This window comes from Balaenoptera ricei, chromosome 5, assembly GCF_028023285.1.
Source record: "Balaenoptera ricei isolate mBalRic1 chromosome 5, mBalRic1.hap2, whole genome shotgun sequence".
Taxonomy (NCBI): Eukaryota; Metazoa; Chordata; class Mammalia; order Artiodactyla; family Balaenopteridae; genus Balaenoptera; species Balaenoptera ricei.
Window position 1 is genome coordinate 35963741 of NC_082643.1, and position 288358 is coordinate 36252098.

A 288358-nucleotide genomic window follows, 5' to 3' on the forward strand; every position below is an offset into this window, starting at 1 on the left:
CATTGAGGACTGGGTGCTTTGCTGCAATTTGGATGAAACCACTTTCCGAGAGATCGGAGGCAGATGAAAATAGCATCTTGCACAGCTGTCCATCTGGGTGCCTGTTTAAGTACATAGTAAGTGAAGTCATAGCACAAATACTCACATGACTAACTATCATCTGAACTAACCCAAACGGGTTTATTACTCCAATTCTAAATTCAAATGCACCAAAATAGGCTCCAGTGTGTTCCCAGGGTATGTAGTATCATTTACATGTGCTAACTCTGGAATGGAAATCATCACACTCAAAGGCATTAGAAAAGAGAGCCTTTATTTACTTACTTATGGCACCATGCTGGCTACTACCAAATAAATTGCTGTCTTTGCCTTTTAACTGCTTCCAATTCATATGTTAATACAACATTTATCTATTTCTCAGGTGATACATTCTCACTGTAGAAACATTAGAAAATGCAGATAAGTAGATGGCAGAAAATGTGTCACCCACTATTTCTTTCTAGAGTTTTTTTCAAATTAATAAAGATAAGTTATCATTTTTCTCAAAGGATAATTCTGAAATCACACTTGTGTTTTCCTGTTTAAAAATTAAATCTTGGGATTTCCCTGGTGGTCCAGTGGTTAAGAATCTGCCTGCCAGTGCAGGGGACACGAGTTCGAGCCCTGGTCTGGGAAGATCCCACATGCCGTGGAGCAACAAAGCCCGTGCACCACAACTACTGAGCCTGCGTGCCACAACTACTGAAGCCCGTGCGCCTAGAGCCCGTGCTCTGCAATAAGAAAAGCCACGGCAATGAGAAGGCTGCGCACTGCCACAAAGACCCAGCAGACATCAATCAATCAATCAATAAATAAACAAACAAATTTATTTTTTAAAAAAATTAAAATCTTCCATTTAAGTAAGTACATAAACCTAATCTATCCTCCAGGTAACTCTTTTTCTTCTTGGTGAGGTTTATGCCAATGTGATAACCTCTCTGGGAGTATAATTGCATGTACAAAAGTATTTGCCCTTAAAAAAAACTGCAACATTGCCTCATGAATTGTTTTTTTCTTAACTAGTTAATTTAACATTTCTAAATATTCTTAGTTTTTCAGAAATTATGACATTGTGGATTATTTGTTCCTATAGAGCACATTTTTGTTTCAGCCCTGATAATTCAGTTTTCATTTCTTTTCCCCAAAACAGGTTAAAAATCATTGCCGATTCTAAAAGAGAGACTTTGATTCAATTTTACTTCGTTCTTTAAACCTGCAGTGGGGGAATCAGTGTGTGTCACTCATTCACAGCTCTCCAGGTCATGGAGGCACAGTTAGTACCGTGAGGGTATCACAGCAGTGACTGAAGATTCTAGTTCTAGAGTTGCTTTCTAAGTCATCCTTTTAAACATGTGAGGCATGGTGCCTTTCACTCCTAACTTCCTCTTACAGTTTCAGGGAAGATACATCAGGATATCTTATTGTCTTGAGGTTGTCACTGTCATTGTCACTCTAGGGGGCCCTTGATCCAACGCTGTCCAGTGACCCATAAGGTAGTGGGCCTGAGGGCTTTTGCCCTGTAAAGGTGATCACAAGCTAATCAAACTTTGTCCCTCTGAAATGAGGACTAAACGATTTGTGGCCCTTTGGCCAGTGGGTAGTGAAAGGAGAAGGCAGAAGTCACAAGCAGAGGAAGAGAGGCCTATGCAGGAGACCACGTGGGTCAGAGAAGCTGGAGGCAAGGAGAGGATGGACGGAGCTGTGAGTGGTCCATCCACAGGCATCCTTATAATTAACTGCCTTTCTCTTTAAGGGAATCACATGCCTTGTTTTTGTTTTGAACAATCAAAAGTGCTCCATGCTTATTTTCATTCTAGAGTTCATGGTGATTAGCATAAGCTTTACACAAAGTGAGTCTTAATGTTTATGGAAATAAATAATTCATTTGTTCTCTCCAACAACATTGTATTCAAGACCTTGGAAAAACTCCACATAAAATGTCATGATTCTGAAAGACAATATGAAGAGAATTAGCAGACAAGACCCAGACTGGGAGAAAATACTTGCAAAAGACATATCTGATAAAGGACTGTTATCCAAAATATACAAAGAACTCATGAAACTCAACAATAAGAATACAAGCAACTCAATTAAAAAAGGGGCCAAATACCTTAACAGACACCTCACCAAAGAAGATATACAGATGGCAAATATGCATATGGAATGATACTCCACATGTGTCATCAGGGAAATGCAAATTAAAACAATGAGATACCACTACACACCTATTAGAATGGCCAAAATCCAGAACACTGACAACACCAAATACTGACAAGGATGTGGAACAACTGGAATTTTCATTTATTGCTGGTGGGAAAGCAAAATGGTATAGCCACTTTGGAAGACAGTTTGCCAGTTTCTCACAAACAAATTCTTGCCACATGATTCAGCAATCATGCTTCTTGGTATTTACCCAGAAGAGGTGAAAATTTTATGTCCACAAAACAACCTGCATGTGGATGTTTCTAGCAGCTTTATTCATAATTGCCAAAACTTGAAAGCAACCAAGATGTCCTTCAGTCGGTGAATGGATAAACTGTGGCCCATCCAGACAATGGAATATTATTCAGCACTAAAAAGAAATGAGGTCTCAAGCCATGAAAAGACATGGAAGAACCTTAAATGCATATTACTAAGTAAAGGCAGCCAATCTGCAAAGGTATACATACTTTGTGATTCTAACTATATGCCATTCTGGAAAAGGCAAAACTATGGCGACAGTAAAAAGACTTGTAGTTGCCAAGGGTTGGGCTGGGGAGGGATGAATAGGTAGAGCAGAGAGGAGTTTTAAGTCAGTGAAACTATTCTGTATGATACTATCATTGTGGACTTATGTCATTTACATTTGTCTAAACCCATAAAATGTACAGCACCAAGAGTGAACCCTAATGTAAACTATGGTCTTTGGGTGATAATGATGTGTCAATGTGTGTTCCTCAACTGTAACAAATGTACCACTCTGATGGGAGATCTTTTAACAGTGCTATACATGTGTGGGGCAGGGAGTATATGGGAAATCTCTGTACTTTCTTAATTTTGCTGTGAACCTAAAACTACTCTAAAAATATGAAGTATTTTCTAAAAATACAAAAAAAAATCATCATTCCTGATCTCAAGGAATTTTTGAGATATACACACAAATATCTGCAGACAAATAAAAATATAGTAATTTTAAGATGGCTAAAATAACATGTAACATTTAGGATGCTTTTGACTTCAGCAAACAGAAGACCTAACTTAAATAGCTTAAACAAAGAGAATCTCACATAACCAGAAGTCTGGAGATAAGGCAGCTCCAGAGCTTGTTGGTTCAGTGGCCCAAGGACATCATCAAGGAAGGACCCGGGTTCCTCCCATCTTTGTGCTCTGCCATCTTCAAGGTATTGACTTTGGTCCTGAGGCTCCTTCCCTCATAGATGCCAGACAGCTATTCCTCCTCCAAGTATCAAACCTCACATAACAGTATGAAGACTGGCACAGAGAATGTTCCTGAGTCCTGTTCCAAGGGAAATTTTCCCAGAGACCTACCAGCTGACTTCCCTTCACATTTATTGCCATTTTCTTATACGAGTCACTGGCAGGGGAAATGGAGTTACCTTTATTGGTTTAGCCTAATCAAGAGTCCCACCTGATTATACTGTATTACAATAATTGAAATTTGCCAAGCAAAATGTTCTTTCTATTTCCCTCCCTCCCTCTCCTTCTCTCTCTTTCTCTCTCTCTCTCTCTCTCACACACACACACACACACACACACACACACGCACGCACACACACACACAAGATAAATATATAAGATGACGGATGTGTTAATTACCTAGATGGGAATCCTTTCATAATGTATACATATATCAAATCATCACAATATACATGTTAAGTATCTTACAATTTTATTTGTCAATTACACCTCAATAAAGCTGAAAAAAAGACTTTAGAGGGGCTCATGACTATCCAATCCCTCAACCTAATAGGGGTCTAGTAGACAGGAGGTGGGGGGGGGGTATAAAATGACTCTTTAGTGGGCGAGAGCGTCTGTCACATGGGTCAAAAGGGCAAGTTAAAAATACTGATAGAATAAAATAGAGAATAAATTAAAGGTAGTAATAAAAATCTAGATAAAATATAAATTAAGAAAAAAGATTAAATACAGCATAGTTTAATGAGAAGAGGAAAACAGAAGCTGCGGAAAATAAGATCTAACTGAAACATTAAATCCAGAAAACTAAAAGACTGAAAGGATGAAATGATGAAACAGGTTAAGACCAGCAGTTCTCAAAGTATGGTTCTTGAACAGGCAGCAGCAGTGTTACCTGGGAACTTGTTAGAGATGCAGATGATTGGAACCCACACCAGGATTACTGAATCAGAAACTCTGGTGGTAGGGCCTAGCATCTGTTTTAACAGGTTCTCCTGGTGATTCTGATGTAGCCAAAATCTGAGGATCCAAAAGGGAAATAGACATTTTCAAACATTAAGAATTATAAAACTGAAAAGATCAATAGGCAAAAGGGCAAAATAAAAACTAGCACCTGGACCAATTCCTGGGTTAACGGTCCTCTGATTCCCTTTAGCACTGCCACCCTTTACCATCCCTTCCTGACTGACCACCCATTTGGTTGCCCAGCCAAATCAGAGGTTCTCCCCCGGCTACCCTTTAGAATCACCTGGAGAATATTTAAATGATGTTATATCTCAGATCCCACCTCAAACCATCTAGGTTGGAATCCCTAGGGGTGGGGACCTGTCATCTGTATTCTTAAGAAATCCTTAGGTGATTCTATTGTACACCCATAGCTTTGAACCACTGGCTGAGAGCCTCTGGGCTGAGAGCTGAGGGTCAGAGAGGCCTCCTGCTCTCCGTGGCTCCCTTGGCCTCACGTTTGCTTCCCCAACAACCTGACTAAGAACATTTGGGAAAAGATGAAGCAAGCACGCGTGCAGCTCATTTCTCCAGCAGGTCTACACATCCTGCCCTACCAGATAACTCCATTTGGATTCTGGGTTGCTCAGTGTGGGAAAGCACAGGCCGATGCTGGAGTCCTTGATGTCTCTTGTGTCTTCTAAACCCCTGCTGCGAACACAGTGCCCTCCAGCTAGGCAGCATCCCATCAGTGCAGCTGCCTTGGGTGGGCAGAGCTTGGCCCCCACGGAGGCTGGGCGTGGCAGTTAAAAGCAAACCACAGTGGCCAACAACTCATCCAAGCACTCCCTCAAAGAGTGCCCCTCCGCAGGCTGATCTGGTGCTCTGCTCTCTCACCAAGAATGCGGCAACACTTTTATCTCAATCTTGGGCAGGTGTATTAGCCAGTTTTCCTTCCTGGCTCATTTTCGTCCCCTCTCTGACATGGATTACTTGATCCTTCAGCCTAATGCACTGGACTCTAGGGGCGCATGGCCCACACCACTGACCCCCTCATTGAATCAGCAGTGCCTACAAGGTAAGACACTTCCTGTTCACTTGGAGAAAGATTTCTGGAGTCCTGAACATTAAAGGACCACAGTGCAGGCCTCTCGTCCATTCTTGAGTCATCTCCCTGAACTTCACATCTCTACAGACAGATCCCTTCTCCTCTGCACACCTTAGTGCCCGTCTGCCCTTATCCACTCTGCGGATAGGACCTGCTGACTCGTTTCCCCTATGTGTCCTTCAATCAGCAACCTTGACCCCCACAGTTCCCTCATCATACATCTTAAATATCTGAATCAGTAATTCTCAGTCATGGCTAGACTCCCCTGAGAAGATTGTATACATACATGGGACTTCCCCGGTGGTCCAGTGGTAAAGAATCCGCCTTCCAATGCAGGGGACATGGGTTCGATCCCTGGTCAGGGAACTAAGATCCCACATGCAACGGGGCAACTAAGCCCGCATGCCACAACTACTGACCTTGCACGCCTCAACAAGAGAGCCTGCGTGCAGCAAAAACTACAGAGCCCATGCGCCCTGGAGCCTACGCGCCACAACTAGAGAGAGAAAACCTGCATGCCACAACTAGAGAGAAGCCCGCGAGCTGCAACTAGAGAGAAGCCTGCGCGCCACAATGAAAACCCGACACAGCTAAAAAAAAAAAGAAAAAAAATAAAGATTATATATATACATATGGATAGTACTTTGTGGTGGTGATGCTTCTCAAGAGGGTGAGTGCAGAGAGGAAACAAAGAAGGGTCTAAGGAAGGAGCCTAAGGGAACCTAAGGAATTTGTGTGTGTGTATATATATATATATATATATATATATATATATATATATATATATATATAAAATTATAATATATAACATATAATATATAATGTATAAAGGAATTAATATAATATGTATACAATGTATGTATAAAGGAATTTATATATGTTATAACATATAATATGTAAGTTCATATATATAAAGGAATTTACATACATAATATAATCAAATACAATATATAATCATATATAATTAATATAGTATATATTATATTGATTACAATATTATATAAAAATTCCTTTATATTTATATATTGTATGTAATTATAGTACATATGTAATTATATATACATATATATGAATTTCTAAGAAATTTTATTATATATATTTCCATACAATATATCCTATTATATTATAATTAATATAATACATTATATATTAATTATTTATGTATATTAAATTACATGTTCCATGTAATTATATTATATTAAATCCTTTTATATATTATATGTAATTATTATACATATACCTATATATAAATTCCTTAGGAATTCATATATATGTAAACTATTATAATTAATATGATATATAATATTGAAAGGAATTTATATATAATGTAGTTAATATATTATATATTAATTACATATGATTACATATTATATGCAATTATATATAAATTCTTTATATAAGTTCATATATTATATAATAATATATGTACATTCCTTTAGTTATATGTAATTATTTTATATTATATAGATATATAAATTCCCTAGGTTCCCTTCTTAGAGATTCTGATTTACATGGTCTAGGTCAGGGTCTGAGCATTTTAGAAGCTTCTCAGGTGATCTTCCTGTGCAGTCAAGATTGAGAACCACCAATTTAGAATGAAATCTTTGTAAACTCAGATTTCTAGGTAAGGTAAATATAACACATTTAAAGCAAAAGGGAGAAATACAGCTTACAAAAGTCCCCAAGTAATTCATGTCCAGGGGAAGAAGCCCTGGCTGGTCACCTCCTCTGCCCTCACCCGCTTGAGAAGCATCACCACAAAGCACTATCAGTGGCCCCTGAAGCCACACGGACTCCTCCATTGAACCTTCATCTTCCATCCTGGCCCAAAGTCTTCGCTCGCACTCACCCGCCCCAGGCCCCCCGCCCACCGACCTCCACACCGGTAGAGAGCTCAGTTCAATCGCCTCTTCACACCTGCCTCTACTGCTAAGTCTCCCTGGAACCAACCACACAGGTGATGCTCCTGAGGTTTCTTCTCGTCTTCAAGACCATCTTTGCTGAAGCTCCCAGCAGTGGCAAAGCAAGACACATGAGAGGAATGCCCCACAGGGGCCAGCAGGCGGCGGTTCAGCAGAAAAGAGGACTGGGAGGTAAGTGACCAGCTGTCCTGGCTTGCTTGTTTCAGTGCTAAAACTGGGACAGTATTAGACAAACCAGGTCAGTTGGTCACCCTACAGCTTTGTATCCTTCTGGAATGGAAACTCAGGTGGGGCAGTGAGACCTTCCTTAACACAAGCATCTTCTGTCTTCTTTGTTGCCCTGTACCCATGCAGGGAGTTATTTTTCCAATTTTATTTTTTGCTTTTTCAAAAAATTAAGCAATTGATGTGTCAATCATAGAAAAATTTAAATATCCAGAGAAGCAAGATGAAAACAAATGAAATCGCTTGTAATCTCATTCCCCAAAGTAAACGACTTTTGAGATTCTAGCGTTTTGAGATTCAATCTTTTTATGCATATATATTCTAAATTTCTATGCATATATAAATATGTTAAATTTATTTTTCTCTTAGAGAAATCAAAGATGTCGAGAGAGTAGAAAAGATCATTCAGCGCAAATGAAAGATGGCACACCAAGGGAAATGAAAATGAAAACATGAATGACTCAGTAAGTTAAAGTGGAGAGAATTTGAGCTTCGCCAGAGCCATGGCCTTGCTCTGAGGCATCGGGGTTGTGCTTTGTCTGTGGAGGGAGGTGGTTAGAGCCATGAGATCATGCTCCTGGCATCCCCTCTGATGGTGACCAAGGTTCTGTGTACATCCTAGGCTCCAGAACTCAAGGGGACTGTATGGCACTTTCACAAGAGGCAGTTGCTATAGCACATGGAAAGGGCTCAGAGAAGAGAAACAGGGATGGCTAAAGGGAGCACAAGGAAGCCTGCGAACAGAGGTGAAAAAGCAGAGCTCTTCAGCCTGAAAAGAAAGAAAGTGAGGGGCAACTTAATAGCACCCTTCATGTAGATGAAGGGTTTGCCCCACAGGCTGGCCTGCTGTTCTCCATCTTCACTAAGGACCAAAAAAGGAGAACAAATAACAAATGTTCCTTTCCTGTGTAAGGGCTTTTACTTTGCCCAACGCCTTTCCTTCCCATTGGTTGATATCATCCTCAGAACATCTCTGAGATGCTAAAAGAGCTCACACAAGGGATTTAGGTTACACAAGAGAAAATGCTGTGAGGGTTGTTAGAGCATCCAATGAGATTTTCCATGGAGGTCACAGATTCTTCTTTTAAAAGTCAATGAAAATAGAATCATTTTTCATCAAGTAGGGATGCTTTATACATCACCCTGCCTAAGGACAGGGAATAATAAGAATGCTTTCCATTTATATAATACATTTAAAAAATATCTTTCACCTTCCTAAACTCATTCTTTCTATGAAAGAATCATTTGAGGTCACAAGGAGATATTACTTTCCCATTTTCCAGATGAGAAAATGGAGGTTTAAAGAAATGAAGTGGCTTGCCTGTGGTCCCATAGTGAATTGGGGAGGTAGAGTATATTCTAGACCTAGTGGTTCTTGGTTTCCAGGTCTCTTGCCACACTAGTGGTCCTCAGCCTTTAGCACACATCAGGAACTCCAGAAGGGCTTGTTAAAGCACAGGTCACTGAGCGCCACCCCCCCCGCCCCCGAGTTTCTGATTCAGTAAGTGTGAGAATTTGCATTTCTAAGTTCCTGCTGGCCAACTAGATTAGTGATAGAAAAAAATTTCAGTAAGGCCTTAGACCCATAGAAGCTGCGTTTCAAAAATAGTCTCCATGGAAGCCATTACCTTCTGACCACCTTTACAGCTGGCCCTTGTGTTATCAGAGCAAAATAGCACGTATGTCTGCTCACAGTGTAGGGGTCCAGCTCTCCTTCCCAAACAGTGTCTCAGAAGAACACAACCCGAAGGATAGGAATGGAGCAAGAAACTAAGACATTTTGGGCACCTATTCTTTTTTTTTTTTAATTATTTTTACTTTTTAATTTAAAAAAATTTTTTTTTAAATTACACCTATTCTATTCTGCGACAGGCACTCTTCAGGTCTTTTATAATAACTTACTTCACGTTTGCAGTTACTCTTTGATATAGAAACAATTATTCCCATTTTATAGATTAAGAAAGTGAGGGCTTCCCTGGTGGCGCAGTGGTTGAGAATCCGCCTGCCAATGCAGGGGACACGGGTTCGAGCCCTGGTCTGGGAAGATCCCACGTGCCGCGGAGCAACTGGGCCCGTGAGCCACAACTACTGAGCCTGAGCGCCTGGAGCCTGTGCTCCGCAACAAGAGAGGCCGCGATAGTGAGAGGCCCGCGCACCGCGATGAGGAGTGGCCCCCACTTGCCACAACTGGAGAAAGCCCTCGCACAGAGGCGAGGACTCAACACAGCCAAAAATAAATAAATAAATAAATTAATAAATTAATTAAAAAAAAAAAAAAGAAAGAAAGTGAGGCTCTGAAAAGCTATGCAACTTGCCTAAGAAAAGAATTAGAATATTCAGCTTCGAAACTATATTTTCTTTGACCTCATAGATTTAATTATTTTAGATCCATTACCTGATTTCCATTATACTCAGCCTAATTCTTTTAGGTCCTCAGCATATTACACAATGGTTCTTTCCCCTACTCTACATGGTTAGTTATTTTCCCCAGCCTATGGCATTATACTTAATTTCTTTTTAGTTCATAAAGTTCTTTTCTGGACCTTGGAGCCAGAATCATTTAGGATTTGTTAGTTGGCTGATTAGTTTGATGCAAAAGACATGCCTAGGAGGGAATTAGTTGGGATATTGTGGTACATCCATACGATGATGTTTTATTTAGTACATATTGACATGAAAAGATTGTCATGATATATTTGATTTTTTTTAAAGCAAGTTATAAAACATGCACAGAATGCTGTTTTTGTAAAAAAAAAAAAAAAAAGAATTGTACATAAACACACACATGTGCATATGCAAATACGCAAACTCACATTCCAACATATACACTCAGAGAGAACATCAAAACATTAACAGTGATTAACTCAGAATAAGGGGATGATGGGTGACTTTTTAATTTTCTCCAATTTGCTTTTCTGAATTTTATAATTTCTCTTCCATGGGTATATATTATTTAGTGTAAGAAAGTCCTCTTTGCCCATCCTTAAAATTTCCCTCTTCTCTCCCCACACTAAGTTCTTTATGTGTTCCGGGTGTTTGTTCTCCTAATTAAATACTTAGCTCTATGTTATTCTCTATACCAGGAAATAATAGTTCTTTGGGAGCAGAAAGAAAAAAAACCAGCCTCCCACCCATGTCCCATTCAATGAGAAAGAAGGCAGCTACTAAATCTCCCCTTGGACTCCCATTTTGTACGTGCAGTGAGAGTGCTACTCAAAGGCATCTAAGAAGAGAACGTGTGTAATAATGATTTCTTCAGGATTCCAGGGCTCTGGAGGGTATGCCTAAGCATTTATTAATTATTTATACTTACCAACTCGTAAATCTAAATGATTAATATCAACAGCAGATACACCATAATAAATACTTATAGGACTCAATAAACAAAACTTGCATGTTGCAGCAGTGCCTAAACAATTAATAGTTGGTGTTTGAAGCCCTCCCTCTGTAAAGTAGTAAATTCTCTGACATTTCTCTGCCCAAGTGACTCTGTTTGAGACCCCTGTACAATGGGGACCAAAGCTGTGCAGGTTTGAAGAAGGAAGATTCTGCAATGTGAAGCCAGGGCCCCTTGAGGAACAAGCCTCAGGTCCAGACCTCTTCCAGTGAAGGTCTTTCTCCAGTGAAACAGGGACCACAGGTGATGCCCTGGGTTGGGGAGTACTCACTCCGTCACACCCGATGCCCTGGGTTAATCTACCCACCCAGTTAAAGGGAGTGGATCCTCAAGGACACAATCACCTTTGACCTCTAATGTCTCTGGAGCCAGAAAGGGAAGGAATGTGTCTTCTTTCATGAGAGCTTCTAGAAAGGACAGGATCAGCAAGTGGGGAGTCAGGGGACAGGGAATCATTCACTGCACAAAGACAAATATTTGAAACTAGGACATCTCTAAGCCTGCAAATTAAAAAGAAATCTATAAATCTTCGGAATAAGATCATAAGAGTGAAAACATCCTCTGGTCCAGGTCCCAACCCCTCAGTGCTGTGTTGGGACAACCCTCCTAAGGAAAACAAAGGAGTGACCCGTCAGGCCTGCTGGGCCGGGTCTGGGGGCGGGTTGCTTAAACAATGATTGTCTTCTAACGAACTCTCAGGGAGAGCAAAAGTCAGGCAAGCATCTCAAGTGCTCTATCTGGGAGAGCCAGCCTCTGGCATTCTCCACACTCACCCTGCACCTTATCTGTCTTGTCACCATTAAACAGGTGATGTGGGCAAGGGCTATACAAAACAGAATGACATCACAGGCCCTGCCCTGCGGGTTAGGGATCCAGGCAACTGTTTGCACCTGGATACGTGGTGGCCAAGAACGAGGTGCCCCGTTGCTGCATTTCCACTGGGCGCTGGCTGAACAGATTCCTTCTGCCTCCTCTCTTGGCCCTGTTGCTGAACAAAAGTACCCCAGACTCGCTTCCTCTCCGGGGTGATCTTTGGGAACAGATGTGCACAGAAGGCGTCTGTTCCCGGCCTAGCCTGCCTGCCTACAGTGAATTAAATCTACATTTCGGTCCACCCTCAGTGATGTTAGGGGCTCTCCACAGCTTGTTCCTTCCCCACCTCCCAGCACTCAGAGGGTCTGTGCAGACTGAGGCCCCAGAAAGGAGGGCCGAGCAGGACAGCAGGGAAAAGGCCCAGCTGGCAGCCCCTCACACCCTGAGCCCTCTGCCCAAACAGCACTGAGAATGTTTCTTGAGCAACCTAAGAGGTAAATACACAGTGGTCCTGGGAATGCCTCTGCTCCAGCAGAGAAGCAAAACCATCAGCTTGTATGTGCAAAGGGGGAGAGAGCTCTTAGAAAGATTCTTCAGGAACCTTGACCATAAGCTAAATACCATGAGGCACAGTCGTTTTCTAGCCACATTTTTTGCAGTTCTGTGCTGTGTGTTTATAACTCCCGACCACTCGCTTTATCACTCTGCCTCCTTCCTCTCCTCCAGAAAGGCTCAGGGAAACAGCATCTCTCCGAGCGCCTTCCAGAATAGCAGAATGTTTCTTGTCTCCCGCAAGCTGACGGTACTTTTGCTCCTGTAACCGAACCAGGGCCCCTTCTCCCTTCCTGTCCTCCTCCGACTGGTAGAGTCACCGAGAACACATTCCTTCTGCCTTTCTACATTATAAGTAAACACCATGACACTGATCTTTCTGATCTGCTCCCACCTCCCCACCAATTTCTCAGGCGCACTGTTTTACTTTGAGTTTCTGAAACAGCTTGTGTCGGCAGGTACAAGAACCCTATTGTGTAGAGAGCCTCAAGCTCAGCTACTAAGAATGAAGCTAGAGCAAAACATTTGAATGAGCCCCTGAAAAGCTAGGTGGATGGCAAACAAGCACATGAAAAGATGCTCAGTGTCACTTGTCCTTAGAGAAATGCAAATTAAAACCACACTGAGATACCACCACCTATTTGAAGAGCTAAAACTAAACTAAACTAACCATACCAGGTGCTGGTGAGTATGTGAAGCAACAAGAACGTTCGTACACTGCTGACGGGAATGTAAAATGGGCAGCCACTTTGGAAAACTTCAGAAGTTTGCCAGTTTCTTATAAGATTAAACACATACCTTACCATATGACCCAACAATCCCACTCCTAACAGAAATAAAAACCTATGTTCACATAACAAACTTTATTTGAATGTCTACAGTAGCCTTATGAAAAATTGCCCAAAGCTGGAAACAACTTAAATGTCCTTCCGCTGGGAACAGATTAACTATGATTCATCCATACAGTGAAATATTACTCTGCAATGAAAAGTAAAGAACTACTAATATACATGCCACAACATTGATGAACCTCAAAAACATTATGCTGAATGAAAGAAGCCAGGCTCAAAAATCCACATAATGTATGTCTTTTCCATTATCATGATATTTTTGTGAGATTCTTGCAAAGGCAAAATTTTAGGGGCAGAAAACAGACCGGTGGTGGCCAGGGACTGGTAGTGTGGAGGGGTTAACCACAAAGGGGCGTGGGGGAATTCTGGGAGTGATGGAGTGTTCTAGATCTTAATTAGGGTGGTGGTTACACTACTGTACACATTCATCAAAGTTCACAGAACTATACACTGAGGGTGAATTTTACCCTCCATAAACTATACCTTAGCTTTTAAAATACAAAGCCAGAGTCTCCAGGCAGCCTGTGTAAATGCTTACGATGTCACCTTTCCAGTCAGCCGCCCCTGAAGGGCCATGTCACTTCTTCTCTCCTCCCCGTCTGTATGAGAAATGTCACCTCAGAGCTGCTGAAAAGGAATGTGGCTTTGCCACAGGCTTTTCCAGCTCAGGAGGAAATTGCTGTTGCTGCTTCGTTGACAGAGGTGATGCTGGTAATGAAAGTCAGCTTGTGCAGCTGGTTAAATCCAGCTGGGAGGGACGCTGTCAGGTCTGCCCTTTATAAACATCAAGTCATCAGGGGTCATGTAGGACAAGGCCACCACGAGCCACTGAGCGCCTAGGATGACCTCTAGGGTGAACGTGACAGGAGGCAGCCCTGCCTACCCCATGGTCAGCACATGACAAACTCAAGAAGGTCCCCAACCCAGGTTACCCCCCATGCCTCCCCTCGCCGACACAGTGCCCAGTGCCGGAGGTGGGCGCAGGGGGCGGCTGTCCTGGTGAGTAATGCCTCACTCTGCAAGCAGAAAGTTGCCTGACTCTGGCTTAGAAAACCAGGTCTCCTGGTCGCTGGTTACCCTGATGAGCAAGGTCTAGCTCTGAGCCAGTTTGAGACTCTGGGTTGCCTCCACGCGGAAAGCACGTGTTCCTGAGAGCCAGCCAGCTGCTGCTTCTGGAAAGAATCCTTTGGGCCCGAGTTGAACTGGGGCCTGGATGGTTCTCCCAGGTGAGTTCCTCTCCAGCCTGCTGAGCCCGGTGGCGGGGGGTCCCTAGCGAGGCAGGCCAGCCCCGCAGCACGTGGAGGGCAGGATGAGGATTCACCTTGCCCCTGGTTTCTGCCTCGCCCTGGCCCCAGGCCTCTCTCCCCTGGTCTTTCTCTTCCACATTCTTTCCTAGCTCTCAGTTATTCTGGCCATCAGCTTCTCTCTCTCTAGCAGCTTCCTTGAGGTATAACTGATACACGATAAACTGTACGTTTTAAAGCTCACAGTTGGATATATTTTGCCATGTGCCTACATCCAGGAAACCCTCACCAGAATCAAGACAGAGAACCTACATATCACCCCCCAAAGCTTCCTTATGCCCCCTTGGTCATCCCTCCTCCTGCCCTTGCTTGCCCCTCATTCCCAAGAACCACTAACCTGCTGTCACTATAGGTTAGTTGCATTTCTAGAGTTTTACATAAATACAATCATACAAAATTGCTCTTTTTTGGGGGGTGGGGCTGGGGAGGGTCTGGCTACTTTCAGAAAAATTATTTTAAGATTTATCCATGTTGCCGCATGCATCAATAATTCATTCTTTTTATTTCTGAGTAGCATTCCACCATATGGCTACACCACATTCCGTTTATCCATTCATCTCTTGATGAACATTTCAATTGTTTCAAGGTTTGGGGCAGCCTTTTTCTTAAACCAGTCAGGCTGGCAGTTCTTTAGGAAACACCCAGAGCTCCTCACTCTGGCTTCTTGCTCTGAGCGCTCCTGACCTGCCCAGTGGGAGCAGCAGGAAGTCATTCTGAGGTAGGAGGTAGATAGGCCTTGGGAAAACCTGCTGAAGCCAGTTTCATGCTGACCCTTTAAGATAAACTACCAACGGGAACAATGCGCCCTGACTGGGTGAAAGACAAAGCAGCCCACCACAGCCTCCTTATTTTTGTGGTTGAGAGGATTTCCCAGTCTAACACATGCACAGAAGGGGTCTCAAGTCATCCTCTAGTAACCTTGGCTGCATTGTAATATCATTATAATGTCATTAGCATTGTGGTTTTGACAGCCCCCCTCCCTGTGGGTTTTGCTTAGGTGCTCACTGGAAAGATTCAAAATGGCGCCTGGTGGAAGCCCAAATAAGGAACTATAGATGACATGATCATAGGGGAGGGAAAAAGGGAGTCATCCTCATCTAAACCCCTGAAGACTAACCCCATATTAACAACCTAAGCTACCCCTATCGGGGGCAACTCACTCTGCAAGTTCTCGTGTGTGTTCTCCCACACTGACTGTGCTTCTAATAAACTCTGTGCCTGCTATGCAATCTTGGTTTCTTTGCTGAATTCTTTCTTCAAAGAAGACAAGGACCTTCACTTGCTGAAAACAATTCCACAGAGCATGGGAATTATGGTGGGGAGCACTGACATCTCCTTACGGCCCTCCTCCTTCCCACCACCCCCATTCCAGTGGCCTCTCAAATCTCAACTGCCCCTTCATTCGAGCCAGAAAGAGAGGTGAGAACTGGGAGGAATGGGGCAGTTCAATAGTGACACCTTCTCTCCGTTTGCCTTGGAGAAGAAGGCACGTCTCTGCAGAGTAATTGGTTGCTGACAGTTTTTATAATACCGGCTCTTGAAACATGTTTTTAAGATCCCAATATAGAATGTCAATGGCAGTGCTTCTTAAACTTTGATGTGGACACAAATCATTATAGGATCATGCTAAAAATACAGATTCTGGTTCAGTAGGCCTGGGATAGAGACCTCCGATTCTAGATTTCTAGCAAGATCCTAGACAATTTGATACTGGTGGTCTTCAGACCACACTCTTGGGAGGGGTCAGTCACAGGTGTTTAATTATTTAGTAATTGCTTTTAACAAGCGTTTAATCACTACCTATAAAAGGCCACTACATACAGGCTGATTGCAGTCTGCGTCTCTCCTGGAGATCCCTACAGCTCCTCTGATCCGGCCAGGGCCTGCTGAACATCTCCAGGGCTCCCTGGAAGCCAGGGGGAAGAAGGACTGGGTGGTGTCAGACTCTAGAGGGTCAAGAACAGCATCCCTTATCAGCAAGGTATCTACTGCTTCTCTTGTGTTCTGCCTTACACATTAGTTCCTGGGAAATACTAAGTTCAGGAACTAAGACTCTGCAGAAATGGGTTATGGGACAGGCTGAAAGACTGGAAAAAAGGGAAAAGGAAACAAGGGTATTCAGAGGAAAGCAAGGAGGAACTCCTAATTATGTCCCCCAGGCAGATCCAGCTTAAGGCCCAGGACCGAATGGGGAATCTGAGATGTGCTGTTAGTTTAAAACCTCGATCCCCAGGAAAACTTTCCCAAAGGGCTCAGCTGCTCCACTATCCCCATGAAATGCCCCTCCCCTTCCTTTCACTGGCCCTCAATAACCCCCACGTTTGAGAAACGGTTGCATTCATCTGGCTCATTCTTTAGGCCATATACACTTGGCCCAGAGCCTAAACCTAATGGAATCTTTTTTCCGTAGGGACCAACTATCGCAGACCTATCTCGGGTGGAAATGAGCTGGTAATGGTAACTGTGGAGATCACAGATCTCTGGGTGAAAAGTTTCAATCAAGTGATTCACTCAATCATGCAAATGAATATCCATCTCCTATAATGTGCCAGGCGCTGTGGACACAGCCCCTTCCCTCAAAGGAGGACGAGATATATACTGATATATCTACACTCCTTCATGTGGGGAGGTACAAACAAAGCTTCTTGGGAGATCAGAGAAGGTCACTTCTAACCATGGTATACAGGGAAGGCGGCCCCGGGCAGGTGGCACTTACCTGAATGATCGCTAGGAGCTGGTCAGGGGAAAGCTGGGGAGAGGATTTTCCAAGACAAAGTCACAGAGGTGAGAATGCCAGCTGTCTGTGGAGAAAGCAAGTCACCTGGTCTTTGTGTCGAGAGGAATGGAACAGGGAGATGTGCAGGGACGCCAGAGGCTTACCTGCTGTACTTGATGGCTAACTGAAGATACAGAAGTGACAGAACAAAAACTGTTCTTTAATGTTGATTGGCCCCAACGTGCTTGGATCAGAGTGTGGGTGAGTCGGGAAGTGAGGAGAACAGTTAGGAAGCCACCGTGTCAGTCTAGGTGGGAGGGCCTCGGCCAGATTGGGGTTCTGGGAACAGAAAAGTGGTTCAGATGAGCGGGTAGGGAAGGAAGACACCCCAGGATCAGGTAGATGCATGTCAGAAGTGATGGAGGGCAGGTGCAATTTTGAGTCTTTCTGGGAGAATGACAGTTCCAAACCGTGAGTTTGGTTTTCGTTAAATTGAGACATTTATGTGAAAATGTCCAGCAGTCAGTTAGAAACACAAAGCTGCAGCTTTGAAAGCCAGGGCCTCCCAGAGACACGTGCTTAGGTTACTCACACTGAGGTCCTTTTACAATCAAGCAAACAAAAACGAGAGAATCTCCAGTATCCGACCCAGTGCTGCTCACTGCGGCTCAAAGTGAGACAGAGTCCTTCCCTTGCGGAGTTCTCATGTTTGTAAAGGAAACAGGCCCTCCTGCAATCACAGATCCCAGGGCCGAGGGCCATCTGCAGTGGAGGTGTGTGCGGAGCTGAGGGAACACAGCTGGCCAAGGGGTGTGAGGGAAGGACAGGCTCTTTTCTCTCAGGCCTACATTTTCCCAGTGTTTACAACGAGCCAGGCACTGGGCTGAGCACGGCACAGTGCAGACTCGTGCCCGCTGCACTATACTGTCCCACTAAGTAATGTCTGCCTAGTCAGAGGAGAGAAACTAGTCAGAGAAGGAAATGGAAGGGAACAGTCCCAGGGGTAGGAAATCAAGATACTGAGATGCCCGGAAGCCAAAAAGGAAACAATTCCAAGTGGTAGCCGTGCTCATCAATGTCAAATACGACCAAAAAGTCAGGAAGGAGAAGAACTGAACAGAGGTGACTGAATTGGGGACTTAGAGGTCACGGTGACCTTTGGTAGCAATTTCAGTTAAGACACATCAGAGAGAGTCATATTCTAAGGGATTAAGGCAGGTGGAGGAACACTGAGTGAAGATGTCTTTTTAGAAAATTTTGGTAATAAAAGGGAAAATGAGTGCTCCTGGTTCAAGGTGAGAGCAATGTAGGATTCTTTTTTTTAAGATAAGAGAGCCTGGGGCAGGACTTCCCTGGTGGCGCAGTGGTTGAGAATCCACCTGCCAATGCAGGGGACAAAGGTTCAAGCCCTGGTCCGGGAAGATCCCACATGCCGCGGAGCAACTAAGCCCGTGCGCCACGCTACTGAGCTTGCGCTCTAGATCCCACGAGCCACAACTACTGAGCCTGTGCACCACAACTGCTAAGCCTGTGCTCTAGAGCCCACGTGCCACAAGCACTGAAGCCCGCACGCTTGGAGCCCCTGCTCCGCAACAAGAGAAGCCACCACAGTGAGAGGCCCGCGCCGCAACAAAGAGTAGCCCCCGCTCGCCACAACTAGAGAAAGCCCGTGCGCAACGCAGCCAAAAATAAATAAATTAAAATAAATAAATTTAAAAAAAAAGAAAAAGTACTTTCCCTTTAAAAAAAAAGAAAGAGCGAGCCTGGGCCAGGTTGGTATTCAGAGGAAGAAGGAACCAATGGGGTGGTAATGTTCAAAGATGAAGGAGATAACTAACGCACTAGATTCGAGAGTGTAAAGGTCTCCTGGGCTGCCCACGTCTAGGGGCCCTGTCCTCCCCTCGGCAGCCACCAGGCCCTCACCTGTACCTGCAGCTCTCAGCGGGGAGACGGGGCCCCCGTCATCAGCATTCTGGTTGGACCCTGAGTCCTTCTGGAGCCGCCCTGCCCTGATCTGTGGTTTCTCTCTTCTGCTCCATTTCCCTGACAGTGAATCATTGGCTTAAAGCCCAGTTTCCTAGTGGTGTTATTTCTCCATGTTCTCACCTGTAAATAAAGTTCTGTCCAGACCCAAAGACCTCAAGAAACTGGTTTTCCTAGTCCTGGACACCAGAATCCCCTGATACCCAGTGACAGCTCTGTTAAGTGCTGACCATTTGTCCACCTAGATTTCTATGAAGTCCAGCTATGTGAACTTTGACACCCGGATTTAGGACTCGATTTGGAAATTTTGGTAGCTGTCCTTCTCCCAAGAGATGTCACGTGGAAAAATGCCTTTTTTAACCCACATCTATCAAATTACTTGCTTTATTTGCACCAGATAACCAGTGTTCAGCTTTCTCCAGTTTAGGCAGCCTGCTGTTGCTTCAGCTTCAGGGTTGAGAACAGGAGAAACTGTGCTAACAGGCATAGGTGCGGGGCATGGGGTGGGGGGCACGTCCTTCCCTCCAGGAAGTTTAAAATTAGAGGAGAAAGCTTGGGGAGTTCCAGCAGGTCAGCCTGGAGCTCCCCAGTCTCCAGCCAACCAGCCATCCTCTTGTCCCTTCTTTTATTCCGCCTCTCAGTCATCCACTTCCCTGTCTGCCGGTCAACAATGTTAGTGAAACACCCACAGCATGCCGGGCTCTAGAAACAAGAGACCGAGAAAGCCTCAGGAAAGACTGCAACTAGCCCATCAGTGACTCAGAGACCTAGACACGCCCAAACCGCTCTGCTTTCTGCCAGGGAGAAAGGGGAAAACCTGTTTTATTTGCAGTCTCAGTTCCGGGGCTTCCCTTAACCAATTAGGACCACAGGCCTCACACCTAGGAGGTGTAAGCAGACCCATCCTTTGGCAATGCTGGGTAGTATGGCCCACACGGGGTGCCAGGCATTTAAAGACCTCGCCCCATTGCCCAATCTGGAGGTGAGGATGAACGCTACCTGCCTGATAATTCTTGCTATTAATCATAGCGACAGGAACATGAGTATTTTTAACATTTGAAACTCAAATCAAACACCAGGACCTGCTCCAGCAGAAGCCCCATGACCAGCGGCTTCTCAGCTTCTCCTGTTCAGCAGTTAGGGACCAGCAGCGGCTCCCACAGCCCGGTCCTACCTGGAGATGCCCGCTTCTGCCTCCACTGCCTTCCCTAACAAGACGCACGGGACCCACGGTCCCTCCATCTGCTCCTCCAGGACCAGAGCAGAGCCCAGCCTAAGGCCAGGGAAAGGAAGATGCAGGGACATCAACTCAAGGGAGGAGTGAAAGAAAAGACTTTAACAAACCAGCAGGAAGCGTGGCCTACCTCACCCGGCCTCTGTCAGACATGGGAATCAACAGGCCTCTAGCTACATGATGTTCGTTTCAAAATAGATTCGTATTTTTTACTTTTCTGATTAAAAGCAAAAATACTGTTATGGTGGAAATTTATCAAACATTAAAAAGGATTAAGAAGAAATCAGAGTCATCCAGAAATAAACACTGTTCACGTTCGGTCTGTTGCCAGCCTTGCTTTGTCTACATATATGTTATATGTTCCCAAAGTTATCTCCTTTGTAATCTGCTCTTTTTTTCACTTCATACGTCATGTCCACTTCCTCACATTTTCAGATGTTCTTCGACACCATATTTAATGGCCATATTGAATCCATGGAAAGAATAATAATAATGACAGCAGCTAACACTTAGAATATAGCAGGCACTTTACACAGAGTAACTCATTTCATTCTCACAATAACTTAATGGGGCAGATGCTATAAAATTATCCTCATTTTACATATGAAGACTGAAGCACAGAGAAGCCACACAGCTAGTAAGTGGAGAGGCAGAATTTGAACCCAGGCCGTCTCAGTGTCCATGCTCTTAACCACTTAATCATACTGCAACGAAATTTACTGAACCTAAATTCCCTCTTGATGGAGATCACTCCAGCTCAGGGGTTTTTTTACTGTCATAAACAATACTGAATTGAACATCCTTGAATACACAATTTTGTACACAATTATTTCTTTACGACAATTCCAAGGCCAAAGGGAAAAATCACTTTTAAGACTTTTGATACATATTGCTGAATTTCAGAAACATACCAAATTATATTCTGCATATATGAAAGTATGACTTTTTAAAGAATGCTTACCAATGCTAGGTATTTTTTTTTCTTAGCAATTTATCTGGAGGAAATGGTTCCTCATGATTGTTTTAATGTGTATTTCCTTGTTTACTAGTTTTATAGAAATTTTTTTCATTAAAGTATTGGCCAGTTGCATTTTTTTCTTATAAATAACCATTTTGTTTGTTAACATATTTTTTCTATTAGGGTATTCTCTTTTATTTTAATTAGAAGTGTTGCGAGTATATTAAGATTTTAAGTCTTATGTCAGGTACATGTGTTGGAAACATCATTCAAGGTTGTCATTTGCCTTTTAATGTTGTTTACAGTGGTTTTTAAAAATATACAGACATTTTTAATTTTTAGTTTTTACTGTGTCCAATTCACTGATCTTTTCCCTTATGTTCTATTTTTAATGCCATGTCTAGAAAGGATTTCCCTGCCTCAAGAGATTAATATTCACTTATATTTTCTTTCAGTTCTTTCCAAACAATATCATTTAATGGCTTTATGATCCAGTGAGGAAAACTGCAGAAAATCAGAACAACTTGTCCAATGACATGATTGTTTGCCCAGCTCAATATCTACTTTGCTGCCATTTAAAAAAATGTCCCTCTTGGGAAAGGACAGGACTCGGTGCCATTTTGTGGGTCTCCTGGGAGCTGCCTATCATTCCAACTCAGGGACTTTAGTCTACCACGTACCCCAAGGCTTCATTTCCTATCTCAGAGGTTGTCTGCTTGAGTCAAGATGATTTCTTTGCTGCTGTTGATGGGAGCCGTGGGTGTACCATCTGTGTGCACTTGGACAACTTTCTTTCCTCTCCAGGCTTCTCCAAAGAATATGTTTAGGAAAAATAAACACCTAGAGCTCCCAAAGACATTGAGAAATTGGTCCAAGGACTCCAACATTTCTTTTCTTAAAGAAAAAAAAAAAAAAAGATCATTGCCTTTGTAGATGCTCACTAAACCTTCTCCCGACAGGAATACCCCACCCAGGGGACCACCTCTATCTGGCTGTGATCCTTACTCCGTAAAGTTGTTTTCCAAGCTCCACAGAGCATTCTTGCTGAGTGACAAGAAGACTTGCAGTATTCAGCTGCACTGCCTCAGCAGCCACCGGAAGTAAGAAAAAGATAATTTAAGTGCACGAGAGTCACACACTGCGGGCACAGAGTGTCTTTCTAGACAAACTTTACCAGGTGGGGAATGATCAAGCTATATTCTAAATGCCTGAGCAAGAAGCTGACAGTCAAGGTGACAGTCAAGCGAATAGACCCACTTGTGAGTGAAGAGCCGCTGAATTCCCGATTCTTATAATAATTCTCCCCCGCATGTGAGGAAAAGTAAAGAAAAATATTTTCTCTGCATAAGTTGTCTTCATCCCCTCATTTCACCATCTTTTTCTCCCCTGTATTACAATTATTACCAGGGTCTTTTAAGGGTTCTCACAGAGAAGTGTTTTGTCCCTACAAGGACAAAGGTAGGAATGAAAGGCACCTCAGCTGACACAGGGATGGAGGGACTTGGCTCAATCTGACCAGATTCTTAGAAAACAGCATCGTTGTGCTAATCACACAGTTTTCTCCCCATCCTCCCTGCACCAGAAGATACAGGTTTCCTGCAACCCTGAAGTAGAGACTAGCAGTGAGTCTGAAGTTAGCAGCAACCTGTTCCCTCTCCTGAAACAGAGGAGGGAAAAAAGTGCCTATGAAATACCAGCTTTCAGTCACTTTCAATTTCTTCTCTCAGAAACACTGAAACAGTCTTTACTGAGGAGTTCAGGCCTGCTGGGGGCAAAAGAACGTTACAAGTAGAAATGAGAAATTCTAAGAAACTCAGTTCAGCATACTATCAACACTAAACCCAAAAACCAATAGTTTTGTTTTTCTAAATACACTTTCCTTCTTAGATTTACAGAATTTACAGTTTCAGATTTACAGAATTATTGTGAAGAGAGAGTTCCTATATACCTAGTTTCTCCTATTATTAGCTATTAACATCTTACATTAGTATGGTACATTTTTTACAGTTAAAGAACCGATATTGATACGTTATTATCAAAATCCATACATTATTCACGTTTTTTAGTTTTTACCTAATGTCCTTTTTCTGTTCCAGGATCCCACCCAGGACCCCACATTACATGTATTTGTCACGTCTCCTTAGGCTCCTCTTGACTGTGACAGTTTCTCAGACTTTCCTTGCTTTTGATGGCCTTGACAGTTATGAGGACTGGTCAGGTATTTCATAGAATGGCCCTCAGTTTGGGTTTGTCTGATATTTTTTTCAGGATTAGACTGCGTTACTACATTTTTAGGAGGAAGATGACAGAGGCAAAGGGTCATTCTCATCACATCAGGCCAGGGACACACACCATCAATATGCTTCACCACTGTTGACATTAACCTTGATCACTGGGCTTGAGGTGGTGTAGGGCAGGTTTCTTCACTGCACAGTTGCTCTTTTTCGTGCCCTTTCCATCACGCTCTCAGGAAAAAAGTTGTTATGCTGAGGCCACACTTCAGGAGTGGGGAGCTATGATCTGCTTCCTTGAGGGCAGGGTGTCCACATTAATGATTTGGAGTTCTTCTTCCACACTTATGTATTTATTTTATGTATATCACTATTGATTCATGGACATTTATATTATCATATTATAATATGTAAGTTCTATTTATATAAGTTATATATGTTATAATTATAGTATAACTTTAGGTTATAATTCCATATGACTTTAGCCAATAGTTCTTTTTTTTTTTACTTTTTATTACAAAATATTTTGAATATATATAAAAGCAACCAAAATAGTGTAATAAGCCCTCATGTACCAGTCATCCAGCCCCAATACCCATTAAACCATGGGCAATTCTGCCCCCCAAACACCCTCAGGTATTTCTATATGTATCCCTAAAAGACAAGGATTTTTTAAAAATAACTATGATACAATGAGCACAGCTAAAACAATTAACAATAAATCCTGAAAAGCAAATCATCAAGATTTAAATTTTGCATTGTTTCATCATTGTATATTTTACAGTTTTTCTTGTAAATCAAGATCCAAATCAGATCCACACATTGTGATTAATGTGTCCTTTAAGTCTTGTTTAATCTGTAAATTCCCTTTTTCTCTCTCTCCTTTTTTTTTTTTTTTGTAAGTTTTGCAATTTATTTGATGAAGTGATCAATTGTATATCCTGAGAGTTTTCCAGGCTGGATTTTGCTGATGGTATTGCTGAGGAGAAGTTAGAGTTTCCTCTGGCCTCTGTAGTTCTTTCAAATTCGTAGTTGATCTAGCACCACTGCTGGTTTTCAAAGCTTACATCAATTGTCAGTGAATAATGAGACAGAAGTTATCTGTCCTTGCTAGTGTGACCAAGAACATGGAAGCTGGTCTGGGCGGGGCCACGTTCGAGCCTTGGACCAGCGTTACCTTGAGGTGGGTGCATGCTGTGCGCCTCCAGAACCCCGTCTTCACCTGAAGCCGCCTGAAGGATGCCCGCCAGCCGGCTGTGAAAATGGCAGCATACTAACTTGGCATGATCTGCAATGGAATCCCCCCAGAATTCAAGTTCAAAGTGGCCTGTGCAGATCTCAATCTCCTGTTTCTATTAATTTTTAAAGGTTTTTGAGGTTCTTTATAAGCAGCTGCTGATGCGCTAAGTTTCTTATCTATTAAAATTCCTGAGCCCTGTGATCAGAAACAGCTACATAATAGGTAAGAAGCCTAGGTATGAAGAGGTGGGGTCCCTTGTTCAAAAGTATTTAGAGGGACTTCCCTGGCGGTCCAGAGGTTAGGGCTCTGGGCTTCCACTGCAGGGGGCACAGGTTCCATCCCTGGTTGGGGACCTAGGATCCCACATGCCCTGCAGCGCTCCCCCACCCTCACCAGAGAAAAAGACCAAAGTATTAAGAATTTCAAGACAGCAATAGCAGAGCATTAAATCAAGCACTGGGCCCTTCTAAGTGTAGGACCCCGTGTGACTGCAGGGCCCCGGAAGCCCGTCCTGGCTGTGATACTCCTTAGGAGATAAACGGGAAGATGGATACTTTTATCATCTCCGCCCCTTACCCAGGCCGAAGGAAAGGCACCTCTATGGAACAGAGCACTTCCAACCAGAGCTCTCCGAGTTCTTTGTGGAATACCCTAGGACACCGACACACACATCCCTCCATGACAAATCCCTCCTCATCTAACTCAGGGACACCAGCGACAAAGGCCTCGGCTCTGCATCCAGGGCACGATGGGACAGTTTCATGGCAGGTTACACTGCCTGGCACCAGGGGAGTTCAGATTCCAAGAGCCCGATCTCCAGTATTGTGGTTATGTGGGAAATGTCTCTTATTCTTAAGAGATACATGCTTAAGTATTTTGGAGTGAAGCATCAAAATGCCTGCAACTAATTTTCAGATGGTTCAGGATATATGTACACTACATATACATGTAGTGGTAAGGGAAGGCCACTCTAAGAGTGTGTCAAGTGGAAATCTAGGGAAAGAACGTTCCAGAACAGAGAACCACAGGAGCAAAGCCTTGAACCAGGGTGCCCTTGAACCAGGCAACCAGCTTGGCAGAGCTAAAAGCTTAAATTTGGGGTTCCGAAAAGAAACGCTTTATTCCGTCTATCACTGTAGGAACTCACCCTGCTCTGTCATTTGTTTGTTTCTCTCTCCTCTCCCCGACCCATTAGAATGTGAGGCCGTGAGGAGGAAGCCTGTGCTCCTTATTCACCCTGTCCCACCGGATCCCAGCACCCAGAACAGGGCTGCAGCCCGAGGAACTCGGGATTTGTTCACTGGGTGACAAGGGATGAATCAGTGGTCGGAAGGGGCGTTTAGCTCAAGACCGTCCCCGGGGCCCGTTTCTCCTTGTTCTCCCGCGCACTGTTGGCCTGACGGGAGGAAAGGAATCAGTGATGTCAGTCACACTGACCCATCAGATCTGCTGCAGCTTCTCGGGAGGGAGTATGAGACGTTTCAAAGAAAGCCAAGGAGAGGAGAGCGCTTTTGCTAGGACGGCAAACATCTGTGGCAGAGATGGTGGGGTGGGCGGAAGAGGAGGATGAAAGGGGGAGCTTTCCTGCTGTTCAGATCATTCCACATAAACAGAGTCTGGGCTCCACCCTCCCTTTCCCTTTGTGGACCCTCCTAAAATGTGTGCGCGTGCAGGGTGGAGGAGTTGCTGCTGGTGTATTTCATCTTTGCTCAGCAGCCCTCTCTTGTCAGAAACAGGATTTCAAAGGTCCAGGGGTTAAAATACCACGAAGCCCCCTCACCAGGCTCCCCAGGGGGCTTCACAACCTGTTGGAATTAATCTCCTGAGGTTTAAGGCATAACCCACGGAGCGATGTGGTTATTATAATTTTTCAATCTGGCAAGACTCAGGAGCAGGTTGATTTAAAGGGAGATTTACATTCACCTGCCTAGAATGTTGATGATCTGGCAGAATTACAGCGGAATCCAGGGCCACATTTTCAAAATAACTTTTAACAGACAGGCCTAGTCTGGTGCCAAGAAAAAAAGAAAAAGAAAACAACTGTCTGGGAGATCAAATAAAATGATAATTCCGGACCTTGAGAATCAGAGTTGGTTACATGCCACGGTGCTCAGCACTCTTGTCTAACATGTTTTAAGAACAGCAGTTTTCTTAAAAACAGCCCCATGTGCGGTATCGAGCAACCTGTGAGGTTGCATCCCCACCTTGTGAAAATGTGTGCATTTATTCATCCTAAAACTTCCTGAGATTGTGAAATACTAAAAAGTAAAAATAGGACTTGTCATGTCAGACAGGATTTACGAATCAAATATGACTTGTATGTCAGAGAGTAAAAAATAGAAGCCTCTGAAGAGTTAGAAGTTTGAAAATATAAAGGTTGTTTTTTCCTATCATTCCCCAAAGCCAAGAAAACAAAATACAAATGATGCCAAATGATTCCACTGTTTCTCTCTGCTAGTGAGTTTAAAATATTTTAGGGAACAGTCCATCTGTTTAGACAAAAGAGCAACAGTCCCTTAGCCTTGACACAGGTCAAACTTCTTAAGAGACTTGGCCCTTTGCCTCGGATAAAAGCTAGACACGCCAAGTCCACAGACGTATCAGAAATGAAGGTGATTCCCTTCCAGGAACACTTATTAGTTTAGCCATTTGGCAAATGAATAGGTAAGCGCCTTGTTGGCAGACGGATAAAACTGAAGCAAACAGCAGCTTGAAAGTTTCTGTAGCTTCTCTCACAATCAAAGAAATATAAAGTTGGTGATACCACCCAGCCCATTATGGACTAGAAAAACTGGCATTAAGTATTCCATTGCAGCAGGGCTTGTATCATACAAATAACCAATCTAACGAATCAATGCATCTAACAATAATTAGACATCTGCTTTAGAAGAATTGTCATCTACGTCTTCGTCTTAGTCATCAGAAGTTTTAAGAACAAACTTAAAACTACCAGCAAAATCAAGCAAATCCCTTCAGATGGTAAGCAAGGGTCTGAAGACGACCTAGGAAATAAATGTAAGGAAAGGCCAAGTTCATTGTCTATATTTCTTTGGGTCTTTACTTCTGCTTCTTTTGCTTTCAGGCTGGGGCAAGTCCTTTCTTAACAGTATCCAGCTAATGTCTTAGAAACTAAACCAGTAAGAACTGATACGGGGACATATGCTGTTGAGATAGCCTCTGAAACACACATTTTAAATGATCACAGTGTTTTTAAAAATAGTTTGGAATTTGAAACTATTTTCTAAGACCTATGTCTAAATATTAGTCAGAAAACTTTTTAAAAGCCCAGGCTTTCATGAATTCATTTGGAAAAAAATGTTTGTTATACATGTATGTTGGAACCAAAACAACACCTTTAATTTTTAAATCTCATTTTCTTTATTCATATAGATGAAGTAATCATTTCTATCTTACGATTGCTACTAGACAGAAAAATGCCCTCACACTAAGATTCTCAGCAAAGAGGGCTGATCATGTGTTCAGCTTTGTTCTCTCTTGCCTATGATGATACACGCCACTCATCCTCTATTTACTGAGACCAACTATGTGCAAAGAAATGCACTAAAGGCTTTGGTGCATACAGAGATGGCTCAGGTGTAGCTCATTTTGCATTTTGCGTGTTGGATAAGGGACACACAGGGTTAGAAATTGGGGGATCGAGTTCTAGTCCTGGGTCTGCCACTGACAGTGTGACTCTTGGCAAATCACTTAACCTCTGGAGGCCGCACTCTCTTCACCTATAAAAAGAGGAAGAAACTAGATCAGTAGTTCCTAACCTGGGGTCTACGATCCCCAAGGTGTTCGAGGATAATATTCCGGTCAATAAACTTGTATGGGGAAAAACCGCATTGTATTTCCACTCACCTCTAACTGAAAAAGTACATTTCCTCCCATTGTGAATGTAGGCAACAAACCACAGTTGTATTAGCTATGTATTAGCTGTGCTTTGCCACCAATAGAAACCAAAGATATCTTCATTTGGCAATTGTTGCAAATATGTTGAAATATTGTTTAGGCTCATTATTACTTTGAAGTTATGGTAATTATTAGACCAGCTGCTAGATTTTTTTTAAAATAACATGTTAATAAAAAGCATATATATCTATTACTACAAATTTGTTTTTAAAAATACGTTGAAAACTCCACCTTATACCCATTAGGATGGTTACTATTTAAAAACAAACAAACAAACAAAATAAATGCTGGAGAGGGTGTGGGGAAAAAGGAACCCTCTTGCACTGTTGGTGGGAATGTAAAATGGTGCAGCCACTATGAAAACCAGTATGATAGGTCCTCAAAAAATTAAATATAGAATTACTGTATGATCCAGAAATTCCACTTCTGGGTATATACCCAAAAGAATTGAAAGAAAGAGCTCAAACAGATATTTTTACACCCATATTCATAGAAGCATTATTTATAATAGCCAAGAAGTGAAACAACTCAAATGTCCATGAAGGGATGAATGAAATAAATAAAGTGTGGCTTGTACTTACAATGAAATATTATTCAGCTGTGAAAAAGCTACATCCATGCTACAACATGGATGAAGCTTGAGGACGTGATGCTAAGTGAAATAAGCCAGATACAAAAGGGCAATACCATACGATTCCCCTGTTTTTTGAGGTACTTAGAGTAGACAAATCTATAGAGACAGAAAGTAGAAGGGTGGTTGCCTGGGGCAGTGTTGGGATGGGGAGAGAACAGAGGGTGTTTGTTCAATCAGCACAGAGTTTCAGTTTTGAAGATGAAAAGAATTCTGGAGGTGGACGGTGGTGACAGTTGCACAACATGTGAATGTACTTAATGACACCGAACAGTACGTTTTAAAATGGTTAAGATGGCAAATTTTATGTTATGTGTATTTTATCACAATTTTAAAAAACAAATAATATATATTGATGACTATATTTCAACATGGTTGACGTTTCTGGAATCTTATGCATTTTATTTTATGCATTTAAAAATATTATTCTGAAAGGGGACAGTGGGCTTCACAAGAATGCCAAAGGGGTCCATGACACAAAAAATAAAGAACTCCTTAAAACCTCCAAAGCGGTTGTCAGTTTGGAAACTCTAGAATTCTCTGAAATGGAAAAGGAAGCAAGAGAAAAAAAATAGCAGTTTTATAAGATGGAAGAATGCAGCTCTACAGAGGAATATTGAAACCTTCACTATAAAGTATTTTTTCACAATAAAAATTTTAAACTAGATTCAGAAATATTTAAAATGTTCTTCAAATCCCAAGAAAGAACAACCATTCTACAAGCTGCCCTTTTCTTCATAATGCTCACCTTGGGCATCTGATCAGGCGCTCTATGAATGATTTTAATTATTGATTACAACTAATCAAGCCATTTTTTCCCCCAGCATTTAGCAAGATACTGTAGCAGGCTAAGACTTTTATATCATTTTGCATGTAGGAAGAAAACAGAAAAGACATCCTTTCACTTTCTCTTATATATTGACTTCAAACGGGAAGAGGAAAGTATCTCAAATCTTTAACGCAGTTTATTTGCTCTGACACTGCTGGACCAGCCTCCCCTTGTCTGCCCCAGCTGGCCCCACTGCAGAAAGCAGGCCAGTCTGGGCAAAGGTCAAAAGGAAATTCCTTCCTCAAGGAGAAGCAAGGTCTATTTCCCTTACCTGATCCCCAAGGTTTTGTCTAATTACCTAAGTTGCAAGTCGGTCACTTTCAGTTGTAAAGGATTTTTGTATAAACTGCTAACTAGGATGTCATTTGTACAAACTGCCCGCCCTGAAGAATGTCTTCATGTTGCTTATCTCACAGGTTCCCGATTTTGTCCTCCAGGGACGTGTGGCCACATCTGGAGGCATCATTGGTCATCAGGACTGAGGGGTGGGATGGGCGGGGGCGTGTATTGGCATTTAGTGGAGAGGTCGGGGCCAGGGGTGCTGCTACACGTGCTGCAATGCACAGGACAGACCCCTACCCCCCAAAAGATTATCCCGCTCAAAGTGTCCATAATGTTCGGGTTGAGAAACCCTGCTTTATCTGATTTTGTTTAAAAGAAAATGATTCTCGGATGTCTCTTGAGAGCCATCTTGGGGGGAGGGGCGGTGGGCAAGGGAGAAGAGCAGAAAGTCATACTGAGCAGTTTAGGCTTTACTAACTAATACCTGTCATGCTCACTGCAACCGTGTATTTTAGTATTTTCTCCATTTGTACAAATGAAGAAGTAGGCTCTGTAAACAAGCCACTTGTTGGGGTTGTAATGTGACAGGTCTAGAATGAACCTGAGACAGTCTGGCCCTAAAGCCTACGATATCTCTATTATTTGTGATCTAGGTACTAAAAATTCATCTGGAGTGTAATAGAATGAGCCTCAAAAACCCGGGTCCCTAGTCTTTATTAAGCCCTTACCATGCCATGGACAGAGACCTAGGATCTCATACAAGACCCTGTATAGCCTAACCCTCTGTTGCTAAAGCGGTGTACCAAAGAAGTACTGGATTGTTCGAGGGGAGCAGAAATGAATTGAGAAGAAAAAATGAATCTGTATGAAGCTACTAAATAATAGCGCAACCTATTGTAGCACAGTGTATTGAATTGAAATAATAGCACACGTATACAACAAGAGTTGAATTACTTGGCATCAGCAGTGAGTGCGACGGGAGTTGAGAAGGGGCCCCTCTCATGTGTGTTGGTGTAGACAGGACAGCTTCAAAAAGGAAGTCAGAACTGCACTTTCAGAGAGCATAGGCTTTGAAGACAGAGTTAAATTCAGGAGGTTAAGGCAACATGTTATTGTGGGGAGTATGAGGTGCTCAGACGTCAGATTCCCTAGGTTTAACTCCTTCCTCTAGCACTTAATAAGTGGTGTGGCCTTAGGCAAAGCATTAAACCTTTTGGTGTTTGTTTTTTTCATATGTAGTATCCAGATACTACATTTGGGTTGTTATGAGAATTAAATATGATAATGCATGTAAAGTCTTAGCCTAGCGCTTGCCCCATGGTAAATGCTCACTGACTGTTAGCTTAAAAAAAAAGTCACGGTGTGTGTGTGTGTTTGTGTGTTTGTGTGTGCATGTGTGGGCACGCAATGTCAGCAGGAGTTCTTATTTGGAAGCAACAGAAATCTAGTTAACTTAAGTAGGAAATAATTTTGCTGGAAGGTTACAAGGTAGCTCCAAGAATTGACAGAGGGCAGGAAACCTGTATCAAGAAGCCAAGGGCAGCTGGGTCACCGAAATTACAGCCCAAATCATGTGGTGACAGGCACAGTCCTGTCTCCCACCAACACTCACACAAGGAGGAGTTCCCCCAAGGAGGAAGGGGACGAAGAATTTGGGTAGCTTCTCAATTATGAAATATCTACTAATGTGGGTGTTATGTTTGGGGGGGGGAGTCAGAATGGATTTTAAGGGTTTGATGGTGAGGGATAACAAGAGGAAAGCCTCTAACATTGAATGGACATAGGGTCGGAGGTGCAATGGAACCTTCCGACGGTGCCTATAAGAGCAAGTAAAATGAAAGGAGGAGTGAGTGGAAGGGAAAGCGGCTTCACCAGCAGGCAGAGGAGAATGAGCTCTTACCTCTGACGGACCAGAAGGCACAGCCCAGAGGGACCTGCCACAAACTCAAAACTTCTTTTAAGTGTCCTGTTTAGAATTTAAAGTTGCTGTGAATTTAATATTCTTGCTCCTAATAGGTTCATTTTACTATATAATATGATTTAGGTGCCTTACTAGTTAAACTTTTTAGTATTTTCCCCTCAAATCTTCAAGTAAAATGGATATTACAGGAAAATATATTTTATCCATGTGACTTCACACATCCGCACCCAAAGTGGCCTTGTACTCTCCAGGGGGATATGCATGGTTTCAAACATTCATTCATCAAACCTTGATTAAGCCCCTCCTACGAGACAGATGCTAGATATACAAAGTGAGTAGTAACCAGTGAGGCCCCTTCCCACGTGGAGTGATGGTCTAGGTCATACTCCAATCTAAGAAGCGTGAATCCTAGAGGGTTGTGAACAAATACAGCTGGAGAAATATGGATGGGGTAGACCATGGAGTCGATCTCAGTTCAACAAACACTGGGCCCTAAAGAGAAAAAAGAGTTTACAACAAGTAGGAGAGGCAGACAGGAAGAAGAGAAAATTAGACTCAGAAAGTGGGCAGAAAATATATAAAGACATTCAATATGAATGATGTAATTCCTCATAGAAATACCTATAAGAAAGAGAGACAGCACAAATGAGGCAGAAATGAATTCTGCAGAGGAGGAGACATTGGCATGAAGAGGGTTTTAAAGGATGACTAGAAGCTGACCAGGCAGGCAAGGAGGGAAGGGCCTTCCAGGCAGGGAAGACACGGCCTTGTGACACAGCATGGGGTGTTGGGGAGTTTTAAGTGTAAGAGAGCGAGTGGAGGAGACTGGAGAGATGATCAAGGACCAGACAGTGGTCCCTTTGTCTGTCTGTCACATAAGTGCTGGGACTTCATCTGAAAGCAGTGAGGAGTCACCAAAAATGTTGTAACATTTCTCAGGAATGAAAGGATCAAATTTGTTTTCAAGAAACATAACTATGGAAGCATTGGGTGGGTCTAAAGGAGACAAAAACCATGGACTGGTTTGACTAGTGAGATAGTCTAGGCAAGAGATAGTAAGAATCTGAAATGGGAAAACCACTGCGGGGATGGAGAGGAGGGAATAAATCCAGTAGTGATGAAGAAGATGATAATTATAGCAATAAAAAATTCCAGTTAAGATTAATAAAACCATTACTATATGCTAAGCACTGTTCTATGACCATTAAGTGAATTATTTCATTTTATGAATTCACTGAATAAATATTTATTGAGCACCTACTATATGCCAGATACAGAACCAGGCAATAGGATACAGCAGTGAATAAACTCAACAAAAAATCCTTGCCTTCATAGGGCTTACATTCTCCTGGGGGAGACAGACAATAAACAAACAATAAATACAATTTAGTAGCATGTTGGATAGTGCTAAGAGCTAAGGAGAAAAAACTAATGCAGAAAAGGGGAAATAAAGTATTGTGGAGGGTGTAAAGATTTTAGAGAGCAGAGCCACGCAAGGCCTCAATATAAGGTGAGATTTGAATAGACGTGAAGAAATGAGGGAACCAGCCACAGAGATATCTGGGGGAAGGGCACTGCATGCAGAGTGAACAGCATGTGTGACACAGAGGCCGGAGCATCCTTGGTAAGTTCCAGTAACAGCAGGAAGGTCATTTGGTCTTAGCTAATGAGAGGAAGAGGAACTGGAGACATGCTAGGAGCAGTGATGGGGTCGTGATCTTGTTGGACCTAGAAAGTCATAATAAGGACTTTGGCTTTTACTCTGAGTGATTCGGGAACTGGAGCACCTGGAGCAAAAGAGTGACGTGATGGGACTTGAATCTTAACAGGGTCACTCCTGGCTGATTTTTGAGAATAGATTGCAGAGACCAGGGCAGATTCGGAGAAACCGATATGGTACTGCCATCCAGGAGAGAAATGATGGTGGCTCAGAACACAATGGTCACAACAGGGATGGTGAGAAGTGATCCGTCTCTGATTAGAATTTGAAGGTTGAGTCAATAACATTTGCTGATGGATCAGATATTGTGTGCGTGTGTAAGAGAAAGAGAGAAAGAGAAGAGAGAGAAGGCAGAAACCAAGGATTTCTAAGGGTTTTGGCTGAGCAGATGGAAAAAATTGAATGACGTTTACGGGGAAGACTGCAGGGAGGTGGATTTAGCAGGTCAGTTTGGGACCTGATAAATTAGCGATGTCAAGTTAGCAGCTGGATATATTGGTCTGGGTTTCAGGGGAGCGGTCTGTGCTGGAGATAAAAATGCTAGAATGATCAGCATATAGGTGATGTTTAAAGCTAGATGAGATCAACGAGGGAGTGAATAACTTGTAAAAAGGAGAGGTCCAAGGACTAAGTCCCCACGCATTCTGACAGTCAGAGGTTGAGGAGTTGAGGAAGAAGAAATTATTATAGGACATGTAGATGGAGCAGTCAGAAGGGTGGGAGGAAAACTAGTAAGTGTGCTGTCCTGGAAGCCAAGTGAAGAAAGTGTTTCAAGGAGGAAGGTGTCGGAAACATCATCTGTGTGTAACTTGAAACTGTGAAGACTTAAACCAGGGGTAACCCTGGAGGGAAGGTGAGACAGTTATTAAAATAATCAAAGAGTGATACGAATGACTGGAGACTAGGTGTTCCGGTCTGAGGACAAGCTCATCAGAGTTGACGCGGCAAGGAAGAGCCCCACCCCACCTCCAAGCTCTGTGAGTGGGGATCCGGCCCCCAGCAGAGGGCGCAGGGGAGGGAGTGTCCCTGAGGGACAGAGCCAAGTTTCAGTTAGGGAGGACAAGAGACTGCTCAGGAGAGGTAGGGGAAGGAGGAGTTTGCTGATGACCGACCCAGGTTCCAGAGAGCAGGTGAAAGGGTTTCAGAGATGGGGAGGGGGGCCCAATGAGGTCAGAAAATAGCGTGGGGATTAGACTCCCAGGGACGAAAGTTGACCTGTGACTGCCGAGTCTTGTGGGGATGGGCATCGGTGGGGATAAGGGACACGATGGGTTAGTGCTGATGGTCACAAGGCAGATAGCAAGGGATCTGGCGGACTTGATAGGAGTTGGACAGGTTCGGGGGCTCCCCCCTGATGGCTGTTGGGAGGGGTGTGGGATCTGGCACAGGGGTGGTCTACCCTGAGCTGGTCCCTCTCTAGGGCCTTATTTAATCCACACAACACTGTGAAGTGAGTACTGTTATTATTCCAGTTTTACAAAAGAAGATATATTCAAAAAGTAAGGAGGATGAAAAGCAACAGGACTTGGTGAACAAAGGCCTTAAATTGCAGGTTGAATCTGGTCTTAATCACCAGTAAGGGAGTTGAGAAGGGAGGCTACTTGGGTGTGAATGTGGAGGGAAGAATAGACTGGGAAGCGGATTCCTGTTTAACAGGTTTTGAGTTGAAGGTGCGGGCAGAGGGGATTGACAAATGGAAATGAGTTGAAGATGACTGGAAACATAGAAGCAGGCTTGACTGATGTGTCAGAGCAGGAGAGGTTGATATGGAAGTCAGCAGTCCAAGCCAGAGCACACCTTTCCATCTCAGTTCTTCCCTGGGTAGGGGTCTTACTACCACAGGGGAAACAGATTTGTTTTCTAGGGGTGAGAAACAGGAGGAGATTAGAAGTGGATTTTAATTTAGGAACTTGAAAAAATCCCAGCTGTTGCCTTCAAACTACCCTTGGTAGTTTGCCCTCAACTTCTTGCCCTCAACTTCTCATGCCAACTTCTCACTTGGCGTGATCTGAAGGATCTTCTCTCAATTTTATTGCTGGTGTAAAGCTGATGCTTTTGAAATATTGCTTGAACAGTGACCTCTAGTGTTATAAAGAGATCTCTGCTAACCGATGAAGCAGTCTAAAAATGAAAATTCCCTTAACCTAAGAGTCATTGCATAGATTCATATTGCCAGGATGTACTTTAATAAATTATTCAGTCCATCTCTCTGCCTTTAGGCAGGACATCACTTGAACAATTCCAGGTCACTTCCCTTCAAGGCAGATGTAATGGAGCTTGAGAAAGTTCAGAGAATGGCAACTAGAGTAAACAAGGAGAGAAATGTACTTTCCTGTGAGAATGGATTTTTTTTTAGAGATGAAGAAGAATATACTACAGACTAGAAAGTTGACACGTATGAAACACTGAACTAACAGAACAGATCTCCAAGTGTGAGATCTCTTTGAAACCATGAAGAGAGGGCTTTAGTATAATGCTGGCTACCACTTCTGAGTATTTGCTCTGTGCCAGGTATGCTTTCAACCACCCTTGAGATAAGAACGATTATTATCTCCATTTTACAGGTAAGGAAACCAAGGTATAGAAAAATTGATTGCTATTGTAATGAACCAAGGTGACACAGCTGAAAGGGGGCAAAATCAGGATTGGAACCAGGCTCCCTGACTCCCAAGTCTGTGCTCCTAACCTGTAGACACAACACCCCTGGAATAAACAAGAATGCTAATTTAGATATAGGATGCACATGAATCGGTAAATTAGCAAAGGATAAAAATGTAAATTTGTTCAAGAAAAGTGTGGATGTGGACATGGCAGTTTGGGAACGACTAGGATATTCTAGGCATGGGTGGTTCTCTTCCATTTCTCACCCAGCGTTCCTCAGTCCTAGCAAACCCTGGATCTGTGGACCTTCAGAGAAGAAACCCCATGCAGACTGAGCCATGCATTTCAATTTTTTAAAAGCCTCATTAGCAGAAAAATTCTTCGTGTCTAGTCCAAATCCCTCCTGTTGATGCCCATTTTCTTTTATTCCTTTTTTTTTTTTTAAAGAATCAATTTTTAAAATTTATTTGGTTAGTTAGTTTTGGCTGCGTTGGGTCTTCGTTGCTGCACACGGGCTTCCTCTAGTTGCGGCAAGCGGGGGCTACTCTTCGTTACTGTGTGTGGACTTCTCATTGCGGTGGCCTCTCCTGTTGCGGAGCACAGGCTCCAGGCGCACGGGCCTCAGTTGTGGCACACAGGCTCAGTAGTTGTGGCACACGGGCTCTAGAGCGCAGGCTCAGTAGTTGTGGCACACGGGCTTAGTTGCTCCATGGTATGTGGGATCTTCCTGGACCAGGGCTTGAACCCGTGTCCCCTGCATTGGCAGGCGGATTCTTAACCAATGCGCCACCAGGGAAGTCCTCATTTTCTTTTATTCTGTCATCAGTGAAGATGGAAAGCAGGTGGACAGAATCCTCACTAAGTTTTTCTGTATCTGAATACCATCCGTAAGTCCCTCTTCAGTCTTCTGGTCTACCACCTTCAAGGTACACCATCATCCCCCATCCTTTCCAGTATCTCCATAGGTCTTTTGTCTACCTTAAGGCTTTAATGCATCTTATGGGAACATTTTCAACCCTAAAAAGAAGTTTGTGCTCACTAAATAAATCATAAAGATGTCTTCCTTCATAATATTTACACAATGTTTCTCATTTTCAAAGGACTTCCATATACCTTATCTTGCTTGATTCCCATGTGCTTGTCCCTGTTTAACAGAAGAGAAAATGAGGCTCTGGCAAGTGAAATGATTTGCCTAAGATCCCATAAGGGAGTAGTAGAAAAATAATGAAGTTGACAAGAAAAGAGGCTGCATGGTATTTTATGACAGATATTTTTTAGAAAGCATGTAAGGGTTGGAAAATAATCCTTTTTACCTTTTCTGTTTGTTTTGGTAGCTATCAGCATCTGATAATAGAAATATCTAGCAAACAAAACAAAAGTACAGCTTCCCTTTCCTGTCATCCTTGGGGGTTTCATTTTCATGATTAGAGCCCAGAACCTCTCCTTCAAGTTATGGGACTTAGGTAACTACCAACTCAGTGCCACCTAATTATTGGGCCAGGCACTGTTCCAACCACCCTCCATGTACCAACTCATGTAATCTTCACAACAACCTTGTGTGGTGGGGACTGTTTTTTAACTCTTATTTTACAGATGAGGAAAGAAGCACAGACAGGGTAAATAATTTGCTCAAGATTTTACAGGTAGTCCTGGCCAATATAAAGGTAAAGTTAAAATAAAATCCGCCTAAATCCTGCTGTTAAACAGTAAGCATCCATCACAGACTATGACCCATTATGATGCTGTGTAGGCAGACAAATATGACTCCTTTGACACATGAGGAATTTGGGTTTTAGTGAGATTAAGTCACTTAGTGTTGGTCACACAGTGATGCAGGGCTGGTACCCGCTGGCAGCCTCCAATGGTCATACCAGTTGTTAAAATGGTAAATTTTTCTGTACGGGTTAACCGTGGTGTTTCCTCAAGCCCCGCAAGAATCCCCATCACCCCTGCTGCCCAGGCTTCTCCCCTACAAGCCCTCCAGATCTCCTTACAGCCCAGCGACTCCAGGGTTCCCTGCTCCAATGATGCTTTCACCCGGCTCTGGCAGGTTCCCTTTGGGACCTGGCATCAGGGAGACAGGAGGGGGGTTTCAGGGAGAGGGGTGGTCCACAGGAGAGAGGGCAGCCCAGGACAGGAGGATTTGAGGGGTGTCTGCTGCATAGATGGTCTCATTTCCCCTCTGCGTTATTACCTAACAGACAAAATAGGACTCAGGAAGAGCAGAGGAAGTATTTCTCCTTTGTTTTCACATTACCTGGAGAAACTCTAGGTGTCTGAGCAAGGAAACAACCCTGTCTGTGCTGCTGGTGGACTTAGAGGAGAGAGGACCCCAGCATATGGGGAGGCCAGAGGGCTGGAAATGGAGACTAAGGGATCTCTCTCCTTCTTGATAGATGGATCCGTGAGGATACACACACATGAAGCCCTCCTATACCAGGCCAGGCCCTTACCTGGGCCTCCATAAATACGTGTGTACTTTCTTAAATTATGACGTGAGTTGTTTAAAAAAGAGCCGTGAGTCTGCTTTCAGCCTTGCATTTAGTAGGGGATTACTGTAGCTCCAGAGCAGACAGGCAGCAGCCGGGAAGGGATTACCAAGTAGGGAGACAATGTTTTGGTAAAAGAGAGAGTCTCTGAAATGGGCCAGTAGTTATATATATCAGTGGGAAATGCCTGTATGCTGATGTCACAAGATGAATAGTAAAAGCAAGAAAGTCTTAGAAAAGGCCTGAGCATAACTGATTCTTCCACGTATAAATCCTCTCAGTTGGTTCCCAGTCTCCTCAGGCATTACGTGGAAAAAGGAACAGCAGATGAGGCACCCATCTGTCCGTACAAGTACACTCTCAGAGCACAAGGAAGCAAACAGAAGCAAAAACAGGATAAACGGCACAGGGTGAGAAGTCAAGACAGATGACCAACAGATGGAGCCTGAAAACTGGCAAGCGTGTTCCTTAGTCAACAAAGAGATTCCACAAAGATTCACTTGTTGAGTTTAATAACCACTTTCTTGCAAAGGGTATAGCAGAAAGAGAACTGAGTCATAAAAAGCAAAAGATGTTTGTATTACTTTCCTAGGGCTGCTAACTCGGTGACTTACAACAAAAATTTATTCTCTCACAGTTCCAGGGGCCAGAGTCCAAAATGGAGGTGTCGGCAGGGCCATGCTCCATCTGAAGGCGCCAAGAGACAACCTTTTCTTGTGTCTTCCAGCTTCTGGTGGCTCCTGACATTCCGTGGCTTGTGGCAGCATCACCTCAATCTCTGCCTCTGTCTTGTGACCTCTCCTCTTTTCATTTTTATTATTTTAGGGGTGAATTTTTTTCTTCCAGTTTTGTTGAGATATAATGGACATACAGCACTGTGTAAGCTACAGCATCCTGATTTGACTTACATATGCCGTGGAATGATGACCACAATAAAATTAGTCAGCATCCATCATCTCCTACAGATGCAGAATTAAGAAAAAGAAAAAAAACCCTTTTTCCTTGTGATAAGAACTCTTAGGATTTATTCTTTTAACTTTCACATATAACATATAGCAGTGTTAATTATATTTATCATGTTGTACATTCCATCCTTAGTATTTATTTACCTTATAACTGGAAGTTCATACCTTCTGACTGACTTCATCCAACTCTCCCTCCCCCCACTCCCCACCTCTGGTAACCACACATTTGATCTCTTTTTCTATGACTTTTTGTTTGTTTGTTTGTTGAGGTGTAATTGACCTACAGCACTGTGTCAGTTCCTGGCACAGTCTTTCCTCTTCTTAAAAGAACACTGGTCATTGAATTCAGGGCCTGCCCTAAATCCAGCCTGATTTCATTTCAAGACCCTTAACTAATTACGTCTGCAAAGACCCTCTTTCCAAATAAGTCCACATTCTGAAGTTCTGGGTGGATATGAATTTTGGGGGAGGGTCATTATTCGACCCACTACAATGTGTGACCTATTGCAGGAAATGGACAAAAGGGGGAGACTATGCATTTATAAGACAGGAAATTCTTTTACTCTTTGTGATTAACTTGTTATTCTTACTACAGCAAATTATCTCACGATTGTTGACAATTAAAAGCAAACTTGACCTTTACCTATATCCTGTAGGACAGTGGTTCCCAGATGCTGGGTGATAGCACAGCCCTGGTCCAAGGGAAGTTTTCACAGGTCAAGGCATCTTTCCCTATAAACCCTGCAGGCCCTGAGTTGAGGCCCCGGGGCCTCCAGCTGCCCAGTCTCAGCTAAGCGGAATCACTGAGTAGGAGTTTCTTATAGGCACCTGGGTTCTTCAGGGCCCAGCAGAGAATGAGCGTGGCAACAGCGCTGTGAACTTGCTTCAGTTTGCACAGAATATTCCCAATTAAGGGAAATGCCATGAAGAGTGTCACTTCTATTTTTGTTAACAAATCTATGAGAAACAGAGCTTAATAGTGAAAGATAAAGGCAAAATATGAGAATAAATTGAACATTTACGCTCTACTTCATGATATCTCATTGAATATATAACCACAAGCTGATAAATGTGTATCAAACTAACAATTATATAAATGTAATATTGTAAAACAAAATTTCATATTGCAATTCTTCTCAACTCAAACACTATGTATATATTTGTAAAATTATATTTCATCTGTGTTTGTTGTCAGGCTATACCAACTGACCTTTATGCTATGTCCTTTTTACTTTCTGTATGTCCAATTAGTATCTTTTTAATGAAATAATAGCAAAAATAGATTTCTACCTCACAAAACTTAAAGAGGGCAACTTTTTGTTGTCCTGTACCTTAAAAACAATTTACTGAATATATTTTACGTTTCAATGACTTATTAACCTATTGCTTTGGAACACAGAATGATTACAGAAATAGATTTCAGAATATAAAGGTATTTCACCATAAGAAAAGAAAACCTGCCATTTAAAAGTCAAATTTAAAGGCTATATTGGTTAAAATATTACTATAGGCACTGTTTTGCTTTACAGTAAGAGAGTTTGCGCTTGAGGGAAGATACACCATGGAGGTCCTTTACACAATCAACTTCTGAAGTGCATTTGTAATATGATTCCATTTTATATTTAAATCCAAAATTTAAAGAGTACAGACTCTTTGCAAATCAAATTACAGCCAACGGTAGGCAAGGTATTCTCTTTGCAGCTCCCACTCTCCCACCCACCTGAGTGCTCCCCTGGCGCCTTGAGATCAGGCAGGAAGAAGGGCTGCAGAGGTGGGAGCCACACCCAGACTGGGCATAGTCATCCTGGCCAGGACATTGGCTCTTCTTTGCCCTGGGCCTTTACTGCAATTGACCAGCACGTGACAACTGACAGTGATGGCAGGGTCCCCGGACCGTCACTCCAGTCACTTTCAAATGTCAGAAGACCTCAGTCCTCCTTCAGAAGGAAACCCTCACCCCAGCCTCGTTGAAAGGAAGTTGAACACCTACTCTGTCCAAGGTGTTCCAAGGGGAGTGGCTCACGCTTAATGGTGTTTTATTGTCATTACCTCTTTGGTGTTTGTCTGTGTAATTGCTTCTGTGCTTCTCTCCCTGTATCCTTAGGGAGAAAATCAAGACTTTCAGATGCTTTACTAGGAATTGTTTTTGTCAGCTATTGATAATTAGAAAAGCACTAAATCAAGTTGTCATCTAGTCTTTCCGAATATTTCAAGCTTTTAGAAACCAAGGTCTTATTCATTTTAAATGATTTTGAATTACAACCAGAGGTTTATTTACCAATCTCCAGTACAAAGTCATATTCTAAGAGACATGTCTGTCACATGGCTGACTTGCTTTCAAATTCTAACTCGTGGTATATGCGTATCTCTGGCTGATTCCCAGTGAAATCTCTTATTCACCTCCATGGAGATACATAGTTTAACTTGATGCATCAAACTGCTTGGGCCTTGCATTCCAGAGAAGGAGCTGGCATAGACAGGAGGATGGCAGGAGTCTAAAAAAGATGAAAAACAATTTCTTCCTGGTCTCTCTTGTGCTTCTGCAATTCATACATAAAATACATTATGCCCTTGGAAATGGCCTTTATTTTCTTCCCCTCCTCCCATTATGTTAGAGTCTAATATATCATAGTGTGAGGCAGATATAAGCATCCTTTTGGATTGAGCTGGCTAGTAAATTAACTTATGCTAAACGCTGTCTGCCCATGACTGTCAACTATGTCATCCTTGTCAGCCTCCTTTTCCTTCCCCCAGACATTTCATTTCACTGTGGGTGACATTTCATTTCATTCTCCACACCATTTCATCTCCTTGCAATGTATGAAATTTTTCAGTGAACAGCATACTCACTGACCCTTCTGAAGCTGACAAGGATACTTGTACGCCGCCTACAAGTCCAATAATACAACACTGTTTGGATTCCCTTCCAGTCTCTCTCAAGCTTGTCTACACTTCAGAAGCTGAGTTCTTAAAAAGGAGCACTTCTCCCACCTGTGCTCAAAGGCCAAGACTGGACTTAAGCCTTCATTACAGACACACACCATCAAGGATAATCTATCACATGAAGGTCTTTAATAGGCTAGTGGGCAAAGGTCATCTAGGAATCAGAAATCAAGATATTTTCTGAGCACTTAAACAGTGTGACCTTGGATGTTGGCCTGGTCTGAGAGTCACCTTAGGAGCGCGTGATCCTCATGTGCTTTATGATAATAAGCGATTCCTAGCAGAGCAACTTTCTGGACGTCTCCTATAAATATACTGGGGACCTAAGTTCCCTGCACCTCTTCAGTCCAGATACAGAATCACTTTTTCACACAACTATTTACTGAGGTCCCACTAAGTGCCAGGATTAGATATTGTTAAATGCTGAGAATGCAAGGCTGAAAAAGATGTGTGTGGCTTAGTTCCTCACCGAGCTTATGGTCTGGCTGAGGAGCTAGACAAGAAAACTATGAAGAAAAGAAGCTGGGAAGTATAGAACACTGTGGGAGCACACAGGAAAAAATCCCTAACACAGGTCTTGGGAATCGGGAGGGCTTCCAAGAGGAAGCAATATTAAGCTGAGACCTGAAAGGTGAGTGGAAATTAGATAAGAGAATAGTGAGGGGACCAATCTCCTGTGGATTAAACATTGGCTAGGTTTATTATAGTAATCACTCACACACACCATTCTAGATTAACTTTAATGACCTCTTACTATTTCATGCTCTTCTGAAACCTGAGATGCAGTTTCTGGTTCTACTGCCCAGTCTCTACAGCTCGGGCTTGGCCAAGTCCTGGCTCATGGTGGGTGTTCAATAAATGAATGAAATGAAATGACCACTATGAACCCAGCATCTGACTCATTGAAGATGCATTCTTTTTTTCCTGGGAAGATGAATCAACTGAATGGAGACAGAACGTTTTTGGAGAGGAAGTAGAATGAAATAGTAATAATAGATAACCCTTACATACTCTGTACACCAGATACTATTCTACATGTTCACACATATTAATGCTTGTGCTCTTAGGACAGTTACTTAACCTCTCTCTGCCTTAATTTTCCCATCTGTAAAGTGGAAATAATAATAGCACTGACCTCATAGCCTTGTCGTGAGAGTTAAGTTGGTTAATCCATACATAATTCTTAGAACAATTCCTCATACATGGTAAGTACTCAATATGTTTTAACTCTGATTAGGTTATGAAATTACCACCTCTCCATGTTTTACCAATGTGCTGTTCTGAGTTCAGTAAATAAGTGCTTTACAAGTTCTGAGATGAGGCCAAGGTAGGCAGTAGGAGCATTTACCAGAGGACATAGGATTTAAGCTGGGCCTTCGCTCAATTTGGGTGGGCAGCGTGGAGCGGGAAGGGCATTCCAGGAGGAGGGAGGATGTAGGGGGATGAGGTTAGAGTCATCCTCTAACGCGCTTGGATTCCAGCTTGACCATTTACTGGTTTCCCCATGTGTAAAATCAGGACAATATCTGCCTCACAGTGTTATTGCTATTTGGATGTTCCATGAAATAGTGAACATAAAATTCTTAGCACAGTGCCAGGCACATTGTAAGCATCCAATGTAGGTAGCTAGTGTTACTATTGTCATACAATAGAAGGGCAGAAATAGAAGTTTGTGAGACTATGAGGAAACTAACCACTTCCGTCTAGAATTGGCTCCCCTGTTCTATCATTAACTTAGTGATTTTTTCACCTACATAAGACCTTATTAATAGCACAAACCTGGTTTAAGTGGAGCCTTAAGTTTTAATGGTTTGGAATTGGGGAGTGGGGAGTGGGACCTGATTTTGAATAGACTACTTAGAATACCTTTCATTCTTAAACTGGTTAAGGTTAAAGTTACTGAGAAACTGAATCACTGGAAAGTAAACCAAATAGCAAGTGTAGTGGGGAGGTGGTTTGCTCTTTCTTCACACCCTTGCAAGCAGGCAGACTCGTGCTCCTTCTAAGTCACCTTGCTGCTGCTGGGGCAGGAGGAAGAAGTAACATGAGCCAGATGCCTTTCCAGCCACTCCTTAACATACTTGATATGAACTTCTAGCTCCCAAAATAATTTCCCTGACCTCAGCGCTCTTTTGGACTCGGGTTTTCCCTACTTGATCTTTCAGCCAACCCTACCCCAGATATCCTACAGAAGCCCAAGCTTAGGCCCCTCTAACTTTTTCTTTCATATCTAGGGCAGGAATTGCCGTTTTAATCAATTTTTGGTTTCCTGTGAAGATTCCATGCACATATGGAATGGAAGGGCATTTTCTCTTCAGAGCTTTATGCACTCAAGGGTGGCCTTTTGTAGATTTATCTACAACATGTACGAAGCCCCAAGTGACTTCATGGACTCTTCTACAACCGACATTTGGAGATACTGTAGATGTACACTCTTTCTTCCTTATATACAGCACAGAAAATATCAAATTAAAAACCTCTGAATTCTTCCAACCTGGCTTTATTGCCCTGCACTTCACCTGTCCAGGCTTGGGACCCCCTGCAGGAGAGCTTCCTGACTAGAGCAGCTCATGCCAAGCTTTTCTCTATACTCTAGGGATTCTTTAACCCACTGATTTGAAACTTAGCATACAATGGCTTTTATTACCCAGTGTGTTTATTCTGTCTTCCCAACCAGATGGCAAAATCCAAGGTAGGGATGAGGTCTTTCCCTGCTCTTTATCCCTTCTCGCTACCTAACACAATGCACTGGCAGAGAAAGCTCTCGAAATAATATCTTACCCCTATGTGACAGTCCTCTTCCCATTTCAGAAATAGATCAACTAATAGTGATCCTATGATTCAATCTTTATTTTCTTTGCTCTGAAAACAGAAAATACATCATTCTGAAGAGGTTAGCTTGGGGTCTGTAGGGTTCACTTTTTAAACATTGTGTTTCAGATGCTTCACCAGATGATAATATCTCTGAGTGTCAAAATGACCAAGTCCTGGTGGTGGAGATTCAGCCGGGGGCTAATTTCGGACTCTGTGTTCAGCTTATAGAGAGAGCCAAGGCCTCAGACAGTTCTATTTATTAATTGGATTTGGCAAGGGGAGTTAATTCCTTGTAAAAGTACACAAGCAAGCTTTTAAAAATAACAGTCAAAGAAGAAAGTTAAAAATCATGTGCAAAAGACCAAACTGCTTAACTCAAATACAAGTTTAGAAAAATAATTCTCTTACAATTTCTTTAAGTATTTATTGGTAACATTGAAGAGTTTGAAAAAGAAGAGGGAGAGGTGGGATGTTAGCTTAATATCCTCAGAGACTGAGAGTATTTTTTTCTCTTTTTAACAGTTTGTATAACTTTTAATACTGAATACTTTATATGCGGTGGAAAGATGAAGTAGGGTTTCTTAATAGTGAAATCTTAAACAAATTTTATATGCACGTCCTTTTTCTGGAGAAAGTCCAAAGCTTTATTTGAATTCTCAGAAGGGGCTGTTAATCAGAAGAGATTCAAAAACACAGGTAACCTTCTTTCATACTACTCTGAGTTTAGTAGGAGAGATGTAGACACTTATAAATTACCTTTATTCCAAGTACATCTCAGATTTCAATGCGTTTTTCAGTTCTTTTAAAGTAAACAACAACCCAAAATATCCTGTACCTTTAACAATCTTAAAATTAAAAAGAAAAAAAAACCGCACAGGTAGTATTTATTCAAAGGCTAAGCTTATACAACGATCCCATGGGCCTATGGAACTTGACAAGGATTTCTAGAGTTGCTCTCCAGAGCTTTGAACATCTGGAGTCTTCATAGCAGTGGGCTGCTAAGTCATTAAAAAGTGTTAGCTTTTTAGTTTGCTTGATTAAAAACATATATCATCTCCCTCAGGCCCCACAAAAACCACTAGAAGTACTTAACGGATTTCCACACAGTGAAACCATTCTCTGGGCAGTTAATTAGGAGCCAGGTCTTCCCCAGACTCAGACGTTTTTGAACTGATCAGCACAGTGTATCTATTCCACACATTACTGAAAGTAAAAAAAAAAACAAAACAAAAAAAACAGTTGCCGAATTTGTGGAGATGGTTCTTACATAAAATAAAAATCCAAAGAACCATCTTCTAACCAGGGGCGTTATGTGAGATAGTTTTTTCGAAGTCTGGCTTCTCATTTTGAAATAGGGGGAGGTGGAGTCGTGTGAGAAGAAAAGCGGATTGTCAGTGAATAATTTTAAAGGCACCGGCTTCTGTTCATGTGCTCATCACAAAGCAGTGAATGATACTCCAGCTGAGAACAGTGGTCACTCAAGTGACAACAGAATTTGGAGAGGACAGCAAATAGTTCTAAAAATATATATTCTAGGGCTTCCCTGGTGGCGCAGTGGTTGAGAATCTGCCTGCTAATGCAGGGGACACGAGTTCGAGCCCTGGTCCGGGAAGATCCCACATGCCACGGAGCAACTAGGCCCATGAGCCACAACTACTGAGCCTGCGCGTCTGGAGCCTGTGCTCCGCAACAAGAGAGGCCGCAATAGTGAGAGGCCCGCGCACCGCGATGAAGAGTGGCCCCCGCTTGCCACAACTAGAGAAAGCCCTCACACAGAAACGAAGACCCAACACAGCCAAAAATAAATAAATAAATAAATAAATAAATTTTAAAATATATATTCTATCTTTTATGTTAAGGATAGCTGCAGAGTATGATTAAAACACCAAAGATCCAAAATTAAAAATTAGAGAACGAACCTTATCTGTTGTGCTTTCCATCTCCTAAAATATACTTTTATTATTCCTTCTTGAGCCCCAGCCTGTTATATAGACCAACACATCTTGTTACTATACTAGATAAGAAAAAAAATAAAGGAGGGGGAAATCATTTATTAGAGAATCATTTGTTTTTAAACATTAATTTTGCCTTTTGTCATGTTGTTTTTTTCCCTCCTCAACTGTTTTCAGATCCTCCTTTTGAGGCTTGAATCTTAAAAGACATAGCTTTCAGATGGATCATTTACTTTTTTTCCCAATAGTATTGAGGATGTTTTATTCCAAGAAGGATGTTCATTCCCAGTGAGACCATTTGAGAGCACTGGCCTAACATAATTCAAGCTACCCCCGATAAACCACACCTCAAAACAGAGAATTAGGAGAACCCTGGTTATTATTTACCCTGTAGTTCCTAATTACACACAATAGTCATAATATTTATAGAGAAGTGGCAGAAAGGGAATCAAGAATGTTAATATGTGGGGTGGGAGAGGGACAGACTGGGAGTTTGGGGTGAGCAGATGCAAACTATTACATATAGGATGGATAAACAACAAGGCCCTACTGTACAGCACAGGGAACTATATTCAATATCCTGTGATAAACCATAATGGAAAAGAATATTTTTAAAATGTATATATATGTATAACTGAATCAATTTGCTGTACAGCAGAAATTAATACATTATAAATCACTACTTCAATTTTTTTTAAAATGTTAATATGAGACTGTTGAAATCTATTTTATTGTCTTGTAAAGATGTATGTCTTACAGCATGACCTTATCTATTTGTTCCATAGACACATTCTTTCCTTCCAGGTTATAATTTATCTTAACATAAAGGAAATGGTTTCAGCACTGGGAGAGTATGTTGGGAGGAGGGGGGACAGTTTACAGGGATCTTAAATGAGCTCCATTTAGCTCCTATTTCAGGAATGGGAAGATTTCTCTTCCTCATCCCCGCCGCCATCTCGGAGGCATCCAAGGTCCACCTGCCCTTCTCTTGGGCAGTTGAAAGGCAGGCTGCTCACATGGAGAAGTGGACAAGATCTGCCAAGGTCTTGGGGCTAAGACTGGAACCACTTCTGCAAGATGGTCACCAAACAAAGTACTGGCTGCTGTGGAAGAAGGATTCCCCTGGATGCCATGAGGAGGGAGGGGCAATAGACACTGCCCATCCCAGGGGGCACTGGGCCATCTGCAAAGTCAACTCAGCTCCCGTAGTTATTTGACCTTCAAACAATGTCCATCTCAGTGACCCTGGCTATAATCTTCCTCATTCCTGTGTGGCTCTCAGGGCCTTTCTTTTCTCCCCACACCTGGAGGAAATTTTTTTCATCTTGAGAGGAGCCTCCACTTTTCTCAAACTCTCCTTTCTAATGCTTTGCCTATGTTCTGAGTCAGGCTTTGGAAAACAATGATGGGAAGACTTCTCCTTTTCCTCTTCCATTTTTTTTGTTGTTGTTGTTGTTTTGGTAAATAAGAGAGCGAATGCTTACCTTGTCCTGACTATAGGCCAGTCCCTGCAGGCCTGGCCTCTACCTCCTCATCCCACTTTTCGTCACTTGAGATGCTTTCTTCCGGTGCTTTAACCCATTCAGTCTCCTTCCCTCCGAGAACCTTTGCCTAGAACGTCTTCTCCTTTCATCTCCTTTGCCTCATTGACCCTTATTTATCAGTCAAATCTCAGATCTCAGCTCCCGACACTTCCTTCCTGACCTTGAGATTAGGTCAGGTTCCCATATTATATGGTTTTATAGAAGCAGGTACTATTCCTTCAGATATTTCAGCATGGTCGTAATTTTATATTTGTTCGTGTCATTATTGAGTACCCTCTGCCTCCGCCACTAGCCTGTCAATTCCATCACGGCGGTGACTTTTTTTTTCACTCTCACCGTTCAACCCGCAGTCCCTCGCATAATGAGTGTGATAGGCTCTTATGGAATAACCAGCCATTTTTTTTCTTCACTATAATCTTCTGGAGTCACTAGGCTTGAATCAAGTCTATCTGGAAAACTCTCTGAGCAACAAAATCAATTAATTAGGCAATATCAATCTGGACTTCCTAGGATTTTGTATTATTTCTCTAACAGAATAACTGAATATGGCAGATAATGATCAAATGTAGGGAAAGAAAAAAGACAAAGTTGAAATTCCACAGCCTAAGTGGTTGTTGTAATAGGTTATTAGCCTTGTAGTAGATTTAAACTGTACAACTACAATTCAGGAATGCAAAAATATACTTTTTTTTTTACAAAATTAAACTTTACGGGACTTCCCTGCTGGCGCAGTGGTTAAGAATCCGCCTGTCAATGCAGGGGACACAGGTTCAAGCCCTGGTGCGGGAAGATCCCACATGCTGTGGAGCAAATAAGCCCGTGCGCCACATCTACTGAGCCTGCGCTCTAGAGCCTGTGACAAGAGAAGCCAACGCAATGAGAAGCCCACGCACTGCAATGAAGAGTAGCCCCCAATCGCCACAACTAGAGAAAGCCTGCACGCAGCAATGAAGACCCAACGCAGACAAAAATAAATAAAAATTTTAAAAAAAAGTTAAACTTTACTTGTCCACAAGCCCCCATTTCCATTTAGCAGCAGAAAAACAACAATCTTTTCACTTAAATATTAATTGTCTTCTGGTTTAAAATTTAATTTCATTTTAGAAATTACTCAGACATTGTAGGATTTAAACTCTTCAGCATGACCTCTCAATGCAGGTGCCGGAACTTGTTATAAATAGAAAAGACATTACAAAAGAGTAAACTAGTCAACATAGGGTGATAACTTTCCCTTTAGGAAAACAGGATTAGATCCTTGCCTCTACCACACACAGGATAAATCCAAATATGAAAACAAAGCTTGTAAGCTACTAGAAGAAAATCCAGAGGACTATTTCACAGTCTTGAAGTAGGGACAAGAAAAATAAAATAATTAGTATAAATTTAAAAACACAGAGATTAAGTGATCCCAATTTTATATAATGAAATGATCTGACTAAAAACCATACTTGAATTAATAAGAAACTTTGATGATGTGACTAGATATAAAATAGTCAAAAATCATTCACTATTCTCTATACTAGTAATAATCAGAAAATTAAAAATTAAAAAACTATTCCATTCACAGTTGCAACCAAACTATAAAATATTTAGGAATAAATTAAGAAAATAAAGGATATATATGGTAATCTGAAGCAAACATCATATTATGTAAATTGGTAGATATTTGTATTGTATATACATTCCCATACTTTTAACTTAAAAATTAGAGTATGTCAAATTAATGATTATTATCTTGTGATATTGTATATGAGTCTTCTTTTACCAAGTTTATTGTTGAGTGACTTTACAACAATTAGAATTGTTGCAGTGCATAGGTCTGAGTTTTTTGGTGTTATTTGCTTTATTTTCTTTCTTACTTTTTTGGTAACTAATTTGTTTGGTTTAATTTTACTTGGGAATTAACTGTTCATTGCAATAAACAGTATGAAATTCTCATAGATATATAGAGTGTAGGGGTGGGGCAAATATCTCTCTGCAAACCACTCCAAGTGTTGAGAGATACAATTCTGAATCTTTTTTTGGGAGCAGTTGTGCTCAGTGGGGCAGGTAATAACATGAAAATGACTCATCTCTGTGCTGTTATCTATTTTGCAATATAGAAAATAACGCATGGCACCAGCCAGCAATGCTGGTGTGACTTTGCATTAACAACAGGAGAGTTTAGTGGCATACAAAGAGGAAGTTAGGGGAAAACAAAACAAAACAAAACGTTGTGTTTATTCCTAATACAGGAAACAAGACTATCTGTAACGTCATTGAGTTCCCCAATTGAGCAAATATTTAATCATATCAACAACCTGCCTATATTTAATAGGTACTATTGGAAGGATATAAAGGGATTATATAAGAGTCCACCTTTAACAAGCAAAACATGATGTTGTTGGGATTTGATGACTCAGAAAAAATAAGTAAAAGTGGAGTGAAATGGGGCTCCTATTCTTCTGATTTTTCTCCCTGACACATTGGCTAAGAGTTTTCCTATCAAGGAAGCTGACTTCTTTGGACTTGTATTGGGCTAATGTGCGAAGGTGAACATGTAATTTATAGTACCTTAAACCAGCAAGTCTAGTTTTTCACCAGTTCGCTACTATGTATAGTTTCTGTTTTACTTGGCAAGGAATTTCCTAGCCTTGTGGTAACGGTAAGATGTTAAAAAGGAGAATCAGAAGGAGATTTTAGTTCCAGAATTTGCAAGTTGAATTTAGAAAATATCCACTTCAGTTCAAGCAAGGAAATTTGCATATACACACAAGTAAAAGAAATTTTTAAAAAGTTTAGACCTTGATGTTTCATCAATGTAAACATATATGTAATCAATTTTCTTAAAAACTTTCAAATAGTTTTCGGTTTTTTGTTTTTGCTTTAAGCTATTATAGGACTGCAACCTGCTATCTGCATTCTGAAACATGAAAAGCTCTGAAAACCTTTTTGTAACCTGTGTGGTGGTAAAAGCTGACCTGACATGAACTTATTTGGCAGTAAAAACTACGAAGCTACTAAGCTATTTATAATTTTTACATATCTGACTTCATGTGAATATGATTCACCGCAAAATTATTGTTTGGGGATGCTGCCATAGTATTCCCAGGGGGTGTTATATAATATGAAGTATATGCATTATTATCTTTTTCAAATCTGAGAAATTCTTAATTCTGAAACATATATGCCCCCAAGGTTTTTGATAAGGAACTATGGGCCTGTATACACTGCAACAAATATTCTTAATATCTTTGTTTTGTTAGGATGAATTTATATCATGTACAACATATTTCTAAGTCAGGTTTTCTGGGTTTAAATCCTTGTTTTGTTATTTATTAGCTGTAGCTGTACTTAAATTTTCTCAGTGGTAAAGTGGAAATGATAATAATTGTAGGTATTCTGAGGATTAATTGAGACAACATATGCAAAACACTTAGAACAGTTGGGTAATTAGTAAGCATTTAATACATGTCAGCTATAATTTTAACAGAGTGTACCAATTTATATTTCCAACAACAGTGCACCCATTTTTCTGTGCTCTTGTCTACATTTGGTATTATCCTTCTTTATAATCTTTTCTAATGTGCTAGGCCATCCCCCAAAAGATATCCCATTTTTCCTTGCATTTCTTTGATTTCTAGTGATATTGAAAATATTTTCATACTTTATTAGTATTTTAATACTCAACTACTTTTCTTGAGTATCATACTTTTTAAAAGATCTCTGTTGAAGTAATATTAAAATATTTACATTTACCGATATTTTTCTTAGTGTTTGCAAGTTTCTTTCCTCCCTTCCTTTCTCTTTTTCTTCTTCCTTTCCTCTCCTCCTTCCTTTCTTCCTTTTTTGCTGTCTTTCCTTCTTTTCTTCCTTTTAAGAGTTTAATCCTTCTAGGATTCATTTTGAATATGACTTTAAAAAATCCTATATTGTTAACCAGTTGCCCCAGTGCCAGTTACTTAATAATCCATCTTTTTCACCACGGACTAAAAACTATTTTTATCATATGCAAATTCTTTGTCTTTTTCTAGACATCATACATTATTCTTTTGATTGACCTATTAATTCCCTTGCCAACAGTATATCATTTAAACTTCTGCTATAGGTCAAATACTACCTATTTTTATTTTTCAAGAATTCCTTAGATATTGATACATTTTTATTCTTCCAGATAAAAATCAGAATTATTTTGCAAAATTTTCAGCAAACCTGCATTGGGATTTTGTTTGAAATTAACTCGGAGGAAACGGACATATTTCAAAGTTGAGTCTTTCCATTTGTTCAAGGACATGAAATATGTTCCCATTTCTTTTTAAAGTTTCATAAACTTTAAAGTCTTTGCTAATAGCTACAGCTAATTAACAAGTTCTGAAACATGCATGCCTTTTTAGTTTATAGAAAATTGAAAACTAAATTAGTATGTGAGAACAGTTAACCCTTGAACAACTTGTGGGTTAGGGGCACCGACCCTCCAGGAAGTTGAAAATATGCGTATAACTTTACAGTCTGCTCCCTGTATCCACGCATTCAACCAACTGGGGGCCAGTGTAGTCCTGTAGTATGTATTTAGTGAAAGAAATGCACATCTAAGTGGACCCTTGAAATTCAAAGCTGTGTTTTTCGAGGGTCAACTGTACCTTCATCGGTACGAGGCAGTCATCATGGACAGAATGAATGACTCAGGATTCATATGTTGAAGCCCTAACTCCCCAGTGTGATGGTACTTGGAGATGGAGGTTTAAGAAGGTAATTAGGGTTAGATGAGGTCATGAAGATGGGGTCCTCGCGACGGGATAGTGCTTTTATAAGAGACACCAGAGAGCTAGCACTTGCTCTCTCTCTCCCTGTGCTGGCACAAAGAAGAGATCACATGAGCATCAGTAAGAAGACAACTGTCTGCAACCCAAGGCGAGAGCCCTCACCATAAACTGACCAGCTGGCACCCTGATTTCAAGACTTCCAGCCTCTAGAATGGTGAGAAAATAAATTTCTGTTGTTTAAGCCACCCAGTCAATGGTATTTTGTTATGGCAACCCAAGCAGATTACACTAGTAGTGTGTATATTAGTATTCCCCCCGACTCGGGGTTACCCTCAGCTACACAAGTTAATCACAGGCCAAGGAAATAGTACAATCAAATCAGCTAGCATGGTGACTACTTTCTAAGTAGCGTGGAAGGGGCTACTCAGAAAAGGCTACTTCACAGTGAGTACTTATTTTATTGAATTGCTTTCCGTGAGGATCAGTTTTTTAAAAATGAAGGTTTCTAAGTCGCCTTATTCCCTCATTCAAAAAGGAAATAATTTTTTTATTTCTACAGATGAATTGCATATTTCTTCAAGTGTTGGCTTTCCTATTTTACTGCACAGAAGAATCTCAATGAGAAAACTGTCAGTGGTGTTTAGCGACCACAATATTAATACTTGAGCATATCTGGGAGTAGTAACATAGAGGCACCTTTCTGGTCATTCTCTATAGTTCTGGAACACTTCAGAGTTTGCTAAAGGCATTCACATGCAAATTTTTCTTTCATCTTCAAAATAAATTCAAATGAAGTGTCAGTCTCATTTTATGGATGGAGGAAACTGAGATTCAGAGAAATGAAATGTCTTTTGCAAGGTAGCATAGAACTAGGGCCAGATTTAATATATTCCAGTGAATGAAATGTTTTCTGAGAACTTAATTGTATGCATATTGTGGCCCCTAACCTAGGCCTTTCTCTCATGGGATCTCCTCTCAGCAGCTAGGGTAGCTGTCTGGCTGCCTTATACCATGCTGTCCTCAGCCCAAGTAGCTTTTAGCACCCCCAAAGATCCAGCCCACCACTGGACTCTGAACCTCTGGGCAGATGTGTGGTGTCGTCTTTCCTAGAGGCAAACCTCTATCTGCCTGTCTCTACCATGCCCCTGCTGGGCCAGTGATTGAGAGGGCTTCTCTTGACATCTGAGGTGTTTGCGTGGCAAGCTCTCCTTCAACTCTTCCTCTCCTACTTTACTCCCCCTTCCAATTATTCTGCTTTGTATACACTAAGAGGGAGGTTTAACATTTGATGTTAGGTCCAAATAAGAAGCCAGGCAAGTAACATGAAACCCACAGGCCTTGATTTACTCATTGTCCTACTTTATCCTGAACAAAACCTCTTACTAGTGGAGTGAAGCAATGTCTCAAATTCAATACAAGATTCGTTGCTTGATGAAGTAGAAACAGGCAAAAACATTGTTGAAACAGTAGGAATTTATAAGGAAGAATAATGAAAATAATGCCACATTTAATTGAAAAACGAGTGAATTGTAAATCAAGTTCTTCTTTGAAAAGACAAGTGACATTTAGTCCCAAATTTGTATTGACTGTGTATAGAGAAGATAAATCAGGAGTGAGGCAGGCAGTACTGACTGTCTTAGGAAAAGTGACTTTTTAAAATTTTTGTTCTGAGAATGATTTAAATCTATATATCTTGTAAACTGCACAGAAGCATGCACATCATCAACAACTTAAAAGTTTATCTTTGAATTTAAATCTGCAGGCATCTTTTGCTTATTCTTTATAGGAGCCTTGTCTTATTTTATCACCTTTAGATTTATTATGCCCCAGAAGTAAAAAATGGATGATGTCATACAGAGGGAAAAAGAGTAGGTACTTTCAACACTTTGGGAATATTAAAGTTGTTCTAAATATTTTCATTAGAACTCCACTGGAACCTCTGTGTTAAAGTGGTACAGAATTACCAAATCAAAAGGTCCTGGTATTTCATTAGCAACAATGTTCTCAGGAGAGATGTTAACGAATACAGCTATCAGCAAAGATCCAGGCAGGGTATTTTCTGAAATACTTTGACCTCCGGGCCCTAAACCCAAGGGAAAAAACAAAAGAATTTTCTTTTATAGAGTATAGAAAAGAAGTATTGTGGTATATAGTTAGAGGAACACAGGACGAGGTGACGGGGAACTACTCCATTTTAGTTTTGGTCCTGAGATTTAACCAAGTCATCTTTCCAGGTTTTAATATCCTCATCTGTAAAAATGCAGATAATAATTCTTATGTCATAAAATATCTGGAATGATTAAATAAAATATTTGATATCAAAATGGTATGAAGTGGAGAAAGAAAGAGAAAAAATTTATTGAGGGCTCAGTATACACCAAGTACTTTAGTTACAGGTGGGGCTCTTAAGAGAGATCAACGTCCATGATTTAGGTCCATGATTCCACCACTTTAAAATTTTAAATCAGATCATTAATAAAAATGCTTTTAATTAAATTTAAATAATCCGTATTTCACTCTAAAAGAAACTTTCTTAATATATTTTTAAGGCTTACTGTTACTAAATCTCAAAAGCAAAGTAAATCAACAGTGGAAAATAAAAATACTTTCTATAAATATTTCCTTCCAAATGTGTCTTGTGTTGGCAGATTAATGATAATTCAGAATAAAAATCATCTGTATAATGTTTTATACTTTTTCAAAATACTTTTCAAAGGGAACAGTAAATTAGATGTAATAAGTTAAATAAACATAGTATTTAAAATTTAGGGGCTTCCCTGGTGGCACAGTGGTTGAGAATCTGCCTGCCAATGCAGGGAACACAGGTTCGAGCCCTGGTCTGGGAAGATCCCACATGCCGCGGAGCAACTAGGCCCGTGAGCCACAATTACTGAGCCTGCGCGTCTGGAGCCTGTGCTCCGCAGGAAGAGAGGCCGCGATGATGAGAGGCCCGCGCAACGCGATGAAGAGTGGCCCCCACTTGCCACAACTGGAGAAAGCCCTTGCACAGAAACGAAGACCCAACACAGCCATAAATAAATAAATAAATAAATAAAAATTTAAAAAAATAAAATAAAATTTAACAACAGAAAAGTCTGACACATTGTTATATTTTTCTATTGGTTAAAGACTATTTTATGGATGGAATATAAATAATTTCATACATTTTAAAACATCCTGAAAACAAAACTTCCCCAAACAGAAAGTTAATCCAAAAAGTTACCCACTGGATTTGAAAAAAAAAAAAATCAAAATATGCTGAAAGAACAATCAGTTTTTCCTGAAAATAAAATTCAGTAAAATCAAAAAAATTCAACATTACAGATGAAAAGTTTCAGCTCTTAAAATCGGAAAACTATCTAAGAACTACATAAGACATTTTCTTTTTTAGTAACTGCATATGTATATTCATATTTACTTTTTAAGAGTAATCTTATTAAAGTATAAATATCATAAGAGTTTAATACATGTTTCAATAATGTACCTTTCTATTAAACACACACATATACATACAAATATTTAGGAAGAACCCATATCACCTTCTGGTTATAGATGATTAAAAAAAATCTGATAAGGTCATAGTTTTTTATTTGATCTTATATAGAAATAACTTGAAAGTTAGACACATTTTTAATCATATAGGTATATAATTGGGCCAGATTTTATTTTCAGTAATTTTTCATAGTTTTTATTGGGACGATTAGCTAGTTATGAGAAAAATAATTTAAAATTAACACTCGATACTTTAGTTAGAATATATATGTTTATGAAACTAAATATCTAACCAATAGATAGATATTTTGTTTCTTAGATGAGGTAGATAAATTAAAATATCCTAGAACATGATCTGAACTTAAGAAAAAACAGAAAATAGCAATCACCAATTCAACCTGTATGAATCAAACAGCTGGAGAGTTCTTTTTATTTTTGACATATATGCCATATGTTTCAAGTACAAGGCCTCTGAAATTCATTTTCTGCTCCCCAAAACCTTACTAAATTGAAATTCATATTTTTTATTTACTTACTCATTATTTAATCTACCTAGGGGACTTTGCTCTTCAGACTAAAGACATTTGCAATTAAACCAGATCACTGGTTTTTCATTTTTTAGGTTTAAGTAGTATTTTCCCTTTACATACCTTAAATAGTAAAATGTATTACAAAAAGCTATTATCTTCAGATGTTGTACAATAAATAACTACTTAGATGATAAAGAGTTAATAAAAATTTCAAGGTCTGCTAAAGAATTGTGAAGCTCATCATTCATATCTTGACTTCTAAGAAAACTTTTCAGAGTATCTAAAGCGGTTATTGCCACATTTTTTGATGGTAAAGGGAGTTCGGTTCCCAGAGATCCACCATCATCCTCTTCGTCAGAAGTATAAAATCCAGTTTCATCTGATTTACTTTCTTTGGTCCACACAGCATCACCACCTGGTGCTGCTTCACATGTCTCCAAATCATCATCCAGGGCAGCATACTCTTCTATGGATAAGCCTTCAGGAAATTCCACTCCTGCCGCCTGGGCATGGGCAACCAAATCAAGACCAGTGTCCATCTCTGCATTTGTCTTGTCACTTTCTCCCTTTTGAGATTTGAATCCTGCCTCTTCATAGCTCTTAACAATAGTCTCTGGGGTGACAGCCCTCCAACAGAGATGCAATGTATCAACTGCATCTAGCAGGGAAAACATAAATTCTTTGCTGCCTTCAACAGAGCTTAAAAATTTCTTAATGAGACAATGTCGATATTTGATTTTAAGGCTTTTAATAACACCTTGTTTCATAGCTATAAGTTTGGAAGATAAACATGATGGAAAGAATGCTAACTCAATGGATTTTAGGTTTTTTACCTCTGGATGTGCAGGAAACGATTCAACAAAAATCACCACTCTTCTTTGCTGGGCTTGAAATTTCTCATCAAGCTTCCGCATCCATTGTTCAAATACAACTGAGGTCATCCGTGCCATTTTGTTAGCTTCATAATATACAGGCAATGATTTTATGCCTTTGAAACAATGTGGATTTCTGTTCTTTCCGATGATAAGCAAAGGAAGTTTCTCTGAGCCGTCCATGTTTGTCCCAACCACCAGAGTTATTCTGTCTTTGCATAACTTGCCAATTGAGCATGTTTCTCCTTTAAATGCAAATGTATTTGTAGGCAACATTCGATAAAGCAGCCCAGTCTCTTTTACATTAAAAACATTTTTAGGATGATAATCATTTAAATAATAAGGAAGTATGTTTTGGTGCCAGACATCTGAAGGGTCTACTGATACACCTGTAGCTTCTACAGGTTGAGCTCTGAATACTAAACCATACCTGGATTTAAAGCGATCCAGCCAACCATTGCTGCACTTAAAATCATTATGTCCCAGTTTCTGGGCAAAATCATTAGCTTTTAGACGCAACATTGGACCATTAACTGGTACATTCAGACACTGGGCGATTCGATACCACCTCATTAGTGCCTCTTCCAGATCTGTGTAAAAAGCAGTTCTCAGTCTTTTTCTCTTTGGATCAAATCTCAGAGATTCAAAGGCTTCTAGAACCTTGTCTTTATTCTTCATAATAGAAGACAATGAATTTTTCTTTATTCCATATTCAGCTGCAATCTCTGCTTTTTTCTTACCACTTTCTACTGCATTTATGATGTCGATCTTTTCTTCAATGGATAGACTTTTCTTTTTCTTCACAGTTACGGGCAGAGTTGAGGCATCCACAGGAGCCTCTGCCATCTCACCCTGTGCTTATGTAGAGATGTCTTCTCTTTCTGGGTCTGTTTCTTGATGAAAATTTATTTTCCAGTATGATACAAGTTGCTGCTTTCTATTCCACTTCACATATTAAAAGTTGGTAAGTGTCTAATAGTCTTATTCCTCAGAAAATGGATGAGTAAATAATTTCTTCAAAGGATCTGAATAAGAAAAATGTTATCTGCAGCTAGAATATTTTAGAAGAGAAACTGCCTCCCCAGGACCTTGTGTAGCTCAGTTTATAGTTTATTCGGAGTTCCGGAAGTCAAGCTAAAATAGAAATCTCATTATGTCAAACCTGTCCAGTCCTGCTGATGTATTTTTGGAACTTCAATCCTTTAAGATGATCCATTTTATCCATGCGTGCATTCAACCTCCTCTTAATTCTCCACAGAAGGCCTCAGAGATAAGACGAAAAGCATCCAGTAATTTCATGCAAAATGTTACCGATTAATTTCCAAGTCTCTTTAGGATGGAGAAGAAAATGGCAGAACCCTTCTAGGACTTGACGATATCCTCTATCTCTTGAAATATTAAAAAAACAAAACAAAACAAAAAAACACAACAATTTTAACAATGATATGTCAACTGAATATCAAAAAATATTTATACTAATTAGTTATGCTTTTAATAATAATGAAAAGAATGGGAACATATTTCTAAAAATACAATAACTAAAGCTTCCAGGAGAAATGCTTACCTCCTAAATAGTGCCTCTGTGAAAAGCTCTCTAGCGCTGCTCTGAGCCTTTGAATTCTCACTTGCCTTTGAATGCTTTGTAATATATACTTCTGAAATAAATCAGACAAATTTAATCTGTTTTGAAAATATGAGCTTACCAAAATTAAAGAACTAAAAATGATGCTGGATAGATCTTTGGTGGCTATTTTTTCCATGAAGTCACAAACTGTCCCCTCTGACTTCTCTAAAAGAAAAACACAGTCAGACAGTGGTCACAAGGTCCAACTTTTAATAGCACATGGGAGACAGTGCCTCTTTTATAGGAGTCTGGTACAAAATGCTTCACTAAAAATCAGATCAAGGGATTCCATTACAAATTTTAAAAATCGAAATCTTATTCTATCTAAATGCTTAAAAATATAGTAACTCTTTATCAATTTGACACATTAGCTGGATGCATAAAGGCCAAAAATACTTGACAAAATGCATAGGAATAAATAAATTACTGAGAAGATATAATGGAGAAAAAGACCTAGATGAAAAGTTAGAAGGAGAGTGACCATGGTCTTAACCTCGCAGGACTTCCACTTCTTTATCTGTAAAATAAAGGGCTTATCATAGTGTAAGGAGATGGGCTTTGGTGCCAGACACACCCGAATTGACAAGTGACTCTGCCATTTAGTACTTAATGTGATCCTGGGTCGTTTATTTAACCAGCTGAAGCCTTGGCACCCTTATTTGTAAAATAAGGGTAACTACAGCACGTACCTCGTGGGGTAATTGCACATTCAGTGAGACGGTGTAAAGCACTCAGCACAGTATTTTGCACCTTACAGAGTGTTCAATAAATGTTTGATGATCTCATCATCATTGTCTTCTCTCTAATGTTCCTTTCAGCTGTGTCAATCTATAAAATTCAGAGATTTAATGAAATCGTACTTCAAACAGAAGCAAGAATCCCACTTAAGACATATACTGAAAGCAGAGCTCTTCTTAAGCCAACTAGTACTGTGAGAACAGTCACAGGGCCCCAGGTGGGCTCGCCTCTACCTTCCCAGGTAGCATCTCCCCTACCGGAAACCACAGGCTTTGGGCCTCCTGCAGGCCAAGGAAACAAGCTAATTTGATGAACCCGTGTTACTTCCGTGTGAGAGTGTGGGCACTCCATTCCTCTAATTTTTCTCTGTCCTCCGAGGTTTCAAGATGACACATGCATTTTTTTTTTGCACAAAACTTTGTTAAAATTCCTCTGCCTTTGTCATCAAAATCAAAGAAGTAATTTTTATTATAGGAAATATAACCAGTAAAGGAGTTTTTGTTGTTGCTGTTATTGCAAAAAAAAGGTCTTAAAAATAATTATGAGAGCCTAGAGTGTTAGCTTCTAAACTACTTTACTTCCTGTATTCCAAACAACGCGGGAGGGAGGTAAAAGTGGATTTCAAAGCTTATACAGCTCATACATGTGGGTGAATGCAGTCTAGAATCCAGGCTTTCTAATGTCAAGTCTACATTCTTTTCACTATATTACAGTGTCCTTGAATTACATGGTGTGGCTCCTCTAACAGGGGCACATTCTATGCCCCCAGCACCAAGCCAACTCAGCATTTCCAATGCCTATCCAAACCTATCCCCACCCCAAAAGGCAATATCAGGCCTCCATAGGAGAATAGCCATTATGAATTCTGTGGACACAAATAGCAACCACATTCCATATCCAACTGTTAGGGTGGTCTGACCTTTCTAAGTATATAAGATTTGACCATTCAACTAAAAAAAAAAAAATCTTACTCATATATGGGACCTCCCTGTATATTTTTGTGCAATTTCCTATAAATCTACCATTATTTCAAAATAAAAAATTAAAAATATCTTGCTCTCATTAGGAAGATAACCAATCTTCAGAAATTTAGGTAGCAAGAACCAATTTCTTAAGAAAAATCAAGCAAAACTACTCTCCAAAAGAAAGAGGGAATCTCTTTCTTCTTTCTGTTCTTTCCTTTCTTCCTCTTCTCTTCTTTCCTTCCTTTTTCCCTTCTGCCTTATTTCATTTGTCAGAAATAAACCCTATCATCTCAAATAACAAGGATTACAGAAAAGTGACTTGAATTTTCTCCCTTACCCCATCCCAAATAAAGCAATGTAATATACACAATCAGAGATCACTGATTATCTTGATCAAACTGAAAATAGTGATATGTTTATTTAGGAAGATAGTTTTTTTCTGAAGTTAACAGTATATATTTCCTTCTTGAACAGTAGTCAAAGCTACAATTTTCCAAGGTAAGACGCAATATATCTTTATTCCTGAAACAACCACACTTCTAATGACAAACCAGACATGCTAAACTTTTTCCCTAGCAAAGAATAAGGCACCAATACTGCCTAATCAATGAAGCTGACATCTTCCATTCTCCCACAGTACAAATGGCTGGGATATTTTTTTGCAGGGAGTGATAGCAGCAGCTAATATTTCTTAGAATATTCATTCTCTCAATTAATTAATCATTCTCTCAATTAAACATTCTACCCCTTGAAAATATTACAAGAGAAATGCTGTACTACACGTTAGGAACTACCTTCTCTATGTCAACAGTAAAGCTAACTAACGACTAAGAACAGGCAATTCACTAAAAAAGACTTACCAACTGAATTCCAAATAAAGAAAACAATGGTCAGTTCTACTGGTAATAAGAGAAATGTAAATCTTCCTTCAAAACAGGAGATACCTTTTTGTTTTTGTTTTTATTTACCAGAACAGCAGTATCTAGTGTTTGCCAGGATGCAGTAACATAGGTTGCTAGGAGCCTATGTTAAATAAATTGGTACAAAGCTTATGGAGGGCAAATTAGCAATACAGTACAAAAACCTTAAAAAAGGGGCTTCCCTGGGGGCGCAGTGGTTAAGAATCTGCCTGCCAATGCAGGGGACACGAGTTCGAGCCCTAGTCCGGGAAGATCCCACATTCTGCGGAGCAACTAAGCCCGTGCGCCACAACTTCTGAGCCTGCACTCTAGAGCCTGTGAGCCACAACTACTGAAGTCTGCACACCTAGAGCCCGTGCTCCACCACAAGAGAAGCCACTGCAACGAGAAGCCCATGCACTGATACGGAGAGTAGCCCCTGTTTGCCACAACTAGAGAAAGCCCACGCGCAGCAACGAAGACCCAATGCAGCCAAAAATAAATAAATTAAAATAAATAAATTTTTAAAAAAAAACCTTAAAAATGTGCATAAGTTTTATCCAGCAAGTCCATACTGAGGATTTTATCCCCTCCCAAAAAAACTGTAGATGTAAAAATAATCTAGCTTACGAATATATTCATTTTCTATTGCTGTGTAACAAATTAACACACATTTAGTGGCTTAAAACAACACCCATTTATTACCTTACAGCCTGTAGCCAGAAGTCCAGGTGGGCTTAACTAAGTCCTCTGCTTTGGGTCTTACAGGGAAGAAATCAAGATGTCAGTCAGGCTGGGCTCTTATCTAGAGGCTGGAGGAGAATCTGTTTCCAAGTTCATTCAGGTTATTTGCAGAATTCAACTTCTGTGGTTGTAGGGCTGAGGTCCCTGGGCTTTTTGTTGGCTGTGAGCAGACTGCTCTCAGCTCTTGGAAGCCTCCCTCAGGTGCTTGCCTGTGGCCCTCTTTATTTAAAAGTTTCATGTAACCTAATTAAACTTAAAAGCTTTTGGACAGCAAAGGAAACCATACACAGAATGAAAAGACAACTTACTGAATGGGAGGAAATATTTGCAAATGATGTGACCGAGAAGGGGTTAATATCCAAAATATATAAACAGCCCATTAACTCAATATCAAAAAACAAACAACCCAATTAGAAATAGGCAGAAGACCTAATTAGACATTTTTCCAAAGAAGATACGCAGATGGCCAACAGGCACATGAAAAGATGCTCAACATCACTAATACTCAGGGAAATGCAAATTAAAACCACAATGAGATATCACATCACACCTGTCAGAATGGCTATCATCAAAAATAATAAAAAATGTTGGCGAGGATGTGGAGGAAAGGGAACCTTTGTACACTGTTGGTGGGAATGTAAATTGGTGCAACCAATGTGGAAAACAGTATTGAGGTTCCTCAGAAAACTAGAAATAGAGCTATCATATGACCCAGCAGTTCCAGTGCTGGATATATATCTGAAGAAAACAAAAACATTCATATGAAAAGATACACACACCCCAATGTTGACAGCAGCATTATTTACAATAGCCAGGATATGGAAGCAACCTAAGTGTCCATCAACAGGTGAATGGATAAAGATGTGGTATAAATATACAGTGGAATATTACTCAGCCCTAAAAAAGAATGAAATTCTGCCATTTGCAATAATGTGGATGGATCTAGAGGGTATTATGCTTTGTGAAATAAGTCAGACAGAGAAAGACAAATAATCTATGATATCACTTTTATGTGGAATCCAAAAAATAAAACAAAGGAATGTATATAACAGAACAGAAACAGACTCACAGATATAGAGAACAAACTAGTGACTACCACTGAGAAGAGGGAAAGGAGGTGGGGCAAGATAGGGGTATGGGATTAAGAGATACAAACTACTATGTATAAAATAAATAATCAACAAGGATATATTGTACAGCACAGGGAAATGTAGCTATTATTTTGTAATAACTTTAAATGGAGTATAATCTATAGAAATATTGAATCACTATGTTGTACATATGAAACTAATATAATATTGTAAATCAACTATACTTCAATAAAATAAAATAAAATATAAGGCTCACGTAGTCAGTTTAGGACCACCCAGATTATCTTCATTTTGAGTAACTCAAAGTCAACTGATTAGTAACCTCAATTACATCTGCAAAATTCCTTTTGTATGTAATATAATCATAGGAATGATATCCTATCATGTTCACAGAGGAGGGAATTATACAAGGTGAACGTCATTGGAAGTCATCTAAGAATTCAACCACACAAGACTGTTCCTCATATTGTTGTTTTATAATTATAGACAAAACTAAAAATAATCCAAATGTGTAACAAAAAGGATTAGATAAATAAATTAAGGAATATCTATATGCTAAAATACTATTGAGTCACTGAAGGAGAATATTTAATGATATGATGGAAATTCCATATATTAAGTGGAAAAAGCAAAATACAAAACTGTATGCCAACAAATACAACATACACTGAAAGTTACATGAGGGCAAAGGCTCATGGCTATTCCTACAGTGCTTAGTGCCCAGGAAACAGTAGGTTCTTAATAACGATCTGTTAAATAAATGAAGAAAAAAATATTCAAAAAAAAAAAAAGATACTGACCAAAATGTTGAATGTTAACTCTAGAAAATGGAATTATGAATAGGTTTTTTTTCTTTTAGTTAAAACAATTTCTACTCTTATGTTCTACTCATTCTACTATTCATGGGCTTGTTTAAATGTTCCATTAATCAGTACCCTCTAATAAAGGGTTTATTTCCAGAGAATTACACTGTGCAATCAGTAACTAAATATCTCTTCATGAAAAGGAAGTTGTCAATAAACAGTGATAAAATTACTGTGACACTACCAGAATTCCCCTAGAAAAGAAAAATAGCACCTTCTTCTTCCAAGGAAATAATATTGATAAGCAGAATACAGATTCAACATCTAAAGCAAAGAGAAAAGGTTGCATGCATATTTAATTCACTCAGAAAGGAAAAATAACAATATCCTTTAACCCACTGCCTCCTTTCCTTCCCGGTCAATAAATAAAAGATAGGCTGCCACAATTCCCCACAAGCCAAGTGAATAAATGGTACCTGATTTTTCTAAAGCTGAATAATAGCCAATAGCAGTGCAAAGGTAAATGAGTAGATAAGCCCCATGTCATAAGCATATGTGACAGGCAGCTATTCCCTTTTTGTCTTACTTCTCCAAACACAATGCCAATTAAAAGAAAAGTAGTAATCTTCTATTCTTCCTAAGGAGAATGGCCAGGAAGAATTCCCCAAGCTGTAGGGAGAGGGGGAGATAGAGATAGAGAGATAGAGAGAGAGAGAGAGACAAAAAAAAAAGTCTCCATCTAAGCAAGGTTAGGTTTAAAATAGTCTTTGAGTTAGTATGAAAAATTTTCCCCAAACCCAAGAATAATGGCTACTACTTCCTTTTTCTCAGAGAAAGTGCATAGACTTTCACTGTTTTCCATTGCCAGCTGAAGTAGTTTCCAGTGTATCCTTCGAGCTTTCCTACCTTCTAATTTCCCTTGGGGTGGCAGAAGTCATAGGAAGAGTAATCCTGTGTATAGCCTTGCACAGCATAACACTATGTATAAGGACTAATCATGCACAATACCAGAATCGCACTGGACCAAAGAGTACCGAAAGTGATTCACAGCACCTTCACCAAGCAGAAGTTAGCATTAGTTCCAAGCAGTTCCAACTCTATCAGAATCTCTATCAAAACCAGCAGCTGAGAAGAAAACTATCCAGCTAAGGACAAATAACTAAAGCAAGTGTCCACCTTTCTAATATCAGAAATACCTCTGGGCCTAACAGTCTAATAGACAACTTTAGTTAAGTGTCCCGAAACTCAAGAGACAGCTAGCAGGAACACTTACAGCACCAGCCAGCTCAAACAGTTACATACACATCTTTCAAGCACCACTGAGCACTGCCACGCAACTCTTCCTAATCACCCTTCTGAAACTCTAACCCTTGTACTGGGCTACTAAGTTCCATTCTGTTCCTATATAATAAAAGCAGTAATTATTCTAGATTGGAAACCTTTTCTTTTAATTGAGAAGACTAACAGGATGGCTTTGAACAGGAAAATCCACAGTAAACTGTAGAACTGAAGTTAAATGAATTGGCATATATATTCACCCATTTAAGGTAAGGGCCCTTTAACCACAGATTTATGTTTTGGGATTTCATTACAGTTTTTGTCAGAGAAGGTGTCCTGGAGATTTCAGACAATAATATTGTTATTTACTTTTGAAATATTCGTGGTGTCACGGGTATCTACTCTTCACATATATGGGAAAGATTATCTGTACAGGGATGTACCGTTCACTACGCTGAAACTCCCTACAAATTTGGAGAAGCAGAGTTCTGCCTTCGGGCACTTAGTCATTAAAAATGTCTTGTCAACTAATGTGACAAGGCAGGTGAGAATTATGGTCTAAAGAGGGGTAGGTCCCACGGAGTGCACTTTTACCTTTGGCATTCCTGCAAGTGAAATGGTGGTGAAAATGAGCACCCAAGGCTGTCAAAGTAAAAGCGGAGTCCGGAACCTTGAAGGGAGATGCGCTCGGCTGCATCACCGGTATATACTGTATGTAACTGAGCTTCAGGTTTGTCTAGCACCACTGCAGAGCCATACGGTGCTGGGGGCAGGGAGAATATCCGAAGTACAGATTGGGGCCTCCACTTAGGAAACTACAAAGGGATCTGAGAGAAGGACTGTTCGGCGGCTTCTGTAGACAGGGCAGTGATCTACTTAAGTAACGGGGCGAGCAAAGAAAGCAGAAATCAGTTCTCTGGATAAACAGGAGCAGGAAAGAACAGTATCATGGATCCACTGTCTGCGAGCGAGCAGAGCAGAAGGTGATCACAAAGATAGAGCAAATCATAAGAACTCAGGGATGCCGGGCGAGGGGGTCTGGTCTTCCTGAAGCGGGTGGGCGTGAGTGATGTGGCCAGAGGGTGGCTTTCCAGGCACTGGGGAAGGAGAGTGAGGCGCCCGCATCCCGTCTGCTCCCTAAACCCCGCATTCCCTCCACCCTCCCACCTCCCACGGGGCTGGAATAACCTTCTACGTGCTCTCTGGCAGCTGAGAAAGAAGCTTGGCTCTCCTGTGATTGCGAGGCGGTGAGCTACGTCCACCTCCACCCTCCCGCCACCGGCTCACCGTCTGTTGGGGGGACGCCTAATACGTGAGGCTGGGGTGTGTGGGTGAGAAAAGGATGCCGAGGGTTCCTGGACCTCCGACCACTCAAGACCAGGCCGGCGCGCCCTTCGGCAAGCTCCCAGCTCTGGCAGGTGCATCTGGACCCGCGCTCACACCCCCCCAGTGATCTAGTCGCAGCCAGAAAATTACCCGGGCAAAAGCGCCGGCTGAGTCCCGGATGTGGTTGCTAGGGGCCGCAGCGGGAGGGGCGGGGCCCGCCTCCTGGAGCGGGGCGGAGGGGGCCTCGGGGGAAGCGCGCTGGCACCATCGAGACGTGGCTGGGCCGGCCAGACTGAGGGAGAGAGAGGCCGTCCAGGGCTACGGACAACGCTACTTCCGGTCCCCTCACTTCCGGCGTCGCTGCTCTCGGTGTTGGAGCTGTAGGCCTGTTGGAGCTGCCGCCGATCTGAGTGTCCTCGGCGGTTGGTCAGTGTGAGGCTGTGACAGCTGCTGTTGCTCCCCGCCCCCGAGGAGCCAAGGTGCGTGGGAGAAGAGGAAGAAGGAAAAGGCCCGGGTCGCGTTTCCTCTCACTTCTTGCCAGGGCTGAGGCGACTCCGGAGAGCAGGGGCAGGGATAATCCTCGACGTGCGAGCTGCCGGCTTCCCTGCAGACAGGTGAGGGCGGAGCTGGCCGGCTGGGAAAGAGGCGGGGGAATGCTTCTCGGAGATGGTTGGCGGGGCAGGACACGTTGCCTCTGGGGCTCGCAGTTCCGGACTTCCACAGGGCACTTATGTCCTTAGTCTGTGTGTGCCATCTCTCTCTGCCCAGGCATTCGGCCTTGGGTTTCTGCCCCTTCGTTCCTCCCGTCCCCCTGAGTGTGCCCCCGAAACAGCCGGGTGAAGAGGTAGGACTGGCCCTCCCAGGGCGGCACCCTCCCGGTTTTGCATGTATTGAGTGGGGAAAGGGGTTGCAGGATCCAGGTCTTTCTCGACTAAGTCTCGGAGCGGGCCACCTTCAGGTTTGGTGTCCAGCCTTTATTGCTCTTCTTCTTTCCCTGCATCCCCTATTTCTCCTCTCCCGCAGTGAGAGGAAGGGAGATAGCGATAGTCCCGGCGAGAGGTTCCTCGGGCAGTGGTGCAGGGAGGAGCCTTGCCTGTGAAATGTCCCAAGCCTGACTGCTTGCGAGGACGTCCAAGGAATGCCGGAGTTTGGGAAGGAAGTTGTGTCGTCGTCTCGTCCGTTCCTCTTTGCCAAGTTACTACTGTTTACGTGTCTAGGAAAAAGGAAAGAGGTTTTTGTTTTGTTTTAAGAACAGTTTCTAGACGCTTTTCCCTTTTACTTTATTTTATTATTACTTCCTTTGTTTTATTCTCATCTCCCTCTTGAGCCCTTTGATCTCAAAAGGTTCGTAGTTTACACTTCCTGCAGATCCTTTAGCCACCCCGTTTGAGGATTTCTGGCCCCCTCCCTTCCTTTTCTCCTAGATTAAAGCATATAATTTCTCTAAGTTGGTTCTTAAGGAAAAAATGGAAGATTTGCAGGACTTTGGTTAACCTTGTGCTTTCACCTGCAAGTGTGACAGGTGTGTGTTCACATTTGCCATTTAATTAACTTCACTGGCATGGGAATGTGCACCAAAATTGGTTACCTTAAATCGTTCCTTGTTAAGGCTGCAGGAATTGGCCATTTTATTGCTGCTGTCTCAGAGTGAATGCAACAGACTACATGTCAGTACTGTTTTAATTCCACTTTTCTTTTGTTATTCCTGTGTTTTTTTGTTTTCCCCACTCAACATGACCAACACCCTCTCCCAGCCACCACGTCTAACACTCATTAGCTGAGAAAACAAAATATTTCTAATCTTGTTTTATTTTCTGGATTAAAATCCCAGTCTCAGTTACTTTCATTCCTTTTCAAATTGATAAATTAGTTTGCCTTAATCCTGGGTCATGCCTTGGGGACTGTGGTCTAGTGGTCAGTGACTTTCAGGGGACTTCCTTATCCCCACCCCTGAAATTAAGTGCACAGTTTTGTTTTCAGTGCATTTTCTCCTTTCTGGGGAGAATGTCCATTCTTTTTATCAAATTCTCAAAGGAGATATATAACCTCCAGGTAGGTTAAAAGCCACTCCTTAGACAGTGTCTTGAAGTTAATGAAAACTTTTTTTGTGGAGCTACTACTTTTTCAAACTGTACATAGCTAGTTTGGGCACCAAGGAGAGTAGAATGCAGAGATTCCAGCTTTATAGTGATGAAATCTCTAGCTACTTCAAAACTTCAGTGTTTCTAAATTTCTTCCTAGACCTAGAGAAGGAAGTAAGAACTGCCTGTTTATTTAGTTCCTGATTTGTGGTTTTGAGGTTTCTTTTTAGGGATAAGTATTTGTGGCCAATGTTGTGGAGATCCAGTGGATTTATAAATTGATACATTTATTATTGTTTAATACATATTTAATATCACCAACCTACTGGGTACAGTTCAGAGTAAAAGTTTAAATTTCTAGTGTACTTTGTTTTCATTTTCTTGTTTTTCACTTGAGGCATCTACTTTGGGCTTCGGCTCTGTTCAGAAGGGCAAGTGATGTTTCAGTGGTGTGGTCTGTAAGCCTTTGGCATGTTGCTGCTCATCTCGACATCTCCTTTCCCTCCATATTACCTCTATGTTAGGAATTTAATGATCGTTCTCTTTTGTGACTAAGTTAGTATCCTTCTGAACTTAATGTAAGTTTAGAGTGCATATTTGAACTTACTGATTTGATGGTAAAGTGTTTATTGATCAAGGGTTGACGTTCTAAAATGTTTGACGCCTGTTTCATAGAACGCTAGAACTTGAAGAGACCTGTACAGCAGCTCATCATAGTCCATATGGAGTAACCAGTGTATCCTGCTCACAAAATCATTTTCCCTCTGTCTAGCATCCTCACGTTGGGGGGCAGAAAACACAAGTTTATAAAGAGTCAATTATGCTAAATTAGTTTCCTTCTAAGGTAATGACAAAGTCAGAAGATTGATTATATCTGACACCATAACAGCAATTAACATTTGTTTGCTTACTGTGTGCCAGGCATTATGCTAAGTGCTTTATATGATTATCTCATCTAATCCTCACAGCAACCTTATAAAGTGGCTAAATTTTTCATTTTTGTAGATGAAGAAATTGAAACTAAATGATTAACTGAAGCTAAAGTAATCTGCTCAGAATTACACTGGTCAAGCCAGGATTGAACCTAGGTTATCTGAATCCAGACTGAGCTCTTAACTACTACTCTAGGCTGCTTCTACCATATTTTCTTTACATCTTTTATTGGCATGTGTTGGGTTATCTCACCTGATTTTCTATCAGACATTAAGTAAAGAAGGTGTTTTCCTTTATTAATCGTCAGTAGCTGAACACCTGGTTGAATATCATACCAAAAAGTATGACAAAAAGAAATGAATTTGGAGGAGGCCTATGGAGTGTTATTTGATAGTTTTCCCACAGGGCGGATATAAATCTGTGTATGTGTTTGTCGGGTGTGTGTGTGTGTTTGTATGTATGTATGATGACATATGAGGAGTGGAAAATGTGAAAATAAAGGTTTTAAGTAATAGACTTGGCATTGTAAGAGTCTGGAGGTATAAAAACATTCCAGAATGATAACTTTGGGTTGGGGTAAGGAATAAATTCAGGTTGGAGGAAGGAGTAAATTTAATAGGGAATTCAAGATAATATGGCTGTGGATGAAAAACTAACAACATATGTGCAGATTGGAAAGAGTAGTCCCACAGAATATGTATGATGATGACGTAGGGACCATAACAGTCTAAAAGTCAGATATACACCAGCATTAGTTCTAGGAAGTATGAAAAAGATTATAAAACAAAGGAACCTGAAAATAATCTTGTTCTCTTTAGTTTCTAGTTTAGCTTTAGGCAGTCATGGAAGCCAGTGATTAGCTCTTACGGATTCTCAGCTGTTTTCTACAAGACAAAAGTCTACATTTTCTTTTTCTCTTTGTTTCTTTTCTCTTTCATCTTCCCTCCATCCCTTATTTCCCTCTCTTCCATTACTTCTAAACTTTTGTCTTAAGATGGTTCTAGGCAGATGTTGCTGGAAATTGCTCAAATCTTTTGTGAAAATATGGTAACATCTTTGCCGTATTGTCACCTGAGAGTTTTTATTTTGTTTCATTTTTTGTATATGTATGATGGCATTGGACTAGCAGCTCCTCGATGTTCAGGCTTGATCCTTTTTGATCCTTCGGGGAACTGTGACATCACTGTCTTTGAAGCAGGATCATAAGAATAACAGAGTTGGTGGTGAGACCTAAATCATCCAGAGGAGGGAGTCATTTGGCCAACTCCAGTGTCTGCCGACATGAGATAGTGTGTTAGAGCAAAGTTTCCAAACTTCTGCCTCATGGATGGTACACATAAAAATGATTATTTGTATGGCAGACTCCCTGGCTCGCTGTAGGCCGGGAGAGGGGGTGTCAGTATTTCAGCACATCTGTAATCCATTCTTTTTTTTTTTTTTTTTTTTTTAATTTTTGGCTGCGCTGGGTCTTTCATTGCTGCGCACAGACTTTCTCTAGTTTCAGTGAATGGGGACGACGCTTCATTGTGGTGCGCGGGCTTCTCATTGCAGTGGCTTCTCTTGTTGCAGAGCACGGGCTCTAGGCGCGCAGGCTTCAGTAGTTGTGGCACATGGGCTCAGTAGTTGTGGCTCATGGTCTCTAGAGCTCAGGCTCAGTAGTTGTGGCGCACAGGCTTAGTTCCTCCGCGGCAACTAAGGGATCTTAGTTTCCGCGGAGCAACAACTAAGATTGGGATCTTCCCGGACCAGGGCTCGAACCTGTGTCCCCTGCCTTCCCACCAGGGAAGTCCCTGTAATCCATTCTTGGCATATTGATTGGAAAGCTTTGTCCAAGAGAGGAGGAATATAATACTCTTTAATACCTTCTGTTTATTTAGCATATAATAATTTACAAAACATTTTCACATATATTCTCATTTTATTTTTACTCCAGCCATCTCAAGTAAGTAAGAGCACATAACATTACCATGTTAGAAATGAAGAAATTTAGATCTTAGATGAAGTACTTTGCATAAGGTCACACATCTAATAAGGGATGGATCAGGAATTCACATCCCAGATGGAAAGAGTCCCTGGGGGTTAAGCCAGTGTAACGTAACCTCTAGGATGGCTGGGATTCTGTTTTGTTTCAGAGCTCTCCCCTTCAGTATCTAGGGCAGCGCCAGGCACATAGAAGTCCGTAATAGTTGTCATTTATCAAGTGCTACTCTGGCTAAGCATTATGCTTTATAGATGCTATCTGTGTATTAGGTACTCTTATTTTCTATAAACAAATGAAGAAACAGGTATAGAAACCAGCAGAAGTAATTAGTCCAAGGTCATCCAAATAGTAAAAGGAGAACCACAGACTCATAAAGTTGCTTGACTCCAAAGCTTGTACTCTTTTTCACTATAGTGACTAATGATTCCATGATATCGTGGGGTAGAGATTGGGTTCCAGTTAAAGTGTATGACATTGGTTGCAGAGGGTGGTCGTGATGGTGGTGAAAGGGAGATAAGCAAGAGGACTATTACGTGTTTATTTTTGGCAGCCTTGAGGTAGAGTTCTAGAGATGATAGCTTTCTAATAGGATTCTCAAGGTGTTTGGGATGGGGTAGAAGAGAAATATGATAAAACTCATAGAGAGTAACTTGGGCCATTGGTGCGCCTTCTAACAAAAGGGTTAAAAATGTAGATCCTCTTCATAGATGGCTAAATGTTAACTATAGATTATTTCTTAAAGTAGGTTTACAGATTATTTTCATTTTCCTCTTTCTGTATTTCCTAATTTTTCTGTACAGCGTTTAATTAATTTTAAAATTAAAAATATTTTAAATTTTACAAGTAAGATATATTCTTGAAATAAAAATTCAAATAATATAATAAGCAGATGGAATGAAAGCTTCTACTTCTTTAATCCCTCTATCCCCCACACTGGCTCTCAATTAATTCACAAGGTGGTTGTTTGGGATTAGATGAAATATACAAGGAAGCTCTAAACTGCTCCTGTCCAATAGAGTAGCCACTATCTACATGTGACTATTTAAATTAGTTAAGATAAAATAGGATAAAAATTCAGTTCCTCAGTCAAACCAGTCACGTATCAAGTGCTCAGTAGCCACATGTGGCTAGTGGCTACTTTACTGACTAGTGCAGGTATTGAATATTTCCAAGGACATTGGCCAGCCCTGCTAAAACTTTAAAATACTGTATGATTAGTGACATAATAAATATACTATTTTTTTTTTTAAAGATTTATTTATTGATTGATTGATTAATTGATTGATTGCTCTGTTGGGTCTTCGTTTCTGTGCGAGGGCTTTCTCTAGTTGCGTCAAGCGGGGGCCACTCTTCATCGCGGTGCGCGGGCCTCTCACTATCGCAGCCTCTCTTGCTGCGGAGCACAGGCTCCAGACGCGCAGGCTCAGTAATTGTGGCTCACGGGCCCAGTTGCTCCGCGGCATGTGGGATCTTCCCAGACCAGGGCTCGAACCCGTGTGCACTGCATTAGCAGGCGGATTCTCAACCACTGCGCCACCAGGGAAGCCCAATAAATATACTATTGAAACAAGATTTTTAAAACTCTGTGTTCCGCATGGTGCCTAGCAGTTTTTGTTGTAGTTGATGAAATATTACTGCCATGTTCTGTCTCAGCTTTTTGTTTTAACTAAATACAGATGGTCGAAGTCTTAACGTTTTTCTTAGATATTTGGCAATTGTAGTTAGCTGCTTTACTAGAATAAAGATGTCAGCTTTTCTAAGGACATGAGTGTTTTCTATCTCATCTGAGCTCTAGATCTATATATTTTGCTTTCTAGTTGGCACCTCTCTTGCATATATTAGAGATATCGCAAATACAAGGTATAAAACTAAACTGATTTTTCCCTCACTCCCAAAACCCCCCCAAAATGTTGGTCCTCTTTCTTTGCTTTTTATTTCAGTGAATGACTCCATTATTTTTCCAGTTGGAAAATCCAGGACAGTAGGAGTGATCCTTAATAACTCCCTCTCCCTTATACGTCTAGTCTGTCAGCAAGTTTTATTAACCTTACTTTCTAAATATCTCTTAAATCTGTCTACTACTTCCCATTTCCACTACCACCACTTTAGTTTGTTACCATCATCTTGCCTGAAATTTCTACAGTAGCCTTCATTCTTGCCTACCGACTTCTGTTTCAACCCCTCTCTAATCCAGTATCCATTCTGAAGGCACAGTGATTTATTTTGAAACACACGTCTGATTGTCACTCTTCCCTCCTCTTCCCCAGTCTTTTTATGGCTTCTCATTGCTTTTGGGATAAAAACAAAACTCCTTAACAATGGTCCAGCCTTATCTTTTATCATGTTTTGCTTAACTCTCCATTTCACCCATGCTGGCCTTCATTAGTCCCTTTGTACTTGTCTTGCTTCTTGCATTACATGGCTTTTGCACATGCTTTTCTCCCTGTCTTTACCACTCTTTCTTTTCTTTCATTTCACTTGTTGGCTCTTAGCTATCCTTCACACCTCAACTGAAGTTTTGCTTCTTGAGGAAATATCCTGACCTCCCAGATGAGGTAGTAACGTCATATGTTTTCCACAGTTGCCGTTTACATTTATATGTGTGACTGTATGATTGTCTTTCTCTTCCGCTACCGCCATATCCATGCAGATAGGGACCCATCTTATTTTCTTTTTCGGCTCATTATTGACTCCCAAGGACCTAGACACCTAAATATTGATTGAATTTCCAAGTTGATAGTATTAAAGATTTCAGTTCATGGAGTTTTGCCATATAGGATTTTAAATATAAATATTTAGAAATATATTAGTTAAACTGCCAGTTACGCTGTTTTTTCCAAGTGCATGAAAATACATTTTTTTCTTTTTTATTGGGGTATAGTTGCTTCACAATGTTGTGTCAGTTCCTGCTGTACGACAAAGTGAATCAGCTATATGTATACATATATCCCCTCCCTCTTGGACCCCCCTCCCCCCTCCATCCCGCCCATCTAAGTCACCACAGAGCACTGAGCTGAGCTCCCTGCGCTATATAGCAGGTTCCCACTAGCTATCTGTTTTACACATGGTAGTGTATATATATCAATCCCAATCACCCAGTTCATCCCACACCCCCCTTCCCCACCTCCATGTCCACACATCCCTTCTCTACGTCTGCATCTCTATTCCTGCCATGCAGATAGGTTCATCTGTACCATTTTTCTAGATTCCACATACATGTGTTAATATACGATATTTGTTTTTCACTTTCTGACTTACTTCACTCTGTATGATAGACCCTAGGTCCATCCATGTCTCTACAAATGACCCAATTCATTCCTTTTTATGGCTGAGTAATATTCCACTGTATATATGTACCACATCTTCTTCATCCATTCATCTGTTGATGGGCATTTAGGTTGCTTCCATGTCCTGGCTATTGTAAATAGTTCTGTAATGAACATTGGGGAGCATACATGTAAAAGAATGAAGTATTTTAGTAATATAAATTTATATTATTAATATTAATTATTAAAAACAATAATTATAAAATAATAATATAGCACAGTATTCTTAGATTATTATATAGTAAAGTCTTATTTTAGAATCATTTTAGATTTACAGAATTACTGTAGAGATAGTATACAGATTCCTAGATACACCATGTCCAGTTTCCCACATTATTAACATATTACATTAGTATGGTACATTTGTCACAGTTCATGAACCAGTATTTATACATTATTAGATAACATATGTTCAGATTGCCTCAGTTTTCTCCTAATGACCTTTTTCTATACCAGAATTCTATGCAGGAATAAATCCTGGTTATCATGTGTCCTCTTAGTTTTAACAGTTTCTTGGACTCCTCATTTTTGATGACAAGTTGATAGTTTAGAGGATTGCTGGTCAGGTGTTTTGTAGACTGTCCCTCAGTTGGGACTTGGCTGATTCTTTTCTCATGATTAGACTGGGTAATGTGTTTTGGGGAGAAAGACAACAGAGGTAAAGTGCCATTCTTATCGTATATCAAGAGTAAATACTATCAATATGCCTTACCACTGTTGATGTTAACCTTGATCACCTGACTTAAGCGAGTGTTTGTCAAGTTTGTACCTGTAAAGTTACTTTTCCTCTCCTCCCTTTGCATATTGTACTTTTTAGAAGAAAGTCATTATGTGAAGTGCACACTTAATGTGTGGGGAATTTTGTTCTACCTCCGTAACAGTGGAGTGTGTACATAAATTTTTTGGAATTCTTCTGCAAGGGAGATTTGCCTCTTCTCTCCCATTTATTAATTTATTCAATCATTTATTTATATCAGCATTGACTCATGGTTATTTATTTTATACTTTGCATTATAATCCAGTATTACTTTATTTTATTGCTCAAATTGTTCCAGCTTTGGCCACTGGAAGCTCTTTCAGTTGGTTCCTGTATTCTTTTGAGCTTTTGTTGTTGTTCTGTTATGGTGTTTTTTTTTAAAGCACGTTCTTGCTTTCCAGCACTACAAGATACTCCAGGCTCATCTTGTATATAATCCTGCCCCAGTCCTAGAATCAGCCATTTCTCCAAGGAGCACTGGTTCCCTTTATTGGAGAATGGTATTAGAAACCAAGATCTGGGCACCATGTGTGCTCATTGTTGCTGGAGTTGCTTCTCGGAAATATACACTAACTCATGTATATACACATATCTATAAATATTTCTGTGTAACTATCTATATTATTAAGCTGTCTTCTTAGGTTATTTCCTCTGAGCTTTTTCCCATTGAAAAAATTACCTGTGAATATTGAGGGGTTTATTTTATATGGTTTTGGGAATTAATACAGAATTTTAAAGTAACTCTCCAATTCTCTTGGTTGGCTTCATTGCTAATGTTCTGGACCTTAGCTAGCCGTTTGTGAAGAATGAGGCCACAGTACACTGAATAATTTAGAGTTTATTTACAGCTAGTTTTCTTTTCAGGGAGTAATTTAGTTTTGAGAGTCTTATCATTTTACTTCTCATTAGTTTCTCTGTTACACAATCTGAATGGGGAAAATAAATTAAGAGTTCTCCAAACTGTTAATTTTGTCACTTGGTTAGAAGGTGGTATAATGGTGAGGATAAGAATAGTTGAATATCTGTTGATTTTTAAATTGTTTCTCATTACTGCATATAATTGAGAATTAACTATATTTTGTCAAAGCTTTCTAATTTTGAATTACCTAGACTGATGTGTTTATCCTAATGAGCAACGTGAACTTAATTTATCACTGTCTAAAAGGACTTAGGAGTATCTAACAAAATAGCTTTTACGGATACCAGATAGTTGTTGACATAAAGACAGCAGTATAATGTAGATGATTCTTTATCTTACTCTTGATTATTCTACTTATCAAAGAAAATGTAATATACCTTGAACATATTGTGTGGTAAACCATTTTCAGTTTAGTATCATTTGCATTGACAATAGGGAAAAGGATCTTTCCCCCATGTTAAGGAAACTACCATCATAAAAAAAACCCACTATTGTAAATTGTTTTGACCAAAACAGAAAACTAATGTATTTTAGATACTGTTTTTCACTCTTAACATATATAGTTATTTAATGTAGTCACTATGTATTTTAACTCTAAATTTTTTACTGTAAACAAGTCAGTTCAACTTGAAAATTAATATTGAATTATGAAATTAAAACAAATCTTACCATTCTCTTCCTGTTTATCTATGAGCAAGAAAAGATAGACATATTTGAGTGAAAGAAATAGAGCCATTTTCTTTAATCTCTAACCAGTCTCTGAAATCAGTGATATACCCAGTCTAGAGAAGCTAAGCAAGTTCAGACCAAAGCAAGCCCAAGTTTTGCTACTTTTTGCCCTCAGTTTTCTGTATTTACCTCCCTAGCATTGTCCTTGAGTTCCAGTCAGAACTCCTTACTCCCATACATCAAAATTATTTATAGTACTTCTCCAACTTTTTTACTGAAGTACCCCTAGAAAGAATAACTCTTCAGATATTTCTTTGGAGATTCGTATTTCATCATAAAAATTCAAGAAATTTCTTAGAAGGCTTATGTGTATTTTATTCAAGTGAATTTTGTTTTAGATTCCATAACAGCATACTTATTTTCATTTAAAAAATGTGTAAATTCTCATTCCACTATGATGTGCTGTGTTTATCCTCTTTATGTCTGCCCTGTTTATATCTGCTTTCCTGTGCCTTGAGCATACCATTTCAGATCCCCTGTGGTATGTGAGTACATTAATTTGAAATGTGCTCATGTTATAATTTCTATTCAACATTCATCCTTTAGTATTATAATTCTGAATCTTTAACTCATGGAGATTGTAAATGCAGTTTTTTCTTTTCTGGTATCCATGGAGTATTTTGTTTCTTCTTATCTTCTAGGATCCTGGCAAGTCTCTTACCTCTTGCCCTCTCTTTCCTGGGTCCTTGGAAGGACCTTAAATGCACTTAACAGTTGTAGGATATAAAATTCTCCCTCTTTAAATTCTGGTTAAAGTTCTTATATAGTTTCCCTCTATAAACTGAATAGATCTAGTCTATTCAGTTTATAGAAAACAAAATGTGATTTTGATAATAAATCAACAACTCCAAAAAGTTGGATGAATTATAAACTTCAGGTAATATTAGTTATGCTTTTTTTTTTACAAATGTTAATTAGTAATTCACTTTATAGGTCATTGGTTCTTACACTCATTAGTTAATGAATACTCCTGGCTGATTTATGGAAGTAGAGCCCCAGAGATGACTTGAGGCATATCTGGCCTCCAGTATAAACCAGTCTGTGAAGCCTCAACATTGATGGCAGTTTTGTAATAATGATTTATCATTTTATTTTGAAGACAGATTTAAAGGTAACTTTAAATTCGTGTAAAGATCAGAACACATATATCTTAAACAGCACATTCTGCAAGTCATTAACTTTTTTTTTTTGGTTTCCCATAATTATAAGTTTTTTTTTCTTCCAGTTTTATTGAGATATGATTGACATATAGCACATATAAGTTTAAGGTGTACAGCATAATGATTTGATTTACATACATCATGAAGTGATTATCACAGTAAGTTCAGTAAGTCATTAACTTTAAATCTTGTTGTCATTCCCTATGTGTGTCCATTATTAAAGTTATGAACAAACGAACTTTTAAAAAATGTGAAGGTAAGAGCATTTAAATAATATGAATAAAACACAGACTTAGTACCTGACTCCGTAATTCTCAGAAATTTGATTCCCTGTTTCCCTATCTGCTTGGAGTTATTTGGTCTTTTTTTTTTTTTTTATACTTATCGGTTTATTATATAGTAAAGGATATGATAAAGGATACAGATAGATAGCCAGATGGAAAGGACATTGGGCAAGATCTGGAAGCGTTCTGAGTACAGGAGCTTCTGTCTCTGTGAGTTGGGGTGTTCCATGATCCCAGGACATGGATGTGTTCACCACAGAATTTCTCCAAACCCCATAGTTCGGGGATTTTTGTGGAGGCTTCCTCACTGACGCATTATCAATTATTAACTCCTCTGGCCCCTTTCACCTCTGAAAGTTCCAAACTTCTAATCATGGCTTGGTCTTCCTGGTGACCAGCCCCATTCTAAAGCTATCATTTGGTCTTTTCTTGAGCTGGATGATAATGATATATTTTGCTAATTGGTGCTACTGATGAATACAGGGGAGCAGATGATAACTCCTATTTCACAAGAAAGTAGAAGACAGCAAAAATGAACTGCCTTAACTTTCTTCTGTTTTCCATTCCATTCCTCACTATTTCCATGGGTTCCTTCCTTCTTTCACTCTTCCTTCTATCTAAGGAAGAGATTTCTTCCTTCTATCTAAGGGTAATTCCTCTACCTTTGCTCAGCATTCCTTACTGTTCTTTAAAACTTTTATTTTGATCTAATTTTAGACTTGCAGAAATGGTACAGAGAGTTGCTTTATATTCCTTACCCTACTTCCCATAATGCTAACGTCTTACATAACCATGATATAATTATCAAGAATAAGAAATTAGGGGCTTCCCTGGTGGCACAGTGGTTAAGAATCCGCCTGCCAACGCAGGGGACACGGGTTCGAGCCCTGGTCTGGGAAGGTCCCACATACAGAGCAGTGAAGCCCGTGCGCCACAACTACTGAGCCTGCGCGCCACAACTACTAAAGCCCGCGCACCTGAAGCCCATGCTGCACAAGAGAGGCCACCACAATGAAGAGTAGCCCCTGCTCACTGCAGCTAGAGAAAGCCTGTGTGCACCAGCAAAGACCCAACACAGCCAAAAGTAAAAAAAATAAATAAATTTATATTAAAAAAAAAGAATAGGAAATTAACATTGGTATAATATTATTAACTGAACTACAGACCCTATTGGAATTTCACCAAATTTTCAACTAACTATCCTTTTTCTGCTGCAGGATCCTGTCTAGGAACCCATATTGAGTTTGGTTATTTCTCCATAGTCTCTTTCAATCTGTACGTTTCTCACACTTTCCTGGTCTTCATGACCATGACACTTTGAAGAGAACTGGTCAGTTATTTTGTAGAATGTTCCTCAGTTTGGGTTTGTCCAATGTTTTCTCATGATTGGACTGAGTTAATGCATTTGGGGGAAGAATACCACAAAAAATAACGTTGTCCTTTTCAGTGCAATGTATCAGGGATTATGCTCTTGATATGTCTTACTACTAGTGATTACTTAATCCCTTGGTTAAGTTAGATCTGCTGAGTTTCTTCACTGTGAACTGTGAGTTTCTCCACTTAACTGTCTTTCTTTTTTCAGTTAAGTACCTTGTGGGAGATATTGGAGATTATGTAAACGCTGTTTCTCGTCAAACTTTTGCTCTCTAATTTTAGCATCCATCAGTGAATCTTTCTGCAACACTTATTACTGTGATGTTTGCCTGGTGGAGAGTTCTGGTTTTCTCTTTCTTTTCTGTGTTTATTAATTGAGATTCTGTTGTGATGAATTGTCACTTTACCCCCATTTACCTATTTATTTGATTATTTATTTCTATCAGTATGGATTCATTAATATTTGTTTTATTCTAGGAGTTTCAATTCAGTACTATCATTATTTATTTTGTTGCTCAAGATGTCTCAGGATTGGCCATTAGGGGCCTTCAGGTTGGGTCCTTTTTTCTTTCGACAAGCCCCTGTCCTTTTTTGAATTTTTTCTTATTTTCTGACACCAGAAAAATGCCCCAGGCTCCACTTGTATTTTCCTTGCCCCAGTATTAGAATCAACCACTTTTCCTTAAGAGTTGTGGTTCCTTTTATTGGAGAATGGTGTTTAGAGACCAAGATTTGAGCACCAAGTGTACTCATTGTTACTGGGTATCACTGCTTCTAGGCCCTCTCAGTGGACAAAGCTAGGAAACCTATACATACATGCATATGTGTGTGTGTATAACAAATATATATACACGAATACAGACACACATGTATTAAAAACCCTGTGTTTATACTGATAACTCTTGATTCCAGTCCAGTACCACAGGGTTTATTTAGCATTTCTCCTTTCTTTATTACTTTTTTCTCTAGCAGTGAGAAACCAAGTTCTCAGTATCTACATTCTATTTACATATTTGTTCTGTTCTGTTACACACATAAAGTAATTTAAGAATTATTAACCTATACCCCTGTGAGAAATACTTTTACTAACTATATTAACAGAATTTGTGTATAATTCTTTTTGTCTTTAGCCTCATGGTGTCCTGTCAAGACACTCTTTTCTCCTGCTCTTCCTTTCCCTCCCCTTCCCCTCTACTCCCCCTCCCCTTCTTCTCTCTCTCCTCCCCCATCTCCCTTTGCCCCACCTTCTCCTTTCCCCCTTCCCTTTCCTGGGTTATTCATTTCTCATACAGTTGGTTTCATGTGTTAGTGATTTTTTACTGTTTGAATTCCTCTCAAATCCTGGTTGGTTTTGTTTTTTTTTTTAATGAAGGGTATGTGAAAATTTCTATGGTTCTAAGAGTCAGAATTATTTAAAACTATATATTCAGAGAAGTGTCACTCCTTCCTTATTCCTGCTACTTTGTTCCCATTTCCTACTTTTTTTCCCACTCTTTTCCCACCTCTCCCTGTAGGTAACCTATCTCTAGTTTCTGGTTTATTCTTCTTGTACTTCTTTTGTTCCAATGAGCAGAAACATGTATTTTCATGTATCCTCTTTGTTCTTACATGGAGACAGCATACCTATAGGTATTTTTGGACTTTGCATTTTTCGCTTATCACTACGTCCTGGAAATTACAGTATATCATAGAGATCTTCATTTTTTTCAACAGTTGCACAGTACTTCATTGTCTGGATGTGTCATAGTTTATTCAGTCACTTTCCTATGTAAAGACATTTAGGCTCTTCCCAATATTTTACAGTTATGAAGAATGCTGCAATGTGTAAGTATTTTTGTATTATTGGAGATGTATTCCTGGGATGGATTCCTAAACATGGGATTGCTGGGTTCAAAGGTAAGTACATGTGTGATTTTGTTAGGCATTACCAAAGTTCCTTCCAGAATGGATGTACAAATCTGTGTTCCTATCAGCAATGTATATGAGTGCCTGTTTCCTTACATCCCCAGTAACAGAATGTTTTGTTACATTTAAAAAATTTTTGCTAGTCTAATAGATGAGAAATGGTATCTCAGTGTTGTTTTAACTTGCATTTCTCTAATTATGAGTGAATTTGATCATTTTTTATATTTTGGAGGCCATTTTAATCTTTTTTTGTGAATCGTCTGTTCATGTCTTTTTCCTGCTTTCTATCTGGTTTTGGTTTTTTCCCCTTTGTTTTTAAGACTTCTTTATATATTAAGGATATTAACCTATTGTGGCATATGTTGTAAATTTTTTTTTTTTTTTTTTTGGCTGCATTGGGTCTTCATTGCTGCGTGCCAGCTTTTTCTAGTTGCGGTGAGCGGGGGCTACTCTTCATTGTGGTGCGTGGGCTTCTCGTTGCGGTGGCTTCTCTTGTTGCAGAGCATGGGCTTCCGTAGTTGTGGCTCACGGGCTCTAGAGCGCAGGCTCAGTAGTTGTGGCACATGGATTAGTTGCTCTGTGCATGTGGGATCTTCCCGGACCAGGGCTCGAACCCGCATCCCCTGCATTGGCAGGTGGATTCTTAACCACTGTGCCACCAGGGAAGCCCCTGTTGTAAATATTTTATCCTAGTTTTTCAGTTGTCTTTTTTCTTTGTTTATAGTGCTTATGTTATACAATTTTTAAAACATCTTTATTTAGTCAAATTAATCAATTTTTAAAATTATCTCTAGATTCTTAGAATTAGAAAGTTTAAAGAACAATTCATTTATGTTTTCTTTTAACAGTTCATCTGTGGTTTCATTTTTTACATCTAGATTCCTAATCCATTTGGAGTTTATTCTTGTGTGTGGTGGTCTAATTTTGTATTTTTCCAAATGGCTACCTAGTTTTCCTGGCATCATTTATTGAGAAGCCCATCTTTAATTAAGTAATTTGAGATGTCACCTTTGTTATATATTAAATTTTTGTATATATTTGGTCTAACTTTCGACTTTTTATTCTGGTCTCTCTGTTTATTCATGTGCTAGTACCATAGTGCTTTAAGTATAGATACTTTATGGTATGTTTTAACATCTGACAAAGTTAGTCCCCTTGTGAGTTTCCTTTTTCAGTGTTTTCCTGACTACTCTTGCATGTTTGATTTTTCCATATCAACTTTAATATAACTTATCTAACTGTATAATTTAGCTTGTTATATTTTTCTCTATTGCACTGAATTTGTAAACTAACTAAGGGAGAAATGACTTCTTTATAATGTCATCATAGCCGAGAACAGGATGTCTTTTCATTTGCTCAGTCTCTAGTGTCTCTCAGTTGTGTTTAAACATTTTTCTCATATAGGTTTTATACATTGTTTAATTTATTCCTAAGTATTTAATCTTCTTTGTTGTAATTGTAAACAGGATTTTTCTCTGCCTTTATGTCCACTGATTATTGTTTTTCAATAACAGTTCAAAAATTGTTGTTTTTTTTAATTGAAATATAGTTGATTTACAATGTTCTGTTAGTTTCAGGTGTACAGCAAAGTGATTCATATACATATATATATATATATATATATATATAATACATATATATTGTTTTTCAGATTCTTTTCCCTTATAGGTTATTAGAAAATATTGAGTATAGTTACCTGTGCTATACAGTGGGTCCTTGTTGGTTATCTATTTTGTGTATAGTAGAGTGTATATGTTAATCCCAAACTTCTTTTGTATGTTAATTTTTTATCCTACTTTTTCACTGAATTCTTTTAATTTTTAGTTAGTTTTACCATTGAGTCTTTGGAGTTTTTCAGGTGTACTATCATATCATCTGCAAAAAGAAATAGTTTTACTTCTTCACCTATTATTCTTCTAATTGGTTTATCTACTTGGATTGGCTAATACCTCTAGTTCAGTGTTGAATAGTAGCAGAAATGGTGGGTTCCTTTGCATTGTTCCTGTTCATAGTGGAAATGCCTCTGTTATTTCTTTATTAAATAAAATAATGGTTGTAGGATTAAAGCGTGTATCATGTTGAAGACATCTCCCTTAATTCCTTTTTCCTTGATTATTGAATTATGAGTGGGTATTGAATTCTGTCAATAGATTTCTCAACATCTACATAGAAAACCATGTTTTTTTCCCCTTAGATTTATGAATATATTATATATTAATAGCTTTCTTAATTGAACAGCCTTGTATTCCTGGAATAAATCCCACTTGTTCATGTTGTATTATTTTCTTAATGTGGTATTGGATTTGATTTGTGAACAATAAAGTTGTTCCCTCCATTGTATTTCATGAGTAAAACTTTGCTTCTGTACATTATAGTACCTAATATGGTGTTTTGTACTTATTTATCTGTCTCCTTGATTAGATTCAGAGTACAGTCGCCCTCGCTATATATGGGGTATGGGTTCTAGTACACCCACAGATAACAAAATCTGCAGATGCTCAAGTCCCTTATATAAAATGGTATAGTATTTGCATATAACCTATGCACATCCTCCCATATACTTTAAATCCTCTGTACATTACTTATAATATATAATATAATGTAAGTGTTGTATAAATAGTTACTGGTGCATGGCAAATTCAAGTTTTGCTTTTTGGAACTTTCTGGAATTTATTTTTCAAATATTTTTGATCTTCGTTTGAACCTGCAGATATGGAGAGCATTATGCTCTTATAACCTGAATTAGATTTTACTTTTCTTTCTCCTTAGTGCCTAGCAGAATTCTTCATATGTAGTTAGCATTCTCTAAATGTTGTTGAATAAGTTAGAAGCAGAAATAGCACATTAAAGTTTTATTGAATGAAATCTGAGTATAGTGTTTGACTTTGACAATGAGCAGTCACATCTGTTATCGGTACTAAAGAGCACTGGTCAGAGAGTTGGAAGATGTCTGAGTTCTGGTCTGAAACTTTGATTTTATATAGACCATGAATAATTAATATTTTGGCTTTATCTTTGGATATTTTGACATTTTTGATCTCAGTTTTTTCATCTAGCAAATCAAGTTGACACTCTGATCTTTTAACTTGTTTCATATCTAAAATGATTTTATGAAATTATTTTTTAGTCACTGAGGTATGTGTTTTTACATTTTGCATAAAAACTTTTCCTGAATTTTTGTCTGTTTTTAGACTCGTTTATCTGTTATAATCAATAGATACTCATGTGGTTATAGATAGTTTTGCAAAACAAATTCTGACTGTAAATAAATGATTTATGTTGTGGAATATTTGTAAGAATATTGGTAAGGTGATATAGCTCTTTGAACTAAATTATTTAATATGTGCTTAACACATTTTACTTTTAGGTATGTCTGACTGCAGCAATGATACTACAACTCTTGGTACATCTAAACCAGCCACAGAAGAAGTCAAGTCTAATTCTGAGGTGAATGGGTGGTATTTATATTGTTTTTTTAAAGTCAACCCATATCAATCAAATTTAGACTGTCCAAATTGACTTAGTTTGTCTAAACATGTGCCATTCTAAATAAACTCTTCTATACACATAGACACAGGAAAGGGGTGGGAGGAGAGAGAGCTATTTCTTCATAATTGGAAGTAAGTTAACATTTGCCTTTGGGCATATGAAATTTTAGAGTATACCTGTCCCATAAAAATCAACATAAAAAAAATCAACATAAAAGTCTGGTTGAACTATAGTTTTAAATTTAAATATGAAATGAAGTTTCTGTGGAAATAACAGTAGTAATTGGTTCACATTTGCACTCATCTACTCCCATATTCTCTCTCTAGTTAATTATGCATCAGAATCCAAATGTAGTGTTTAAAAAAAATACTGAGTTCTGGACTTTACTTCAGACTCACTAAGTCTGAGTCTGTAGTGATAGACAACGGGCTGTGCGTGTGTGTGTGTTTTCTTTTTGAAAGTTCTACAGGTGATTCTAATATATACCACCTAAGAACCACTGTTCTAGCTCATTAGAGTAGAAAGCTGTTAAGAAATTAATTTTATATTGAATTCAAGTCATCAGATGCTTTTTTGAACACCTAATCCTAGGAACATCTCTCAAATTTATAGTGCTTAAAGATTTACAGGGTAACACTTTCATATTGTCCCACCTTTGATCCTTCGACTGATTTGATACAATTCAGTTAGGCAAGTAGAACAACCATTATCTCCCCCATTTATTTGTTGATCATATTTAACTTGCACAGAGGTAGTGCCTGAGTTAGAGTAACCGGCAAGGCTGGAACACAACATGGGTTCTTCCAGCTCCAGTAGCAGTGTTTCTGAACCAGTTTGCCATCTGTGTATGTGGCACAGTGCTAGCCACAGTGTTTCATCATCACGCCAAGATGCTGAGTCTGTGTGACAGACTTTAATGTAGGGTTTAGAGCTGGATAATTTATTTTTTGCCCAAAAGTCAAAGATGAGTTCTGGTTGGCAAAATATGTATTATCTGTGAGGGATTCAGGATTCTTCGTGATTTAAAATAGTTTGGCTGGGACTTCCCTGGTGGTGCAGTGGTTAAGAATCCGCCTGCCAATGCAGGGGACACGGGTTTGATCCCTGGTCCGGGAAGATCCCACATACCACAGAGCAACTAAGCCCGTGCGCCACAACTACTGAGCCTGCGCTCTAGAGCCCGCGAGCTGCAACTACTGAGCCCGCATGCCACAACCACTGAAGCCCGCGTGCCTAGAGCCCGTGCTCCGCAACAAGAGAAGCCACTGCAATGAGAAGCCCGCACACCGCAACAAAGAGTAGCCCCCGCTCACCGCAACTAGAGAAAGCCCGTGCACAGCAACAAAGACCCAACACAGCCAAAAATAAATTAATTAATTAATTAATTTTTAAAAAATAAAATAGTTTGGCTGTTTACTATTTGTCAAAGCAGTGCTGTAGTTATATTTAGTTCTGAGAACCTAGGGAATTATGTATACTGTATTTGTCCTAACTCATGGATTTGATTTTTTACAATCAGATCTCTGAATCTATACTGTTGAGAGATCGTCAGAGGAAGTTTAATGCTTGTGAACTACAGGAAGGATTGGTAGCCCTGTCAGTGATGGGACTCATCATAATAAAAGAAAGTATTCCCTTTGTGGTTTACCACTGTGCGTTTCTTTTATGTGAATGTCACACCAGTAGATGCTAAACTAGACATCTGCTCAGGAGAGTTAAGGCTGGATGACAATGATCTGAAGGAATCCACTGCCAAATAATTTTTCAAATTTGTCTGTAAATTAACATTAAAATTCATATTAGGCATTCCCTGTGTTTTTAACCATGCCCAAATGTGCAGCATCCACAGGGAATATTGTAATTAAAAAAAAAAAAAAAGGCCAGGTGTGTGAGTATAATCTGAATTTATACCCAAATTTAAAAGCATTGTATGAGTTTACAATTAACCAAAGTAGTATTTAGGAATATTCTGTAACTTTAAAATTCCCCATTTATCAATATTAGTATTCTACTAACTTAAATCTTCTTTTTTCAATATCCTTGATGAAAACATTTTGGGGGTCAGATTTGCTTATAAGAATTCTTCTTTTAATATATGTGTATATATATTTATATTTTTAAATTTTTTGTCTGCGTTGGGTCTTCATTGCTGCGTGCAGGCTTTCTCTAGTTGCCGCTAGCGGGGACTACTCTTTGTTGTGGTGCGTGGACTTCTCTCATTTGCGGTGGCTTCTCTCGTTGCGGAGCACGGGCTCTAGGCGCACGGGCTTCAGTAGTTGTGGCACACGGGCTCAGTAGTTGTGGCTCACAGGCTCTAGAGCGCAGGCTCAGTAGTTGTGGCGTGTGGGCTTAGTTGCTCCGCAGCATGTGGGATCTTCCCGGACCAGGGATCGAACCTGTGTCCCATACATTGACAGGTGGATTCTTAGCCACTGCGCCACAGGGAAGTCCCTTCTTTTAATCTATTATAACTCTATATGTATTATGGCCATTAACTCTTAATTAAATGTTCTATACGTTGGACTTTTCAGTAATTCAAGCTAATCCTAGCAGAGGTTGGCACATCACTGATGGTGAGTTTGATGAATGAATTAATCCTCACTCCACTAGTATAAACGATATATGGATACTGGTTTCTTAGGAGTAGAATATGATGACCTGGATGATAGTTTTCATTTCTTTAAGAGCAAAACAAAACAACAACAACAAAAACTCCAGCATTTTGAACTGAGCCAAAAACAGTATCAACCCTGAACAATAAAGGACTTAAGGTTCATTTTAGGTTCTGTCAGGTGAATTGCCTTTGTGCAGGATCACTCAGCTAGTTAATTGCAGAATCCAGGTGATTTCCTCTGAATCAAATGATGTTTTCATGAAGATATCTATCCTATCAGTGACCATAAAAACACTTTCTTCCTCTCATTTTTTTTTATGACATAAGTTGTTTGGTTTTTTTTTTCTTTTTGAATTAAAAAAGAAGAAAACGTGAGCTTGGCTTGGTTTGTACTCTATTCCAGTCTTGATTAGAGCAGAAAAAGGTGGATTTTGTTTTTGTATTTTTAATATTCAAACTTTATACCCTGAAATGTGTTTAAAAACTGCAGCTTCTATATCTGTAGAAGAAATAATAGCCAAATAGGCACCATTCACTGAGAGCCTGTTAGGTGCCAGGCACTATACTGGGTTTTATGAGATATATTATCTCATTTAATGCTATAATAACCCATTTGCAGTTGAGGTTCTCTCCCTCATTTTATAGATTAGGCAACAGAGACCTGGAAGGGTTAACATGGCTAATGAGGAAAAGAGCTATGATTTGAACCCAAAGAAAAGTGGGAAAGATGAGTAAATGTAAGAAACTTAATAGGAAAAAATTATGTAAAGATGGAAGCAAGGAAGTTGGGAAAACAAGTGTATTTTTAACAACAATAAAAAAGGAAAGAAAGCAAAGTACTTGTGTTAGGTATTTATTAGTGTATCTTAGGATTATTGCATGAATTCTCCTTTTCTGTCTGCCCTTTGATACAGTAACACTAATACATATACTTACTTCTAATATCCAAGAAAAAATATACAAATATTTCCATTCCTCTTTTATGTAAGTAACCCAGAGGTCTAAAAGTGAATTCATTTAGATCCTGCACTCAAGCTGCATGTTGATTATTAGAGGAAATTTTAAAATAAATAAAATATAGAATAATAATGCCTTTAGAGCGGTACAGATGAAGAATTGTGGCAGTTCAGAGGAGTATCAGCCAGGAATATCAGTAAAGGTGGTGTTTAAACTGTTTCTTACAGTGTGGGTAGAATTTGAGTGTGTGAATGATGATGGTCACAGCTTCGGCTGAGTCGTAGAGAAAGGAAATTGAGAGACGTGTATGGGGAAGTGTGAGTAATTAAGTTTGATTTAATAGGGTATCTGAAGAAGCATAATAAGTGGGAAGAACATAGTTCAGGTCTTGGAAGGATTGTGAGTGTCAGGAGGAGTTGGCTTTTATGTTGTAAACATATTGAGGGGGGAGACAGACATGTTAAATATATACATAGCATATACATAAATTATTTTATAATGTAAAGTAGTCTTTACTGCTGTAAAGCAGGATAAGGGGCTAAAGAGTGATGAAGTGTGCTAATTTACATCAGTTGGTCAGGGAAGGCCCTTTCTGTTTGAGCAGAAACCTAAATGAAATGAGGAAGGGTCATGTGAAAATCTGGGAGTAAGAACCTTCCAGAGAGAGCAAAGGCAAGGGCAAAAATAAGATTGGTATGCTTGAGGAATAGCAGTGAGAACTCTGGCTGGAACTGAGGGTCAGTGAGGGAAGAGTGGGAAGAAATGCGGTTCAAGTGGTAGCTAGCGGCTAAGATTGGCTTGACCCAGAAATGAGAATGACAGGCAGAAGGTGAGAAACTTGGGAGACCTGAAATGCAGTATTCGAGTAGCAAGTGGTTGAAAATATAAGACAAATAGGTGTTGATACTAGTAGATTAAAACATCTGTTAAGAAAAATTAGCAACGTATGAAATAAAGGTGAAGTAGTAAATGAATTACCATATATTAATCATCCAGATTCAGTAATTATTTGGACTTGACCACATTGCTTTATCCATCCTTATGTAGGATCATCTTCCTTTTAAAACCATGAAATTGCCAAGAAAGAAAAAAAAAAGAACTTGGCCAAAGACGAAAACATTTGTAACCATATTTCAGCTCTGTCTTGATATTGGTCTGTTTTAGAGAAATGTATTTAGGGTACCCATAGTGACAGTTAGGAGGAGTAGCTATGCTGGTAAATGCTAGTGTTGATGGGACTACTCCAATATTTGTCCTTAGCCGAAATCAGTGTGCTATAATTATAACATCTTTATAACGTTTTCAGTTTGCCAAGCAATTTCATATTTGATTCTTATAATAGCTGTATGATATATAGGTGAAGTTAAGAATCTCATTTTATAAATGAGGAAATTGAAACTTAGGGAAGTACAGTGACTTCTGTAAACTTATAAAAAAGTGGCAGAACTGGTCCTTAAATCTGTGTCTTCTGACACCTTGGTTAGTTATCTTGAGACCTCATGGGTAGGCTTATTCACCTAATACTTTTGAACCATGTTAAATTAACTTTGCTATAAATACATTGACCAGTTTTTAAAGGTCATGTTTTTACTAATACAGAGGGAAATTTCAAAGACTGAATTATGAGTTTAATAGAATTGCTTTCTTTTTTTGTAGGCAAACAAAAATCTAAATAATTTCATCTGACACAGAAGGCATTTGTGCTTTTTGGTTTTAGAACAAAATATGGTCTCTGTTGACATACATAATTAGTTCACTAAGCACTGCGACCTTCATTGTCTGAAACCATAACTAGAACAATTAGAGTTGAATATTTGTAGCTTCCCTTCTTTTCTTTTTTTTTTTCCACACTGTTTACTTCATTCACTGCTCTTTTGTCTAGATTTGACTGAAATTAAGAATTCAGTCCTTTAAATTAGAAGAACTACTTGATAGCAGAACAAAATACCTACTGAGCATTAGAAATATTTCATAGTGCTTTTTAATGAATTTTCAAATAACTTTTTTAAAAAAATGGTAGATGTAAGAAACAATTGGAAAAACTTTAAGCTTATTATTATACCACTTTATTTTTACCAGCTCAGTGGTAAATTGGATTAAAGAACAATGTTAAATATGTGTGTTTTAGAAGATGTGATGCCTTGTATTGTTCCAGAAGTCTGATTAAGGCTAAGACAAGTTCTTTTACATCCTTTCTAGAAAGTTTCTATCTTTTTCTAATAAGCATTTTAGAAATTAGGTTTTACCATTCATAATGTAATATATTGTAATAAATCAAGAAAGTTATTTCCAGTATCCTTCTCTTGCATTATTAAGGTAGATTTTTAGTCTTTGGGTGAATTTTTGTTAATGTTGAATCTTTTATTTTCCATGAAGTGTTCACCCATAGATGCTGATTGTCAAATGTAAAGCCTTTTATAATGTTAATGTCAAGGTATATTTTCAGGATTTGAAAAACATAAGTAGTGCCAGAAAAAATTACGTGAGCTTTTTTGTTTTAGCTTTGGTCTTGGGCAGCTACAGAAAAGGCCATAGACTAGGAGTTGAATTTACAGGGAGAAGAGCTACTGTGCACCATGAAGTGAGCAGACATTTAGTTGGCCAGTATGGGGAAAGTTAGGGAAGAATATGGTCTGAGAAGTGGCTGCAGAAGTGGGTAGGGGTCAGACTGTCAGCAGTTTTATGAGCCATGTTATAGCTATTGTGGTGTTGAGAAAGTTCTCTGGAGTGATGGATAGTGTTAAGCGGTGCACCAAAGGAGGGCATGGGGGAGTTTTCCTCTCCCAGTGCAGTTGGTCTTGCTTTGAAATGGGTTACATTTATGACATTAAAGTAAGTTTTTTTTTTAATTGAAGTATAGTTGATTTACAATGTTGTGTTAGTTTCTGGTGTACAGCAGAGTGATTCAGTTATACATATAGATACATATTCTTTTTCATATTCTTCTCCATTATGACTTATTACAGGATATTATGTATAGTTCCCTGTGCTATACAGAGGACCTTGTTGTTTATTTTATATATAGTAGTTTGTATCTGTCAATCCCAAACTCCTAATTTATCCCTCCCCCACCCCCTTTCCCCTTTGGTAACCATAAGTTTGTTTTCTATGTCTCTGAGTTTGTTTCTTTTTCATAAATATGTTCATTTGTGTCATATTTTAGATTCTACATATAAGTGATATCTTATGGTATTTGTGTTTCTCTTTCTGAGTTACATCAGTATGATAATCTCTAGGTCCTCCATGTTGCTGCAAATGGCATTATTTCATTCTTTTTTATGGCTAATATTCCACTGTGTATATATACACCACATCTTCTTTATCCATTCATCTGTCGATGGACATTTAGGTTGTTTCCATGTCCTGGCTATTGTAAAGAGTGCTGCTGTGAACACTGGGGTGCATGTATCTTTTCAGATTATAGTTTTCTCTGGATATATACCCAGGAGTGGGGTTGCTGGATCATATGGCAACTCAATTTTTAGTTTTTTAAGGAACCTTCATACTGTTCTCCAAAGTGACTGTATCAATTTACATTCCCACCAACAGTGCAGGAGAGTTCCCTTTTCTCCACACGCTCTCCAGCATTTGTTGTTTGTAGATTTTTTTGATGATGGCCATTCTGACTGGTGTGAGGTGGTACCTTGTAGTTTTGATTTGCATTTCTCTAATGATTAGTGATGTTGAGCATCTTTTCATGTGCCTGTTGGCCATCTGTATATCTTCTTTGGAGAAATGTCTACTTAGGTCTTCTCCCCATTTTTTGATTGGGTTGTTTTGTTTTTTTGTTATTGAGTTGTTTGAGCTGTTTATATAATTTGGAAATTAAGCCCTTATTGGTCACATCATTTGCAGATATTTTCTCCCAGTCCGTAGGTTGTCTTTTCATTTTGTTTATGGTTTCCTTTGCTGTGCAAAAGCTTATAAGTTTGATTAGGTCCCACTCGTTTATTTTTGCTTTCGTTTCTATTGCCTTGGGAGACTGAGCTAAGAAAACATTGATACAACTTGCGTCAGAGAATGTTTTGCCTGTGTTCTCTTCTAATTTTATGGTGTCATGTCTGATATTTAACTCTTTAAGCCATTTTGAGTTTTTTTGTGTATGGTGTGAGGGTGTGTCCTAACTTCATTGATTTACATGAGGCTGTCCAGCTTTCCCAGTACCATTTGCTGAAGAGACTGTCTTTTCTCCACTGTACATTCTTGCCTCCTTTGTTGAAGCTTAATTGACTATAGGTGTATGGGTTTGTTTCTGGGCTCTCTATTCTGTTTCATTGATCCATATGTCTGTTTTTGTGCCAATACCACACTGTTTTGATTACTGTGGCTTTGTAGTATTGTCTGAAGTCTGGGAGGGTTATGCCTTCAGTGTTGTTCTTTTTCCTTGGGATTGCTTTGGCAATTCTGGTTCTTTTGTGATCCCATATAAATTTTAGGATTATTTGTTCTACTTCTGTGAAAAATGTCTTGGGTAATTTGATAAAATGAGTAAGTATTAAGACCCATTGGGCCTGCTATTATAAGAAGCAGTTTATAGCATCAGGCTATTTACAGAGTTTTTCAGCCTTGACTCTGTGACATATTTGGCTATATGATTTTTTACTGTGGGGGATTATCCTGTGCATTGTAGGACCTCTAGCAACATTCCTGGCCTGTACCTTCAAGAAGCCAGTAGCACACCATCCCCGGCTATAACAACCAGAAATGTCTCTAGATGTTGTCTGGGGGGATGGATACTAAAATTGACCCCAATTGCTAACCAAGGAGTTATCAGGATCAATAATAACATGCATATTTTCTGGCAGCTGATGCCATTTGCAGCAGCAGGCGTAGTCCATATCCTGAAGCTCCTGATTCCCAGATGTCCTAGTTTAATTCTGCAACCTCCCACAGCTAGGAGTAGGAAGTTCCTGGTCACAGCTGTCTCTAGGGCTCTGTTATTAGCAAAAGGCAGCAATAATGATATAACTGGAGGCTGTTGCTTCAATCTTGAATTGTTGGAAGTGAAGGGTCAGATTAAGACAAGTGGCACAGTTAGAGTAGCGCAGGTTGATATGGAAACAGAAGAAACAACAGTACAAGTTGTCAACATCAAGAAAGCAGTACGTTTGACTCATAAATATCTGAAGGCGTATATATTGGTTGGCATGGCCCATTGATGTATTTCAGTCACCTTTAGGGAGGCAGTATAATGTCGAGGTTAAAAATAAGGTCTCTGAAGCCGGACTGCCAGATTTGAATCCCAGTTCATCACTTGCTAGCTGCATGTCATTAAGCACATTTCTTAATCTTTCTATTCTCTTACCTGTAAAACAGGAATAATAATGGTATCTAGGTTCGTGAGTTGTGGTGGGTTTGAATGAGTTCATGCATAATTAGAATTAAATCAGTTAGTATGTGAAAAACGTATAGAACAGTGCCTGACACTTGATATGTACTCATTGTTAGCGCTTACTATTCTGGTAGGGCTCCATTTGCAAGAGGATACATTATTTAAATTCTTTAAATTCTTTAACCTTCCTAGCCCTCAGTTTTCTCATCTGTAAAATTGGGAAAATCTTATCTACCTAACAGGGCAGTTGTGAGGGTTAAATGAAATATTTCCTGTAATGTGCTTATTATTAGCACAGTGCCTGGCATGTAGAAGGCAGTTAATTAAGGTCAGCTTTTTAGTTGTTATTGGCACATTAGATTAGGGAATCATGAAGCTATCAAACAAGTTCCATAGCTAACTTGTTCACTAACATTCTCAAAAGTTTCTAGACCATTTCATAGTTATCACTTGGTATGCAGAAGCACTCATAAAGATAATATAAGACCATTTCACATTCATCCACTTTTTGCAGGTCAGCTGTCAGGATCTTATGTTGCAAGCAAATGAAACCAACTCCAGCTCACTTACATAGAAAAGACATTTACTAAGAGGATCTGAGGTAGCTTACTGGAAGGTTGGAAAACCAGAATGCCGGCTCCATATCTGGGCGTATGCTGCAAATCACGGTTCAGCACGATTTCAGTGAGCGCACTGTCGCTGCCATTGCTTAGCACTGGCCCTAGCACCTCGCACTGCCGGGACTCTGGTGACTAGCTCTGGTGACTGGGTGCTGCCCCTGGTGCTGTGGACACCGCTGAAGGCATTTGGTCTCACCACAGTTGTGGCTGCCCCAGAGTGAGTTCCTCATCATTCCTCTTTCTTGTTATCGCTAGTTTCTGATTCCAGGTCTGGGGCAAGTGCCTTTGATTTGGCAGAGCCAAGGTCACATGGCAGTGCCCCCAGAGTTCGGGAAACAAATAATTATAATGTGACCTATATACCACTTATTATATGCCAGATACTTTTCTAAGTACTTTATATTTTATTTTATCCTCACAACAACATCGTAAGGTAGGCACAATACTATTATTTTACTGATGAGGAAAGAGAATTTTAGGAAGTTTAGGAAGTTTACATAACTAGTATGTGGAGGAGCCAGGGGTTGAACTCAAGTAATCTGGCTCCAGATATTTGCTTGATTATCTGGTGTTTTGAGCTTTTATATAATAAGAAGCAGGCTCTGCCTTTCCCCAGCCTTATATGGAGGCGTTCCCCAACAGTGGGGGGGACTGTGGCTGGGCAGCCGGGAGAATGAGATATACACAGTATTTGGCTAAAAGTCTGACTTGGCAAACCAGTCATTGCCTTAAAAGATCTAGGATGAGGGACACTGGATCTGAGGAACAGAGGGATTTTTTTAATGCTCTGCCATTTTTTAGATATTCTCTTAGAGGCGAGTGCTTGTGAATTTTCAGACTCTGGATCAAACAGGGAATATATGTCTGTAAATGACACTTAGGATTCTGCAGTAATTTTTATAGTGAGAGGGTATTGACCTAATTTATTTTTGTCATGAACACATATTTTGGAAGGTGACAAACTTTATTTGCTACTGGGTTGTAGAGCTGCAAGTCCGTTCTTCCTTGTGGGTGGGCAAGGAAGATCATGATCAGGGCCATATGCCTCCCCCCGTCAGACTGGTATGGTCTCCCTGGGGGTGGATTTTGGGCTTTCAGGCAAAACAGATCCTCTGTCCTTAGAGATGGTAGAATGGAATTCACCCTTAAAAAAAATTGACAGTTTATTGAAGTAAATTTTGCATATGATAAAATGCATACATTTAAAATATGCAGTTCGATGAGTTTTGACAAATGTATAAACTTGGGAAACCCATAATCACAATCAAGATACAGATAAAGTTTCTTGTGCCCCTTTGCCATCAGTCCTCCCCATCCACCCCTCTCCCCAGGCAACAACTGATTTGTCGTGATAAATTAATTTTGTGTGTTCTAGAGTTCTGTATAAATGCAATCATATAGCATGTATTTGTGTCTGGCTTTTTTTGGCTCAGCATAATATTATGAGATTAATCAACAGTTATTGCATGCATCAGTAATTCACTCTTTTTTATTGCTGAGGAATATTCTGTTATATGTATGTACTATAATTTGTCTATCCATTAACCTGTTAATAGGCTTTTTTTTTTTTTTTCTAGTTTTGGGCTCTTATGAGTAAAGCTGCTATGAATACACATATACAAGTCTCTTTGGGACATTTGTTTTTATTTTTCTTGTGAATGCTTAGGTACAGAATGAGTGATATGATCAAGTGTATGTTAACTTTTATAAGAAATTGCTAAACAGTTGTCCAAAGTGAAGTAGTTTTTTACGTTTCCTCCAGGAGTGTATGCAAATTCCAGTTACTCTTTACCAACACTTGGTATTGTCAGTCTTTTTAAACTTCAGCCATTGTATTGGGTATATAGTTGTATCTTCTTGGAGCTTAAAATTGCATTTCCTTGATGATTAGTGACGTTGACTATCTTCTCATGCACTTACTTGCCATTCATTTGTTTTCTTTAGTGAAGCGTCTGTTAAAATTTTGGGCCATATTTTATTTGGGTTGTTTGTCGTCTTATTGAATTTTAAGACTTATTTATATATTTTGAATACCAGTCATTTGTCAGATACATATCTTACATCTGTTTTCTCCCTATCTGTGGCTTGCCTTTTCATTTTTTTAATGGTGTCTTTTTGAAAAGAAGTTTTTAATTTTGATGAAGTCCAGGTTATCAGTGTTTCTCTTACTGTTTATGTTTTTTGTTTCCTAAGAAATGTTTGCCTACCCCAAGGTCATTGTTCAGTCTACTAATAAGCCCGTCAAAGGCATTCTTCATTTCTGTTATTAAGTGATTTTTATCTCTAGCATTTCTTTTTGGTTCTTTCTTAGGATTTCTACATCTCTGTTTATGTTGCTCATCTGTTCATGCATGCTGTCTGCTTTATCCATTACAGCCGTTAGCATATTAATCATAGTTTTTAAATTCCTGGTCTGATAATTCCAACATCCCTGCCATTTCTGATTGTGATGCTTGCTCTGTGATCTCAAATTGTGTTTTTTGCCTTTGGAAGCCTTGTAATTTTTTTCTTTATAGTTAGCCATGATGTATCAGGTAAAAGGAACTGCTGTAAATAGGGCTTTAGCAATGTCTGGGTAAGGTGTGGGAGGAAGGAAGCACTATATAGTCCTATGATTAGGTCTCAGTCTTTCAGTGGGCCTGTGCCTCTGGATTATGAACTTCACAAGTGTTTCTCAGTTTTTCTGTCCTCCCCTTAGGGTGGGACAGGATAGTTAGAGTGTGCTGGGCTTGGATGTTTCCCTTCCTCATCTCTGTTAGGTGCTGGTTTTACCCAAGAGGTTAGGTTCTGGTTTCTCCTGAGGGTAGGCCTTGTTAAGAACAGAGTGCTCGGTGTATTTCAAAATGCTTTCAATTCTCCACCACTTGCTGGAAGGATGAGGGGGTTTTTCTGCGATATTTGCAGGGGTAACCTGGTCTGGCTCTTGGAAGCAAAACTCAACATTGTGGGACCCTGCTTATGACTGGGTCCCCCTGGAGTCTTTAATTCTCACAGTTGTCCACACTGAGCCTCCAGCAGCTCATCGATTACAGTTCAGGTTTTCCTACCCCAGCACTGGTTCCTGAGGTGGTTTTTGCTGTGGTGAGCCATGGCTCCCTGCATTTGCCTGTCTCTCCAATTTTGGGAGTAGCGGTGTGCCCTGTGTCTCCCCTTTTATGAATCCAAGAAAAGTTGATTTTTTAGTCTGTTCAGCTTCTTACTTGTTGTTAGAATGAAGTGGTGACTCCCAAGCTCCTTCCATGCAGAAACGAAACCGGAAGTCAAGGTCATGACTGAGTACTTCCTCACACCAAGATTACCACTGTTCTGCCTACAGTCATCGTTCCTTATTGGTTTTCTTTTTGAATTGAATCGTATGGTACCTACTCTTTGGGTCTGGCTTCATTGGCTCAACATTGTCTGTGAGATTTTTTGTTTTTAATAGCCGCAGTTCTATTTTATTGCTGTGTAGTGTTCCATTGTATGATTATACTACAGCTTCTTTATCTGTTCTACTGTTGATGGACACTTGGGTTGTTTCCAGTTTTTAGCTATTTTGGATAAAGCTGCTATGAATATTCTTGTATTTGTTTTATGATGGACATATGCACTATATTTCTTGGGTATATTTCCTAGGAGTGGAGTTGCTGGGTCATAGGATAGGCATATGTTTAACTTTAATAGTTAAATACTGCCAAAAAGTTTTCCACGGTGATTTTACCAATTTTTACTTGCACCAGCAATGTATGAGAATCCACATACTTGCTAACACTTGGTTTTGTCAGTCTTTCTAAATTTGGCCATTCTAATGGGTGTACAGTAGTATCTGATTTGTGGTTTTAATCTGCATGACAAGTTGAACTGAATGACTTGTAGATCCTCCCCAATACTAAAGTTTTATGTTTGTTTGTTTAAAGAGTCTAGTGCCTGCTTATAGCAGTGGTTCTCAATTGGCTGCACATTGGAGTCACCTGGTGAACTTTTAAAACTTAAAGTTCCCCAGGTAGTTCTAAGATTCAGAGAGGGTTGAAAATCATTGGCATTTATGGATGAAACAGTCTGTGCCTCTCAGGACTTTGCTGTACCCTTTGGTGAGTGACATGTTCGTCTTTCTCCTTGCCCAAGCCAAAAATTGGGTAGGGGGCAGGGAGGGGGCATGGGCTATCCTACATTCCTCCCCCTTCTTGATCCCCCACAATCTAGTCACTCTGTAAGTCTCTTACTTTACCTCCTAAAGAACTCTTGAATCTACCTTTTTCCATTCCCACAACCTTAATTTAGATCTTTATTATTTCTTACTTGGACTGTAAAATACCTCCTTAATAGTTCTTCTACTTCTACTCTTTCCTTCTTTCCCTTCAGTCTAACCTCCTACCAGACTGTTCTCTAAAATAAATTGATCAGATTCTTCTGCTTCTTTCTCCCTTATCCCTTTTAGGAGAAGTCCACACTTCTTGGTCTGGCTTTTATAAAGTCCATCATGATAGTCTCCTGCATACTTTTCTAGCCTCTTTTGTTATTTTTATTTTTCAAACTTTAAATTTTGATAAAATTTCATACAGAAAACTTAAACCCTTTACCCAGATTCACCAGTCATTGTTTTGTCCCATTTACTTTAATGTTTTCTCTTTATATATATAGTTTCTTCTCTTTTCAGCCATTTGAGAGTGATTTGCAGACATCGTGTCCCTTTATTCCTAAGAACAAGGACTTTTTCTTATATAATCTCAGTACTTTTATCAAAATTAGAAAATTATTTAGGAAATTGATACAGTACTATTATTCAATCCACAGTTGTTCCAGTAATATCCTTTATAGCTATTTTTTTCCTATTTTGTGATCCAGTCCATATTGTATATTGTATTTAGTTGGCATTTATCTTGTCTCCTTTTATCTGCAACAGTTCATCGACTTTTATTTTTCATGAGCTTAAGCTTTTTGAAGTATGCGAGCCAGTTTTTCTACTGCCTACCATCTATTTCCTTGATTTTTGGTCTTTATTATTATTTCCTTCCTACGTCTTACTTTTAGTTTAATTTGCTCTTTTTCTGTTTTCTTAAGGTACAATCTTAGATTGTTGGTTTAAGATCTTCCTTCTATTCAAATATAAGCATTTAAAGCTATAAATTTCTCTCTAAGCTTTGCTTTAGGTGCATTGCACAAATATTGCTATGTTGTGTTTTCATTATCATTCAGTTCAAAATATTTTCTTTCTCTTGTGGTTTCTTCTTTTTCACATTAATTTTTTAGATGTGTTATTTAATTTCCAAATTTTGGGGGGTTTCCTGCATATCTGTGTTGATTGATTGTAATTAAATTCCACTGTGGTCATAGAACATTCTCTATATGATTTCACTCTTTTAAAATTTATTGAGTCTTGTTTTATGGCACGAAATATGACCTGTTTTGCTAAATACATCATGTTCCTGTGAAAATAATATGTATTCTGCCATTATTAAATTTCCTATTCCATAAATATCAGTCAGGGTGGCTGGTGGTGTTCAGATCTTCTATGTCTATGCCAGTTTTCTTTGTCTAGTTGTTCTTTCAATTGCTATAAGAGTGGTGATAAAGTCTCCAAAGATGATTGTGGAGTTGTCTGTTTCTCCTTTTAATTCAGTCAATGTTTGTTTCATTTATTTTGAAGCTCTATTATTGGAACCAACATACACATTTATGATTGTTACATATTCCTGATGAATTGATCATTTTATCATTATGAAACATCTCTCTTTATCTTTGGTAATACTTTAAAAAAAAACTATTTTATCAGATATTAGTAAAACCATGCCAACTTTCTTATGCCTACTCTTTGTATGGTGTGTCTTTCTCCATCCATTTATTTTCCATCTATTTATACCTTTGGCTTTAAAGTGCATCTCTCATAGATAGAATATAGTAGGGTCATTTAAAAAAAATATCCAGGTAATTCCCTGGCGGTCCAGCGGTTAGGACTTTGCACTTTCATTGCCGAGGGCCCAGGTTCAATACCTGGTTGGGGAACTAAGATACCGCAAGATGCGTGGCATGGCCAAAAAATAAATAAAAAAATAAAAATTCCACTCTGACAATCTCTGCCTTTTAACTAAAATATTTAGTCCAATAATATTTAATGCCATTATGTGGCTGATTTTGTATCTACCCTCTTAGTTTCTTTGTTTTTTACTTCTTTCCTCTGTATTTTTTCTCTCCTCCTCTTTTCCTGCCTTTTTATTTATTATCTGAATATTTTAAAGAATTTCACTTTTATTTTCCTGGTAATTTTTTAGTTACACTTCTTTGCATTATACTTCTAGTGGTTGCCATGATTATAGTATATATATTAAACTTTTCATATTTCACTTATAATTAATAATGTACTGCTTTTCTCTTAAAACATAGAAATTTTGTATCCTTTTAGGTCCATATTTCCCTTACCTCCCCCCTTGTTCTTTAATACAGTTGTTTTATATGTATTACATCTAGATACATTGTAAACCACAGAAATGATGTTCTAACATTTGCTTTAAGCAGTTTCATGGTTTATAAAGAAATTGAGATGAAAAGGCAAAAAGAAAAAAAAATGGTTTTTGCATTTACCCAGGGAATTACCATTTCATTTCCTTCTCATTCTTTTCTGAACATCTGCTTTTTCTGTCTAGTTTTATTTCCCTTCAGCCTGAGAACTTCGTTTAGCATTTCTTGTAGTTCAGGTCTGCTGGTGATGAATTCTCTTAGTTTTACCTGAAAATATCCTTAATATCCTCTCTAATTCTTAAAGGATATTTTCACTGGATATAGAATTCTAGGTGGACAGTTTTCTTCTTTTTACCACAGTGTTCCACTCTCTTCTGGCCTTTACAGTTTCTGATGAGAAATCAGACATTAGTTGGATTGTTGTTCTCTGATAGTAATATTTTTTTTCTCTCTTGCTGCTTTTGAGGCTAGCTCTTTATCTTTGGCTTTAAATAGTTTGACTGATGTACTTTGTGTTTATTCTGCATGCTGTTCATTAAACATCTTGCATGTATAAATGTTTGTCTTTCATCAAATTTGGAAAAAATTGGGCCATTAATTCTCCGGACACTTTTTCTGTACCCTTTTCTCTCTCCTTTTCTTCTGGTATTTTACTTACACATAAATTGGAATATTTAATCTTTTCTTACAGGTCTGTGAAGCTCTTTTTCTTTAGTCTTTTTTTCTCTCTGTTCTTTACCTTGGATAATTTATATTCATTTAATTTAGTTTTACTTTACTCTTTCCTGTCATCTTCATTTGGCTAGGTCCATCTAGTGAATATTTTCTTTGAAAAATTGTAGTTTTCAATTCTGGAATCAATTTGCTTCATTTTTACTATGCTGAGATTTCCTGGTTTTTTTCACTGAGATTTTTGATTCACTAAAAATATTATGTTTTACTTAATTGAAGGTATTATAGTAGTGTCTTTTAAATCCTTATCTGTTAGTTCCAATCTCTTGTTCATCTCAGAGCCAGACTAAATTGATTTTCTTTTCCCTTGGGAATTCTGTTTCATTTTCTTGGTTCATTATATACCTGATAATTTTAGATTGTATCCTGAACGTTTTGAACATTGAGATGTGAAGATCCTGGATTCTGTTATTTTTCTCCAGTGAGTATTGCTTCCTTTGTTTTGGCTGATAATTTTCTTGGCTGGACTTGCATTACAAACTGTTTCTTGGGTGGCCGCTCTGGTCTCAATTTAGATCTTTTGGCTTTAGGTGAGCTCAGTCGAGTCTGTTCTGTGCAGGTACCTTGAGGGGTTAGAGATGGGAGTAGACAGAGTTTGGGAATCCCCTTTCTGGATCCTTCCTTTTCAGGATTCCCCCATACCTTTTACTTTTGTGAGCTTAACTTTTCCGCAACTCAGAAGGACTAGTTTTCCCCTGGATGCTCTGGCAGCTACTGGGTGCACAGCATCGATAGGATTTAGTTTTAGGCTAAAAGCCAAGGAGATGGAAACTTGCTTGCATAGCTCCCTATCTCCCCTCCTCCAAGCAAGCATGTGCTCTCCACCAGAGTCTCTTTACTCTCCAGTGCCTTCAATTAATTGCTTCTTAAGTTGTGTTCAGCTTTTACAGTTGTTTTCTGTGCAGGGTTGGGGAGGCTTAGTATAGGGTCTTAGTCCATTAGTTCCAGAAGCAGAAACCTGTCCTTGGAAGCCTCCTATTGTGGTTTTCCTCCTACCCTGCTTGCCATCCCTTATAAGTTTCCTTTGCTAGTTCCTCCCATGTCCAAATATTGGGGTGTCCTAGAGCTCAGTCTACAAACCTCTCTTTTCTATCTACATCAACTTTCTAGATCAGAGGTCAAGCCAAATCCATGCCTAGTCATTTATGTATTGCCTGTGTCTGCTTTTGGGCTATAACAGCAGAGTTGAGTAGTTATAACGAGACCTTACAGCTCACAGAGCCTAAAATGTTTGCTATTTGGCCCTTTATAGAAAATGTTTGTTGACCCGTGTTCTAGGTGATCTTATCCAATCCAAGGGATTTAAATGCCATCTACACCATGATGACTTCTAAATTTCTTACCCCCAGCTTCAAGCTTTCTTCTGGATTCAGGCTCATATATCCAAGAGCCTAGTAACCTTATCCACATAAACCTTAATATGTCCTACACTAAACTTTAGCTATTTTCTCCATGTTGTGCTCCACCCCCAGTCTTGCCCAGGTCTGTTAACAGCAATTCCACCTTTCCAGCTGTTGGGGCCAAAAACCTCTGTAGTTGTCCTTCACCTCTCTTTTTCCCATCTTTCACATCTGTCTGTAAGGAATTCCAATTGGTTCTGCCTTCAGAATATGCCTAGAATCTAACCACTTCTTACCTCCTCAGCCAATGTCACCTTACTCCAAGCTACCATTATCTCTTGCTTAGATTATTCTGTTAAATTGCTCTCCTTGCTTCTGCCTTTGCTCACTTATAGTTTAATGCAACACAGCAGGAAAAAAGTGATCCTTTTTAAACATTAGTCAGGTCATTTCACTCTTACGCTCAGACCTTCAAGTGGCTTCTCATTTCACTAAGAATAAAATCCAAAGTTCTTATGATGGTCTTTAAAGCTGCACATGTCCTTGCCCTTCGCTGCCTCTCTGACATTTCCTTCTGTTCTCCTCTGGCCCTCAAGCTGCATGGCCTTCTTGTTGTTCCTTGAAAAGCTGAGCATGTTCCCACCTCCTCGTCTTTGTATTTACTATTTCTTCTGCCTGGGATTCTTGACTCCCGGATGTCTTTATGGCTCACTCCCTCACTTTATTCAGGTCTCACAAAAATATGATACCTCTTCTGAGGTTTTCCCTGACTACCTTATTTAAAGCAGCACATTCATGAACACATGCTCATTAGCATTTATGATTGTATAACACGTGTATTTATTTATTTGTTTTCCCCAACTAGGATATGAGCTCTATGAGGGTAGGGAGTTTTGTCTGTTTTGTTAACCATTCTATCCTGAGTATCTGATATTGTGAGAGAGCTCAATAAATTGAGCTCAGTAAATTAGTAGAACTGATGAATGTATGAATGAATAATCACTATTCTACCCAAATTGCTTTAGTTGCAGTTTCTAGAATATACTAGACTCTTTCTATTCTGCTCCTGTTATTCCTTCTATTTAGAATCTCTCCTTTACTGTGTCCCCATCTGTCATCCTATAAGATTCAGCTTAAATATCACCTCTGATTAAGTCTTCCCTCTGAGTGCTTACCATGTTAAGTGCTTCCCTCTGGTGCTCACCACACTGTACTGTAATTATTTTTTACCAATACTTCTAGTTCCTAGAAGCCTAAGATCTGATTTCTATTTCTATTTCATCCCATGCATATTGCATAGAAGATAGTAAATACCTGTTGAATCACCAGCTATTTTTAGGAGGAAGAAAGTAAGAGCATATCTTACAATTTGGAAGAGTGATGATTATTTAGATAGCTAGATCTTAATCTTCCTGATTGGATTAGAGACCAAATACCTAGTGTCTGTACATCTCTTAACCACAAGGAGCAGAAACTTAACTCCAGCAGCCTCAAGTAATCTGGGTATATTGTAAGGAGGCAGTGGCAGTGAGGAAAATAGGGATCTCAAAAGAAGCCAAGATGCGGAGACCCTTCAGTGGAAAAAGGAAAGTCTCTTCAACAAATGGCTCTGGGAAAACTGGATGTCAACATGCAAGTTGGACCCTGTCTTATACCATACACAAAACCAGCTCCAGAATGTATCTAAGACCTAAATGTAAGACCTATAACTATAAAACTCTTAGAAGAAAAGCTTATGATAGTGGATTTGGCAAAGATTTCCTGAATATGACATCAAGAGCACTGGCAACAAAAGTAAAAATAGACAAATTGAACTACGTCTAAACTAAAAACTTCTATACATCAAAGGACACAATCAACAGAGAGAAAAGGTAGCCTACAGAATGGGAGAAAATATTTGCAAATCATATATCTGATGAGGTTAATATCCAGAATATATAAAGAACTCCTACAACTCAACAATTAAAACAAAAATAACCCAATTTAAAAAATGGACAAAAGACTTGAATAGACATTTCTTCAAAGATGATACACAAATGGCCAACAAGCATATGAAAAAGTGCTCAACATCACTAATCATTAGGGAAATGCAAATCAGAACCACAGTGAGATATCTTCTCACAGTTAATAGGTTGGCTACTGTTTTAAAAATGTAAGTAACAATTATTGGTGAGGATATGAAGAAATTGGAACCTTTGTGCACCGTTGGTAGGAATATAAAATTGTGCGACCGTTATGGAAAACAGTATGGTGTTTCCTAAAAAATTTAAAAATAGAATTACCATGTGATCCAGCAATCCCACTTTGGGGTATATTTCTGAAAGAATTGAAAGCAAGACCTTGAAGAGATATTTGCACACCCATGTTCACAGCAGCACTATTCACAATAGCCAAGAAATGGAAGCAACCTAAATGTCCATCAGTGGATGACTGAATAAATAAAATGTGGTATATACATACAGTGGAATATTATTCAGCCTTAAAAAGAAAGGAAATTTTGGGGCTTCCCTGGTGGCGCGGTGGTTGGGAGTCTGCCTGCCATTGCAGGGGACACGGGTTCGAGCCCTGGTCTGGGAGGATCCCACGTCCTGCGGAGCGGCTGGGCCCGTGAGCCACAATTACTGAGCCTGCGCGTCTGGAGCCTGTGCTCCGCAACAAGAGAGGCCACGATAGTGAGAGGCCCGCTCACCGCAATGAAGAGTGGCCCCCGCTTGCCGCAACTGGAGAAGGCCCTCGCACAGAAACGAAGACCCAACACAGCCATAAATAAATAAATAAAAACAAATACTTAAAAAAAAAAAAAGAAGAGTAAAAAAAAAAAAAAAAAAAAGGAAATTTTGACACATGTCCAACATGGATGAATCTTGAGGACATTATGTAAAGTGAGATAAGCCAGTCATAAAAAGTCAAATACTATATGATTCCATTGATATGAGGTATTCAGATCAGTCAAATTCATAGAAAGTAGAATGATGCTTGCTAAGGGCTCTGGGGGAGTGGGGGAGGGGAATGGAGAGTTGTTGTTTAATGGGTATAGAGTTTCAGTTTTGCAAGATGAAGAAGTTCTGGAGATTGCACAGCAATGAGAATACTATACATAACAGTACTGAACTATACATTTAGAAATGGTTAACATGGTAAATTTTACGTTACACGTTTTTTACCATAATAAAAAAAAAACAGAAGATTTTCATAAGGTCATAATTTAGAAACAGAGGAAGCTCTAGATACAGATAACACTTTGTCAACAAACTTTGACAAGTTTGGTAACACTTGTCAAGTAGAGTTTGTGAATTTTTAAGCTGTGACTTTTCATCAAAATAATTCTACTCTTTGTTCTTCTTGTGCTTTCATTTGTCTTCCCAGTACCCTAGTTGACTGATTTGCTCAGCATTCCCAACTCAAACCTTCAGAAAGGGTCCGATTAGCTCAGGAAATTCCTCTTTCCTCTGTTGCGCAATGGTTTTCTAACCCGGCCTTATCTTGAAACCTGTAGCTTGCAAGGCCTTGTGTCAGGGGTTCTTCTTTGGTTCAATCAGGGGCCACCCCTTAATTGGGGACTGTGAAAGAGACAGTTTCTCTTAGTAGAAATCAGTGAAAGTCTGTAAATATATGCATAAAAGTAGCCAGATATAATTTAAATAAGACATTCCAAATCCTTTTAAAGTAGATACTGCTTTAGAAGGATAATAAGGAAGATATAGTGGATGCTATGGTGAGGGGCTCAGTTACCTCCTTTAGGACCAGGGCTGTCCTTCCAGGAGTGATGCCTGCTGAGGGCTCATAGCTGAGTCTCCCCAGGAATTGTCTCTGCCAAAGAGAACTGCCTTGTCCACGATTATACCCCTATCCAGGGGATAGCCTGCATCTAATAACCAGGGGTAGGGATGCGGGGGTACAAAGGCCTGGCCCCCTTCCCTTAATTTGGAACAACTTTAAAGAGCCATCTCAGCTTCAGTGCTCCATATACGATTGGCCAAGGCCTATGATGTAACAACAGCATTGCAGCTCTGTCCAGTCTTACTACCCTCACTCACTTGAGTGCAGAACCCTACAATAAGTTTCCTGCATCCAGAGACTCTTCCCCCAGAATCCGATCTAAAGCAGAGAAGTTTTTGTTTTCCCCTCTTGAACTTTTGAAATCTTCTCTCTGAAATTTTTTTTTTAATTTTCAAGTCTTACGTGAGATGTTCAGTTTATTAATTCCCTCACTAGTTTCGAGCCTGTGGTAAGGTGAACTCTGAAATATGGCATTTTTTAAACCAGTATTTTTTTAATAAGGTATTTAGGAATGCAAGGAAATAACTGAGTTCTCTGGGAAATGTTTTAAGTGATATTAACAGGATTTTGCCTTATTATAAAAGTTCTCTTTTCATTGGCTTAACCAAGTTCAGTTTGATATTTTAGTCTTTTATTAAAATTGTCTCTATATAATTAAAGTACACTGATTTTGAGATACTTGGTAATTCACTTTTTTTGTTTTGCTATTTCGACATTTCCCCTTGGTTTGTTTTACTGCAGTGATATCCATAAGAAGTAACGAATGTGTGACTACATGCTCAATGGGTGGGACAAGGGAGAGAGTGAGGGTGGAACATAAATGTATAATGATCATTTTAACACCTTCATAACTACAAATCAGACTTTTGATGTAGCTCGTATCCTTTCCATTCAGTAAACATTTATTGAGAACCCTGGGCTAATCTCTAATGATACAGAGATGGCTATGACTGTCTCTGTCCTCAAGGACCTGACTTTACTGAAAGGGAATGTATTCATTTATTTGCTTAGATTTGTATTCTGTTGCCCTGGGAATACAAAGATGTAGAGATAGTCTATTAAATTTTGTGTCAGACATTAGAAACATTACTATGTATAAAATTTGTCATGGTAAAGAAAAAGTGGTTTGTATAAGGAGTAGAAGTGTAATGTAAATGTGGATCTATGGGAAGCAGAACATTTCTAGAGCTTCCAGGAAATAGAAATTTGGCATAGGAAGACCCTAGGATTTATGCAATCTATAAGTATTCCAACAGTTTTGGTTTTAGAGGATCCAAAAGAAAGAGGGGCAGATACTTACTGTTCTAGGTATTTACTGAAGAGTCCAGTCAGTCTCCCAAACTGAGTCAGTGGTACTTTCCCCCAGAGCAGTGCCTACCTTATCTTTTTTTTTTAATATTCTCTAGAATCTAGTAGAGTGCCTTGCACATAACAAGTTTCACTAAATGTTGGTTAAATTTGTCTATACCAGTGTTTTTCAAAGTGTGGTCTGTAGATCCAAGAATCTTTCAGGCAGCCTGTAAAGTCAAAACTATTTTCAATAATACTAAGACATTATTTGCATTTTTTGATTTTTGTGTCATTTGTACTGTTTACAAGGTAAGGATATTGCCCCCTGGTACCTACAATAAGATCAAGAAATATAAGTTGAATGCAGTTTTAAAGGCCAGATGTGTTTTTTATTATATTAGTATCATGTTTATCACATAAGGATTAGGTAGGTTATAATTATTTTTAAAAAGGGCTATAATGGTGGCTTTTAAGTGCTATAAACATGAATATAGTCTTTTGAATGTTTGCCTTTTATGATTTGGTGTTATTTATGACTATTTCTTTCCTCCTTTTTTTAGGAGTCTACTATGGCTCAAGAATCTCCAAAAAATTCAGCAGCAGAAATTCCAGTGACTAGTAATGGAGAAGTTGATGACTCTCATGAACATGGCTTTAATAGGGTAAGAACACTTTGCTGTCTCTTAATACAAAGAATCATGACAAGCCCTTAAAGTTGAGACAAAAGTAATAGAGTTTAATATAGGAATATGTTCTTAGATAGGCTGAAATGCCAGGAATCCAATGTTATTATGGAGGGATGACTAGGTGGGACATGTTAGTGATTTGTCAAGAATAAGCTCCAGGCCACTAAAGCATTTAGGCTTTGATGTTACTATCTGCAATTTTATTACATGACCAGAGCAAGAGTATATCTGATGATTTTGGCATATAACTTTATAGAAAATGACTTCATTTTACTTGTGATAAGAAAAAATATTAACTAGATTATCCTTTAAAAAATTGGTACTATCTTATCTCTTTTCTTAGTACATAATTCCTAAGTAGGCTTCTCTTGACTTTGCCGTTCACTTTCTAAAATGGCATATTTGACTCAGTGGTAAATGAAACTTGGGGTGTGTTTAATTTTGACCTGCTGCGCATTTGAAATTGACATTTAATGCATTTTAATGGAAGCATCATGGGTTTAGAGATAATGTGGGTTCAAATTTCAGCTGTGCCATTCCTAGCAGTGTAACCTTGGGCAGATATTTACTTAATCTCTTCTAGTAGTTGTTTTCTAATCTCTCTAAATGAGATCTTATTTTCATGGAGATATTAATATTACATGAGATTAAAATAAGTAATATGCCTAATATAGTCCTAGAAATGATAATGATGGTTATCATTTCTGGAGATACTTGAATTAAACATCCCTTTTTATGACATTTGATACATGTGTACAACTTTAAATAACTTTAAAAATATAGTTTCGTATTCTTGAAAAAGTATTGGTTGAAAGATACTTGAATTATTTTACAGCTTAAATAGGCCTCTTTTTACTTCATATGTTTTAAGAATAAAATTCTTTATTTTAGTTTAACAGAAGGTGATATTTTAGATCAAGATTTCTCATTCTCAGCATTATCTACATTTTGAGCCAGGTAAATTCCTTAGTGGAGGGTTGGCCTGTGCATGTAAGGTGGTTAGCTGGATCCCTGGCCTCCTCCTAGTAGATGCCAGTAGCACCCTCCAGTTGTGACAAGCAAAAATGTCTCCAGATGTTGCCAAATGTCAAGGGTAGGGAAAAACTTGCCTCTGGTTGAAAACTACTGTTTTAGATAGATCATTTTAATGGATTTTTAGAAAATTCCACTGAATTTCACTTATTTTTGGCTCAGCAGTCCTTTGGAAGAAACAAATGTGTTTTCAAGCTTGGGATATGTTTATTTTAATTGCAAGTGTTTTAACTCGGTTTCTAAGCATCCATGGTCCAATATAGGGTGGCTGACAGAAGAAAGACTTAAATTCTGAGCACTCAAAGGAAATTTTCACTTTCTGGTATTTGAAAACACTAAGACACACTTGTATATTAAGGAGACTCAAGTTACCATCATTAGACAGTCTACCAATTACTTTATAAACTTCTATTAATTCAAATAATTCGTTATACCAGGATTTTAGTTAATGATTGCTTCATCTTATTTTTGGTAACAGCTCCTTTTTGTGAATTTATTCTGCAAACATTTATTGAGTGTCTGTTGTATACCAGGCATTGGGGATATCATCACAACAAAAATGACAGAAATACCTGCCACCAGGGAGTTGATACTCTAATAGACAGTCTAATGAAACCTTTGAGAAAAATGCAACACATACAAAATGCTGCATTATTTTGGGGATTCACCTGCCATCTTCCATCTTAAGCCTTAAGCCTGTTTTTGTTTTTTTTTTTTTTTTTTTTTTTGAGCTATAGCTTATACATAGTAAAAAGCACAAATGTTAAGTGTAAAGCTCAACAGAACCACCACCCACATCAAGAAGTAGAACATTTCGAGGTCCTGCCTTACCTGGCTCCCTCTTGCCCTCTTCTAAGCAATATACCTCCCTCCCTTCCAGGGTACTTACTACTATAATTCTGTTGTCATTGATTGCTTTTGACTCTTCCTGAACTGCATATAAATGGAATCATACAGTGTGTACTCTTTTCTGACTGGCTTTCACTCAACATTATGTCTATAATATTGTTGCTTTGGTAGTATTTAATTCTTTTTCATTGTAATATAGTTTTCCATTGTGTCAATACACCACGATTTGTATATCCATTCTTCAGTTGATGGATACCTAGGTTGTTTCCAGCCTGTGCCTATTATGAATAAAGCTGCTGTGACCATTCTTATACAGGTCTTTTGGTGTACATAATCACCTATTTCTGTTGAGTATATACCCTGAGAGAAATTGCCAAGTCATGGTGATGTTTGGGTTTGGTAGATATTGTCAGCTAGTTTGCTGAGTGATCAAACCAGCTGACAATCCTGACAGCAGTGAATAAGTATTGTAGTTATTCCACATCATTACCAATTTTTGGTATTGTCATACTTTTAAATTTTAGCCATCTGATGGAATCATAATGATTATCTTATTGTGGTTTTAACCTGCATCTCCCTGATGACTAATGATGTTGAGCATATTTTCAGATTATTATTGACCATTTGAGTATTATCTTTTATGAAGTATCTTTTCAAGTCCTTTGCCCATTTTTCTATTAAGTATATGCCTTTTTCTAATTCATTTGTAGGAGTTCTTTTTATGTTCTGGGTATAAGTCATTTGTATGGATGTGTGTATTGCAGATGTTTACCTCCAGTCTGTAACTTGCTTTTGTACTCTATTAATGGTATCTTTAGATGAGCAAAAGTTAATTTTAATGAAGTCCAATTTATTAGTGTTTCTTTACCTTTAATGATTTTTGTGACCCTTCTAAGAAATCTTTGCCTATCCCAGTATCATGAAGATACTCTATCTTCTTCTAAAAGTTTTACTGTTTTACTTCTTACTCATAGGTCTGTGATTCATCTTGAATTTTGTGTATGGCATGATGTAGGGGTCAAGGTTCATTTTCTTTTCTCATATGCATGTGATTTTCATCATTTGTTGAAAAGACTATCCTTTCTCCACATAGGGGCCGTTGCTGTTAATCAGGTGATCGTACATGTGTGGCTCTGCTACTGGGCTGTTTTATTTCTTGGTCTTTTTGTCTATCCTTGCAAAAATACCACACTATCTTACCTACTTACTTATTAGAATAATTAAGTCTGGAACAAATACTAGCTTCAACCGTGATACCTGGTAGTTAATTCCACCAGCTTCATTCTTCTGCAGGGTTGCTTTGTACCTTAAACCTATTCATGAGTCTTTAGTTAAGAACCTTTATTGCCTTTGAGTAGTAGTGAAAAGTTTTTTTTAATCCTTTCAAATTTTAACTTTAGAATAGAGTCTTATTAGAGTGAAGTGAATTAAATCATTATATGTCTGTATAAGTTCTTTGCTTATGCAGTCAAAGCCAGTTAACTTGCTGCTTTGTAAGTTTACTTCTTATTTAATGTTTAATTCTCTTTTTGGAGATTCCCCTGTAATGTTATTTCATTTTCTGTTGGGGGGTAAAGAAGGAAAAAAAGAAATGTTGTCCTGGAGCTCTCTTCTTATTGGATGTGAACTTTACCAGTAGGCAAGACTCCTTAGAAGCAGTAATCCACTTCAAGCAGTACACCCCACTTTACCTCCCTAAAGCAATTCCACATCATAAAACTTGTTTCTCTTTGTAGCTGCTCTTATGAACAATATATATCATGAGAGTTTCTTACATATTTAATATTCTTTAAAATAAAACTTGGCTATGTGATCCCTTTTAGTTACTATGAGTGAAAACAGTATTTCAAAAGCATCTTTTGACTGTTTTAAATAAATTACTCTCAAGATCTGTTAGGCATATATTTACCTACATTTTGGCATACTCCTTTATTTTCCTGAGCAATAAAAGGGAAATTGTATTTAACGTCATATTCATATTTCTCTTTTAATATAGATAAAAGTTCATAAGGAAAGTGTGAATAATGTACTGCTTAGCATTATATAGGCTAGTAAAGAGATTTCATGAGAAACTAGCTCATAACTAAGGGTATTTTACTAATATACATATTTTATACATCTTTGATGTTTAAAATCATACAATACACAACATTGTAAATCAACTATACTTCAATAAAAAAATATTGAAAAAATGAAATAAAATAAAATCATATAATGGCTTTTATTTAATGCATACTGCATAATGCACTTTAAAAAGTATAAAGTCTTGTATGAAATTAAGATGATGGCTTATTAAGTTGTCATAACTTGGCTGGCCAGTTGGCGTCACTGTGGCCCAGGCAGTGAAATTGTAAATGGTTCTGTTCTCCTTTCTGTGTCTCACTGCCGATGTTTCATTTTTCATTTGATTTCCCTTCTTAGTCTCCTACGACGCGAGGCTCTGGTGGACTTTAACTCAACATTCACATTGAAATAGAGAATGTAATGGGAGAATTTGTCCTAGAAATTCCCTGGCAGCAGCTTAACATGTGTTAATGTTTCGAGGTTTGTTACTTTTTTTATTAAGATGAGGGGCAGCAGCTATATGTAGAGAGGATAGGATAATAATTTTAGTATTATCTCAGTTCTTTACAGCAAAAATATTTTTGCTTCTAAATAAAAAGTAATTGTTATTTTTTAAAGAGTAGTAAAGTTTAATCTCTAAAGAATACAAATTACTCTTTTACTTATAAACTACATATTATTTATAATTTATTCTGTTATAGTGCTGGTCAAAATATTAGGTTAGAAATGTGCTATTTGTACCATGAGTTAAAGAAGTGAATATTAGCTCCTTGTCAATTAAGTTGAAACTTCTTGTGAATTAAGTTATATTTGGCAGATTTAGAGAAATTACCTTAGTAAATATAGCTAAAATAAAACTTTTCCTGTGGTAGGCCCAAAACTAAAATTCATAATTTAGGTTTTTCCACCTATAGACCTTTTCTCTAGAAAAACCTATATATACACAAAGCTACCAAATCTTGTGTTCAATTTGAAGGAGTTTAGGATCCCTTGAACCTTGCAGGTGGATCCTTAGGTTCCCTGTGTTTTAAATACTCCTGATCTACAAGTTTTGAGTTAAATCACAGGATTTTAATCCAGTAGGAATACCTTGAAGATCCCTGTGTCTCACTACTTCATTTTACAACTGAGGAAAGGGGGCCCTGAGGTTGTGATGGAATTACCCATATTAACTTGCTGTACCAAAAGCTTATGTGATTGACTGTAAGTACAGTGTGGGCAAGAATGCTCATTCATTACCTGATCTCCAGGCCCTGGCAGCAGTGCTGGCACATAATAGATCATCAGGCTTTCATTAAATGTTTAGTGAATGAATGAACAAATGTTAGAACCGGGACTAGAAACACGGTTTCTAGGCTTCTGTGGAACAACTGGAAGAGATATTATACTCTTAGACTTGACACATCTTTTGTCCTTAATTTTCCACATGCATCATGGTCATCATTGTTGTAGTTGTTGTTGTTGGAAGTTTTGTTGTTTTGGAAGTCTTTATTGTTATTTTTCTTTTACTCTTTAATTCTTTTGTTAAACTAAGTAGTTTCTCCATTCCCCTGTACTTATTAGTCTGGGTAACATACTTTAGCAGTCTAAAGAAGACTTGGGAAAGAATATAAGAATAGAAATTATAAGAACCCTTTTTGGAACATATTTCCTCTCCGCACCTTAATGTCGTAACTGTCCATTTATTTATCTGCTTTTCCCAGGAGCTTGGAATCACTCTGTTTAGGGCAGAGATGGTGTGTGCGCACTGCACAGCTTATGGTTCACAGTAGTTGTTCAGTGAAAGAGTGAGTTTCAGTATGACTTAAATTTAACATAATTTCGACTTCAGCCATTCTCTCCTAGAGTTTGAGTAGCATCTGGTGACAGTTTTTCCCCATACTATATGGTGATACAGTATAATGTTTCTGCATTATCTGAAAAATTTAGTAGCTCTGTCATTGGCAGCATTGATTTGATGAGGGCTTTTTCCTAAGGCCAGTTTTTACCAGATGTATATCTTAAGACCCTTTTTAAGGTATGGCAAATGTTTTTCAGGGGTTGTTTAATCCATGCAAATCTAAATTCATTTTAATATTTACTTTTTTAAACTATAGAATATATTCTTAGTGCTATTACCACAAATTAAGTTTTAAAATATATGTGTTTATTATATATACACCTATTAAATTAACTCTGGATTCATATTCCTGTTGAAAATTGTGAATAAGTATAATTTTTAATGAAAAGCTGAAGCCATATGTATCTTAATTATAATTTTTAGATTGCACCTTTATAAACAAATGCTATCATGGATAAGTGTTTTACTATTTAGGAGAAATTGTTTTGAATGTAGTTATATACAAACATTTCCATAGTGATAGTCTTTGAATGAATTCAGCAGTTCCTTGATGCAAATTGTTACATCTTAACTTCAGTAGTACTTAGAATCTAGACTTTAGTCTAAGATGCAGGGGTTGGGGTGGAACCAAGAGAATAGACAGTAAACTGCCAGAAGATAGTGATGCTCTAAGTTCTTGTTAAATGTTTGTTGAGTGAATGAGAGGGAAGTGGGGAGAGAGAGAGAGAGAAATGAGATTGAGATTGTGTGTGTGTGTGTGTGTGTGTGTGTGTGTGTGTGTGTGTTGATAAAATGAAGAAAGTAGGTAAGTCAGGAGATTTGCTGTCTTGATCAACTGGAGTAACAGATATGGGAGAAGATTGTGATCATAAAATAAGTTATTAGATTTAAGATTCCAGAAGTGTTGCTTCCTGAGCAATGACAAGATCCAAAGAGTGGCCATGGGAGTTCCAGTTGCTTAAGTAGAATTGGGCATGAAAGATGAAAGGCATTAGAGATGAAGAAGTTAATGAAATCTGAGACTAAAGTGTAGGTTGGGATGTACTGTATTAGTTGAATATATCTTTTATCTGCCGTCACACTCTTTTGGCCCCTTGTCCAACTACAGATCACCAAATCTGAATGAAACTACCAACCTTAGGCTTCCTACAAGCATACTGAGGGGGAAAAAATCATACATCTTTACAGATGGTTATTACTACAACCCATCATTCTGCATCAACATAGGCAGGTAGGCTCATGCAATAGATTTTATTTCATTTTAAGTATTTCACAGTTTGTATTAAAAAAAATAAAGCAACAGACTACATACCGTGCCATTAGTAGAGTACGTTTTTGATGAGCTGTAAAACTCAGCTTGGACACCTTACATTATCACTTTGGAAGTAATTGCAAACTGAACATAGAGTCATTCCCTGAAAGTGTGCCCAATGGCATGCAAAATGTTGGGAACACCCAGGATAATGGTAAAAGTTGGGGATAGAGCAGAAGACCTGGATATGCCAAAGCCCTCATTATTAAAGGGACTGACCGGAAAGAAGGTGGGTGATGGAGGGCGGTAGGTGGGGTGGCCCGCAAGGGCAGTGAGAGGTGGGAGTCAGCACTGCACACTACAGCAGAGCTCTTCAGAGTGTAGACAGAGGGTTACCTACATCAGAGTCACCTCACTTACTTGTTTGAAATTCTGACTCCTGGGCTCCACACTTCAACTTAACCAGAATTATAACAGGCAGCTAAGAAGAACCTGCATTTTTAGTAGTTTTCTCAGGTGATTCTTACCCAAACCAAAGTTTGGGAACTGGTAGTTAGGAAGTGGACAGCTGAGAAAATGCTGACCCTCCCTCTACCCGCTTGATAAACAATGTTGGAGAATAGTCCACTTTGACTCAGGATAATTGTAGAGTGTCAGAGAGGCCACCGTGAGGAGGTTAAGGATGTTGCAGTATGTTTACAGCAGAATTAGGAATGTGGAGGTCTGTTGAATAACAGCTTTGCTTCTGGCAGATACTCCTTATAAGCAGCTAACTGTTAAGACAACAAAAGGGAGTTTTAAATTACCAAAGTTTATAGAATATTTAACATAAAATTTTCAATTTGTTTCTTTTAAAATTATATTATGTAAATGCTATGGAAGATTTTATCCATTTTGAAGAATGAGATAAGGTGTTTAAATTGAGAAAATTAAATGAAGTATTAGTATTATATCTGCTAAATACTAGGAGTACCAAAAAGGAACAAAATAGATGGTCTTAGGGAGCTTACCATCTTCAGAAGAGAGAATATAGACAAATAATGTTACTGCTGTGTGAGAAGTGATATGCTAAGCCCAGTATAGCATGGGCTGATAACGGGTACGAACACGTATGGGAAGATTACCTGAGGGAGTGCTCTCCAAGCTGAATCTAAAGGATGAGCCAACCCGATGAAGAAGAGTAAAGAATGGTCCCATCAGAGGCAACTAGAAAGACCTGAAAAAGGTGCGAGACCATAGAATTGAAAATTCACTATTGTTGGAGTGGGGAACGTGGGGGCAGATGTGTGAGAAATGAGGTTGGAGAGTAAGTAAGGACGAGGTCCTGTAAAACCTCAAAACCATGTGGAGGAGTTTGGACTTTACCTAAAAAGCAATGGAGGACCACTAAATGAGTAAAAACTGAAGTGCCTCATCACATTCACATTTTAGAAAGTTGTCTCCGCCTACTGTACAAAGAATGAATTTCAGGGCTGACAAGACTAGAGACAAGGGAGACAGATTCTTCAGGTCACCACAGCAAGAAGGGAAGTGAGACTTCGGACTTTGCTCCTGTAGGGAAACTAGAGCCAGGAAAGAACACCAAGCCATTTTTAAAGATGCAGAAAGGAGGAAAACTGGGGAAATATAGTGTAAGGAAACTAGGGAGAAGAGAGTTTGTGTAGTTTGTGGAATACTTGGAGAATCCTTACAGATTGTTGGTGGTTACAATGCATGCTTTGCGAATTCCTCCTTTTTAAAAGATTTCTCCTCCTCTCTCTGAGTAAAAGGGGAGATTTCATTAATAAATCTCTAGTTCTTTTTTTAACATCTTTATTGGAGTATAGTTCTTTTACAGTGGTGTGTTAGTTTCTGCTGTATAACAAAGTGAATCAGCTATACGTATACATATATCCCCATATCTCCTCCCTCTTGTGTCTCCCTCCCACCCTCCCTATCCCACCCCTCTAGGTGGTCACAAAGCACCGAGCTTAAAATCTCTAGTTCTGCTTATATACTGTAGTGTTGTGCATCTTATTAAGCATGTGTATATTTTTAAATTTATTTATTTATTTTATTCTTGGCTGCGTTGGGTCCTCATTGCTGTGTGCGGGCTTTCTTTTAGTTGCAGCGAGTGGGGGCTACTCTTCATTGCGGTGGGCGGGCTTCTCATTGCGGTGGCTCCTCTTGTTGTGGAGCACAGGCTCTAGGCATGCAGGCTTCAGTAGCTGTGGCACGCGGGCTCAGTAGTTGTAGCACGCAGGCTCTAGAGCGCAAGCTCAGTAGTTGTGGCGCACGGGCTTAGTTGCTCCGCAGCATGTGGGATCTTCCCGGACCAGGACTCAAACCTGTGTCCCCCGCATTGGCAGACGGGATTCTTAACCACTGCGCCACCAGGGAATCCCCAAAGCATGTGTATTTTAAAGCAAATTTGCTGAACATTTGGTGTTCTTTAATTGTTGATTTTGCACTAACTTCAGTTCAAAAGTAGATTACTATGCTAAATTATAAAGTTACATTTTTAACCTCATTCTTATTCTTACCTCTGTTAAAATATGCAAATGGAAGCAAGTTATTTTGGTTGAAAATGAGCACCCCTTCACAGCTTTATGGAAGCTGTAACTACAAGTATTATCTTGTATCCTCTGAAAAGAACTTAAACTATGCATGAAACTTTTTTGCCAGAAGCATTGTATTTTATTTTAATTGTTTGAAGATCTATTTTTAAAAACTGTTAAATACTCCAGTATTATCCTAGTAGCTTGAATAGAAAATTAACTTCAGGTTTATTCCATTTTATTGTGCAATTGTTAAGCATGACTTTGCAAAGTCTTAAATGTTGAGTTGAATGTGAGCGACATAAAAATGCAAATTAGGGATTTTACGTTGTTGGTTATAAATGGGCTCATTGTCTCTCAAATATATTCTGGAAACTATAGGAGTAAATGCAGTAACATATATTTTAAAAGTTACTAAGCTAGGCACAGCCTTACAACTGAGACACTAAAAGTTTAAGGATTATGTAAAGATACATTTTTAAGTTTTTGTGAACTATGAGGCTAAATTATATTACTTAGAGAATGTGTATTTTACAGAAAGCAGTCAACAAGCTTATAAAATACTGAGTGTTTTCTTACAAGTCATGCATTCCACTCTCATAGCGCATATCATTTTGTGTTGCAGCAACTTAACTGCCAGACCACTATCAAAATGATAATTCTGTTCACAATCTGAATGGATCTATTTGTACCACTTTTGGTTAGGCTCCTTCTATTAGTAAGAGTTTAAGCAAAGGAAGGCCTTAGTGCTTTTCAGATTTTACAGCTGTTTTACATAAAGGACACGAGGTTTTTTTCTAGAACTTTTGTTTGTTGAGTAAAGGACCCTTGGGAGACCATTGGGAGGGGTTTGAGTGAAATGCAGTATCCTCAGACAGCTAGAAGTTGTTTCTTCCAGAGGCCATGCATGACAAGATGGAAGCATCCCTTAACTTCTTAAAAACTTAGGGAATAAGAGGTATCCATCAAATTCCCTATTTAACCTGTTACTCGCTCCTGTCTTCCCAACTACTACTACTATATCTCTTTTCTGGGAATTCACACAATATTTTGTGACAGGACAGATGATTCAAATGAGTAATGTTCTTTCAGTTAAGTTCTAAGAATACAGCAAACACAACTCTCCTGGACCTCTCTGCCATTTGTATGTTGTTTATGGTTTTTCACCCTCATATTTTGAGAGATGTCTTTGATACTTTTTTCCTTAAGGAGAGCTAAAAAGCTGTCAAGACTTGGAAGCAAAGCAATATCCAGGGAAACCACTCTATAAATAATTGACCTTAATAACCAAACTCACAGAGTTTAAGAAATATCTTGGTGCTTTGACATTATTTATTTTGTAAGTGATGTATTTGTCTTTTAGAGAGAAAAAATTATCTGGTTTTATGTAAATATGAATAAAAGTGTCAGTAATATTTAAAACTGGAAACCATTGATTTAATACATTAGTATATTAAAAAATAAACTGGAAAGGTAAAGATCATTTATTCAGCAAAATGAACAGACTCAGAGATTTGGTTTAAAAATAAGAAGTAAATAAAACTGAGTGTAAAGAGTGTTTTCTTTTTAATTCTAAGTGCTCTCCAAAACAATACACAGATGAAAAGGATGTTGTCCTGTGACAAGAGGTTTTACGTGACATTAGGAAATAAGTGAAATAGAATGAAAGTTGTTATCTGTTTTGTACCAGTAGGAAATTACAAGTTGAGAATATATTTGCATTAGTGTGTTTAAGCTAGTGAGCAGATCTGCAATGATTTTTAAAAAGGTATTTTTTAAATAATTTTTTTAAGAAAACGTACTAGCTAAAATAAATTCTGAGTCTCTAACAAATTGCTTGTGTCTGTTTACATTTACTATACATTACAGTTAATAGTGTGTCTTGAAGCTTAGTCCTATTTCTGTGTTCCTGTTTTCTCATCTGTAAAATACTAGTGATAGTATACTAACTGAGATAATATTAGGCAGTTCTTGCTTTGTATAGTTCCAAAATGCATTAATTTTGGTTACCATGGTTTAATTAAATAATATATGTCCCCAACAACACAGCTCAGATTTCTGTCACCACAGTATATTAACTGTAGTTGTATGAAGTACAAACTTCACTGCTAGCACTTAAGTTCAAAAATCACCATGTGAATAATGATGCATATCATGATTATTGAGTAATCACGTCACTTTCAAAGTCTCTTGGTGACTGGTCACTGTATCTGTTATTCATTTCATACACAGACAGCAAATCATGTGGTTGTGTTATCACCTTGTCTCCTGGTCATAAACCCATGTGGCATTTTACAGAAGTGGATAATCAAAAGGGAATGGGTGAACAAAGATAGAACTGCAGCAAAGAAATGAAAAGTGATAACAGAAATTCAAATCAAACCTAAACGGGGGATGGGGGCGGATTCCCTGGTGGCGCAGTGGTTAAGAATCCACCTGCCAATGCAGGGGACACGGGTTCGAGCCCTGGTCTGGGAAGATCCCACATGCCGCGGAACAGCTAAGCCCGTGCACCACAACTACTGAGCCTGTGCTCTAGAGCCAGCAAGCCACAACTACTGAAGCCCGTGCGCCTGGAGCCCATGCTCTGCAACAAGAGAAACCACCACAATGAGAAGCCCGTGCACCGCAATGAAAAGTAGCCCCTGCTCACTGCAACTAGAGGAAGCCCGCATGCAGCAACAAAGACCCAACTCAGCCCCCGCCCCCCCCCAAAAAAAACCTAAATGGGGGACTTCCCCTGGGGGCACAGTGGTTAAGAATCCACTTGCCAAAGCAGGGTACACGGGTTCAAGCCTTGGTCCAGGAAGATCCCACATGCCGAGGAGCAACTAAACCCATGTGCTACAACTACTGAGCCTGTGCTCTAGAGCCCAGAAGCCACAACTACTGAGCCCACATGCTGCAACTACTGAAGCCCGCACGCCTAGAGCCCATGCTCTGTAACAAGAGAAGTGACCGCAATGAGAAGCTCGCGCTCGGCAACGAAGAGTAGGCCCTGCTTGCTGCATCTAGAGAAAGCCCGTGCACAGCAGCGAAGACCCAACGCAGCCAAAAATAAATAAATTATTAAAAAAAAAAAAAAGACCCCAACAAAACCTAAATGGGACTTCCCTGGCTGGTGGTCCAGTGGTTAAGACTTCGAAATTCCACTGCAGGGGGCGTGGGTTTAATCCCTGGTAGGGGAACTAAGATCCATGTGCCCCGCGGTGTGATCAAAAGAAAAATAAACCTAAACGGAGTTGTGGAAGAAATAACCGACCCACAGGCATGTTGACACTGCCACTGTTTGAGAGACTCTAGATGTGAGCCAGAAGAACTTAGTGAAGGCTAACTTAACAACATAAGCAAGGAAAGAGTTTTTTAAAGTTTTGACGAGAGTTTTTGAAGGTCATGGAATAATCAGTTTTGCCCATTAACCACTTTGCACGGTTTCTCCTCGCTTGGTCATTTTTATGATTTTGATCTTGCACTGTCATGGAGAGTGAAGACTGCGTGTACATAAAGTGCTTAGAACAATCCCTGGCACATAGTAAGTGCTCGAGAAATGTTTGCTATTGTAATTATTAGTGGTAGCACTAATTAGTTGTAAAGATGATTGTAGTAGGGGAGAGGGATGGCCAGCTTAACTGAGTGCCTAAAAATATGTATCTGGGTATCTTGCCCATATTATCTCGTCTGATTGTCGTAGTACTCTGGGGTAATTTTGACCCTCTTTTTACAGCTGAGCTAACAGGAGCTAGAAAGTTTTTAAGTACTTACCCAGGATCACATAGCCACTAAATATTGATAGGAAAGTAGTATTCAAATGAGGTCATCTGAATTATCTTTCCAGGTCTTTCATGTTTCTAGTAATAGTTGATACTTGATGAGACTATCACAAACTTTAAAAAGTGATTTTAGAGTCTTTGCCGTTGGTAAACATTTTTAAAGTTTGCCATACAAAATTCAAAAGGTGATTTCACGGGGAGCTCTAATTAGGGTGAAGAAAGCAAGAATCAATCTTTCAGCTTACTTGTATTTGCTATTATGTTATTGTGCTTTTATTTTATGTTTATTCGTTTTTGTTTGTCCTCATAATGATTAGCAGTGAGATCCTTAAAATTTTTTTAAAAATTATGTCATAGCTTTGCTTATAACAAATCATTGGAGTGGGTACTTTTTTTTTTTTTTTAACAGGCCAATTCAAAGAAATGTCCCTGGTAAAACTAATGTTAATTAGTTTTCTCTTTTGGAATAGACATATCTCCATTGGATTATCCAACAAAAAGTTTACCTTTGATCTTTTTGGTCTTGCTAATGAAAAACTCTAGATGTTAAGTGTACGTTGGTTTTACCACTTTTTTTTTAATGTTTTAATCAAATATTGGATATAAAAGAGTATTGATACAATATGTATAAGATATAAAGAATAATTATACACATAAAAGGCATACAGATTGGAAAGGAAGAGGTAAAACTATCTCCATTTGCAGACATCATAACCTTGTATATAGAAAATCCTGAGGAATCCACACACAAAAAAACCTTTTAAAAATAATAAGTTCAGCATAGTTGAAGGATAGAAGAGCAAAATGCAAAGCTCAATTTTTTTTCTATACTCTAGGAATAAATAATCCAAAAATAAATTTAAGAAAACAATTGCATTTACAGTAGCATCAAAAATAAGAAAATACTCAGGAATATGTGCAAAACTTGTACCCTAAAAACTATAGAACATTGAGGAAAGAAGTTAAAAAAGATCTAAATAAATGGAAGGACATCTCACGTTCATGGATCAGAAGACTTAATTTGTTAAGATGGGAGTCTCCCTAAATTGATCAGATTCAACATAGTCTCTATCAAAATCCCAGCTGGCTTTTTTTTGTAGAAATTGACAAACTGACCATATGTAAATGGCTCACTCCCTCATTTTGTTCAGAATTCTGCCCACATCTTACCTCTTCAGAGAGACCTTCCCTGAATATCCCATCTAAAGTAGCACCCTTTGCCTGTCACTCTGTATCCCTCTTATCCTGCCTTAAAAAAAATAAACAAACACACTTACAACTTATTACAGTTTACCCTTGAACAATGGGTTGGGTGCCCACCCTCCCCACAGTCAAATTTTTGTGTAACTTTTCCTTTGGCCCTCCTTAATCCACGATTTGGCATCTGAGGAGTCAACCACCTTGGATCTTGTAGTACTGTAGTACAAGCATATTTATTGAAAAAAATTGGCATAAAAGGGGATGCAGTTCAAACCTGTGTTTTTCAAGGATCAACTGTACTTACTACAGCACTTCTTATTACCTGAGATACGTTTATTTACTGTCCGTCTCCTCCTTTCCCTATACCTCACATGAGTCTGATGGGCAGAGACCATCTGTTTCCTACAGTGCTTATCTGTAGTGTCTAGAGGAGTGGCTGTCATAACTTGGTGCTCATTAAATGTTGATTCAATAAATCCTTTATGTTACAGAGCTCAAGCAGTACTTTCTCTTTTCCTATTCGATTTTCATGGACTTAGTCCCTATTGTGAATTCCTCTGATACTTATTGTCTTTACTTTGGCACCAGGTTCAACTTTTATATTAATGTTTGTGTATCTTGTCTCTCCCGTGAGGCAAGTACCGTACCTTAGGTTATCTTTTTCTTTGCCCAGCAAGTCTAACATAGTAAGAATAAGCAGATACTCATTAAATTAAATTTTAAAATAAGCCTATCCTGTATCAACTTCTTAATCTATATGGTGTTATCATAAGTCCTTTAGTTTATTCAACAAATACATTTATTTATTCATCCAACAAATATTTATTGAATATAATAAATAAATTATATTTAGTTGTCACTAGCTACTTAATGATAACTGCTGTGAGAAAAATAAAACAGGGTAAGCAGAATAGGGAGTTCCAGTGTGAAGGCTGCAGGAGTTTCATATGATAACTGTACATTATATGTGGTGGAATAGAGTATTAAGAAAGCATTTCAAAGACCTTTATCTTTTAGTGCATCGCTAACTTGTCATTGTTGTGAAAAACCAGTAGGATCCATTCATAGACTCTGATTATGAAAATTGAGTAATTCCTCATATCCAAGCCAGAGGACAGAAAGGACTTCTGTGTTTCGTGGCTTTTTCTCTTTTCTTTTACTATAAGACTGAATGTCAAATATTATATTTATTACCATTAAAAGCTAAATTGCAGTTAGGTTGGCTAATATAATATAATTTATATTATAGGTTGGTTTAATATAAATCTAAATAACAAGAAATTTTCTTTACCTCAACCTTTATCTCACCCTGACTGAAGTGAGAGAAGCCCTGTTTACCTAGCTAACCTGGAAATCAAAGGGAAGTTTAATTTTGCAAATGAATGATTTGTTTATACTGAACATTAGCCAGGCTCATCATGATTATATTAGACATCAGTGAGGTTTTTAATATTACACTTGACTTTTTAATTTTAATTCTACTCTTTAAAATGATTTTCCTGACGTATCAGTAGATTAGAAATTTGAAATTGAATTTTAATATCTGCCTGATGCTTAGTTCTAAAATGATGAAAGTATTTTGTATTTGATATACACTGTATCTCTTAATAGCAGATCTTGCTGAGTTTGCTGCTGATTATACATCATTACAGAACACTGTGACAGCATAGGGGATACTACATAGTAGAGAGAAAAAATAGTTTAAGGTGGATTAAAAGGACATAGTTATGCTGAAATGTTATGTGATGTGAGATTTTTTACAAGATTTTCTCTTTTATTTAAATGTTGCTAAGGATTTGAAGCGTTCATTACCAGCTGGACTTGGTCTCTCAGAGACCCAAATCACATCTCATGGCTTTGAAAGTACCAAAGAGGGGGTTATTGAAGCAGGAGCATTTCAAGGTAAGGAACCCATTATTTTTAAAGATGGCTGGGTTGGAGCCTTTATTAATAAAGTATGAGGGTTGAGCCCTTTAATTCCATGATAAAACACTGATTATAAACATAATCCTTTTTCTCTTCAATTTAAATAATTTAAGAATTGTTTTAGTAGTCATCTCTATATAAATAGATCAATGTGCATAATTGCACTGATTATTACTTAAGAATTGGTTTTAAAATACTGAAATAAAAACTCAAAAAATATGTCAAGAATGCATATTTAAATTATTTTAGGGGTAACCACAAAATTTATAGGTCAATATTGATTTGTATAAATACGTATTTTCCTGTTTCATAGCAATTAGGAAAATGAAACTTTTATTTTTCTTACTATACATGCTGTGTAGGAGGTCTCCAAGACCACCCTCAGATTCAGTAATTTCCTAAGAGGACTAACAGGACTCAGTCTATAGTCATACTCCAGGCTATGATTATTACAGCAAAAGTATACCGAGCACAGTTAGCAAAGGCAAAGGATGCCTGAGGCAAAGTCTAGGGAAACTGGGCATAAGCTTGCAAGGATCTTTTCCCGGTTCCATCACACAGGACATGCTTAATTCCCCCAGCAGAGCTGTGACAACAAACGTGAAATGTTGCTAATGAGGGAAGGCAATTAGAGCCTCAATGCCCAGAGTTTTTACTGGAGATTGCTTGCTCACATAGGCACCCTCTGTGAGCACGTGCCCAGATTCCAGACTCCCAGAAGGAAAGCGTAAACCACATTGTTTGTATAAACAGTTTAGGCATAGTGAGCAAGTCTTACCATTTTGGGAATGGAGGGAATCACACCGAAATTAAAGTTCTCAGATGCCAGCCAAGGGCCAATCTTCTGTAAGCTGGTCTTTTTAAGGATAAGTAGTTAGACCTACTATGTTAGCTCTTTTCTGCACACATCCCATGTATATATGTCTATTTTTGATATAAAGAAAAATGCTTCCGGGCTTCCCTGGTGGCGCAGTGGTTGAGAATCCGCCTGCCAATGCAGGGGACACGGGTTCGAGCCCTGGTCTGGGAAGATCCCACGTGCCGCAGAGCAACTAGGCCCGTGAGTCACAACTACTGAGCCTGCGCGTCTGGAGCCTGTGCTCCGCAACAAGAGACGCCGTGATAGTGACAGGCCTGCGCACCGCGATGAAGAGTGGCCCCCGCTCGCCGCAACTAGAGAAAGTCCTCACACAGAAAAGAAGATCCAACGCAGCCAAAAATAAAAATTAATTAATTAATTAATTTTTAAAAAAAAGAAAGAAAAATGCTTCCTTTTTTAATGCTCTTGCCTATAATAACATATTTTAGGTATTCTTTCATTTTCACACAAGTGAAAGAAAGTAAAATCATGTGGAAATTTGGACGTGAAAATGGATCGTTTTCTCGACAGAGCTGTAGTTAAAGTAGTAATAGTTGATGTTCAATGAAGAATTTTAATTTTAATATTGCATTATAATTTCACAAAATAAAAACGATATCTCCATGCCTTTGTAATCCTTAGCCCTCTTGCAGATAATAGTATTCTATATTTTTATTATACTAATGGCCAATACTTTAGTCAGAAACAACTTATATTTTGGGACTTCCCTGGTGGTCCAGTGGTTAAGACTCTGCGATCCCAATGCAGGGGGGCCTGGGTTCGATCCCTGGTCGGGGAACTAGATCCCACATGCTGCAACTAAAGATCCCACACGCAGCAAAGAAGAGCCCATGTGCTACAGCTAAGACCCGACACAGCCAAATAAATAAATAAATATTTATTTTAAAACCTGTATTTTGAAATATATTCTTTGTTAAATGGATCCTGGAAATAGGCATTTAGGATAACCCAGTATAATATCCTCTGCTCTAGGCTGTAAAATGAGTGGTCCACCTACTGACATTATTTTTTTTTCGTTTTTCATTCTTATGTTCAGAAAAATAAAGATATGGAAAGGGAGCATACATGTCAGTATCTCCGTAGTCACTGCATAGCATTGTGGTGTTATTCTCTAGGGGATAACTTTGAATTTGAAAAGACTGACTGATTGCCTAAAATTATGAGTGCTTAAAGATATAAGGCTTACTTTGCATAATGTGACAACATTTTTGGGCCAGTCACCAATTTCCAAATTTAAATGTCAACATAGAATAAAAAAAAAAAAAAAAACTTTTACAATTAAGATATTTTAAGTATTTTCAGTGAAATTATTTAGCTGATGTTTGGTTTTATTCTTTCCCCCTTAATCAGAATAGTATTATACAATAATCGAAATCAGCTGGCCATTGTAACCTGCTGTGCATGAGCATGAAAATGCCAGTCACTTTCACTTGCTTATAGATCTATCTTAATCCTTCAAATTGGAATTAAAAAATGTTTCATGATATTGGCGGTAATTTATGTCTCTTTGAATTGACTTTGTAAAACACTTTTTAACACAAACTGCGTTGTTAATCAGTATATGAAAAAGATAATCATTCTGCCATACTAGATTAGTTGAGCATTTATTGGAAAGTTGTAGTTGTTTTAAGTGCCCTTGTTTTTGTTTTGTTTTTTATAAATTTATTTTATTTATTTATTTTTGGCTGCATTGGGTCTTTGTTGCTGCGCGCGGGCTTTCTCTACTTGCGGCGAGCAGGGGCTACTCTTTGTTGCGGTGTGCAGGCTTCTCATTGTGGTGGCTTCTCTTGTTGCAGAGCACGGGCTGTAGGCACACGGGCTCAGTAGTTGTGGCTCACGGGCTCTAGAGCGCAGGCTCAGTAGTTGTGGTGCACGGGCTTAGTTGCTCCGTAGCATGTGGGATCTTCCTAATGCAGGGCTCGAACCCGTGTCCCCTGCATTGGCAGGCGGATTCTTAACCACTGCGCAACCAGGGAAGCCTTAAGTGCCCTTGTTTGAAGACATACATAGATAAATTGGAATGAACATGATTTTCTCATGTTTAAAATTTAGGAAATAGGTCTTATGAAAAAATATTAGGAGTTGGGGCTATGTTAGCTCTCTGGAGAAGTGACTGAATGATAACTTTAAATGACTCTATTACCATTTACTTTTCCATCTTTAGAGCAAATTTAGAAGAAATGATACTTAAATTCAGCCTAACAACAAGAAATACTGAAATCTGCCCAGCAAATACATTGTAGAATCAATAATAGTAGAAATCATGAATAAATCAACTCATAAGAGTGAAGTATACTTGGTATCTGAGTTTTGTTTTAATGGGGTTTTGATCATTGCGTATACATATTCATATTCCTAGATTTCTGCTGTTGAGAGAAAACAGAGCTAACTCCCCAAATTTATTCAGTTAGCAAAAGCATAGAGTTTTAAGAATTATTTTTTGTTGGAATGATTTACTTATTTATTGTGAATGATTTTAGTAACTAATTTAGTCTAAATTAGTGGTTTAAAGGGTTGAAGATACAGAGAATAATTACCCTTGAGCAAACAGTTGAAGGTACACACTTACCTCAGCACCATGTCTTTTGCTACTTTAGTTTGGAAAGTTCTGTATCATTTGTTACATATATTATACATATCTCTTGTTATGTCATGGGATTATCTCTTATGTAAGATTAATAAACAGTAATAACCAGAACAACAGAGCTCTGTTCCTAGGATCATCAAGAAATGGAACTACAGTAGTCATCTTTTATTTAACACTTCCTTATACAATAGAAACCCTTGTGCCTTTGATAGTAGAGATAGTCTTTGTTTAAAATGGTGATTGAACTGGATAACGTTAAATGCCTTCCAACTCAACAAGTAATTTATGGATTCGTGTTTTCTGTATTGAATTTAGTAATGGAGACATTATGGTGTGGATTTGGAACATCTGAATCTCTAATAAGAAGCTGTTTTAACCTCTCTGCACCTCATTTCTCCTGTAATTTAATGTAGTTTAATGTCCTGTAGAAACCCTTGTGCCTTGGTTAATAGAGATAGTCTTTGTTTAAAATGGTGATTGAACTGGATAACATTAAATGCCTTCCAACTCAACAAGTAATTTATGGATTCGTGTTTTCTGTATTGAATTTAGTAATGGAGACATTATGGTGTGGATTTGGAACATCTGAGTCTCTAATAAGAAGTTGTTTTAACCTCTCTGCACCTCATTTCTCCTGTAGTTTAATGTCAGACTAGTTGATTTCCGTTGTCCCTTCCAGTTTTCTTGTTTTGTTTTTTTGTTTGTTTGTGTTGGCCGAGTGGCATGTGGGATCTTAATTCCCTGACCAGGGATTGAACCCCTGCCCTCTGCATTGGGAGCGCACAGTCTTAACCACTGGACCACCAAGGAATTCCCCTTCCAGTTTTAAATTTTATGGCTCAACAGATTTTTTTTTTTTAAAAGACAGGTATCTCTCACTTTGAAAGGTAGCACCAACCTATTTAGGTCTATTGCATGTTTGGATTTTAACATTAGATCCAGTCCAGATTAAGGTTTTCATATTAAACCTGGTGGCTGTTTCTGATCAGAACTTAGTATATCTGGGATATGAGAAAGTTGACGTTGATTCTTATTAGAAAATTTTAATTATAAATTTTGATACATTATGTGTTTTCTAGAGAACTGGGAAAGAGTGTAGTTGAAATAAAATTATCTTATAAACATTAAAATATACTCAGCTAAATGTGGAAGGATGTTAATAATTTTTTCAACTTCTTTTTAATTATCACTTCCCTAAAGATATATAGCCTTTAGAATTTAAAATAAAGAAATCAGTTGAAGCTAATTTTCTTTAGTTTAATGCCAGACTGTTTTCTTAGTTTAATGCTAGCCATTAGCAACAATGTTGGATAGTCAGTTTTTCTTACTTTATAGGTAACTAAGGCTCAGAGACCTTAAGTAATTTGCCAGGGTGTTACTAACAAATTACTGATACTAAAATATTGATACTATGTGGTTAAATAGAGCCAGAATTTCAAACCCAGAGTTAGAATTTAAAACTCAGTTGTGTTTCACTCAAAAATTGTGTCATTTCCTCTGGTTCTCAAACTTAGTTGTGTTTGAGAATAGCCTAAGTAGCTTTTAAAAAACTACAGTTGCCTAATGTGCAGCATGGTGACTATGGTTAATAATAACGTATACTTGAAATCTGCTAAGAGAATAGATCTCAAGTATTTTCACCACACACACAAAAGAGGTAACTATGTGAGGTGATGGATGTAATCATTTCACAATGTATACATATATCAAAACATCACTTTGTACACCTTAAATATATGCAATTTTTATTTACCTAATAAATAAATGAAAACCAAAAATCAATCGAATAAAAAAGCTAAAACTGTCAAGAAAAGAAAAAAAAGCCCTACAGATACCTGTTTCACTGATAATCAGTAGATTTTATGGAATGTCTCAGGTATGTTTTAAAAGCTTCAGAAGTAATGCTTATGATTAATCGGAACAACCCTCTATATTAGCACTTCTCAAGCTTCAAAATACATGCAGATCACCTGAGGATCTTGTGAAAATGCAGATTCTGGTTCAGTACATCTGTGGCAGGGCCTGAGTTTTGCATTTCTGGTGAGCTCCCAGGTGACATAATTGATGGAGACCCCTTGCATCCATACTATGAGTAGCAGTGACCTACACTATGTGATATTTGATTTATGATATGAAAATTTTGGCTCCAGTTTCTGTGAAGGCTGTGATTAATTCACATTTCTATGAATTTTAATTATAAATTTGATACAGTGTTACGTGCCTTTGGATTTCTACTTGAAGAGCTTTCCTCCCTGTGTTAAAGTAGCAAGTGATAAAATATTTACTTAAGCTTTAAATCATTCAGCTATGGGACTTTAATCACATTCTTTTAATTGATTTGGAAACTAAGAACTCAGTCTGGTAGCATCCATTTATTATTAGTCCATTTCTGCAAGAAAACAAGTTATTAATTCTAGCTTTTAATCCTAGTTTTTGACTATCTTAAAGAAAATGTCAGTACACCTATATTCAAAATGTAAGTATGTGGAAGAAGAAAAGGATTTTCACAGTGAAATGTCTGCCCTTTTCAGGTTCCCCAGCACCACCACTGCCATCTGTTATGTCTCCTGGCAGGGTGGCAGCTAGTCGACTGGCTCAACAAGGAAGTGATTTAATTGTTCCTGCAGGTATTCACTGCACTGATTGGATAAAGCCCTTCTTGCTACTGCTGAAACTAAACTAATTCACTCAGTTTCTTATCACTTGCTTTATATTCTTAGGTGTGTGTTATTCTGGCTTTTTTGGTGGCTGCTTTTTTTTTTTTTTTAACAATAGGGAAAATAATCTTTCTAGCCATAGCTTATCTTTCTGGCTTTTCAAAGTTTATTAGGCTCTATTTCAAACCCGAAATTTAATTTACCTTAACGATTACAAAACACTGTAAAATTTGATTCATTTTAAATCATCCTCTCTTTGCTCTGGAAAATGTTGGTTTACTTATTTGATCCTAAAGTGCTCTGCACTTTAATATTGCTGGACTATAAAAACAAGGAAAAAATAAACTTTGTATTTCTTTTTACATGAAATGTTAATATTTTATATTTTGTTTCTGTGAGAATTTTGTAAATTCTTAAATGTGCTTGATTTTGTATGCTGTTCTCTTTCTTAGATTGTGGTAAAGCTGTGATAAAGGCTGGGCTGGCTAGAGGAGTGAGAAAAGAGATTTTTGCTGACTGTAACCTTTTACAGCCATTTTATAAAACATTTTCTCTTGTCTTCTTTTCATTGTTATTTTAAAATTATTATGAAGTTTCTATCCCAAGTCATTAGCATCATAAATGTTTATTAAATATTTTATTCTGTGAAAAATATTTTACTATTAGGAACTATATAGTTGTAGAGTTGCTTTTATCTCATAATTTCTTGATTGTTGGAGTAATGCATTATCAGGGCTTTATACTGCCTGTATTAATTATGGCTTTTTTGGGAGATGGGGGGTCTCTTGAGAAAAAATGAAGTACAATGTAGGTCTTGTTATAACACAGCCTCTTATACTAGTGGTAAGATATTTTTAATGACTATTTAAAATTATAGTGTTTTTAAATCCTACAAAATTACAGTAACATTCTATTGCTGCTCTCTTCTATGTAGTATAGTGAAAGGAGATCACTGTGAAGAGTGCGTGGCCTTTCAGATTTTCACTGACAGTTTTTTTTAGAATCATTAGGTTATAAGATTAATTGTGGAAATTTTATTTTTCTTGAAGTAAACAGCAGTGTATTTAGAGAAGAAGGCCGGTTTGTTTTTAAGAAGATGGACAAACCTCAGAAATATATTTTTTTAAGTGTTAGGAAATTATCCTCAAAATGATTCCAGGAAGTTCTAGTCCTTCACTTTGTGGGAACTTTTTTATATCTTTAAATGCATAAGTAGTTTAATTTGAACAGCATCAGTGTTTTGTTTTCTTTCTACTTGTCTTTATCTGGTTTGCATTTTTATCTTTTGTTCTGATCTTACAGGTGGCCAGAGAACGCAGACAAAAAGTGGACCAGTTATTCTAGCAGATGAAACTAAAAATCCTGCAATGGAAAAGTTAGAACTTGTTAGAAAATGGAGTCTAAATACCTACAAGGTTTGTAATTTTTTTTTTTTAATGTTTCCACCCTATCTGGCTCTAAGAATTTTCATTTGTATGTTATTCAAATTATTATTTTGCAATTATATGAATATATAGGAGAGAATAATGCTATTTAAACATAAATATACAATTAGAAAAATGAAGTATTTTGTCTTATTGATCTTGGCATAAATGTATTTTAAAAAGTCAGTAGCAAGAGTTTAAAAAAAAACTACTAAAGTTCTTACTAATTGACAGATAACACATAGTTGAAGAAGAAATACAGTGCCTGGGAGGGAGCACATTTAGCTGTATACAGAGCTGCTCTAGATATGTTTCTCACAACCTGCAGCTTTTTGATGCTTTATAGCAGCTGAATGTCAAGAGAGGTGTATTAGTTTTCCAAAGTTTGGAATTCTCTGATTTATTGTAATAACTAAGCACTAACTGTACACACAGCAAATGAGTTGGACTTCAAAAGTTTATTGTTGTTAGTTGTATTGTTTCAGAGTAATTGTTGGTTATTTTTTTTATGTTCTTATAAAACTAATAAGCAAATTATTTAATCTGTACTGTATTTGATGTATTACAAATAGATAAGCCCCAAATCCACTTAGTACCTTCAAATCTTAACAGGGACAAGACAGTAGAATTCATAGAATAGTTAAGTGGGTGAAAGCCCTAGCAGTTCAAGTTAGAGCATTAGCCTTAACACTGGCTGTATTTGTGAATTGGTAGTGGGCCTAGTGGTTTGTAAGTCAGGAATTGTCTGTATTTTTATACGGGAGTCTCTTATGTGTCTTCTTTTTTTTTTTTTTTTTCTTCAATGGAAGGCTTTTTTTTTTTTTTTTAAAGGAACTCCTTTATTTATTTATTTATTTATTTATTTTTGGCTGTGTTGGGTCTTCGTTTCTGTGCCAGGGCTTTCTGTAGCTGCGGCAAGCGGGGGCCACTCTTCATCGCAGTGCGCGGGCCTCTCATTATCGCGGCCTCTCTTGTTGCGGAGCACAGGCTCCAGACGCGCAGGCTCAGTAGTTGTGGCTCACGGGCCTAGTTGCTCCGCGGCATGTGGGATCCTCCCAGACCAGGGCTCGAACCCACACCCCCTGCATTGGCAGGCAGACTCTCAACCACTGCGCCACCAGGGAAGCCCTCTTATGTGTCTTCTAAAGAGTAATACAAAAGCGAATTTATTCTTTCAGTTAGTATTTTTAAAGTATGGTCTGCAGTTTTCTACGAAAGTACAGGTATTCTTAAGATGGTAAAAGCACCCTGAAACTGCTACATGAATCTTTTCCAAAAAATTATTTAGTTCATGTCAGTGTAGAACTGAGAAATGCCAGTGGTAGCCATCAAAAAGGCATCAGTGGATGCCTGCGAAACTGTTCTCACTCAGGACATTCTGTTTACTCACTGCCCCTTTTGTTCTCAAGGACATGGATTCTCTCATTCCATATATTGTTTTTCCCTTTGTATTCCCTCATATCACAACAGTTCACCCAAATATTCAAACATCTACTTCATCTTCTCGCTGAATCTGCATATCTAGTTAATTATTAAATGGATTCTGCCTCTTTAATATTCTTTGACTTTATCCCCTCGTCTCCATCTCACCCTTCACAGCCATATGATTACTCTCTCACATTACTGTAGTAGCTTCTTGACAAATTCTCTTAGCCTACATATTCTGCTTTGCCTGACATGGTTCATTCTTGCTTAAACTCCTTCACTCGCTCCCCATTGTCTTTAGAACAGCATGAATCTGACCCCATCAACCTTTCCAACTTCATCTCCTGCTGCTCCTCTCTTCACCCAGGGATCCAGTGATCCATACCAGATTATCCAGATATTTCCTAAACAAGCTGTGCTTTCTCACACCTCTACTACTTTGTTCACGGGGCTGTATTTGCCTACTGCTTGGAATTCCCCTTCATGCTCCCTTTCATTCCACTTGTTTATCTTTCATACCAGACTGAGCTTCATTCATTTATTTATTAAATTCTGTTCAGCCATTCCTTTGTTCATTTATTCCTGAAATTTGACTCTAACCATTGGTATTCTCTATCCACACATTTGGAGCCTAAAGAATACGGGCCTTATTTCTGAACTAAATCCTAGTAACTTTACAATTTACCAAATTAAATTTTTCTCATTTTAGCCTTCCTCTCTTATGTCATTTAATTTGTGTTTTCCTTGTTCTTTATCTTTTTTTTTCCCTATATGTGTGTGTTTGTCATGTATTTCTTTTCTTCTGTCTTTTACCTCTTCAGTAATCTGAGTTGAATCATTAAGATTCCAGTTATCTCTACATTAACATACCACATTCAGACTTTTCTGTTAATAAAAATGACCAGTCTTCATAATGTGTACGCATGGCATAGTATTACGTGAAAGAGTTATTCTCTTCAGAGTGATCACTTTATTTTTAGCTGAAAATTTTTTTTCATCAGAAAAGTTTGGATATCTCAGTCTAAGTCAAAAGAGAGAAAGTCCTAGCTTACATGATTTTATGAAGTGTGTAGCCCAGTGTGTCTGGGCTGACATAGGACTCTCTATTCTTGTGGCTTTTTGACCTTTTTGGTCCAAATTGTGAGCTGATATAGGACATTCGCTGTCATTTGGATAATCCTTCAAGTATTGATTCTGATTTGGGTGAATTAGGACTTTGCTTGTTACTCATCTTACTCTTGAGGACCTTGATTCTGGCTATGACTTTGATCCTTTCTTTCTTAGACTTCAGTTCCTACATGATTTCTAACTTTAATTTCTTCTGTCTGTTTCTGTTCTCTAGCAAACACTTTAAGGCTTTTCCTAAAAGAGAATATTAGCACCTCCTTTATTGGTTGTTAATTTTGGCTCCAAGAGCAGTCTGGTGATTAAAACCAAATATGTAATAGGAGTGATTTTAAGTTTAGGCCTTGAACCTATCTTCTTAAATATCATTATTATTATTATTATTAATTTATTTACTCATTTATAGCTGTGTTGGGTCTTCTTTGCTGAGCGCAGGCTTTTTCTGGTTGCAGCGAGAAAGGGCTACACTTCGTTAGCATGCACGGGCTTCTCATTGCGGTGGCTTCTCTTGTTGTGGAGCCACAGGCTCTAGGTGCGCGGGCTTCAGTAGTTGTGGCACGCAAGCTTCAGCAGTTGTGGCTCGCGGGCTCTAGAGCGCAGACTCAGTAGTTTTGGCACATGGACTTAGTTGTTCTGCAGCATGTGAGATCTTCCCGGACTAGGGCTTGAACCCATGTCCCCTGCATTGGCAGGCAGATTCTTAACCACTGCACCACCAGGGGAGTCCCTTAAATTACTTTAATCTACCTGATTTTATTCACACAGTTTGAATACAAAATTTATTTATTTTCTTATTTATTCTCATCTGCAGGAATAGTTGTGAATAATGAACTCTGGTTTATCATTTTTGTTTGTTTTGTATTTTCCTAGTATAGAATAGGGTACTTTAAGAAGTCCATCTTATTTTTTTAAAAATAATCTCACTTTCAGCATTCAGACCTGTTTGGCATCTTTTCCAACCACTAAATGTTTTTTGAAAATGTTTTAAGAATGTGCCACCAGTATTCACACCTTTATCAAGTAAATATTTGTTGTCTTAAAGCCAATATCTTTCATTCCCGTTTTTCTTATCATATTACCTTATTTATTTACTTCTTGACCTGTCTCCCCTGTTCAATTTCTAGTTATTTCCTTTTATGCTCCCTTTTCCCCTATCCTTCACTCTTAATAACTCTTTTAATGTAATATCTGTCAGTTGCTGCCATGAAATTATTTTCCTTGTACTTAAATTGTTTTATTCCTTTTGTTTTTGTTTTTTTTTTTGCATTATACAAAAGCTCTTGGTGCTATTTAAATACTAGTAGTACCCAGTGACTATCTTGTAAATTCATGACCTATACGGTGGTGATTTACGGTATTTTATACACTATTTATCATTATATTATCTTCCCCCAAGTAGGAGATCTACGTAGAGCAATAATTTACTTTCGCTTCTTCCTGCCCCTTTAATTTTGTTCCATTTGTCCTATTATTTTCAAAATGAATTCTTTTTTTTCTTTACATTTTTATTGGAGTATAATTGCTTTACATTGTTATGTTAGTTTCTGCTATATAACAAAGTGAATCAGCAGTACATATACATATATCCCCATATCCCCTCCCTCTTGCGTCTCCCTCCCACCCCTCTAGGTGGTCACAAAGCACCGAGCTCATCTCCCTGTGCTATGCGGCTGCTTCCCACTAGCTATCTGTCTTACATTTGGTAGTGTATATATGTCAATGCCGCTCTCTCACTTTGTCCCAGCTTACCCGTACCCCTCCCCGTGTCCTCAAGTCCATTCTCTATGTCTGCGTCTTTATTCCTGTCCTGCCCCTAGGTTCTTCAGAACCTTTTTTTTTTTTTAGATTCCATATATATGTGTTAGCATACAGTATTTGTTTTCTCTTTCTGACTTACTTCACTCTGTATGACAGAGTCTAGGTCCATCCACCTCACTACAAATAACTCAATTTCGTTTCTTTTTATGGCTAAGTAATATTCCATTGTATATATGTGCCACATCTTCTTTACCCATTCATCTGTCAGTGGACACTTAGGTTGCTTCCATGTCCTGGCTGTTGTAAAGAGAGCTGCAATGAACATTGTGGTACATGACTCTTTTTGAATTATGGTTTTCTCAGGGTATAGGCCCAGTACTGGGATTGCTGGGTCATATGGTAGTTCTATTTTTAGTTTTTTAAGGAACCTCCATACTGTTCTCCATAGGGGCTGTATAAATTTATATTCCCACCAACAGTGCAAGAGGGTTCCCTTTTCTCCACACCCTCTCCAGCATTTATTGTTTGTAGATTTTTTGATGATGGCCATTCTGACCAGTGTGAGGTGATACATCATTGTAGTTTTCATTTGCATTTCTCTAATGATTAGTGATGTTGAGCATCTTTTCATGTGTTTGTTGGCAATCTGTATATCTTTGGAGAAATGTCTATTTAGGTCTTCTGCCCATTTTTGGATTGGGTTGTTTGTTTTTTTGATATTGAGCTGCATGAGCTGCTTGTATATTTTGGAGATTAATCCTTTATCAGTTGCTTCGTTTGCAAGTATTTTCTCCCATTCTGAGGGTTGTCATTTCGTCTTGTTTATGGTTTCCTTTGCTGTGCAAAAGCTTTGAAGTTTCATTAGGTCCCATTTGTTTATTTTTGTTTTTATTTCCATTTCTCTAGGAGGTGGGTCAAAAAGGATCTTGCTGTGATTTATGTCATAGAGTGTTCTGCCTATGTTTTCCTCTAAGAGTTTTACAGTGTCTGGCCTTACATTTAGGTCTTTAATCCATTTTGAGTTTATTTTTGTGTATGGTGGTAGGGAGTGTTCTAATTTCATTCTTTTACATGTAGTTGTCCAGTTTTCCCAGCACCACTTATTGAAGAGGCTGTCTTTTCTCCATGGTATATTCTTGACTCTTTTATCAAAGATAAGGTGACCATAAGTATGTGGGTTTATCTCTGGGCTTTTTATCCTGTTCCATTGATCTATGTTTCTGTTTTTGTGCCAGTACCATATTGTCTTGATTACTGTAGCTTTGTAGTATAGTCTGAAGTCAGGGAGCCTGATTCCTCCAGCTCCGTTTTTCTTTCTCAAGATTGCTTTGGCTCTTCAGGGTCTTTAGTGTTTCCATACAAATTGTGAAATTTTTTGTTCTAGTTCTGTGAAAAATGCCATTGGTAGTTTGATAGGGATTGCATTGAATCTGTAGATTGCATTGGGTAGTATAGTCATTTTCACAATGTTGATTCTTCCAATCCAAGAACATGGTATATCTCTCTATCTGTTTGTATCATCTTTAATTTCTTTCATCAGTGTCTTATAGTTTTCTACATACAGGTCTTTTGTCTCCTTAGGTTGGTTTATTCCTAGGTATTTTATTCTTTTTGTTGCAATGGTAAATGGGAGTGTTTCCTTAATTTCTCTTTCGGATTTCTCATCATTAGTGTATAGGAATGCACGAGATTTCTGTGCATAAATTTTGTATCCTGCTACTTTACCAAATTCATTGATTAGCTCTAGTAGTTTTCTGGTAGCATCTTTAGGATTCTCTATGTATAGTATGTTATCTGCAAGCAGTGACAGTTTTACTTCTTCTTTTCCGATTTGGATTCCTTTTATTTCTTTTTCGTCTCTGACTACTGTGGCTAAAAGTTCCAAAACTATGTTGAATAATAGGGCTGAGAGTGAACAACCTTGTCTTGTTCCTGATCTTAGAGGAAATGGTTTCAGTATTTCACCACTGAGAACAGTGTTGGCTGTGGGTTTGTCATATATGGCCTTTATTATGTTGAGGTAAGTTCCCTCTATGCCTACTTTCTGGAGGGTTTTTATCATAAATGGGTGTTGAATTTTGGCAAGAGCTTTTTCTGCATCTATTGAAATTAGCATATGGTTTTTATCCTTCAATTTGTTTAATGTGGTGTATCATATTGATTGATTTGCGTATACTGAAGAATCCTTGCATTCCTGGGATAGACCCACTTGATCATGGTATATGATCCTTTTAATGTGCTGCTGGATTCTGTTTGCTAGTATTTTGTTGAAGATTTTTGCATCTTTGTTCATCAGTGATGTTGGCCTGTATTTTTCTTTTTTTGTGACATCTTTGTCTGTTTTTGGTATTTGGGTGATGGTGGCCTTGTAGAATGAGTATGGGAGTATTCCTCCGTCTGCTATATTTTGGAAGAGTTTGAAAACGATAGATGTTAGCTCTTCTCTAAGTGTTTGATAGAATTCACCTGTGAAGCCATCTGGTCCTGTACTTTTGTTTCCTGGAAGATTTTTCATCACAGTTTCAATTTCATTACTTGTGATTGGTCTGTTCATATTTTCTCTTTCTTCCTGCTTCAGTCTCGGAAGATTGTGCTTTTCTAAGAATTTGTCCATTTCTTCCAGGTTGTCCATTTTATTGGCATATAGTTGCTTGTAGTAATCTCTTATGATCCTTTGTATTTCTGCAGTGTCAGTTGTTACTTCTCCTTTTTTATTTCTAATTCTATTGATTTGAGTCTTCTCCCTTTTTTTCTTGATGAGTCTGGCTAATAGTTTATCAATTTTGTTTATCTTCTCAAAGAACCAGATTTTAATTTTATTGATCTTTGCTATTGTTTACTTCATTTATTTCTGCTCTGCTCTTTATGATTTCTTTCCTTCTGCTAACTTTGGGGTTTTTTTGTTCTTTCTCTAATTGCTTTACATTGAAGGTTAGGTTGTTTATTTGAGATTTTTCTTGTTTCTTGAGGTAGGATTGTATTGCTATGCTTCCCTCTTAGAACTGCTTTTGCTGCATCCCATAGGTTTTGGGCCGTTGTGTTTTCATTGTCATTTGTTTCTAGGTAATTTTTGATTTCCTCTTTGATTTCTTCAGTGATCGCTTGGTTATTTATTAGTGTATTGTTTAGCCTCCATGTGTTTGTATTTTTTACAGTTTTTTTCCTGTAATTGTTATCTAGTCTCATAGTGTTGTGGTCAGAAAAGATACTTGATATGATTTCAGTTTTCTTAAATTTACCAAGGCTTGATTTGTGACCCAAGATATTCTCTATCCTGGAGAATGTTCCATGAGCACAAGAAGAAAGTGTTTCTTGTTGTTTTTGGATGGAATGTCCTATAAATATCAGTTAAGTCCATGTTGTTTAACGTGTCATTTAAAGCTTGTGTTTCCTTATTTATTTTCATTTTGGATGATCTGTCCATTGGTGAAAGTGGGGTGTTAAAGTCCCCTACTATGATTGTGTTACTGTCGATTTCCCCTTTTATGGCTGTTAGCATTTGCCTTATGTATTGAGTGCATGTATGTTTATGTATGTTGGGTGCATAAATATTTACAGTTGCTATATCTTCTTCTTGGATTGATCCCTTGATCATTATGTAGTGTCTTTGTCTCTTTTAATAGTCTTTATTTTAAAGTCTATTTTGTCTGATATGAGAATTACTACTCCAGCTTTCTTTTGATTTCCATTTGCATGGAATATCTTTTTCCATCCCCTCACTTTCAGTCTGTATGTGTCCCTAGGTCTGAAGTGGTTCTCTTGTAGACAGCATATATATGGCTCTTGTTTTTGTATCCATTCAGCCAGTCTGTGTCTTTTGGTTGTAACATTTAATCCATTTACATTTAAGGTAGTTATCGATATGTATGTTCCTATTACCATTTTCTTAATTGTTTGGGGTTTGTTATTGTAGGTCTTTTCCTTCTCTTGTGTTTCCTGCCTGGAGACGTTCCTTTAGCATTTGTTGTAGAGCTGGTTTGGTGGTGCTGAATTCTCTTAGCTTTTGCTTGTCTGTAACAGTTTTAATTTCTCCGCCAAATCTGAATGAAATCCTTGCTGGGTAGAGTAATCTTGGTTGTAGGTTTTTCGCTTTCATCACTTGAAATATGTCCTGCCACTCCCTTCTGGCTTGCAGAGTTTCTGCTGAAAGATCAGCTGTTAACCTTATGGGGATTCCCTTGTATGTTATTTGTTGCTTTTCTCTTGCTGCTTTTAATATTTTTTTTGTATTTAATTTTTGATAGTTTGATTAATATGTGTCTTGGCATGTTTCTTCTTAGATTTACCCTGTATGGGACTCTCTGTGCTTCCTGAACTTGAATGACTATTTCCTTTCCTATATTAGGGAAGTTTTCAAGTATAATCTCTTCAAATATTTTCTCAGTCCCTTTCTTTTTCTCTTCTTCTTCTGAAACCCCTATAAGTCAAATGTTGGTGTGTTTAATGTTATCCCAGAGGTCTCTGAGACTGTCCTCAATTCTTTTCATTCTTTTTTCTTTGTTCTGCTCTTTGGTAGTTATTTCCACTATTTTATCTTCCAGGTCACTTATCCGTTCTTCTGCCTCAGTTACTCTCCATTGATTCCTTCTAGAGAATTTTTAATTTCATTTATTGGTTTGTTCATCATTGTTTGTTTGCTCTTTAGTTCTTCTAGGTCCTTGTTAAATGTTTCTTGTATTTTCTCCATTCTATTTCCAAGATTTTTGATAATCTTTACTATTATTACTCTGAATTCTTATTCAGGTAGACAGCCTATTTCCTCTTCATTTGTTTGGTCTGGTGGGTTTTTACCTTGCTCCTTCATCTGCTTGTGTTTCTCTGTCTTCTCATTTTGCTTAACTTACTGTGTTTGGGGTCTCCTTTTTGCAGTCTGCAGGTTCCCGTTGTTTTTGGTGTCTGCCCCCAGTGGGTAAGGTTGGTTCAGTGAGTTGTGTAGGCTTCATGGTGGAAGGGACTGGTGCCTGTGTTCTGGTGGGTGGGGCTAGATCTTGTCTTTCTGGTGGGCAGGATCATGTCCAGTGGTATGTTTTCAGTGTCTGTGAACTTATGATTTTAGGTAGCCTCTCTGCTAATGGGTGGGGTTGTGTTCCTGTCTTGTTAGTTGTTTGGCATGGGGTTCCCAGCACGGGAGCTTGCTGGTCATTGAGTGGAGGTGGGTCTTAACATTGAGACGGAGTTCTCTGGGAAAGCTCTTGCCAATTGATAGTACCTGGGCCCTGGAGGTCTCTGGTAGTCCAATTTCCTGAGCTCGGCTTTCCCACCTCAGAGGCTAAGGCTTGACACCCGGCTGGAGCACCACGACCCTGTCAGCCGCACGGCTCTTCCTGGGAATTCCCTAGCCATCCAGTGGTTAGGACTCCGAGCTTTCACTGCCGAGGGTACGGCTTCGATCCTTGGTCGGAGAACTAAGATCCTGCAAGACACCGCCAAAAAAAAAAAAAAGACAAAGAAACACCTTTTCCTGGAGACAAAGTGTCACTCCATGCTTCTGAGAAAGCTCTCCCAGCAACTCCAAAATGAATTCTTAATTTATAAGTATGGAAAACTGGGTAGGACCACCAGCTCACTGTAAGTCATATACATTTTCAGGGACTTGGAGAAGGGTAAAGAACTGAGATTCTTAATTCTCTTCTGTTTTAAACTCGCTTTATAATATATACTGACCTCTAATTTTGCATTTCAATTTCAGTATTTACTGGGAAGCAACTTAAATAAAAATCTGTTTTTTTTATTGATCATATGAGAAACTTGCTCTGGGACCCTGATGAGTGGGGAAATGCCTAGCACCTTTATATTTTCTCACTGCAGCTTTCTTTACACAGTAGCTCCATGTAGGCTATCTGTAGCACTCTCACTTCCAGATTTCTTAGATTTTCCTTAAGAGTAGTTATCTGTGTTGAAATACAAGCTCTGTAAGTTCAGTTTCAAAATTTGTTTCAAGTGTCCAGATTTATCTTATGCCTCCATATTCACTGTTGCCTTACTTTTCCCACTGCTGTAGCTTCCTGAAAACAAAAAACATTTCCTCATTAAACCTTTGACCCTACTGTCTGCTTGTAACCATTATTTCTATGAAAAAATGACCACTTACACAACAGTAGACATTTCTTTCATTTTGCCCAGTCTACCAAACTCCTTCAGTGAATTCTGGCTTCTTGATTTTCAACAGACTATTATATCTGGGTTGCCTTGGAAGGTACCACATGCTTTGGCTTGCCAGCAGAGTAAATGCCTCTGATAATATTCTGTTGCATAGGGAAAATCCTGGTGTGGATGAAAAGTGGGAATGAGTGGTATATCTCCTTTATCTTTTTACCATTTCAGATATTATTTCTTGCTGATGTGTCTCTTGTTAAAATCACGAAGTCTGCAGTTAAACTTTTCTCTTGATGTGATTTTCATCTCCCAGGAGTGTTTGTGTGTTTTCCATAGAAATAGTTTTATCTCCCTTCTGTGAGTTTGACCTCTCACCTTCCTATCATTTTCTGTATAGTTAATTTCTCTGCTTTTTTTATTTATTTAGTGATTTATTCAATTGTATGTTTATTCGGTTACATATTTAACAATTTGTTTGCTCATCACTCTTTCTTTTTTTTTTTAACATCTTTTTTTTCTTTTAAATGGATGACTACAACAAAAGCAACAATGATTGCAATTACCAAACACGAAACACACTCAATACTATGTCATAATATTGACATTCAGTCCAGTAATCCTCTACTGTAACAGCTCCTTTACTTTGCAGTGAAAATTGATTTGTATATTTTTTGCCTCTGAGTACTTGTGGGATTTTTTTTTTTATTCAAACAGAAAGTCACAAAAATTATAATCATCCTCATCAGTTCACTCAGTCCCATGTAATTAATTTTTTTTTCATCTTGATCTTTTGTTAGCACTTTTATGAATTCATCAGTTTTCCATTAGAGTTCTGAAGATGCTTATTCATTAAGTTCAGCAGTATAGTCAGTTACCAGAAACCTGTACTTGTAAGAGTCTTTTCCATGAATTCCTTGAAGATGAAACCCTTTTATAGGAACATATTTGCAAAAGCATCAGAGTACACCCAGAACTGTCTGTAAATGACAAAAGACTTAAAAATGACCACGGTTAAGGATTTGATGAAAGTTCATAATAATGTAATTGACAAGGTAATTTAGTTATTTCTGAGATATACATTTCAAAGTAATAACTAGAATTATGACTTATAACATTATACCAGAACATATAATATTTTTAGAAATTTCATGTAATGTCTGAAACATTTATATTAACACATTTCCATATAAATAACCAAAAGAAAGTTTAGTTATTAGTTGTTTTTTTTGTTTGTTTGTTTGTTTCTTTATACTGCAGGTACTTACTAGTCATCAATTTTATACACATCAGTGTATACATGTCAATTCCAATCGCCCAATTTAGCACACCACCATCCCCACCCCACCTCAGTTTTCCCCCCTTGGTGTCCATACGTTTGTTCTCTACATCTGTGTCTCAACTTCTGCCCTGCAAACCAGTTCATCTGTACCATTTATCGAGATTCCACATACATGCGTTAATATACGATATTTGTTTTTCTCTTTCTGACTTACTTCACTCTGTATGACAGTCTCTAGATCCATCCACGTCTCAACAAATGACTCAATTTCGTTCCTTTTTATGGCTGAGTAATATTCCATTTTATATATATATACCACATCTTCTTTATCCATTCGTCTGTCGATGGGCATTTAGGTTGCTTCCATGACCTGGCTATTGTAAATAGAGCTGCAATGAACATTGTGGTACATGACTCTTTTTGAATTATGGTTTTCTCTGGGTATATGCCCAGTAGTGGGATTGCTGGATCATATGGTAATTCTATTTTTAGTTTTTTAGGGAACCTCCGTACTGTTCTCCATAGTGGCTGTATCAATTTACATTCCCACCAACAGTGCAAGAGGGTTCCCTTTTCTCCGCACCCTCTCCAGCATTTGTTCTTTGTAGATTTTCTGATGATGGCCATTCTGACTGGTGTGAGGTGATACCTCACTGTAGTTTTGATTTGCATTTCTCTAATAATTAGTGATGTTGAGCAGCTTTTCATGTGCTTCTTGGCCATCTGTATGTCTTCTTTGGAGAAATGTCTATTTAGGTCTTCTGCCCATTTTTGGATTGGGTTGTTTGTTTTTTAAATATTGAGCTGCATGAGCTGTTTATATATTTTGGAGATTAATCCTTTGTCCGTTGATTTATTTGCAAATATTTTCTCCCATTCTGAGAGTTGTCTTTTCGTCTTGTTTATGGTTTCCTTTGCTGTGCAAAAGCTTTGAAGTTTCATTATGTCCCATTTGTTTATTTTTGTTTTTATTTCCATTACTTTAGGAGGTGGATCAAAAAAGATCTTGCTGTGAATTATGTCAAAGAATGTTCTTCCTGTGTTTTCCTCTAAGAGTTTTATAATGTCTGGTCTTACATTTAGGTCTCGAATCCATATTGAGTTTATTTTTGTGTATGGTGGTAGGGAGTGTTCTAATTTCATTCTTTTACATGTAGCTGTCCAGTTTTCCCAGCACCACTTATTGAAGAGACTGTCTTTTCTCCATTGTATATCTTTGCCTGCTTTGTCATAGATTCGTTGACCATAGGTGCGTGGGTTTATCTCTGGGCATTCTATCTTATTCCATTGATCTATGTTTCTGTTTTTGTGACAGTACCATATTGTCTTGATTACTGTAGCTTTGTAGTATAGTCTGAAGTCAGGGAGTCTGATTCCTCCAGCTCCGTTTTTTTCCCTCCAGACTGCTTTGGCTATTCGGGGTCTTTTGTGTCTCCATACAAATTTTAAGATGATTTGTTCTAGTTCTGTAAAAAATGCCATTGGTAATTTGATAGGGATTGCATTGAATCTGTAGATTGCTTTGGGTAGTATAGTCATTTTCACAATATTGATTCTTCCAATCCAAGAACATGGTATATCTCTCCATCTGTTGGTATCATCCTTAATTTCTTCATCAGCATCTTATAGTTTTCTGTGTACAGGTCTTTTGTCTCCCTAGGTAGGTTTATTCCTAGGTGTTTTATTCTTTTTGTTGCAATGGTAAATGGGAGTGTTTCCATCATTTCTCTTTCAGATTTTTCATCATTAGTGTATAGGAATGCAAGAGATTTCTGTGCATTCATTTTGTATCCTGAAACTTTACCAAATTCATTGATTAGCTTTAGTAGTTTTCTGGTGGCAGTTTTAGGATTCTCTATGTATAGTATCATGTCATCTGCAAACAGTGACAGTTTTACTTCCTGTTTTCCGATTTGGATTCCTTTTATTTCTTTCTCTTCTCTGATTGCCGTGGCTAGGGCTTCCAAAACTATGTTGAATAATAGTGGTGAGAGTGGACATCCTTGTCTTGTTCCTGATCTTAGAGGAAATGCTTTCAGTTTTTCACCATTGAGAATGATGTTTGCTGTGGGTTTGTCGTATGTGGCCTGTATTATGTTGAGGTAGGTTCCCTCTATGCCCACATTCTGGAGAGTTTTTATCATAAATGGGTGTTGAATTTTGTCAAAAGCTTTTTCTGCATCTATTGAGATGATCATATGGTTTTTATTCTTCAGTTGGTTAATATGGTGTATCACATTGATTGATTTGCATATATTGAAGAATCCTTGCATCCCTGGGATAAATCCCACTTGATCGTGGTGTATGATCCTTTTAATGTGTTGTTGGATTCTGTTTGCTAGTATTCTGTTGAGGATTTTTGCATCTATATTCATCAGTGATATTGGTCTGTAATTTTCTTTTTTTGTAGTATCTTTGTCTGGTTTTGGTATCAGGGTGATGGTGGTCTCATAGAATGAGTTTGGGAGTGTTCCTTCCTCTGCAATTTTTTGGAAGAGTTTGAGAAGGATGGGTGTTAGCTCTTCTCTAAATGTTTGATAGAATTCACCTGTGAAGCCATCTGGTCCTGGACTTTTGTTTGTTGGAAGATTTTTAATCACAGTTTCAATTTCATTACTTGTGATTGGTCTGTTCATATTTTCTGTTTCTTCCTGGTTCAGTCTTGGTAGGTTATACCTTTCTAAGAATTTGTCCATTTCTTCCAGGTTGTCCGTTTTATTGGCATAGAGTTGCTTGTAGTAGTCTCTTAGGATGCTTTGTATTTCTGCGGTGTCTGTTGTAACTTCTCCTTTTTCATTTCTAATTTTATTGATTTGAGTCCTCTCCCTCTTTTTCTTGATGAGTCTGGCTAATGGCTTATTAATTTTGTTTATCTTCTCAAAGAACCAGCTTTTAGTTTTATTGATCTTTGCTATTGTTTTCTTTGTTTCTATTTCATTTATTTCCGCTCTGATCTTTATGATTTCTTTCCTTCTGCTAACTTTGGGTTTTGTTTGTTCTTCTTTCTCTGGTTCCTTCAGGTGTAAATTTAGATTTTTTACTTCAGATTTTTCTTGTTTCTTTAGGTAGGCTTGTACAGCTATAAACTTCCCTCTTAGAACTGCTTTTGCTGCATCCCATAGGTTTTGGATCGTCGTGTTTTCATTGTCATTTGTCTCTAGGTATTTTTTTATTTCCTCTGACTTCTTCAGTGATCTCTTGGTTATTTAGTAACATATTGTGTAGCCTCCATGTGTTTGTGTTTTTTACAATTTTTTCCCTGTAATTCATTTCTAATCTCATAGTGTTGTGGTCAGAAAAGATGCTTGATATGACTTCAGTTTTCTTGAATTTACTGAGGCTTGATTTGTGACCCAAGATGTGATGTATCCTGGAGAATGTTCTGTGTGCACTTGAGAAAAAAGTGTAATCTGCTGTTTTTGGATGGAATGTCCTATAAATATCATTTAAATCTATCTGGTCTATTGTGTCATTTAAAGCTTCTGTTTCCTTATTTATTTTCATTTTGGATGATCTGTCCATTGGTGTAAGTGAGGTGTTAAAGTCCCCCACTATTATTATGTTACTGTCGATTTCCTCTTTTATAGCTGTTAGCAGCTGCCTTATGTATTGAGGTGCTCCTTTTTTGGGTGCATATATATTTATAATTGTTATATCTTCTTCTTGGATTGATCCCTTGATCATTATGCAGTGTCCTTTCTTGTCTCTTGTAACATTCTTTATTTTAAAGTCTATTTTATCTGATATGAGTATAGCTACTCCAGCTTTCTTTTGATTTCCATTTGCATGGAATATCTTTTTCCATCCCCTCACTTTCAGTCCGTATGTGTCTCTAGGGCTGAAGTGGGTCTCTTATAGACAGCATATATATGGGTCTTGTTTTTGTATCCATTCAGCAAGCCTGTGTCTTTTGGTTGGAGCATTTAATCCATTAACATTTAAGGTAATTATCGATATGTATGTTCCTATGACCATTTTCTTAATTGTTTGGGGTTTGTTTTTGTAGGTCCTTTTCTTCTCTTGTGTTTCCCACTTAGAGAAGTTCCTTTAGCATTTGTTGTAGAGCTGGTTTGGTGGTGCTGAATTCTCTTAGCTTTTGCTTGTCTGTAAAGCTTTTGAGTTCTCCATCGAATCTGAATGAGATCCTTGCCGGGTAGAGTGATCTTGGTTGTAGGTTCTTCCCTTTCATCACTTTAAGTATATCATGCCACTCCCTTCTGGCTTGCAGAGTTTCTGCTGAGAAATCAGCTGTTAACCTTATGGGAGTTCCCTTGTATGTTATTTGTCATTTTTCCCTTGCTGCTTTCAATAATTGTTCTTTGTCTTTAATTTTTGCCAATTTGATTACTATGTGTCTCAGCGTGTTTCTCCTTGGGTTTATCTTGTATGGGACTCACTGTGCTTCCTGTACTTGGGTGGCTATTTTCTTTCCCATGTTAGGGAAGTTTTCAACTATAATCTCTTCAAATATTTTCCCGGGTCCTTTCTCTCTCTCTTCTCCTTCTGGGACCCCTATAATGCAAATGTTGTTGCGTTTAATGTTGTCCCAGAGGTCTCTTAGGCTGTCTTCATTTCTTTCCATTCGTTTTTCTTTATTCTGTTCTGCAGAAGTGAATTCCACTATTCTGTCTTCCAGGTCACTTATCCGTTCTTCTGCCTCAATTTTTCTGCTATTGATTCCTTCTAGTACACTAGAAGGTACACAGTTTTCATTTCAGTTATTGTATTGGTCATCTCTGTTTGTTTGTTGTTTAATTCTTCTAGGTCTTTGTTAAACATTTCTTGCATCTTCTCGATCTTTGCCTCCATTCTTTTACCGAGGTCCTGGATCATCTTCACTATCATTATTCTGAATTCTTTTTCTGGAAGGTTGCCTATCTCCACTTCATTTAGTTGTTTTTCTGGGGTTTTATCTTGTTCCTTCATCTGGTACATAGCCCTCTGCCTTTTCATCTTTTCTATCTTTCTGTGAATGTGGTTTTTGTTCCACAGGCTGCAGGATTGTAGTTCTTCTTGCTTCTGCTGTCTGCCCTCTGGTGGATGAGGCTATCTAAGAGGCTTGATGGGAGGGACTGTGGTGGGTAGAGCTGACTGTTTCTCTGGTTGGCAGAGCTCAGTAAAACTTTAATCCACTTGACTGTTGATTGGTGGGCTGGCTTCCCTCCCTGTTGGTTGTTTGGCCTGAGGCAACCCAACACTGGAGCCTACCTGGGCTCTTTGGTGGGGCTAATGACAGACTCTGGGAGGGCTCACGCCAAGGAGTACTTCCCAGAACTTCTGCTGCCAGTGTCCTTGTCCCCACGGTGAAACAAAGCCACCCCCCACCTCTGCAGGATACCCTCCAACACTGGCAGGTAGGTCTGGTTCAGTCTCCCCTGGGGTTACTGCTCCTTCCCCTGGGTCCCGATGTGCACAGTACTTTGTGTGTGCCCTTCAAGAGTGGAGTCTCTGTTTCCCCCAGTCCTGTCGAAGTCCTGCAGTCAATTCCCACTAGGCTTCAAAGTATGATTCTCTAGGAATTCCTCCTCCCGTTGCCGGACCCCCAGGTTGGGAAACCTGACGTGGGGCTCAGAACCTTCACTCCAGTGGGTGGACTTCTGTGGTATAAGTGTTTGCCAGTCTATGAGTCACCCACCCACCAGTTATGGGATTTGATGTTACTGTGATTGCGCCCCTCCTACCATCTTATTGTGGCTTCTCCTTTGTCTTTGGATGTGGGGTATCTCTTTTGGTGAGTTCCAGTGTCTTCCTGTCGATGGTTTTCCAGCAGCTAGTTGTGATTCTGGTGTTCTCGCGAGAGGGAGTGAGAGCACGTCCTTCTACTCCGCCATCTTGGTTCCTCCTCTCTCTGCTTTTTAAAAAAAGAACTCCTTTATAAAAAATGTGTATTCATAAAAATCCTTAGTTGATGTTAAGAGAGAATGTGTCGGAGAGTTCATTTCAATTTTAGAATAGAAAAATATGAATAGCTAAATATAAATTTATGTGTATTGACAAGGAAAAGTCTCAAGATATTCGTTCTTAGAAAAGAAATGCTCAGGATATTATGTATAGCATAACATAGGCTCATGTTTACTTTAAGAATATTATATATGTGATTATATAGGTTTAAAGGAGAGTGTAGACTACCCATCAAACTATTAATAGTTTTCTACTATTTAGTTAAATTAAAGGACGGAAGAGGAATTCCATTTTTTTTAAATTAATTTATTTATTTATTTATGGCTGTGTTGGGTCTTCGTTTCTGTGTGAGGGCTTTCTCCATTTGTGGCAAGCTGGGGCCACTCTTCATCGCGGTGCGCAGGCCTCTCACTATTGCAGCCTCTCTTGTTGTGGAGCACAGGCTCCAGACGCGCAGGCTCAGTAATTGTGGCTCATGGGCCCAGCTGCTCCGCGGCATGTGGGATCTTCCCAGACTAGGGCTCGAACCTGTGTCCCCTGCATTGGCAGGCAGATTCTCAACCACTGCGCCACCAGGGAAGCCCAGGAATTTCATTTTTATTTCATTCATTATTTTAACTTTTACAATATATATTAATTCTCTGACCAAACCTTTGAAAGACATGATAAAAGTACAAATTTGCAAATTTTAAAAATTGTAAAACTTATTTACTACTTTTTAGAATATTTTTGTTAGATTTAAATGATAAGGATTACATTAATGCCCTACATTGTTACTCTAAAAATGTATTGTTGAGTAGTGAATTTGCTTGTAATTTTTTATTTCTATCAAAAATTACTAGAAAACTTATTTTCATGTGCTCTAAAGTTTAGGTACTTTAAAAAATTGTAAATTCCTGTATCATTATTTCTGGGACAGAGATAGAATAACATAGAATAGAATAACATAATTTAATTTTATCTGGGCAAAAGTAGAACAATTCAGGAGTCTGTAATCACTACCTCTTTCTCTTTCTCTGTCCCTCCCCCTTCCCTCCCTCTCCACCTCCTCTTTCTTCTTTCTCCTTCCTTTGTTCCCCTCATTCTTCCTACTCACACACATATACACAGCTATTTAAGGGGAAAATAGAAGGAAAAAAAGCATTTGAAACGAATAAGAGAGTAGAATTTTGGTATTCTTATTATCCCTATATTAATAGTCCAGTATTGTTCTTAAATCAGTGCCGAGTATCTTGGTTGTTTTCAGTAATCTACTGAAGTGCACAAAGCTTGAAATATGATTATGTGAGAGAGCTCATCTGGCAGTATATGAATTAGCTAGATAAGTCTTAAAACTTCCTATAATAAGTAATAGTTAATAAACATGTCTGATAAATTTACTTTCTGAGTCCTGATGAACCTCTAAGGGGGCTGACAATTTTCAGTTTGTTAGGCTAGCTTGTTTGAAGCCAAAAATGGTGTATGCCATATGCTCCAGCATTTGCACTTTGGATTGCTGTATTACTGTTTTTTTTCTTTTGTTCTTTTTTTTCTTCCTAAACAAAGTATATCTTTCCACTTTTAGTGCACTCGACAAATTATCTCTGAGAAGCTGGGCCGTGGATCAAGAACTGTGGACCTTGAACTTGAAGCTCAGATTGATATATTAAGAGATAACAAGAAAAAATATGAAAATATTCTAAAACTGGCTCAGACATTGTCAACCCAGCTTTTCCAGATGGTGCATACCCAAAGGCAACTTGGAGATGCATTTGCTGACCTGAGTTTGAAGTCACTAGAACTCCATGTAAGATTATTTGAAATAAATATTGGGGGGTGAGGGGGATGAAAATGGCAATAGGAGTATACTAAGAGGTAAGTTGTTACATTTCTGATTTGCTGAATTCTTAATAAAATTGTAATCTTGTGGTGTTCTTTAAGATATTTCATATAATTTTCAAGAAGGCCCAACTGACTTTTATCAACATAGTGGTCCAGTTGTACCCTAAAGAAGATGTCATCTGGAGGTTTCAGGGGAAGGGAACTTGGTAAAGGAAAGGAAAAAGAGTACTCAGCCTGCTTGAGCCTAGAAAGAATCATAGCTATGTATATATAGCTGGGCGTGGGTAAAAAGTAAATTCAAGCACCTATTGAAAATCTCCTACGTAGTCTCTGAATGTCCTGAGCAAAGAGTAGCTTGCTTGACTGGATTTGTGATACACTTTTACTGAAATCATTAGTGTAAAATTATGAATTTTAGAATGAAATTATTTTTCTGTATATATCTATATAAGTATTCAGCAAAGCATTATTAACAATTTCTTATGATATCTTAAGTGACTCCTTTTATGTCTTTTTTTTTTTAACTCATGTGAAGCCAAAAGGTACAGAAATTCCTTGCCTACAGACTTCTAACTTGCACAGTTAGATAATTTAGAGCATTAAATCATTTGATAATATCTAGAATCTTGGACAAAGAAAGTTTGGCTGCAGATGACAATATTGAGAAAAACATTGAGATTCAATTCTAACTGAGTCATTAGACAGTCAAAAAGAAGAATGAAACTAATATTTAGGAAGCTGAGTTATCATAACAGCTGCAATTATTGAGTATCCACAATTTCAATATAATGGGCTAGGTGCTTTATAACCATTATATCATGTAATTTATCTAACACTGCAAGAAATGTTATCCCCTATTTATAGATGAGGAAGTTGAGGCCAAGAGAGGTTACGTAGTTTTTATAAACTCACAAAACAAATGAAAGATAGAATTGGAATTTATATCCAGGCCTTTTTGTTGCTCCATGATCTCTTTTCTTTAAAAATAAGAATTAATAGCATTTTAAAAAAAATATTTATTTTTTGGCTGCGTCGGGTCTTAGTTGCAGCACACAGCGCACAGGCTCTTTGTTGAGGTGCGCAGGCTCCAGGGCAAGTGGGCTCGGTAGTTGTGGCGCATGGGCTCTCTAGTTGTGGCACGCAGGCTCAGTTGCCCCATGGCATGTGGGATCTTAGTTCCCCGACCAGGGATTGAACCAGCGTCCTCTGCATTGCAAGACAGATTCTTAACCACTGGATCACAAGGGAAGTCCCTTTCCATGATCTCTTGCTGTCTCTTTAAGTGGAATCTTTAGATGGCCTGTGACCCAGAGGAAAATCCCCACAGTATGGAGAGAGGTAGCCAGAGTATAGGGTCTGGGGAAGTGTTGCAGTAATGTTATCACTGATGCTATATTCAGTAGAACCTATTAATTATAATAGTTAACAGAGATTGGGGACTTACTATACACCAGATACAGTGGTTTATATGTGTATTAGCTCATCTAATGCTCAGTCTTAGCTAGTAGTACTTTTATTATCTTTCTTTTACAGATGTGAAGTCCTTTTTTTTAAAACAGAACTGAGAGGGTAATCCTCAGTATTCAAGTCCATTGGACCCAGTTTGAATTTTTGAGTTTTTTATTTGAGCATTTCTAACTCTTTGTAAGGATTGGTATTTCATGACTTTATTCTTTCTTAGAGGTCTTCCAATGAGAAAATTTACTTATGTTTTTAATAGAATAAAACTTGTTATCTTGCAACTACCATATGGGTCCATTGGAAATCAAAGACACGATATGGGATCTTAATGATCCTATTTTCCTATATCTTAAAACATTTTGCTGTTTCACCACCTTAGGAACTATTTCATTATTACTCATCAGTTTTTTCCTACCACGTTAAAAGTGACTAAGACAATAAGAAAACTAAAGAATGACAGCATTGCCTAGAAGAATGATACAATAGTGAGATAAATACTTTTTGTTTGTTTGCATTGCCAAAAAGAAATCTGGAGAAACTATTTATGTAGTTGTTTTTTTTTTTAATGTTCATGCAACACAATTAAGAATTTTGGAATTTTTCATTTTTGCACATAATGGAAAGAGACTACAATACCAGATGAATACATTTCACAATTAATACACAAATCAGAAGATGACTGCAAAGAGATAGCAGTATTGACTCTTAACAATGATGGCAAAATTGATAATATCAGTGAAATTGCAGGCTATAAGTATTCCAATGATGATATCCTACGTGAATTTTCTTAAAGAGTCATTGAATAATAATGTATTTTTAAGGACAAAAGGAAATACGGTATTGTATTAGTCAAGATTCTCCAGAGAAACAGAATCAACAGCATATATAGCTATATAGAGATTTATTTTAAGAAATTGGTTCACATGATTGGCAAGGCTGGTACGTCCAAAATCTGCAGGGTAGGCTGGCAGGCTGGAGACCCAGGAAAGAGTAGCAGTGCAAGTCCAAAGGCAGCCTGCTAGCAGAATTCTTTCTTGTCCAGGGGAGGTCAGTCGTTGTTCTATTAAGGTCTTCAACTGATTGCATGACACCCCCTCACGTTATGGAGGGCAGTCTGCTTTACTGACAGTACACCAATTAAAATATAAATCTCATTCAGAAACACCCTCACAGAAACATCAGAATTATGTTTGACCAAATATTTGGACACCATGACCCAACCAAGTTGACACACAAACTATCCCAGGTATTTTCATTTAGTTAGTTGTTCAACAGGAACAACTCCAACATGCAACATTTTTTTAAAGAATCTGGACCATCCTATTTTGCTAAGAAGACATGATATTACTTCTTCTATGATGTTTATGCACCAAAATGTACTTGATATATTTGTTAGTGAACAAATGCTGAAAGTAAGTGTGTATACAAAAGTGATTTGAAGGAAACATATAATATAGAAATTTTTTTTAATTCATTGAATTGAACATTCTAATTGGTATTTATAAATGTAAAAGTAATGGTAAACTAGAACCTACTGGAGATGAATTTGAAATCTGGAATCAACATTTACAAGGAGGATGTTTTTGTATCATTCAAGGTTTTCCAGAGAAAGAGAATCAATAGGAGATACACACATACACACACACACACCCAAAAGATTTATTTTAAGGAATTGGCTGACACTATTATAGGGATTGGCAAGTCTGCAATCCATAGGGTAGGCCAGAAGGCTGGAAACTTGGACAAGATTTCTGTGTTACAGTGTGAAGACGGAATTCCTTCTTCTCCAGGAAACCTCAAACTTTTGCTCTTAAGACCTTCAGCTGATTAGATGAGGCCCATCATGTTATGGAGGATAATCTCTTTAAAGTCAACTTTAAACCACGTCTTCAGTGTTTATTATTGTAAATGTTGATCACATCACAAAATCTGCACCTTCATAGCAACATCTAGACTGATGTTTGACCAAACAACTGGACACCATAGTCTTATCAAGTGGGCACATAAAATTAACCATCACAGTCCACCCTTTGTCAACTTAGCAGCACTTATATGCATCTCTTTAAACCACACTTAATCTCCAAATCAAGACAATAAAGTCTTACTTCCACCTAATGTGATATAACTATCCTGTGTACTATCAAAGACACAGTAACTCTTTCCCTAGAAGATGATGCAAAGTCCTTGGGTGAGGATCACTTTTTTCCTTGATCTCCTGAAACTTAAATACTATGGTGTTAAGTTAACAATAGCTATATATCATGATGTAAAGTTAATATATCTTATGTGATAAGGGAGGAAAGATAAGAGAGGGAAGAAAACAAAGGTACTTGCTTTACACACACACACACACACACACACACACACACAAACATTCATAATAAAGTAAGGAAGAAATAAGAATTATAGTCCTCATTTCTACAGATGGTCACATGGTTGTAGCTTCTTCCATTACCCATTCCATACTGCATTTGCTCTCAGGTGGCACCTCAGTCTGTGATGGTTCTTTGCCTGGTGAGGTGACCCAAACCATCATTCCTGAAAGGTCCAGACCATTAGCAGTGCTTCCTGAAATGGACTGTTGTAGTTTTCCATTGAAATTAATCACAGGACATGGTAGTAGTAAGGGATCGCCTGGGTTCCAGGCTTACTCTTCCTTACCTCCATTGTGGAGGGGCAGTCCAAATTCTCCTTGGTAATCAGGATCAGTCACACCCGCCAACACAGTAACTCCCTTCTTTGCCTGTTGGTTCTTTTTGAGGAAGAGTTTATAGAGTACAGTAGAGAAGAGCTGGGGTCCACTTCCTTCCACCTTATGCCATATTAACTGAGATTCCTGGAAAATACATAGTGCAGGGGCTGGCACATAGCAGCACTAAATAAATTATGATGGTTACAATAGCTGTTGTTGAGATTGTGACATTTGGAGGTTGAGGAAGAATTTATAGATTAGTCCAGTTTCTTCATTTTCTAGAGAAACAACCAATATCCAGCAGTAAAAAAAGTCAAATCTCCTGAAGGGGATAGGAAATGATCTTTTAATGAATGCCTGTCATCTGTCAGAAACTTTATACAGGTTGCCTTGTTACACTTCCTGTCAAGCTTGTAAGCGAATTATCTTCATTTTATTAGTAAGGAAATGGAGGCCCAAAGAATTTGAGTTATTCATGAGAGACACAAATCCATTGAGTGGCAGAATCAAGATATGAATTCCCAAACTGTTTGAATTTCCAAACTAGACTTTTACCATTTTATCACATGCCTTCTTCCTCCTAGTTCTGTTGTACCATGGCACCTTATTAAATTGCATTTTCTCAAATTAGAGGGTAACATCTACATTGAGATTAGGAAAGTTTCCACAGCCCGAATTACTATCAATTATCAATTAGTTCTTGTGATTCTAGTTTTTTACTGCTCTGTATTATTGTTTAAAATAACTCATTTGTTATTAATTAGGTAATAATTCCTATTACTAAAACTTGGTGTTTTAGGTCCAATCATATGCTTCTGTTATTTAGTCCTAATGTATAAGTTGAATGGGAAATGGTGGTCATTTATATTTGGTAAATTTACATCTGATAAATATTGTAAATAATGTAGGAGCTGCTGAAGAGAAAAAAAGTTCAAGTGTTTTGAAACTTCATTCTCTCTATATATGAAGCAAGTAAATTTTTAGATCAAGGAATTATGTTGGCTTTTCTTCTTCAGTGACAGATTAGAACTACAGCCCTGTTCTTGATATGTATACCCTTTGACTATTATAATAATGTGTAAAATACCCCTGTCCAACTGAGAATACTAAAATAACTTATCAACTAAATGAAGTTTGAGTCATGTTTTATTTTATTTTCATTGCCAAAAAAGCATATTTAATTATGTATTTATAATGCATATACATATGTATATTTATTTATTTCTAGTATCCTAATTGTTTTGTAACATTTACTACTATGTCTCTTGTACCTTACTATAAAAAAGCTTTTTTATTTTAGCCAATTAAGTTTCCAAATTATGCAATAAAATCTGAAGTTTTATACACATTTTCATCACAGAATTATGGGCGAGATTTACATTCATGAAACAGAATAGTGTCCATTTACTCCTCCTGTCTGCTTTGAATTTAGGACTGTTTTTCTCATCTGTAAATATAGGATGCCAAGTTCTGCTGTATAACATATCAACCTGCTGTGATTTCATCTTACAATACTCTAGTTTTTTTGTTTATTTGTTGTTAGTAAAAGCACAGCTTTCTAGGTTATATAGATCTCCCTGTGGCTAAATTAGGACTTCTGGCATTTTCAAAGTTAATAATGTGGAACTGTGGATGTTGAGAACTTTTAGCAATGAACAGTGTTACAGGGATATGATACAATGACATATACTTTGTTATACAGTGAATAGAAAAACTATGATATTTATATCCAACTCAGTTTCATATTTTTCTTCTTCTTATTTGGTGATTTTTTAATTTTGCCTTTTACCTCTTAATGAACACCAAAGAAAATAAGAACAGTTGTGTGAACTCTAAGGTTTTTTTTAATGTTTTCTCCTATATTCTATTTCCAGTAACGTTTATTTAGTCTTCAATATTGTAACTTAGCTTGTAAAAATGGTGCCAAAACTCTTCAGCTTTTCTGCCTTTTATTTTAGTTTTTACATACATTGATTGATAGTCCTTTTATGTAATCCTTATCTGCCAATATTTGCAAATCAAGGACTCTACAATTTTTAAGACTGAGTTCCAAGTAAAGAGTTACATGGACCTCTCTTAGATGGAAAACGCTTTTAGCATAATAAAGCTAATTTTACTTTCTGTATTTATTAATTATTGAATATTCTGTCACCTGGAAATTTAATTGTAGCTATAGCACTAACATTAAATTTGCATCTTCTAAAATTCTAGTTAATTTAATATTACATTATTTTTTTCAGCTGAAATTTAAAAATGTTTTTAACAAACTCACAATTCTCAAATTGAATGATATATCTTATAATAAGATATGATCAAAGTTTTCATTTGGTCAGATGTGTTCCTGATAATCTGTTAACTAATCAAACTTAGACTGGAAAGCTTTCTCTGCTCAAAATTTAGAGTTAGTCCTTGCCATTCATGTGTTAAGGAGTCATGTGTAATGTTTGCTAAGCTAAGACTCAGTTTATTCAGAGAGAATGAACTAAAACTGGTGTTGAGTGATCCTTCCTCAGCTGTTTGTCCAGATAGATCTGAGCTTGGGAGTCAACTGGTTGCTAAGTTTACAAAGAAATGTATATTGTTAATATTTATACTTTAAGGAGATTCAGTCAAAACACAAAAATTGCAATCTATTTTATGTCTGAAAGTTTTAGCCAATTGTTACCTAATTTGGTTGTGAAAGTTAAAGTTTCTCTGATTAATAATCTGCTATATTTTTCTTCTTAACAGCTGTGCTTACAGTATAATAGAAACAAAACGTAGAAATGAAAATTTTTCTAGTACAAAGTAGTTTCACTTTTTAAAACTATTTGATTTTAGCTATGCCTCAGAGCTGAACAATTTGGTTTATTCGACTTTTTCTGTAATCCTATAGCTAGTTGTGATTTAGATTCCTATTTATTTATTTAAACATTGAAAGAGAAAACTTCTAAAGCTAGATTTCTAAATCAGGTATTTTCCCAATAGTGATATGTTTGAGATTTTCTTTAGTCACATTTACTAATTTGTAACTGGATAAATTAAGATGACTTTTTTGTTTTAGGAAGAATTTGGCTATAATGCAGATACACAGAAACTGCTGGCTAAAAATGGAGAAACTCTTCTAGGAGCCATTAATTTTTTCATTGCCAGTGTGAACACTTTGGTGAATAAAACAATTGAGGATACATTAATGACTGTGAAACAGTATGAAAGTGCCAGGTAGGTATAGATTTTCATTATATTGTCTGTTTTACCAGGTGGTACATAATTCGGTTAAGGTTTTGGGTTGCAAATAAGAGAAACTGACTCTGGCCAATATGGGCAGAAAAAGAATTTATTAGAAGGTTATAGGGTAGCCCACAGAGCTAACAGAAAGGCAGGAGAACAGATTCTAGAAACAAGCAAGAACCAAAGCCAAGTTAATGCCTCAAAAGAATCTAATTAGGGTACTTGATGCTGCTACAGCTCCCATAAATAAAAATTTCCAAAAGGCTCCTGAGTACTTTGCTTCATTGCGTTGAGAGTATCTGGTTGAGCGTTGGCCATGTGCCCAAACCCTGCCTGCTAGGGAATAGGGAGGTGGAGGAGCTCCCAGCTCCAGCTTCCTTGGAAGAGGACAGGGCCTTGTGTTCTGCCAGGTAGATACCAGATACCCTTTCTAATCTGGCCTAAGCCTGCCTCTTCAACCATACTACCACTGCTTCCCTATAAGCAGTTACACTGCTTCTGCAGCAGCCAGACTCATAGTTTCAATTTCTCTTGAATATACTAGCTCATTTCTGCCTGCATGATTTTGTTTATGTTGGTTATTCAGATTATAACCAGCCTTCAGACTCTTCCAAATTTTACCTTTTACATAAATTATTTACCTTATATTTTCATAGTTGTTTATAATGCAGTGTTTTCATACATCTTTTTATACACACACACACACACACACACACGATTTCTCTATCTCATAACCATCCTGTTAGGTAAACAAAATGCGTATTAATAGGTACTTAGAAATGTCTAAAAAGTAGCAGATCTACGATAGCATTTTTCAACTTTTGATTCCAGGCTCAATTTTTTTCCCCCACTCATTCTTGTCCCCTTTGAGTTTTTTTCCTCTGAACACTTGATTTCTTTATTTTCTGTTATACTTTATATAGCATAGTTGAAGATAGTGCAAATTTTACCTTTTGGATATATAACTTTACTTTTGGCCTCTTGATGTAGTTTAATGATGTGAGAAATGCCTATGAAAACTCTAAACTCATCTGGTGTTTTTGCTATTGAGTGCTTATTCTTAAGTATATATGTCCTTATGCTTTATATAGCTAAAAGCCCAAACCATTTGGAAAGTTAACTTTTTTTTTTCTTAAAATTTATTGGTGGTAGTTACTGAAAACATTTTTGTACCTTATAAACACTTATACAATTCCAATTCAAGCTGTAAAAAGTTACTACCATGTTCTGTCTGTAGCTTGCCGTTTTACACACACACCCTCCTTACTCTCCTGAAACTTTTTTTTTTCTATTGAACTATAGTTGATTTACAGTATTGTGTTAGTTTCAGGTGTATAGCAAAATGATTCAGTTATGTATATATTCTTGTTCAGATTCTTTTCCTTTATAGGTTATTACAAGATACTGAATATAGTTCCCTGTGGTATACAGTAAATCCTTGTTGTTTATGTATTTTATATATAGTGGTGTGTATCTGTTATCCCTCCTCCCCTTTCCCCTTTGGTAACCAAATGTTTGTTTTCTATGTGTGTGAGTCTTTCTGAGTTGTAAATAAGTTCACTTGTATTATTTTTTAGATTCCACAAATAAGTGATATCATGTAGTATTTGTCTTTCTCTGTCTGACTTAGTTCACTTAGTATGGTAATCTCTGGATCCATCCATGTTGCTACAAATGGCATTATTTCATTCTTTTTTATGGCTGAGTAGTATTCCATTGTATATATGTACCACATCTTTATCCATTCATCTGTCAATGAACACTTAGGTTGCTTCCATGTCTTGGCTATTGTAAGTAGTGTTGTTGTGAACATTGGGGTGCATGTATCTTTCTGAATTAGAGTTTTCATCTTTTCCAGATAAGAGCCCAGGAGTGGGATTGCTGGATCATATGGTAACTCTATTTTTAGTTTTTTAAGGTACCTCCATACTGTTTTCCATAGTGGCTGCACCAATTTACCGTCCCACCAACAGTTGTAGGATGGTTCCCTTTTCTCCAGACCCCCTCTAGCATTTATTTATTATTTGTAGACTTTTTGATGATGGTCACTCTGACTGGTGTGAGGTGATACCTCATTGTAGTTTTGATTTGCATTTCTCTAATAATTAGAGATGTTGAGCAACCTTTCATGTGCCTAGTGGCCGTCTGTATGTCATCTCTGGAGAAATGTCTATTTAGGTCTTGTCCCATTTTTTGATTGGGTTATTTTTTTGATATTGAGTTGTATGAGCTGTTTGTATATTTTGGAAGTTAATTCCTTGTCGGTCACATCGTTTGCAAATATTTTCTCCCAGTCTGTACATTGTCTTTTCGTTTTGTTTATGGTTTCCTTTGCTGTGCAAAAGCTTATGTTTGATTAGGTCCCATTTGTTTATTTTTGCTTTTGTTTCTATTACCTTGGGAGACTGATCTAAGAAAATATTGCTACAATTGATGTCAGAGAATGTTTTACCTATGTTCTCTTCTAGGAATTTTAAGGTGTCATGTTTTATATTTAAGTCTTTAAGCCATTTTGAGTTTGTTTTTGTGTATGGTGTGAGGGTGTATTGTAACTTCATTGATTTACATGCGGCTGTCCAGCTTTCCCAACACCACTTGTGGAAGAGACTGTCTTTTCTCCATTGTATATTCTTGCCTCTTTTGTCAAAGATTAATTGACCATAGGTGTATGGGTTTATTTCTGGGCTCTCTGTTCTGTTTCATTGATCCATATGTCCATTTTTGTGCCAATACCACGCTGTTTTGATTACTGTAGCTTTGTAGTGTTATCTGAGGTCTGGGAGGGTTATGCCTCCTGCTTTGTTCTTTTTCCTCCAGATTGCTTTGGCAGTTCTGGGTCTTTTGTGGTGCCCTACAAATTTTAGGATTATTTGTTCTACTTCTGTGAAAAAAGTCATGGGTAATTTGAATAGCGATCTCATTAAATCTTTAGATTGCTTTAGGTAGTATGGCAATTTTAATAATAGTAATTTTTTCCAATCCAAGAGTATGGGATATCTTTCCATTTCTGTGAGTCACCTTCAATTTCCTTTATCAGTGTTTTATAGTTCTTAGCATATAGTTCTTTCACCTCCTTGGTTAGGTTTATTCCTAGGTTTGTTTTATTTTGTTTTGTTTTGTTTTATTTGATGAAATTTTAAACGGGATTTTTTTTTTTTTATGGAAGGTTAACTTTTGATCTTTGCACAAGAAGAGATGCTTCTATCCTATGCTGTGTTTGTAATTTTCAGTTTAGTATTAACATACTAAATCAGATTCTTACCAGATCTAAATCAGATTCTTAATGACTTGGATAGGAAGGTCAAGACAAATAGCTGTGGTTATCAGGTGGGAGAAGGACACAGATGGATCTGTGTGCCTTATTTAGGTTTTGGGCTTGGTTTTTTATTTTTCTTTATTGTTTGAAGTATTTACTAACATAATATTAAAATCAGAAGGTGGGAAAAAAGAAACAGAAGAAATCTATCACTATGATTTCCCTCAATAACATTGCAGGAATGTCTCAATAAGGTATCTTTCAGTGGGACTTCCTTCAGTTCCCTGTACTTGGTTTTCCAGTCTCTGTTTAAATCCTTTCATGGGCATTGCCTGTATTTTTCAAAGTATATACATTATTTCAAAGTATATACATTTATTATGTAAATTTTTCACTTCTGTAAACTCTGTTTGGTTCTTTTCCAAATCTATCTATTCCTTATTCTTAGTATCCTAATTTATTTTCCCTTTTACCTCTTTAATCATTTTAAGCATTCTTATTTTCTAGTCTAAAAAGATTATTTTAAATATGTGCTTTTGAAGATGAAAATTCTTTTGTTCTAAAAGTATCCTCTATCACTTCCCAGTTAAGAACTACATGAATCTAGTTTCTATCTCTCTACTTTGTAATTGTCCACCTGTCCTGAAATATATTTTAGCTACTATTTTTAGTTTTAGGTATTTTAAAATATAAAATATATTCAGGGGCTTCCCTGGTGGCGCAGTGGTTGAGAATCTGCCTGCCAATGCAGGGGACACAGGTTCGAGCCCTGGTCCGGGAAGAGCCCACATGCCGCAGAGCAACTAAGCCCGTGCGCCACAACTACTGAGCCTGCGCTCTAGAGCCCACGAGCCACAACTACTGAGCCCGCGTGCCACAACTACTGAAGCCCGTGTGCCTAGAGCCCATGCTCTGCAACAAGAGAAGCCACGGCGATGAGAAGCCCGTGCACCGCAACAAAGAAGAGCCCCCACTCGCCGCAGCTAGAGAAAGCCCATGCGCAGCAACGAAGACTCAATGCAGCCAAAAATAAACTAATTAAATAAATAAATTTATAAAAAAATATATATATATTTCACTTGAAGCATGTCATATGTTTCTCTTCAGCGTTAATTTCTAACATGCTTTTAAAAATATTAACCCAGGGCTTCCGTGGTGGCACAGTGGTTGAGAATCTGCCTGCCAATGCAGGGGACACGGGTTCGAGCCCTGGTCTGGGAAGATCCCACGTGCCATGGAGCAGCTGGGCCCGTGAGCCACAATTACTGAGCCTGCGCGTCTGGAGCCTGTGCTCCACAACAAGAGAGGCCGCGATAGTGAGAGGCCCGTGCACCGTGATGAAGAGTAGCCCCCGCTTGCCACAACTAGAGAAAGCCCTTGCACAGAAACGAAGACCCAACACAACCATAAATAAATAAATAAACAAATACTTAAAAAAAAAAATTAACCCATATTAAAGAAAGACAAATATATTCGATGTCACTGTTCATACAGAAAACATTTTATATTTAATTTGCAAAGGAGAAAAATAAGCCTCTAGAGGTTAAATGGTTTGTTCCCAGGAATCAATTTCAAAGCCAAAATGAAAACCCATGGGCTCCTTACCTTCTATTTTTGATCATTAGGCCTCAAGCCTGAACTGGACTAATCTCAAATTTTCACATCTAATTATAAAAAATAATTTTCATGTCTCATGAGGAATCTGACTTAATGTACAATGTGATATAAAATCTCAATTTAGGGCTTCCCTGGTGGTGCAGTGGTTGAGAATCTGCCTGCCAATGCAGAGGACACGGGTTCGAGCCCTGGTCTGGGAAGATCCCACATGCTGCAGAGCAACTAGGCCCGTGAGCCACAATTACTGAGCCTGCGCGTCTGGAGCCTGTGCTCCGCAACAAGAGGCCGCGATAGTAAGAGGCCTGCGCACCACGATGAAGAGTGGCCCCCACTTGCCGCAACTAGAGAAAGCCCTCGCACAGAAACGAAGACCCAACACAGCCATAAATAAATAAATAAATAAAATAAAAAATAAATAAATTAATTTAAAAATAAATAAATTTTTTTAAAAATCTCAATTTATCCAATGTATAGGTTTGTTTAAAACTTTTGAGCAAAATTATAAACCAGGTTATGTGTACTTGGTAGCTGGTTATCAGGAAACCTTTAGAATACCTCTGTGTGTACTTTAAAAACCAACAACAGTAATGACCTCATCCCATAATTTATTCTCTTTTATTGAAATTGCAATATATGATTTTATTCATTAAGTTTAGCTTGGTGGTTAACTTTTCTGTACATTTATGGAGTAGCTGAGGCATTGACTAGTTATAACACTAAAACATTGTCTACTGAGGGATAACACTGAAAAAGAATCCCAGATTAAAAGTTTCTCAGTAGCTGAATTTTCTTCTCTGTCAGAACCAGAATTGAGTTTTAGGGCAAGGGTCAGCTATTTGATCAGCACAAAAAGTGGCAGTTTAGGCAAATGTCCGGGTGGCCTTTTAATGCTCCCTATTATGTATTGTACAAGTATTTCCTAGCTGTCTGGTGCTTCGTGTATAGAAAATCTTATAACAGCCCATTCAACACTTCTCTATAGCAGCACCAACAAGGGAGCCTATTGTGGTCAAAACTTTTCAGATGTGGACACCTGTTCTCTAGAAGTTTTATAGAAGCCATAAAGTAACCAGCTATCACTAACTTTATTGGTATGGACTCAGGGCAGACTGGCAAGCTTGAAGTGAAGAGTTGCATTTTGAAAACTTAGTATACTTCTCTTCCTAGTGTTAATGAGCACTGTTAGATAAGCTCTTAGGGAAAGTTTTACTTTGACACCATCTACAAACTGGATATAAATTAAAGGTTATAAGGTCAGTATTATAACCTTGACTGTGTTTAAATTAACTGCTGTTATTTAAAAGTATACCCGAGGCTATGAGGAATATTTGTCTTCACATTAAATCACCACACATTACCGTTTATTTTTGTCTACTTTTTTCTCTCATTTTCTACTGTTTTTAGTGTGTTTGCTTCAGGCCATCCCTCTTCTAATTTGGCTGAAATAGTAAGCACTCTAAAAATATTAGTTATTAGCAGGTGTCCCAAGTACTTTGTACATATATTTTTTTGTGGAGATTATTATTTCCATTTGTAGATGAAAAACTGAAGCAGAAAGAGAGAAAAAAAAAACTAGCTCAAGACATTAGAGCCAGTGAAGGGCAGAGTGGTCATGCAATTTGGCCATAGAACCCATGGAATTTAACTAGCTATTCCCATGTCAGTCTTGCCTCCTAAATTTTTAGTAACTGTCTCCTCCTCCTTAGCTTTACTGCCATTGTCCTTCCTGATTCAGTGACTCATTTTTCTTTTGCCCACAGTCTTCTAATTGGTTTCCTTGCTTCTGATTTCTTAATCTACTCTGGTCCATCCTCCATGCCTTATATTACCACTAGAGTCACCTTTCTATCCTGAGCGAATAGAATGTGTCACTTTTTAGATCAAAGTTCTGCCATGGCTTTCCATCACTTGTCCTACTGGAGTCAATCTGATCCCTTTAATATGGCCCGTAAGGTCCTGCTTAATCTCAATCCTGCCTTCCTGTCTGATACTAATTCCTTTCGTTATCTTATTCCAACTTCAGGTTTTTAAATTATTGAATTACTTCCCAAATGTGTCATGGTATTTTACAAATCTATGCCTTTATTCATGCTGTTCTCCTCCTGAAATATTCTACCAATTTCCCGGCCCCAATCCACCTCATAAACTCCTACCATCCTTTGAAATTTAATTGTTTTAATTCTCTTCTGAAATACCTTTTCAGATGCCTGATTAAGTAATTCTTCCTCTTGATTTCCACCATACCTTATCTTCCCTCCCCTATGGCAGTATCCATTATCTCATTTTGTTGTCGTGTTTAAGAGCTTCTCTCCCTCTAGGCTGTTAGCTTCTTGAAGATAAGCTATGAAGATGAGCAGATAGTACTCCTTTCTAGCACAGTGCCTGGAACATAGAATGTTAATACTTAATGTTTGTTGAATGAATCATTGTATCAATGAATGAACAAATGATATGCTTTTGACCCTGAAAGATAAAGTTACTAAATTCAGTACGAGTTGCGAATAAATTAGGCTTGGTGTGAGGGACTGATGTGTTCTTTCTCGAGTCGTATATACATTCTAGAGTAAGTTGTTTATTACTTCCTGAAATAGGAGATATGAATTGTACTATAGATATTTTAATAAAGAGCTTTAGTTTTAGGGCATAAGTTTGTGGTGCTGATTTTGACTAAATTAGAGATCACTTTGCTTCTTCCTAGCTGAGTACTGAATAGTTGACACTGCTGGATAAGTCACTGTTTAATTAGCAAGGTAGTGCTATACCTACACAGGTGCTTTGACAGAGGTATTGTGAGGTGCTGTGGAATTGTGGTTTGTCGGTGGTGGGGTAATTATCTCAGTTAGTGGTGGGAGAGTATTAGGGGAGGCATCTCAGGGAGCACAAGGTGATAAGTCCTCTGTAGTAGATGCCATTGTCACATTCTAAATACTAATGTTACGGAAATCCGTCTAGAGTTCCCATAAGGTAGTCACTAGGCACATGTGTCTATGGATAATGAAATGTGGCTAGCCTGAATTGAGATGTGATGGAAGCTTAAAATACAATGGGGACTTCCCTGGTGGCACAGTGGTTAAGAATCCGCCTGTCAATGCAGGGGACACAGGTTCGAGCCCTGGTCCAGGAAGATCCCACCTGCCACGGAGCAACTAAGCCCGTGCACCACAACTACCGAGCCTGAGCTCTAGAGCCCGCGAGCCACAATTACTGAGCCCGCACGCCACAACTACTGAAGCCCTTGTGCCTAGAGCCCGTGCTCCACAACAAGAGAAGCCACCGCAATGAGAATCCCGTGCACCTCAACAAAGAGCAGCCCCCGCTTGCCGCAACTAGAGAAAGCCCACATGCAGCAATGAAGACCCAATGCAGCCAAAAAATAAAATAAATTTTAAATTTTTTAATTAATTAATTAATTAATTTTAAAAAAAACAATGGATTTCAGAAACTCAGTCCCCCTCTCCCCCCAAAAGTAAAATAGTTCATTAGCAATTTTTTTGCATTGATATATGTTACAGAGATAATATTTTGGATATATTGTGTAAAATTAAATATACTGTCAAACAGGTGAAGTTAACTCTTATTATTTTAACATGACTGCTAGAAAATTTAAGTTACATATGTGGCTTGCATTATATTTCTGTTGTGCGTTGCTGACCTAGAGTATACTTTAAGAAGCGCCAGCCCACAGTTAACTCCCTTTTACCATTTAGTTTATGTCATTCTAAAGTCTACTATCCCAACACAGCCAAAATTTAAAAAAAATAAAATAAAATCTACTATCCTCACCTGCTTTGCCTTATCAACATTAACCAATTCACATGGGGGGTTGATCATTACCCCAATCTTGCTAGCATTACGTTTTAACGTCTGTTTTTTAAACTGGTTTTTATTTATTTATTTTTTTTAGCCTCATGGCACATGGGATCTTAGTTCCCCCACCAGGGACTTACCTGGCACCCCCTGCATTGGAAGCACAGAGTCTTAACCACTGGACCACCAGGGAAGTCCCTAAACTGGTTTTTAAATTGTGGAGGGACTTCCCTGGTGGTCCAGTGGTTAAGAATCCACCTTCCAGTGCAGGGGACCCGGGTTTGATCCCTCGTCGGGAAACTAAGATCAAATGTGCCGCGGGACAACTAAGCCCGCGCACCGCAACTACTGAGCCTGCGTGCTCTGGAGCCTGCGTGCCACAACTAGAGAGAAGCCCACGCGCCGCAGCAAAGAGCCTGTGAGCTGCAACGAAAGATCCCATGTGCTGCAACTAAGACCCAATGCAGCCAAAAATAAATAAATAAATAAATATTTTAAAAATAAATAAACTGTGGAAATTTTACTCGTCAGTTAATACTGTTCTTGGAAAGGAATAGTTAATGAGATTAAGAAGCAGCCCCTCCCCTCCCCTCCCACCATGCTTATATTAATAGCTCTTTGTGCTAAAGAAATACTTGATTTTAAAGGCATAAGGTGGGCTTCCCTGGTGGTGCATTGGTTAGGAATCTGCCTGCCAATGCAGGGGACATGGGTTCGAGCCCTGGTCCAGCAAGATCCCATATGCCATGGAGCGGCTAAGCCCATGCGCCACAACTACTGAGCCTGCACACCTAGAGCCCATGCTCTGCAACAAGAGAAGCCACTGCAATGAGAAGCCTGCGCACCACAACGAAGAGTAACCCCTACTCGCCTCAACTAGAGAAAGCCCGCGCATAGCAAGGAAGACCCAACGCAGCCAAAAATAAATTAATTAATTAAATTTTAAAAAAATAAAAAATAAAAAAATAAAAGCATAAGGTATCAAATATGTATGAGAATTATTATATATTAATGTATAATATGGAACAATTATGTAGTTCCACTTCACGTCCTGAACTTATTTCACACTGTCTTTGTAGTGTGCTTCACTTATTCTCTTCTTTCCAGAATTGAATATGATGCATATCGTACTGATTTGGAAGAACTGAATCTTGGACCACGTGATGCAAACACTCTGCCAAAGATTGAGCAATCACAGCATTTGTTCCAAGCACATAAGGAAAAATACGATAAAATGCGCAATGATGTTTCTATCAAGTTGAAATTTCTAGAAGAAAATAAGGTAAATTTATTCTTTACCTTCTGAGATCTTTCTGTGGACTTTAAAATAAAGTCATCCTAAAGAGAGATAAATAGAAAGTTTTTTGTTTCTGTTAACTGTCTTTCACTATAGAATTGACCCTTGAACAGCTTGGGGGTTAGGGGTGCCAACCCTCCGTACAGTCAAAAATCCACATGTAACTCACAGTTGGTCCCCCCGAATCCAGGGTTCCCCGGAGTCTGCACTTCCACATCTGCAGGTTCAACCAACCACAGATCATGCAATTCTGTAGTATTTACTGTTGAAAAAACTTCATGTATATGTGGACCCATGCAGTTCCAACCTATGTTGTTCAGGGGTCAACTTTGGAATTGTTGGAAGTGGGATTCCATTTATAATCAGCATTTTAGTTTTTAGAAGTACATAAAATATATTTACCTTTCTGTCTTAAAAGTCATCTTTCACATGTAACAATTGGCAAAAAATACTTGATGTTGATCTTCAGATTGGTGTTGGTATCAAGTGCTTTAAAAAGTTACATAATGATAGATTCTGTTCTGAGTATTTTGAAAACTTTTTATTAATGGTAGGTACAGATTTCAGGAAGGGAACATCATTCTTCCCAGTAACTAATAAATGAGGAATGACTGAAAGTTTCCGTTGAGGGCTGCAGTTAGCATAACCTAGAATAAATAAGCCAGGAAACCAATTTTACACATTATTTTCATGTAACATGAATACATCCAAGGACTAGAACAGTAGGAGCTGAGAGGGACCTGCTTTCCTTGGAGGTAGAGTCAGGTAATAGCAGGCTCCTGAGCTTTGGTTTAAGTGAAGGACAGGTTCCCATGTTTAACATTACATGCATACTCAGTTTGGGGAGGGGGATTGCAGTTCTGAAAATGGGAGAGCCAGTAGTGAGCTCGGTACAGAGGAGGTGTAGATCAGTCCTCTGGAGATGGGGTCTCATCACTGCACATTGGTGGTCCCCTTCCTGTGCTTTTCACATCCTCTGAAGTCATAATAGACCTTCAGCTCTGCTTTCTTCCAGGTATCGTCTTAATATTATTCTTCAGTTCTAATTGTCTGTTGATATCTTCTTGTTTTCCTTAACATTTCCTTAGAAACTCTTCTGGCTACCATAAGAGCCACATACATTTCCTTCAGGCCAGCAGTATCACGCACTTTTTTTTTTTTTTAGCTACAATGGGTGAAAAGTACTGATTTTCCATTACACTGAAACCATTATAGTGTCAGTAAAGGAAACCTCAGCGGAGTCATCAGACAGCTTGCCCAGCACCATTCAGACAAGAGCACAGTGAGCCTTTTAGCATTCATTAGCTGAGCACGTGAGATGGCATTCATTTCAGTCATTTGGTTTAATATTTTGAAGGATAGGAAAATGTCAATACTTAGATATAGACATATATTTTAAATAAAAATATTTTTTACATACTCCCCTAGAATCAGCACGGTACAGTGTGGTGCTAAATGAAATATGCTAGCATTTTATGGGCTCTACCTAAAGCTAATTTGAATGGAAAGAAAGGAATTTGTCTAATTTGGGGGTTCAGGACCTCTGCCAATAGAGAAAATTATTTTAGGAAATGTTTAAAATGGTAATTGTGGTCTATTGGAATCTATTGGTATTTATTGTGTGCTATTCTCTGGATAGTGAGATTATGGGTAATTTTTATTTTCTATGTATTTTTCTGTATTCTAGACATTTTCAGTGAAAAGTTACGTTGCTTTTATAAAAAGGAGAGAAACTTATTTTGAAAGAATTAGTATCCCTAAACCATCTATGTTTATATGGTTCTTGCCAGAGTAAATAAAAATAAGCAAATTATACAAAGATAAATAATGCCTGTGTGACTGCTGCTTCTCTTACTATATAACTGTTTTTGAAACTTGGCAGTAGATCTCCAGATTTAGACATGAATCAGGGAAGGCAGTTATTTGTCAGTTACTAGGCATTTTACTTATATTCTCTCACTTAATCCTCGTAACAGCCTTCATACTCAGGAGACACACTGAGAAGTGAGGAAAGAAGAGACCAGCCAGGTCATCTCTGTAAATTGTACATGTCAGTCAGGTGGCTCTCACATCCAATTTTATCTTATTGGCATTGAAGAATTCTTAAAGTTGGGAGTAACAGAAAATTATGACTTAAAAACACTCTTCAGGCACCATAGTAAGGGTCTGTACTAGGATCATTGCATTAGCAGAGAAAGGAAAGAGCAGTGGTTTCAAGGCTGCATGACAGGAATTAGGAAATCAACATAGGAAGTTGGTTTGGCCTGAAGCTTATGAGGGATGAAGGTTGGGAACTTGTTCTATTTAACCCAGTATTTAGTTTGAAATGACAACAAGATATTCACATGGAAACAACTGGTAGGAAGTTTATGATGTGGGTTTGCAGTTTGGATGAACAAGGTCAGGGTTCCAGAGATAAAGGTTTAGAAGTCATTACTTTGAGAATAGTGTCATCATTGTCACATCTTCTCTTCTTTCAACCTTCCTTACTATAAAATAAAAAAGAAAATTGCCTTTATTCTCAAGGATTTTATGTTCTTAGAGAACCTAGAAATATTCTTTGTTTGGGGTTTTCTGCAGTTGTCATCAAGTTAAGTTTCAGTTTCAACTCAGTAATCATTAATCAGCTATGTCTAAAATAAAATCTAAAAGAAACTCTGATCTTTTTATCTTTTGTGTTTAATTCTTTAAAACTATAAAAAGATAATGTTTTTGGTCTCTGTTATTTTAAGCAATAAACAACTATAATTTGGGTGAAGACTTAGATCCATGAGAAGATTTTTCTTTGTTTTTTATTATTGTTGTTGAACAACTTTTACCCTTTTCTCTTCTTTTATAGCTCTAACAAAGGGAGGAAAAAGCAAGCCTTTAGGCCTAGGAATTGCCTGTCATTCCTGTTTGCTCTCTTGACAGTTTGAAATGCCTCAAATTGGGGGTTTTCTTCTCTTGTTGAACTACAACTGAATTTATACCTTAGTATTTCTTTTATACACAATTGTCAGGTAATCTACTTAGCACTTGAATTTTAACAAAATATACTATACTCTTTCTATTTCTTAAATATTGTATATTAAATTTTTTTTAAAATGTAAGTTATCTGAAACATCGATGAGTGCTATTTTGTAATTTGATGATTTCCTGAAGGCAACTGTTTTTTTCTAAGGTTGTTTTTGCAGCTTTTTTTGTGGGTGGGTGGGTGGCAGGGGAGGGGTTCTTTTGGTTCTCATATCCTGGCTTTTGGAGTGTCCTACCATAGCAACACTTCTCTTGCAAAATGCGAGACCAGATAACCAAACAACTAGAATAGTGCAGAAGTAAAATAGTCACTCAGACTGTGACTATCGTTATAAATTTTAGTGGCCAAACATTGTGAGAATATTTTTGTTTTTTTTTTTTTTTTTGAACTTTTTAAAAAAATTTGAGAGCGACTGGGAGATGGATTCTTTACTATTATTTTAGAAAATTGAGGTGTTTATATGTGCTTAGTCTAACCTTCCTTCTCTCTGGCAAAACAAAGGGAATAGGTGTGTAAAATACCTATGTGCATACCAGGGTGTGTATGTGCATGCATTAATGCTGAGAGATGTGTGCACATATCCATGTTTGTCATTTCCCCTTAATGGAAAAACTTGAATTCTTCTACTGTTTACAATCTGTACTCTATCCAGTCCCCTGCCCTACCCCCAACCCTCCTGATATATTTTGTTTACCTTTAACCTAAACAACCCTCTGATATTCTCTTCCTTGTTTACTAAACAACACTGAGTTGCATAACAGTAAGGACACAGTTAATTAGGCTCTTCTAATGTTTCTCCTTTCATCAATATTTCTTCTAGACCTTTAAATAATGTAACTTGAGCTATTTTCTGACTTAAGGCAGTTTATTTACCTTTTTATTGTACCTTTGAAGGTTCAATACAAAACAGAAGCTAGAAAATAGAAAACATAGTCAAGAGAGAAAATAGTCATTTCTGGTGCTTTGTAGACTTTGTGGGAACACAGAACACATTGTAAATCAACTATACTTCAATTTAAAAAAAAAACACAGAACAAAGTAAACATACTCACATAATGTGAGACAGCTATATATGTAGTTGTGGTTACCCAGTGACTTTATACAAATATGTACTGTAATAGGAAATACCCAAAGCCTAGTACATTTTTATAACAACATGCTGTAAATGTTTAGAAAAGCTTGGAGAGCAAAGGTATTCTTCTCTTTGAGAAGAAAAAATATAAGCCTCTGAATTTAAAAAATGGATATCTGTTGCCAGATTTTAAGAAACATGTTAATCATTACTTAATATGTAATGATTAACATGTTTAATCAGATACATTCTTGAAATCTCTTTTTCCCTATTGTCAAAAGAAAAGGACCCTAACTTTTTACTCTTGATATTTTTAAAATAGTCATGCCAGTGATGTACTGTCATCTTTATTTCTGTAACTGTAGGCATAAACAGTATTCTTGGTATTTGCTCATAAGTCAAGTGAAATGAAGTTCTATAGGTAAAAGCAAATAAATAAAAAATAAACATTTATGGATTTATGGATTGAGATGTGTAAATAAAGTAAGCAACCTCAACACTGTGCCAAATATGATTACCTACATTTGGATCCTATGAAACAGTCCCTTAGTCCTGCAGCTCTACTTCCACACTTAATTCCTGAGTGTATTTAATCATGTAATTTGATATAATATCATGTTGTTATTGTTCTTTTCTTCATTCATTTAACAAACATTTATCAAGTATGATACTGTGTACCAGGAAGTGTTCTGGATATTGGTGATACCCAGTGAGCAAAAGTAAAAAAAATTCAACCCTTAGAGTTTATAGCCTAGTAAAAGAAACAACACTGATCAAATCACACCAAAACATAAATATAAAATTTTGGCTGTGACCAGTGAGTGCTCAGGCTCAGGCTTCCATGTGATGTTGAATATTAACCAGGTAAAGTGAGAAGCAAAGAGTATTTCTGGCAGAAATGGCAGGGTGTGGGAGGTAAACGGGGGCCAGACGATGCAGGCCTTATAGGCCATGTTAGGGAAAATTTATTTGAGTATCAGTGGGAGGCCACTGAGAGAATTCTTGGCAAATGATGGGTCTGTTTTTGTTTTAATCTTTATTTGGTTGCACTGGGTCTTAGTTGCGGCAGGTGGGCTCCTTAGTTGCAGCATGTGAACTCTTAGTTGCGGCATGCATGTGAGATCTAGTTCCCTGACCAGGGCTCGATCCTGGGCCCCCTGCATTGGGAGCGTGGAATCTTAACCACTGCGCCACCAGGGAAGTCCCAGCAAATGACAGGTTTTAAAAATGGTGCATAAATTTTAGTAGAACCTAAGAGTGAATATAGGAGTTTAGACAAGAGATAATGGGAGCTTGGATTAATGTTAGTGGAAGTGGAATGAACGGAAGGTTTCAAGAGATACTTACAAGGTAAAACAGAAATACATGTAAAATACTAAGAACAGATTGATGTAATTGGCACCTTTGACATTTTATTCCTTTATTCAGCAAATATTCATTAATTGTTTTTCATATGTCAGTCACAGGGTTAAGTAATAGAAGTATAATGGCCTTGTTGTCATAGAGCTTTTGGTCAAGTAAGAGAAATAGACATTAAATAATTACAGAAATACAAACCGTGATCAGTGCTGTGAAGGGAAAATAGAGGGGTCTTGTGAATATACAAAGGGGACTTGGCTTGATGTGGTACAGAGAGTGACATTGGAGCTGAGAATCCAAAGGGATGGAGAGGAGTTACCAAAGGTGTGTGGAGGAAGGAATAGAATATGCAAAAGCCAGTTGAAGGTCAGTGAGGCCAGAGTATGAGGAGAATGGGGGAGAGTAGCTCTGTATGAAGCTGGACCGGTAGATCAGGCCTACACAAGGATGAAAAGACGTATGTACAAGGTTATTCATCGCAGTGTCACTAGTAATATCAAAAGATGAGCAACAACTGAAACAGTTCAGCAGTAAGGCCTAGTCGAATCAACTGTCGTTCATTTATGAAACAGAATACTTTTCAGCTGTTAAAAAAAAAAAAAAAGAATAGGGATGCAATTGATAAAAAGATCCTCAGAACATACTATTAAATGAAAAGAGCAAGGTGCAAAACAGTGTATATGGTACAGAACCTTTTCTGTGAGAAAGGAAGGAAATAAGAACGTAAAATCATATTTTCTTGTGTTTGCATAAAGAAAAACCAAAGGAATTAACTAATTAAAATTTTTTTACCTATAAGGGGAACAGAGTAGTTGGAGACAGGACTGAAAATGAGACTTCTCATTATATGCTTTTTGTGTCCTTTCAATTTTGATCCTACCTATTCAAAGAATAAAATTTGATTTTTAAAAGAAAGGAAAATAGGTATAGATAGAAAATGTTTGTTTTTAAAATAGTATACCTTCTGTTTTCAAAAAGACTCAACTAGATTTCTGTCTTTCTTTTCTCTTTTATTTTTTTTTTTAATATTTATTTGGTTGCACCAGGTCTTAGTTGAAGCAGGCAGCCTCCTTAGTTGTCTCTCGCCAGCTCCTTAGTTGTGGCATGTGGGCTCCTTAGTTGTGGCATGCAAACTCTTAATTGCGGCATGCATGTGGGATCTAGTTCCCTGACCAGGGATTGAACCCAGTACCCCTGCATTGGGAGTGCAGAGTCTTATCTACTGCGCCACCAGGGAAGTCCCGATTTCTATTTTTCAAACATAGCTTAATATACATATTTATATAACCTATAATTTTCCTCTTAGCTTAAAATCAAATGATTGATTCTGTGTTGGAAAGAATAGAAAAACAGTTTCATCTTAAGTGACAGATTAGAAATGATGTGATAGTGCCTTCCATTAATACGGAAAATATTTTCTTGTATGCTGCCATGTTTGCTGTTCTTAGTGGTTTGACTTACAGGTCCCTTTAAAACTTTCTAAACACACATGGAGCAGGAAAAATTTGCCTGTGATTTGCATTGTCTCCTTTCTCTCTTTATAAAAGAGGCAGAAGTTAACTATCTTTATATGAATCATGCAACCGAAAAGAATTGTGAGTTGTGGGTTGATTTTGAAATTAACATCAACCAAGCCATATCTATCCAGAGTCGGTTGGTAATTTGCAGTTCTCAGCTGATGAATGCAGGAGAGAGCACACCCAGCTGACCAGTTCATACAGTCTCTCTGTTGGTTGTGCTAAGATTTCCATCATGCAGTTTTTGTGAAAGAAAGGTGTTTTGTACAGTAGATTTAAAAGCCTTCCAGAGGGATAGCTGTATAATCATGAGTTGCTGTTTTTATATATTTGGCTTGGTTCTGTTTCTTGGCAATTATATTTAAAGTACTTGTGTTTTCTGACCCCTTTTGGTCAGAAGTGACCAACTCATTTGGAGGATAGGTTGATTTTTCTGTTGTTTATCTTATAGGGGAGAGGATTGTTCAGTCCTTTCACTTTGGGTGTATAGGATTCACTTATTAAAATTTACTTCTTGGGGGCTTCCCTGGTGGCGCAGCTGTTGAGAGTCTGCCTGCCAATGCAGGGGACATGGGATCGAGCCCCGGTCTGGGAGGATCCCACATGCCGCGGAGCAACTAGGCCCGTGAGCCACAATTACTGAGCCTGCGCGTCTGGAGCCTGTGCTCCGCAACGGGAGAGGCCGCGACAGTGAGAGGCCGCGCACCGTGATGAAGAGTGGCCCCCGCTTGCCACAACTGGAGAAAGCCCTCGCACAGAAACGAAGACCCAACACAGCCAAAAATAAATAAATAAATAAATTTATTTTAAAAAAAAAAATAGTTGGGAGTAAAGAAAGGAATTAATTCTTTACATATCAGTGGTTGGAGACTTCTTACTAAAGAATGATTTTGTGGGCTTCCCTGGTGGCACAGTGGTTAAGAATCCACCTGCCAATGCAAGGGACATGTGTTCGAGCCCTGACCCGGGAAGATCCCACATGCCGCGGAGCAACTAAGCCCCTGCACCACAACTACTGAGCCTGAGTTCTAGAGCCCGTAAGCCACAACTACTGAGCCCATGGGCCACAACTGCTGAAGCCTGCGTACCTAGAGCCTGTGCTCCGCAACAAGAGAAGCCATGACAATGAGAAGCCCGTGCACTGCAAGGAAGACACAACACAGCCAAAAATAAATAAATAAATTAATTAATTATTTTTTTTTAAAAAAAGAAAAAAAGAATGATTTTGTTCCAGCTTTTCCTTTCATGCTTAAGCCAAGGTACTGCCCCAATATTGTTGTACACTTAATATAAAGCCCTATTTTATATAATTACCGGAAGAGCCAATAAGTACTTTGAAGAACTTAACAATTGTAAATATATTAAAACTAATAGCTTTTTTAACTAGAAATTACCTCATTTAAAAAAATACTTCAGTGTCTCTGATAAGAAGGTATGTAATCTAAATTTGATTTGGAAAAAAGTTCATTTGATAGAAATAAAGTACTTTTTTATGGTTTTGATGCCTATGAAATAATACTTTAAGTTTTTTAGTCAATAACTTTGTAAGTGGTATTTATCTTCTGTTGGTACATGCTGTATCCGCAGGAGAAAGTTTTCAGTGTGATCCACTTGACATCATCTATCAGTTCTGCTCTTAAATTTCTCTTACCCAGTTTATATTTAAAACCCCAGCTTGTCTCTGTGTGTCAGTAGTCAGTGCTGAAGTTTGTTTTGCCCTTTAACAGTTAAAGTATTGTATGGTATATTTTCAGTCATTAACCAGATGTTGCTATAGTGGTTTTGTTTGTGTCTGATCTGGGTTGCTCATTGTTTGGTAGGTCTTTATGAAAGTTCTTAGTAATTGAGTTCACAGTGATTTAGTATATTTCTAAATTACTCTGTTTCTGATGTTAGGTTTTCAAAGTTGGTCAAATCTGTCATCATCTCACCACAGGAAATATTACCTCTGTCTTCTCCTATTTTAAATCTGCTTTTCTGTCATGTTTTATTTATCCTTATAACCACTTTAAACCTTTTTAAAGTTAGGAGATACATACATAAATAGCTCAATATAGATTTTTTTCCTGCTCTGTAATTATGGAAAGATTATATAAAAGTTTTTTATTATATGAAAGTTTAATTAGAAAGAATTAACTTTTATTTGTTCCAACCCTTGCATTAGATCCTTGTCCTGAGGCTGTTTAAATGCAACTTCAGGACCAGAGACAAAATAGGAAGGAGGTTTAAATATATCTTATCTACATTTCTACCCTTCCTTTTACTGATCTGTTATACCTTCTTTTGTTTGTTTCAAACTTTGTTTAAAGCTTTCTAAAATGTAGAATAGAGGCAGGTTAGAATAGGTGAAAGAACATGGACCAGTCTTGGAATAAACATTCCTAAGTTCCCCAAATCTGGCCTATCTGCTTCCTACCTGTCTAAAACTTAGGTGAGTTACTTAACTTTGTGAGTCTGGTTTTTTTGTTTTTGTTTTTTTTAACGATAACATGGAGAGAATAGAAGATGTTAAGGGTAACATATTACCTGTCACACAGAAAGTGCTTCACAAAAGTTAGTGTCACCCACCATATCAAAGAATAGTCTACCAAAAATGCTTGGCTGTTTCTTTGATACTGTATGCTTATCACTTCTCATGATTTCATAGCATAAATATAGAAGTAAACTGAAAAAGTGTAATGACCCTAAAATATTTCCTCCAACATTGTGGCTTTTTGCCCCTTCTCCTAAAAGAAGGGTTTGACCTTTCCCCCCCCAACCTTACGTTCTTTATCTCTCTCCTCAAGCCAGTTCTAGTTGAGAAACCAGAATCTTTCCCAGACTGACCTTTTTTCTTTTTTTTAATTTATTTTATTTACTTTTATTTTTGGCTGTGTTGGGTCTTCGTTGCTGTGTGCGGGCTTTCTCTGGTTGCGGCGAGCGGGGGCTACTCTTCGTTGCAGTGCGTGGGCTTCTCATGGCGGTGGCTTCTCTTGTTGCGGAGCACGGGCTCAAGGCACGCAGGCTTCAGTAGTTGTGGGTCACGGGCTCTAGAGTGCAGGCTCAGTAGTTGTGGCGCACGGGCTTAGCTGCTCCGCGGCATGTGGGATCTTCCCGGACCAGTGCTCGAACCCGTGTCCCCTGCATTGGCAGGCGGATTCTTAACCACTGCGCCACCAGGGAAGCCCTCCCAGACTGATCTTTATAAAAAAGCCAGATAGCCTAGTAAAGTGAACCTGATAGACAAGCCAAATACTTAAAATAATACTTTTAAGTCTTGTTAAAACTGCTTATTATATATAGTGACAACAGCATAGTGTCATTACCAAGGTTGCAAAAATTATCTTTAAAATTGTATTGCAACTGCTTTTCTAATGTTTCTTAATTTTCCCTCTATTGGTAATGATTTGTATTTACTTAATAACCAAAGCATTCTGAAGATTCTTTGTAGCCTGTCAGTCAGAGCTGCATTGAATACATTATATGAGTACAGACCCTAGTACAAATTAAAATTAGTCAAAAATAAGTGGAGATTGGACTTCCCTGGTGGTCCAGTGGTTGAGACTCTGTGCTTCCAATGCAGGAGGTGTGGGTTTGATCCCTGGGCGGGGAAGTTCTGCATGCCGCGTGGCACTGCCAAAAGTAATAATAATAATAATTAGAGTAAAAAAATAGAAAAAAAAATTTTAAGAGAAAAAAAGTAGAAAAGCAAAATATTCTAAGTTTTTAATTCATTTAATTTAGAAAGTATACTCCTATTGAGAACTGATTTATTAGTTTATTTTAATTTACCTTTATTTTTGATTTAGTAATGGTTTGATTAGATAAAAGAGTCAACTTACCATTGTTATTTAAATTTGCATCTGATTTTGAAGACTACTACCAGAACTAAAACTTGTACTAGGATAACACTTACATAATCAGTGCTAATAGAAAAATGAGGTAAGTTGTCTGTTTTGGTATGAAATGGCTTCTGAGATTAAAGTGACAATGAAATTTTATATTTTATTTCCATAATTATAATTGAAAAGCTGTGAATCCCCAGAGGCTCTCTTTATTCCAGGAACTTCTCTGAAGTGCAGATACTTTAAAAGGCTTTTACACATCAACCTTCTCACAGTTACCAAGAGAATGTTTTTGTGAAAATGGGTATTGTATTATTTTGTTGTGAAAACTAGAATTCAGTCCTAAAAAGCATCCTCTTTCCTTTATTTCCCATGGATTAAGTTTCACTGGGGAGTGGGGGACCATTTTAAATACAGCTAATGGACCCGTTTTGCGGCTTGGGTGGTGGGCTACCAAGCTTCCCTCAGCTACAAGAAGAGGTGTGTCTCTGTGTTAGGTTTGTCGACTGTCAGAGGGTGGGGACTCTGACTTGTGTTGACAGCAGTAGGGTTAGCTAAAAATTGTCTGATGCCCTTCGCACTTTCTTTCTGACGCTCTAACTTTCTAGGCCGATGTAACAGCTCTCTGCAGTTCAGTACGTGAATCAAATCCTGTGCTCTTTTACTGTCTTCTCCAATTCTTTTTTTTTTTTTAATATTTATTTTATTTATTTATTTGCTTGCATCGGGTCTTAGTTGCGGCAGGTGGGCTCCTTAGTTGCAGCTCATGGGCTCCTTAGTTGTGGCATACAAACTCCTAGTTGCAGCATGCATGTGGGATCTAGTTCCCTGACCAGGGATTGAACCCGGGCCCCCTGCACTGGGAGTGTGGAGTCTTAACCACTGCACCACCAGGGAGGTCCTTGTCTTCTCCAAGTTCTAAAACACTGGTCAGGGAACTAGAGTTCCCTGTCAAAAATTTTTTGTGGTCCGAAAAGGAGTAATTAGTTAGAACCTACTTCTAAAAATTATTAGAATTTCATACTAAAAATACAGAAGCCCTTTAGTTGCTCCAGGAGCCAAGGGTCATCTGAAATTGGAAAACAAGAAAGGCCAAATAATACTAGTAGGTGGAAAATTACTCTGTGACTCAAGTAGGTTACTACCATGAAAACCTTAAAAAATAACTCAGTAATGGGGAAGAGTGTTTATAAACTGGTACATAAACTTTCAGCTAAATTTAATACATCTCTAATAGAAGTGCCAGTTTCTGTCCTTAAAAATACATAGAAATAATGTTTTTCTACTGAAAGAAAGCCTTTCAACAGAACGGCTTTTTGAGAGCCATTTGAGTTTCCAAATATATGTATACCTCTATTTAGAAAGCAATTTTCTCAGAAAGTTTTAGTAGAAAGGAACCATAAAAATGATCTTACTCTCAGTTTCTTCATTATGCAAGTGAGGAGAGTTCATATGGTTAACTTGAGGCAAAAATGGGAGTTGAGCCCAATTTTCCTGAATCTTTCATTCTCCTTCAAATATATCAGCCTCCTTCTGCAGTTAACAAGAGTCTCTACAGGCAAAGAAAAAGATTATCTACTTAATGGACAGAGAAAATAGAAAATTAATAAATGGTTTATTTGTGGTAGATTTGCTTTGTTCCTAATCAGGAAAATGGCATTTTAGAGAAGGAAATTTTACTTACATGTGCTTTCCAAAGAATCACAATGCATCACATATCAGTTTGTAAGGATTGTAACATCATATTTTAGGGCCAGATAGTTTTCCTTGAATTCTCTGAGGTGTATTACTTTTAGAATCTACAAGCAAATGTGAAAGTCTCGATTATAAACAGAACTGACTTATGGCTTTAGAGAGAATTAGAAACTAGAAAGATTATTTGAAACTTTCTAATTTAGTTTCATTTTAAAATCTATCTACTCATTTATAGTCTTTATTTTTTATACTACATTGAAACAAGTCATGAAGCTTCATTATTTTCCTTTTTTTTTTTCTTTGTTTTTAAAAAAATATTTGGTATACACACAAAACAATATATGTAATGCATTCCTCTCAGGTCAGTACCTAGTTGTGGAATAGCTGAATTGTATGTATACATACACATGGCAATAGTAGGTGCATGTTTAACTTTTTAAGAAACTGGCAAACTTTTCCAAGATGGTTGTACCATTTGACATTTCCACCAATAGTATATGAGAGACCAATTTGCTCCACATTCTCACCAATAAGGTATGGTTAACCTTTCATTTTAGCCATTCTGGTGGATATGTAGTAGACCTCATTGTGGTTTAAATCGGAATTTCCCTAATAAAGATGTTGGTCATTTCATGTACTTATTTGCCATCTGTATATTTTCTTTGGTGAAATGCCTGTTCAGATTTTTTCCCCATTTTTCCGTTGGGTTTGTCATTTCCTTATTCATTTGTAAGAATTTTTTGTATATTCTAGCATCAGGTTCTTTGCCTGATATGCTTTGCACATATTTTCTCCCAATAGGAGAAAATACATAACATGCCGTGGGACCAAACACAGCCTATATATATGTATATAATTTTTTAAAAAGGACAGAAAAGAAAGGAAAAAAAAGAAAGAAAAATTGGACAACATTAAAAAAATAACCAATAGGGATGATAAGCAAAACTTAGAATAGGGAGGAAACTTGCACAAGCCTCTTAGATAACCGCAGACAGCAGAAGCAAGAAGAACTACAATCCTGCAGCCTGTGGAACAAAAACCACATTCACAGAAAGATAGAAAAGATGAAAAGGCAGAGGGCTATGAACCAGATGAAGGAACAAGACAAAACCCCAGAAAAACAACTAAATGAAGTGGAGATAGGCAACCTTCCAGAAAAAGAATTCAGAATAATGATAGTGAAGATGATCTAGGACCTCGGAAAAAGAATGGAGGCAAAGATCGAGGAGATGCTAGAAATGTTTAACAAAGACCTAGAAGAATTAAAGAACAAACAAACAGACATGAGCAATACAATAGCTGAAATGAAAAATACACTAGAAGGAATCAATAGCAGAATAACTGAGGCAGAAGAACGGATAAGTGACCTGGAAGACAGAATGGTGGAAATCACTGCTGCAGAAGAGAATAAAGAAAAGGAATGAACAGAAATGAAGACAGCCTAAGAGACCTCTGGGACAACATTAAATGTAACAACATTTACATTATAGGGGTCCCAGAAGGAGAAGAGAGAGAGAAAGGACCCGGGAAATATTTGAAGAGATTATACTTGAAAACTTCCCTAACATGGGAAAGGAAATAGTCCCCAAGTCCAGGAAGTGCAGAGAGTTCCAGGCAGGATAAATCCAAAGAGAAACATTCCAAGACACATAGTAATCCAATTGACAAAAATTAAAGACAAATTATTGAAAGCAACAAGGGAAAAAGGACAAAAAACATACAAGGGAACTCCCATAAGGTTAACAGCTGATTTCTCAGTGGAAACTCTACAAGCCAGAAGGGAGTGGCATGATATATTTAAAATGATGAAACAGAAGAACCTACAACCAAGATTACTCACCCGGCAAGTATCTCATTCAGATTTCACGGAGAAATCAAAAGCTTTACAGACAAGCAAAAGCTAAGAGAAATCAGCACCACCAAACCAGCTCTACAACAAATGCTAAAGGAACTTCTCTAAGTGGGAAGCACAAGAGAAGAAAAGGACCTACAAAAACAAACCCAAAACAATTAAGAAATGGTAATAGGAACATAGGTATCAATTATTACCTTAAACGTGAATGGATTAAATGCTCCAACCAAATGACACAGGATCGCTGAATGGATACAAAAACAAGACCCATATATATGCTGTCTACAAGGGACCCACTTCAGACCTAGGTACACATACAGACTGAAAGTGAAGGGAGGGAAAAAGATATTCCATGCAAATGGAAATCAGAAGAAAGCTGGAGTAGCAATACTCAATATCAGATAAAATAGACTTTAAAATAAAGAATGTTACAAGAGACAAGAAAGGACACTGCATAATGATCAAGGGATCAATCCAAGAAGACGATAGAACAATTATAAATATATATGCACCCGACATAGGAACACCTCAATACATAAGGCAACTGCTAACAGCTATAAAAGAGGAAATCGACAGTAACACAATAATAATGGGGGACTTTAACACCAATGGACAGATCATCCAAAATGAAAATAAATAAAGAAATAGAAACTTGAAATGACACAGTAGGCCAGATAGATTTAATTGATATTTATAGGCCATTCCATCCAAAAACACCAGATTACACTTTCTTCTCAAGTGCACACTGAACATTCTCCAGGATAGATCACATCTTGGGTCACAAATCAAGCCTCAGTAATCATGCTTGAAATCATATCAAGCATCTTTTCTGACCACAACGCTATGAGATTAGAAATGAATTACAGGGAAAAAAACCGTAAAAAACACAAACACGTGGAGGCTAAACAATACGTTACTAAATAACCAAGAGATCACTGAAGAAATCAAAGAGGAAATCAAAAAATACCTAGAGACAAATGATGACGAAAACACGACGACCCAAAACCTATGGGATGCAGCAAAAGCAGTTCTAAGAGGGAAGTTTATAGCAATACAAGCCTACCTCAAGAAACAAGAAAAATCTCAAATACACATCTAACCTTGCACCTAAAGGAACTAGAGAAAGAAAAACAAACAAAACCCAAAGTTAGCAGAAGGAAAGAAATCATAAAGAGCAGAGCAGAAATAAATGAAACAGAAGCAAAGAAAACAATAGGAAAGATGAATAAAACTAAAAGCTGGTTCTTTGAGAAGATAAACAAAATTGATAAACCATTAGCCAGACTCATCAAGAAAAAGGGAGAGGACTCAAATCAAAAGAATTAGAAATGAAAAAGGAGAAGTTGCAGCAGACACTGCAGAAATACAAAGCATCCTAAGAGACTACTACAAGCAACTCTATGCCAATAAAACGGACAACCTGGAAGAAATGGACAAACTCTTAGAAAGGTATAACCTTCCAAGACTGAACCAGGAAGAAGTAGAAAATATGAACAGACCAATCACAAGTAATGAAATTGAAACTGTGATTAAAAATCTTCCAACAAACAAAAGTCCAGGACCAGATGGCTTCACAGGTGAATTCTATCAAACATTTAGAGAAGAGCTAACACCCATCCTTCTCAAACTCTTCCAAAAAATTGCAGAGGAAGGAACACTCCCAAACTCATTCTATGAGACCACCATCACCCTGATACCAAAACCAGACAGAGATACTACAAAAAAAGAAAATTACAGACCAATATCACTGATGAATATAGATGCAAAAATCCTCAACAAAATACTAGCAAACAGAATCCAACAACACATTAAAAGGATCATACACCACGATCAAGTGGGATTTATCCCAGGGATGCAAGGATTCTTCAATATATGCAAATCAATCAATGTGATACACCATATTAACCAATTGAAGAATAAAAACCATATGATCATCTCAATAGATGCAGAAAAAGCTTTTGACAAAATTCAACACCCATTTATGATAAAAACTCTCCAGAATGTGGGCATAGAGGGAACCTACCTCAGCATAATACAGGCCACATACGACAAACCCACAGCAAACATCATTCTCAATGGTGAAAAACTGAAAGCATTTCCTCTAAGATCAGGAACAAGACAAGGATGTCCACTCTCACCACTATTATTCAACATAGTTTTGGAAGCCCTAGCCACGGCAATCAGAGAAGAGAAAGAAATAAAAGGAAAACAAATTGGAAAAGAAGAAGTAAAACTGTCACTGTTTGCAGATGACATGATACTATACATAGAGAATCCTAAAGATGCCACCAGAAAACCACTAGAGTTAATCAATGAATTTGGTAAAGTTGCAGGATACAAAATTAATATGCACAGAAATCTCTTGCATTCCTATACATTAATGATGAAAAATCTGAAAGAGAAATTAAGGAAGCACTCCCATTAACGATTGCAACAAAAAGAATAAAATACCTAGGAATAAACCTACCTGGGAAAACAAAAGACCTGTATGCAGAAAACTATAAGACACTGATGAAAGAAATTAAAGGTGATACAAACAGATGGAGAGATATACCGTGTTCTTGGGTTGGAAGAATCAATATTGTGAAAATGACTATACTACCCAAAGCAATCTACAGATTCCATGCAATCCCTATCAAATTACCAATGGCATTTTTTACAGAACTAGAACAAAAAATCTTAAAATTTTTATGGAGACACAAAAGACCCCAAATAGCCAAAGCAGTCTTAAGGGAAAAAAATGGAGCTGGAGGAATCAGACTCCCTGACTTCAGACTATACTACAAAGCTACAGTAATCAAAACAATATGGTACTGGCACAAAAACAGAAATATAGATCAATGGAACCAGATAGAAAGCCCACAGATAAACCCACGCACCTCTGGTCAACTAATCTATGACAAAGGAGGCAAGGATATACAATGGAGAAAAGACAGTCTCTTCAATAAGCGGTGCTGGGAAAACTGGACAGCTACATGTAAAAGAATGAAATTAGAACACTCCCTAACACCATACACACAAATAAACTCCAAATGGATTAAAGACCCAAATGTAAGGCCAGACACTGTAAAACTCTTAGAGGAAAACAAAGGAAGAACACTCTTTGACATAAATCACAGCAAGATCTTTTTTGATCCACCTCCTAGAGTAAAGGAAATAAAAACAAAAATAAACAAATGGGACCTAATGAAACTTAAAAGCTTTTGCAAAGCAAAGGAAACTACAAACAAGACGAAAAGACAACCCTCAGAATGGGAGAAAATATTTGCAAATGAATCAACGGACAAAAGATTAATCTCCAAAATATATGAACAGCTCATGCAGCTCAATATTTAAAAACCAAACAACCCAATCCAACAATGGGCAGAAGACCTAAATAGACATTTCTCCAAAGAAGACATACAGATGGCCAAGAAGCACATGAAAAGCTGCTCAACATCACTAATTATTAGAGAAATGCAAATCAAAACTACAATGAGGTATCAACCTCACACCACTTAGAATGGGCATCATCAGAAAATCTACAAACAACAAATGCTGGAGAGCGTGTGGAGAAAAGGGAACCCTATTGCACTGTTGGTGGGAATGTAAATTGATACAGCCACTATGGAGAACAGTATGGAAGTTCCTTAAAAAACTAAAAATAGAATTACCATACGACCCAGCAATCCCACTACTGGGCATATACCCTGGGAAAACCATAATTCAAAAAGAGTCATGTACCACAATGTTCATTGCAACACTATTTACAATATCCAGGTCATGGAAGCAACCTAAATGCCCATCGACAGAGGAATGGATGAAGAAGATGTGGTACATATACACAATGGAATATTACTCAGCCATAAAAAGGAACGAAATTGGGTCATTTGTAGAGACGTGGATGGATCTGGAGTCTGTCATACAGAGTGAAGTAAGTCAGAAAGAGAAAAACAAATATCATATATTAACGCATACATGTGGAACCTAAAAAAATGGTACAGATGAACTGGTTTGCAGGGCAGAAATAGAGACACAGATGTAGAGAACAAACGTATGGACACCAAGAGGGGATAGTGGCGGGGGGATGGTGGTGGTGGGATGAATTGGGAGATTGGGATTGACATGTATACACTAATATGTATAAAATGGATAACTAATAAGACCTGCTGTATAAAAAAATAAATAAATTCAAAAAAAGAAAAGTCACAATAGGGGTTATGGAGGGAGCAGAATGGTTATCTATTTTATATATAGATATATATATAAAGGTATTATATATTCAGAGAAAAAAAATACCGCACCTAAAATGTTACTTACATTCATTCACTCAATAAATATTACCATGGATCTGGTGTTGAGCATTACTCTAGGGGCTGGAATGCCTTTATATATAGAGACAGAGAGAGAAATAGATACAGATATAGATATATCGATATATATATGAAGAGACATATGTATCGTTATATCTATATCTTAATTTACTGTTCCATAGGATATATTCATCTTTCATTTTACTAGTTAATGCCAAACTTTTCAAAAGTAGTTGTACAAATTTATACACTGATCAGCAGTGTATAAGAGTTCTTATTAAGTCTTTCTAATGTAGAGGGTAAAAAATACCATCCCACATCAGTCTAAATTTGCATTTTCCTGTTTTCTAATGAGACTGGAAGTCTTTTCAGATTTAATTGGCCACTCCTGTTTCCTCTGCTGTAAAATGGCATTCATGTTATTTGCTCTTTTTAATTGGGTTCTCGGTGTGTAGGAGGTCTTCACATTTTCTAGACGCGTACCCTTTGTTAGCCCCTGTAATGCAGATCCCTCTCCCCAGTTTGTAACTTGTCCTTTCAATCTTTGGGTGAATAGAAATTCTAAATTTCAAAGTAATTTAATTTATCGATCTTTTCGTCATAATTTATGATTTTTTATCTTTAAGAAGTTATTTCATACCTAAGGTCATCTGGAAACTTTTCCACCCTTCTGTCAAAACGTACTGCCCTCAGAGCTCTCCTTTGACCAATCTTTGACAGTCTGTTCTCCAGAAGAGACCTGAAACTCATTCACACTGGCAGAGGTTACTGAGAACAGGTCAGTTTTAGAAAACATTTTTATGTAAATAGGAATCAAATGTGAACTAGCCTGTAATAATTTACTTTACTTCTTTTTTCTAGCTGTAATTTTCATTGACTCTAGTGACTTACAGGAAAGAGATTTGGTCGTGAAATCAAACTCCACTCATGTAAGGTGAACACTGGTTATAACTTTAATTAGCATAATTTGACCTTTTCTTAGTAGATACTTACACAAATCAGTTTATCATTTTAAAGCTTGTTTTAAAAGTGATTGCAATGCAAAACTTTTCTGTCTAGACGTAGAGAAAGAAGCCAATATGAATTAGTGGAAGTCTGTATTAAGAATGTTTAAACAAATTTTTAGTGTAATACTGTTAACTTGAATGGTGCTAACCAATGAATAATTTGGAAGAAATTAGGTGCCTTCTTGTTGCTTGAAAAATGTGTTCATTTTAAAAGCACAGAATCATGGGGTTGTAAAGGGACCCTTAAAGGTTCTTCTGAGGTGATCCATTAGGCAGAGGAATTCCTTCTGCAGCATCTCTGCCCTTGGATTGAAGGCCTTGTCAAGGCAGGCAGTGTTGATAAACCGTGTTCATGCACTCTTGTCAACAAAATTTATTTGCTTAGCACACACCTTCTTTTCACTGTGCGAAGGTAGACTTCACATCAGCTTCTATCTTTGAAAAGGAAAAAACTCTGTGTTCCTTGCTTCACTCACAGCACTTCTCTGACATCAGATATGTGTGGGTTTTTTCCCCCACACAGACCAAGTCTCTGATTTTCTGGACACTAGCTAGGTGTCCTACAATTCGGTTCACTTCTGACCAACCAGCTATAAGTCGAAGGTTCCCACAACCCCCTTCTCAGCTTCAGTCATTTGCTAGAGCAGCTCCCAGAGCTCAGGAAACAGTTTACTTATTATATTACCAGTTCATTACAAAAAAATATTAAAGGATACAGATGCAGAGGTCCATAGGGCAAAGTCTGGAAGGGTCCTCAGCACAAGAGCTTCTGTCCCCATTGGGCTTGGGGTGCACCACCCTCCTGGCTTGTGGATGTGTCAGCCAACCCAGAAGCTGTCCAAACCCCACACTACAGGGATTTTTAAGGAGGCTTCATTGCAGAGGCACAGCTGATTAAATCGTTGTCCCGAGGTTGGTGGGGGGTGAGGGTGAAAATTCCCACTCTCTAATCACAATTTAGTTCCCCTGGCAACCAGCCCCAAGCTGTGGTTATCTAGCGGCTTTCCAAAAATCTCATTAACATAAAGGCAGGTGCGGTTGAAAAGGGCTTGTTGTGAATAACAGAAGACACTCCATTCACCTTTAATAGCTCTGGGGCTATTTCAGGAACAGAACCAGAGACCAAATATTACAACAAAAGATGCTTCCTAGGCTCTTATCACTTAGGAAATTAACAAGGGTTTTAGGAGCTCTGTGCCTGGAATGGGATGAAGACCAAGTATTTACTTCTCATTATAAATCACAGTATCACAATCTTACTTCTTACAAGTTCCAAATCAGGGGGTTCTAAATAAATGAAATTTTATTTACTAAAAAAAGTCAATGTTGTTTGAAGGTTTAACCATCAAATAGGTAAACTTAAATTACACTGAAATTGAGTGAGTACTTATCCTGTGTCAGACAGTGTGCTAGGTAGTATCTCATTTCATTTAACCCTTACAACAGCACTACAAATGCAGTTTGGTAATGGCATCCCTGATAAACGGATAAAGACCTTGGCCAGTGAAGTTAGAAGTAACCCGTGCCTGGTGTCACAAAGAAAACTGGGAAGTGGTACAACTGGGACTGGCACGAGTGCCTCCTGATTCCAGAGCTCTTTCTGGTAATTTCTATAAAAGAACAGTACTAGTAACGGGGATATTTTACTAATGACCTAGATGAGTAACAAATAAAAATTTGGGGAGGCTGTGACCAGTATCAACTATGCCTAATGCGCCTCTTCCCAGAAAATTGGAAGTAAAAGTTCTCAAAGATACTGTATGTACTCCTAAACTGCACTTAGGTCTTGGGGCTGGTTAGTAGCAGTTTTGCCTTGCTTGTTTGTTTGAATCTCTGTTCCCTAGCTGCTTTCTCTATTAATTTCTCTCCTGTATCACAGCCACTTTTTAGCCTTTCTTCCTTCTAGGCCTATCCTCCTCCCTCTGATTTTCCTCCTTTTCACTGTTTTCTAGACCTTCATTCATTCCTAGGAAAGCACATTCTTAACCTTTTCCTTTTTTTAAAAAAATCTATTTATTTATTTATTTATTTTGGCTGCGTTGGGTCTTCATTGCTGCACGCGGGCTTTCTCTAGTTGCAGCGAGCGAGGGCTACTCTTCATTGCGGTGCGCGGGCTTCTCACTGTGGTGGCTTATCTTGTTGCGGAGCACTGGCTCTAGGCGTGCGGGCTTCAGTAGTTGTGTCTCACGGGCTCTAGAGAGCGGGCTCAGTGGTTGTGGTGCACAGGCTTAGTTGTTCCACGGCATGTGGCATCTTCCCACACCAGGGATCGAACCCGTGTCCCCTGCATTGGCAGGCAGATTCTTAACCCCTGCGCCACCAGGGAGGTCCCTTTATTTTATTTTTTTTAATAAACATTTCTTTTTTTATTTACTTATTTTATTTAGTTGCAGCATGTGCGCTCCTTAGTTGCGGCTCGCCAGCTCTTTAGTTGTGACATGCGAACTCTTAGTTGTGGCATGCATGTGGGATCTAGTTTCCTGACCAGGGATCAAACCCGGGCCCCCTGCATGGGGAGCACGGAGTCTTAACCACTGTGCCACCAGGGAAGTCCCTTTAACCTTTTTCAGGGATGCACCTCTTTTGCTGCATAATGAAACACCCACTACTTAGTGGCCTGTTACACAAGTGATTTATTATTTCCCACCATTGCCTAGGTATGGGATAGGTGGATTCTTCCTGTTTCACTTTCAACTAGAATGCCTGCTGGGCACTGGGAGCAGCTGGAATGACTGGGCCTCTGTCCCCATGGGCTTCCATCCCAAAGGGAGGCTACGCGGGGTTTCCTCACAACGTGGCGACACTAGTCCCAGAGCTCCAGCACTTGCTTATCAGGCCTCATTTTCTAAAGTTACAGGCCAAGCTTATTTTCATTGTAGAAGCCTCCCCAGGAGTGTGGATTGAGAAGGGTGATTGGGGCCATTATTGTAACAATCATTATAATAATATACTTTGCTCACCTCCTAATTGCCTTCTAGAAACCTGCTTTTCCTATCATTATCCTGTCTCCTTAATAATTGCCCCTGGGTAGAGGTTCATCATCCTTTGAAATATCCCCCCTTATCTCAGCACCAGAGGGCAGGGGAGTTAGAGTTCTCCCATCCCGATGTTCTCTTTCAACCTTTCTTGAAAAAACCCTCTTCTCCCCACAAGTGCCTTTTTTCTTTAAGTTAACAAGATGTATTTTTACTACCCATTTATTATATTAACCATCATTTTTACTGCACTCTGCCTTACTTATCCTTGTATCCTTGTATCCCTAGTACTGTGCCTGATGCATAGTGTTATGCATCAGGTTTCGTTGTCATCCTTGTACCTGGTACCAAAGGTTTTCATTTAGGAAGGTTGCAGGCCTTAAATTTCTGACCAGATGAATTCAAGGTATTTTTTTTAGTTTGTACAGACATTTTTAGTTGTCATTTCATGGTCTCTGGCCCTCTTAAACTATCTCCCTGCCAGAAACTTTCTTATCTTTGTCAGAGAAAGAGAAAAAAATCCCTTTTATTTTTTAAACAACTTTAGTTGAATCAGCAGCTCCAGATGCCCTAAATGTTAACCCAGCTTCTTCGCAAGGCTTGAGATACTCATTCCCTGGGGTCAGTTTGGTTTCCTGCCTACCTCCTCCTTTTTCCACACCAAGACTGTAAGCTCATGAGGGAAGGAATTTCTTTCTGTATCTCCTAGAACAGTGCCTGGCACTTAGAAGGTACTTAAGGTCTGTTGAACGAATAAATGAATGGAATAAAAAGTTATCTAAGATACTTTAAGTAAAAATCTGTTACTGAAAGTGTGCATGGTGCAATCCGTTTATGTTCTTAAATATTGTATATAAGCCTAGAAAATTTCTCAAAGGATACACAATAAAATGTTAATAGTGATTCTCTCAGGCGAGGAGAGAATAAATGCAAAGTGGATCAGGAGATTTTACTTTATAATCTTGAGCATATGCCATTTTTATAACATTTTAATTTTTAAAATAAAGGCTTTACAAATCAAAAATATCCACTATAAATATATTAGTGTTATTTCCTTTATAGAGGTACATGGACGAAGAAATGACTAGAGAGACTATGCATGTGTGTGTTAATAGTGAATACAGATGTCATATCATATATGTTATAATCCTAGTTTTTCACTTAGCATCATATATCAGATGTTTTTACATCATTAAAAATGATTAAAGCTCAGTTTTAGTGAATATTGCATTGGATGGGTAAATTAGAGTGTATTTTATACTTTACTGTTGAACAATTTGCAATTATAAATAAGACCTCAGGAAACACTTCATTCATATACTCTTTTTGATGCTTTGCTGATTTCTTTAAAAGAGTCATAGAGATAGCGTTACCTGATTAAAACATACTCTTGATATCATTAGAAGTAATAAGCAATTGAAAATAACTGAGAGGCCTATGAACTTTAAGTAAATTGGCTTTCTGGGCAACTCTTGCCACCCTTCTTCAATCTTTGCAGAGAAGTATGGTATTTAAAAGTATCCAGCCTATTCAGTTTTCATAAAGTGTGGCCTTAATGATGTCTATACTTGGTATAGAGTATGTATCATATAGTAATTATTTATGTATAATTCTGCCTCTTCAAAATTTGATTTTGAATATACTTAGTTTGAAGGGGGATCTAATGATATGTTTAATTAAAGTAAGCTCAATAATGTTTGAAAATGGTTAAGAGAGTACCTATTTAGCATCTTAAACTGATCTGTTCCCTTCAGGGAAGTTAAGAAGTCATCGAAGGTTCAGTGACTTTACAAAGCAATGTACAATCGGTGTGTGAGAAATACTTTGTCAAAACAACTTTTCTGGAGGAGAGATACGCTCTTTCATTACGACATGTAATAAATCACCTTATATTTCATTGTCATTGGTGTTAATGCTTGGTCTTGTAACTCTGCCCTGTTCACAGGTTAAAGTATTACACAATCAGCTGGTCCTTTTCCACAATGCCATTGCCGCTTACTTTGCTGGGAATCAGAAGCAGCTTGAACAGACACTTAAACAGTTCCATATCAAATTGAAAAATCCTGGAGTGGACGCCCCATCTTGGCTTGAAGAACAGTAAAATCACACCTGGAAAAAAAGAGAAAGTCACATTGTTATATTTCTAAACAAACCTAATAAGAATTAAGCAGAGTTGGGGGAAGGGGAAAAGGGTGACAACCTTTGTAGTGATTCTTGCACAAACAGCTTTAATTTTTCCCTTTTTTCATACTTTAACAATTGAACTGTTAAATTTGATGGGAAGGTGGGTGGTTTTAATGTAAACATAATTTCTATAATCTGAACACAATAATTTTCCTTTTTGAGAAATCCTTTTGTATTGTGAGCGTTGATGGCTATTTCTGTAGTTTGAAAACACTTAATATAGATTTGCACTGACAAGATAAAAATTCAAGGTTTTTGGTCCTGCAAATGAGGACCAGTTGTACCTTTTCCGAAGGGAGGTTTACATGATTTGTATCAACATCAGATATTTTATATATGAATGTATTAAATATCTTTAAGAGATTCATTTTCATGTATTGTCTTAAAGAAAAAAAAAAACTATTTTGCAGAGTAAAATTATATGGTGTTCCTGCAGCATCCACAGAGAGGTGGCAGCTCTTATGAATGACTGATTGGCTGGTGGAGTTGTGGCAGATACCTTTTTAAAAATGAATCTGTACCATTATAATTTTGTTTAAGACTTTTTCTTAAAGACGCAGGAATCACACTGTCATTTCTGTGAGGCTTTTGAACTTACAAATTTGCATCACCCAAAGTCATGGAGCGCATATGTTAGCCATTTCTTTGATTCATAATGAAACCTGCTTAAGAGAATTTTTTTGACAGGTAGACTTGGGAATAGAAATTCTCCGTGGTTTCTAGAGTAGAATTCTGTGCTTGGAAAGCTAGTTTTTGGGTAAGTTCCACTTTGACAGAAGTGAATTCCTAGACAGCTTTCATTGACTTCTATGTGTAACAATACCGGTTAAGCCTTAAATCACAGATATGTGCCTTCTCAGATACAGTAATTCTCTTTCAACCAATGTACATAAATCCATAAAGAAGCCCCTTTCAGATAATGTTTGATGTGTCTGTTACTTCCTTGCAAAGGAGCACTGTGTATAAATGTTGAGTTTCTTTGTATTTGTTAAGCCACATTTAAGGTTTATGGAGAAATCAACTCTAGAATTTGCTTTTTGGTTTTTCTTCATTCCTTTTACAGAATGGGAAGGCAGAGGACTCGTTTTCATTTGAATAAAGGAAAGGTGACGTGGGTCCGTGTGGTGGTAGCCAGAAGAGGGGGGCTGGAAGGGCCAGTGCTGTTTCAGTTGCTCAGTGCCTTTGGTTTTGTGTTACGTGGTTGGCCTGTCTGCTGTGTGGTTTTATCAGTAATGTAATCCTTTTAAAATATAAGTTCTCTTGATTTTTGACATAGACATAAATTAATATTTTGAGAGGTATCTCTTCGCCTGTTCATTTCTTTTGTGTTGAAATGAAGTACTTAAAATTACTGTCATACATGAACTTTGTGGGCTGTAAGATTTGTTATATATGTTCAAATGCCATTTAGCGGGCTTTTTAATTAATATGCCTGTTTTCAGTGCTTAACACAATGTAACGTGACTGTAAATCATAAACCTATTTTAAATCATTCCCTCCTGTATATTTGTACTCTGAGAGAGCCTTATTTTATTCTTCCAGCAGAATTACTACTTGTGATAGTTCATTTACATTCCCCAGAATGTGCCTCTGGTGTGAATTTTGTATTCTTATTAAAAGTGTTTGCTTCAGTACCTCATTTCTCTGACTCCTCATAATTTAAAATAAGAAGCAACTATTTGGAAAAAATGAGGACATGTGATTTGTCTTTAAAAACAGTGACAAAAACTGGTGCTTCTGTCACTTAAAATTGTTTTATTTCAGTAAGTTACTCTTTTCCCTCAATTGGAATCTCTTGGGAGCAGCAGAACATGTCCACTCTTACACACTTCAGTAACAGTTGTAGCTAAGGAATTCAATTGTTTCATGGATTGATGATTTTTCAGAATAAACTAAAATTATCAGTGATTTTGAGTAGTGGGTACATGTGCAAAAGAAATAAGTAAATTAACATATTAGCCAGTGGTATATTTACTTTGTTAGGAAAGTAACTCATATTCATTGTAGAAAAGAATTTGAAGATAATCTCAAAAATTGAGGATAAAATAAATAACTTCCCAAATCAATAAGTACTGCGTGGGGCCCCCTAAATCCCCCTGAAATTAGATACTTTAGTTACCAGTTATGTCTATTATAAGCTCTAGTTTGAATATCCTTTAAGGCGCACTCTTATCAGGTTATTCCCTTAGGTTAGATTCCAAAAGTGAAAATGAGCCCTCAAAGTATATACACATTTTTAGGACTTTACTGTGCATTGCCAGTTGGCTTTCAAGAAAGATTTTGCCAATTTATATACATGTGCCTGTTTAGCATATTTTTAAAGCCAGTATACATAAAAGGACACCATGCATATAATCAGCAGAACATCATTTTATAAATGTTTTAAGTGGATAGGGGAAAACCGTCAAGAAGATAAAGGCTGAACCATCAGGATGTGGGGAGTTGTGGGGTGTGGGACAGAGGATAGATAGAAATGGCAAACTTTTCTCTCATTAAAATAGAAATTTTTCAAGAAAAAAAAATGCACTGAAGAGCAAGCCTGTGAAATTGAATTCTTCATCCTGTTAAAAGATAAACTGAGGCATATTAAAAATTTTGAGTTTAGGGACTTCCCTGGTGGTCCAGTGGGTAAGACTCCATGCTCCCAGTGCTGGGGCCCTGGGTTCGATCCCTGGTTGGGGAACTAGATCCCACATGCATGCTGCAACTAAGAGTCTGTGTGCCGCAACTAAAAGATCCCGCATGCCACAACAAAGACCTGGCGCAGCCTAAATAAATAAATAAGTAAATTTTTTTGAGTTTATATTTAAAATCGATTTGAATCAGGCAGCACCAAACTGGAAGTAGTTAGCCCTCCACCAGCAGGAGCTGGGCTTGGGGGAGACTTTTATAGAGAAGAGGCAGGTGCAAAGGAAGGAAAGCATTTGATTGACTGTAGCTTAAGGGTTGATTATTTGGGAAAGCCTAGTTGGCTGTTTGTGATTAGTTGTCCTTAGGTTTTGATTTCTTAAGTTTGAGGCATTTGTGGCTTAAGTGTTGGTTTGCTTAACGTAGGCTACTAAGGCATTAAAGCCACCTCAGTCTGTTGGCCTCCTTTTTAAATTAATTTAATAATCCCAAAGTTGCCAAAATCTTAGAGCCCAGGAGGGACGTGGGCTTATAGAAGTAATTTAGCTGAAATCTAGACTTTAAGAAGCATCTTTTCCATATTCAAAGCACACTGATGATGTTACTGAAGTATATCCCATAGAGTTGAAGCTAGAAGTTTCCTTAGAGATTAACTGTTTAAGGCCCTTTTTTTCACAAGGCCCCGAAACATTAAACTGACCTAGCCAACTCCCAACTCTAAATGTAATGCCAGGTGAGTATTTGCAACTAAATATATGAATTCCCCTTTAAATCCTTCCAATTTCAACTGCATAATTAAAACAATGTGTCAAAAGTGTCATTTCTTCTACTAAAGTACTATGTGGATAAATGTCTTCTCAGTCGAAAAAAATAATCCACCCCCAAATGGATTCATATTAGATATATTTCAAAGTATTTACGATCCACTGATCTTTAACTTAAAGTATTCTGAAATACTGTGAACCTAAAAAGGACTATATTAAGTAAAATTATGCATATTGAAAAAGCTAAAGCTAAATCTGTTAATCATGGGACTGTTAATTTGGAGAATAATATATCTACCTCATATGCCCAGTCTCCTTTACCCTTCACTAGAGATGACTGTAGGTGTGGAAAACAAAAGCAAAATATCTAAATTGCTAATTCAGTGTAACATCTGTATATAATTTGTACTGATTTTTGTGAAGCTTAAGAATGCCTATATTTTGTAGTAATATTCCTTAACATCTGCCCATTAGCTCTTTTCTTGAACCTTTCTGGGAGAGTTGAGACCACCTGAGATCCTTCATCACTCAATTCTAACCAAATTTAGGCACTTAGAAAAATTATTCCCCCCTGTAAGACTGCATATTTTTATATTGGCTAAGACTATCCAGTTGTGAATAGGCTATTTTCTGACCGAAAGGCCAGTTATATTTTGCATTAGTTCAAAGCTTTTCCAAGGGCCACAGGTCCTTAACTATTTTTACAACATAGCAAGACCTGTTAAAATAGAATGACAATGCAAACAACTTTCCTCTTTTAAGGACCCGCATTAAATTCTATTCTGTGTTCCCACTTGAAGGTTTCCTGCTCAACAGGTTTCCTGGCATAAATGAGCCTTTATAATAAATTGCCAAGTGGTTCTCCTAATGTACAGAAAACTATGAAGTTCGGCTTTGTTTTTGTGAAATAAAGGCGAACTCATAGCAGTTTCTGTATATTAAGTGAGAACTATTTATTATTCTGGTTGTAACTCTGCTGTGGAAAGAGGAGACTCTCCATATAAGGAAGGGAAATAAGGCCCAGTCCGACAACCCTAACTCTGTCCCTGAGTAGTTAGTTGATTAATATGCTATCAGAGCTGGAATGTCAATGACATTTTTACAAATGAAACTTCCATTAAAAAAATAAAACCACAGTTTGTTTGGTTTGGGCCCAAGCTAGGCTTTGCCATATGCATCCTCTGTCAAAGACTGAGAGCTTTCTGCAACTATGGTTTCTCATAAGATGTTGATTCATAAGAAAAATCAAAGAACGAGATACCACTTTGTTGAGCTTAGACACAAAAGTAACTTTCCATATCTTAGGCTTTCCTATTGTTTTGCTTTTGGTACAGGTGTGTGTTGTATAAATATCTTAGAAGTGAAATGTACATCGAGCTGGCATGGGGGCACATAGGGAAGCAAAATGTAAACCATATTAGTCTTTACTATATCTTGGACCTTTGACTATTGAAGTTCTATGGAAAAAGCAAAATCTCACTGTACAAAAAAGGAGTGGAAGGTATTATGGGGTAGGGAGAGGGAAGGTAACTTTAATCCTGTTGGCCTTGCTGCAAAGTTTTAAAATTATGAAGTTTTTAGAGTAATGAATTAAGTACTCAAATTATTTTTATATTTGCAACTTGACTTTGATCCTCTCCCTAAATGATTTCTAATTCTGTATTTGGAAGCTTTTTATGAAAAACTACCTAAAGTTTTAAGCAGATAATTATACTTCTTTCCTTTAAGGAATATATATGTGCTTATTATTAAGGCTAGGCTCTAAGCTCTTGAGAAAGGCACAGGGTATTGCTTTTTATTCACCCTGCATCCCCAACTCCTTGTATGGTTCTTAGCTCAAAGGAGCCGTGTAGTAAAAACGCGTCTGGTTTGTGATACAAAATTCAAATATAGGAAAACATTTGGTGGGGACTTCCCTGGTGGTCCAGTGGGTAAGACGCCACGCTCCCAATGCAGGGGGCCCAGGTTTGATGCCTGTTCAGGGAACTAGATCCCGCATGCTGCAACTAAGAGTTCACATGCCATAACTAAGAAGCCCACGTGCTGCAACTAGAAGATCCCACATGCCACAATGAAGATCCCACGTGCCACAACTGAGACCCAGGTCAGCCAAAATAAATAAATAAATATTTAAATTTTTTTTTTTTAACTTTGGGTTTATTTATTTATTTATTTATTTATTTATTTATGGCTGTGTTGGGTCTTCGTTTCTGTGCGAGGACTTTCTCTAGTTGCGGCAAGTGGGGGCCACTCTTCATCGCGGTGCATGGGCCTCTCACTATTGCAGCCTCTCCTGTTGCGGAGCACAGGCTCCAGACGTGCAGGCTTAGTAATTGTGGTTCACAGGCCTAGTTGCTCCGCGGCATGCGGGATCCTCACAGACCAGGGCTCGAACCCGTGTCCCCTGCATTGGCAGGCAGATTCTCAACCACTGCGCCACCAGGGAAGCCCTAAATATTTTTTTTTAAAAAAAGAAAAAAAACTTGGTGGTTGCACTGCCATTTCATTTGAATGAATTATAAAGGAGGCGGTACATTTATAACATTCTAGATCTGTCAGGGTGTTACCTAAGGTACTAGGAACGGCCAGTTAAAAAAAAAAAAAAAGTAGAGATATTGGCAGACTTAGAAAAATCACCATTTTGCAGCCCCTAGTGAAATATTGATTCACACAGGGATCACCAGTGGACTCTAAAATCATTAGAGATTGAAAGAAAACAGATTATGTCCATAATACGAAGTATTACCTCACGTATTACTCAATGTGAAAGGGGGGAAAAGTGCCATTTGTAAGAGTTTTATGCTTCGCATCTAACTCGAGTGATCAAAGTTAACATCACTAATAACCTAATAATCATGTACCTCCAGATATGATGCAGTATAAATTATGCAACATCACTTGTGAGATGAGATATTCCTGCCGGGGTTGTTTCTGAGTAAAGAACAAGTTAAATGATACCATGAGGAATTAATTGGACAAACCCAGAATCTGGGACTTTCTCCAAGATAATTGGTGTAATTTCTTCAAAAAGTATGTTACAAAAGAAAAAATATTTTAGAAATTTGTTAGAAAATAAAAGAGACTTTAGATTACAGTTCAAGAAAATAGCTATATAAAATATTTGGGGCTTCCCTGGTGGCGCAGTGGTTGAGAATCCGCCTGCCAATGCAGGGGACACGGGTTCGAGCCCTGGTCTGGGAAGATCCCACATGCCGCAGAGCAACTGGGCCTGTGAGCCACAACTGCTGAGCCTGCGCGTCTGGAGCCTGTGCTCCGCAACAAGAGAGGCCGCGATAGTGAGAGGCCCGCGCACCGCGATGAAGAGTGGCCCCCGCTCACCGCAACTAGAGAAAGCCCTCGCACAGAAACGAAGACCCAACACAGCCGTAAATAAATAAATAAATAAATAAATAAGTCATTAAAAAAAAAAAAAAAGAGTGACCCCAGCTCTCGCCGCAACTAGAGAAAGCCCTCCCACAGAAACGAAGACCCAACGCAGCCAAAAATAAATAAATAAATTAATTAATTAAAAAAAAAACATTTGAGGAACCACTGAGTAATCTGAATGTGTATTTGATATGACTAGTGACTTTTTGTTAATTTTGGGCTGTGCTATTGTGGTTGGGGGAGATGCACATGCCCAAAAGCATTGAAAAGTGAGGTGGCATGATATCTGCAATATACTCTTAAGTGGTTCAGCAAAAATATATACATTCATGCATACATACTTGCAGAAAGCTGGGGGAAAGAGAAAAGGAAGAAGAAAAAGACATCTTAAAGTAAATATGGCCTTAGGTTGGCGGATGGATGTGTGGGGTTTCACTGTACTCATCTTTTAACTTTTCCTTTTTTGAAAATTTTCTTAATAAAAATTAAAAAGAAAATATCTAGGATATTTGGTCCAGAAATGCAGGTAGCCTTCTTCTAAGTCTTCCCTCTTGCACCAAGGTGGCAATCAGGGGCTTCGTTCGGTTACAGCCAATGACACCACTTGCTTCACTCCTGCAGATACGAGAACCCCTCCGCCAGCATGTAAAAGAAATTGGGTTGTACTTGGAAGCACGGAAATTCAAGAAAGTGTAAAGTTGAACAGTTTTCTATTTGTCAGTAAAGATTACAGAAACTTAGGACAATTGAAGAAATAGAAATAACTTAGGATATGAGACTAGTTTAAAAAAAGACATGTAGGAAAATATGCATTTACTAAACTAGATTTTTTTTCTTCTCCTCTTTCTCAACTTTCTAAATGGCTATTTGCAACTATAAGGGAAATTAAGCCCCAGAATAAAACACTAACTTGATGTTAGCTTAATACCAAGTTTTCTTCTGTCTCAATTTTTTCTCCTCTTCTCATAAGTAAGCATATATACTATTCTACTCTAGATTTCTTAAAGCTTAGCTGCTTATAGCTTCACTTATTATAACAACTTAGACTTCTTAAGGTAAATTGTATTTGTACACTGGTAATTTTTAATAACTTATTTTCAGTCTGACAAGATATCTTAAGAGCTGGACAAGTTGTCCTTAATTCACACTTGTTAAATTAATAAAATAGCTTAAATATTTAAAGAACTCCCCAAATAAATAACGGATGTTTACCTTGTTCTCAAATTCTCTGTTTCTCATTCCCTCACCCCTACCTTAGGTCAGAACAAAGAAAATCCTGTGGATTAAAATTTTCTAACTAGTTTACGTCAGTAATAGAAGCAGTAAAAGGCCGAGACAATGTTTTGAGAATTGAGTTTTTACCATGGCAATGGTTACTATATAATCACTGGTACTATCAAGTGAGTTGGAAAAAAAAAAAATCTTTGTAGGTTTAAACGGTCATGAGTATTTGCTGAACAAACCAGTCAGCATGTCCATGTTGCCTTTCATCACCTGATTCCACTAACACCCTCAAGAGGGTCAGAGAGTCCCTGAAGTGGGTCTAACGATTCCTTCTTGGACGGGTGTTGGCCACTGGAGAAGGCCAGGCCTTTAGTTTGTCATTCAGATTTCCCATGGTGTGCCTTTTAAAAAAATAATCTGTCTTCGTATTCTCTAAACTTTATCTAAAAAAAGCTCCCTACATTTTCTTTGTGAAGTTCAGCATTTTCCTCCAATTAAGACAGTCATAAAGTAAGAGAAATTAGTTAGAAACTGCAAATGAAGAGCTCTAAGTCTAATGAAAAAACTTTTATATATGTATGTGTGTGTGTGTGTGTGTGTGTGTGTGTGTGTGTGTGTATATATATATATATATATATATATATATATATATATATATATATATATATATATGTAGGAGACCTTGTCTAAACTCACAAGGGAAGGGAAAGTAAAGTATTAAAGGTTCATAGCAGGCTCTAGTCCTAACTTGCCTTTGTCCTTTAAAAAAAAACAATGACATAATAAGCAGCTGTTGTGCTGTCTTCGGGTTTTCAAGCTTCGGAGTCACTATTTGTGCTCAAGGCTGGAGCAATGAAAACAAGTCTTTTTTCCCCAAGACACAGTAGCTTCAGTCCAAGCTACTCCAGACTTCCTTGCCAGTGACCTCAACACTGACCTTGACCTATTCTAGGAAGAACTCTGCCTGTTTAGTCCTTTTAGCTCATTTTTATGTGAATTTCTGTTCCCTAGTAGTGAACTGGAACCACCCAATTAATTAAGAAAAACCTCATTCATTATTAACTTAAATTCTAGTATGCTGACTTTTCATTATTATAATATCATCTTTCCTCACGGTGGCCTGTTTGGGATCTTGTACACCTGGCCTGCGAAAGCAGTTTCCCCAAGCAGTGGCAGAGCTAGATGACTGTCTTTCCAAGGGCCTCTCTTCGTTTGAAATCAGGAATTCCCATCTCTTTTTGATTCTCAAGTCTCTGTATCAAATTTCAGAAGAGAGAACTCAATCCAATCACTCTTTTTCCCAAACCGTGTCAAAGCTGGAGGTGTTGTTTGGTGCATCGCCAGGCTGTACTGCTATACGCAGGACATCAGCATGTCCTTAGAAATATTTCGCATGACTGGCCTGTACACGCCTACATTTCTTCAGTTCACTGTGAAATGTTATGACACCTGGCTGTTCTCTTCATGTGCCTTTATATCCTGTTCCAAAGAGCTTGAGTCTCGTCTGGTGGATTCCCTTCTGGATTATAGAAGCTTCTTGAGGGCAGATTTGTTTTGAACGTTTGTGTAGCCCTCCCTGTGCCTTGCACACAAAAGGCATTCGGTTTTGTTGGTAATGATAATTATCATTGCTGGAGACTCCAGCTTGGAAGGACTGGAGGCCCATTGGCCTCATTCGCTAGTGATGAGGACCAAGTTTAGTTGGCAGACACAGTGACAACCAGCGTTCATTGTCAGAGCCCTGGGAGTAGATACTACTGAGACATGAAGATAAGTAAGGTGGCCCTGCCCTCAAACTTTTTGGTTTAATAGGGATAAAGTCCGTGCAAATCCTCGGAAGGCATGGGATGGGGAATACATGCTGTTTATTAGTGGTTGAGTGCGGAAGCAGCCAGCCTTCAGCTCCAAATTGGATTGTCTTGTGTGAGCGTGTGCATTGGGTGCAGAGGGGTGCATTTTACCCCCCTGCCAGGGCAGCCCCGTCAGGGGAAACAATCCTATCTGTGTTGTCCAACTAACCCTCACAAAAATCAAATGTTCAATATAGTACAATGTTATTTATTTATAGGCTTTGAATCAACACTATTTTTTTCCTTGTACCAGTCCATCTATCAGAATGCTTGATTCCTTTTTTATCTAATAGCACTAGAGTGTATTTAGACAAAGAGGCAGAACTTGTCTATAACTTCTAGGGCATCAGGGGAGACTTGTTGGTCAGAATATATGACTTAGTTTCCATCTGGAGGTCAACCTGAGTACTCCCACTTTTTTTTTTTTTTAGTACTCCCATTTTTGAAAAGGAAAAATAATTAATAACTAGTTCCCTAGCTGCTCAAATGTGTGGATTAGGACTAGACACAAAGGACTGGGGTGCATGCCTGTTTCAGGGTCCCCTGGGTAAGCCTTAGAATCTGCAAAAATGGCCTTCCGGAATTTGAAAACAATTCTGGTAAAAGTCCTTTACTGTGATTTCAATGATTGCAGCCTAATGAAGAAATCAGCTTACTTTGACAGGGAAGACACACACATGCAAAAAATGTCACTGGTGGTTATCTCCAGAGCTCTGGCCCAAGTAGAAACACATGTGACTTTTGTTAACAATTTGATGGTAATAAGAATTTGGGGGTGAATCCTCATCTCTATGGCTCCCCCTTCTCCTGCTATGCCTGTTCCAGCCTTCTCAGCCCCTCTGATTTCTTTATGGTGCCTCAAGCCAGCCTGTCACACAGGACAAAGGTCTTTGAACATCAAGTGACTTCTGTAGACTCTGTACCATGAGCATGGGATCACAAAGGGCCCCCTTTTTTATGAGCTCCTGTGCAGTGGAGCTGCCGGCTAGAATTTCTTCCTCTGCCCTCCCGTCCAGTAGACAAGGTTTAACCTGATTCTGCCCAGCAGGCAAGTAGGGCCCTTGGAAATTAGTCTCCTTATTGAGATCAACTGTGCAAAGGGCATGCTTGGAAAGAATGCAAAGCTAGAAAATATGTTCAAATCTCTGATAATGGGGAGTATGGAGGAGGGGAACGAGATGCATGAACAACTAACACTTTCTCTGCTTTTCCTTATTTATACTCCTCTTAAAATGACAAGTGTGATGGGTCTTTGTGACCCCAAACTTGAAGTATCAATAAATACGAATCCAGAGTGAGAAGATATTCAATTTTCCTGGAAAGAGAAAGAGAAACACCCTCTTTTGTGTGTGTGTGAAGCCATTTCCAAATTTTAAAAATTCCATCGCATAAGGTAAATTAAAGTCCTGCGCTTAACTGTGTGCTTGCCCTGCTTCCCCCAGCCCCCATCGTAAACCAGACACCCAGAGCAACACTGCCCTGTGTTGCCCTGTCCCACAGGAAACATGACAATTCAAAACTCAAAGATTCAGAAATTCATTCACCCGTGCCTTCAGCAAAGGGATACGGTACGCAGTGAGTCCAGGGTTTTACTTAGAAAACCCGCTACATTTCAAGAAAAATTTTTTTAAAAGTCATTTGCGGGCTTCCCTGGTGGCGCAGTGGTTGAGAATCCGCCTGCCAATGCAGGGGACACGGGTTCGAGCCCTGGTCTGGGAGGATCCCACATGCCGCGGAGCAACTGGGCCCGTGAGCCACAACTACTGAGCCTGCGTGTCTGGAGCCTGTGCTCCGCAACAAGAGAGGCCGCGATAGTGAGAGGCCCGCGCACCGTGATGAAGAGTGGCCCCCACTTGCCGCAACTAGAGAAAGCCCTCGCACAGAAACGAAGACCCAACACAGCCATAAATTAATTAATTAATTAATTAATTAATTAATTTTAAAAAAAAAGTCATTTGCTCTTTTCTCTAGCCTAGTCCTGAGAAATCACCACCAATAGAAAAATAATTTGTATAGGTAAATTTTACTCTTTAACACACAAAGTTGATCATATGCACAAAAACACTAGATAAAAGGAACTTAGAAATGTGAGGGGAAATTTTTTCGTCCATTTTAAACTACAGATGGCTGAATATGTAATACCACCTCTCCGAGTTAAGTACAGGAGCCTCTTTTTTCAGGAGGGAGCCAGCAAGTTAGGAGTAAAGATAAGTCCTGGGTTTAACCCCAATGCACCCCCTTTCAGTTTTAACCTGGTCAGCCCACAAAGGGATATAAATGTCAGCTAATTGTGATGCTGAGTATTTTGACAGGGATCCTCTTTGTGGCCAAGGCCAGTCAAAACTTGAATAACGGTATTTCCACCAAAAAGCTCACCCTCTTTACTTTCTCCAAAAATGGTCCATTTTCATTATTTTTATAAATCTGACTTGAGAAATTTTAAGACGCTAATTGTTATGGGCTGGTTTTATTATTTGTTGTCATACCCAGAGTATTTACCTTTTTATTAAAATGGAAGCTTAGTGCGAATGGATTGTTCATAAACTAAGTACAAACTCAATTTCCCAGGGGAGTAAAAAAAGGCTTTCCAAATTGCTAAGTCACCAACATGGCCTTTCTCCCACCTTCATATGCCCTACAAAGTCTTGTACAAGACATGAACTTAGTATTTTCCCAGGGACACACACACACACACACACATACACCATCACATCCCAGTATTGTTGGTTCACTGGGTTTCTGTTTGGGGACTGCCTATGCTGTGTGTGTTATGGTTTTAAATTACTGTTTGCTCTTCTAACTTCTTGGAAGGTAAACAAGTTGGAAACAGAACCGGTAGCAAAAGAAATTGGCATCTGACATACTCTTTACCTTAATTCCTCTTATTGAGACTCACACTTTTTTTTCTTTTAAATATTTTATTTATTTATTTATTTGGTTGCACTGGGTCTTAGTTGAGGCTGGCAGGCTCCTTAGTTGAGGCACGCATGTGGGATCTAGTTCCCTGACCTGGGATCGAACCCGTGTCCCCTGCATTGGGAGCACGGAGTCTTAACCACTGCACCACCAGGGAAGTCCCTCACACTTGTTTTTGATGATGGGTAGTGGAAAGAAGTGATACGCTTTCATGTTATATTTTAAAGCTATTTTTCTCCTCAGAATTTGAATGTTACAACAGGCAGACATACATTTATAATTAATACCAACCAATATTCTAAGCACTATACCAACTGTAAACTAAAAAAAGGCCTAGCTGAAAGTTTTCTGGGTGAAAACTTTGTGATACTTACAGCTTTTCTCTTACCTTAGTCTCCTCTTCCTTCCCTGTCTCCAAACACACACATAAACACACACACACACACACACACACACAAACACACGTCTTAAAAAAGAGAAAATGGACAATTTGCTCTAAGGAAACATAGGTAAGGACAAGGGTCATGGGGTGTCTAATTGCCTCAGTACTATACATTGGGTAAGGATTGTCTGTAATCTCTCCTACCCCCAAACAACTCAGGCACTGTTGTTGACAAAGTACCTGTATTTACTTCTGGCAAAGGAAAAGCCGTTAATGCTGCCATGGATATCAACACTACGTGTGGAAACATTTTCTATTTAAAATTTTCAGAAATCACTACTTAGCATCCAGAAGCAAAGTTTCTCCCTCTTAATGATCAAAGCCTAGTCATTATTTACTATATTTAAAGGCAGCTTACCATTTAAATTTCTTAGCCTGAAAATATAAAACATCGCTTTGTCAGTTCAAAGTTGTTTGGAAAATTATAATAATAATACAGTGTCTGCAATTTGCCAGTAATGTCACTATGGATGCAAACCTGCATCCATAGTGACATTAAAAATTCTGCTGATTTTGTTTTTACACTTTCGTTATCTGAAGGAAACAAGGTCTAGCAATTTCTCTTAGAAATGGCTGTTGCTAGAAGGGCTGGTGAGTCTTTCCATTTGTCTGCAAGTCTGTTTAAATACAGAGTTCGTAGGATGTTTCTTTTGCAGTTTCCAACTGTAAGAGTAGACACAGCCTATAATCTACTGAACAACTGGATCTCATCAGAGATATGTTTTCAGAAGAGCAAAGATTAAGTAAATCTCAGTCTGTATCAGAGAGAAAGAAAGAGGGAGAGAAAAATTTAAAATTCAGCTTGGGAATTCCCTGGCAGTCCACTGGTTAGGACTCCATGCTCTTACTGCCAAGGGCCCAGGTCAGGATCCCTTTGTGGGGAACTAAAATGCCACAAGCTGCATGGTGTGGCAGACCAAAATAAAAACCAAAAAAAACTACATTTAAAAATGAGTTTGGGGGCTTCCCTGGTGGCGCAGTGGTTGAGAATCTGCCTGCCAATGCAGGGGGCACAGGTTCAAGCCCTGGTCTGGGAAGATCCCACATGCCGCGGAGCAACTAAGCCCGTGCGCCACAACTACTGAGCCTGCGCATCTGGGGCCTGTGCTCCGCAACAAGAGAGGCTGCAATAGAGGCCCGCGCACCGCAATGAAGAGTGGCCCCCGCTCTCCGCAACTAGAGAAAGCCCTCGCACAGAAACGAAGACCCAACACAGCCAAAAATAAATAAATTAATTAATTAAAAAAAAAAAAAAAAATGAGTTTGGGAGAGACCTTCAAGACGGCAGAGGAGTAAGATGTGGAGATCACCTTCCTCCCCACAAATACATCAGAAATACATCTATCCACATGTGGAACAACTCCTACAGAACACCTACTGAGCGCTGGCAGAAGACTTCAGAATTCCCAAAATATATATATTTTTTCCTCCTTTTTCTCTTTTTGTGAGTGTATATGTGTACACTTCTTTGAGTGATTTTGTCTGTATAGCTTTGCTTTTACCATTTGTCCTAGGGTTCTCTCTGTCCGTTTTTTTGTTTGTTTGTTTGTTTTTGTATAGTTTTTAGCACTTGTTATCATTGGTGGATTTGGTTTTTGGTTTGGTGGCTCTCTTTTGCTTTTTTTTTATTACTTTTAAATTTTTTAAAATAATTTTTTATTTTAATTATTTTATTTTATTTTATTTTATTTTTCTTTCTTTCTTTCATTTTTTCTCCCTTTTCTTCTGAGCCATGTAGCTGACAGGGTCTTGGTGCTCCGGCTGGGTGTCAGGCCTGTGCCTCTGAGGTGGGAGAGCTGAGTTCAGGACATTGGTCCACCAGAGACCTCCCAGCTCCACGTAATATCAAATGGTGACAGGTCTCCCAGAGATCTCCATCGCAACACTAAGACCCAGCTCCACTCAACAACAAGCAAGCTACAGTGCTCGACACCCTATGCCAAACAACTAGCAAGACAGGAACACTACCCCACGCATTAGCAGAGAGGCTGCCTAAAATCATAATAAGGTCACAGACACCTCAAAACACACCACCGGATGTGGTCCTGCCCACCAGAAAGACAAGATCCAGCTTCATCCACCAAAACACAGGCACCAGTCCCCTCTACCAGGAATCCTACATAGCCCAATGAACCAACCTTAGCCACTGGGAGCAGACACCAAAAACAACGGGAACTACGAACGTGCAGCCAGCGAAAAGGAGACCCCAAACACAGTAAGTTAAGGAAGATGAGAAGACAGAGAAACATACAGCAGATGAAGGAGCAAGGTAAAAACCACCAAACCAAACAAATTGAGAGGAAATAGGCAGTCTACCTGAAAAAGAATTCAGAATAATGATAGTAAAGATGATCCAAAATCTTGGAAATAGATTGAACAAAATACAAGAAACATTTAACAAGGACATAGAAGAACTAAAGAGCAAACAAACAATGATGAACAACACAATAAATGAAATTAAAAATTCTCTAGAAGGAATCAATAGCAGAATAGCTGAGGCAGAAGAACGGATAAGTGACCTGGAAGATAAAATAGTGCAAATAACTACTGAAGAGCAGAATAAAGAAAAAAGAATGAAAGGAATTGAGGACAGTCTCAGAGACTCTGGGACAACATTAAATACACCAATATTGGAATTATAGGGGTCCCAGAAGAAGAAGAGAAAAAGAAAGGGACTGAGAAAATATTTGAAGACATTACAGTTGAAAACTTCCTTCGTATGGGAAACGAAAGAGTCAGTCAAGTCCAGGAGGCACAGAGAGTACCATAAAGGATAAATCCAAGGAGAAACATGCCAAGACACATAGTAATCAAACTATCAAAACATAAATACAGACATTCACAGAAAGATAGACAAGATGAAAATGCAGAGGGCTATGTACCTGATGAAGGAAAAAGATAAAACCCCAGAAAAAACAACTAAATGAAGTGGAGATAGGCAATCTTCCAGAAAAAGAATTCAAAATAATGATAGTGAAGATGATCCAGGACCTTGGAAAAAGAATGGAGGCAAAGATCGAGAAGATGCAAGAAATGTTTAACAAAGACCTAGAAGAATTAAAGAACAAACATCTAGAAGAATTAGAGAACAAACAAACAGAGATGAACAATACAATAACTGAAATGAAAAATACACTAGAAAGAATCAATTGCAGAATAACTGAAGCAGAAGAACAGATAAGTGACCTGGAAGACAGAATGGTGGAATTCTCTGCCACGAAACAGAATAAAGATAAAAGAATGAAAAGAAATGAAGACAGCCTAAGAGACCTCTGGGACAACATAAACGCAACAACATTTGCATTATAGGGGTCCCAGAAGGAGAAGAGAGAGAGAAAGGACCCAAGAAAATATTTGAAGAGATTATAGTCGAAAACTTCCCTAATATGGGAAAGGAAATAGTCAATCGAGTTCAGGAACCGCAGAGAGTCCCACACAGGGTAAAACCAAGGAGAAACACACCAAGACACATAGTAATCAACTTGACAAAAATTAAAGACAAAGAAAAAATTATTGAAAGCAGCAAGGGAAAAATGACAAAAAACATACAAGGGAACTCCCATAAGGTTAACAGCTGATTTCTCAGCAGAAACTCTACAAGCCAGAAAGGACTGGCATGATATATTTAAAGTGATGAAACGGAAGAACCTACAACCAAGATTCTCTACCCGGCAAAGATCTCATTCAGATTTCATGGAGAAATCAAAAGCTTTACAGACAAGCAAAAGCTAAAAGAATTCAGCACCACCAAACCAGCTCTACAACAAATGCTAAAGGAACTTTTCTAAGTGGGAAACACAAGAGAAGAAAAGGACCTACAAAAACAAACCCAAAACAATTAAGAAAATGGTCATAGGAACATACATATCGATAATTACATTAAATATGAATGGATTAAATGCTCCAACCAAATGACACAGGATCGCTGAATGGATACAAAAACAAGACCCATATATATGCTGTCTACTAGAGACCCACTTCAGACCTAGGGATACATACAGACTGAAAGTGAGGGTGTGGAAAAAGATATTCCATGCAAATGGAAATCAAAAGAAAGCTGGAGTAGCTATACTCATATCAGATAAAATAGACTTTAAAATAAAGAATGTTACAAGAGACAAGGAAGGACACTACATAATGATCAAGGGATCAATCCAAGAAGAAGATATAACAATTATAAATATATATGCACCCAACATAGGAGCACCTCAATACATAAGGGAACTGCTAACCGCTATAAAAGAGGAAATAGACAGTAACATAAAGATAGTGGGGGACTTTAACACCTCACTTACACCAATGGACAGATCATCCAAAATGAAAATAAATAAAGAAACACAAGCTTGAAATGACACAATAGACCAGATAGATTTAATTGATATTTAGAGGACATTCCATCCCAAAACAGCAGATTACACTTTCTTCTCAAATGCACATGGAACATTCTCCAGGATAGATCACATTTTGGATCACAAATCAAGCCTCAGTAAATTGAAGAACATTGAAATCATATAAAGCATCTTTTCTGACCACAATGCTTTGAGATTAGAAATTAATTACAACGAAAAAAACGTAAAAACACAAAAACATGAAGGCAAAACAATACATTACTAAGTAACCAAGAGATCACTGAAGAAATCAAGGAGGAAATCAAAAAATACCTAGAGACAAATGATAATGAAAACACGACGACCCAAAACCTATGGGATGCAGCAAAAGCAGTTCTAAGAGGGAAGTTTATAACAATACAAGCTTACCTCAAGAAACAAGAAAAATCTCAAATACACATCTAACCTTGCACCTAAAGGAACTAGAGAAAGAAGAACAAACAAAACCCAATGTTAGCAGAAGGAAAGAAATCATAAAGAGCAGAGCAGAAATAAATGAAATAGAAACAAAGAAAACAATAGCAAAGATGAATAAAACTAAAAGCTGGTTCTTTGAGAAGATAAACAAAATTGATAAACCATTAACCAGACTCATCAAGAAAAAGAGGGAGAGGACTCAAATCAATAGAATTAGAAATGAAGAAGGAAAAGTTACAACAGACATTGCAGAAATACAAAGCATCCTAAGAGACTACTACAAACAACTCTATGCCAACGAAATGGACAACCTGGAGGAAATGGACAAATTTTTAGAAAGGTATAACCATCCAAGACTGAACCAGAAAGAAATAGAAAATATGAACAGACCAATCACAAGTAACAAAATTGAAGCTGTGATTAAAAATCTTCCAACAAACAAAAGTCCAGGACCAGATGGCTTCACAGGTGAATTCTAACAAACATTTAGAGAAGAGCTAACACCCATCCTTCTAAAGCTCTTCCAAAATATAGCAGACGGAGGAACACTCCCAAACTCATTCTATGAGGCCACCATCACCCTGATACCAAAACCAGACAAAGATACTACAAAAAAATGACCAATATCACTGATGAATATAGATGCAAAAATCCTCAACAAAATACTAGCAAACAGAAACGAACAATACATTAAAAGGATCATACACCATGATCAAGTAGGATTTATCCCAGGGATGCAAGGATTCTTTAATATATGCAAATCAATCAATGTGATACACCATAATAACAACTTGAAGAATAAAAACCATATGATCATCTCAATAGATGCAGAAAAAAAAGCTTTTGACAAAATTCAACACCCATTTATGATAAAAACTCTCCAGAAAGTGGGCATAGAGGGAACCTACCTCAGCATAATAAAGGCCATATACGACAAACCCACAGCAAACATCATTCTCAATGGTGAAAAACTGAAAGCGTTTCCTCTAAGATCAGGAACAAGACAAGGATGTCCACTCTCACCACTATTATTCAACACAGTTTTGGAAGGCCTAGCCACAGCAATCAGAGAAGAAAAAGAAATAAAAGAATACAAATTGGAAAAGAAGAAGTAAAACTGTCCTGTGTGCAGATAACATGATACTATACATAGAGACTCCTAAAGATGCCACCAGAAAACTACTAGAGCTAATCACTGAATTTGGTAAAGTTTCAGGATACAAAATTAACGCACAGAAATCTCTCGCATTCCTATGCACTAATGATGAAAAATCTGAAAGAGAAATTAAGGGAACACTCCCATTTACCATTGCAACAAAGAGAATAAAATACCTAGGAATAAACCTACCTAGGGAGCCAAAAGACCTGCATGCAGAAAACTGTAAGACACTGATGAAAGAAATTAAAGATGATACAAACAGATGGAGAGATATACCGTGTTCTTGGATTGGAGGAATCAATATTGTGAAAATGACTATACTACCCAAAGCAATCTACAGATTCAATGCAATCCCTATCAAATTACCAATGGCATTTTTTACAGAACTAGAACAAAAAATCTTAACATTTTTATGGAGACACAAAAGACCCCGAATAGCCAAAGCAGTCCTGAGTGAAAAAAATGGAGCTGGAGGAATCAGACTCCATGACTTCAGACTATACTACAAAGCTACAGTAATCAAAACAATATGGTACTGGAACAAAAACAGAAATATAGATCAATGGAACAGGATAGAAAGACCAGAGATAAACCCACACACCTATGGTCAACTAATCTATGATAAAGGAGGCAAGGATATGCAATGGAAAAAAGACAGCCTTTTCAATAAGTGGTGCTGGGAAAACTGGACAGCTTCATGTAAAAGAATGAAATTAGAACACTCCCTAACACCATACACACATATAAATTCAAAATGAATTGGAGACCTAAATGTAAGACCGGACACTATAAAACTCTTAGAGGAAAACATAGAAACAACACTCTTTGACATAAATCACAGCAAGATCTTTTTTGATCCACCTCCTAGAGTAAAGGATATAAAAACAAAAATAAACAAATGGGACCTAATGAAACTTAAAAGCTTTTGCAAAGCAAAGGAAACTACAAACAAGACGAAAAGACAACCCTCAGAATGTGAGAAAATATTTGCAAATGAATCAACGGACAAAAGATTAATCTCCAAAATATATAAACAGCTCATGCAGCTCAATATGAAAAAAACCAAACAACCCAACCAAAAAATGGGCACAAGACCCAAAGAAACATTTCTCCAAAGAAGACATATAGATGGCCAAGAAGCACATGAAAAGCTGCTCAACATCACTAATTATTAGAGAAATGCAAATCAAAACTACAATGAGGTATCACCTCACACCAGTCAGAATGGCCATCATCAGAAAATCTATAAACAACAAATGCTGGAGAGGGTGTGGAGAAAAGGGAACCCTCTTGCACTGTTGGTGGGAATGTAAATTGATACAGCAACTATGGAGAACAGTATGGAGGTTCCTTAAAAAACTAAAAATAGAATTACCTTTTAACCCTGCAATCCCCTCCTGGGCATAAACCCAGAGAAAACCATAATTCAAAAAGACACATGCACCCTAATGTTCATTGCAGCTCTATTTACAATAACCAGGTCATGGAAGCAACCTAAATGCTCACCGACAGACTAATGGATAAAGAAGATGTGGTAAAAATATACAATAGAATATTACTCAGCTATAAAAAGGAAAGAAATTGGGTCATTTGTAGAGATGTGGATGCATCTAGAGACTGTCATACAGAGTGAAGTAAGTCAGAAAGAGGAAAACAAATATCGTATATTAACACATATATGTGAAACCTAGAAAAATGGTACAGATGAACCGGTTTCCAGGGCAGAGGTGGAGACACAGATGTAGAGAACAAACGTATAGAAACCAATGAGGGGAAGTGGCGGGGGGTGGTAGTGGTGGTGTGATGAATTGGGAGAGTGGGATTGACATGTATACACTAATATGTATAAAATGGATAACTAATAAGAACCTGCTCTATAAAAAAATAAATAAAATTCAAAAATTCAAAAAAAATTATATAAAAAGGAAAAATATTAAAAGCACCAAGGGAAAAACAACAAATAACATACAAGGGAATCCCCATAAGGTTAACAGCTGATTTTTCAGCAGAAACTCTGCAAGCCAGAAGGGAGTGGCAGGACATATTTAAAGTGATGAAAAGAAAAACCTACAACGAAGATTATTCTACCCAGCAAGGATCTCATTCAGGTTTGACAGAGAACTTAAAACTTTTACAGACAAGCAAAAGCTAAGAGAATTCAGCACCACCAAACCAGCTCTACAACAAATGTTAAAGGAAATTCTCTAGGCAGGAAACACAAGAGAAGGAAAAGACCTACAATAACAAACCTAAAACAATTAAGAAAATGGTAATAGGCACATACATATCGATAACTACCTTAAATGTAAATGGATTAAATGCTCCAACCAAAGACATAGACTGACTGAATGGATACAAAAACAAGACTCATATATATGCTGTCTACAAGAGACCCACTTCAGACCTACGGACACATACAGACTTGAAAGTGAGGGGATGGAAAAAGATATTCCATACAAATGGAAATGAAAAGAAAGCTGGAGTAGCAATACTCATCAGATAAAACAGATTTCAAAATAAAGACTGCTACAAAAGAGAAAGAAGGACACTACATAATGATCAAGGTCTCAATCCAAGAAGAAGATATAACAATTGTAAATATTTATGCACCCAATATAGGAGCACCTCAATACATAAGGCAAATGCTAACAGCCGTAAAAGGGGAAATCAACAGTAACATAATCATAGTAGGGGACTTTAACACCCCACTTTCACCAATGGACAGATCATCCAAAATGAAAATAAATAAGGAAACACAAGCTTTAAATGATACATTAAACAAGATGGACTTAATTGATGTTTATAGGATATTCCATCCAAAAAAACAGAATACACTTTCTTCTCAAGTGCTCATGGAACATTCTCCAGGATAGATCATATCTTGGGTCACAAAACAAGCCTTGGTAAATTTAAGAAAATTGAAATCGTATCAAGTGTCTTTTCCTACCACAGCGCTGTGAGGGTAGATATCAATTACAAGAAAAAAAACGTTAAAAACACAAACACATGGAGGCTAAACAATACACTACTAAATAACCAAGAGATCACTGAAGAAATCAACGAGGAAATCAAAAAATACCTAGAAACAAATGACAATGAAAACACGACTACCCAAAACCTATGAGACGCAGCAAAAGCAGTTCTAAGAGGGAAGTTTATAGCAATACAATCCTACCTCAAGAAACAAGAAAAATCTCAAATAAACAACCTAACCTTCAATGTAAAGCAATTAGAGGAAGAACAAAAAAACCCCAAAGTTAGCAGAAGGAAAGAAATCATAAAGAGCAGAGGAGAAATAAATGAAGTAAACAATAGCAAAGATCAATAAAATTAAAATCTGGTTCTTTGAGAAGATAAACATAATTGATAGACCATTAGCCAGACTCATCAAGAAAAAAAGGGAGAAGACTCAAATCAACAGAATTAGAAATGAAAAAGGAGAAGTAACCACTGACACTGCAGAAATACAAACGATCATGAGAGATTACTACAAGCAACTCTATGCCAATAAAATGGACAACCTGGAAGAAATGGACAAGTTCTTAGAAAGATATAAGCTTCCAAGACTGAACCAGGAAGAAAGAGAAAATATGAACAGACCAATCACAAGTAATGAAATTGAAATTGTGATGAAAAATCTTCCAGCAAACAAAAGCCCAGGACCAGATGACTTCACAGGTGAGTTCTATCAAACATTTAGAGAAGAACTAACACCTATCCTTCTCAAACTCTTCCAAAACATAGCAGAGGGAGGAACACTCCCAAACTCATTCTATGAGACCATCATCACCCTGATACCAAAACCAGTCAAAGATGTCACAAAGAAAGAAAACTACAGGCCAATATCACTGATGAACATAGATGCAAAAATCCTCAACAAAATGCTAGCAAACAGAATCCAACAACACATTAAAAGGATCATACACCATGATCAAGTGGGGTTTATCCCAGGAATGCAAGGATTCTTCAATATACACAAATCAATCAGTGTGATAAACCATAATAACAAATTGAAGGAGAAAAACCATATGATCATCTCAATAGATGCAGAGAAAGCTTTCGACAAAATTCAACACCCATTTATGATAAAAAACCCTCCAGAAAGTAGGCATAGAGGGAACTTACCTCAACATAATAAAAGCCATATATGACAAATCCACAGCCAACATCGTTCTCACCGGTGAAAAACTGAAACCATTTCCTCTAAGATCAGGAACAAGACAAGGTTGTCCACTCTCACCACTATTATTCAACATAGTTTTGGAAGTTTTAGCCGCAGCAATCAGAGAAGAAAAAGAAATAAAAGGAATCCACGTCAGAAAAGAAGAAGTAAAGCTGTCACTGTTTGCAGATGACATGATACTACACATAGAGTATCCTAAAGATGCTACCAGAAAACTACTAAAGCTAATCAATGAATTTGGTAAAGTTGCAGGATACAAAATTAATGCACAGAAATCTCTTGCATTCCTATACATTATTGATGAACATTCTGAAAGAGAAATTAAGGAAGCACTCTCATTTACCATTGCAACAAAAAGAATAAAATACCTAGGAATAAACCTACCTAAGGAGACAAAAGACCTGTATGCAGAAAACTGTAAGACACTGATGAAAGAAATTAAAGATGATACAAACAGATGGAGAGATATACCATGTTCTTGGATTGGAAGAATCAACATTGTGAAAATGACTATACTACCCAATGCAATCTACAGATTCAGTGCAATCCCTATCAAACTACCAATGGCATTTTTCAAAGAACTAGAAGAAAAAACTTCATGATTTGTATGGAAACACAAAAGACCCCGAATAGCCAAAGCAATCTTGAGAAAGAAAAACAGAGCTGGAGGAATCAGGCTCCCAAACTTCAGACACTACTACAAAGCTACAGTAATCAAGACAGTATAGTACTGGCACAAAACAGAAATATAGATCAATGGAACAGGATAGAAAGCCCAGAGATAAACCCATGCACATATGGTCAACTCATTTTTGAAAGGAGGCAAGAATATACAAGGGAGAAAAGACAGCCTCTTCAATAAGTGGTGCTGGGAAAACTGGACAGATACATGTAAAAGTATGAAATTAGAACACTCCCTAACACCATACACAAAAATAAACTCAAAATGGATTTGAGACCTAAATGTAAGGCCAGACACTATAAAAGTCTTAGAGGAAAACACAGGCAGAACACTCTATGACATAAATTACAGCAGGATCCTTTTTGACCCACCTCCTAGAGAAATGGAAATAAAGACAAAAATACACAAATGGGACTTAATGAAACTTAAAAGCTTTTGCAAAACAGAGGAAAACATAAACAAGATGAAAAGACAAAGAATGGGAGAAAATATTTGCAAATGAAGCAACTGACAAAGGATTAATCTCCAAAATTTACAAGCAGCTCATGCAGCTCAATATAAAAAAAACAAACAACCCAATCCAAAAATGGGCAGAAGACCTAAATAGACATTTCTCCAAAGAAGATATGCATATTGCCAACAAACTTATGAAAGGATGCTCAACATCACTAATCATTAGAGAAATGCAAATCAAAACTACAGTGAGGTATCACCTCACACCAGTCAGAATGGCCATCATCAAAAAATCTACAAACAACAAATGCTAGAGAGGGTGTGGAGAAAAGGGAACCCTCTTGCACTGTTGGTGGGAATATAAATTGATACAGCCACTATGGAGAACAGTATGGAGGTTCCTTAAAAAACTAAAAATAGAACTACCACATTACCCAGCAATCCCACTACTGGGCATATACCCTGAGAAAACCATAATTCAAAAAGAGTCATGTACCACAATGTTCATTGCAGCTCTATTTACAATAGCCAGCACGTGGAAGCAACCTAAGTGTCCATCAACAGATGAATGGATAAAGAACATGTGGCACATATATACAATGGAATATTACTCAGCCATAAAAAGAAATGAAATTGAGTTATTTGTAGTGAGGTGGATGGACCTAGAGTCTGTCATACAGAGTGAAGTAAGTCAGAAAGAGAAAAACAAATACCATATGCTAACACATATATATGGAATCTAAAAAAAAAAAAAGGTTCTGAAGAACATAGGGGCAGGACAGGAATAAAGATGCAGACATAGAGAATGGACTTGAGGACACGGGGAAGGGGAAAGGTAAGCTGGGACGAAGTGAGAGAGTGGCATGGACATATATGCCAAAGGTAAAATAGATAGCTATTGGAAAGCAGCTGTATAGCACAGGGAGATGAGCTCGGTGCTTTGTGACCACCTAGAGGGGTGGGATATGGAGGGTGGGAGGGAGACGCAAGAGGGAGGAGATATGGGGATATATGTATATGTATAGCTGATTCACTTTGTTATACAGCAGAAACTAACACACCATTGTAAAGCTCCAATACTCCAATACATTGTAAATACTCCAATAAGGATGTTAAAAAGAATAGAATAAAATAAAATAAAAAATAAAAAAATAGAAATGAGTTTGATGCCTCAATCCTGTGCCAGAGGCGACTCGTTTCAGTGTGTCCACTGTGGTCCCCAGAGGGCCCATGAAGTCAGCTCATGGATTAGACTTACTCTTTCAGTAAATAAGCCTGTCTTAGAACTGTGAGGTCTTCTTTAGAATGCATCCTGGCATTTGCTTCATTTTGGTTTGAAAGTTTGTTTTGTGGCTCCTAATGACAGATTCAAATCCAAAATGCTTGATGTAGGAGAAATTGAAAGCTTCTCAGGGCTGAGGAGGTGAAGCTGGAAGAAAGGAAATGAACTGGGCAAAGGAAATGGAGCAATCTGGAAGGGACAGCCTGGGGAGAGGGAGGAGCAAGCTGCAAACAGAATTATTCAGTAGGGCTTGGAGCCAGCACCCGGGAGGCCACTCTGAGCTACAGGCACACTCCCAGGAGGCGTGGCTTGCTTGCAGGAGCGTGGGCTGGCCACTGACCAAGGCTCAGGAGCCGAGGATGTAGCAGCAACAGTCAGCTCCAAGCCACATGCTCCAGGGCTGTGCTGACTTTGGGCGGCTTGGCTTCAGGAGTCTCTCCAGCCTTCCTCGAAGACAGGGTGGCTGGCAGGTTGCTGGGATACAGATGAATGGCAGGTCCTTTTTTTTTTTTTTTTTTAACATCTTTATTGGAGTATAATTGCTTTACAATGGTGTGTTAATTTCTGCTGTATAACAAAGTGAATCAGCTATACATATACATATATCCCCTCCCTCTTGCATCTCCCTCCCACCCTCCCTATCCCACCCCTCTAGGTGGACACAAAGCACCGAGCTGATCTCCCTGTGCTATGCGGCTGCTTCCCACTAGCTATCGATTTTACATTTGGTAGTGTATACTCCCAAGCAGGATCTTAGGTGAGATGAAGGTGTGGCTCACAATTAATAAATGAAGAATAAATTGTCCTCTGGATTTGCAGCCTCCGATCCAACGCATTAGGACCTTGACTCTACGTGGGAGCTGTGTTCTGCTCTATTCAAGTACTTCTTGGCCGCCTCACATGCACAACACCGAAAAGAAGAATCAAAATAAGCATGTCACATTCAGGGGCAGCACACTATGCTGCTCGAGTGAAATGGGAGGGAATCAAGACGGCAGAGTAAAAGGATGTGGATCTCACTTCCACCCACAAATGCATCAAAAATACATCTACAAACTGAGTGAAATGGGGCGCTTCACACCGTGGAGATGGAGGCAGGATGCTGCCAGAGGCAGCCTTCCCCGTAGGCACCTACGTAACCTACAGAAGGCTTGAACAGGTGCGTAGTGTGATGAAATCAGACTTTTCTCTTTAAATTTATTTTATTTATTTTTTGCTGCATTGGGTCTTCGTTGCTGCGTGCGGGCTTTCTCTAGTTTCAGCGAGCGGGGGCTACTCTTCGTTGTGCTGTGTGGGCTTCTCACTGCAGTGGCTTCTCTTGTTGCGGAGCATGGGCTCCAGGTGCGCGAGCTTCAGTAGTTGTGGCACGCAGGCTCAGTAGTTGCGGCACACAGGCTTAGTTGCTCCAAGGCATGTGGGATCTTCCCAGACCAGGGCTCGAACTCGTGTCCCCTGCATTGGCAGGCGGATCCTTAACCACTGCACCCCCAGGGAAGCCCAAAATCAGACTTTTAAGAACACTGACCTAACAGCAGAGTCGGGAGAAGAGGGGAGAGGCAGAAAGACGGCTGAGGCAGTGGATGCACCAGTCCGGTTTCACTTGTCTAAGCCAGACAATACAGAAGGTAGGGTTTCTAGGATGGTTGTGAGAATCAAGTGTGATGCCTGACACACAGCCAATAGCAAATGAACATCAGTTCCCCTTTCCTCTAATCAGGGCATGTGTAGTGGCAGTGGATGTAAAGTACAGATGGAAGAGATCTTACTGGGGAAAGAGCAACAAATTTGGCAAACACTTGGATATAAAAAATGTAAAAGAGGAAAAGAACCCAAGGGAAAGCTGGGATTTCGAATTTTAAAAGTCAGGTCTTAAGTAAGGGGTACAGGCCGGAAGAGTAGTAGTTTTGAGAGACAGAGGAGTTGACTTCTGGACAATGAATTTGGACTTGAACCATTACAGGGACAACGTGAATTCAAGAATCCCTGACACAGAGGTGAAATCAGCAGTGGGTTTACCTCGGAGCTCAAGTTTTCGTGGCTCTAACTTTCCCCGGACACTTCCAAAAGCACGTAGCTGGTGTTGTGTTTGTATATAAGTTTTTATTGTTTTTCTTTTAAAAGCTCCCTCATGAGTTACACAAGCTTCAGGCCCCACAAAATCTGGGCCCCTTCAGGTTGAAGTCAGAAGGCAGTACCCATGGGATAATGGGAAATAAAGAGTTGGAAGAATCTGGTTACCGTCCTCAAAGGGCAAGAAGGGTCAACAGAGGAGGCCGAAGAGGCAGAGGGAAGGCCTGTAGGCCAGGATGCTGCAGGACATCAAAGGGCTGAGGGGCTGAGGGGCTGAGGGGCTGGGGACGGGTCACTGGACTTGACCCTTCAAAAAAGTGACTGATTTTAGAATGCACACTCAGTACATTGTGGGGAAGCCCAGGTTGGAGGGGGGCTTGACAAGCAGGAAGTGTGCAGTGGCTCTAGACTCCTCATCTGGCGAGACTGACATAAAAGAAAAGGAGAGGATGCCATTAGCTCCTCACTGTGATATTCTGTCATTTAACTTTTGCCTGTGCAGTCAGTATTCCTTTGGGGTTAATATTAACTCCCTGAGCATGGGGCTTTCTCTTTTATTACACTTCCCACTCCTTGAGATTTTCCGTGGTCTTAGTTGGATCTACTTCTCTTGATGGTTAGTGTAAGCCTGGTCCATGGCTAAAAAATGGGCTGTTGGTGGGCAGAATTTTGCTTTTTGGTTTTTTGTTTGTTTGTTTTCAGTTTTTACCCTAATAGCTTCTCTTTTTCTTTCTATTCCTGTGGAGGTTGAGAATTCTGTCCTGTGAGTTCAGGGGCTGTGGACCAGGGTGGAGAGGCGGAAGTCATCAGGCTCCAGAGGCTGGATAAGCCCTGGTCTGTTATCTGGGAGCACAGAGCCAAAGGTAGCAATGACTTCATCCCCGCAGAGGGCGCCTCCCCACCCCTGCAGCTGATTTCAGATCAGTCGGTTCTCCGGGGATAGGTTTTCTTTGATTACTCCGTTCTCACTACCTGACATCATAAGTCACTTTGAAAAAAGATGCGATAAAACCATTCCCCGGTTTCCTCCTGTGAGGAGCCTTTCCCAGACAGCATCTGTTCATGTGATCAGTCCTGGAGTGGACTTTTTCTTTTATATATAACTGAAAGGTTTCTGTTACCATCATCATTGAGGAGATTAAAAAAAAAGAAGAAGAAAGAAAGAAAGAAAGAAAAGAACAAAGTAACAAACTTGCAGGATGGCAGGTCCCAGGGAGAAGCTGACCTTTGGGAACCTCCGGCCCGGCTGGGACTCGGCCACGCGGGCTGGGACAGTTCACCCAGATGCTGCTTCCTGCTCCAGGGAAAAACGAGTGTGTTGGGCAGAGGATGGCCTGTGTGCACGCGGGGTTTGAGCGGAGCGTGCATGAGTGTGCGTGTGCGCACATGTGTGTGCGCGCGCGTGTGCGCAGGAGAGGGTGTCGGGGAGGCTGCCGCAGAGGCTCCTTTGTGGAGCCACTTGCCAGTTCAGAGCCAGCTTGGCGCCTCCCGTTGCTGGTTCCTCGAGGACACCTAGCTCTTCTTCACAGTCCGTACATCTCTGTCCCCCGCCGCCGCCCCTACTTTCCTCGGTGGCCGCCCCGCTCCAGCCTTCAGGTGCTGGCAGCCGCCTGCCGGGTGGCGGCTCCCAGGCCCCCGGGGTCCCGCGCAGGTGAAGGTGAGCGCCGCAGCGCCGATGTTGGCGCTCAAGGGTGGGAGGGAGGAAGGGCCGAGATGGAAAGGGCGTGCTGCCCTTTGCAGCTGGCGCTGGGAGCAGCCTGGTCTGCAGCATTGTTACCTGAGGCAGCAGCCGCGCCCCGCCCCGCGCCGCCCTGCCCCCTCGCGGCCCCGAGCAGCCAGGGCTGCAGTGACCCGGGAGGAGGCGACGGCGCTGGGAGACCGCGGGCGGCCGGGAGAGAGGAGAGCGCGCTGGGAGCGCCGGCCGTGGGTGAGTGAGTCGCGCTGCCCAGGCAGGGCGATCGCTGCTCGGGTGCTCCCGGCGACCGAGACTCCTCGGCTCCGGAGAGCCGGGGGCGGGGATCCGTCAGGAACGAGGGCTGTGGCACTGAATCTCGGCTGCCTTCGAGCCTCACCGGGAAGGCTGGGGAGGTTTGAGCTCCCCCGACTTTGGCGGCTGCACTCCCTGGGCCGCAGAGGACAGCCACCCGTCCTTTGAGGGGAAGACGCGCGCGTCCCGGGCCGCCTCCGGGTTAAACCTGGGCCGGCTGATTTAGCTTTAGCTGCCAGGACTTTTGGCTAAACTGAGCTCCCACTTGATCCCCGCCCGTCCAAGAGCGCGCAAGTGGGGGCGCCCGCGCCGGGTCCCTGGCCAGCGGGGGAGCCACGACTTGCCCCTCCTGACTGTGGTGCGGGGCTGGCCAGGACCGCGTCCGGGTGATACGGACCGAGGACAAGGCGGTACTCGCTCTGGCACGTTCGCTCTGCCCGTGCGAAGTTCAGCTTAGAAGTTGAGCCCTGCGCTTGTGGAAGTTGAGGGAGGAAGTGGGTGGGCTGGCGGGTCACCTCCAGCCTCTGCGGTGCCCCAGCTCGGGACAACGGGCTCTCGGTTTAATCCTCCGACCAAACACCAGGAGTCTCCCCTCTGTGTTTTTCTCGCCGGCTCTTCCCCGCTCCTTTTGGCTGCTCCGCACTGCGGCCGTGAGGCTCTCTCCCCCCGCGCTCGGGACCCGGACCCCAGACGTGGGGAGGTGTCGCCGCGGAGGTTCGAGGAGGGGGCGGGGCCCGCAAACTGGGAGATCCCCCTTTCGCTTCAAGCACAGTGACACCTTCCCTAGTGAGCCCCCCACTCCGCTTGGAGGAGCCAGGTTCGGCGGCCCCCGCGAAGGGGGCGGGGCCTCGGAGATCCGCGGGGGAGGTGGCGGCCCTCGAGGCGAGGGGCGGGGCCGGCGATCCCTGCGGGGCTCCGGGAGGGGCGAGCTAGTGCGGCTGCTGCTCCACTAGCTTCTGCCTGAGGACGCGCGCGTGCTCGGTGCCCGCGGGAGGTAGTGGGTCCCGCCGTGCCCCGGCGTCCGCCCCGTGGACCCGCGTGTCCTCGCGCGGCGGGCGGCGGCCCCTCCCCGGCGCGCGCCTCGGCCCCGCCGCGGAGCCTGCGCGGCGCGTGTGGGCGTCTGTCTGGGCCGCGCACCGGCGCCCGCTCTCTCACCCCTTCCGCAGCCGCCCAGATAAGGACGCGCTGGGGCTGGCGGCCCGCGGACTCCCCGGGGACTCGGACGGACGCGGCGCCCTCCGAGCCTTTCGTGCGGCCGAGCCGGTGGCGCTTTGGTGAGTGGCTGGGGCGGGACGCGGGCCGAGGGTTGGGGGCGGAAGGACGCGGTGGACCGCCCGCCACTGCAGAGACCTAGGGAACTGTTGGGCGTCCAGACTGCGAAAGAAATCGGGCCCCCGGTGTCCCCCACGCCGAGTGTCTTCAGGACCCACGAGTCCGTTTTCGAACAGCTGTTTGCACAGAAACTGCGCCTGCTGTTCGGCCGTCTGTGACCCCCTCTCGTCTATTGACCCACAGTTGTCTTCCTGGAGTGAGTCGCAAGCGCTTCCTTTCCTCTCTCTAGAGCATCCTTTGGCACCCGTTTGCTTTGTTTGGGGACACTGAGAGAAGCTGAAAATGCACATTCAGAAGCAGGCGTTTTTTCCTCTGCTCCCAGGGTGTTGCGCTCGGGGGCATCTGTGGACTGTTTATGTTGTGCGGCGGCAGATTAAACGCGCGGACTGGAAACATCTTGGGTTCTTCCATTGCTGGCGAGAGTGCCAAGGTGAAGAGCTGGATGTTGCCAGCTCTGGTTCGACTGTGGGGTTGACATGCTGTGTTTAATAATCCAGAAAGATTTTGAAAGATAGGTGGTGGGGGAAGAGCCTGTCGCCAGTGAGTTGGTGGAGAGCAAAAGCTCCATATTTTAACATGGCCTGTCCCTTCCCCACCCTCTCTTCTCCCCCCAGTAAAATAGGGCCGTGCGTTCCTCTGCCTCTCTTCCACACCCGGCTTGCTCTGCCCCCGTTTGTCATCAGAAGGGTGTGGGCCAGCCTTTCCTGATCCCACCTCATCTGTGACACATGTCAGGAATCAAGGGGAAAGGTTTTTCTGGTGTGGCGTTTACTTCTGATTATTGTTGACCTAGGGGGTGAGTGACCAGCTGAGCAACAAGGCCCCACCAACCGTTTTTCAGGAGAGCTCTGAGCCCTAAACGGGCTTTCAGAAACATGTTTTACTCCTAAATACACTGTGAAATGAAGCATACTTGCTCTTTTCTTCCCTCCCACCCACTCCCTTGAAGAGAACAGAGCTTCAACGATGTTTCTGACACCAAGAGCAAAGTAATCCTGGCTTTTTAGGCAAGAGAGTTTAGGAAGGGCCACAGGGCTTCTTTGAAGACCCTTATTCTCCTTCTCATTCTAAGACTTTTTGCTTGCTGATCAGCTAAAGCCTAGGTACATGGTCACAGCATCCCCTTATTAAAAATCCACACAGATGGGAGATGCTCAGCTGAGCCAGTAGCCTCCCCAGGAGGGGCCTTCACTGGGACTTACCCCCAGTGGGTCATGATTAGTGCCCAGGGGACTCAAAGAGAAGTTCTCATCTTCAGAGACTTACTGTGACAGCTGTACAGTTTACTCAGGGCTGGGCATTTGTCAACCTTAGCAGCCATCCCCCCTGCTGCTGAGGTCCCCAACCTGTAGGTGAGATGTTAAATACAAGCCTGTCTCTGTTTGCCCTGGGGAGATTGATGGGACACTTGACATTTTCCAGATAGAGCCTAAGGCTAATTCCATTGTCCTTGCCGGCAACTGCCCGCTGTGTGAAACAGCCGTCTTTGGGGCTGCTGCATCACCTATGTTCTCCTAGCATATTTGGAGAGTATGCGTTTGCATCTTTACTGCGGACAGTACCATAGTAAATTGAATATTCTTTGTGTATCCTCTGTTTTAATATCTCGTGAGACTGTGGAAAGGGTTAGAATGTGTGTCTGCACTCTCTTTTTCCTGCCATCTCTTTGACATTGGAAATCCTGGCCCAAGGGGGAAACCCTATCAAAGCCCTATTGAAGCTTGTAGTAAAAGCATTAGCATCTTAGCTAATCATTGCTGGAGAACTCATTCATTAGAAGCTGTTGGGGGCCTAGGATCCTTGTCTGTTACCCTGGGAAAAAATTAGCCAGACAACATACCAGGAACAATGTTGTAAATTTTCTTTTGTTCCTTTAACTTTCTAAAATAACATTCTTTCTCAAGAGGGGACAGTGGTTAGAATCCTGCTGATGCATAGCTAACGCCTGTCACTTTTTACTTTGACAAGCTTTAATCTGGTACTTCCTCTGCAAAACAGACTAGACTCAAAAGGACTCACATGCTTTGGGGCTTTGGTATTAGAAGACGGTGTTGCACGACCTCCGAGGGCATAGTCTTTTTCACTGTTCATTAGTATCTCTGCATTTGCTCTGTGAGGTTTAATGGCACAGCTGTGCATATACTAACGCAGCACTGAATGAGTTATTGCTTTCTAGGATGGAGACTTTTTTAGCTTATCACCATTCTTAACAGGGATAATCTATAAACAAGTCAGCATATCTGGAATTGGAGGTGAATTGGAGGATTAGCAATTCTTCTATACATGAGATATTTCATGTACAGAAGTATTTTAAAATATGTAAGGATAAACTGCCAAGATTACCTGTACAGTCTTGAGAAAAGAAGAGTTCAGATATAACTATAAACTGTAATTGACAGTGAGTCATTTGCTTTAGGGATGCCAACTATGAAAACAGCCTAGTTATGCCCCTAATGATAATTACGAAAACTCCTTTTAAAAGCTAGTTGCATCTCAAGTGAGCTGTAAGTTGGCTTGGATAAATATTTTCAGTTTTACTTTCTAAAAAATTATCCCATGATGACACTGCACAACACTGTGAGTGTACTTAATGCCACTGATGTACACTTAAAAGTGGTTAAAATGCTAAAAAAAAAATTATCCAGCAAATAGTTGGAAATGCTATTTTCTACCCATACATAATTCTCAGAACTTAAATATTTAAATGTTTCATAAAAACATTTGTTCTTGTAATGTAGAGATAACTTAATATACAATCACTGAGTACTGAAAAGGGACAGAGCTCACAAACCTAGTAACTTAGAAAGCAGAGGATGGAAATATTAAAGGTATGTTTCTAGTAGCCAAGGGTAACCTAGCGTTTTACTTATAAACCCAATACATATTTTAAAGCAAATGTAGTGCCTGTGAAAATAAAGAGAAATCGTATGTACCTGTGACACCAGTTGTTGTTAATAATGGCTAACTATGTACCATCTTGGTAAGGGTGTACACATATGAGCTCATTTATTCGCATACAAACCAATGGAATGGTATATGCTTATAGTATAGAGGAGGATGCTGCAACATAGGTTAGATAACCTACCTCACCCCAGGTTGCACACCTAAAGAAGTAGCAGAACTGGGATCTGAGGAAAAGCAGTCTGTTTTTGGAGTCTCCCCTCTTACTCCGGAGGCAGTCCTGCCTTTTATGTATGATTCTGTATAAAAGATTTAATAATATTTGAATTAGTGATATCAGACCATTTACTCCTGTAGAATTCTGCATTGTTTGATGAAGATGTGTAACTGTGAGCTTTGAACGGTAATGCTGTAGAAGGATAATTCCTCTCAGAAGTCCAGAAGTCCACATGACCCTTTACGACCTAGACGAAACAGCCCCCTTTTCACACACCCGAATAGTTGGGGTGCTCATTCCGCAAGCCTACACGGGGCCCCGTGTTCTACATCTCCACTTACCTGTCCTCACATCTGAAGGACTGTAGTTATTTTGACCCCTGTTTTTACATCAGGTCCACAACAAATGAACAAAAACGAACATTTAAAGGTCAATAAAAACACGAGCCACCAAGATAAGTCAGTGACCGAGTGGCTAAGGGGTAGCCGTGTGGCAGGTGTGATTCGGGCAGCATCCCCTTGTGTGTGTGTGTCTCCTCTGCTGATAGCGTCACAGAAGAAGCAGAAGAGACACTGAGAAGTTCTGGTGGTTTCCAGAGAGTTAAGCTCCAGAGAGCTTAACCAGAACCCAAAACGATCGCGTCGCAAGTGACGATGGAGGTCAGTGCCAACCTCCTAATTTTACAAATGAGAAACTCCAAATCTAGTGAGGCAAAATGCCTTTTCTAAAATTGCAAGCAGTAAAGCTTGATTTAGAGCTGGAACCTTTTATCTTCATGTCCGCTGTTCTTCTCTCTGTTTGCGGGGGAGCAGCATCACCAAGTGTAGGGAGAAGACGATGGCACTGACTCCGGGGGAAGGAGTTTGGCCATTATTTTATCATCCCCGAGTGCCCTGCCTATTATGTGCAAGGTGGAGGATGCCCTTTGACCCACTGATGGGTAGGGGACATGTCCGTACTGGAAAAAGGCAGAGTCACTAGGGCTGCAGCCATTTGGGTCATTTCCCCAGGGGTTGGGGATCCACTGCCCAAAGAAAACGAGCCAGTTAATGAACAAGTAGCTTGTTCAGAAAGTGAGCAATACTTGCTGAACCTATTGCAGGTTCTTGGTAAATATGTGTTTTATTGATGAATGGAAGGTTTCCACGTTGGATTTATTGCTGCTGCTTTGGCAGCATTTCCAGGTAGTAAAATTTGGTTCACATTTAGAAAAGTATTAGTCCCTTTTAGTTCTCCTTTGGATGTGTGGCCCCTCTTTGATTTTAATATCCAACTACTCTGGGAGGACTGGCGCTGGCCTCGGAAGGGAGTCGCTAGCATAGCAGTGTTTTCCTGCACTGATTTTAAAGTTGTTTTATCTTTGCAGGTCTGGAAGATGACACACAACGCAGTTGCCTTTGCTCTGGCGGCAGACTAGCGGGAGGAAAAGTATGACACAAATTTGATGTCGGTGTCTGCTTCCCCAAGGTCAAGAAATTATCTCCTTAGAAGGCAACAGTACTATGCATGTTATGAATTGTGTCTCCTTGGTCAGTGATAAAGGAAATGGGAATATTGCCACGACAGCTGGATTCATGATTGGGCAGACGCCGCCACCGCCACCTCCTCCTCCGCCCCCTCCACCTCCACCATGCCCATACTCAGGGGAAGGGTTTCCTCCCTCTCCTCCCCCTCCCCCTCCCCCTCCACTGCCTGGGGGGCCTCCGGTCCCCCCTCCCGCCCCAGGACTACCCCCAACCTCTCACCTGAACGGCTACAGCCACCTCGGTAAGAAAAAGCGGATCAGAAGCTTTTTCTGGAAAACCATTCCAGAGGAGCAAGTTCGTGGCAAAACCAACATCTGGACCTTGGCAGCCAGGCAGCAGCATCACTACCAAATTGATACAAAGAGCATCGAGGAGCTGTTTGGGCAGCAAGAAAACACCACCATCTCTTCCCCTTCTGGGAGAGGAGGGCCTTTAAATTCGTCCTTCAGGGAGGGCAGAGAAGAGGTAAGAATGGTCCACGGAGGGATGGCTCTCCCCACACCGCACTGTTTTGAGTTTGGGGACGTGTGTACATTCCAAACCTGCTAGAATCACTGAGAAATAAGATAATGCAAGTGAACGTGCTTTGGAAATGATGAGCTTGAGCTGAGTAGCAAAAAAGTGTGAGAGGCATGCAAGCCGTATCCTGGCAGACGTCCCAGAGGATGGTGACCTCATGCAGGGAACATGCTATCTGGAGGCCTCGCTCCTGGCCTCCCGGCAGCGCCTTGCCTCCAGCACATCTGCCTGGTTTCCCCTGGTGGAGCAGTTCTGCTGAAGCCCAGTATTATGAGTCGCCATTGGAACAAAAACCTGAGCTCCTGAACTCAGTTACCTGAGATTAACTGGGGGTTTCTGAGACAAAGTGCCTTTTATTAAATAACATCATTAAATAGTGTACATCCTTAGATTTTTATCTTTATTTTTCCCTCCAGCTTTCTTTCCACAAGTGTTGTGAGGAGGCCTTCGTTCTTCGAATCTCTGAATTAAGTGTTGGCCATTGTGGAACAGATTCCAGAGAGCCAAAGCATAAAGCTATTTTCAGATAGACTTTCCACAAAGCACATTTCCAGTGAACAGGAACTGTGTTACTTTGAGGAAAGTATAAAGCTAGCAAGTTAGGACTTCCCTAGCGGTCCAGTGGTTAAGACTTCGCCTTCCAATGCAGGGAGTGCGGGTTCGATCCCTGGTTGGGGAGCTAAGATCCCATGTGCCTCGTGGCCAAAAAACCAAAACAAAAAAAACCAGAAGCAGTATTGTAACAAATTCAATAAAGACTTTAAAAATGGTCCACATCGAAAAAATCTTTAAAAAAAAAAAAATAAAGCTAGCAAGTTATAAGAAGGTAAGTGAAAGCATGGCTTCAGAGCTTCAGGTCACCGAACATCACAGAAACTGAGTCAAAAATTACATTTGTAAGTACTCTCTGGTTAGAAACATGAAAGTAATTAAGAAACCTCTATTTGCTAGAAGAAATAATTAGGAAACCGGGGTTCAAAGAAAAGAATGCTGTCCCCCCCCACCAAAAAAAAAGGGCAACAGAAATGCATCATTTTTTAATCTGTTGTAAAGGAGCAGAGAAAATAGGTCAAAGATAGAGCTGACTAGATAAGAGAGTGGGCAGGCAGGGCTCTGGAATGAAGTAGCAGCTCTCTGCATTACTGAATTCTTGAGCTGACAGTATTGACCTCTTTTCTCTGTCTGGCTCAGGAATTCACTTGGGGGCCCTTGAAGCTGGCAGTATGGTCCCCTGTTGAAATAGCCAAGAGTCTATTTATTATAAAATGTGGAGAACCCTAGGACTAGAATTAGGTGTAAGCTGTGAGATGATTTGAGAGGAAGTCTTCAGGACATCCTTAGTGCCCTCCTGTGCTGAACCTGGCTTTCCCTGCTCTTTCCTTTATGCAAAGGCCTTTTATTTCTCAGTGCATCCTTTCAGTATCAGAAGGAGCAAGAAGTCATTTCCTTAGTACACTGGCCTCTGCCCCAGCTTCCAGCAGAGACTCCTTGCTGGACAGTAGGTCATGCTCACCATTGTTTCCTAGCTCTACTTACTGGCCTTAAAGCATTTTAAAGGAAAGAGTGGATGGGTGCGTGGAGACGGAGCTCATGTCTCAGGAAAGCCCCTGTCACACACAGAAGGGGGTCTGGCTGATCACGCTCCTGGGGAGGCAGCTGACCAGGTTAGAATGGGCAGTGTCCTTTATAAACTGGAGACATTTATTTGGCCAGTGATAGTTCAGGGGGCTGTGTGGAACTTGCTGCTTTATGTTAGTGACTTCAAGAGGGCTTAAGACCCACTGATGGAAGGAAGTGGCAGGGTGTGTGGCATCTTTTCCCACCTATGGCAGAAGCAGAGACGTCCATTTCTTAGGCCAGATCTAAAATTCAGGTAAAAAGAATCTTTCTTTTTGCCTCTCTCCCCCCTAGATACATTTCTTTACTCTTTTTTTTTTGTTTTGTTTTTCTTTAACTTAAAAAAAAGAAAAAACCTGAAACTGAACAATTATTTTTTAAATGGTGGTAAAATATACATAACATAACATTCACCCTCTTAACAATTTGTAAGCATACAGTTCAGTGGCACAGAAACATCCACATTGTTGGAAGGCTGCTATCACTATCCATCCATGGAATCCTTTGCATCTCGCAAAACTGAAACGCTGTTCCCCATTCCCCCCCTCCCCCCAGCCCCTGGAAGCCACCCTTCTACTTTCTGTCTCTATGAACCTGAGTACTCTAGGTACCTCACACAGTATCTGTCTTTTTTTTTTTTCTTAAAGGAACCATTTAAGAGTTTCAGAAGAGTTGTTTTTTTTTTTTTTTTGGCCGCGTGGCATGTGGGATCTTAGCTCCCTAACCAGGGATCGAACCCACACCCCCTGCATTGGAAGAGCGGAGTCTTAACCACTAGACTGTCCGGGAAGTCCCAGTATTTGTCTTTTTGTGACTGGACTGTTTTACTCAGCATAATGTCCTCAAGGTTCATCCATGTTGTAGCATGCACCAGAATTTTAAGGCTGAATAATATTCCATTGTATGTATATACCACATTCTGTTTATCCAGTCATTTGTTGATGAACACTTGGGTTGCTTCCACCTTTTGGCTTTTGTGAATAATGCTGCTATGAATGATGGGTGTGCAGATATCTTTACTTTAACACATGTAGGTGCTAATCTGCAAGATAGCAGTCTAGAAAGAAAAATTAAATCGCCATGACTGTGTATCATAAGATAATCTAACTCTTCAACTTCTCAGTACTCAGGTAGGATAAGTAGTGTAGGTGGATGGATTTGAGGGCAGATTGGATAATATTGTCACATCACAGAGGGTTACCCAGAATTAGTTTCCATTTTTCATGCTATCTCCAACATGGCTAGAAGTATTATATATACTTTTTTTTTTTTTTTGGTAAAAGAATATAGTACATGCTGTTTTCTTCCCTCATTAGATTTTCTTTAAAGAAGTTACAACGCAGCAGAATGATAGTCTAACATGGACCAGTAATAAATCTTCCAATTCACTCTATAGAAAGTGGAGTCCAGGGTTGAAACTGTGTGGACTGGAGAATACATACATAGCATGTTTGGCCGAGGGACCCATCCTGAGCCTGGAAATGTGGCCTTCCCATCTGCTGCCACACAGCTCATAATTCTGAAGGCTCAAACATGCCACGGATCAGATTATGTTCCCTTGAAATGTAATAACCTCCTACAGAAATGGCCTGCCATTATGCGGTTGGCTCCGGCTTTAAAGGGCTTATAAAGCACTACAAATAAGTTCCATTATACTATGAAGGAAGAAGTTACTGGGGGACAGGGAAGAGCTGGGTTTGGGAATGGCTGAATTTAGGGAGAACAACATCTAAAATAGTAAATTAGAACATAGTAAAGGGGGGAAAATGTTTTGAAATACTATCTTTGTATCTTCGCTAGACGAAAATTAACTTGAAGCTACAGATGTTACAATAATAAACTTTAGTAAAGTAATTAGAAATAACAAAGGGTATTACTGGGGATAATAATAAAGAGGTTCAACTCAAACTCCACCTTCTTTTCCGAGTTTGGTGATCTCACGTTTGAGAAGCCCCCATCCATCTGTTAGCGCTGCTCTTCAGCCCCTCGGAGCTGGTTAGTTGGGGCTACCCTTGTCTCCCTACAGAATCTGAAATGCTCTCAAGGCAAGGACAGCCCTAGCCATTTGGTATCCTCCAAAGAAAGTAAACTGAACTGACAGAACTGAACCAAGGGAGCAAAGGGGCTATCTTATAAGGTATCAGTATGATAAGTCAAAATAGGGGTTCACAGAGAAAACACAATAATATGAATAGGGTCTAAGGACATAATGTGAAACCTGGCAACTATAGTTGATAACACTGTATTCTGTAATTGAAATTTGCTAAAAGAGTAGAACTTAATTGTTCTCACCAAAAAGTAAATAAATAAGTAAATAAGTATGTGAGGTGATGGAGGGAATGTATACAAGTATATAGTGTATACATATATCAAATCACCATGATGTGCACCTTAAATATCTTACAGTTTTATTTGTCAATTATACCTCCATAAAACTGAAATTTAAAAATGAAAAAGAAAATGCAAACATTGAAACACTTGAGGTCATTCACTATGGTGTCTGTGGTAATATTACAATTAGTGTTAGTTAATTATACCACATAAGAAATAATTAAAATTGCTTATTAGAAAAAGAGAGGACAGGAAAGAGAGAGGAAGGAAGGAAGATTGGTTTTTCTAAGTTTATGAAAAGGAATGTTATTCTCCCACACAGTAATTCAGGTATCAGTCATTCTTTGTCAACTTTTGTTATGGTCCCAGAATGTTCTAGAATTCTGAGACATGCTCAGTTGAGAACTATAGAACTAGATAGAGTATTTGAAAGGGGAAAAAAAGCTTCAACTGGACTATCATTTTTTTCCTCAGAGCTGGGGGAGGGACATTTCCCAATGAATAGCCAACCAAAAATAAAAAAAGAATGAAAAACCATCAAAACCCAAAAGCTAAGTCTATATTAGTGGATACAGGAAGATTTTTTAAATAATTGCTTTTCAGGTTTGACATAGGATTGAAATAACTACTATTTAGTGTTACTTAAGTAGGTAAGGAAGCCTCCTTTGACAAATGGAAGCTAAAGTGATTTAAGAATTTCTTCTTCCACCTTAAGGATATTACGCTAAATGAAATAAACCAGTCACCAAAGGACAAATACTGTATGATTTCACTTATATGAAGTACCCAGAGTAGTCAGATTCACCGAGACAGAAAGTAGAATGGTGGCTGCCAGGGGGTGGGGAGGGGAAGTGGGGAGTTAGTGTTTAATGGGGACAGCGTTTCAGTTTTGCAAGATGAAGGGTTCTGGAGGCAGATGGTGGTGATGATTCCACAACAGTGTGAATGTACCTATTGCCGCTGAACTGTACACTTAAAAACTGTTAAGATGGTAACTGTTACGTGTGTTTTACCACAACTAAAAAAGAAAAGTTCCTTCTTCCTTTAACGAATACGGGAGGCAGATTTTGTGGTGGATGGATGAGAGTGCAAGAATTGCAGAAGAAGAAAAGGAGGAGAGCTTATTTGGAGGTTTGAACAGGTGGGGCTGGGGGTGTAGCCATTCACATGCTTCCCTGAGCACGCAGCACTGCTGTTTCCGCGCCTCAGAGGGATCTGAGCAGCCCCACCGCCTGGCAGCCTGTGGGGAGACTGTTACGAGAGCGGGTGGGACGTCTTTAGGGTGGATGAGCTGAGCACATCGCCTGACGTCTTTGCTCCCCTCTTCACCAGGGATGGTGTAACTCTTGGGTGGGCCTTTAATGGGACAGGTCATGAGCTCTGTACAAGCTGAGTACACCCGCCTCAGCAGGCCTGCGGTGTCCAGAAGAGTAGATACGGATTGATTGAACTGGTGGGGAGGGAGGGGCCAGGTCAATTCACCCCTGTTCCCAGGGTTGTTTGTCTCCGCCTGTGCAGTCCGCGAGGCGTGCGCTCCTGGGAGTGACTCAAAAGCACCTCTAGCCGCACTCGCTTGGGCATCTGAACTGCCGGCAAGCCTTTGGGAAGTAAGATAAGCTAATTTACACATGTAGTGATAACCCTCTTTAAAGCACTGTGTAATAACACCGCTTTAGAAGGCTGAGTGTGATGCCCTCTGAGAGCAGACTGCCCGTGCACTGGGCAGAGCTGAGGATGCCCGGAGAGAAGGGCACTGTCCCTGCAGTGTTATCAACTGTCTCATTTTCCTGTGGTTTGGAGGAGGCGCTGGGCTTTGTTTTCCCCCTTACACTGCTCAGCGATGGCCCGCCCAGGTTTTCCCTTAGGAGTATTGCTGGATTCCCTTAAATTAGTGACCAGTTTCCTCGCTGGTGACACAGCTGCTGCCCCAGGCGTGGCCCCCTGTGCTCCCCGCGGCCTGAGCTCCACTCCCTGCCTGAGCTCCACTCCCGGCGGCCGTCTCAGCTGGTGAGAATGTGAGTCCTGGCCTTTGTCCCACAGATACAACTCTGGGGTCACCAGGGGCCTCGGCCAGGCCCTGTGGATGGCTCTCTGCAGATCTGCCCCCATTCCCAGAGAAGCATCCCAATGTGGATACTGGGCTGGTGGGGAACCTTCCCTACTTCTCTGTTTTCCTATATCCACAGCAATATTGAAAGTCCCAGGAACTAGAGTGAACAGGAACCAGAGAGACCCTGGGGCATTTCAGTTCAGTATTGCTTTGGGGAAGGTATAAAATGACATCTCTGAGGCTCAGTTTCTGTATGTGTCAAATAGGAACAATAACAGTAATTTCTCCACCACTTTTCCAGCAATAATAGCTATGGATCTAGGCTGAGGATACAGAGTCCCAGAGGGTTGAGGGGTGAAGAGGATGAGGGTGGGGCTTGGGTGTGGAGGCTGGGAGGGTGCTGCCGTCAAGGGTTAAATGTAGCAGGAGGTGGTAATTTAATGCTTCGGATATACATATATAGCCAGATCAGGGCACATGCTCCTACTTTTTAATTTGTGAATTATAATAAGCACATAGTTTCTGTCTTAAATTTAGATTCCTCTCTTTGGTAAAAGCTTTCCTCTTAAAGGATGTTAAGTTTGACAGGTTTTATTCTCACCCTTTCTTTCCCCTCTCCTCTCCCCTCCCTTTACACTGAACTTGAACTGTAATCCGTGGGTAGGATTCCAATAAGGAGCCTGTCCTTTTAGCTTGGGAGTTTAGTTTATAACTGGCAGGTGATTGTGTTAGCACGAAATAAACCCCTAGGACAGTAAATAATGTGATTGTTTAAGATTAGTCTTCAAAAGAAGGCAACCATACTCTTGTAAAAATTTAACCTTCTAGCCAGGAAGTCCCATTAACTTTGGTTAACAGTCTTGCTGCCTCTTATAAACTTAGAAGCAGGCCCGGAGATCAGGAATTTAATCTGAAACCTGATTCTTTTTTGTTCACAGTGAATCACATACTTTTGGAAAGAAAGAGCCTTATAACAACATTCCTATTTAGCTTGTCTCCCTTTTCCAAAAAACAAATGGGGAAAATTGCGGACTTTTAAGTTTATCTTTCTTCCATGTATCCTGGATATTTACTTCCAAAGAAATGGCTTCTGTATTTAACAATACCCACCCCCTGAAAAAAGATTCTGTCTAAATTTTAGTCTGATAAAACCCTTCCAAATTATTACAGTAGTTCTCCCTTATCTGTGGGGGATACGTTCCAAGACCCCCAGAGGATGCCTGAAACCGTGGATAGTACCAAACCCTATATATACAGGTGGTCCCATGATGGTTCAGCTTAAGATTTTTCTCCTTTACGATGGTGTGAGAGCAATAGGCATACAGTAGAAGCCGTTCTTGGAATTTTGAGTTTTGATCTTTCCCGGCTAGCCATTTGCGATACAGCCCCTCTTGTGATGCTGGGTAACGGTGGTGCAGCAGCTCCCATCAGCCATGCGATCACAAGGGCAAACAATCGATACACTGACAGACATTCTGTTTTCCACTTTCAGTACAGTGTCCCATTAATTACGTGAGCTGTTCAACACTTTATTATAAAATAGGCTTTGTGTTAGATGATTTTGCCTAACTGTAGGCTAATGTAAAGGTTCTGAACACATTTAAAGTAGGCTGGGCTAAGCTGTGATGTTCGGTAGGTTAGGTGTGTTAAATGCATTTTTCAGTATTTTCAATTTACGGTGGGTTTATCTGGACATAAGTCAAAGAAGATCTGTACTGTGTTTTTTCCTATACATATGCAACTATGATAAAGTTTAATTTATCAGTTAGGCACAGTAAGAGATTAACAACAATAAGGAATAATAAAATAGACCAACTATAATGTCAGCGAACAAAAATGGATCAGCTGATCTAAGAAAGATGGAAAATTTTATTCGAGCCAAATTGAGGATTATAACCCGGGAACAGCCTCTCAGAAAGCTCTGAGAACTGTTCCGCCCATTAGAGGTCAAAGCACAGTTGTATAAATTTTTGAGACAGAGGACTGTGCATTAAATGACGTATTATTGACAGTTTACACAGTCCAGATCTACCTGTACAAAGCGAATAGTGGGTCATAGGTCATGGTGGCCCCTTACAAGATTAAGAAGGAAGGTTATCTCCTAAGGAGTTATCTTGTTGATGCCAGGGGAATGTTGCTCTTTATGGTTGAGCAGGTATTTCTGCTGATGGGGAGGTTTGGTCGATGCATAAGGCAGATACGCAATGCACAGTAGAGGGGAAAGAGGAGGCCAAAGGGCAGAGAAAAATTTTTATGTTTACATTTTCCTTGATTTGCCTTAGAATATGAATTTTTATTTCATCAATAACAATGTACTATAATAAAAGTTATGTGAATGTGGTCTCTCTCTCAAAATATCTTGTACAAATTTAATGCCTTTTCCACTGTAACGAAGCACTTATCATGCACTATGGATGGAAGATTCGTTCTTACCGTAGATCTTAGCAACCTCGGCCTACGAGTTTTTTCTTTCCTTATTGAGAACTTTCACCTTTTCACTTAAAGGAAACTCTCTACGGCCTCTCTTTGGCATATCTAAGTTGCCGTCATCACAACTCCTGCGCTTTGGGGCCATTACTACGTAAAATAAGGCTCACTTGAGAACAAGCACTGTGGTACCATGACAGTAACCCCATAACCAAGGTGGCTACTAAGTGACTAACGGGCAGGATACGCTGGACAAAGGGATGATTCACGTCCCGAGGCGTGAGATTTCAGATTTCATTACTCTGCTCAGAACAGCACACAGTTTAAAACGTATGAATTGTTTATTTCTGGAATTTTCCATTTAATATTTTCAGATTTCTGTTGACCTAGGGTAACTGAAACTGTGGGTAAGGGGAGACTACTGTAATTCTGAACAGCTTAAATCTGTTGCAGCCAAAATCTGGGCTTGGATGGTACATTAGAATAGCCACCATATTTTATTAAATCAAAGGTGATCCATATATTATAAGACATATCCTGATTCCAGAGATATTCATATGCCAAAAAACAAAAACAAAAACGCATCTTAGACTTGGTAAAATACAGCACAAAAGTTTTCCTTTTTAAATTCTGAGTAAATAAAGTGTAGGACGCTTTCTTACCTCCTCCTAAAAGGGCTACTGGACATACATATTTTTTCCCAATGAAAATAAAATTTTCCTTTAGAAAAATATTAAGAATTTTATTATGTTTCTGAAAATAACAGTGTTGGTCCTTTTACATCCCTGAATCAGGGTTGGGACTCACTCTGCAATAGCTTCAGAGTTCAAATCTCATATGATTCTTGTTATGCTAAGACATCTGTTTCCAAATTAGGACTTTTAAATGTGGGCTATACTATTCTAAGAGGAAATTGCAAAATTTAGAAAATGTGAGTATAATTTATTTTAAATTATACAATATTAAAATAGATCTATATGGGAATTCCCTGTGGGCCAGTGGTTAAGACTCAGCGTTTTCACTGATGTGGGCCCAGGTTCGGTCCCTGGTCAGGGAACTAAGAACCTGCAAGCCTCGTGGCGCAGCCAAAAAAAACCCAAAAAGATATATGTAATTATTACCATTAAGGAAATATATATTGCAGAAAGTGAATTTGGGGAGATAATAGTATTTTGATATTCATAAAACTATATTAGGTGCATCAATTAATCACCAGATTTACATATTGGGAATTACTCTCTTATACATTAAAATTGGTGTTGTATTTTGATAAGTTTTAATTCTCTTCTTTCCTCCAACTCTTCTTATTCATACTTTAATAATCTTACGTGTCTTTGTTTTTTTCCAGATTACTATCTTGGATGCAAAACGGAGCATGAACATTGGGATATTTCTAAAGCAGTTTAAGAGGTAAGATTTTGCACACATTTGAAACTTTAGTCACATCCCTGCTGTCAGCATCAGAGTCTGTGGGTGTGAGCCGAAACGCAGATTCTAATGAGGGAAAGCCATCCCTCATACTTTCAAATTGTTTTTAGACACATGGCTTGAGGAGTCCCCAAGTGTGTGTCGCTTTCCGCTGTTTTCCTCCATAAAAACATAATCAGGTAGCTTGGAGTTCAGGGAGAATTGCCTTGGGTCATCTGTCCACGCCTGACATGTCAGGGAATTTATAAATTCACCTGAGGTGTTGCTCCATGAGTGGAGGATGGATGGGTGAGTCAAACAGTGTTAAATTCACGTGTCCTCAAGTGGAAAGGAGAGGGCTCTGGCTCCAGGAGGCCCACAGAACCGCTTTTCTTCTCCCAGAGAAGACTCCCAGTGGTTGTTGCTACCTTCGCCCTCTCTGGGATGCCCGAGGATGGTTTTCTGGGGAAAGGGGCCTCTGGTGTATCAGGATCCCTGCTTTCCCTGGCAGTGGGGCTCTTATGATCGCTGACACAAAACCACCCATCAGACTGGGAAGGAGGCGGAATGGAAGGGAGGGTGGAGGTGGTTTGCTTTCATTTCCCCTGGCTTGTGTTTCTTTGGCACTCCAGCCAATGTGAAAGGGAATCTGATCTTTGTCTTTTCAAGGTCTCCTCTGTCCATTGTGGAAGATATTCATCAAGGAAAGAGTGAGCATTATGGATCGGAGACATTACGCGAATTTCTTAAGCTTTTGCCAGAGTCAGAGGAGGTAAGGAATTTGGGGCGTGAGTTTTAGATGTTAGGAGTGAGAATAAAAGCTTAATATTTTTAGGAATGTCAGAACTCACATGGGAAGGGCACTCTCCTACCCAGAGCCAGAGTTTTCTCGCCTAACAATTAAAAGTTACCCAGTAGAAAGAGCATGGGTTATCGAGTTGGAGAACCTAGGTTTAAATTGGCGCTGTTCCCTTAAGTGAGAAAGTTGGACAAGTTTTCATAAGTCCTGTGAACTTTAGTTTCCTCACCTGTAAAATGAGGATAATGATGCTTACCTCACTGGATTGTTGATGATTAAGCCCTAGTTATGCATCTAACATGGTACTTGGCACATGGGAGCTCAATAAATGTTAGTTCCCTTTTCTGTCATCTAAGGATGATCTTTGCCTAGGGTGTACCTGGGGTTGTTTCATAATACATATACTTTTTTTAAAAAAAAAGAAAAAAAACAACCACTTTTGAATAAAGATGCTCTAAAAACTGGAGAGATAGGTAAATTGTTAATAAATGTTGTCTATATAATTGATTAAAAGGTGGGGATTGCTACCATAGCAATATAGTACCACAATATAAATAAAGTATTGATTTTTTTTTGGACCGAATTAACTAAATTTATGAATGATTAGGAGCTTGATAGAGAAAAAAGTTTTGTAAAACCTTCCAAAATTGTGATATTGTCTATTTCTGAAGAAGTGACCCTTTAAAAATTTCAGTAATAAGTTACACGAATACATTTGCTTGTAAACACTTAAATAATACAGAGCCTTATGAAGCAAAAAGTGTAAGTTATCCTTTTACACATATTGCTGGCTTCTCCCTCCCCGATCTCTCTCCACTTCGTAGACGTAATTTATGGAACTTGACTTTAGTGCCATTAATAACAACAAGAGAAATGTATTTGTGCTTTTTCTTTTCCATCAGTGATAAACTCACAATGCCAAACTGAGGGTCTTCGGGCGTAACTGGATATTTACGTATTCTGAGCTGCTCTCTCCACCTCGGGTTTTCTGTTTGCAAATCAATTATAATTTACCAAAGCCAAGATTAATTAATGACATTTGTTAATTAGTAAAGGGTCTTAAAGAGTTGAGGGAAAGGTACATTAGATCAAAATTTACCCTGGATCCTATATACTGAACACTCCTTAATCTTTTATGTAAAGAATGGGCATTCCAAAATGTACTTTTTAAATTGAAGTGTAGTTGATGTTTACAGTATTGTGTTAGTTTTAGGTGTACTCAAGATCTTTTATTAGGATGGATAGTGTTTAATGAATTGAGTTTTCAAAAAGATTTAGTTGCTCTGGAAATCTCCCCGCTTGGGCATTTTTCATGCTTCCTCCTTAGGACTGCTCTGGTACCCAGTCCTAACGGAGCTCTAAATTTCCAACTAAATGGGAGTTAGGCATGAGGGAGGCTGCCAGCTTCATGCCATGAAGAGGCAGGAGGTTCAATGCGGTTTCCTTAATACCTTCCTTCCTAATTTAACAATCAGAGGCGATTAAGAAATTAAATTAAAAAAATTTAAAAATGCAAAGCCTGTGGAAGACTAAGGGATCTTTCAAAGAAGCAACTTAGCTGTCGAACCTCTCATGTTTTAGAGAACCCTGTTTCTTGGGTTGTCTGTGGGATATAATTCAGAGGAAAGAGGCTGTTAAGGGCGTGATGACTAAAAGCCACCCCAGCGCTGCCCTGAGACTCCGAGGCACTCTCTCACCCCCAGACAATTAGCTGAGCCCGGAGACGAGACGCCCGGGGTCCTGCATTGCCTTCCCAGCCGCTGGACCAGGCCATCCCCCTCCCCCTGCAGGGTCACCGGAGTGACCAGGGTCTGAGTATCTGACAAGCTCGTCACACTCCTGCTTGTTTACGTTACCAGCTCAGCACACCCTCGGGCTCCTCTGGGAGCTTCCTTCAGCAGGTGCACCCTGACAGTCCTCAGGGCTGCTCGGCACCCCCCCCCCAGACCAGCGGAGGGCGCCACCTCCTGACCCCTGCCACTGCAGGGACAGACTGGCAGTGCTGGGCGGCCCGGCCCCACGCGGACGCAGGACCTACCCTGCAGTCCTGGGTAGAGGGCAGAGGATGGCGAAGAGGCCAAGGAGGAGGCAAGGCCAATTGAGAGAGGGTTAGGAGTGTGGCAGAAAAATGCTAATAAACGCATCGCTGTGCGTTACCGTGCGTTGCTATGTTTGTGGGGTCACGTCCTGTGCTCATTCTTAGCACAAGGATGGGCGACACGTTGATCGAGTGCCCCACGTTCCAGGCCCCGGACGGGGCCAGAGGCGATCGAGTGCTCAGCCCAGTGCCGGGCACACAGAAGGTCAATAAATCACACCCATGATGTGTGTGTGTGTGTGTGTCTGTTTCATTTAATCCTCACAGTGACATTGTAAGCTATTCCTCATTTAACAGATGAGAAACTGGGGCCCACACAGGTTAGATAGAGCTTGCCTAGTGCCACATGACTAATGGGCTATGGAGGGCGGTGGGTTTGACCTGGTTTGTCTGACCCCAGAGCAGTTCCTTGGGCCGCACTCCACCACCTCCCTCTGAGGAAGGAAGGGCAAAGGTTCCCCAAACCCCGCCTCACTTCAGGCTGGCCTTGCGTCACCTCCGCTCTCACGAAGTACTGGTGTGAGTGTCACTCATAATACTGTCAACTTATCAGCACACTGAACTGATGAACGGAAACGGCCCAGCTGCCAGGCTAACCCCAGGTTAATTTGTTTTCAGACGTTCTCTGCCCTTCACCACAAAACTTTTATCTGGCACGTTTTTTTTTGTTGTTGTTGTTGGGACTGGCACGTTTTTTGTCTTGCCTCAAACTCATGATTAAAACTTGCTGAGGGAGAAGGTAGACTCAGAAATAAAAGCATGCTCCCTGTCTGGGCCCTGAGAGGTGGCTTGAGAAGGAGCCCTTCCCTGTGTTGGCGCTGGTACCCGACTGCCACAGTCAGCATCAGGGATGCAGGGCTGGAGGTGGAACTGCTGTCTATGGCAGCAAGTTGAGTCGCCTCCCCTGATATTTTTATCACCTCATTCTTACCTTGTTCGTTTACTCTCTGTTCCTGGGAGGAGGAAGCCCCAGTGTCTTCTCTTGGGTGGGTCTGCTGGTGGGAAACCCTGCTGTTTCAAGGCCATGTGAGTGGAATTAGAGGGGATGAAGGAGGCCTGCCCTTTGGAATGCGTGAGTCTTAAGGAGCACGCTGTTTGCTGTTAGAGCAGAAACCAGGCACAGCCGGGTCATAACGAGAGTCCCTTGGCTCAGCCAAGAAAGTGATGCCTAACAACGTTTGCTAAATGCTTTTTGATGATGATGAGATGCAGAATAATTATAGGGTCTGTCCACCCTCTTTTTTACCTTCCTCTCTGTGAAGGCACAGTAATCCCTCTTAATGAACATAAATCTCATTTTGAGAAGGAATTAAGAACTGTATACATGGCATTTAAATCAAATACTATCTTTAGTATCACCATTCTCTTGAACTCCATAAACATTTTTCACTCATTATGTAAGTGAAGGCGATTAATCATTGTTCATTTACAGTTCAGCACATGTTTAATAGAAATATCTACCAAGTGTACTTAGCATGACCTGTTCTTGTGCTTCAGACAGGAAACTGTGCTGTGATTCTCAGAAGTTTTGCCCATGCTACATATGTGGTCTTATATAAAGGCACAGCCCCGCTCTGCCCCTGCCCATATATGGTGAATCATTAGACTGTAGTTCAGGAGGGACCAGAATTCATCCTGTGGCTTTCTCAGTTCAGAAACTAGGCACTAGTTTGGGTTTAGCTAATGCAGAAGTTCCATCATCTGCCCTTAAATTTAGTAAGGCTGAAAATGGAAAATTCAATTTGGGGCACTAAAGGTAGGGGAAAGAATGCAATTCTATAAATGGCTATTTTCTGCCCATTGTGGGGAAAAATGTAGTCTTAAGGCCCAGACTTAATACCAGGGTGTCTGGGGTGTGCAGATATCTGCACTGTTACTTTTTTTTTTTTTAATTTATTTATTTTTTATTTTTGGCTGTGTTGGGTCTTTGTTTCTGTGCGCGGGCTTTCTCTAGTTGTGGCAAGTGGGGGCCACTCTTCATCGCGGTGCACGGGCCTCTCACCATCGCGGCCTCTCCCGTTGCGGAGCACAGGCTCCAGACGCGCAGGCTCAGTAATTGTGCGCTGTTACATTTTGATGCAGATATTTCAGTTTGTGGATCTTTGCAAATACCCCTCCTCTGTGCTTTTTTTTTTTTTTTTTTTAATGTTGTTTTTTTTTTTTATTTTTTTCACACACACACACACACACTGTATTTTATTTTTACAAGAGATAAATCGACTGACACCAAGCATTGTACATGGATGACCACTCCTCTGTGCTTTTGAACTGTTATTTCCTATTTTTCAAGAGGTTTAAAAATTAGGTTATTTTTATGGGCACCTAACATAATCCAGGGGGTGGAAGAGAGAAAGCTTTATAAAACATAACAAAGTGGTAAGTGCTTACTGGGAACAGTTAGCTTCAAAGACAGGCTATCAGCTTTACTCTAGAAGTCTTTTTTTTTTAATTGAAGTATAGTGTATATATATATATATATATTTTTTTTTTTCCCGATCCTTTTCTTTTATAGGTTACTACAAACTCTAGCAGTCTTAAGGTGCTCCTGACCATAAAGTGTTGTTGGAAGACTCTCCATTACAGTAGACAGAGATGTGTTTTTTGGGTTGGTCCTGTTTTCTCTATGGGGAAGGCATGCCTTGCTCTCTGATGCAGTTTGAGAACTTTCTCTTTGCCTGCATCCCTACTTGCTAGCTGTTTGGCTATATTCCTATGTTGGAACTCTTTTTTTTTTTTTTCTTTACTACAGTTGAAGGGATATTTGTGTGTTTAATAACTTTTAGTATAACTTTTTACAGGAGTAGTACATGCTCATTGTGGACATTTTAGGAAATAAAAATGAGCAGCAGATGAAAATGATAATGACTGTGGTGATTCTATCACCTAGCGTAGACGTCTGGTTTGTCTTGTTCCTGTGTTTGTAGTGTGTGTGTGGAGGGTCGGGGCATAGTAGACACTTCTTTTCTTAATTTACAGAAGTGGGATCCACTGTACACACTCTTTATGTTACCTGATTTTTTTTCACAGGGGGAAATCTTGACACTGATCTTTCAATTGTTTAAGCCGTTTTCCTCTTTATCTTCCTGCTGGAGAGCCAGTGTGTACTCAGCTCAACATCCAGTGGTCCCTTCCTATAAAGCTACTAGATGTGAAGGAGGACTTGTCCTCAGAAAGAAGATCTGTGTTAGACACCCTCCCCCAGTCTAAGTATCTTATATGCAAAATACTCAAAATAATAAGATTTTTTTCCTTTATGACTCAAAGGCTCTGCTATAGTGACTATCCAGTCTCTTCTTTCTTCTTCCAAACAGTGGTCTCCCTTCCAGATTATAACTTACAGAACGTTTGCATCCTTGGAACTGATCCTTTCCCTTTAGTAACCTCTCTGAGGATTCCGGTGGCTCCAGCTTTCTGGTTCGTGTGGGATTGTTTACGCCCACATAAGTGGCACAGCTCTCCTCTCCCTAATTTGCTTGTTCGGGTTTTTTTCTTTTAAACAACAAAGTAGTAGCTGTGATGATTCCCTTTTCTGTCTTTTCTTAGGCTGACATTTTTATTAATTTGAATTTAGCACTGATATCCTTAATTTCCTAAAGGAATTCTAAGATGAAATTTAAAATGATGTTCCATTTTAATCATTTGTCCTTTTTTTCTTGACCCACTTTTCCATCTGTCTTTTAGATAAAGAAACTAAAGGCATTTAGTGGAGACGTGGCCAAGCTGTCCCTAGCAGACTCCTTTCTGCACTGCTTAATTCAGGTGCCAAAGTAAGGATCACCCATCACTGTTCTTTGCAGAGTAAGGTTTTAAAATCAACAAGGTCAAATTCTACACTGTAGCTGTACTTTTTGTTTTTCAGCTATTCACTGCGGATTGAAGCCATGGTGCTAAAGAAAGAATTTTTGCCTTCTTGTTCTTCTCTATACACAGATATAACCATTCTAAGAACCGCTACAAAAGGTGAGTAAATACATGATGCTTCGTGTAATTTGATTTGATTAATTTTGGTAGCCGTTTATTTTTAAAAAACTGTTCAATTGAAAAATTAGATACGGAAAGTTCCATTTCTGATATGCTCTAAAAAGGGAAATGAGATGTTACCAGGGATGGTATTTAAAGTTTATTTCCATTTACTTTTCTGCCTCCCCCAGTTAATTAATTTAATTAATTGACCAATCAATCAATTAATTAGCATATTATCCTCCTGTAAAAGAAGGTTTCTTTCATCTCAAGCTTAGGAGTAAACCTTGTTGGTGGCAGCTTGCTTTTGTTCCTCTCCTAGATTAGCTTTCTGTGTATGTGTGTGGTGTGTGTATGGTGTGTGCTTAGTGTGTGTATGGTGTGTGTGTATGGTGTGCATTTAGTGCGTGTGGTGTGTGCATAGTGTATATATGGTTCATGTTTTGTGTCTGTGTTGTAGTATGTGGTGTGTGTGTAGTTGTGTGTGTATGTGGTGTGTGTGTAGTTGTGTGTGTATGTGGTGTGTGTGTAGTTGTGTGTGTGTATGTGGTGTGTCTGTGTGTGTAGTATGTGGTGTGTGTGTAGTTGTGTGTGTGTATGTGGTGTGTCTGTGTGTGTAGTATGTGGTGTGTGTGTAGTGGTGTGTGTCTGGTGTGTGTGTAGTATGTGGTGTGTGTGTAGTATGTGGTGTGGGTGTAGTTGTGTGGTATGCAGTGTGTGTGTATGTGGTGTGTGTGTAGTGTGTACGTGGTGTGTGTATTGTGTGGTGTGTGTGTAGGTGTGTGTAGTATGTGGCACATGTGTAGTTGTGTGTAATATGTGGTGTGTGTGTAGTTGCGTGTGTCTGGTGTGTGTGTAGTATGTGATGTATGTGTAGTTATGTGTGGTGTGTGTAGTATGTGGTGTGTGTGTAGTTGTGTGTATGTGGTGTGTGTGTAGTTGTGTGTATGTGGTGTGTGTAGTGTGTGGTGTGTGTGTAGTTGTGTGTGTCTGGGGTGTGTGTACATGGTGGCGCGTGCTCACAGCCTGGGCCCGGGACCAGCTGCCTGTCTCCTCCAGCGCTCTGGCCTCTGTTGGCGGCTGGGACCCTGCTCTTCCGGAAGCATCCCTCCTTCCCTCCTGACTCCTCCCCAGGCATCTCCTGTTCCTCTTCTACCAGCTTTCCTGATGTTTCTGCTCCAGTGGTGTCTTCTCCCACCCGCGTCCCCTCCAGACTCTAACACCTGGTGGGCTCATTACATTTGAGAGAGAGCAACTTGCTAATTTTTGCTCGCCCCTTGGATAGCCTCCTCAGGTTGCTCTAGTGTCTCATTCCATAGGGTTGGGAGCTTGCTTTCTGGCATGTACGGCACTGAGAATGCCGGCTCCAAGGCAAAGTCTCTGGTGCTCCCTGGCCCTCACAGTTTCCAGCATTCATCAGCTGGGATCTCCAGCCTGATTTCCTCCTGGTCACTTTCTGGATTCCTAGTTATTGTGGTAGAATGTTTATTCCAATTTGGTTTTCTTGTTTAGTTGCTCTGACTTGTATTAAGTTTTTCTCTTCAGCTCATCATATTTTCTTCATTTTAGAGAGGAGACTAAGAATTAAGAAGAATTTTCTTCTTTCAATATAGAGGCCTTTTAAAATTTCTTCCTGTGTCAAGCCTAAAGCAGCAGTTTTGAAAGAATTGTCTCTCCTGTTCAAGTAGAGATGGGAAAATATGTTTTCATATTGAGTGATGCAAATTTGTGGCCACGGTGGAAACGTTTCTTATCTGGTTACTCTTCAAAACCTGGCCTTCTTAGATAACACAGTATAGGCAGTGACCCAAGTGTAAATTTTTGAAAGTAATACCAGACTTAATGGAGAATATTAACTTAACAATATCATAGGTGACATTTTATTACCTATATATACAGTAATTTTAATAATTAAATTTTCTTTTCAGCTTTTCAAATACATTAGCAATTTTTAATATTGTTTATTTGCATAGGTGTGTGTACAAAAGACTTCATGTTTAACGAACTAGTTTACCAATATATGACAATGATAAGTTCCTTGTTAAACCTTTAAGCCAATCCAAATGAAATGTAGAGTTTTAAATAAAATGGAAAGGTTCTCTGGGTACCTGCCGCTAAGGGTTGGAGCTTTGCAAGTTATTTACCTGAAATCCCAGCCTGTTTACTTTTTATCTCCTCATAGCTCGTCAGCTGAGCAAAATGCTGTGCACTATTCGTTGTCATAGTCCATAAATATAGTCTCAAAGGATATAAAGGAAACCATAAAGAAATAACTGCTGAGAGGAGATTATTCCTGTAACACAGTGTGCTGCTTTTCCTAAGGCTTTTGTATTCTCCACTCCTTGAAAATGTTCATTATCAAAGTATGTGTGATACTTAAGTGTCATACATATTCGATTCCCAGTTGAACACTAGAATGTGCATCACCAGTAGCCAGTGGTACATTAGATACCATGCAGTGTGCTACTTTGTTTGTTTCAGTCTTTTATACAGTTTAGGGTCAGAGCTTGCTTCAGACACACTTGAACTTGGATGTGGTAGCTGTCTCGTGTGTGTTTAAGCTGAAGCCTTCTCTAAGATACCGTGGTGTGTTCTTTCTGACAGAGCTGATGTCATGTGAGGAACTACATTCGATATTACACTTGGTGCTGCAAGCAGGGAATATCATGAATGCAGTAAGTGAAGTTCAAAAAAAAATGTTAATGTTGTATTTCCAACTTTATTTGTGTGTCTAAAGGTGTATGTATATTTTTTCTTTTGATTTGTCTTCTTTAGGGAGGGTATGCTGGCAATGCAGTAGGATTTAAACTATCTTCTTTGCTCAAATTGGCAGACACAAAAGCAAATAAACCTGGGATGAATCTCCTGCACTTTGTTGCACAGGTATGTGGAAGTGATCGATACAGAGAGAGAATGTACGTTACCCACCCCCGCCCCCAAGGCAGTGAAGTTTTTCAGAGGTGTAAGGTGGCATCAAACAGAGTCAGGAAAGGGCACCGTAGGTGCCAAGAAGGTTCTATTTGCAGATTCCTGAGTTGGGCTGCACCTGGGGTTACAGGCCTGGAGGGAAGTGGAGGGGTCGGGGGTGAGGCCGAGTGGTGGCTGGGGAATCTGGACTCCATGCTTTAGCCATGGGGAGCCAACAGAAGTTTATACACGGCACCACGGCCTGACCAGGTATGTTTTTGTTGCTAGGGAAATGAGGCAACGTGGAGGGTGGGTTAGAGTGGAGAGAGAATAGAAATAGGGGTACCTCTTGGTGGAAGTTGGCGCTCCTTGTTTGGCGAGAGTTGAGAATCAGAGTAATGGCCACAGGGATGGAGAGCAGGGGCCTGGGTGTTGAAACATTTCCGAGTTGACCTGACTAGATTTTTTGACGCGTTGTGTGTAAGGAGTGGAAGAGTCAGAGCAATGAGGGGATCTCTTGCATATTTTCCTTGTGAACTGGGGGTTACAGGGCCTTGCCGTTCACACAGCGTTTGGGGTCTGAACCCTGTCCATCACTTGCATTTTTGACTGGGTCTGTGTGACACCCCAGTAACTAGTTACAAAGCCAGAGATCAGCCAAGGACAGTTCTCTCTTTGTTGTTAAATTATCTCAAAGAGCGAATTGTGCTGGTTTGTTTTTCCCATTGAATCTCCTTGTTGTTTTGACAGCGATCACATAGATACAGCTTCACCTGGGAGGAAAGCTGTGTTGCAGCCTTGTTTCACGTATGAGCTTCAGAATAGAACGGGGAGATTTTGACTTGTCCTTTATTAGCTGTACTTCCTCAGACAAGTTACTTAAGCCTTAAGTTCCTCAATTTCTTCATCTAATGATGGGGGGTAGTGATATCTCAAAACTAGGTAATTGAGAGGGCGGAGGGAGATAATTCCAGAACGCGCTTATTAGCTCAGTGTTCCGAATATGGTAAGCTCTCCATAAACAATACACACTATTATGACTGTATTCTTCAGAAGACAGAGGGCACATTGAACTTGGCACTAATTTGTGCCAATTTTCAGGGCATTGCAACCAGAAAATGTGTTCCTCATCCCATGTGGCTTGCAGAATCTCCGGGCTGCCCTTTTAGATCCCCATCCAGGTGCTCTGTGTAGCTTGGCCCTGCCCACGTGGGGAAGTTTCCTGAGTTGGTAACTGCCCCCTTCATACCTGCCTTCTTTGTACCCTCTGAACAGATGAAGGATCCAAACACCCCCATGGCCTGTGCACCTTCTGATTAAACTCAGTTTGCAAACTGGTCTAACAGCTGCAAGTAGCTCGGTCAAGTAGAGGCATACTCATAGGTATGGGTGGTATTTCAGCAGGATATATTGGATTCTCTTAGGAACAATGAGCCCTGCTAAGCCGCCGCCTCCTTCCACTGAGTCTTCATGCACATGAGTCGTGTTTCTTGTCAGGATCAGTTGCTCTGGGAAGTTAAATGTTTCTTGAGAGTAGGAGAGTTCTGGTCAGTCTTACTAAGAATATCAGACTAAGAGTTCATGACTCAGTGAATTGCTTTGAATGTATCAAGCCTAAAAATGGGAACAGTGATTTTATGGTTCCTTTAAGCCCTGAAAAAATTTTCTCCATATAGTGGATAAAATTCCAGTTTTATCCCTATATAGTGAGAGAAAATTCTGGTTTTGTTCCAGGAAGCCCAGAAGAAAGATGCCGTGCTTCTAAACTTTTCTGAAAAATTGCATCATGTTCAGGAGGCTGCTAGGTAAGCAAGGAAGAGAATTGTGAGAACAAGGTTTTTTGTTGTTTTTCTTTAACTACCTTCTTCAGGTAGTCTTTCAGGTTTGAAATTTTAAAAGTTTTGTCTTGTTGAACTTTCAGACCTTCCTTTCATTTGGTTACAGAGGTATGTGTGCACCTTTGGAATTTGGGGGTTTTGAAAAATTAATCTTTATTTTTAATCTAAAAAACTCCTATTGCAGTCTATTCTAATGAATCTCATCAGTGTAAAAATATATCTATATATATATATATATGGATTAAGAACTTCAAATACCTCCACACCCAAAAGATAGGGCTCAAAGAACACAGCCTGTTACGTTGGGAGTTGGTATGTATCAGGCAAGCTTCCAGGGTCATACATCACTGATTCCTTTAGAATCTAACATGGTACGTTTATTTTCTATTGCATTAAAAGAAGTTGGAACCATACCAAGGGCTGTGAAAGGATTTTGTTTTAAATTAGTCACTCAACTTTGCAGAGAAAGTATCTACCAAACATAAAGCTGTATTTACATCACTGTTTACTTCTGATCCTGTTATAGATGTGTATTTTAACATAGCTGTAATCTGTGTATACATGCTATTTTGAGTCCTGTGCTTTTAAATTTACAATACATATCCACACATCAGTGGTAAATGTCCAACGACCAGCTTTTTAGGGAGAAAAGTCCTGATTTGTAGCAACTGCTGATTTCCATGGCATAAATACTGCTGCCATGGCTGATCTCAAGCTCCCAATGTGGCACTACTGACTGTGGAGCTGGGGAGGGATACCCACAGCCACAGCTGCGTCCCATGAGCTGGCTCCAGCACCTCACCTCACGTATCAACCCAGTGCATGTCATCTGCTTGTTATCTGAGGGATTCTATCCAGTTGGGACAGCTGTGAACCGTATGCATAAACACATGAACCAGAGCTTTCTAAGCCCCACCCCGCCACTGGCCCACATCTCGGTGTTACTGACTGCAAACATCTAACCACAGAAGACATGTCTTTCCCAAAGTGAGATTATCCGTCCAAAGGTGTAAACAGTTCATAGTTCATATTTACAGATCACCAGAGTATTCTCCCCAAAGAATGAGTATTTTCAAAGATATAAACTGTTTTGGTTTCTGAATTACTAACAGAAATTTGTGTGGGAATATTTTTTCCACTTCCTAGTATGGAAATGTTTCTAAGAGATACATAGAGAAATAACCGTTCCATTTCTGGTCAGAGTTAGATGGGGAAAGTTAGCTAGATATTGTCTTAGAAAAAACTTATTTACTAAGGTTATTTATTTGAAATGGAAAGTGAAGTACAAACAGGTCATAGGTGGGTGCCGGTGACCAGTGAAGGTGGAAAACTATTTTTTTTTATAAATTTATTTATTTTATTTATTTATTTTTATTTTTGGCTGCGTTGGGTCTTTGTTGCTGTGTGCGGGCTTTCTCTAGTTGCGGTGAGCAGGGGCTACTCTTTGTTGTGGTGCGTGGGCTTCTCATTGCGGTGGCTTCTCTTGTTGCGGAGCACGGGCTCTAGGCACACGGGTTTCAGTAGTTGTGGCACGTGGGCCCTGTAGTTTTGGCTCACGGGCTCTAGAACCCAGGCTCAGCAGTTGTGGCACATGGGCTTAGATGCTCTGCAGCACGCGGGATCTTCCCAGACCCAGGGCTCGAACCCGTGTCCCCTGAGTTGGCAGGCGGATTCTTAACCACTGTGCCACCAGGGAAGCCCCTGAAGGTGGAAAACTATTGCATAAAAAAAAAAAGTTAGAATTGATCATGGAAGCATGAAAGCATCTTGATTTATGAATTTGCTAATTGAATTCCACCTGGATTTAGGTTTCATCTATTCGCTTTACCAGGCGACATAAACATCATTCATGCTCTATTAATCTGGGTGTGACCTATGTAACAAAAGCCTTGCCATCAATTCCACCATTTCTCTCCAGAACTGTTAGCTGTGTGTCAGTTCTCTCTAAGACACAGGGTGCTGACTCTGGTTGCCTGTGGCGAGCAACATGCAGTTTGTGTAGTGTCTCCGTATCACCCTTAGTACCCCGTTTATCAGCATGCGCTGCCTTGCTTTTCATGGGTTAGAGCTTTTGTATTTGCATTTCATGGCCAGAGGAAAGTATAAGTATCTGAGTCCTGCAGAATTCTAAGGCTGATGGCATAAAGATGTTCAGACCTAGTTCATGAAAAGCTTCACAAGTCCCATGCTTTTGGTTATCTCACCAGCAAGAACAAAATTACAGCCTGCTCTTTGAACCAGTGTGTGTCTTTAGGAAGGAATCGCCTCTTAAGGAAACATAGGAGGAAACTCTAGATACAGAGGTCGGTAAACGTAATCGCGGTAGCTCTCCCCTTCTGTTTCCAGGGTCTTGTCTGATGTACCTGCGTGACACCTGGCCTCCTGTACCAGGTACCCACTCTCCCCTTTCTTCTTTCAGATTATCTCTGGATAACACAGAGGCAGAGCTGCACTCACTCTTTGTCAGGACAAGATCTCTAAAGGAGAACGTCCAGCGGGATGGCGAGCTCTGTCAGCAGATGGAAGATTTCCTTCAGGTGTGTGTGTGATTCGAGTCAGTCCCTCTGATCTCATCTTCAGCAGCCCCTCAAGGGTGGTTACGTTTGCAGGGCTGTTTGTGGAAGCAGCAGGTTCCCATTCATATTTTTTCCCCCAAGTCAGTAAAAGGAAGTTTGTATTTCAGTGCCCAGCCTTTGCTGGGTTGGTTTTTTGGCAGAGGATATTGAATATGGTCTAACCCTGAGGCTTTGGTTAGGGACAGGGTCTCTGTTTATCTCTGCTCTGTCTGCATGATGGCACCGCCCGGGAGTGAACTGGGATCCCTTATGCTTACACTTGGCAGCTTCTGCCTGGCAACTCAGGTTTTGCTTCTAAAGCACGGTTCAGGAGTTCTTGTCTCCCACTTGAACTTTTGGACACCAGTAGGAAGTTCCACGGAGATCGTTAAAGACACCTGAGCACTTGGGCTGTTGTTCCTTCAGTTGTTTTTGTGGCAGAAACAAGCTCCGTTTTGGCATGTTTTATAGGGAGGGCAGGAGAACACACCAGAGCCAGTGCCTCTCACCACCCCAAATGCACCAGCCCCACAGGGTGTGGCAGGAGCTGTTCGGAATAACATCAACAAAACCCAGCAGAGAGAACATGTCTGTGACAGCTCACTGTGACTCACTAATCACAGTCTGACATACTTCTTTTATCTTCCTTATTTTTTTTTAAAAAAAGGTGGCACCTTTTCATGCTTTCAGTCTTCAGTGAAATGGTGTGCTGCCTTCAGTGTCAGGGCTTCGAGGCTCATGAGCTGGAATACATGAGGCAGGGCCGCCCTGGGCGGTGGAAAGGGACCAGTGCTTTTGAGGGTTGGACCAACCTCAGCCTCCCCTCGTTTCCTTGTAATGAAGTCACATCAAATGCTGTGAGCTGCAGCTCCCGTCAGCGAACATTTGATTTTGTTTGGCTCTGCTGGGAGTTTGTTTTTATTATTAAACACATGTTCTGTATTTTCTTTCATAAGTCACTAAACTCTAATTTTCCCTTAAAAGTGCACAGATTTTCTTCTCAAAGTGAGACAACAAAGCAAACACCACCACAGAATCATCTAACAGTAGCTAGGAAAACACTCAGCAGTAAAGACAAATGGAACAAATCCAGAAATTCAAGGAGAAGGCCTGTCACACATCAGGAGGAGGATTCTGGAGGTCTCATTTCTCAGTTCTTATATTAAATGTTAATCTCTTATGATAAATAGTAGCACAGAAGGCTTATGATGCAAAGCCATACCCCCGGACTGCTCTTCAGAAGCAATCTTGTTTTCACTCTGAACTCGTCTTCCTAGTAGTCATCTTTATCTCGCTAAGTAAACTGTTCCACGCAGCTATTTATTTTTCTTTTTTAAGTTCACTTTCTTTTTAAATGGGGGAAATACAATTTTTTAAGTTAGGTTATGGTCCGGCCACGAAGGGCTCTGAATGCCAGTCTGAAAACTTTGCTCTCTAAGCCGTGGTGAACCATTTTTGAGCAGAAAAATGACAGGAACACAGTTTTGCAGATATGTTTCAGTGTTTTGACCCTTTGGGTGAGAGGTACCAAGTGCACTGGTGTGGAACTTTGGTCCACAGCAGACAAGTTCGAGCTGGAAAGTTGAGTTTGCTGCCACAACTGCCAATCTGTCATTCATGTTTTGCCAGTGTCACTTTGGGCTTCTTCATCTGTGGCCTTAACCATGAGGAAAGGGTTCAGCAACCAGCTCTTGGCAAACAACTCTGAGCGTGGTGGCTTTTCAGGCCCTATTCAGAATGTTTCACTTTCCCAAGTCCTAAGGGGACTGCAAGCGCTCAGGCACTCTCCCTGTCCCCACAAGATCTGCGATGAGACATCCCAGGTGGAGTAAGCGCCCATGAAGATTCTTGTCAAAGTCCTGTTTTTCTGCAGTTGAGCTGTTCTTGGCTGGAATCCACCTTTCCCCCTGTGTGAGAATGACAGGCAAAGATTTATCCTTCCATTAATACCCTTCTCTCCTCGAAGAAAAATACAGCGTGAACGCACACACTGCCTCGGGTTACTGACTCAGATGGTTACTTTCTCTGGTATTTGGTTTCCTAAATAGTTTTGGTTTCCTGCTACCTCTCGAATGTGCTTGGTGGAAGAAAAGGGCTTTGAAGGGGGTTAGTGTGTGGGTAGGTGGGAGGGGACGCGTCTTCTCGGAATTTCTCCTGAGATTCTCTTTAGTGTTCCAGCAGTGAGCCCATCCTCCAGGTGGGCAGCCCGCAACTTCACTATTTCCCACGCCCAGCCCTCCACCCAAGAAGAATTTTCTCAAATAGAAGTGTGATTTCATAAAGGAATATACCCCATGCAGTCCTTCTTCATATAAGCCTTGTTATCCAGTGAAAAAGAAAGCACTGTCAGGCTTCACTGTGACCCCAAATGCTGTCTCCCCGGGGATACATCTCCTCTACCTGCTGCTTCCTCACCTCAGCTCAACAGGAAATGTCACTGAGCTGCCGTCGGGGACATTTGCTTGTGCCTTTGGCCCTGGGGATCCCCATCCTGAAGGGGCTGGGGCTCAGTGGAGGAGAGCGGGCTTCCTTTGGCCCCACTGTGTTGCTGCAGTACTTGAGTCTGTATGGGCCTTGTATACGTTGTCCTAGAAGAATTAGGAAAAAACAAAGAGGCCAAGAGGATTGATTTGTATAGGGCAGTAGTTCCAAGCCACGGGTACCCATCAGAACCTCCTGGGGAGTTTTAATAAAGTAATGGCAGGTCCACCCCAAATCTACTGAATGGCTTGGGGGTGAGGGGTGCAAGTGTGGGCCATAGACAGAGCTGACTCGGATAAGAAGCCCTGGCTGGGCATTTGTCCCTGCAGGGGTGACACTGACCCTGATAGAGCTCATTTGGGGGTAAGATTAAATCCCTCTCAATGGGGCAGACCTCTGAATAAGACAACTGGTCAATATAAGTGACTTCCGGGACCCTGAAGTAGACCCTTGGCCCAGTATAAGCCTCAGTCATGAGAGAAGGAAGAACAGATACAGACAGATGCAGGGTTTTCCTTAACAACACCAACTGCACTCCTGTGCCATGTGTCCAGTGACATTACAGGGGAACATTTGGTTGGTGGCATCCTCCAGCTTAAAGCTCTTCAGTCTCCTGTGGCTCTCAGGCCTTGCACAGGGGTTCCCCTCGCTTCCCCAAGGTGTTGTTTGGGGTGAATTACTCTCCTGTCAGCTCTGAGGGACGTGCAGTGAGACCTGAAACTGAACCCCAGGCAGCAGGCAGAGCGCTTACCTCAGCGTGTGCTGTTTGTCCCCTTCCCCGCAGTTTGCCCTGAAAAAGCTGGCAGAGCTGGAGCGCTGGAAGCAAGAGCTCCAGGATGAGGCCCACACCCTCATCGACTTTTTCTGTGAAGACAAAGACACCGTGAAACTGGACGAGTGCCTTCAGATATTCAGAGACTTCTGTGTCAAATTCAACAAAGCAGTGAAGGTACGGCTCTGTGTTTTCTGAGTTGTCAGGATTTTTCTTTTTCCTCTTCCCAGCCAGCCCTCTGCCTGTGGCGGAAAGGTGCTTCAGCAGCTCCGCGGCATTAGGAAGGTCTGGCCCCGGCGGTGTTGCCCAGCTGTCACTCGGGATTCCGGGGAAAGGCTCTGCCCTCTCAGCCCCGAGCCTTTCCCTGTTGGCAGGAGTCTAGTGTTTGGCTGCCTTTGCTACTTAGCTGCTCATTCCTACGCTCGCTCTGATGCCCTAAAAGCATTTTGTTAGGTTTTTTTAGGATGGCAGTCACGATATTAAGAGGCCTCTTTGAAGACCCTTCCCCCTTCCCAGGAGACATTTTCCTTTTCCAGGGGGACCTTTGTCGCAGGGGGATGATGGGAAGGCCCTCACTCCCCTGTTTTAAGCTCCATAGCCATTGCCAGGGGTTGGCATCTGGGGAACCAGGCTGTCCTCGGCCAGAGTGGGCTTCAAAGTGCCCGGATAGTGAGGGAGTCTGCTGCTGTCTGAACATGACTGCTGCTTTCTTGCCCTTCAGCCTCCGGGTCCAATAATCTCTGAGTTCATGCAGAAGCCAGAAAACTCTTTGGGTTGCTTGGCTTTGCAAATAAAACTTTCATCTGTCGATTAAAAGCAAAATAACATCCCATCATTTCAGGTGCTGATAAGGAACAAAGTACTCGTGGGTCACCTCTTTCCCTATATTTTAAGTGCAGGTTTGTCCTTAGCTGAATTTCTCTGAGGGGTTGCTCAAGCGTCTCCCCAGCCCTAAGTGAGTAACTGGAGTTCTCAAGCTGCCTTTCTCTGTCCAGCGAAGAGGAGGCTGAGCCTGTGGCCACGTTTCCTCTCCCGTATCCAAGCAGTGAGGTCAGCAGGCAGAGGCGCTGGTGGGCGGTAGCGGCCAATTTGGCTCTTTCTGAGGCCCTCACTCCCAGTCAGAATTCTCCAGGCCCATGAGGCCACCTGTATGATGCTCTCAGCCCAGCTGTCCTGAGAGCCAGGAGCTGGCCCCATGCCCTCCCACAGGCAGCCTTGAAAGGAGAAGACCTGGGACCCTGGGGAGCCCGAGGCCAGAGCTGCAGGAGGGGCGCAGAATTTCCGGTCAGAGCCAGAGCCTCTCAGAAACTTGGAAGGGAAAGTCCACTGTTTGAGGAAATTGATTTTCAAGTAAAAAGCACTAACGATAACAGATTTGGGTGCGACATCTGCACGTTTACGTGACACAAGTATATTTAAGGACAGTAAAGCGTGCTTTGGTGTGTGCATTTGTTCCGGTTCGGTTTGTTGCGGGAGGGCTGGGTCCTTGGAGCAGGGAGAAAGGTAGAAAGATTTGTAAAGCAAATCCTCCTCTCCGATTGTGGGAAGTGGGTGGGGCATAAGGGACAGAGCCTCGGTGGCATTTCTGGTGTTTCTTTACCAGGGAGCATTCAGAGAACACAGATTGAAAGGCATCTCTTAATGTCCTGAGTCTACATTTATGCATCCAAATCATTGTTAAGTAGAATGTGTGCACATGAGTGTGTGTGTGTAGATGTTTCCATGCAACACAGATTCTTTTAACACCCATAGTATTTTTCTCTCTGCTCTTGCCTAAATAGCACTTTCCTGGAAGTCCTTTCTGTCTTGCCCTGCTTAGAAACCAAGTTGGGTTTCCTCCGAGTTGAGGTCTCGGGCATGTGTGGAATCACAGCCCGCACTGAGGGCACAATGCCTTGACTGGAAGTTGGGCCCAGGGATCTGATGACAACCTTAGGCAGATGGTTGGGGCCAGGCCTAGTGTGCACGCCCGGTCACGCCCACGTTGCTTGCAGAGAACCGAGGCCTCCAGCCCTCCCGGCACCCATGCACGTGCAAACACACATTCGCATGCAAACACAGGCCGTCTCCCTCAGTGAAACAAATGACCCAGGTCTCTCCTCCAGCCTGTGTCTCTCAGTGGGGTCTTAGGGTAGCTGTCTCTGGAATTGCAGTTGGGTCCCATGTGTCTCATGCATCTTCTGGCTTCTCTCCGTCCCTCCTTCAGGACAACCACGACCGCGAGGTGCAGGAGCTGAGGCGGCTGCAGCGGCTGAAGGAGCTGGAGCAGAAACGGCATTCCTGGACGGCTGGGGAGCTTGGATTCGGCCGGAGCAGCAGTGAAAATGACGTGGAGCTGTTGACTCAGAGGGGCGTGGAGGACCTGCCCCCTTTCCTGCACTCCAGGCCCATCAGCCTCTCCTACCGGCCCCCCAACACCCGCCGCTCCCGCCTCTCCCTGGGCATCACAGCTGACCGGGAGCTGCTGACCTTCCTGGAGAGCTCCACGGGCAGCCCCGAGGATCTCAAGTTCCACAGCTTGCCCCGGAGCTGCCCCCGGCAGGCCCCGGCCAGCAGAGCCCGGACGGAGCCTGGAGAACAGAGGGACCAGGGCTCCAGCCCAGCACACAGACCTCCGGCCTCGGAGGGCCAGGAGGAAGCCCCCCACCCCACCTCCGCTTGGCCGAGCCAGCTCCTGGCCCCCGGGCCTGAGGAACCCGCCTCCGCCTTACCCCGAGTTCGGGGCAATGGGGTCAGCATCCTCCGAAAGAGGAACAGCGAGCCCGTGGGCCTGGGTCCTGTGCGGTCCCCTCCACTCTCGCTGTTGGCTCTAGGGATTAGGGAGCATGAGCTGGTGACAGGTCTGGCCCAGTTCGACCTCCAGGCTGCCAAGGGCCCGGAGGAGCTGGCCCCGCTGACCGTGAATGACTTCAGCACAATGGAGCTGGCGTCCGTGGGGGATGAGAGCCCGCAGTCCCTGGGCGCCAGCAACGGTAGCCCGACGCTCGTGGGCAGAGGTGCCCAGGGGGGTCCCATCCTGGCCCCGGGGGATGGCAGCGCTGCCCCGGATGAGCCCATCAGCGCGGCTCCGGTATCTGAGGGCAGCAGCGACCCCGAGAACCAAGATCCTGGGCCTCTGTTCTACGTCTCGGACACCACCGACTGCTCGCTGATCCTGGACTGCTCGGAGGGAACCGACTCCAGACCCGAAGGGGCGGATCCGGGGGAGGGGGGCGACGGAGAGGGCTCCGTGTCCTCCAGGGCCGGGGAGACGGGCGGCAGCCAGGTCTCCTCAAACCCCGCCCGCAACCCGCCTGCGGAGGCTCCCATTGCCGCCTCCGCCTCCGGCGGCTCCGTCTCGGGGAAGAGCGAGCCGGGCTGCGAGGGAGGCCTGCCCACGGACAGGACGGCCAGAGGAAGGGAAGTGATGGCCCCGAAGAGGAGCCCCCTCAAACAGGCGTCGGCGGGGGCGTCCAGGGCGGGGCCTGCCCGGCGGGGCGCGGGGGCGGCAGGGCCGGTGCGGGCGCTGACTGGCTGGGAGGGCGAGAGCATGCGCAAGGTCGTGCCCATCTCGCGCGCCGGCCGCGCGCCCCCCGCGGGCAAGCGTCCCCCTCGCGAGGCCCCCGGCGGTGCTAACCCGCCGGCGCCGGTGTCGCGCCGCAGCTCGGTGCTGGGGCTCCCGAACGCGTCGCCCGGGAGGCCATCGACGGCGGCCCGGCCCGGGAGGGAACCCCCAGCGCCGCCCAGGAGCTCCTTCAGGAAGCCCAGCGCCAAGCCCCTGCGCAATGTCCCGCGGCAGAAGCCCGAGGAGAACAAGATCTGCCGCTCCGGCTCCCAGGGCCCCGACGGCCCCGAGGAGCCGCCCCGCGCCCCGCCGGCCCCCAGCGCGCCCCGCGGCCCGGCCCCGGTCCCCAGCTTCGCCCGCAACACGGTCGCCTCCTCGTCTCGGTGTCAGAGGACCGACTCCCCCCCTGTGGCCAGATCCCCGGGCCTCACCCGGACTGTGTCGCAGCGGCAGCTGAAGGTGAAGGGTGGCCTCGAGGACGCTGCCCCCAAGGACAGCGGCGCCCTGCGGCGGGCCGGCCTCGCCCGCGCCCCCCGGAAGGGGCCCGAGTCGGCCGAGGGCCCCGGAGACAGCGCCCAGGCCCCGCCGAAGGGCCGCGGGGCCGGGGAAAGGGCCTCCTTCCGGCTGAAGGACGCCTGTCGGGGGGCGCTGGGGAAGGGGCTCCATCCCTTGTGGAAGTGAGGGGCGTCTGCGCTCCCCTCTCGCCTCCTGGGGTTCGGGTGGTGAGGACTGACTTCTGTGAAAGGCCGACCCCGAATGTCTGTTCCACATAAAGTCCTCCGCCGGGGCCACCTGCCAGTGCTCCTGTCACCGAAGGTGCAGCTGTGGGGCCCACCTACCATGCCACGCTGACTCCGGCTGGACGGACGTCCCGCCGCCATGGGCAGGCGTCTCCGCAGCGCCCAGGAGGTGGACCAGGCGGACCCCGTCTCCCAAACAGAACACAGAGACCCGTGAACGACTCAGACGAGGAAAATGACTTTCCTGTGTAACAAATAAAAGAAGATTTGGGGCCAGTTTTTGTATATCAATGACTTATTTTTTAATATAAAAATTAAACGTTGTTTTAGTTGGTTCCTTTCACGGCGTGAAGTGCGTCCCAGGGGGAAAATGGTGAAGATGTTTTTATCTTCCTGTGTTCCCTGGCCTCAGGGCTCCACCTGCCCACCCCGTGCATAGCTGGCAACTGGACTTCCGCAAGCCCTTGGGTGTTCTGTGGTTGGCCCCGTCTTCCTGAAGACTTTCTTCTTTGCTCATCTCACCCTGCTGACTTTGGTGAGGGTTTGGGTGTGGACAGGAGGGAAAGTGAGACTGGTGGACGGAAATCGGGTGCTCCCGTGTGTTGGGACAGGCACCGTGGGCAGTGGGGCAAGTCTCCCCTGCAGGTGGGTGGCAGCCCCTGGGAGAATGCTGAAGCTTCCAGAGTTTAGAGGTGCCATATTTTGATGGAAGGTCATCAGGGACTGTTCAGCTGAGCACATCTTTCCCGTTGTGTTTTCTCATTTGAGTATCTGTTGCAAAACTGAGTGAAGGCTGCTATGACCTGTGTTCGCTCTAGTTACAGGGAAGAATAAACCCTTCAGTCTCCCACTCTTTCCTTTGCTAATGTGACCTGGAGCCTGGAGAGAAGCTCTCTCCTCTCACCTCTCTCTCTCTCTCTCGATGATACTTTTTAATGTTGCTGTCTGTTGTTTGGTACAGTGGTTTTAAATCCTGAGAAAAACCAGATCAAGTTCTTAAAAACAGAGCAAAAAAAAAAAAAAAAATGAAATTGCTTTAAGAAGATTTTATATTAGGAAATTTTTGAAAAAAAAAATCAGGCTTCATTCAAAAGAAAGAGGAAAACATGTACTATTTCTACTCAGTGCCTGTTCACTACTTCCCTTTAACTAATTGGGAAATGGGGGAATTCTTGAAACTTTTTTGTTATTTAAAAATTGCCCCCCCCCCCCTTTTCACTTTTGATCACTTGTTAGTGAAACTTTGTTTCAGATCTGACAGCAGTAGGTGGATTTTGGCAAATATAATGTATTTGTGTTGAATCCATCAGGTCGATGTTATAGTCTCCCTCCTGTAGAATGTTGCCTTCCATTCAAATTAATTGGAAACTCTGAGCTTCCATAAGTTAGCTAAATTGAAAAGGTAAACTTCATGGTTGAAGAAGTAAGGCACTTGACCACAAAACCTCTTGTAAAAGCAGCCCTCAGTACGTATTTCCAGTGCTCCACAAAGATGAATCCTGAGCCATTTTTCACCATCTCAAAAAGCCTTAAAAATCATGTATTTAACCATGCAGACAAAAATGTTCAAACCATAGGGCCTGTGAAAGAGGTCAAAAGTTTGTGGATTCGTGGGTAGTGCCAGGGTCGGGACCCCTTGGCGGGACCCTAGAAACGGGGGTCAGAGTCCCTGTTCCATCACTGATGCTGTGTGGTTTTGGCAAGTCACTCCCTCTTCGTAATCCTTTGTTTCCCAGTCTGCAGAAGTAGGGGCATGGCCTCGATCATGGTCTTCAAGGGTCCTTCAAACTCCAAGAGTCCAAGTCATCATGGAAAACCAAGGACCCATGTCTGCCCTGAGATCAGCTTCCAGAACTAACCCCCAGCATCTCTACAGCAGAGGTCTCACATAAAGGGCCGCTCAGAAGAAAGCACCTTCAGAATGAGTTGTTGCTTTGATATCTAATAAGCTGAGTTTCCTGAGAAGTGGTGTTTTGCTTAGCCCTATGGACAACTTGTATGCATCTGTGTGAACAGGTGATCATTCTATTACCTTTTATTGGTAATAAGCTTGGAAAAATAATTTAAATATATAATGCAGAACTGTAAATAAGTTTCTATATAAATTTAAGATAAACTGAATGTATTTAAAGGTCCATTTATATGTTCTTTTATGTAATGTGTAGTTTAATAAAGTTCCTGTTTATGGGATTTGTGTTTTCTCCTTGGCTGCTTCTGTGGATATGTGTGCTGTGTGATCCCAGTAAAAGAGTGTGTCATTTCCTGCACAGAGAGAAGGCGGGTTGCAGGAGGTGCCAGAGGGCTGGGATACAGCAGTCCTATCTTCAAAGGGCTCAAGAGCCAAAATTCAGCTGTTGATGTGTATCTTCTTGGTAGCACAGAACCTGCATTTCACCGAAGGCCCAGGGAGTGGGCCTTGCGCCAGACCTGGGATGTGGGCATGCATCTGACACGTGGGCCATCCATGGAATGTTCAGCACCTCATACACGCTTACATTATTCCATGTTGTGGACCAAGCTTTGTGTAATCTCTGTGGGGCCGGCAAGTCTGGATCTGCTCCTGTGTGTTCACGTGTTTTGGCTCAGGACGCTGTTGGGAAATAGCAGCTCACCTCTGTGGCTGCCTCAGGAATAAGGGAGGGAGGCGTGCTTTTATTTGAAACACAGTGTTGGTTTGAAAAGAAAGGGGGATCGTGTGTAAGATGAGCCTCATACCTTGGGGTTTCCTATCAAGTTTTAGTCCTAGTTACTCTCCCAGTTTAGCTGACAGTGGGTTAGAGGAAGATCCCAGGGTCAGGCAACAACGGACGAGAGAGTAGATGACGTCCTTGTCCTCATTGTGAGTTGCTGCCCCGTGGACATCTGTAGCCTGGTTTTGCCTGAGTTGTAAGCAGTTTGGGGCACTGGACCCCTCCCTCTACCGTCATGTCTGCAGTACCAGGGCTTACTGACCCAAACCAAAGCAAGGCCTTTTATTTCCACAGTGAGTCTCAAGAAGTTTTCTTTATACCCTTTATTGTATGGCTTTCACAAGGAACCTGGGTTCTAGTCTTCCTCCTGAAGACTCTCGTTGAAACCAGGGACCACAATTTCGTAACTGTTCATTCAAGAGTCTGCATATTTATATATTATGGCCAGAGGCTCCAGAATGGTTTGGTAGAACTATTAATTCAGGCTTCTGAGGTGCACAAATCCACCAACTTCTGCCTCTAAGGATGAAGTATCCTTCCTCTATCTCCTCCCATCTGGCAGTGATGACATTTCGCAATTTCACAGAATTTTCTGTTGACACTTAAACTTTAGTCTTTTGCTTCATGCTTCAGTCCCGCCAAAAAAAATAGAAGAGATTTTTTTTTTTCAGTGTATGTGTCCCCAAACTGTAAACACGTACGCCAAATTTGGCATAAACATATAAGCCAAATTTGAATATGAGACATTGCAGCTGGTCACTAAGTACTTCTTAAAATTATTTGGGCCGTGAGCACAAACAAAACGGGTGACAATGGGTCTGCAGAGCCACCCTACTCAGCACCCATGGAGCCACAGTGCATAGCTCGGAATGAATCCGGCGGCGCAGACTTGAAAACATAACCCAGAGCAGCCTCTCCCTGGGGGTGTTTTCATCTGCAAATATCTTCCAGTAAGATGCTCTATGGCTCACTGGATCGCCTCAGTGAAGACAAAGGTAACATTCTTGTGGTTGTAGAAAGTGGCTTTTCTGTCTTCTAGGCCAGAGCCCTGCAATGAGGCTTTGGCTTTGTGGTTGGTAGGTAGGACAATTGGACCCCACTGCAGGAGGGGTCACGGCCCTAAGCAGCACTCACAGTCTCCTTATTCATGGGCCTTGACCAAGGGCCCTCCGAGAGCCTGGCACGACCTGACCGTCAGCCTGTGGAATGAAGCTGGCTCAGCCTGTCCATGAGGATGCTGCCTGAGGTCCTCTTAGGCACATTCATGCCAGGCCTCTGCAGTCAGGGCCCGGGCTTTGTCCCCAGCCTCCTCAGAAACATTCAAAGCTGAGTCATAGAGGCGGTCCCTACCTTGCAAGCAAATGATGTTCGCCACGTTTGCTCGCAATTAGATTTGAGCATTTCAGAATGCACATTCCCCGAGCAGCCGTGTCATGCATTATAGGTAGGTTTCCAGGACAGCCCATTAGAAACGTCTTTAACCCCTCCATGGTGGACTGTGGCACCGACGTTTCTATAGAAGAGAACCTCACTTGTAACGGTGCTCCTAGAGGAAAACACCAGGGTGCCACAAACATTCCTCCCCTACTTCGTGGCATCGCGGAGAGGTGCAGGCACTGCCACTGAGGACACCAGTCATGTTCACTCTCCGCTGCTGGACAAGAAAGAACCTCTCCACTCTTCAGGTCACACACAGAAGCTCCCATCTCCTAGGCCAACTCCAATAACTATGGGCCATTTCTTGTGGGAAACTACCTTTTGTCTGTCCTTCCTGATGGCACACTGGCCGAGTGAAAAGGGGGGTGCCTTGTGCTTTCAGTTCTCCAGGAGAAAGCCTGGGCTCAGCCACACTCCCTTAGCCTCCTGACAACCAGCAAGCAGGTGGCAGGGTTGTGGCGAGGCCAGCTGTGTGGCCAGGGCCTGCCGTCGTGAGCCAAGGGCAGCCAGCCGTGGGGCCAGTGGGCTGCTTCAGTGAGAGCCGGCTCTTTGCTGTGGGCAGTAGGCTCTCCACAGTGATCCCTGACCCCTAACAGTGTCGGAGCACCAGTGGCACCCACTCGCCCTGGGTGGAGTGCTCCAGCGTGCGACAGGTCACCCAGGGCTGCTGGGGGATTCCCGGTCCCACTCCACACCTACACCAAGTCAGCATCTTTCTGGTGGGGCCCCAGATTTGCATTCAACAACTCCCCAGCGATTCATTTTTCACCCTGCTTTTGAGAACCAGTGGACTGGAGAGAGGCCAGAGGCTGGGCTCCGAGGCAGGCCGTTGCGCTGTTCTCCGGCCTGGACCCCTCTTCGAGCCTCTGCCGGGCGAGGCAGGTGCTTTTCCCCTGGGCAGGTGATGCGGCTCACTCTGAGCTCAGGGCCCGGTTGGGAGGAGAGCCGCCCCTAGAAGCCTGAGGAGGTGGACTAATCTGGATCTTGCAACAGAAGCACCTCCGCTGGTACGCTTGGCCACTCCTTTGAGTCTGGAGCTCTCAGGAACGCAGCATCAGAGCGTCCGGAACAGCGGCTCCAGGGGACCATAGGAAGTGACGCTTCACTCGAGCCTCACAATGGCTGCCTTTTAGAAAGATTATAATTCAGTGTCAGTGAAGCAATTTGCTAAGAAGTGCTGAGCAATGCCACACCCGTTTGTGTGCCCGCGGTGAGATTTTTGTCAGCAAAGCTGCTCTTTGGAGCCCTGCTCCCTGGGCCTCTTGGGTTCTGGAGTTTTCCACAGCCTTCATGAGAGTCACTGCAACTGTGTTCTTGGGAGCTTTGCCTGGCGGCCGCGGTTCCTTCCCCCGCTGTGAGCCGGGGGCCGGGCGGGCGCATCTGCGCTGACCTCACCGCTCAGGAAGGGGGTGGGGCAGCTCTCCAGGGTGCTGACTCAGTGAGGCCGGAGCTGGCGCCCTCACGCGAGGCCTTCAGGCACGGGAACTCGGCCCGCTCTGCCCTGTTTTAGGGTGTAGGAGCCCTCCCTGACAGGAGGACTGGGCCCTGGGTCTTTCCAAAGCTGTCAGCACAGACTAATTCACCTTTCACTGCTGTGTGCTGTAAACAGCTCCCCATCAGACCAGGAAAGTTGCCGAGGTCTCGACAGCCTGGCCACTTCCAGGGACAACCGTTTTGCCAGTTCAGGGAGGGCCGTAGAGGTGATCGAGCTATACCTGGATTAAAACGATGGTTCGACCTTGGAAGATGCTCCAGCAGAAAGAACAGTAACTCCATTCAGCTGTGGCTGAGCAGAGACGGCAGCCTGGCCGGTCAGCTGTATTTCCCTCTTTCCCAAGGCACCAGCGGTCCGCATCGGCCGATTCATCCCCAGGGAGGAGGGGGAAGAGGTGGGCTGCTTGCAGGGCAGGCTTCTTGCCCCAGCTGAGAGATGGCGGAACAGCCTCCCCACCTCCACAGGGCCTCCTACTCCCCAGTTCGGGTTTGACTCCTATACGATAGAAACGAGTCACCAGATCAGCACCTAGATAAGGTGCCCACTGCTCTAGCCCTTTCCCAGCCCCTGCTTTTCTCAATCAGCTCATAATGGGTTGGAGTCTGGCTAGTGCTTTTCTCCCAAGAAGCTTATGGCTTTGCAGACAGTTACTCACCACACACCCACTGTCCCAGTGACCCAGTGGGAGGTGAAATTCAGTGGAGGAATTCCTTCTGGGAGAGGTGGAAGGGGAGCACATGAGCCAGTTGTGCCACATGGCTACCCCAAGGCACCATTTTTGGCCACATTCATGGGGGTGATAATACCCAGCATGAGGTCCAGCTGGTCGGTCCACATCTGGACGCTGTCCTCAGCCCTGGGACACCTTTCAGGAGGAAGTGTGATGAGCTGGATCATGATGGAGGGAAGGACGGGACAGCCGAGGGTCTGGGCACCATGCTTGAGGATGAGGCCACCAAGACTGTTCCAACTGAAAAAAGGACAGAAAGAACCCAGTGGTGGGATTAATCTTATTCTGTGTTGTTCCAAAGCAAAATGGAGATAAATCTTCAGGTACAGGAGGAGTTCATGCCAAAGCTGCATGTCCCCCTCCCTGGGCTGGAGGCCGCATAAGTCCCTTCCACCTGGAAGACTCCGAGCCTGTGAGATGGCTGCCCCAGATCCAGTTGCTGAGTTGACCCAGTAGCCCCTGAAGGCCACTTTTTCCTCGTGGGGGGGGGGGGGGTGGGGTCACCTCCTGGGAGGCCCAGCTGTACCTTAATATGTCACAAGAAGAAGCTTCAAGACAGTCATCCTTGTCATTGTGCCAAGAAGCCCTCATGGAGGGCCTCCTGGGAATAGGGCCCTCTGTTGCCAGGTCAGCACCGCTCATTCCTCCTGGATTTGACCATGTGGTAGGAATGCAAGGACGGTCACCTTATGACAGATTTTCAGCGGGAGTTCAAGGAAAGCTTGTGATTCTGGAAAGCTGTGAGTCTTGCAGGGATTCTAAAACAGGGCGCCCAGACCTGTGCTGTCCAGCGGCTGCTCAGAAGCCCAGGCATCTCCAGTCCAGATCAAACACTTCTTTCCTCCTCTGACCCTTTGCTTTGGAAGTCAATCTATCCTCCCCTGAATTCACAGAACACTTGGGGTTATAACACTGATCCCCACCTGGCTCCGGGACTAGGAGTGTGTGTGTCGGGTGCGGACGGGGTGATGTTTCATCTGTGGAGCCCTCCTAGGCCCAGCACAGGCCAGTATTAAGTGGGTGCCCCACGTGCACATGTGGGCAGATGGAATCGAATGGGTGAGGGGAAGACTCAGGGACCTGTGCGCTAAGGGAACACGTGATCGAGGACCACGGCCTCTATCTGGACTTGGCCTTGGTAGATAAAGGTAGGGCACCCAAGGCTCCCAGCAGAAGGCCCCATGGAGGCAGCAAAGGGCTTCTGGGAGAGGAGGACTCTGAGAGGCCAGAGAAGGGACAAGAGCAAAGATAAAGACAGTGCTGGGCACCGCAGGCACTAGATCTGCACTTCACACTGAGAGCAATGGGAGCCTCGTGGCCACCTCGCCAACCCTCCGGCCTGTTGGGAGGCAGCTGGACACCCCTTAGCCGCACCCTCGGGCACTGAGAGCAGAAAGAAGCAGCCACCGGACATATCAAACATGACCCCGCATCCTGGATTTTTACAGAGTGCCGGCACATTTCTGGGGATGTTGGGGAGATGGACGTAGCTGGGTGCCTGCCCTCCGTGGGCAGCTAGGCTACTGCCTGCTCTGCCATTTTATAAGCTGTGTGACTTTGGGCCAATTGCTTAACATCTCTGCTTGGAAATCATAGCCCTGTGTAACTTCAGAGCAGTTGAGAGGGTTAGATGGTTAAACATGCTGGATAGTATAAATGTTTGCTGTCATCACTATTCTAGGTCAGAGCCCACACCTGGCAGCTTCTCGGGGGTCCGGTGATGGGGGCTGGCTCGCGAGGAGGCCCAGAAACCCATGTGCATCCGGCACGGGGACCAGCAGTTTCCAGAGCAGCTTGCTGCCTCAGTGCACGAGGTCCTCACCTGGATTCTGTCCCTATCTGGCTGGGCGATCTGGTCACTGAACCCAACTTTGCCTCTGCTTCTGCTTCCTCTCCCTGAGCCAGGTAATCAAGGCTCCATGACACCTGCCAGTACATAACTAGGCAGACTGTGTCTAATTTATTGGATCTATAAAATGCATCTGCTTCCAAGACCCATGATCTCACTCTCGAGGCCACAGTCTTCAGGGGATTCCCTCCCACCTGTGACTCCTGGTGTCCTTCCTCTGGGAAAATATTTGCCCAACAGGGGTATGGAGGGGCCGTGCTCTCGACAGCAGCAGGCTCGGCGTGGGTTCAAGGAAAGGCCAAGGGAACACACCGTGCCCGGAGCCTCCCTCAAGGTCGACGAAGCCCAGCAGGAGCACGAGGAACGGGGTTGGGAGGGCTCTGTCTTCCCAGCCCAGCACATCCTTCCTTCCTGACTCAGCCGTGGGACCACCTGCTGCCCTTGGTCACCTGAGTGGGTGTGTCCTCCACCTACTTAAAATCTGCCACCCTGGTTTCAAGAAAGGCACGACAGACAGACAAAGGAGGCCACCCAATTCTGGGTGAAGAACAGAGGCCTGGAATTCCTGAGCCTTCCTGGTCCTGCCCTGGGTGACCCTGGCCAGTTACACATCTTCTTGAGATGTTTGTTTCCTTATTCCTCCAAGGAGGGTGGGGCGCCACGCCCTCCCAGTTCCCATCAGGGCTGATGTTATTTGATTCCAATGGTCTGGTTCTTGGTGAGAGTGTGAGAGATGTTGGGGCCACAGCAGAGCTCACCCTTTCTGCTCCATTCACTCACATCTCACACCAGTAGCCTCACTCCTCTCCCAAGAAGAAGCTCAAAGAGCCCACCCCTCGTTCTTTTTGTGGTTGCCCCGGAGGACCTTTCTCAGAACCCATGAGCGCATGGGCTGTGGAGATGGACAGACCTGATTCGAATCCCAGCTCTGCTACCTGGGTTACTTTGGGGAAATCACTTACCATCCAAGTCTCGGTTTCTCATCTGTAAAATGGGAAAAATCATGCCCACCTTTGGAGGTTGTTATTGTACTAAAATGAGAGATATATTCTAGTGCATAGAAGGTGCTCAATAAATAGTAACCGGGATTATTAGTGAAGTCTGTTCCATGAATGTTTCCCATTTGCTTAGTGGCAATTGGCTGGGGCTCTGTTTTCTGCTGGGCACTCATGTGAGAAAAATGGTGGGTAGTCCAACAGGCTTAAAACCGTCTTTCATCGCAAACGTGATACAACCCCAAGATAAAAGAACAGTGGCTTATCATCTGGCTCCAAAGGAATTTCTAAAAGAGAAATTCTAAGAGTGATTTGAGCATACGAGACCACTGTTTCTCGCATGTGGCTACAATGTTTGGCTGTTTCCCACAATCCAATACATCGTCAAGGCTCTGAGGTCTGTCACCATTGAAACCTCTCGGAGGTAAGTGCTGACAGCTCAGCCCAGGCGCCTACAACACACGTCAAACCTGTGTGCCCCCACCAGGGCCCAGGTGGCTCAGCAAAGAGCAGCAGCCCATCTCATGATGCCTGCAGATGTCATGGTGCAGGGCAAGCCGGGAGCCAGCCTGGGGCCAGGGCCCAGCGGCCAGGTTTCTGCTGACTTCCCTAGGGATTCCAAGACTAGGCAATCCCTTAGTTCTCTGGGCGCCTCAGCAACCCCCAGGCTGGGAACACTGCCGGTCACCTGCCTATTTCACTAGAGAAGAGGTTACTAGTTTAATGCGGCTTTAATCGACTAGCACAGGGTCTCTTGTCTGCGGACACCCTGACCCTGAAGCTGACGGAGTTAAAACAGAAGATGCACACTCATCTGTGTCATTAGAAGTCAGCATAGTGGCTACCCCCTGGAGGGCGGGCAGGGACCTGAAAGGGACACATGGGGCTTTTACAGTCTGCGAATGTTCTGAAATTTGATCAGGGTATTGATTACATGGGTATGCAAAATTTGTGAGCATTCATTCTTATGATATATGCTGTTTTCCCCGTGTATGTATATTATGCTTTCATTGTAAAAAGCCGGGCCACGCAGGATCGCGGGGGCATTAGTGATATAAGCCCATTTCGAAGGCTGCTCCTTGGAGAGGTTCCCTGACACTGATTGTTCATACCCGCCTCTCAGGAAAGTTATGGTCATAAACCTCCACCAACTACCCACGTTAATACCCTATCCAATTTTCTTGTCAGCAGTTTTATGGGTCTGTGGGTTCCAGCAAATCTGTTGACATCAACACATCGCACCCACACTGTGCAGGGCTTCTGGACATGCCACGGGCAGGGCGAATGCTGTGGGAAAGATGGGTCCTTTAAAGGCTCACTCCTCCCGCCCTCAGCACCACGATGATATCATTTCCTCCCAACAGGATTCACTCCCATTAAAACCCTGTCCAGGTTCTGCACTTACCTGCCCAGTCGAGTCAATGAGCTCATCTGAGCTTTGAGGCGGTTGTCCTGGAAAGAGGAAAAACACTAAACAACAAAGATAAAGTAGTCCCTGAGCTTTCCAGTTCCCTAGGAACCTTTCACCTTGCACTCTACACAGGAAGAGCCCATTAACGCCAGTGCATTACGTCAGCCTGGGCATCCATGTGCTAAGACAAACAGCTAAGCCCTTTAAACAAACACTCTGGGGAGGTTGGGCTGAGCGATCAGAAAATGGAACTGGACAGAGAGTGGCACAAGGAAGGCCAGCCAGGGGCTAGGACCTGCATCAAGTCTTCCTTTTGCCACCAAAGCGCTGTGCAGCTGAGCCAACTCACATGCCCTCTCTGGGCTCTGGGTTCCTCAACCTTAAAGTGGGGAACTGGGTTGGAATAATTCCTACGGCCCCTGAAAAAAACGGAATGCAATCAGCGTGCTAGTGTGAAGTGCTCTAGGTCAAGGTTTTTACTGGTTGGTTGTCATGCTCTGTGTTGGACCACAGGTACACAGGAGAAAGCCGCCCAGACTCAGTCTTGGAGCACAGGTAGCATGAGTCTGTGCAAAGCCCTTTCATGCTGGATACTGTTTTATCCCCCCATCTGTAATCTCCACTCCCATTCCTCCTCTCCTCAGGAGCCCACCATAAGGTATTTGATGTCTGTTTGTAGATTTGTGTGTGTGTCTGTGTGTGTGCGTGTATGTCTGTATGTCTATATATAGATAGATCCCATTGCTTTGCATGTGTATTTTTAATTTACGTAAGTGATAACATGCTATGAATCTTGTCCTCTTTCTTCACTCTACACTATTTTTATGATCCTTCCATGTTGCTGTATGCTCATCTAGCTTGGTTTTTTTTAAAGGTTTTTATTTTAACTGTTTTTTTAACTTTTTAAAAAATATTTACTTATTTATTTGGCCATGCCAGGTCTTAGTTACGGCACGTGCAGTCTTTTAGTTGCGGTATGTGGGCTCTTAGTTGTGGCATGTGGGATCTAGTTCCCTGACCAGGGATCAAACCGGGGCCCCCTGTGTTGGGAGCATGGAGTCTTAGCCACTGGACCACCAGGGAAGTCCCCGTCTGGCTTGTGAATGCTTACTGATGCACAGAAGTCCTTAGTCCGTGGCCACCACATTGTCCTATCCGTCCCCTACTGATGGACCCCTATGTCACTCATGCACCACGTCAGCACACGCGGCACCACGGTCGACATTGCCACACACACCCCCTTAAGGACCCCGGAGAACTTTCCTCGGGATTACCCCGTGTACAGTCTAGGTATAGTCACTGTCGTAGGTCCTGCCAGATTGCCCTGGGCGGGACGGGAGGCAGCTGCACGGGGCTGCGGAAGCTGGGCCTAGAGAAGGGCCCATGAACGTGGGCGACCTTGGACTGAGTTGTCTGGTCCTGGCTCTGGCTTCCCTTCTCTGGGGAAGGCACGTCTTTCACTGATTGGCTCCGATTTTGAGGCCACGTGTCCCCGTCCTTTATAACCCGCACTACGGTTTGTAATTAAAGGTGATCTGTTGACTGACTGTCTCCTCTCCTTGTAACTGCAAGTCCTCCAAAGGCAGGGCTTTTCTCCCCACCGTAGGACTAGGCCCCGCTCCTAAGACAGAGCTGGTCCAGCAGCTGCCCGGCAGACAGCCACTGGATTTGTGTCAGCAGTGAACCTGGGCTGTGAGGAATGCAAACGAAGCCTGGGCAGGGCAGGGTCCAGGGTGAGGGAAGAGGGGCTCCTAGGGCACAAAAGTTAAGGAGGCCTCGCCCTCGGGTGCCGGTCTGCGCATGTGCCACCTGAGATTGGGGTCTCCCTTTCCTTATTCTAGACCCTGCTCTGATGGCAGGTACTTTTGCCTTAGAAAAGCTTTGACCTCAAGCTTAGCATCTAACCTGGTCCCTTCCTCTCTCTTCTCCCTGCCCCTCCTTTCTCTCTCATTGACCGTCACTGTGTGCCCGACCCTGAGCTAGGACCTGGCAAGGACACTGCCCACAGGGGAGGGGACAGGAGAATAACCATTATGATGCATGCACATGAGTTTAAAAAAAAAGAGAGAACGAGTCATCACCCAGGACATCGGTGGCAGGGAAGAATGGGCGGTTACAACCAGCAGCATGCAGGGGGCGATGGCTGGGGTCGTATTTTGTCAAGAAGGCGGTGGGTGGAGGGTATCTGAGCAGGGGCTCAGGGTCAAAGCCTGCATCAGAACCACACGTGTGGTCAGGGCTGGCGGGGGTCTGTTCCTGGAGCCTGAGGTCCAAGGCGGGGTGGCAGCGTTCCGGCTCTGGGGAGCAGGGAAGTGAGGCTGCAGGAGAAGGGGGCATGTGAGAGAGATGGGAGGGTAAAAGCGGGGTGCAGCTCAGAGGGGCCACTCGGACTGTATCCTGAGGGCAACAGTTTATGGAAGAATTGTAAGCAGGGCATTGGCAGGAACATGCGTGCCCTTCAGAAGACTACACATCTGTGTAAAAGTGTGTAAATTCGTGGCCCTGGGTGTCCGGAGGAGAACTGGGGCAGCTGGGGAGCCAGTGGGTAGGGTCTGACCGGGGTAAATAGAAAGAGAGCCTTCTGAGTCCGAGACACCTCCTCCACTTTGTAATGCAAACGACCATTAGCAAAGTCGTTTTCCAGAAGCGAGGAAGGTCACAGGACAAACTGTCAGCCTTGCCCGCAAGATGCAGCACCTGACCCCGCACCTAGGCCCCGGGAGAGGCCGTGCAGGCCCCCAGCTGGCTGGCCCCACTCTCAGGACAGAGGGGGCTTGGTTCCCCCACCAGGAGGGGCCTTCTCTTTCCACCTGTGCTCACAGGCCCCAAGGGGGGACTTTCTCCTTCCTCTTCTGAAGCTGAAACCTCAGAAGCAGCCTCTAAAATGAGCAGGGCCCTCCCGGCGAGGCCATGCTAAAGGAGCCTCATGACACAAGGGAGAAGCCATTATCTTTGTGCTGACCTCACCCGGCAATTTGCTGAAGGGAAACCCTCTCCACCCATTTACCAAACTGGACTTTCAGGCTGGGCTGCTCTCCTGGAACGTGTCTGGGGGTTCCTGGGCCTTCAGGCTTTTTTCTCCTCCTCCCACTGCACCCCGCCCCCCCACCCCCCGCAGTGCTCTGTCATTGGTTTGCTTCCTTTGAATCTCTTCTTGGTCCCCTGACCTCAGGTCCCTCAGCAGGTGGCCAAGTGGAAAACTGGTGCAGCCCCTGCTGTCCTCTTCCCCTTGGCCCGCCCAGCTTCCAGAAGCAGCAGCAGCCGCCAGTGCCCTGCCAGGCCCCTCCAAGGCCTGTGAAATCTGTTGTTAGCACAGCGCTGTCCAACCAGGGAAACCCCGGGCTACAGCCAGCTTCCTGGCAGAAGTGAGCTCCCTGCACTTAGAAATGGTGCCAAAAATTGGGCTCTAGTGTCTTTCCCCCATTGGTGACACTCACGTCCCTGCTGCAGCCCCCCAGCACCTTCAGGCCTGGCTGAGGGAGGGTCAAGCTTCTTCCATCTCCTTGTGGAAACAGGACTGGGGGACATGTTTTGGCCCAGCCTGGTTAGAATGACACATAGCTGTGGGTCTCCCCTTAGGGAAATGTCAAAATCACCTGGGGACTTGTTTTTAAATTAAAAAATAATAATAAATTCAGTTGGTTTTTTATACAAAAAGTTCAACCTGGGATGGCTAGGCTGTCCCCGCTCCCCTCCTCACTTCCCATCCTCCCTGGGCTGCCGGTGGGCTTCAGGAGTGTCAGTAGGGTGCAAATCCTCCAGAAAGTTCCCCAGGGGGTTCGGTGCAACCCACGGTCTGGAAAGTGCTGGCCCATCACGTATTGTTAGTGCACTGTTTGCACTAGGAGAGGACCCGGTCATTAAGATGCTAAATCCAGGGAGGAAAGGCCTGGGAAAGCAGTTAGAAAAAAGGAGGCAGTTGCTTGGGGTTGGAGGGGCAATTTGTGTCCATGGAACACGGCGAGCTATTTGGCCCATTGGTCGATGAATCCTTTGACCTCAGAGTCCCCAGGGGTCTCCACTTCTGAAGCCTAGACCTTCTCCTGTATGTCTGAATTCGACTCTTCGGCTATGGTGTAGGCCAGGTCTTTGAGTTCCTGGGTCAGCCTGCAGGGCAGGCCGAATAGGGAGAGGGAAGGAGGAGGGGAGAGCACAGCTACCTGGGATCCTCAGGGAGAATTTATTTAGGTTTCATTATTCATAGTAGGTTTTTACTTCAAACGCTTGTGCTCTACAAATGTATACGGTACAAGGTGAGAGTCGCCCTGTCCCCCCAGCCAACCCTGCTGATGGCGTTCATGGGAACCCGTGTGTCTCCCAGGCTTCGGGGCCACTCCACGTACTTGCTCAGCACGGCCTCGTGCCCATCGGGGAGAGCTTGCAGCTGGTTGTGAGCTGAGTCATCCAGCAGTCTGTCCTGCCTGGCGGTGAGTGAGGTCACCTCTCTGGTGCCAAAGCAGGAGCCCAGAGAGTGACTCAGAGCTGTTCTCCTGTGTCCGGTTTGCGACCAGCCCTGTCCACTCGGTAAAGGGAATAGTGAGGCAAGCTGTTTTATTCACTTGAGTGGGCCTCAACTTTGGGGTTTCTTCTTAAACCCCTGGTTCATAGGGCTACTGAGGGCAGATCAGAGGCGTGAAAGGCCACTGGACTTGGAGTCACCAGTCAGTCAACAGCTACCTATTGAGGTCCTACTACGTGGAGAGAAACCAAGTCCCAGGGAGCTTATGTGCTGGCGGACGTGCAAGACAGGAAACAGTCATGGAGATAGGAAGGCACTTAGACGCTGGTCACCGACATGCAGAAGGTACGACAGGACGAGCTGACAGGGCCCTGGAGGGAGGCTGAGAATCAGCAGGCCCGAGCGGTTCCCGTCCAGCCAAGAAGCCACTGTGTGACTCGGGACGAGGCATGTATTTCACTCTCCTCCACTGCACGGAGACAGTGTTGGCCCAGGTCACCTGATGTCTCCTTCTATCCGCAGAGGGAGCACATAGCTACCCAGAACGATGTTCTGTGACTGGTTCTCCCCAGAGTCCATTTTCTGTGGTTGCAGCCTCTAGGAAGGGTGATCTTTGTTAACATCCTTCATCCAACAATGGCCAAAGCTCTAGAGAACACAGAACAGCAGCAAGAGGAACCCGGCCTCAAAACCAATATATTGTTTACAAATTCAAAGTGGCTTTGTGCCCTCTGGGCCTTTGTCAGGAGCCCCGGTGGGAGGAAGGCAGGTGGCTCCCTGGAGGTGACAGCACTGGGCCGCTGGGCTCCCGTGGGCAGGGCAGAGCCCGGACACCTGGGGAGGGAGGCGGTGGGGGGGGGGGGGCAGGTGGCTCTGAAGTAGAGGGGGGCAGAAGCTTCACACACCCTGGGGGCCCAGAGCCCTCAGCTGCGGCACAGGTGCTGGCTGCGGAGGCTCCCAGCCCACCTGTCACATCCCAGCTACACAATAAATCCCCCTTGGCATGGCTCTGCTGCCAACAGGGCCAGCAGATCGGGTTTGCTGGGTGCTCCCACGACCAGCCCAAAAGGGGACCTGGGTTCAGGCACCACCAAGAAAATCCTGCTTTACAGAGAGGACCAGTTTGGCCCTTGAGAACCAGAGTGGGGAGGAAGCAGTGGAAAGGCTCTTGCCCTTTCCCTCCCTCAAAGTGTAATGACTCATACCATTTCTCTTTTTCTTTAATGTACAGGTTCACAAGTCACTTACTGGGCACAGTGCCTGAGGGTCTGGGATCCTCAGCTCTTTGGACCCCAACAGGTATAGGATCTCAAACTTCAATCCGTGCAGAGGTTTTCCCATCTCAGCCCCACGGGAATGACACACCTGAAAAGACTGTGCTTTTTCTTTAGGGGAAAGAGGAGAACTCCCTGGAAACATCCTCTCCCATCTGATTTATGCTCATTCATAACGCAGCAGGCTTAGGGACCATGAATGACATATTAGTGCAAGAAAGCAAGCCGGTCAAACAGACTCATATATCACTGCTCCCGTGACACACAATTATTCACGCTATTGAGGCTGGTAACTTCACAGGGAGCCAGGAGAGCCAGGACAGCCAGGACCGGGGGTAGCTTGGGGGTGGGTAGAAAGCTCCAAACTGCACCACCTTCAGCCACTGGAGGAACATTCCAGACCAGAAGGGTCTGCATACAAAGAGCATAGCACCTGCTCAGCAGCTGGAGGTGGAGCTTCCATGTTTTGCACTTTTTGCACTGACGCACCAAGGGCAGAGCTCTGATTGCCCGGCTGAACCTTCCTTCCCGCACAGAGGCTGGACCCCAGTTCTTTGCCGCTTCGGTTGCGCCAGAGGCGGCTCCTTCCGATGGCGAATTTAGTGGTGATGGGTGGCAGCCACAGATGCACGTGTACTCTGGGAGCTTGACTGAGGTTTCCAAAGACAGGCAGAGAGTCGGGCCTCTTCCCACTGCCCTCCTGCCCGCCATCCACTCAAACTGTCCCGCTTACTGTGGGGAGGTGAATGGTGGGTGCCATTCAGGGCCGAGGTCCCGGTGACATGTCTCAGCTGCCTGCAGGCTCACAGTGACCGGGGTGATCTCAGAGGCGTGGGTGGTGGGCTCGGGACGCCCAGCACTTCCGCTTCGCCTGGGAGGAGCGCAGAGGAGCTCGCGCGGAGGAAAGAGGTTCACGGGCTACGGGGAACCTCAGCTTCCCGATCCTTCCAGATTCCACCATAAACCTCTGCTCTCCCGCCCACCCACCCCGTGCCCCATCCTTGCAGTCATGCCACTCTGCGACTTCGGCAAAACCCCTTCCCGAAGCTAGGGAGGGAGAGACCTGTGCCCGGGAAAAACACCGGGGTGGGGGAGGGGTGGGGAGGGGTGGGGAGGGGTGTGTGTGGCCAGAAGTTACCCTCTTGAACTACTCCCCTGCCCCACCAAGCCGGGCTGCGGGCACACCGAGCCTCACTCCCCGCTCCTCCCGGCTCCCCCAGCTGCCTGCAGATCTCTGCCATTTGGGACCTGGTGCAAGAGTCACGGCTCTGGGAAACCGGAGCTGACAGTGCACTGAAGCCGAGGTGACCCCGCCCCCTTTTGTGTTGCCCCGCCCAGCATGGAGCGCACCTCCCGGCTCGGGGTCACTCAAGAGATCGCCTGAGTGCCCTGCTGGTGTTCAGTACTTCCTTGTGTGCCTGGCACTTAGCTCGATGGGCACCCGAGGTGTGTTTATTTATTTACTTATTTATTTTAAACATCTTTATTGGAGTATAATTGCTTTACAATGGTGTGTTAGTTTCTGCTTTATAACAAAGTGAATCAGTTATACATATACAATATGTTCCCATTTCTCTTCCCTCTTGCTTCTCCCTCCCTCCCACCCTCCCTATCCCACCCCTCTAGGTGGTCACAAAGCACCGAGCTGATCTCCCTGTGCTATGCGGCTGCTTCCCACTAGCTATCTATTTTACATTTGGTAGTGTATATAGGTCCATGCCACTCTCTCACCCTGTCACATCTTCCCGCTCCCCCTCCCCATATTCTCAAGTCCATTTTCTAGTAGGTCTGTGTCTTTATTCCCGTCTTGCCACTAGGTTCTTCATGACCTTTTTTTTTTTTTTCCTTAGATTCCGTATATATGTGTTAGCATACTGTATTTGTTTTTCTCTTTCTGACTTACTTCACTCTGTATGACAGACTCTAACTCCATCCACCACATTACAAATACCTCCATTTCATTTCTTTTTATGGCTGAGTAATATTCCATTGTATATATGTGCCACATCTTCTTTATCCATTCATCTGTCGATGGACATTTAGGTTGCTTCCATGTCCTGGCTATTGTAAATAGAGCTGCAATGAACATTTTGGTACATGACTCTTTTTGAACTATGGTTTTCTCAGGGTATATGCCCAGTAGTGGGATTGCTGGATCGTATGGTAGTTCTATTTGTAGTTTTTTAAGGAACCTCCATACTGTTCTCCATAGTGGCTGTATCACTTTACATTCCCACCAACAGTGCAAGAGAGTTCCCTTTCCTCCACACCCTCTCCAGCATTTATTGTTTCTAGATTTTTTGATGATGGCCATTCTGACCGGTGTGAGATGATATCTCATTGTAGTTTTGATTTGCATTTCTCTAATGATTAATGATGTTGAGCATTCTTTCATGTGTCTGTAGGCCATCTGTATATCTTCTTTGGAGAAATGTCTATTTAGGTCTTCTGCCCATTTTTGGATTGGGTTGTTCGTTTTTTTGTTATTGAGCTGCATGAGCTGCTTGTAAATCTTGGAGATTAATCCTTTGTCAGTTGCTTCATTTGCAAATATTTTCTCCCATTCTGATGGTTGTCTTTTGGTCTTGTTTATGGTTTCCTTTGCTGTGCAAAAGCTTTTAAGTTTCATTAGGTCCCGTTTGTTTATTTGTGTTCTTATTTCCATTTCTCTGGGAGCTGGGTCAAAAAGAATCTTGCTGTGATGTATGTCATAGAGTGTTCTGCCTATGTTTTCCTCTAAGAGTTTGATAGTGTCTGGTCTTACACTTAGGTCTTTAATCCATTTTGAGTTTATTTTTGTGCATGGTGTCAGGGAGTGTTCTAATTTCATACTTTTACATGCACCTGTCCAGTTTTCCCAGCACCACTTATTGAAGAGGCTGTCTTTTCTCCACTGTATATGCTTGCCTCCTTTATCAAAGATAAGGTGACCATATGTGCATGGGTTTATCTCTGGGCTTTTTATCCTGTTCCATTGATCTACATTTCTGTTTTTGTGCCAGTACCAAACTGTCTTGATTACTGTAGTTTTGTAATATAGTCTGAAGTCAGGGAGCCTGATTCCTACAGCTCCATTTTTCGTTCTCAAGATTGCTTTGGCTATTCGGGGTCTTTTGTGTTTCCATACAAATTGTGAAATTTTTTGTTCTAGTTCTGTGAAAAATGCCAGTGGTAGTTTGATAGGGATTGCATTGAATCTGTAGATTGTTTTGGGTAGTAGAGTCATTTTCACAATGTTGATTCTTCCAATGAAGAACATGGTATATCTCTCCATCTGTTTGTATCATCTTTGATTTCTTTCATCAGTGTCTTATAATTTTCTGCATACAGGTCTTTTGTCTCCTTAGGTAGGTTTATTCCTAGATACTTTATTCTTTTTGTTGCAATGGTAAACGGGAGTGTTTTCTTAATTTAACTTTCAGATTTTTCATCATTAGTGTATAGGAATGCAAGAGATTTCTGTGCATTAATTTTGTATCCTGCTACTTTACCAAATTCATTGATTAGCTCTAGGAGTTTTCTGGTAGCATCTTTAGGATTCTCTATGTATAGTATCATGTCATCTGCAAACAGTGACAGCTTTACTTCTTCTTTTCCGATTTGGATTCCTTTTATTTCTTTGTCTTCTCTGATTGCTGTGGCTAACACTTCCAAAACTATGTTGAATAATAGTGGTGAGAGTGGGCAACCTTGTCTTGTTCCTGATCTTAGTGGAAATGGTTTCAGTTTTTCACCATTGAGGACAATGTTGGCTGTGGGTTTGTCATATATGGCCTTTATTATGTTGAGGAAAGTTCCCTCTATGCCTACTTTCTGCAGGACTTTTATCATAAATGGGTGTTGAATTTTGTCGAAAGCTTTCTCTGCATCTATTGAGATGATCATATGGTTTTTCTCCTTCAATTTGTTAATATGATGTATCACGTTGATTGATTTGCGTATATTGAAGAATTCTTGCATTCCTGGGATAAACCCTACTTGATCATGGTGAATGATCCTTTTAATGTGCTGTTGGATTCTGTTTGCTAGTATTTTGTTGAGGATTTTTGCATCTATGTTCATCAGTGATATTGGCCTGTAGTTTTCTTTCTTTGTGACATCTTTGTGTGGTTTTGGTATCAGGGTGATGGTGACCTCGTAGAATGAGTTTGGGAGTGTTCCTCCCTCTGCAATATTGTGGAAGAGTTTGAGAAGGATAGGTGTTAGTTCTTCTCTAAATGTTTGATAGAATTCGCCAGTGAAGCCATCTGGTCCTGGGCTTTTGTTTGTTGGAAGATTTTTAATCACAGTTTCAATTTCAGTGCTTGTGATTGGTCTGTTCATATTTTCTATTTCTTCCTGGTTCAGTCTCGGCAGATTGTGCCTTTCTAAGAAATTGTCCATTTCTTCCAGGTTGTCCATTTTATTGGCATAGAGTTGCTTGTAGTAATCTCTCATGATCGTTTGTATTTCTGCAGTGTCAGTGGTTACTTCTCCTTTTTCATTTCTAATTCTATTGATTTGAGTCTTCTCCCTTTTTCTCTTGATGAGTCTGGCTAATGGTTTATCAATTTTGTTTATCTTCTCAAAGAACCAGCTTTTAGTTCTGTTGACCTTTGCTATTGTTTCCTTCATTTCTTTTTCATTTATTTCTGACATGATCTTTATGATTTCTTTCCTTCTGCTAGCTTTGGGGTTTTCTTGTTCTTCTTTCTCTAATTGCTTTAGGTGCAAGGTTAGGTTGTTTATTCGAGATGTTTCCTGTTTCATGATGTAGGCTTGTATTGCTATAAACTTCCCTCTTAGAACTGCTTTTGCTGTATCCCATAGGTTTTGGGTTGTCGTGTCTCCATTGTCATTTGTTTCTAGGTATTTTTTGATTTCCCCTTTGATTTCTTCAGTGATCACTTCGTTATTAAGTAGTGTATTGTGTAGCCTCCATGTGTTTGTATTTTTTACAGATCTTTTCCTGTAATTGATATCTAGTCTCATAGCATTGTGGTCGGAAACGATACTTGATACGATTTCAATTTTCTTAAATTTACCAAGGCTTGTTTTGTGACCCAAGATATGATGTATCCTGGAGAATGTTCCATGAGCACTTGAGAAAAATGTGTATTCTGTTGTTTTTGGGTGGAATGTCCTATCAATATCAATTAAGTCCATCTTGTTTAATGTATCATTTAAAGCTTGTGTTTCCTTATTTATTTTCATTTTGGATGATCTGTCCATTGGTGAAAGTGGGGTGTTAAAGTCCCCTACTATGATTGTGTTGCTGTCGCTTTCCCCTTTTATGGCTGTTACTATTTGCCTTATGTATTGAGGTGCTCCTGTGTTGGATGCATAAATATTTACAATTGTTATACCTTCTTCTTGGATCGATCGCTTGATCATTATATAGTGTCCTTCTTTGTCTCTTGTAATAGTCTTTATTTTAAAGTCTATTTTGTCTGATATGAGAATTGCTACTCCAGCTTTCTTTTGATTTCCATTTGCATGGAATATCTTTTTCCATCCCCTCACTTTCAGTCTGTATGTGTCTCTAGGTCTGAAGTGGGTCTCTTGTAGACAGCATATATACGGGTCTTGTTTTTGTATCCATTCAGCCAGTCTGTGTCTTTTGGTGGGAGCATTTAATCCATTTACATTCAAAGTTATTATCGATATGTATGTTCCTATTCCCATTTTCTTAAATGTTTTGAGTTTGTTATTGTAGGTGTTTTCCTTCTCTTGTGTTTCTTGCCTAGAGAAGTTCCTTTAGCATTTGTTGTAGAGCTGGTTTGGTGGTGCTGAACTCTCTCAGCTTTTGCTTGTCTGTAAAGGTTTTAATTTCTCCATCAAATCTGAATGAGATCCTTGCTGGGTAGAGTAATCTTGGTTGTAGGTTTTTCTCCTTCATCACTTTAAGTATATCCTGCCACTCCCTTCTGGCTTGCAGAGTTTCTGCTGAAAGATCAGCTGTTAACCTTATGGGGATTCCCTTGTGTATTATTTGTTGTTTTTCCCTTGCTGCTTTTAATATGTTTTCTTTATATTTAATTTTTGATAGTTTGATTAATATGTGTCTTGGCGTGTTTCTCCTTGGATTTATCCTGTAGGGGACTCTCTGTGCTTCAAGGACTTGATTAACTTTCCTTTCCCATATTAGGGAAGTTTTCAACTATAAGCTCTTCAGATATTTTCTCAGTCGCCTTCTTTTTCTCTTCTTCTTCTGGGACCCCTATAATTCGAATGTTGGTGCGTTTAATGTTGTCCCAGAGGTCTCTGAGACTGTCCTCAGTTCTTTCCATTCTTTTTTTTTTTTTTTTTAAAGTTTCTCTTTTTATAGCTACTTTATTTATTTATTTATTTATTTTTGGCTGTGTTGGGTCTTCGGTTCGTGCGAGGGCTTTCTCCAGTTGCGGCAAGTGGGGGCCACTCTTCATCGCGGTGCGGAGACCGCTCTTCATCGTGGTGCGCGGGCCTCTCACTATCACGGCCCCTCCCGTTGCGGGGCACAGGCTCCAGACGCGCAGGCTCAGCAGTCGTGGCCCACGGACCCAGCCGCTCCGCGGCATGTGGGATCCTCCCAGACCAGGGCTCGAACCCTCGTCCCCTGCACCAGCAGGCAGACTCACCATTCTTTTTTCTTTATTCTGCTCTGCAGTAGTTATTTCCACCATTTTATCTTCCAGGTCACTTATCCGTTCTTCTGCCTCAGTTATTCTGCTATTGATCCCATCTAGAGTATTTTTAATTTCATTTATTGTGTTTTTCTTTGTTGCTTGGTTCCTCTTTAGTTCTTCTACGTCCTTGTTAAATGTTTCTTGCATTTTTTCTATTCTATTTCCAAGATTTTGGATCATCCTTACTACCATTATTCTGAATTCTTTTTCAGGTAGACTACCTATTTCCTCTTCATTTGTTAGGTCTGGTGTGTTTTGCCCCTGCTCCTTCATCTGCTGTGTGCTTTTCTGTCTTCTCATTTTGCTTATCTTACTGTGTTTGGGGTCTCCTTTTCACAGGCTGCAGGTTCGTAATTCCCGTTGTTTTTGGTATCTGTCCCCAGTGGCTAAGGTTGGTTCAGTGGGTTGTGTAGCCTTCCTGGTGGAGGGAACTAGTGCCTGTGTTCTGGTGGATGAGGCTGGATCTTGTCTTTCTGGTGGGCACGTCCACGTCTGGTGGTGTGTTTTGAGGTGTCTGTGGCCTTATTATGATTTTAGGCAGCCTCTCTGCTAATGGATGGGGCTGTGTTCCTGTCTTGCTAGTTCTTTGGCATAGGGTG

General features: G+C 40.4%; 3 protein-coding genes across 9 annotated transcripts; 2 read left to right on the forward strand and 1 right to left on the reverse strand.

Moving 5' to 3' along the window:
* Positions 1 to 58175: 58175 nt before the first annotated feature.
* On the reverse strand, positions 58176 to 69103 carry TIGD4 (tigger transposable element derived 4). The gene is made up of 3 exons (XM_059922620.1): positions 68793 to 69103; positions 60739 to 60829; positions 58176 to 60562 (listed from the first exon to the last, which is right to left on the reverse strand). The coding sequence occupies exon 3, from the start codon at positions 60018 to 60020 to the stop codon at positions 58482 to 58484; it is 1539 nt and encodes a 512-aa protein (XP_059778603.1). The 5' UTR covers positions 60021 to 60562; positions 60739 to 60829; positions 68793 to 69103; the 3' UTR covers positions 58176 to 58481.
* On the forward strand, positions 68991 to 198554 carry ARFIP1 (ADP ribosylation factor interacting protein 1). Of its 7 annotated transcripts, XR_009503258.1 has the most exons (11): positions 68991 to 69256; positions 87459 to 87538; positions 111241 to 111342; positions 127704 to 127812; positions 133835 to 133930; positions 135263 to 135375; positions 154533 to 154754; positions 161986 to 162143; positions 171940 to 172114; positions 191402 to 191534; positions 196684 to 196743. XR_009503258.1 is itself a non-coding variant. In XM_059922621.1 (10 exons), exons 2-10 carry the CDS (start codon positions 87461 to 87463, stop codon positions 196837 to 196839), a joined length of 1209 nt encoding a protein of 402 aa, XP_059778604.1. In that variant the 5' UTR covers positions 68991 to 69256; positions 87459 to 87460; the 3' UTR covers positions 196840 to 198554. The 7 variants fall into 7 exon arrangements, 6 of the variants coding, with proteins under 6 accessions (XP_059778604.1, XP_059778605.1, XP_059778608.1 ...); XM_059922621.1 differs by lacking the exon at positions 191402 to 191534 and having other exon boundaries at positions 196684 to 198554; XM_059922622.1 differs by lacking the exon at positions 191402 to 191534 and having other exon boundaries at positions 68991 to 69121; positions 196684 to 198554.
* A 28088-nt stretch (positions 198555 to 226642) lies between these two features.
* FHDC1 (FH2 domain containing 1) lies at positions 226643 to 265845 on the forward strand. Its single transcript, XM_059923952.1, has 12 exons — positions 226643 to 226694; positions 232571 to 233195; positions 243023 to 243084; positions 243751 to 243853; positions 249660 to 249745; positions 249838 to 249938; positions 252543 to 252613; positions 252714 to 252821; positions 254580 to 254650; positions 257103 to 257220; positions 260504 to 260668; positions 262698 to 265845. Exons 2-12 carry the CDS (start codon positions 232707 to 232709, stop codon positions 264714 to 264716), a joined length of 3393 nt encoding a protein of 1130 aa, XP_059779935.1. The 5' UTR covers positions 226643 to 226694; positions 232571 to 232706; the 3' UTR covers positions 264717 to 265845.
* Positions 265846 to 288358: the final 22513 nt, after the last annotated feature.

Coding starts and splice junctions, on each gene's coding strand:
- TIGD4 (XM_059922620.1), bottom strand. CDS start 60,020: ATGGCAGAGGCTCCTGTGGATGCCTCAACTCTGCCCGTAACTGTGAAG.
- ARFIP1 (XM_059922621.1), top strand. CDS start 87,461: ATGTCTGACTGCAGCAATGATACTACAACTCTTGGTACATCTAAACCA. Junction 162,144..171,939: donor AAACAGTATGAAAGTGCCAG/GTAGGTATAGAT, acceptor TCTTCTTTCCAG/AATTGAATATGATGCATATC. Junction 172,115..196,683: donor AATTTCTAGAAGAAAATAAG/GTAAATTTATTC, acceptor CCCTGTTCACAG/GTTAAAGTATTACACAATCA.
- FHDC1 (XM_059923952.1), top strand. CDS start 232,707: ATGCATGTTATGAATTGTGTCTCCTTGGTCAGTGATAAAGGAAATGGG. Junction 249,746..249,837: donor TGCTTAATTCAGGTGCCAAA/GTAAGGATCACC, acceptor TTTGTTTTTCAG/CTATTCACTGCGGATTGAAG. Junction 249,939..252,542: donor TCTAAGAACCGCTACAAAAG/GTGAGTAAATAC, acceptor TCTTTCTGACAG/AGCTGATGTCATGTGAGGAA.